At 48.5% G+C, this 285,333-nt stretch overlaps 3 protein-coding genes across 16 annotated transcripts in view; 1 reads left to right on the top strand and 2 right to left on the bottom strand.

Moving 5' to 3' along the window:
- Window positions 1–92,112, top strand: part of lrmda (leucine rich melanocyte differentiation associated) — a 198,158-nt gene extending 106,046 nt beyond the window's left edge. The window contains exons 1-6 of one of the 3 annotated variants that reach the window (XM_076038432.1): window positions 23,697–23,719; window positions 23,824–23,950; window positions 25,541–25,680; window positions 29,470–29,596; window positions 69,976–70,057; window positions 91,080–92,112. In XM_076038432.1, coding sequence (XP_075894547.1) covers window positions 23,712–23,719; window positions 23,824–23,950; window positions 25,541–25,680; window positions 29,470–29,596; window positions 69,976–70,057; window positions 91,080–91,159 — 564 coding nt within the window. In that variant the 5' untranslated portion in view covers window positions 23,697–23,711 and the 3' untranslated portion in view covers window positions 91,160–92,112. Of the gene's footprint in view, window positions 1–23,696; window positions 23,720–23,823; window positions 23,956–25,540; window positions 25,681–29,469; window positions 29,597–69,975; window positions 70,058–91,079 lie in introns of those variants that run through there. The other 2 variants (XM_076038431.1, XM_076038430.1) reach the window with 2 other exon arrangements.
- A 15,872-nt stretch (window positions 92,113–107,984) lies between these two features.
- LOC142896649 (calcium-activated potassium channel subunit alpha-1a) lies at window positions 107,985–235,388 on the bottom strand. Of its 10 annotated transcripts, none has more exons than XM_076038447.1 (32): window positions 234,334–235,388; window positions 201,206–201,367; window positions 178,065–178,126; window positions 168,349–168,442; window positions 167,610–167,721; window positions 160,852–160,927; window positions 160,461–160,536; window positions 159,761–159,931; window positions 157,464–157,555; window positions 151,889–151,999; window positions 151,632–151,737; window positions 151,286–151,368; window positions 151,119–151,188; window positions 150,496–150,651; window positions 149,468–149,577; window positions 149,228–149,296; window positions 148,007–148,018; window positions 145,193–145,279; window positions 145,024–145,100; window positions 135,549–135,629; window positions 131,402–131,495; window positions 126,256–126,382; window positions 124,996–125,220; window positions 124,220–124,412; window positions 119,921–120,034; window positions 117,993–118,076; window positions 116,074–116,204; window positions 113,227–113,421; window positions 112,672–112,790; window positions 111,990–112,214; window positions 110,533–110,561; window positions 107,985–108,153 (listed from the first exon to the last, which is right to left on the bottom strand). In XM_076038447.1, exons 1-32 carry the CDS (start codon window positions 234,640–234,642, stop codon window positions 108,002–108,004), a joined length of 3,804 nt encoding a protein of 1,267 aa, XP_075894562.1. In that variant the 5' UTR covers window positions 234,643–235,388; the 3' UTR covers window positions 107,985–108,001. The 10 variants fall into 10 exon arrangements, with proteins under 10 accessions (XP_075894562.1, XP_075894560.1, XP_075894563.1 ...); XM_076038445.1 differs by lacking the exon at window positions 135,549–135,629 and adding an exon at window positions 133,598–133,951; XM_076038448.1 differs by lacking the exon at window positions 135,549–135,629.
- Window positions 235,389–239,499: 4,111 nt separating this feature from the next.
- Window positions 239,500–282,050, bottom strand: LOC142896648 (disks large homolog 5-like). 3 transcript variants are annotated; one of them, XM_076038442.1, is made up of 34 exons: window positions 281,688–282,050; window positions 267,992–268,060; window positions 266,700–266,874; window positions 265,056–265,199; window positions 263,536–263,719; window positions 262,294–262,553; window positions 261,863–262,175; window positions 260,656–260,886; window positions 259,600–259,784; window positions 259,277–259,402; window positions 258,290–258,422; window positions 258,069–258,196; window positions 257,816–257,991; window positions 257,627–257,730; window positions 255,634–255,726; window positions 254,461–255,486; window positions 253,318–253,438; window positions 253,071–253,215; window positions 252,509–252,642; window positions 252,224–252,313; window positions 251,605–251,773; window positions 250,110–250,187; window positions 248,886–249,048; window positions 247,292–247,425; window positions 246,703–246,867; window positions 245,601–245,784; window positions 244,938–245,086; window positions 243,815–243,985; window positions 243,452–243,642; window positions 243,018–243,161; window positions 242,748–242,875; window positions 242,523–242,632; window positions 241,795–241,904; window positions 239,500–241,702 (listed from the first exon to the last, which is right to left on the bottom strand). In XM_076038442.1, exons 1-34 carry the CDS (start codon window positions 281,989–281,991, stop codon window positions 241,599–241,601), a joined length of 6,141 nt encoding a protein of 2,046 aa, XP_075894557.1. In that variant the 5' UTR covers window positions 281,992–282,050; the 3' UTR covers window positions 239,500–241,598. The 3 variants fall into 3 exon arrangements, with proteins under 3 accessions (XP_075894557.1, XP_075894558.1, XP_075894559.1); XM_076038443.1 differs by having other exon boundaries at window positions 252,542–252,642; XM_076038444.1 differs by lacking the exon at window positions 250,110–250,187.
- Between the last annotated feature and the right edge of the window lie 3,283 nt (window positions 282,051–285,333).

The following is a 285,333-nucleotide window of genomic DNA, read 5'->3' as shown; positions in this document are numbered from 1 at the left end:
AGCTCATCGATAAACACATCCTATCTGGCTTGACAGGTCACTGTCAGGTACAGCTCCCCTCCTATCTCACCCCTGCTGATACTGGGTGCCACACACAGAAACCTACCCACATGGCTAATGCTAATGTAATCTGATTGGAGGAGGTGGGAGTCGGGCGTTCGAACCGCTTTCCTGTGTTGCTTTACCCTATGTGCGAGCTGGAATAGCCCAGTCGCTCACAGTGGAGCGATTAAAGAGCGACGAGATGAATGAGCGGTCGTCGGAGCGGAGGTGGGAGAAGATGAGACGCCGCGCCGCAGTGACGCGCCAGTGTCTTCCCCCCCTGAATGTGTCTGACTCACCCCAAAGGTCACGTCACTTCAGATGGGAAACGGCGCGTCGCGGTAACCTCACCTGTCACGCCGCTACGCTAATCACGCTAATCTGCACAAGTATGTTTTGCACTTTGTCACCCTGGATCCTCCGCGTTTGGCTCGTCAGACTCGATCGCCGCTGTTGTTTCATCAGTTTTGCTAATGAAAGAGTGGCCACGCTCCCGACTTTTGACCCAGTGCTTTTAGTTTAGTCCTGCACACATCCCCTGCTATTCATAGTCATACTTTTATTTGTTTCAGGTTTGCCATCATGCCACCATGAAAATCTGCCGTGTGCTGTAATTGCTGTATGGAATGTCAAACAGCTGCTCTGAAAAATGTTTTACTGAATCAAAATAAGTGGATCGTTTTGTTTTTAACATTTACCGCTTCAACACATTTGCAACTATTAACCCAGCATAATTGCAGAAGCTGTAATTTTACCAGTAGATGCTGTAGTTCTGCACTGCATGCACGCCAAAACAAACCGGTGCAGGCGCATCCACGGTGAACAAACACAACAAATCCTTGAATTAAAATAGCAAAAATATAAAAATATTTCCCGAGTTTATGAACTAGATAAATAAACTATTAAATCCTCTGGCTTGATATTGAGTGACTCTGACGGCCATTAACCCAGAATGCCAATTCCACCAATTGCATACCTAAACATCAAATAGTCTGACTCCAATGAAGCATTATTCTCAGTGCCTGTGACTGTTCAATACGAGTCACATTTTACCGTTGATCGAGGCTCTGGTGATTTGGCGTGCAGCCGATGCATATTTACGGCTCCTCCGGAAAAGAAAACAGGTGTTTGAAAGTTTCCCAGGTAGCTGAAATATGGTGTTTGCACTGGGGGACCTGATATTGTTTTGTTGTTGCCAGGTGCTGTGTGGATAACTCATAGCCCCTTTTCTCTGTGCCCATCTGTATGAAAAAAGAAAAAGAAAAAAAGCGGGGAAGGATGGGGGCTGGAGCCGGTGTGATGGTACAAGATAAACCAGCGCCAAGGAAAGCTCCATTAATAATTCTCTTATTTGGGAACGGGGGCTCGGTGCTTACAGGATACAGGGCAGTCCATCTCTCTGAGCTGGAAGGAGGGAGGGAGGGCAGGCGGGTGAGGAGGGTGTCGGGGAGGAGGAGGAGGAGGAGAAAAAGTAAGAAGTATAAGGTCAGCGGGGAGAGACTTCCTCCACCCCCTCCAACCCCCCCACCCTCTCTTTAGAGTGATGGGGCCCAGGTTTTCCAAGGTAGTGCATTTGTCTGTCAGGCGTCTTGGCTGGCTGGCGTGATTTAGCTGCTGTCAGTTGATGCCGGTGTCCAGAGGATGATAGCGGCTGGCTGGATGGGGGGAAATTTGTTACCTTTAGCTCTGACAGGGAGATAATTGCTGATGGTTAACAGAACGGTATGAAATCCAAAAAAAAAAAAGGAAGAAGAAGAAGAAGAAGAAAAAGAGAGGGGGGGGGTTGGTGGTGGTGGTGTTGGTTGCCGTGCGGGGAGGAGAAAAGAAGAGGCAGATGCGCGGGCCAACAGGTTCGGCCCGTATATCTGCCCGCGTGCGGCTAATCTCACGTGCAATCCGTCTTCCTGCCTTTGCCTTTTCCCTCACGGAGCCGCAGCTAAAAACGTCAGGCGGTCTGATTTAAGGCGGAGGATAAAAGTTGATCACCGCTCAACTCATTGCACAAGCGTGCTTAAAGTCCCTCCCCGGTCGACTCCCTGGTCGGGTTGGGGCTGGGGGAGCGCTCTCTCTCTCTCTCTCTCTCTCTCTCTTTCTCTCTCCCCCCCCACCCCCCTCCCACCCTCCCCAGGCCTTCAAGCCTCGCCCTGATCATCACAGTGGCAGAGACCCTCTGCTGCTTTCGCACGTCTAATTAGGGTATAATAGCCAAATTTCTGCCACTCCTCCTTTGCTCCTCCCACCTCCGGCTTTTGCCCATTCACTTCAACCACCATCACCGACCCCCCGCACCCCGCCGCCGCACGTCCGCCCCAATCTCCCGCTCCCGTGTCCGAGCTGTCCGCCGAGGCGCCTCCCAGTGCCAGGAGCGACGACTGGTGTCTGTCAAGCCGTCCGAGCTGCCAGCAGCATATCACAGGGGGAGTTAAGTAGGAGGCGGAGCAGCCAGTGCCAGTGTGATAGGTTGACAGGACATGATTGGCAGGTTAAACCCTTGGTTAATTGTCTCCTCCTCCTCCTCCTCCACTTCCCCAGCGATGTGGCATCTCGCAGGGCTGCAATGCCGCGGGCGGAGTCGAGTCGAGGCGAGGCGAGGCGAGGCGGCGACTGTTGCGTCTGCCCGTTATTTGTTTGTTTCGGAAATTCTTTCACGGCGGCGAAGTCGGAAATCGGCATTTTTTGAATTCCTGCCGATGATTTCTTGTGCCGTGGAGGCGTTTGGCAGCATTTTATTTTAATTTTTTTTGAGTAACCCCTCTCCCCTCCACCTCACCCCAACCCGCTGGACTGGCATCATCAGTGGGCCATTTCACCCCCCCACCCTCCACGCACACACACTTTTTTATGATGGGCTATCTGCATTAATAAGCAGCAGTGATAGGACCCTAATGCCTTGTCACTCCAGCACTGACCTCGACATCATATTTTTATTTTCCGCTCGACAATGAGAGTAATAGGAAATATTGATTGGCAGCACAGTTAAGTTGTCAGCGCAGTCATTTAAAGTGCCAGGAGAACCACTTAAATTGTCAAAAAAAAAAAGAAGGTAGGGGTGGGGGGGGAGGGAAATCAGTGGAGGATTCTGCGGCTCCTTAACGGCTTTCTATAAAAGCGTCTCTGTCAGACAGGAAACTACGCCGTCCTTGCTGAATTACACAGCTCTCTATTGACTTCTCGTGCTGCACTCGCCTGGACATGTCATCTATACCGTCCAGTGTTGATGCTAAGGCTTTTTTATATAGTGGAAGAGTAATTCCACATATACCAAAAAAAAAAAAAAATCATAAAAGTGGTTCGTAGTGCAGGGGAACTGATAATATCATGGAAAAATTCCTCCTGTCCGCAGCAGTTTCACAGGGGATTTTTTTTTTTTGATCGGTCTGACAGGTTGTTTTTTTTTTTTTTTTTTTTTTATTAAACATTCGGCGCAGACATGTTTGCGGTTGCAACTTTGTTTGGATTTGTCTGCTAAATTCACAATGGTATACATTTTGACGCGTTTGATTTACGGCAGCTTTAAAGAAAATCCGTTGCCGAGATGTTATCGCTGCTGATGTAAGGTCTGTAAACATTCCCCGTCAAGTTGATACGTCTGGCGGGGTGTTTCCTGGGCGGCCTTGCCTATCAATTAGCTGTCTCTTTAATCTCCGGCCCACAAACACGGCAGAACGTATGACGCAATATCAGATCCGATGGTAATGTAATTATCAAGTGAACATTGATAGCAATTTGGGAGGGCTTGGAGATTAGAGGCAGGTTATTTATTATTTTATTTATTTGTGAGATTGTGATGGCCTCATGTTGCACAGGATCACTGTAAAGGAAATGTTGTTGTGTTGTTACTGTTGCAACCCAACAGCAATCGTGCTCTGATCTGTTTTGGGCTTCCAATGATTTTAGAAATATGTTGTAATTTGGGTTCTGGCTAACTAGCTACAGTGGTGTAATGGTTGTGATGAATACATTAGGATGAAATTACATTTTTAGTTTATTACTTCCTGGGGTCCAAGACGACTTTCCGCTGTTTAACATGCAATTCTCTTACTTTGTAAAGACCCGGGGCCCATGTAGTGGCTGTCAAACGGGGAAACAAACTTGTTTTATGTGCCGTACAGCTGTTCACTGTCGCTATGATTAAAGAATCAAACTAACTATGATAGAAATACTGGAACACCACCAATTGTTTTGTTTTCTAAATCATATGGCGGCTGGATTGCTGAGATTTCAACTCTAAAATCTGGGTCCTTTATCATTCATCAACCGACAATGTTGGGCATAACATTTCTCTCAATATGCTTCCATCATGGATCAAGGGGTACAAGCTGCTTAAAAAAAACATATGTTCGAAGACCCAAAATCAAAAAGATACTTTGAGTTGTAAACAATGATTGCTGCTAATTAGTTAGCTTGGATGCTAATGATCGGTGTTTCATATTTAAAAGGTAGCATCAAAAACCTGATGGACACGTGACATTAATCCAAAGCCTGGGTTACTGAGTTTTAAGCGAGGCTTTTCTCACAGGAAAGTTGAAATTGTGAAATTGTGACAGTTGAAGATTAGTTTTGTATGAAAGATGAAGAGTTTTGAAAGCAATTTTAGAAAACTGCATCCCTCTGGGTCCAGTTTATCTTGCTCAATCTCTGATCTTGGCCTGTGCTTTAATGCGTGACCGTATCAACACTTCATTCAGTTTCAACATCAACAATTTTCACTTTTTAAGAAACTTCAATTTTTTTTATTTTTTTTTGTGTTTTTTCATTGAATACTTTAGTGGACGGCTTGATTGATTTTGTTTGGCCTTTCACCAGCGACTGGGAGCAACAGAGAGACCAGCTAGAAAAATAAGGAGCAGCCTGCCAGTGCAGTTTGGCCTGCGACCCAGAGCAGGGCTTTAGGGAATAAAGCTCCATAATAGCAGGTCCAGGGTCAGATGGACAGGCTTCCCTGGGCTTTCTGGGTTAAGTAACATTTGTCAACCCACTGCTTTAAGCCCAGGAAATCAGCGATGCTGGTGGGGAAGAGTCGGGACTGACAAGCGAGAGCTGGTTTGTTAAGAAAAAATTTAAAAGCGGTGTACGTGTCATCATCGAGACAGTGCGGTAATTGCATCTTAGACTCAATCCGTCCGAGTGCCTCAGCGAGTTTGGCGTTTCTGATTCCGCCACTGTCAGTCACTGACTTGGAAATTGTTTGTGACAGCAACAAGCTGCGTAATGACTTGATTGATGGATGGGTGGAAGACTGTCTTATTGTTCGGTGGACATTTCCATGACAGTGAGATTGTTTTCAGAGTTAATCAGACTTAACTGACTGGCAGCACCACCCCAGCACTCCTGCCCTAGATTTTTTTATTTGCCTGCTGCGAAGACGCGTCCCACGGCCCTCCTTTACTGTTGGACCTGGCTGCTCCTGACAGCCGGCTGTCTTGGTGTTTTATGTACCTTCAGTCCCAGTGTGTATCTGGCTACAGCGGCACCCTCCTTTTATTTTCTTCTTCTTTTTTCCCTCTCCTCTCCCCCTGCCGGCCTTTTGCCCCTGGCCTCTATCTCCTGCTCTCCCTCACAGTAATGAAGCCTGCCTTTAAGGAACGGGGTGCGGGCAGCGAAGCATCACAGATTAGGTCAGTGAAACGGCTAGCGGGCTGAGCATGATGGATGAGGGCCAGAATGAGTTTCTGCCGCGGCTGTATTGTGAAATCTTTTCATTGTCACCGACGGGCCTATGAGGGCCTGATGAATGAGGGAGCAAGTGTCAGAACCACCCTTCCACCGCTTCCCCTTCCACCCCTTTAATATCTCCCTAAGCTGCCTGGCCCGATGCCTTCCTTGCCTGCCTTGCCCTTCTCTGACCAGCCACGCCGCCCGCCGCACCCACCAGCCGCCGCTGGTTAAAAACGTGCCAGTTTTTTATTTATTTTTTTTTCCCCCGTTCGTGGAAATCGCTTAACGCAAAGAAAAACTTGCAAATGGGACCTTGTGGCGTCGGCCCAAAAAGCTGGGCGTGCCGGTCTGGAAGTTGTGCAAAACCTCTGTCGGTACTTTCCTCTGGTATGTATAGACCTCCTGCTTTCACGCGGCAAACAGCAGCAGCAGCAGCAGCAGCAGCAGCAGCGAGATGCAAGGGAGTAGAGGGCGGGGGGGGGGAGAGCTGCCTTTATGGGAAACGTTTGTGACCAGCATGACAGCTCCGCTTGATGGATGGGCCGCCTCCATCTGGTTGCAGTGCATGTAATAAATATCCATGCTCGTGTTTGACCTCTCTCACTTACCAGACACATCTTTCACTTTTGGGACATCCAAGGGGGACTCACAATTATGCTCTGCGCTCTCCGCTAGCCCGGGTGCGCGTAGCCAGCTTCTCTGTTTATGGGCCACAGCCCAAGGGCAAAGAGTCAAAAAAATAGATAGCTGTAAACAATGCTCTCCGCCGCCAGGAGAATTCCACCGCATTCAATAACCTTTAACACTTCCTAAGCCTGCGTCCTCCCTGAGCTGGTTGCCTCCTGCCCCATAATGCACTGCTGCTCCGCGCACAGGAAGGGAAAAAAAACAAAACAAAACAAAAAGAAAACCTTGACTCCGTCTTTTCACTGCCGGTTAGGAGTGTTGTCCAGGCGTAGGTCGGGGGTGGTGGTGGTGGTGGTGGTGGTGGTTAGCATGTAATGTGTTGAAGAAACATCCCAAAACCACATGGAAGAAGAAGGAGTGACAAAGGAGAAGCAAAGTCCGATTTTCACCTCCTCGAATTTCACCGCTTTCTAGAAAAAGGATTTAATTATCCGGGCGTGTGCAGAAAAGGTTATTACAGGGAGCAAGTAGATACGTGTCCGAGCTCTCCTGCGGGTCAAGCCGGCCCACTTGCGCTTCCCATCACATCACAGCTGGCTAAAAACACAGATAAGACAACACTCTGAGTAGCCATTATTATTCCTCTTTTGCCGCTCATAAACAGCAGTAAGTACGTTTGCCCTCGACGGTGACCCGTTACATTAGGCCGGTCGGCTCCTCAGTAATAGAAACAGATAGGCAGCCATTGGATTTTAATAAGGCGGGATAATAATGAGGCCGCGGAGCTGAGTGAATTGTAAAGCAGGAGGCTAATGAAGTGCCTATGAGAGCAGCGTGTGAGAAATAACCTATAACCTATTAAGAAACAGCCCAACTCCCTCTGCCTGAGTCCTGTAGCCCCTGATTGAATTAGTGCACTGTTTAATTACTGAGCATCCAAGATGGGGAGCTCTGAATCTAATTGAACTTTTTCATGCTTGCTGCACCCTTGGCCAAACAATTTGTTCTGTAAAAAATATTGAATTAACGGCGCTCGCTCTGTCTCCACCCGCATTGATTTTTTTTTTTTTTTTTTTTACAGCGCCGGGCCCGTCGTCGTCGGGCCGCAAAGAAATCAAAACGCGGGGCATTATTCACAATAACGCATATGTTATAATCACAGGGAGAACTTACTTAAAATTCAATCCACTTTGGCATCATTATCATGTATCAACATAATAAATGAGCCCTTCAGAGCATGGTAATTATAATTTGATAAATCATCAGCAGAAAATTAACTGGATGTCAAAACATTCATTGGAAAGGGTGATGAATGGAGGATGATTGTGGTGATGAATTGTGTTAATCTGCGCAGTATGAAGCCGGCGAAATGGCTAAGCAGCCCAAGATGGATGGGCCGCAGAAGCTGCAAGGTCAGGACACACAACTGCAGAATGGAAGAGAGAGTGTGGGAGGGAGAGAGAGAGAGAGAGGGAGAGAAAAATAGGAGTGAATGAAACAGGGAGAAAAGAAGGAAGGGCTCTCGCTCGGCTCGGCGCTCCGTCTTTTCCCACCGCCCCGGCTCTTTGTGTCGCTTTTTACCGGGGAGTTCAGCTAGTCGTCCTCTGAAGCGACGACTTGACTGAGGCTCACTTGGATTGTTTTAAAATTATAGTTTGGACACGGTTGAAAGGTTCTTCCTCTCCCCTGTTATTAACTTTTATGTCCTGCTAGTTTAAAGTACAAAACTGCCAGTACAAGATGCCCTTTAGTATTGCTCAACAGGACCACATTATTACATGTGTTTGGTTGTTCCCTCCCAATTGTGCCTGCTAAATCTTTGCCATCCATCCATCCATCCATGCTAAAATTATTGTTAGGAACTAAAAATCCAAAAATGAAAAGGGAAGATTTATAAAAAGGCACAAATCACATATCTACACCCCCCCTAACGAACACATTCAGTGTCATATAAAATCTTTTTTAGTTGTTGTTGTTGTAGGGAAGCTTACCTCATCTCTGAGAACACACAAGGCTTTTTGGCATTAAACTCACTTGGAGAGTCAGCTGCACTTCCCAATCATTAAAAGGAACGCATATGAAGCATGTGCAGAACCTATGTGGAATGCAACAAACATTAGGTTAGCTGGAAACTGCCTTAAATTAACTAGTAATAGCTAAGCTAGCAAACCAATGAACACCGTATAGTTTATCTTGCACGATCATGGCTGTGATGACGTTAGCTTGAGCGGTCAGCCCATAAATTGCTGTCAGACTTTCTGAGCGATCGGCCCAGCAGAAAATATTTTTGCTTCACCTGGTTTGTGAAACCCCTCCAAAGAAGCAACAGTTGCTAATAACCTATTGCTAAGTTTTGCTACCTAAGCTAGCACAAATGATTATCTCATTTTGGGGCATGTTTTTATTGTTCTGTTTCCTACTATGCATATAATGTGTATATAGTAATATATTCTTAACTTGAAGAAGTACTTCTGCCCTTCCTTCCATTGCACCACAATATCGTTGCATATTTCTATCCGGCGGCTGCTGAGCTTTTTCCAGGGGGCCCTTGCCGCCGATAATGAAGGCTTTTTTTTTTTGCCCCTACAAATAACTGTAATTACGCTTTGTCACTTTGGAAATGTGACAAACCAGACAGTATTTTCTTTCTATTGAATTCATTACGCTGACAGCCGCTCCCCTCCTTCCACTCTGCCGTCTCCTCGTCCTATGGCCCCGAGAGCGAACGCGCGCATACCGACGACAACGCTAACGGCGTCGCTCACACTTTTAGGAATGTCGTGTTGCGTGTTTACCTCTGCTCGGCCATGACCTCGGCGGGAAGTGCGTATCTTTGCCTGAGCTTTTGTTAAAGTGGCTTCACCACGCAGAGATCAGAAGCCCCCCCTCCAACCCCCCTCTCCCCCCCTCTCCCCACCGCCCCCAGTCACATCCTGTGGCATTTGCAGCCAGGATGTATTAATCTCCTTCGGAGCTCCGCACACCTCTTATCTGGCTGGCAGGTTGACATGTAAGGGGGATATTTCGCCTCGATTCCGCCAATGAATGCGGCACGCCGGCTATCACTTGGCCCACGCTTGCATAGGGGAAGGAGAGAAATCACACCTCTCTTTCTTGTGACTTTCATTTTCATTTGTGCTTCCTCCGATCGCTCTTTAATGTCGCTCTCCGCCCCCCCCCTTGGAAATTATCACCGGCCGTGACAGGAGCCCTGTCGACTGGAGGGGGAGAAAAGTGGCGCGCTGCCTCTTAAGTTTCTGATTGTCTAAATGACACAGAATCTCATCATACGGCTGTCTCCCTCTCTGACACCACAATTACCCATAATTCCCTCTGTCACTCACTGTCTAGAGGTTAGTACTTTATGTCTTGAACAGAGGGCGAAGACATTTACATTGGGACACAAGGGGGGGGGGGGGGGGGTTCACTTGTGTTGCGATTCATGCAATGCATATTCAAAATAACGCAAGAGAACACAAATGCTGGATACTATTTTGTCATTCCACCTTTAAACTAGAGTTACAAAATTATTTTTTTTAATTTTTTTGGTCTGCAACGATAAACAGCGAATGACACTGTGCCCTAAAATGGGATTGTGTAACTACTTCCTGTCCAGAACGTGGAGATGTGATCTCAAGATTCACAACCAAACTTACATAGGCCAACATATTCTGGTTGCAAGTGTTGTGTCAGAGGCAGATGGATTCATTCCCCGTTTTAGAAGGCGATGGCGAGTAATTAAAAAAATCAGGTTAAGAAAATTCCTGCCTAATGATTGAAACTAGCGTTAGCCAACAAGCTATCACTATGTTTTTTATAATGCTATCCCGCAGAAGGCGGTTGACAAAGTCTGCATAGTAAGAAAAAAAAATAGAGGCAGTATTATCGCACCATGTTTTCCTCCATCGTCCCCGGTATTCTTATGTGCCTCTGCAGGTTAAACAGTGCACCTTGCCATCCTTTTTAGCCCATCCCTCGAGTAAAGTGTTCTTCAAAGGTATATATTTCATTGCGCGCTGACAGCGCTGACACCATAATTGACCTGAGAGCTTCCATCTCACTCGTTTGAAATTCTCCCTTGTAATGTGTGTCAACCAGATAAAATGATTCCCATCTTCACCTCGGCCCCGGATTTCCATTTGCAAAGACGTCTGGCTGACTGACTGACTCACTGACTGACTGGCTGGCTGCGGCTCCGGTCTCTTTGAACGTGGGGATGGGGAGGGCGGGGGCGCGGGTGGATTCAGATGCTAATGGCTCCGTTGTTTGAAACAGGTGCTCGCGCTCGCGCACGCGAGTACATTAGTCGAGCGGGGCGAGCTCTCAGGTGAGTTAAATGGTTTGCGATAATGTTCGTATGCTCGTCGTGAAGAGCGCTTCGCTCGGCCGTGTCAGCGTGCGACGCTTTCACGGAAGCAAAATTGGTTTCAAGCTTTCTTAGGATTTGCTAACGACCTCCGGGATGCCAGGTACTCAAGTCTGTCTTCAGGAATGACTAACCTCTTCTTTTTGGCTAGTATCCCACATTAGCAGGAAAAAACAATTTAGACATGATAATCAACCTTATCATGGTGTTTTATTAGCTGAGAGCAGAGTCACTAATGTATAAAAAAAACAATTCTGCCATTACCCTTGCATGCTTATACATTAAAGTCCCATATTCAAAATTGTAAAGATAAACCTCAGCAGTGTTAATAATATGCATCTCTTACATCTCTGTGAACGCCCTTGAAATGAAGAAAGTCCAGCTGGCGCTTGAACGATCTCGATATCCACAGACTTTATTTTGAAAAGTCAAAACAGAGCTGCTCCATTGGAACTCAGGATGGCAATGCAAGATCTGAAAATGGACCAAAGCTGGGACTTTGATCACTGGTAAACGTGAAAGGAAGAAGTCACCTTGTAATTCATGCATGCAAATTCCCACTGTACAGTGAGGACAGACCTGTTGCCGCTGCTCAGTCACGTTGAAGCACGAGGTTTCGTGTCTGTGTGAAAAAAAAAATTCTGGCTTCTCAGCGATTGGTTGTTTGGAAAACCTTCTTTGTCCTCGTCCCCGCTCTTAAACTCGACTGAATTTCCCCATGTGTCTGTGATAAAGACCGACTCTGATGTACGTTGTGTCATACTAAGAAGCTCTGTGCACCTGCAACACCTCGTGCGCTCCCTTTGGTCAAATTGAGAGGCTTTAAGGATTGTGCAGAACAATGATGTCCCCAAACATCTGCCAGTGCTGTCCTGCCATGTTGCCAGGAGACGTGCATTTTCAAGTCATTACTACTTTTTTTTTTGGGGGGGCGGGGGGGTTGGAGGGTTGGGCGCGGGCGCAGCTTGTTATTAGATTAATTAACACTGTATTGACAAATTGTTATAAGCCTTCGTGATCCTTTCTCACCTTTGGAGGCGCTCTCCATTTTTTAATCAAAGTGATAATGAAAAAAGGGCCTCTTTTGAGAAGTGCCTGCCTGCCTGCCCGCCCGCCCGGAAAGTAAGAGCTAACACATCAAGCGGCATCACTTCTTCTCTCGAAGGAGGAAAAAAAGGCCCCTTTGAAGAGCTGCTCGTTAGAGCTGCGAGCGTTGTGTTGAACAAATGTTACCCGTGTGTTTATTTTTCCTTTGTGGGCGCCAACAACGGCGTGGAGGAGAGGGCTCGGTGCGCGGCGCTCTCTCCGCCGAGGCTGCGAGCGAGCGAGCGAGCGAGCGAGCGACCTTTTCTAAAAGACGGTCCGGTGCTGCTCAGGTTCACTGGTAAGCATGTTGGACATCCGGCTTTGTTCCTCTTATAGGCTTCTTATCAGGGGCCTGATGCGGTTGTCCCCTCGCATGTTCCTCTTGTACCTCAGCCGGGGCCAATTCGGTGGCCCGAGTGCTCAAATTGAGCCATTTTGTCTCACTTTGAAACAAACCGGGGCCTATTATGCGTGTGTCCTTTTTTATTCATACCTCCTCCTCCTCCTCCTCCTCCTTCCTCTCCTCCTCCTCCTGCTGTTGTCCACGTTGGCCGCGCTTGCATTCCCCTGCTCTCAAGTTTAAGGAACGCCGGCCCCTGTGAGGGTCAGTGTTTCCACTCCGGCTGGTGTCAACTTCAATCTGGGACGATTTGCTGTGAAATGCGTGCCATGGTGTGAGAGGGGTGTGTGTGGGGGAGGGGGGGGCGTGCAGGTCAGAGGTAATTGATGTTGCTTATTCATCCGCTCTTCCCTCCGCCGCTCTCGTCGCAGCGTTTGCCGCGATTGTTTGAAGATTTAGCACAGGTCTCCGGGGCCCTGAGAGGCTGCGTCCCCTCCACCCCCGCCCTCGGCCGCCCTGGGCCCTGTGTTTCCACCTAGCGGGGGGTTCGCCACTGGGGGAACGCACAATGGGCCCGCCCGCACAAAAGCGCCCCCCCCAAGCCCAACAAACACAAGCGCCCGGAGGACATCGCCTAGCATGATACTGAGCTCCGGGGGCGGCGGCACAATGGCGGCGGCACAAAAGGGGGCGATTCTTCTTCTTCTTCTTCTTTTTTTTTTTCTTCTTCTTCTTCCTTTTTTTCTCCTCCGGGCTTCAGGAGGACATCTAGCATGACAAGCAGGGCAGCTCTCACTGTGATTAGACATGGGGCAGCTCTGACCGATGGCCTCGCCAGGTCTGCCAGCTATCCGCAGAAGGGCTCCTTGGAAAATAATTAAATAAATACGAGGCGGCTTAGAGGCCAAGTTTCCTTCCTTCCTACGCGGTGAGCCGACGCTATTTTTTACCTCCACCTGCCGGAGCAGAGAGAAGCCCCGCCTCCTGTTTCAAGCGCAATAGAGGAACGTCAATGACGAAAGCGAAGCTTTAATCTGACCCCTGGCATGTTTCGTCGTCTGCCTGGGTGGTACATGTCCTCCAGGGACAGAGAGAGAGAGGGAGGGAGGGAGAGAGAGAGAGAGAGAGGTGAGCCCGGCGAGGAGGTCCGGATCATTACACAATGAAGAAGACTTCTGAAGGAGCCGCGAGTGGGCCGCACAGATGACGCTTAACGATGTTGACAGCAATTCACCTCTGCCGAATTACAGAAAGATTTGACTCGACTTGCCTTCTTTAATGAGGCTCACTCGGCGAAAGGTAATGGGCCAGCAGACTGAGAGAGAGAGAGAGAGAGAGTGAGGGAGCCATTTGTTCCTTAATCCCTGTCAGTCACAGCTGTTTTTTTTTTTTTTTTAAAACAGCCAAGTCTTTGTCATCTTTTTGTTTTTTTGGGTTTTTTTTTATTGTTTTTGCGGTCCGCCCTCCTCCGTCTGTGTGTTTTGGCCTCAGATTAAAGCGGAACGTGAGTCATTGCGGTGCTATAAAGGCCCGTCGTACGCAGAGCGGGTTTCCATAAAGCCTTTTACCGCGTAATAGGAAGAAATTGGCATTAGTAAAATTTATGCAAACAGCAATATTTGCTCTAATTTGCAGGAAGGTTTGTGTGTCTCCCTGGAGGTTTCGGTCAAACGGGTTTGTCGATTTCATCCTCTGCGTGTTCTCCTCTCGTAGCTTTGCCCCTTATGTGGCCTCGTTAATGTGCATCAAACCACTTAATGGAAACGGCACTGGCTTTTCTATTATTATAAACTGTTATAGGCGTTATAGGGAAACATACATTTTTTTTGTTTTGTTTATTTCTTTATTTATTTCTTGCCTCCTCTCCACTCCAGTGAACGTGCGTGTTGTTTACGTGCTGCTCCCGGAGCAACAAGACCGACTCCAGCCAACAGCTCACTTGCTATTTCTAATCATGCGTGAGTTTGTGTGACAAAGAGCTTAACTGACAGCGCGACGGTTGATTTGCAGCACAATTTTTTTTTTTTTTTTTTTTTTTTTTTTTTTGTATTTCATTTTTTACCCCTCCCCCTCCTCCCTTTTCTCCCACATCTAACTGTCATTCCATCAACGTGGCGTCTCCGTCTGGCTCTTTGAATGTCTCTCGCTGAGCAATAAGCGTGTACATCCGGTGCCAGTTGTGCACTGACGCCGCCGCCGCCGACCTCGAAATGTGAACGTTTAAAAGTGAAAAATGACGGCGTTCGAGTTCGCCAATTCTCTTCCCTCTCCCTCCTGAAGGCGCAAAGAAGACAAAACCGTCCCCGGAGGTCAATTCAGTAACTTTGTTGTTACTCCGCCGGTGTGACTCTTGTGTGGCGCCACCTACTTGTCAATCATCGAGGCTATTAATAGGCCCGGCGGGGCCAAAACAGCTGCTGCCTCCTGAAAACAAACAAGAAAACAAAGAAATAAAAGTTGAGGCAAGCAAGATTGCGAGGCGTAGCGCGGATGCGTGCGTGCGTGCTCCGTGAACCGCGCGCACGTGTAACGATGTTAAACGAGTCCCGGTCGGATCATTTCTCACGCGGTGGCGTCTGAAACTCCTGTCGCCGGGTAGAACTGACGGCCGCGGCGTCTAATTATCACATTGCGCCACACTTGGGCATGAATCATACACCAATATTGCTCTTTCTGGCTCCCTCTCTCTTTTCTCTCGATGTACCTGACACTCAGCAAACGACTTAATAATATGCTAGAAGGGCAGCTAATTATATTGTGATAACGGTCTGATGAAAGCAATAAAGGCGGGCCGGCGAATGAGCGATGAGCGTCGTTGCGCCGCTCATGTTATATCTGGATCTTTAATTATCGGAACCCCCCGCCCCCAAACAGGAAGCGCTTTCGTCACCGCTGCGTTTTATTCTTCATGCCATGAGAATTTTACAGTTTGCCTCTTTTTTCTTTTTTTTTCTTCTCTTGCTCCTCCCTTTCTGAATCATTATGCTAATCGCGGCCGGCATTAAATGATATGTTTCTCCGCGATGATGTTCCCGGCAAATTGAATCCCTTATCAAGTTAATTACGCCGTGTTTGCGGGGCCCGCCGTTGCCCGTCCCCCCCCATTCGCCCTCCCGCCCCCTTCTCCTCCTCCCCCAAACCCACCATTTGCACGCGACACCTGTTCCGTTTTTTTTGCGGGATTTAGATTTCCTACAAATGTCATTACACGTCCTCCTGCGGAGCGCTGGTTTGTCGGGAGGAGGAAGAAGGAGCGGCGCTGAGACCACACGCTGGGCCTCTTCCTGTTTCTGCAAAACAGCCCGGGCTGACTGACTGACTGCGGCGTCTTCAGGTGGTGCAATAAGCAGGCGGGCGGGCGGGCGGGCACGCAGGTTGACACACGCATCCGGCAAAAAGGCCTGCGAAAGGGGGCGGAGGTAGGCGGGGGGGGGGAGGAGGGAGGAGGGAGGCGCTCCCGAGCACCGGCATCAACACCAGCAGCCGTCGCTGGCTGCTTTTCCAAACTTTTTAATTAGCACTAATTACCTTTGCAGGAAAATGTTGAGGCTTGAAAGGATTTGTGTCAGCAAGTGGAAGATCAAAGATTGTGGTGCTGCGCATTTTAATCTGAGCACTGAGGGGGTAATAGTGTGTGTGTGTGTGTGTGTGTGTGTGTGTGTGTGTGTGTGTGTGTAGTGGTGGTGGGGGTGGGGGGCTGGGGGGGAGCAGGGGGGGCGATATGGCATCCCAGGTGGTACTTGAGCAGTCTACCTCTAGTAATGCTGTCTAGCAATCACACCGCAGGTCCTGTCACATTATAAACATTTCTGCAAATACAAAGCAACCCGACTGCTGCTGCTGCTGCTGCTGCTGCTGCTGCTGCTGCCGCCGCCGCCGCCGCTGCTGCTGCTGCTGCCGCTGCTGCCACTGCCACTGCCACTGCCACTGCCACTGCCGCTGCTGCTGCTGCCACTGCCGCTGCTACGTCTGGCTTGTTGTGTAGTCGGCTCATCGCTTCCGCTCACTTGCTCTCCCTCTCCCTCTCTTCCGCCGGCCGGACCCGTCAGCGGCGCGCGCACGTGCCGCCGGGCCGCTTGGTCGGACTGACAGGCATTTCATAGAGGTTTTTTTTTTTTTTTTTTTCCCTCTAATGCATGCCTGGACATCACTGTGGCAGGGTCATCCATCAGACTTCAAGACAACATCGATCATTTGCCATGAAGAGAGCGCAGCCTAGTGATTATTTGCTATTAGGTGGATGCTGAGGCATACAAATGGCTGGCAGTTGACAGTTGAACTCACTCAAACGTATTGCGGGACGGCTCCCTCCCCTCCACCCCCACCGCCCCCCCCCCATCCCTCCTTCCCTCTCATGGAAACGTTGACAAGTGCTGAGCCCCCGAACGTCGTAATGACAGAGCGGCGCATGCAAGCAGCAGCGGCGGCGGCAGCAGCGGCAGCCGCCACTGACAGATTCTTCCGCACAAATCGCACCATCTATTATTTAATGGCCACTTTATTTTCATGGCCGCGGCGCCCGAGTTGATTCCTGCACTTTTGCAACGCGTTCGTACTCTTTTGTTTGTCCATTCTTTTTATTAAAGGACAATTCACGGTGGAAACGGTGGGGGCCGCTTCCACCGTGGCTGACCGACCCCGCCGCCGTAATTCGGCGGTGTTTTACGCACTTAAAGATGTCGGCGTGGGTGGGGGGAGGGGGGTGGAGGCTTCGCTTGCACTCGTTTGTGCCGCGTCGATGTTCCTTTTTCCGGTGACTTGAGATGCCACAAGCGAAATTGATTTCCAGCCCGACAGAGGAGGCTGTTTGTCATGTGGATGGACAAGTAATCTTTTAATACAAACATCCACGAGACGCATCGGCCAAGACGGCGAGCGCCCGGCCAGAGGGCCGGGGAGGAGGAGGAGGAGGAGGAGGAGGGAGCTGTTGCTCTGAGGAGAACTCAGTCGATTCGCTGAAAATCTGGACGTCATCCCTCCATCCGTCCCTCCGTCCGTCCCTCCGTCCGTCTGCCCGCAGCGGGCTGAAAAGAGCAGCCGTGTCCTAATTCTCAATCAGGTCGGTGTCGGGGTCGCGCCGGGGGTCACGCTAGGCTCATGCATGAGGTCGGGCCTGGCAGGAATGTCTGTCAAGTGTTTATCCCTCAGTCGATCCCAGGGTCACACATTCAAGGTGAGGCGCTGACGCCAAGCCAAATACAGTGGCTTTGATTTTTGATTTTTTTTTTTTTTTTTTTTTTTTTTTTTTTCAAATATCCGCCCCTCTCTCTTAGCGTGAGTGCGTCTGTGTGCGCGTGTGATTTTGCAGGATGGGTCCCTGGGTGACTCGCTGCGCTCTCGGCTCCTCTCGCCAGCTCTCGCTAATGACACTGAGACAGAATATTAACCTCAAACACTCAGCGGGAGCGCCGGCGGGGGGGGGCTCGGCGTACAACTCAGGCGCGGCGGGATCCACCGCGGCGACATCATTCACGCGGCACAGGAGCGTAGCCTTAAACATTTAACGCACCATGGTGTAGACACTTCGGAAAATTTAATTTGCAATCCCTGGCCATAATAACCTCACCGCCGCATGAGGAATGGGACTGACGGCCACGTTGAACTTCCGAGGCGACAAGGAAGTTTTACTAATTGCCTTATGATTGAATACCTATGTGTATACATATATATATGTATAGATAGATAGATAGATAAATAGACAAATATATATGTACATATATATAGATATATATATTTATATACTATATATATATACATACTGTATATACATGTATGTAACACTATCTTATCTCACAAACGTGAGTAAATCCCTCACATTTCTGCAAATATGTCATTATATATCTTTTCATATTCATTAAAGAAATGACACTTTGATACAATGTAAAATAGTCAGTCGACAGTGTACAGTGTAAATAATTTTTTGTATATTTTTTTTTTTTCTTGTACTTAACATGCCGTCTGCGTTTTGTTGCAAAAATGATGTAAACCGGTGTAAAGTTCAGTCTGACGTGCCACTTTCAATTGATAGCTTTTGTGGGCCCCGGTGATGCTCTTACACGCTGGCTGTCAAGAGCAAATGCGCGCAATTTTCAAAGCAGATTAAGAGTCGAAAGCCGCGCATAAAAGGCGAGATTTGCTGGTGGCGCCAAATGTACTCTAATGATTTGCATCGCCATTAATAGTAATTTGCGGCTGCCTAGGAGGAGACGTGTAATCCCCTTCCCATGTGTGAATTGACACGCGTGCGGGGAGGGCTGCGCCCGCGTGTGTGTGTGTGTGTGTGTGTGTGTCCTGGATGTGTGATCTTTAAATGACTGCCACCTGAGGCCTGGCAGCGCGGAGCGAAGAGTGCCACACTGAGCGCTGGCTGTCTAAATGTGAGGCGGAGAGGGGGGGTGAGAAAAAGGCAGAGCTGTGGGGGAGATGGAGACAGATAATGACAGTCTAATTCACCGCTGCCATCGGAGACGCCACGCTCGCAGACGTGTATAGGCCGTTAAGAAAAAAAAAAAAAAAACGCCGCTGGAGGGGGCAGAGAGAGCGCTGGAACCGAACCTGATCGGCGCCGCGTGGAGGCAGTGGGAGGGAGGAGGGGCGGGGCTCCGGGGGGGTTGAGGAGGGGCTTGAGGGGGAAGGGGGTAGTGATGGTGGGGCGGGGGGAGGATCACACGGGCATTAATTTGCTTTACAGATAGTGCGGCCTTGTTTACCACCAGCTAATCCTGATAGCATTTTGACGCTTTATTTTGGTAATGGTGTGGTTTTTTTGATGTTTATTTGCGTTTCTGTCGCGGGGCTGGCTACGGCGGCGGCGTCAAGCTAGCAGGCAGGGTTTAAGATTTAATCCTAAATTTCCTCGCGATGATCCGGGAATAATTTGCCACTTGAATAAACTGTTCAGTAAGTCGCCGGGGTTGGATGTTGCCTTGAACAATTTTTATGATCTGACGTCAAAGAGAATTTGCAGATATTTTATCTGCAAATTGGATTAACTAACCAACTAACTAACTTAAGAAAAAGTGCTGCAATGCCCCATGTCAGTTCTCGATGGTGCCGTTCTAAAACTAAATTGTGCATCACAAGTGTCATTTCTGTCAATTGCAACTGTAAAAATTGCATCGCTTTGCCAATTCTTTGGACTTGGATTGGGACCGGCCCATCCCTCGCTTACCTCCGTGTCTGCATTGAGAACTTTTTCAAGACTTTTCGGACCAAATGCTCCCCATCTCCATCCACACAGTCGCCTCCTCGCTCAGTTTATTAAAGCCAGTCCGCACTCTCAGTTCCTCGAGGTCCATTTGTCACGGTGCCTTTTCGATGGCAGCCGTTTCGCCAGCGTTCTCTGAAGGCTCCATTATGCACATAAGAAGGCCATCGCGGCCGCACTATTGGTCAATTCATCAAACATTTATCTGTTGCCGTCTGAGCAGGACGTCGATCGCGGCGATGCCTCCTGCTTTTCTGCATCGCCGTGATCTCCCGGAGGGAAGAACTGGAAACCCGAAAGCCTTGAGGAGGCTCAGCCGCTTCTCAAAGTGTCTCTGCAACGCTTTAGTACACACTGGGCCCTCAGGGGGGAAAGGAAAAAAAAAAAAAAAAAAACACAACTTTTTCTTTCTGTGCTTTGCTAGCTGGGGAGCCTCCGCTCTGAGATCGCTATCGCCGTTTCATTAGAAGAATAAAAGCTTTTCCAGCTCGTCTTGCATTATCTCCGGAGCGGCGTGTGGCAATTTTCTTTTGATGTTTTTTGCCAGGAAAATGTGCAACCTGTGACTCATTTAGGGGAGGGTGTCAAAAGCGGCGGGTGGGGCGGGGCGGGGAGGGCAGGGTTAGGCGAGGCGAGGCTCCGTCGCACGTGTGACACAGAGCCGAGCTTCAGCCGGCCTCCGTTTCTCACGCGTCGCCTCGGGATATCTGACATGACACGGGCGCTCGCCATTGGCAGGAGTGACTGACACTTCAGCCAATAATGGCGGAGAGTGTTCTTCCCCCTGTTGTCAGCGGCGGTTTATCAATCACTCTGTCTGCATTAGTATTAGTGTATTGATCTGGCCGGGTCGCCGTCTCCTCTCCCGTGTCCTTGTCTCGCTTTTCTTGTCTTTTTCTCCACCCCCTCCCCCCCCCCCCTCCTCCCACCAACCCCGGCTCGCTAACTTCTCAGGCCACATGTGCAAAATACACTTCTTTTTTTTTTTTTTTTTGTCTTTCCAGACGGCACATCCGCAGATCGCGGAGACTTGAGTGCGTGCGTGCGCGCGCTGCGCCGAGAGCACTCGCCCTGATGCACACGCGGGGCTAAGTGCTAGTCAAAGCGTAAAGACGGGCCGGGTGAAGTATTGGCTCTGACAATGAGGCTGATCATAATTATGTTAACAAGGAGGGGATTCATCGCCTCACCTCGTTAAAGCTGCCCCCGACCCCCCCCACCCTCTCCCCCCCTCCGTCGCCCCCTCCCCCTCTCGCTCTCACTCTCTCAGTAGTTAAGGGCTTGGAAAACGTTTGATGTCCAAATAATGTAAATAAATCTCTAAATATGTGGAATAAGTTCAGTTGGTGTATTTTGAGTCAGTTTCCAGAATAATAGTGGTTTCTATTATTTTACTATATTGTTACTTGTATTTTAAATATGCTTAGAATGTAACTTTAAAGGCCCTTTGTGTGATATTTAGCAGCACGCGATGGTCAGATAGAATGCTGCAATCATCTTTGTCTTGCTGTGAGTTCAGGGTGAAACCATGCAAAGCCCTGAGCGGTTGCATGGTGATTGCACAGTACATACATGACACAACATGGCTGCCTCCTCTATGTGAATATAATGTCTTTCTTTGCCGCTATCGGCAAATGAAAAGAACAACCAGCAGCGTAGCTGCGTTTGCTCTCGCTCAAATTCTCCTTCTAAAATTTGAAACAATCTGCAAAACAAGTTCTAGCAGTCACACCACGTTTGCAACAGCTCCTACATTTGCAAGTGCGGTGCCACCAAAAGTGCATTACTTTACATTTGCTGACTGAGATGACTTTTCGAATCAACTCCTGTCCACTTCTGGTGGTTATGTTTCTTGTCAAATGCGGTGTGTTATTGTTTCCCCCTCGTAGCCGCCGCTTAGCAAACCTCCGAAGCGAGAGAAATCAAGTCAATTAGCATCAGTCTTCTTAATAGCAAAAGCTGCTTGATTATTATATATTTTTTTTTCCCCCTCCCTCTCGCAGGCAAAGTACTTTTTACCGCAGTGCTTAAACTTTGTTAGTTTTCCAAGCTGCGCATTAAAACACAGAAAGCTTATAAAAAGTAATGAAAGCGGCTCGGTAAATCTGCAGAGGGAGCGCTGCAAAGCTGGAGAGTATTAGAAGTTCAATCCCTGCACTGTAGTTAATGCTGCATGGGACTCAGTTGCGGTCCCCTGGCTGTGAATTTAACTGATTAAATCAGCCAGTGCACGCAGCAGTGGTGACATGAAAACAACAATTAATAAGGCTCCCCCCTGTGCCACGAGGCTCCCTTTAACCGAGCAGCTAATAACATAACCCACAGGACTGCAGCCCATCATACACACGCACGCGCACTCACACACACACACACACACACACACTCACGCACGCACACACACAGGTGGCGATGGCTGCCAACTCCTGTTCGGCCCTGAAAACCCAGCAATGTTTATCCAATTATGTTGCAGGATTGTGTCTAACTACGCGCTTTGAAACAAAGGTCTCGCTCGCAGATGAATGGTGTCTTGTTCGTAATTGTGTCAGCGCAAACTGGGTTTAAAAAGCGTACATATTGTTTTGCTAAATGCCAACGGGCGACGCCGCCTCAATTTTTTTTTTGGGGGGGGGGGGGGCTGATGAAACATACGGCTCTCGCACAAAGTGGAGCGAAACACACATTTGGCTCTGTTTTGACAGCTTTATTGTTTGCAATCCAATGTGCTTGATTACCTTTTTTTTTTTTTCCCCCCCCTCCTCCCAATAATATTTTTCACAAAAACAGCTGTTTAACTACAGGAGGCTTTTCACTCTTATAAATGGGAAGGAAAAAAAAATAATAATACAACTTCCAAAACGGGGTCGTATTTCAAAGACCTCTTCTGGCTCCCCCTTCATCATTTTGTCCACGCGTCAGTCACCGTCGTGTGTTTAACAGCTTTGTGGGGACCGTGAGTGCACGGTGTTACAAAGCGTTTCAAACCGACGCAGGCCCGTGCGAGACTGTTGAGAGGCTTTCTAGTCTGTTGTTTTTGCTTTGTCTTTTATACACGACTCTGCATCAGGGAGAAACCGAGAGTTTTTTTTTTTGTTCTTTGCGGATTCAAGTCAAGACTCGGATTCAATGTCGGCCATCTCGATCTGCCGTTACCTCGGTGTGAGTGTTGTGGGTTTTTTTTTGTTTTTTTTTTTTTTTTGCCCGTGACTCCGCCGTGCACTCTGCCCTGCCCTCTTTGTTCCGCGCTGCTCCCCGCTATCAATTTGCAGATTGTCATAAAGGTGTTGCTTTCCATTAGCCCTCCGGATTGTTGTGTATTGTGACAGCCGCTGACACGAGGCAGATCCAGGAAGGAGCAACACTTCACGCCGCGGCTGTTTAGACCGCGCTTTGTGTCTCCGCTCGACTGTCTGGGCTGGAATGTGCGCCGTATTTAATATTTACACAGGCCCCAGCGTCGGTGTTATCCATATGGCTTCTCGTATGCTGCCGCCGTGGATGTATTGCAGAGCTGAAGAACTGAGTCAAAATATTCTGGCTTTGTTAATGGCTGTTGAGTTTCAAGTGTGAAAGTAAAAAAAAAAGAGAGAGAGAGAGAGAGAGAGAGATTTGCTCTGCGTTGACTGTGTAACGTCCAATGTAGCGGATTTAAATGTCAACAAAGTCAGCAGCGTGTTGAAAGTGTGTCAGATTTGTCGGCACACACATGTCCTTTGTCCACATTTCCTGACCTGAACTTTGCAGGCCCCCCCTCCACTTATAATGCATGTGTGAATGTACACATGTGTGTGTGTGTGTGTGTGTGTGTGTGTGTGTGTGTGTGTGTGTGTTTGAGTTGAAATGACCCCTCGTCTGTCTTTTCCCCAAAAAGAAAATAAAAACAAAATCAGGAAAGCTAAAAATTCCTATTTTCAATTTAAAGAAATCTTAAAAAAAAAAAAAAAAATCTTATTCCTCGATGTTAAAATCCCAACGCTTGCTCGGCACGCCGGCGGTGGCGGCGGTGGCGGGGGGGGGTAGAAAAAGTTTTCCCTTCTGGACCATCTGTGATTGTGAGGGTATTCCGGTTCCTCTGTAAAAATGATTGATGACAAGTTAAATTTGTGTCTGGGGAGTGAAGGTGAACTGTGACAGAGTGATTTGTCTTGGGAATGGAGGGTTAGGGTCAGGCGAAACCGGGCGCCTCAAGGCACAAGACATTGACAAATTCATCCTGCCCGCCGCATTTCTGAAGCCTTTTGTTTTGAATCCTGGCTACTCACAAGTGACCCCCATCCCTCATCCTGCCAGCCGCTGAAGGATGCCTCACCATGCCAGGGGAGCTCAGCACCACTAATTCTTGTCATTCACTCCCCTGACAGGCCCGGGCCCACACTCTCCACACACATATGAAAGAGTGAGGCTGTGCTTTTTTTTTTTTTTCCTGCAGAAGGCCGGATTTTGGAAGTCGTAACACTTTTCTTTTCTTTTTTTTTTTCCCCTGTTGCCTTGTTATTGCAGGTCACTCGCTGGCCTCAGAATGTTCACTGAGCTGGAGGAGCTGGTGGTGGACAACAACCTGCTTGGGAACGACCTCCGCCTGCCCAGATTGCCCAGCCTCCACACCCTGATGCTCAATAAGAACCAGATATCCTTTTCAAATGGACCCCTGGCGTTCCCTTTGCGGGATTTTCTTTTCTTTTGCTAATTTGAATTAGACTTACGCCACCGTGTGCAGTGAATCAAATGAATCGTAGTTTCTAAAAATCTGGTAGTTACCTGTAATTAGTTTTGTGTTGCAAATAAACAAAAAAAGAATGTAAAGGTACTTGGTCATCATATGGCTTCACACAGGACTTGTTTTTGAACCACAGGGACCTCTAGTGGACACTTACATCAGAGACGCCAACACAGATCTGGCTGCTTCCCCTTTTAAAACAAAAATATTATTATTTTAATTCTGTCTATTTTTAAAAAAAAAAAAAAAGAAAGAAAGAAGGAAAGAAAGACCTGTATTTCATTTCCCTTCATGTTTTTTTGCACCGTAAGTGCTGTTGGAAGGAGAAATGATTGTGCCAGTGCGTCTGCTCTGAGATGCTGCAACCACCCTGCCTCACTTTTGTCAAATGATCTCTCCTGTACGTCCCCGCTGCACCGCATCTCAGCCCGTTGATTATAACAACCCACATTCGCTCCGCCGCCCAAAGTAAACACAGACACACACACACACACACGCGCGCACACACACACACACACACACACACACACACACACACACAGCCTCGCTGAACTGCATCACCGCCATCATCGCCGCTTCAGAACAAGGTTCGGCAACGGCGTCCTGTTTTCCCCCTCCAGCTCGCGCTGCTGATCCTGCTGGGTAACGATGCGCACGCTCCACACACACACGCACACACACACACACACACACACACACACACACACACACACACACGCGCGCGCGCGCGCGCACACACACACATTCCAGAGTCAGACATTAAAAAGTGGGGCTCCTTGAAGTGTGCGCCTGGGACCGAGCGCCGCCGGTTGTGAAGTGGTCGGCACATGCTAATAGGCCAATTATGTACATCCTGTCGTGGCGCGGTGCCATTTTAAAGCCGGAGCAACTGCATTAGTGCAGTTGTATTTTGACACTTTGGGGGCTCAATTTTCCAAGTGAATGTATTAGTGATGAATGCGGCAGCTTTAGAGGCTGTTTGTTTTTGGGTTTTTTTTTCCCCTCTCCCTCTGCCTCTTTTCTCCACGTTTCGTTAAAAGTTTTCCACGGCACGGCTCGGCACGGCTCGGCACTCGGAAGCACGAGGCTGTTTGAACCGCAGGGGCATCCATCATTTTGTCACCGTTCTGCCGCCCCGCCTCGGCCACCGAGGAAATGAAAGAGACTCGGAGAGGGAGAGGAAAAAAGAAAGAGAGAGAGAGAGAGAGAGAGAGAGAGCAGGAAAAGCGGCAGCCAAATTGTGTCACGGCTATATGCCAAAGACCCGCACCTTTAAATTGGCCCCGTGTCTGCCCGCCCGCCCGGTCTCGCGAAGCCACCGGCGAAGCCCTCCCCGCCTTTTTTGGGGGGGGCACCTCGCGGAAGTTTGACAGCGACGTGTTTTAGCGGCGACAGGCCCCCCTGTGGAGGGATGAGGGGGAGAGGCAGGAACTGCGCCGCCGGCCGGTAAATGCTAATGTAATTAACAGCGCCAGGTCCTTGACATCCGCCCTCTGACACCTGACTGATATCGAGGGCCTGCTGGAACACTTGGCGGACGTGACCCCGTCGCTGGAGTACCTAAGCCTGCTGGGAAACGAGGCCTGCCCCAACCAGCTGGTCAGCCTGGATAAGGACGAGGACGACTACCAGAGATACAGGTCAGCTCCTGGAGGCGTGCGCGTGTGTGCGTGTGTGTGCGTGTGTGTGCGTGTGTGTGCGTGTGTGTGCGTGTGTGTGTGTGTGTGTGTGTGTGTGTGTGTGCGTGTGTGTGTGTGTGTGTGTGTGTGTGTGTACGTGCGCGTGAGCAGCTTGAGTCAGACAGCTTTGACACTGAACCGTTCAGAGTGATAGCTTTGTGTAAGTAATGCATGTGGAGATGCCCCCCACCCCACCCCACCCTCCTTTATTTATTTATTTATTTAAAAGAAAGAGGGGGGAGGGGGGGGGGGACAACATCAAGCCTTCCGACGTTACACAAGCAGCAGTCTGCGGGACTGAACCGCATCACTCTAAAAGCTTTGTCAAGCCAACCCCTCCTCTTCGCGCGCTCACACGCTCCTCGCTTTTGCAAAATGGATTTTATGTGTGACTAGTCAGCACCACAAATGAGTGTTTACTAGCCTGCCTTACCAGAGCAGATGATGCATTAAACATCAAGCCGGGCCCCGAGCCATGCAATATGACCACCATTTGTCAGGGTCCTTTACATGAAATGCGATAAAAGGCGAAAAGCATACTCTCTTTTGTCTGTTTTAGCCTTAAGTGCTTGTTTCAGACTCTGTGTTGCCTATTAATCATTTACCACCCCTGCCTTTCTTGAATAATCTTTTCTTTTTTTTTTTGCCCCCTCCTTTCCTTCTTCTGCCTTCCCTTCCCCCCCCCATCACCTCCCCACCTCCCCTCCTCCCCTCTCCCCTCTCCCCCGCATGCCCACCCCGCTGCCGCTGCCGCTGCCGCCGCCGAGCAGAAGCGCCTCTATTTTGACTGACAACGTCAAGGGTCCTGTAATGTAATATTCATAATCTGTCACATAGTAAAACGTCAATTTGAGCGCGATGCAGATTTCATGTCTGACAAGGTTAGGCTGCATGCAGGTCGTGACAGCCCTGGCCTTGGGCAATAAATACCCGGCCCAACGCCTTTCGGGAGCCCTCGGTCTCTCAAGTGAAATACCCAGGCGTGTTGCATCGGCGGCCCAATTAGCGCCATGACACAGAAACACGCTATTTATTCGGCGGCGCGTTGCGTCGTCTGCGGGGAGGTTAAGTGTCCCGGGCCTCGGCGGAACGGGCGTCTGAATCGGCCGTTGTTCCTGCAGGATCACGAGAGCTCACGGCTGTATACGCCTCACACGTTCCTAAAGGTTCCCGTGTCTTCCTGAAACGTTCCTACCGTAGTGTTTCTCCAAACACGTTCTACTCGGCTAACCCTCAAAACCCGGATGTCTCCCGAGAGTCGACGTAACTTGGTCTTTTTTTTTTTTTTTTTCCCTCTCTCTCTCTCTCTCTCCCCCCGCCCCCCTCCTCCTGACCTCCGTCGTGTATAAAGATTAACATATCTTTTGGTGACATTTTAACCTTTTGTCTCGAGGAGCGTTATCAGCGTGTTAGATCTCCTCTCGCGGCAGATCAAAGTCTTTAGCCCGAGGTGCAGCCGCCACCAGCAAGCACTTCATGTTCGCTCAGCCTTTATTCTTTTGTTCGGCTGGCGAAAAAAAAAAAAAAAAAAAAAAATGCAGTGGCAAAAATAATTACCTGCAGTCTGTGTAAATGCTCACTGTTACTTTTATCTTTGGTAGTATTTGTTTTGCATCACTAGCACGCTCTCTGTTCATTACACTTTATTTAGTTACAGTTTTTGGGCCCATGAATGAATGAAGCTGATGGTTTCAATCGAGTCCTCTTAGTTTTTATGGGATTCGCGGTTGTGTTGACACAAACCAAATGTTGAATAATTGTAAACTCTACTTTCAAGCTTCCTTCTAGAAACTCTTTTTCCATTGTGTTGCCTCTTAAAGAAAAAACTGAAAAATGAAAGCAGAGAGGACCCGATCGACAAAACAAATTCACCCTGCAGTCATGTTAGAATTGACATCACACAACAAACTAGTCCTGACATGAAAAAAAAATCATTTGGTCCTTTTTTTTTTAAATTCGAAATATGAACTGATTTTAATTTTGAATTCATGCAATAAAAGTATGATGTTCAAGAATATGTTCAAATATCTCTTTTGTATGTATCTGGCACCACATACATAGAATCAAACCTGTCTTCTCAAGCGGCTTCTCCTGTGGTACTAACAAGCTTCTGAGTTGCAATTATTAGTTGATTTGTCGTCTTCAAATAACCTTTTCCAGAGGCTGGGATGACACGATAAGGACAGTAACACCTACAGCCGGATCATTTTTCTCCTGCACGCGTCTCCCGTTTTGGCGTGGTTGCACCATTAATATCCCTCCTGGCTGACAGAGCCTTGTCATTTGCTCTGACCCCTGTGATGGTGGGTTAGCTATGGAGAACGACCTCTCCGCATCTCCCAAGGGCATCTCCACATTTCATCATGGAAATGTCCTGAGCGGAGTCCTTCCACAGGCTGAGAGACACTCGATGCGACGGTCGGTGGGGCTCGGGGGGGGCAGCTTTGAGTTTGAGTGCCTGGAATTATTTTTCCTTTAAGGAGCCATTTAAAGCCAAAGTCGTTTATTTTCCTTTACTTTAAAGGTCCCACGTTCGGCAAAAATCACTTTATAACACAATATGAAATACTTCTCTGCCTTGTCTATAAACTCGTAAGTCCATTCAGTCTTTCCGGGCTACTGATGCCTCTCTCAGGTTAATGCAACAAGCCCAACCCGATGCTTAATCCACCCGCTGAGACCACCTTGTGACCGCCACGTTCCCCTCCCAAAGTATCAGCTTGAGAGAGCTGCATAGTTGTCTTTTTATGGAGTTACTACATAGGTGTGTGCACGGTAACTCATGCAAAAACGCACTGGCAGAGTCGGAGGGGGGGGGTTGAAAACTAAAAACTAAAGATCCCAAACTGTGAACAACACGAAGCCTTTAATGCGCAGTTTCTGCTCTTTCCGCGCCTTCTTACGAGCGTCAGTCATTTCCAATCTGAATTCCACCGGGGATATTTTCACTTCCACGTCTGTCTAAATGCGTCCCGCCCCCGCCCCACCGCCACCGACCCCACCCCGCCGAACTCCTTTATAATTCTCAGGTGTTGAAAACTTGACACCGGCCTTGCCATCTCCCCTCATCGCCACCGTCGCCGTCGTCAATTTGTCACGACTCCCCCCGTGCGCGGGTCTTGTCTGCGCTCGTACGCCGCCGTCCTTTCTCACCCTCCACTTAGGTGATGCATGCGTGTCCTTTTAGGCTCACAGCTCAGCCTCCTGACGTACCGCTCCCTCCCTCCCTCCCTCCCCCCTTCCCTCCCTGCCTGCCTGCCTGCCTGCCTGCCTGCCTGCCTGCCTGCCTGTGAAAGAATCTGTTGTCATCTATGTATTTCTGCCATTATCTTTTGACGTTTCTCTCTCTCTGCCTGCCAATGAAAGACGGAGGGTGTCTGAAAGCCTTAAGAGTTATCTGCGACGCCGCCGGAGTGACAGCTCTGGCAGGCAGGATGCATCTCTTTTCATGCTATTTATATGTCCTACTTATTCTTATCATCTTTTGAAGGTTATTACACGCGAGAAAATATATGGCCATTAAATCTGCATCGCAGATAAATCTCGCTAATCACGCCCCCCCCCCACCCTCCAAGTTGAGCTAATGTCTGCATTTACATATTAGGACACGTGTCACTTTGATTAGTAGCGTCGCCGTTCATGTCGCTCTCGCCCAGATTCTGTGTTTGTCTCCCTGTCAGCAGCACGGCCCGCCGGCGCAGCACCGTACACTTAATGAGTTCCCGCTCCTTCCTCTTTTCCCACTTTCAGATACTTTGTGCTGCACAAGTTGCCCCAGCTGAAGTTTCTGGACAGCAGGAAAGTCACGAGAAAAGAAGTGATGGAGGCCAAAGCCAGGGGGGCCTTCATGAAAGTGGTCAAACCCAAGTCGGAAGCTGTAAGTTAAAGCGTTCCTTCTTTCTGTCCCTCCCTCTCTCGCCCTTTTTTTTTTTTTTTTTTTTTTTTTAAATAGTCCCTATGAAGTATTGAGTGGATTTGTCACACTTAGCCTTTCTTCCCATTTCCCATTTGTTCCCTTTATCCTCCTTTTCTTCCTGTGCATGCTTGACTGTCAGCCTACCTTCCCGCCGCTGCGGCCCTCTGAAAAGAACCCCCCCCCCCTTTTTTTTTCTTTCATTCTTTCTTTCTTTCCTTTTTTCATTCTTTCTTCCTCCCTCCCTGCCTCCCTCTCGCTGGAATTGTGCACGAGCGTGTGTAAATGTTTGTAACCACAGCCTGACCTGATTCCGTGTCCATGGGCCTCAGATCAAAGACGACGGGCGGCTGTCCACTCGGTGTTGTGTTGCCGAGCGTGACGCGGCCGGCGATCGGAGTGACAGCTCACGTACACGCCGCTCACAATCGCTTAATTATCCCGAGCCCGTGCACTTATTCCTCCCTCTTTTGTTATGGGGCCACACAGACTAATTAGAGTGAGGGTAGGTGGGCGGGCAGGCGGGTGGAGAGGGCTGGGGGGGGGGGGGCGGTCGATGCACCTACTTTGTCCCTTTTCACCCACGTTTCTCTCCTTCCCCGCCCGCGTGTTTGAGAACGCGACGTAAATAGAAGCCTTTTTTTTTTTTTTTGCGCAAATTAGTTTTCATGTACAATTTGCGAGATCCCGGAATTTTCAAGGCGCCCGGTCGGCCTCGGCGTCGTCGCTCCGTGGTCTCCAGGGCCCTGACGGCGAGCCTGCGAGGTAGGAACGGATCCAGGGCAGCAGCACTGAAGGCATCCGATGACAAATCAGAAGAGTTGATGTCACAGGTTTAAAAGTGCAGCAGGAGGGGGAGACGGGAGGGGGGAAAAAAAACAACAGCTAAATATTTATCGTTTCAGACAGTCGGATAGGACGGTGCGCTCTCTTTTTGTCAGTTCACACGAGGCTTTTGTTCTCGATTGTTGGTGCAAGCGGCGAAAAAAAGAGCGAGAAACAAAAAGACGCTGAAATAGTTTAACCTCAGCCTGGCAGCTTTTTGCCAGCCGAAGAAGAGTGGAATTAAAATTTAAAAAAAAAAACACAGCATTCATCCACTTTGTACGAAAAGAAACTAAAGGGCCTCTACAATGCTTTTTGGCAGGGCAAAATCACTTTATGAGACATTATTTACATAGCTTGTCAGCGGAAAAGGAAATGTTTGCCTTTGTCACCGCAGCCTCCAGATGAAAGGAGGCAACATCGCTGATTCCAGTTGACATGATGTGTGTTTTTGTGTCTTTGTGGCTTTGTACCCCGCTGTATATAATTATTTATTCCCTGTGCAAAGCAAAAGGTTACAGCTTTGATGAAAAGACGTCTAGCCGCCGCCGCCGAACGCAGCGTTTTGGGCCCCCCGAATTAACCGTGTTCTTCTTCTTCTTTCTTTCGCCGTCCCTCGCGCGGTTACCCCATTAGCGGAGTTGTTTTGTTTTAGTCCGAGTCTAAACAGTGAGAGAGATTTTTATTTCCTGGACACCGTCAAACCCCCCCCCCCCCACCGACCACCTCCCAGTTTCTGGGCCCTGGGACGTCGCGGCGGCGTTTTCCATAACATTTGTTTTGAGTTAGATGGGTTGTGATGTGTCAGCCACCACAGACCTGATGAGGCATGAGCGCCTCCGGGCTCTAATTGTCCACATCATCGCAGTGATTGTGAGCTGACCAATAGTGCGGACCCCCAATTAATGGGGACGGCGGCGACAGAATGGGAGAGTGAGGAGGAGACGACGGCATAATTAGATATTTGTGTTTGCTTTTATGTCTGCTGCAGCGGGGTGTTGCTCACAACAGTAGCTCGCGCTACAGTGTCTGCCATTTGCTTCATTACAAAGGATTATAATTAGCTGTCTCGCTGTCACTCGTTGCCACCGCTTGAGTCTCAATTAGCTCGAGTGCCGGAGAGGAAAAAATGCGGGGCTACAGGCGCGATCTGAATGTTTCTCTTTCTCTTTTTTTCTTTTTTTTTTTAGGGAACTGTAATTTAAAGGGACAGAGCACCCAAAATCACCAAAGGGTCGATGGAGACTCTGGTGGTGTTTTTTAATCTAGATAGCAGGAAGGTGATTTCACTCAGTCGAAGCCTTTACGCTCACAGATTTAAATTTACCCCAAAAAAAGAAAAAATTATTCCTCATGTGGCGCTGTACAGTAGTTACTGCCGTCCCCAGGGTCCATGCTGGACATATTTGCAAGCGCTAACGTGGAGGCAGCTCCTGTCTAACACGATAAAGTGGATACTTGGCACGAAACGTGTAGCGCTAACATCGAAGCGATGGGGGAACGTTGATTCCTTTCACTGGCTTGAGCTTGTGTGAGTCACTCACCAAAGAGAATTGGGTTTTTGAGTCATTTGAGTCACCGAGTCAGCCGACCAGAATGTGCAGAAATCCTTACACGCACGCAGGCTCCGCCCACTCCCAGAGCGTCTGACCGATGTGTTCATTTTGTGAGTGGGCTACTGTGAGCGAGTCGGCGATTTGTTGGTTCACAGCTCGGCCTCGTAGCAGGGATGAGACGAGGAAAATTGAGCTGTTACTTTATCCTGCAGGGCCAATACGGCCACTAATGACCAGATTTACTCGAACAAATGCAGTTAGAATAGCAGTCGGCACAATGGTGACACTCACTAGCTAGCAGTAGCAGAGACAATCCAGTGAAGGAGTTAGTAGAGATTGTAAGACACCAACGTGCCATCAGCTCCTGTCTGGAAAGTTACATCACAGGAGCGTGAGTATGTCATTTATATCTCCCCAATTGGCTGGAATTGTCGCCCTCTGTGAAACTCAGGAACTGTTACCTGGGTTAAAAAGTCTAATATGGTCTCTACTGGAGTGGAATCTCACTTTAGGCCAACTATCCCTTTAAGACTCTTTTTTTCCCCCTCTTTTTTTCTTAGCCTGGCCCTCTTTTTTTCTGAGACGTCAAGTCCTCTCACCGAGGCCGTGCAACTGCACAAGCATCAGCCGCAGTGGCTGTGGGGTTACGGCGCTACTCGATGACAGCGGTAATTCTGCCGCGGCCGATCCTCCAACCGACCGTTCCCGCCGCATGACGTCCACGTTGGAACGCTTAACCGAGCGGCCGCGGACAAGGCCGGGCCTGAACTTTAAAGACCCCCGTCTCGAGCGCCGCTGCAGTTCTAACTCCTTTTCAATCACGGCGCTATGACACGGCACTGAGTGGCGCCACATGGTTCGGATCAAGCGGTTACGGTCTTTAGCGGCGAAACGCTTTTGCACATAAACCCAGCGTTTTTTTTTTGTTTTTTTTTCCACGTCGGCTCAATGAAAACCAGACAGCTAATGGCCAGTTGTTTGCAGGGAACGGCACACACACACACATGCAAAATCTAAGTCTCAGCCCTCGGTCAATGCCGTGCATTCTGAGGTCGTCGGTGTTGCGGAGCAAACGGAGGAATGTCCTCGAAACGATGCGTTCACACGCTCGTCACTCGGCCGCTGCTTTAATTGTTGTCGTCTTGTCTCGGAGCAATAATGGCCCACCACACAATAAGTGGGTGGCAATGAGACGTCCTCGACTGTCTGCTGTGTTTTAAGCATGGGGAGGGGGAGGGGGGAGCGGCCGACTCAGAGCGCCAGGCAGGGTGGCAATTTTCTCCCTCTCTGGTTTTTTGCTTTACTGCGTCTCTGAGGCGAAAGGACACCAACACCAGGACGGGAATGGATGCGAAATGAGAAACGACAAAAGAGGGAGACAGGGCAATGTATAAACACTCGGAGGGCTGGGAGCACCCCCTCACCCCTCACCCCTCACCTCAACGGTTGCGAGTGCGGTGGTAAGGCCCGGAGTGGTATTTTGGGAAATTGGGCGTGCTGGAATGCTATAATGTGATAATTCTCTTTAAGGACTCAGAGGTGGCGCAACGGAATGGCGTTAAACCGCGCAGGGCCATTTCCACTGTGTTGGGCCACTTTTGGGAAAGATATACACGGTTTCTCCTGCAGCAGCACCCACCCACCCCAAACCCTTGGTCAACCTCCAGCAGCAGCACCCACCCACCCCAAACCCTTGGTCAACCTCCACCTCCGCCTGGGAGCTGCTGCTGCTGCTGCTGCTGCTGCTGCTGCTGCTTTAGGATGTGGAAGCCCGGGGTTCAAGCGGCCGTATCTATCAAAACAGTCCGACAGCACGGTTCTGTTTTCATATCCCCAGTGCCACGAGTAAATTTAGCAAATTTCACTAGCGGAGTAACGTTCACCCCTCTGGCCACATGCTTACCAGTGCTTCACTGTGGGTGAAATAAGTTCAGGGACCTTCCTCACTCAGCCGGTGGTTTGATGATCTCACTTTGATTGTCGCCTGGACCATGTACGTCATTTGTTTTTTTCTTTTTTCTTTTGCAAAAAAAGCTTCTGCCCATAATGTAAAGCAGATTTGTGGCAGCGCAGGGTGGCTGCAGCCAGCTCCTCCAGGCCCCCCCTGAGTCTCGGGGCGCACGGTAACAGTTCTTCAAGGGAATTGACAGTGACAGAGCCAGGAAAGCCCTCAAGTGGATCTTTTCACTTTGCTTTGTTCTTCCCAGGATGCTAACCTGTTTCACTCCGCAGCCTTCCAGGGTCCAACACTCTCAAACACGCCGTCGCGCATATTTTTTTATTTATTTGCTCGCGACACCTTGAATGGACCGTGAATCTATTTTGTGACTGTTGTTTGAAGGGGCTGCGTTCCCACCAGAGCTGTTCGACTGAACTCCAGTGTGCTTGCTGTTCGTTTGGGGAGGTTTGACTGTGCAGTCGAACTCTGACGTGGATCGAATGAGCAAAGTCTGATCCATCTAACAACCAAGTCAGATGGACATGCAAGCAGAGGTCTGTAGTGCACAGCGTTGTGGGTAAACACGACCTAAACAAGCGCACAAATAGCGAGTCGCCCTGCGTGAACCTACGGATGAAATTCCTTCGTTATTTTTCATCCTCGCCTTCAGTGGCTAACGTGTTAGCCACAAGGTTTTGGTCGGTCAGTGCGTCTTGCGTGTGAAAGCCTGGGCTGAGTGTTGCAACCTTAATCAAATGGAGCCTCCAGTCGCACTAAATCTCCCGGACCATTAGGTGTGAAAACAACCTCAGTCACTGGCTGCCCACGTCTCCGCCGGAAACACACGAGTTTCCCTGCAGCCACTCAAACACTGGAAACATGCAACACAGAGCTTCATGAATGTGCCTTCAGTGGCCACGCTGAATAATTACACACACGCACACATTGAAAAACAGTGTCGTTGAGGAGAAGTTTGTAAATATTATTCTTAAGGTTAACTTTATTGTAATTTATGCTATTCCTCCAACTAATTCCAGTCGCCTGTGCACTGACACACTGTACATTCATTGCGCCTGACGCACGGTGGCAAACTGCTGCGCCGCAGGAAGCGATCCGCGCTCTGATGTAAGTGAAAAAGCTCTGTGTGTTTCCCGCTGTCGTCGAGGTCTGGAAGCATTTTTTTTTTTCTCCCCCGCGTCAAATTTTTTTTTTTTTTTTTTTTTTTCTGCTGCGAGTGCTGAAGTGTGAGTCCGTCTCGTGTTTGGACGTGTGTGACGAGCCCCGGTTCTGAGCGCCGTGGCAGCTTAAGTCGAGAGGTCGGGCGGGGGTCACGAGGCTCTGGAAAACAACAGCAATTAGAGGGAGTGACTCACGCCGTCCACATAAATCACCCGCTGCCTGCATATCATAAACACACTGTAAAACTTTAAAGCGCAATTAATTGCGAGTAATAGTGCCAGGATTGATTTATGGCCTCCTTCAAAGCCCCGACGACAGGGGCTGCATGACGTCGTCCTCGCTGGTGGAGAAAAAAAAAAAAAAAAGAAGAAGGAAAGAAGAGAGGAAAAGTAATTCCAGTGAGTTTGAGTCGACTCCATTTCCCAAAAAGAATAAATAAATTAATAATAAAAAATTTAAAAAAAATCAAAGGCAAGGTTTGACTTTTTTCGGACATTGCATCATTGTAGAGTTTGCGTTATTTCACCATTTGAGCGATGTCATATCAGCTTTCGCCTCCACGCACAACATGGGAAACACACGTGTTTTTTGTCAGGACTCTTTCTGAAGCAGCAGGCGGTGACGCGACGTCTCTGGCTTTTTAATACGCTGCTTTTCACAAACCATGATAAATCACGAGATTACACAACTTTTCCCCCCCTTTTTCAATGTGCGTCTCGGTTAAGATTTTATTATCTTAATAATGTTGAGCGCCAGCGACGGGCCAGGCCTGTTTTTTTTTTTATTATTATTTACTGCTCCGTCTTTACACCTAACGCTTTCGGTACAGACTCGTTTCTTTTTTAATAGCAACCATGTTGTTGTCAGTGTTTCTGCGAGCGGAACAAACCGCAGGAAGAAGAACACGCTTCCAATCGTCTGGAACTGCTGAAGACCTTGAAACAAAAAGTCAATTCTGATTCCCTGTTAAAACTGGGCCCTCTTTCATCGCGTGCCAAGCCGCTGCAACGCTCGGCGCAGTCCCTGCACGCCAGGCTGCAGCAGCAGCAGCAGCAGCAGCAGCAGCAGCAGCAGCATCGGTGGCGTTCCTTCAATTACACTTCTTATCAAAGGATGCTTTTAGCTATTACACAGTGCAGCGTCCCAGTGCAGTGGCCTATCAGCCCCATCACGGTTAATCCTCCCTTTTGGTCTCTTTGGTGACAGGAAGATGTTGCCAGCCTAATGAGAGACAGCTGGCTTAGTGTTTTGTGTTTTCTCAGCGAGGGGAGGACGAGGAGGAGGAGGAGGAGGAGGAGGAGGAGGGGGAGGAGGGGAGGTAAGAAAAAAAAAAAGAAGCATCTTTCCTTCCCGGGCCCAGAGTCCCACTGGGCGTCTCCGCAGAAAAATGTGCAAACTTTAAATCTCTCAAACAGATCAGTTGCTGCTCTGCGTGTCTGCGTTAGTCGATGTTGACAGTGCGCATTAATCACTATCTCTGCGCTCGGCGCCCACACTTCTGCTTTGAAGTCGGTTGTGGCGTGCGCCCTCGCCAGGCGGCGCTGCTCTAATTCCCCTTCAGATTTTTATCGCTCAGGTCCCCCCAAAAAATGGTGTTGTTGTCGTCGTCGCTCATGACGAGCATCGTTCAGTGAACGAACGTTAGAGCTTAATGTCTGCGCTAGATGAGGCGTAAATGTTGTTTCTCTATTTTCTAATAGTTTGATTATTATTCTTGGATGTCTTGAGGAGCTGGACAGGAAGTCTGAGATGTGACATTCTTTCCTTCTTTCATGTTCGTCCAACACGACAGAAATCTATGTCATGTTCGTCACTCTTAATGGACACGGCGCCTCCTTTCAAAAGTGACTTTCGCAAGCATCCAACAGAGGACGGACCTCCTCACCCCCACCTCCCCCCACCCACCCACTGCACTCCCAGAGTCCCAGCGATGAAGTTTGTGCTCCGGCTCACAGACCTTCTTTGTGGGTTTTTTTTTAGGGCTTGTCAGACACGTCAGACGCAAGGCAAGGAAAAGTATATTGTTTCCAGCCACTTGGATTCCTTTTCCAGCCCCCCCCCCACCACCACCACCACCACCACAACCCCCTGACATCTGCCACTCTGCCGAGATGATAAATTCTTGCCTCATTAAGCGTGGGTGTGGGATTACAGGCTGACAACACATTAATCACGGGGCTGGGTGGCAGCAGCCCCTGCGCACCGGCTACAGGCATTGTTAACCAAACTTTTCTAATGTGTCACTCTCCTCCCTGACAGCCCATAATCAATCATCCTGATTGGCACGGCTGATAGATTACACTATTTATGCTTTGTGTAATGAAAGCCGAGCGTTTCCACCGACTGTCATTGCCGCGGCGATGATACAGGGCCCGCCGGAGGAGGATGGGGCGGGACGACCTCGGGGGGGCGGACGCCGTCGGGGCTTTTTTTTTTTTTTTGCTCCGAGGCCTGCATTGCCCCCTCCCTCCCCTCCCCTGTCACCGTCCCCTCCGCTTGCGTGACTTAAAGGCGCACGCCCCCGTGCGACGTGGTCTTCGTCGCTATCGCTGGCGGGCCACGCTCGGGTAAAACTCCCCTTTGTCCCCGGCGGGATCCGGTTTCCCCCGTGACCTCGTTCCACCGGGGTGAGCTTTTTGTTGTCGCGAGGCTCCTTCTCTCTCTCTTTTTTTTTTTTTTTTTTTTTTTGTCCTGACAGGAAAGTGAATGATTTACACATGTATAACAACAAGACGACAAGACACTTTATACTGTATGTGTGTTCTTGTCAGCTGGCGCGGAGGACGCCGGCGCGGTGGACAAAGACGTCCCCCCGCCGCCACCTTCGGCGCCCGCAGTGCTGCACTTCTATTTGCATGGGAACTCGCGGATGAAATGACACACTGCCGCTCGGCCCCGCAAAACATAATAAGGTTGTGTTTCTCGCCCTTTCTTTTTTTTTTTTTTTTTCTTGCTCATTTTCAGCCCGTAACGTCTTTGTCTGGAGTCGGAGGTGTTGTCGGCACGCCGAGGGAGGATATTGAATGTGAGCTGTGTGCTGAGAGGCTGTCAGGAAGAAAAAGCCCCTGAAAAAACAGAGGATGAAGGAGGGGTGGGGCGTGGGGGGTGTCCACGGTGATATTCATCGGGACTAAATTTGCGACATTTTCTTATGAGACGGAAGCGCTGTCATGGAATTAGTTAACTAGACCGTATTACGGAGAGCCGGGTAATTTAGCCTCGGAGGTGCAGTCGCAAATAACTAGCGGGAGGCCGCATCCCTGACCTGACATTGCTTTCTGTATAATGCAAAATGCGGTGACACGCTCAATGGGTTCTGTCAGCTGCAGGATTGAATTCTCCACCTGCCGCGTCTCAGTTTGGAGCGCGCTGGTCAATTATTTCTGAGGCTGTCAGTGCGCGGGGGGGACGGGGACGGGGACGCGGTTATTTAGTGTGTGTTAACTCGGCATCATTAAGACACTCACCTGACACACAACAGCGCACCTTAACGTTATTTATTTTGATTCCCCAGACAGGGGTAACCTTCAAACAAGATGACCTCTCCCTGTTGTGTTATTTATTTATTTATTTTAATTTTTTTGCGATTTGTGCAATCCCGCTCCGTCCTTTTTTTAGACATGGGAGCTGTCGAGGCGGCGGGGAATCAAATGGCCCGAGAGTTGTCTAATCTAAGGAGCTAATGTGCAGGAGAAGCCTCCATTTGTTTGGACAGACCGCCTTGATCACGCTGTGGCAGCTCGCCGTCGATCCAAGAGTGCCGAACAGAAATAGCTGTCCAGGCGGCGCCTTAAAAACACACGGGGATGTGTCATCTTATCATACAGACCTTGTTTGTCTTGCCAGCAGCGCAGCGGTGCTCACTGCGAGATGGGTGCAGTGATTTAATGTTCTGTCGTCCTTGTAGGAACATAGCTTTTATTTATCTTGGTGTCACATCTGCTACATGTGAACATCCTCATCTTAGATGAGTATCTGATGACCAGGTGCTGGTCGAAGATCTTGAGATTTCCATTGATGGGGATCTCAAGATTTATTAGTCGGGACAGCCAGAGCTGGAATAGAACAGAATCCAAATTTGAAATTTGGTCTCTTGGGTCAGTGGAAAGCTTGTTATCCTGAATAGCTCAGAAAAAAGTCAAATCTGGTGGCGCATGATGGCAGCTAACTAGGAGCAAGACCCTCAATGTTCTGTGTATATTTTTATACATATGAGAACCATTCTAAAGGTAGGAAAAAACAACTAACTTTTATTGTGCTTTGAGTAGACACTTCTATTAATGTATCTATGGGCAGTATGTTATTCTTATACCAATATAAAAAATCATAAACCAAGCCAATTTTTACAAATGTAAAAAAAAAAAAAAAAACGAAAAATACAAATTGTAATTTCTTGTAAATTGAGAGCCACGACTTCACATCAGCCCTCAAAAACCTCCAGCGCCGATGAACGGGGATCCGGATCGAGCAAAGCCACAGCGTTACCCCTCAATTGCACAATGACATGATTAGGAGGTGACACCTCCTGTAAAAACATCTCTCTCCATATCTTCTTCTCCGGCTCTTTATCCCTCACTCATTCTCCCCTTCCCCTGTCTGCCTCCTTTCTCTCAGCGAGTCGGACCGCTCTATAATTAATGTCCCCGAGGGCTATCCGCGGGTCAGGCGGAGAGGGCCGCCGAGACAGGTAGTCTTGACACCTCCAGCTTTGTTAGCTCACGCGTGGCGGTGGCGGCGTCTGGGAAGGGTCGCGAGAGGCCAGCGCGCGGGGCTGCGGCGTTTTTAGGTTGGAGGCCGAGGCGCCGTCGGCGAGCACTGCAGGCTGAGGGAAGACAGGCCCCGCCGTGTGACCTCACCCAGCCGCGGAAAAAGATGTTTTTCCTCGGGATTAACCAGTCAAAACTCCTGCATTAAGGGCTTAGTGTGTGGGGAGCCTCGCGTTTTGAGTGTCAGGCAGGGGAAACCTACATGTTTACAGGTGTTTGGCAGGGATGTGACTGACAAGCAAGAGGGTGTTTAACATCAACCCTAATCCCAGTGCAGTGTAAATAGTTTGACTTCTCTGGTGGGCAGGAGGGAAAACTGTAAGTCAGATGTGTTCGCCAGTGCTTGCTAGCTCATTTTTTAATTGTGGATACATTAGCAGAAGATAATCTGGGGAACTGGGAAATAATCCAAATATCCTACTTGATGCATTCCAATTACCTGATTAGCAGGGTTGATATCATCCATTCGTAGTATAGTTAACGCATCCATATATTTTAGCCATGCCTAATATGAGTCAACTCTGACACATGGGAATGTTTTATTTTGTCTCGTCGCCTCTTAAGTTCTTTGTTGGTTGACAGACATTAGAAACTAGTAGAATTTTTTGTGTCATTTCTCTCATTCTCGGCGAAACAAGGCCACATTTTAGCTACGGCCCCATGGTGCGCGTTGCTGTTGCACTACAGTATCGCTTTGTTTCGCCTCAAGCGGATAACTTGAGCTCATCATGAGGTTCAAACGCTCAATTCATGGGTTTGCATAGCTAATTGTTGTCAATTCAGGCCCGGGCTTTGAGCTGCGCCGCCTCTTTGTTTGTCTTTTCAGCACAGGAACTGTTAAGACCCTTCTGGTCGTGTATAGATTTGAAGTGTGCCCTGACGCCACCGCGCATCTCATGTGTAGGTGTCCCAAAATCCACACTCTCCGTCCTAACCCTCACATTTTGCGAGTACATCACCCCCATTTTCCCAGCAATCACACTCTGAGTAGGCAGCCTCTCATCACGGTGCCTTTTACAGCTGAAGAGTCTTTTCTCCCTCGCTCTCTCTCCCTCTTTGAGTTTTGAATGGGAACAGAGAAAGGGGGACAAGAGGAGCGGGGTGACGCTGAGCGAAGTGGGCAGCGGTGGAGGGGAAATTAGGTTGAGACAATGGGGGAAGAGGCAGACATTCCTGTTTTGGTAGGAGAAATATGCGGAATGGTGAACGCCACCCGGGGGGCGCGGGAGGTCGGTGCAAAAGGGGAAGGGGTCAATTGACACTCCAGCAGCATTCTTGGCCACTGAAGTGGGCAGAGATCCGAAACATCCCAGTGTTTGTTTGAAAGCAATCTGCAGCGAGGCCATTGTCCTGGAGAGCTTCCAGAGGCTTGGCTGCTCTCGGAAACCTTACGTTTTCTCAATGGTTTCAAGTGCTTATGATGAAAAATAAGATGTTACTTCTCCAACGCCAACACATTTTCCATCTTTGAGTGGTCAGCTAAGGTGATGCAGGCCGGCCAGTTAGCTGCAAAGGTTGATGGTTTTGATCCGACATCACGAGCCCGTTCTCCAGATGCGTCGTATTTGTACTTTACAATTACAGTTCCGCGATGATGAACTGTTTGACTTGCAACAGGAAGAATGGCATCCCTGCCATTTACACCGCACGGCTCTTTTGGTATGTTTCAGGATAATACGCCTGCCCAGTTGCCTACCCAGCACTGCAAGTTATGTAGTCCAACAATAGGGCAACTAGTGGCGCTAGTGAGGAGCTGTTTCCCAGTTAGAAGTCTATAAACAAATCAAACGATTTTGAAACTTTCATTGTAAAGGTCCACTGTGTAGAATTTGGCCTGATTTATGATTTTTAAATTGGTAAAAGGCTTAATATAATCCCTGTAAATATATTAATAATAGTGTATACCCACAGTACAATAAAAGTATTATGGTTTTCTTACCCATAGAATGGTTCTTATTTATATTTAAGAACATACATGGGGCAGGCCACTGTAGTTCACTGGCAAGTTTGGGAGAGGGAGGGAGAAAATCTGACCACTAGAAGGCAGAATTTTACACACTGTACCTTTTAAAGTTTGAAATCTTACTAAGGACTCACATAAAACCCGGAGTGCTAATCTGTAGACCAGAAATTTAACACAATAAGATACAAAGTGTCTTCCCAAAGCTCACCTGATCTGAAGTTTCAGAGCATCAGACAAACAAACAGAGAGACAGACGACAGACAGACGACAGACAGACAGACAGACAGACAGACAGACAGACAGACAGGGCACAGCGGCCATCATGTCGCAGGGTGTTTTGCTCGCCAACTGGCGGCGTGTTCAGGGTACTTCAAGAGATGGGCGGAGCAAACTTTCGCTGCACCTGTGCTAAGAGCGCAGGGCGGATCAGCCCTCACCTGCTCTCTCCCACCGTTCCCCACCCCTCCCCTCGCCCCCGCTGAAAGGAAATATTGCAGAGTGGATCAGATGGGCTCGCATCCTGTCGGACTCATCCAGTTTCAGCGACGGCCCGAGTGCTTTTGTCAGCCGAATTCCAGACATCGTCTTTCGTTCTCTCGGGAGGCTTTTCAAAGATAATGTGTCTCAGGACTCCAAACAATAGCGTCACCGATCCGGCGGCGGTGGCGGCGGCGGCGGCGGCGGCGGCGGCTACGGCGAACCATAATGGCGCGCGGATAGCAGATACGGCCGTGATCAAAATATGACGCCCCTTGTCCAGAATTCCCCCAGAATTCAAACCGGCGGCCCGGAGAGACACAGACAACAACGTCTGGCACTCCTCCTGTTTTCACGCAGACGCCTCTCATCTGCAGCCGCTCGTCTCTCAGTGGCCTCTGTCACAGTTATCACTCTCGGCTGACACCTGTCTGCCCTTCCCTCTTGTCTCGCCGTCCCATCTCCCTCTCTGTGGGGTGGAGCTGTTTGGGTTTTTTTTTTTTTTTTTTTGTGTTTTTTTTTCGGAGGTTTGTTTACGGGGGGAAGGAATACCCCGCTGTTTCAGGCCGCCTCTAGTCTTTCAGCTCATCACGGCGAACATGACAGCCCTCCTTCTCTTTGGTGCTGAGCCGAGCCGCCTCTCCTGTCCCCGAGGGGAGTCAAAATCTTCTGCCTCGCTCCCTCTCTCTCCGTCTTGAACTTCATCTCAAGGCAGCCGATCAATACCGCGCGCGAGAAGCCGGCGCAATCTGCCTCTGCCCGAGTACACAAACGTTGTGCAATACATAAATATATATATAAATATCTATCTTTTTTTTTTCTTTTTTCTTTTTTTTTCCTCTGGTGCGGTTTTGAGGTTTGAGGTTATCTACCCATTCAGTCCCAAAGACATGAATGTTTCATTAAATTTGCAGAGATGTTTAGGATTTTGGTTGGTTTGTTTATCCCGCACGTAAAAGTTTCTTTTACTGGGAAATGAAATATTGACTGGATTTACATGTGCTGCTTACACCTGCAAAGGTCCATGCTAGTATTGGATGGACATGGATAGTATTGGATAATACTGACACTACAATGTCCAATCCAATCCGATACTTCAAGGATCATTCAAGAATATCACCAAATCACTTTTGCGTTGTTTTACTGTGGGTTTTTGCTCTCCTGCACCACAGTTTAATATGCCAATATAGGAGAGACCATACAGATGTGTCAAGTGTGGGCACTAAAGTCACTACAAACCCGTGCTACTGCCGTAAACCAGGGTTTGTGCTGTAAACTGCCTCAAAGTACCACCCAAAACAAACAAACAAACAAAATCTGTTTTGACACGTCCATCATCGTAGTCCTTAGGTCTGAGTGGGCTCATTGTTTACTGTAAATACAACCTTATTCTGATTAAGATGAGGAACACTAGCTTGCCGTTGACGTGGAAACGTCTCTCATGCTACGACGACGCTAGCTCTCATTAGCTATTATTACCGTCGGATTATTGACTGCGCGTGCAAAAACCTCCTCGGTGACGTTAAAGACTACAAACGCACGGGTTAGGAGAACATAAGTGGAGCAAGGCAGTGTCGTGCTGTCAACGTGATTAAAACTGTGTAATTACTGTGTAATTATTATTGAAATGACGCGGCGCTCGACTGCTGGTAAACACAGGCGGCCATGAAAGAGAGCTGAGAGTGATCGCTGGCAGACTTGAAGTTTTCTGACACGCGGCGTAATTATGCGAGTATCAGCCGTGATGAGTGAAACACTCGAGTGTTGCCATTTGTTATGTGGACGAGTGAAATGTGGATTTTCCCATCAGCTGTTATTATTTTATAACCAAAGGGCCAAAACCAGTTTCTTTTGTCTGATTGGTGGAGGGATAGTTCTCCCTAAATTGATATTTTAGCCTATGTACAACTCATTTAGAATAGCATAAGTATATTTATATATATATATTTGACATCACCATTCTGATGGGCATGTGCTCCCTGATCTTGAGCATAGTATCCCAACTGCTGGAGTGGATGGTTTTGGCCGCGTCAAATGGCGTTGGCGTCAGCGTCCGAGTCAGTTTTTGTGCGGCTGATCCGTTTGGGTCGGTTCGCGCGCGACTTTCCTCGTTGCGTTCCTCTCATCTCCGACGGCTCGGAGTTGAAACTGAATCAGCTGTTCACGCTGCCGACTCCCCGTGCGCAGCCACACAGGTGCGCACGCGTAGAACAAAACACCCCCGACACGTACAAAAGCCCAATTGCGCAGTTGCGAACAGCGTTTCCCCGCCCCTTCTTTTCCTTTTTCTGCTTTTTTTTTTTTTTTATATATATATTTTTTTGCACACAAAAGACACTCACACACCTAAAGAGGGGGCTCTGCCTCCAGGGGGCACGTCAGTTACCTGCTGACACACAGGCTAGTGATTGATGAGACGCCGGGGGCGCTGGAGTAGACTTTGTCAGCCGCTCATAATTTATACATCTTATCTCCATCAGAAGAAAAGACAGAGTGCCGACTCGTGTGTGTGTGTGTGTGTGTGTGTGTGTGTGTGTGTGTGTGTGTGTGTGTGTGCGCGCACAAAGATGAAAACGCCGGGCTTGTTTAGGCGGCGGTGACAGGGTAGCTGCTAGCTGTTAGCCTTGGCACGGAGTGATAACTCAGATTGCTATCTGTTAGCTCTCTCACCGGGGCCCCTCTGTGGCCAGAGCCATCACTCTTTGCCTGCGCCTCTGTCTGTCACTCACTTTCATTGCCTCTCTGTCTCTCACGTTTCCCTCCCTTTGTGTCTCCCGCACCTCCCGCTCCCTGTTTCTCCTCTCTGTGACCCCCCCCCGGCCCCCACCACCCCCTCTCCCCGGTCTGTCTACCCATCCATCCATCCATCCATCCGTCTCTCTGTCTGTCTCCCTCCTTCTCTTTCTGTCCGCCCCTTGTCACGTAGTCGGAACCGACAGTCGCAGGCACCCCCGCCCTGAAGCTGCTGGCTCTTCCTGGGTCCGCCCCCGGGGTCGAGACGGAGGCCGAGCTTGTGTTACGCCGCGATTCGCTCTGTAATGTGAGAGTCGGGCCCACTTTGCACCGTCAGATTTTTAAGAATCCTCAGATTATCGTCGAGATAATCATCCGCGCGTCTGTCCGTCCGTCTTTCTGTCACGGCGTGCCCCGCACTGCGGGGTTGCAGGTGTGCTGGAGTCTGTCCCATTTGTGTTGGGGTGAAGGCGGGGGGTGACACCCACCTGACAGGTCTGACAGTTCATCCCAGGGGCAATGCAGAAAACCATCCGCGCTCACACCTACAGCTCAGTCGGCCTGGCGTGCCTGTCTGTGGACGGTGGGAGGAGGCGGGAGCGCCGACACAGACTCGAGGGCGAACATGCAAACTGTTCAAACCCACAACCTTCCTACTGTGAGGCCACAGTGCCAACCACCACCACCACCACGTAGCTCACCTAGATAACCCATGTTTTTAAAAGTAAAAGCAGTGCCTACTAGTTGCCCAGCTGCTTTCAGTACATATTTGGCACTTTAATTTTTTTGTTTGTGCCTTTTCCGACAGCTGCATTCGTCTAATTTATTCCCTTATTAGTAGGTCAGCCTCCCACAAGAACAAAGTTTTATTGTTCTGATGAAAGGATGATTTTCATTGGGTTTTTTTTTTTACTCTTGTTTTACTATTGTTAAGGCCAGGAAACAAAGAGGCGTCGGCGATGCCGCGCCGAGCTTGTCAGTGGTAAACGAATCTGACTCCCGTTGCCCCGCGCACGCGGCGTTTGATACCTTCTCCCCGACTGCGAAGAGAAAGTTTAGCAGCCGGCAGAAGTTCACCTCGCGCTCCTCCGGTTGCGTCTTCGGCTGGCTTTGTTCTCCCAAATTGTGCTCAGATGTTTTTAATCGTGTCAGTTAACTACTGCATCAGCAAAACAACTTTGATTCCGTAACCCCTTCCCACTATTGATCACGCCTCGTAGATAAAAACCCGGCGCTCTCTCTGAAATCATGCATTTTTCATTGCGGTATCAATGGCAGCCTTTGCATTTGGCACGGCACTTAGCTTAAAGCTATACTCACGCATGCCGTCTGCTTGCCTCTATTGATTCAGCGGGTTTGCGTCTTTCATACTGGAGATACCAGTCCCTTGGTATCATTTTATTCTGGCTTTGATCAGCCTGATTGTTGTAAACAGCCACAAAGAATCAAGCAAATTACTTATTAATGGCTTTTGCAAGAGGCCGCCGTTGTTCTTTTTAGACAAAAACAAATTGAGAAAGTGTGTGTGGTAATTTTTAAATCCCCCCGGTTGTTTTTCTTCCATCTGCTTTGTGTTTGGTCAATTATTCGGGGCCCCAAACATGTTTTTTTTTTTTGTTGTTGTTGTTGTTTGCGCTCTGAAAGAATAGTTTGCTTTGAGAATATTCCGATGCTCCTGCGCGACATACACCTTGAAGGGAGGAAAAAAGACAACAACACTGAGAACAGGGATCCAATATTGCCTTTCTCACCAAATAGCAGTTGGCATTGGCGCCGCTGCTCAGGTGTTAAACAACACTTTGGACCAAGGACAGACAAATGAGAGAGTCCTCCTCTCTAATAGAATCTAAAAAGATGAAAAATATAGTGCTGGAGGCAGGAAGGACTAGTCAAAGAGGTGACCATCAGCATCTCAGCGCCGTTGCTTGGCAGCCCACGGCCTGCCATGGTGTAATTGGAGAGAAAACATATATGGGAGCAAATAACCCCCTGTCAGGGGCATTAAAAGGAGATGTTGTGACGACTGAGAGCCCTGCCAGCTGAGCACAGCAAAGTGGAGGGGAAGAATAAGGCCCATCAGATGGAGAGAAGAAAAGAAGGAGAAGAAGAAGAAGGGAAAAAAAAAACACCCTTCTCTGAGCGGCCGTGCATCCAAATATTCCAGATAATTGTTGACCGGTAAAGGAATAAAATGTTGCATGTGGAACTTTTCCCTCCGGGCGGGGGGGGCGGGGGAGAAATGATATTTGTCACTTTTTTTTTCCTCCCCATCAGCGTCCTTATCCGTTCACCTCCATTGATTTGACTTGTCCTCTTTCATGTGCACGGCCTGAAAATGTTATTTTTAAAAGCGGCCGCCGCATAGAAGATGTCAGAGGCAGCAGGAAGCGTAATGTGACTCACGGCTGAAACTAAGAACCAAAAAAAAAACCTTGAAATGTTGGTGGTGGAGGAGGCAAGGAGGCAAAAGTGCTGCTGGTTAAATATATGTTTCAAGCGAAGCAAACATAAAAGTGACATTAGTGAAAGGAAGGCAAATTTAAACAAGTGCAACGTTAGAACGGAATATATAACTGTATATACAACTTGTTTGTTTGTTTGTTTGCTTGCCAGATTTTACCGTGAAAGAATTTTGCAGGCTTGATGTTTGCTGTTGATCTGGTGGCTATAAAAATGTGCACAGCATTTTTCTTTACCCTTATGCCAGCTTTTTGGATGTTGTAGCGTATATATATATATCTATACATTCATGCATCTTGCTTGTTAATATGTATAATCTGTATTAATTATCGGCCAGTCACGTGGCAGCAACTGAACGCAGCAGGTATACACAGACTGGTTGGGGGCCATAGAAAGGTAACTGTGGCTCCTGGAGACTGACAGCAAGTCTGAACGTGGCTGCCCAGGTACTCGGCACTGGCAAGGTGTACATAAAGTGGCTGATAGTATTTAATCCATACTTTTCTTATTATGTATAGCCTGATATCCCAGTCAGCACCTGACATACCAGGGACTCGTCTGGGGGGGGGGGGCTTCTTGCCAGGCTCTCCACCCATTCATCACCCACGTCGGCCATCACAAAGGGAATCTTGCCACTGCCCAACTTCCCTTTTTGCATCGGGGGGGAACCCGGATGACCTCGCCATTCAGCTGAGCGTGTCAAAATGTTAATGAGTACCCCCCCCCCCCCGCCTCACTGCCGCTGAAAAGCGCTCAGAGGTTAAATAAAGTCTTCATAAGCTGTCGGTCAAAATTCTATAATTTATTTACTTGCCGTGTTTCCATTTTCCCCGCCACTCTGCCTCAGCTCCTGTCTCCATCCAGGGACAGGGCTTGCTTGTCTTGTTGTGTTTTGTTTAGTGTGTGTGTGTGTGTGTGTGTGTGTGTGTGTGTGTGTGTGTGTGTGAGAGAGAGAGAGCGAGAGAGAGAGAAAGTGTATGTGTGTGTGTGTGTGTGTGTGTGTGCGCGTGCGCGTACGCGGCTACGCGGGCAGCCTTTGTCTGATTGCTGCTTTAGCTCAGTGGCCCTTCTCATTAATCATCCGGTCAGACTATTTATAATGCGGCAGCCCGAGCCGCCACCTCGGTTGCCATTGGCTTTTGTCACCGTGGCACCGTGTTTGGTGGCAGGAGGAAGCCTAATTATTAACTGTTAAGATGACAGCCAGCGCTGTTCTGTCAACGGCTGCTGGCTGACAGTCAGACTGAGGTGACGGCACGCTGAGCGGCGCCACGTCAACAACAGACCCAACGGCTCGGTTTTAGAAATTTGAAACTATATGTTGACATAGTTTTTTTTTTTGTTTTTTTTGTTTTTTAAAAAACAAACAAACTGAGAAGTTGTCACGGAATAATCATCACATTTTAGCTGGTTGGTTAACACATTGTTAATTAGAACTGTTCAGATTGAGTTTTTGCACAAAATCTGGCGCCGCCTGCTAGAATTCTTTTTTTTTTTTTTTTTTATTGACACGAGTGAAATTGTTGTGACTGAGGCGGCGGCGGCACGACAAACGACGCCTCGTTAATCAGGTGCGAGCCGGCTAAATATAAATATCAAACAAGCGGGAATAATTAAATCCGTCCCTTTGTCTTCTCACGTGATTCCATACATACGTCGGTGAAGAATGGGTTGGAAGACGCCGCCGAACCCCCGACGTGTCAGGAGGATGTAATGCGTTTCATTCTGCGGCGGGGAAGAGAAAAGAATTAGTGAAAGCCTCCCGCAAGAATGACAGTCTTTGTTATTTGTCTTCTGACTTCCTGGCAGACAGCTATCAGGAAGAAAGAGAACTCACTGTGCAGCAGCGATGGGAGGGAAGGGGAAAAAAAAAAAAATGTGAGTCAGACTTCTCTCCCCCCTGCACCCCTCCACCCCTCCCCCCCCCACCCCCCCAGCCATCCGTCCTTCCTCCACCTCCTCCTCATCCTTCCTCTCCTCTCCCCAAAGCTCGAGATCCCCCCCACCCCCCCCTCGAAAAAAAATAAATAAATAAAAATGAAAAGGATCAAGTTGCTGTCACTGTCACCGAGCAAACATAAACTTTTCTGGCACCTAATAAATAGGCAGTGTGGCATTGTTCTCGGAGCCAGACAGGTGTGTCTGCCTCGCCGCTGATGGATTCCATTATTCTGTATGGAAAGCTTGTTGGCTTTCTTGTCATATGTTGTCACACATCTCTCTCCGGAGAGAGGGAAAGGTTTGAAAGATGGCCAAAAGTAATTACACAGAGCCGTCCCTGACGCCGTCGCCATGTGTTTTCTCCCACTCATCACCGCTAAAGGTTGGGTGGGTGGGGGTGGGGGGGGGGGAGTCGGGGTGGGTTTGAATTCGGTTACCCACAGCTATATTTCACGGGGAAGACGAGCGGCGCAGACATGTCGGTGCTCCTCCGCCTCCTCCTCCTCCTCCTCCTCCTCCTCCACCTCCTCGTGTTCATTGCTAGCTCATTAGCCCGTCAGCTTTATTTTCCCCTGCTATGAACCCGGGCTTTGAGGAGGAAGCCCTGGGCAGTTTTACTCATCGCCGAGGTGCGGCGGGCGGGCGGGCGGCTCCTAATCCAAGCGTGCCATGATGAAATTATTTGCACCTGAATGGCAGGTACATCAACATCTCCTTGTAGAGGCATCAGACGGGAGACATTGGCGCCTTTGTTCTCCTCGCAGCCCACTTGGGTTGCTGACAGCCCGCTGATTGATATTATCATCCCTAATGTCAGTAAATACAGCCGCCGCCAGATAATGAATCCGTTTTCCGCGGCTGCTGGAGAGCTCATTTATCTTTCGGCGGCTCGTCCCTGGCATCTCGCAATTTTTTTCTTTTTTTTTTTTGGCGGGAGGGGGTGGGGGGGTGGGGGGTTCGGAAGTGGCCTCTCACTTGGGTCAGACATGTGGACGTGCACTTGTTCCTCTCTTCTACTTTTTTTCTTCCTTGACTGCTTTCTTCTCGCCGGCTATTTTAATTCCCGGCGGCGAGTGTGATTTAAAGCGGGGGGGAGGACGGCAGAGCTTAGTCAGTGGTAATATGTTGGGACAAGTCTTGATTGGATTCTGCACCGCCGAGCGAGGCGCTTTGCTTTGCGTCTTTCTTGGAAAACAGGAGCAGCCAACAGATACCGGGGGAGCTGGGGAGGGGGCGCTCCCACTCCTGGGGTCTCTTGTTTGAGAAGGTGAAGTGCAAAATTATTTAAATTGTGCGTTTGTGTGGTAGGCGGGTGTTGGGGGGCCTTTAATGAGTGCTTGCAGAGGGTTATTTTTTTTTATTTATATTTTGTTGAAACCTGCCCACAATAACCTTACGCTGGCAAGCAAAGGTCCCGGAGACATCATATTGAAAAGGTTAAACACTGACAGTGAACAAGCCCAACATGGTGGGAACACAACCTTCGGCGAGCGGCAACAAACGATGGCATTTGGAGGAAGGGAGGGGGGGAGGGGGGGAGGGAGGGAGGGAGGGAGGAGAATGCGAATTCTTTCAGACAAGAATTAAAAAGAGAATGGGTATTTCCAAGAAGCCTCTCTGTATGAGGGGAAAATAATAATAATAAAAAAAAAAAGGAACCCACAACACATTTCGGTGCGGTGCTGTGCTGTAACTGCACAAAAAGTACCCATTTCCATGTTTTCTTCCCCCTTTTTTCCCACTCCCCACCCCCTCTTCCGCTCCTTTTACCCCCTACCCTTTGCTATTATGTTGACAGACAGCGCTGATATCCTCTGAGCCGCTGATAGATATGTCATATCTCGGGGAGAAACGGGTTTGTCCTCAGCAGGTGAATGCGCGGCTCCCTCATCCCGCCGAGCAGACAGACACGCATGGCACTTTTCGACACTCTTCCCCCCCCCCCGATAGCACTTTGGCATGCAGGCGGAATCAAAGGGGGCATCTTTCACATGCAATTAGAGCTGGAAATAAGGACGATGATGTGCCGGCGCACAAAAGGAAAGCCGGGGGATCACAAGGCGGTAATGAAAGGTGATTAGAAGTGGAGGCCCCAGCCGGCGAGCGGCGCGGAGGAAACCGCGGAAACAAACTCATCCTGTTCGGGCACTGAAGACACTATTAGACACTATCAAAGCTGACGATGACAGACGGCCGGTGGCAGCCAGACGTGACTCTTGTGTGTGCGCGCGTGTGCGAGCGAGCGTGAGAAAGAGGAAGAGGAGTATTTGGCGGTAACTCTAGCGCCGACAACAAAAGGACATCCAGCCCGTGCCCAAGTCATTCTTTTTCGGAGAAAATTTCACGCGGAGGAGCGGCAGAGTTTCTCTCCTGGAACACGTTAATTAGCAGATGACGGTGAATTTATTCCCCCTGAAGATCTTGAATTTCTGTTTTGGCCGCGCTCATTCACGTCCCGGTTCCCATGACCTTGTAACCCGGCACGCCAGAGAGAATGTCCGTCCATCTGGTAAAGAGCCCACAGGTTGGGCAGAGCTTGAAACGCGGCTGGATGAAAGTTTTTTTTTTTTTTCCCCCCGTCCAGCCGTCCCGCTGGATACCGAGCGCTTGAGTGACGGACGTCTGTTTCACTTCCACGCTGAGGAGGAGCCGATCCGTCCCTCCGCCTGCCACTGCCAGCTGCGAGCGAGACGTCAAGTGTTGGAGCTGCTCCATCGTCTGCTAATAACGCTGTCTGTCTCCATCAAATCCTCGGGACCTCGAGTCCCTCAAGAAAAGACCTACTGTAAGTTCCAGGCTGCGAGTAGGCACCTGGCGAGAAAGAGCAAAATAGCAAATGAGGCGTAATGGATGAAATCACTGCGACGTTGTAAGTTCAGTTTGTCTTTAAGAGGCTTTGTTAAAAAAAAAAAAAAAAGAGAGAGAGAAGATGTCATGCATTCTTACGGGGCTGAATGTCAGAAGCAATCACCTCAAATGGGAAATGAAAAGCCCGTTAGTGTGCAGCAATTTCTTGTTGCGGCGGTGGATATTGATTTTCATACCGAAAGGAACCCGAAAAAAAAGGGGAAGAAGAAGAGAAGGCAGAAATTGTATCGATACCGAGCGGGATCCCAGGGGCTGCGTGCAAAACAAACAGCGCAAATTAATTGCTTCTCTGACACAGGAGCGCGTTCAATCAAGGCAAACCAAATAACATCCCTGTCAAGCGGCCCCGCTAAATGGCTTATTTGCCGCTTTAACAACAAGTTGGGGCGCGGCCTCCTTCAGATTATCAGCAGACGCTTGGAGTGTGCTGACTGGAAAAGAGAGGCTTATAAAATTAGAGGGAGGGGAGGGGCTGAGACCTGCGTTGTGGTTCTTACAGGAAGTCAGGAAACGGGCCTAATTGAAAATGATCAAGCGCCCTCGCAGAAGCCGATCAAGTCGGGTTTTTTTGTGGAGAAAGCACAATTCTCCGACATGATCGTGCCCGTCGCTGCCGTTTTGCGTCTGGATAAACAGATCAGAAAAGAAGAAACTCAGCTCCTGCTGTCCCTTTTCCAAAAGTCACTTCCCGTCTGTTTTAGGAACACACGTGAGTCCTTTATTTTATTTTTTTGCATGGGTGGCGCTAAAGTAAACAAAAAGATGAAACATTTCCGATTTCAAGGAAGAGTCCTTGTAAATTGGATTTCTGCCGATTGGAATTCTTCCGCCTCCTTTGAGTGGACCCCTTCGAACCTGTCCCTGCTAACCCTGCCAAGTAGTTCCAGTTCAGGGCCTCTGACTGCTTGAGAAGTGGCATTGGACGAGCTGTGATGTGCAACAGCATGAGATATTTGAATTGAATATTCCCAAATCTACTCCATGCGGAAATCATCAGAAAACTCTTTTTTTTGTTGTTGGTTTGTCCTGTCGAAGCGCTTCTGTTTCACTGTGACGTCGGTTTACTTTGTGTTAAGCTGTGACTCACAGAGACGAATGTGACAGGTGACACAGCGTTGCCCTTTCAGAAAAAGCATCAAACAGCGACACACAGTCACACACGCAAACACATGCATAACACTACTGGCTACACCTTCATGTCTGCATTTATCCAATCCCACCACCACCACCACCACCCAAACCCAGGACAAGAGGCTAGCGAAGCAGTCTGAAATAAAAAGCTAGAGGGGCCCAGAGAGAGTTGAAGTGAGACGCATTCAGACTCACACACACACACGCACACACACACAAAGACAGACAGACACACAGAGGGAGGAATCAGCTGTGAAGCCCAGTGGATCTGAGTTGGAGGGGGAGTACGCTGCCCTTATGGCCTCTCTTTGAAGTGAGGCACAGGCCGAATGTACGCACCCCAGAGAGGGGCCGTGTCTACACACACCCCCCACAGGTTGGCTGAAGGCAGCGGTCTGAGCGCCGCAGCGCGCAACACGCTGAAAGAGGAACAGGGCTTCCTCGCTGGGCCGCTTTCTCCCCGCGCTTCCGCCTCCAGAGTCATTTTGTTGGCGGGTAGACGGACAGGGCCGAGGGAGGAAAAAAGAAGAAAAAAAAAACCCACCTCTTGTCCGTACAGACACAAAAGCAAAATGTTTCTTTCATTGTTGGAAAACAAATTAAGTTTTCTTAAGATGTGCCCTGTCCACACAAGAACCGCTGAAAATGCTGCGGTGCACATACATGCCAGGCCTGCAAGTGGCGCTGTAACGAGGCCACAGAAATATACTAAAGACTGAGACACAGAAAATCCCAGTAAAACTATCTTGTGACGTAAACAGACACCTGAAGGAAAAAAGTACGAATGATCGTCTTTTTCATCACTTTCCCCTTTTTGTGTTTATTTAGCTCGTACGATAGCGAGGAAGGAAGGGGAAGTTAGCGTGGAGCGACACCAGTGTACAACTTGTGCGAACACTGTCGTCAGTTGCTGTGGTTGCCGGCGTTAACAGGGAAGCGGGGCTACGGCGTCATCACTTCAGAAAAGGCGCACATTGCAAACAGAAATTCAAGGGTTCCACTAGGGGGGCGTCTAATGGAGGAGACGGATTTAACACTGTGTCCCAATTTTTTCATGATGAATCCTTAATAATCCTTTGATATTCCTCATCAACTCGACCAATACTTGGCAAAAAATTAAGTTTTGAGCTAGCAACTCTGGCCAAGAAATTCAAGAGTGCGTTGTAGGGATTTGATCACTCTGGCAGCCGCTATCAAAAATTCTCTCTCTTCTAAACTCATTTCTGTAGAGAGAAAACCTCTTAATGTTTGACAGTAAGGGCTCTGCGTGACCTGTTCTTGGCCGCCCAGTGAACACAGTTCAACATTTATTCTACAAGCCATAGATCTTTCGAGTGGTTGCTCATCTACCCTCCTGTAAAAGACCCCTAATAGCCCCCACTATTTATCTTGAGATTAATGCAAAATAAATCCCGTGCAAACGGCTCGGTGAGTGACGGATGTTTAGCGCCAGTCTCAACAGTTGTGTTTAAGTCGGCGGACGAAGAGGGATCGCGTCCATTTGCGTGGAGTACAGCGCCATTAACCTCCAGTCTGTTAAGCCGGGCGGGAGGGGAAAAAAAAAAAAAAAACTCCGAGCAGATGATTTCCGTCAGCCAGACGTCGTATTGTTGTTCTCAGCTGTCGCTGGGGCCCCGCGCTCGCGACAACACGAAGCCCCGGTAAACACACTCCGGCGCACTGACGAGGACGCTGACCGAGAATCAGGCCTGTCGCGCGGCGGCGCGGGCTGTGAAGGGGGAAGACGGTGTGGGGTCCTGTCTGGTCTGGTCCGGCTCGGCCCGGGGGCCTCGGGGAATGTTTGGCGTGAGATAAGGCTGTGTTTGAAGAGGAGCTCCAGATGCTCGTATATTACAGGTTGTCTTGTCACGGCGGCAGATAAAGCCTCGGAGAAGCTCCTGTCGCCGGGGCCGCGCCACACACACACACACGCACGGGCGGGCGGGCACGCACGCAGCAGCAGCAGCAGCACACTCACCGGGAAGATAAATGTTTACAGAAGGAATTCACCCCTTCCGCTGGGCGCTGGGCCTTCGGACAGCTCTGCCATTTCTAGGCCCGTGGCACACGTCCTCACGTCCAGCGTATGTATTTTGTATTTTCTGACAGCGTGCTGTGTACTGCGCGTCACCTCTTTTTAAGCACGTGATTACGTCCCCTGCGCTTTGAGAAGCATCCACAGAGCTTCTTTTTTTTTTTTTTTTTTTTTTTCACGGTGGGAGGAAAAAAAATTGTTAGCCTTAACAAACACTGACAGCTAGCTCGTCTGCTAAAGGTCACGTGAAATGTTAGGACATCGTGGACTGGGAGCGCAGATTTAAGAGCTGCACAAATCTCTCTCTCTCTTTTTTTTTTTTTTTTTTTTTTTTTTTTTTTTACTGCTGATTGGTCCTCCGATATATTCCAGTGTCTCTTCACACTCTGTAAAACAAATGTTCGGCCGTAAAGTGAGGTTCCTAATAGCGAAACGGCTCCAATACTAATAGAAAAGGCCCTGCGCTGACCCTCATGCTTGTCTTAACTTTATTAAGCTCGGAAATATCTTTTACCGCAGCGTAACTCATATCCTTGCTGACTAAGGCGCCGGTTTCGGTTTACTCCCCCAACCCATAACATTTAGCCCACCTTCATACCCTTTATTTCTCAGGATCGCCAAGTTGGACCCTTAAAGGCACGGTTCGCCCAAAACGTAAAGTTCCCCCTGTTTTCTACCCACCGCCATGTCCGTGGAGGCTCTGCTGGCATTTTCCTAACCCACATAACACTTCTGGCGTTTCACATAGTGGAACAATTTTTAACACAAGCCCAATGTGTGTGAAGGAGAGCTATCACAGGTCCTTCATTTCCTGCAGCTGTTAGAGTCCGTGGCTGCACCAACCGGGCTGCATAGACAAGTGCAGGAACAAGCAGGAGTACTTATGTACTTTTGTATTTTTTTGAATTTCATTTTGATTTCTGCAATTAATTATTATTTCAATATTTTTGTTTTTAATCAATAATTCTTACTGCCGCAGCGTTCAATTTCCTCCTTACATTTGCCATTTAAAAGAGCCGGTTAGTTGGTCACGCTAACGCTAGCATGCTAATGCTCACGGCCAAAGGTTTGATGTAAACGCACTCCTATCGTTGGCTTTTCTTTTTGACGAAGAAACGCAGCGTTAACGTTACTATTTTCCAGAGAAGTTGGACTGCTAAGTCACTTGTGATGACAGCAGACCAGCAGAAAACCCTGCTGTGGGTGAGGGAAGGTTTTTTTTTTTTTTTTTTATGCATTGCATCCATAATTAATGTACCTCTCTGTTGCCAATGAGACAAAAAAAAAAAAAAAAAAAAGGTGGCTTTGTAACAGACAGGAGCAGATCTGTCATTAGGCTTGGCGCTGCACGGCCTGGCCCGGCCCGGCCCGGCGTGTCTTCATTTGTTGCCTTGTACGGCTCCAAGACGATGTTCGGGATGTACGTCTGAGGGCCCTCCGAGACCACAGTTGAGCGGCTGCTCACTGGTGCGTCTCTCATGCTAATGTCATGGTCTTCCAGTCTATCTGTCACCCCATTACGCTAACATCATTATGCACGGGGGCCTGTCGCCGCCACCGCCGCTGAAAAGAACAAAATCATTCCTGTCTCATTTTGAAGCAAATTGTTTGGGGAACATTTCTCTTCTTCTCCTCTCCCTGCCTCTCTCTCCCTCTCTCTCTCTCTTTGCCACCCCTGCCTCTGGTAATGGCCGGCCAATCATTTTGCAAGGCTCCAGGTATGCAGATGAATAAATAGCTATTTGAGCTTTTTTTTTTTTTTTCTTCCTTTTTTTGGTGAAAGGGCTTTTTGTATTATTCATGAGAGCGACGGCGGGACTGAAAGGGAAAGTGTGTATTTGAAGGGGGCCACTGTGTCTCCATCAAACGGCTCATTCACACACAAGTACAGTACAGGCATACATTGTTCAGACGCGTCCGTATCGACCGCCGCACTCTTTGGAAAGTGACGCATGTGCGTTTCACACGCCGGCGTCTCGCTGCTTTCGCTGTGATTTTACTCTTCGGTTTTCTGGGCTGATTTATGAAACGTCCGTCAGTATTTTTTTTGTTTATTCCCCTTCTGTCTTGTGACCCTGCGTCACTGTACATCCCCCGTAATCCCACCACGCTATTAAGGCTTTCACCCGCTAAGTCCTCCTGATTGCGCCCATTCCTTTGTGATCTTATCTCCCATCTTCTCTTCAATTTCTTTCTTCTTTTCTCTCTCTTTCCCTCTCCGGCCGGCCACTCCACCCCCCCTCACCCCCCCTGTTTTCCTGCCCGGCGCAGGTTCAAACTCAGGTTAAAACCTTTGTCTTGTGCTGAACTTTCGCGGCCCTGGCAAACGGCTGGGATTCCAATCTGTCGGCTCAGCAGATTCCTCGCGTCGGCGTCTCCGAGTGCGTGGGAGGCGCCGAGTGCCGCTCGCCGTGCACCCACCTGCTCGTTTAAAAGCTTCAATCGGCTCCCGCCAAACTGAAGAGACAGCCCTCGGTTCCTTTAATTGCCCGGGCGACGGGGCTGCAGCGAGAGAAGAGAAGAGAAGAGAAGAGAAGGGGGAGGACGGGAAGAGGAGGGGGGGAAGAAAAGAAGAGCAACGTCTGTCTGTGTGTCTGTGTCATCATTTACACAACGTTATGAATAGGTTAATAAAATAAAATACTTTAATTACGGCTTAAATGCCATATTGTTAATGGTGCCAGTGCGTCTCGATTGAGCGCCCGTTTTCCACTATTAATTATCCCAAAATGAACTTGTTTAAATGATATTTTACAGCCCTTGATAAAATTGCCGCCGGAGGCAACGCGGTGATAGACAGACAAAGGCCACGCACGAATTATCATAAACTATTAGCTTGTTTCCAAAGGGTTTTATGTTAATCTTTTAGCGCTTAAGTACCCTGCAATTAACATATCAGGAGGAGCTGCCTTCCAGCCAGGCTCGCAAATTGAAGTCCTCAGATAGGGAGGGAAAAAAAAAAAAAAAGCCATTGAGATGAAACCCCTGCAAGAGAAGAGGAGCCATCGCGCTGAAGTGTGCTGGAATTTTCACTCGCTTGTGTGTGTGTGGTGTGTGTGATAGAGAGACTTTAAGAGCGCCGAGACAAAGAATTAGGGAGAGAGAGAGCAAGATGCCGCCAGTGTCTGTGATCAAGGCCGTATAACAATTCCATTATCTCTGGCGGGTGATGACACCAGACGTCTCTCTCAGCTCGCTCCGCTTTTGTCTGATGCCGCGCCGAGCCGCGCCTGATGCTATATAGGAGGACCGGAATGGCTCCGGCAGCGTCTGGCGGCGCGTGTTTACATATCAGGTGAGTGGCTTGATATGTAAATGTGGCGCGTTTAAGAAAAAAAAGAAAGAAAGAAAGAAAGAAAGAAGGAAAAAAAACAAAAAACGAGGAAGATGCGGATCATTGTTAGGTCTCGGCAGCTCGTGTTCCTTTTTTTTTTTATCATTATTAAAAGTACAATTGTATCCGAGCGCCTTGTGAGCGCCACCCGCTGCTTTTAGTCGGTTCAGCCCACAAAAGGGGACCTGCGCTTTGAGAGATACGTATGCATCTTTTATGGGATAATTGGCAGCTTTGCTTTGGTCGCCTGCCTTTGGTGGCGGAGATACAGTAACTGGCACCGTCGCCGAGGACTATAATTAAATAAAAAGACATCTTTCTCTCCCCCTCCTGCGCAGACGGTTTCCGTCCTCTTAACTTCCTTTTAATATGTAATGTCTTGTTAAAAAGCACGGTGCCTTTTTTTTTTTTTTTTTGCAAGAAAAAAAAAAGAAAAAAGAGCAGCCCAGCCTTGCCGTGGGAATAATGAATAGTCTGACCGTGACACACGGCATTCTGTAGATTCTCAGCCACATCAGTCCTGCCTCAGTGAAACCATATTGCACATAGAGGGCTCCGATATTTTCCTCTATTTCCAGAGATAGATGGCTCCGCTGAGGCCTTAATCTCATGTTAAAGATTTGTTGGCCTCTAGAAGTCGGGCCCGTAGCATTGAGATGCCTGGCCTGATTTATATTCACTGGCATGGAGGGAGAGCCAAGAGCGCTATCTGCAAAGCAGATGCTGCGGCGGTGCCCTTGTGCTGGGTTTTTTATTTCACCTGAAATAAAACCCCTAAACAAGGTCGCGTCCTCGGACCCCTTCCAACCCCCCCACCACCACCACCCCCACCCCCACCCTGCCCCACATTTCTCTTCTTTATGTTTCCTTTACGTTTCCAACGTTATTTATCATCATGTTAATGACAACCCTGCCAAACAAAAAAAAACCAAAACGCCGAGTCGCTAAGCGTCTGTTCGATACGCGTGCTCGCAGTTTGTAATTACCAAGGAAAAGAAAAGGGAAAGGGAAAGGGAAAGGAAAAAAAAACATAGTTTTTCCCGAATGATGACAAACACTCGGCTTCCACGACCGAAATTCCTCCCTGTCAGCCTCGCGATTTACCGAGCGGAGATTACAAAGCTACCGATACAATAAATTAGCCTGATGGACAGAATTATGCTCGGCGCTTCCTGCTCTCCCCAGTGACGCACACTAACTTAGCGCCGCCTGACAATGAGTGTGATTTAGCACCCGGGCCGAGAGCAGAAATGGGAAAACATTCGCAGGCGGGAGGCACCCAGGCCCTCACTTTGGCCCGCAGCCTAGTGAATAAACCCCCACACCCCCCTCCGGCTTTAATTCACCCGCAAACGTGTAGCCGTTAAAAGACTAAGAATGGGGAAATGGGAGATCATAAATACTCGCTGATTTATTAGCGTGCAACAAAAGGCAGAAGCCCCGGCCAAGGAGAGCCGCATTGTTTGACAGTGCGTTGTCGGGAGGGCGGGGGGGGGGGGCGTGAGGGAGGGGAGTTGGGGATGGGGGGGGGCACACTCGTCCTCACTCGCAAGGCGCTCTCTAGTTCAATCCGAGCGGGGAGGACGCAGCCTCGGCTCTATCGGAGGAGCAAGTCGTGTCTGCCGCTCTCCCCTCAAACGAGTGACAGACAGAGAAGATAAACAGAGGGGAAAAGGAAGGCAGCGAGGGGGAGAGAGAGGGAGGGAGGGAGGGAGAGAGAGAGGTAAAGAGGGTGGGGGGGGGAGCTGGCACGGCGCTGGCTAATTTATCTCTCTGAGAGACAGATTAAAGAGAGGGGAGAGTGAAACAAAGTTCCACTGGCTTAATCAGCGGACAGCCTGCTAGCAGAAGACGTGATAAATCAGAGGCGGGCTGCGTCCAGGGGAGACGTCCTCCAGCCAGCCAGCCAGCCAGCCAGCCAGCCAGCCAGCCAGCCAGCCAGCCAGCCAGCCAGCCAGCCCAGCACTATCTTTTTACACGGGGCTGCCGCGAGGAGCCACTCACAGTACTGGCCTGTCGCAACGGTAGCCGTCAGCCCGTCCGCTGCTTCCGCACCGCCGTTATTTATGGCGGGCGATGCGGCCCGGGTGGTGGCGGCGGCTGCATCAACAGGACAAAAGAGACGAAGAGAAGTTTCCTCCTCCCTCTGGTTCCTCTGTGTGTGTGTTTGTGTGCGGCCGTGTCTTTCTTTAGCTGCGTGCCTAACCTGGAGGGCCAGGGCCGGGAACAGGAAGAGGGCTCAGATATCCCACTGCCCCCCCCGCCCCCCCCACTCCCACCCCGTGTCATTAGTTCACGCCGGGGTCACAGCTGGGCCACTCACGGCCGTGATTACACCCCCTCTTGATTTATCTGCCGCCGAGCCCAAACACAGATAAATCTCCGGGTGCTCATCCCCGCCGTGGGATCCTCACCGTCTGATAAACGGCCCAAGCTGAATAAACAACCGTGCCCCCCCCCCCCCCGCCCCCCCCCCCAACACACACACACACACACACACACACACGCACACACACACACACATGCGCACACACACACACAGACTCATCACACACACCGGCCGCACCAAACACCCCGACCCGCTCATACACACGATGAATAATTCATTGTGATCTCGGGGGCCTCCGTGTTAAATGTGTGTGCGTTGTATCCTAAATGGCCAAACTGTGATCTCCATCTCGTCCTCCGCCGCGACTCGGCTCGATGAAATATCGCGGGCGGCCGGAGCCGAAGCTCGCCCCGACATTTTGCTCCGTCGTTGTAAAGTTTATTTTCCAGGCCTCGCCGCATAAAAATCCACTTTATGCCAACGCCAACGCGTCGCAGGTTTCAGTCGGGCGCTGGGCGGCGGCGGCGGACGACACCGGCCCGTCTCACCGCTTTTATGACAAAGTTTGAAAATCATTCATCAGCGTGACCCCTGCGGTAAATCCACTGGGTGGAAAATTGCCCTCCCTCCCCTCCCCTTGTTTTTTTGGCGCGCGGCGGCGCGACCGCGAGTGCATTTTTAACTTAATTAATTGGCCGTTGCCGCTGACAAGAAATTTATGCAGTAATAATTTGCCCGGGAATGGATGCGGAGTGCAGGAAATGAGATATCCATCAGGGGCGCTTGTGTTCCGCCAGCTGCACGCCGGCTAATATGAAAGTATTTCAGGGCCGCTCAGACCCCGCTGTTTGCGCAGTCAAGATTATATATACCCCGCGATCCATCGCCTGCCTCGGAGGCGCTCATGGAGGTCTATGATAACAAAGAGCGCGTGATTTATGGCCTGCTGCGAAAGCACAACTTGATGAGATTAAACAATTTCATAGCGCGAGTGTTTTCTCGGGAGGGCCCCGGCTGATTTGTGGCGCCGACGTGCGACGGTAAATCAGCTTTATATATCTGAGAGCGTGCTCAGCAAAGGAGTGCAATTACTGTTTAAGACAGCTACTTTTTATTTAATTTTTATCCCTGGTTTGTCTCTTTTATTCCCGCTCTGTCACGCGGCCACTCACCTTCACGAGTCCTTCCGGGAGGGGAGGAGGCGGCGGCGGCGCTGCGCTAGCTCCCCTCCGTCGCTTTCTTTCTTTCTTCCTTTCATTTTTTTTTTTGCTCCCTCTCCTCGCCCGGAACAATGGCAACAGCAACAAGCGGGCCGAGGGAACAACAACAACGACGACGACAACAACAACAGCGGCGGCCAGCGGCGGAACAACGGCACAGGCGCGCACGGAGCGCCGCTCCATTTTTAATGCATTGTTTGCCTGCTGCTCCGTCCCCACCCCTCACCTCCCCCCCCCCCCCCACCCCCTCCCCAACCAAGCCGGTGTGAGTAAATGGAGTAGGCAGAGTGTAATTAGAGAGCCGGGCTTTGCTCCGTGCCATAAAGATGACATGGTGTAATGATACAGCTTACAGGCCCACAGAGGCTTGTGTCTCGCGACGGAGGATCTGGGTCGTTTGCCCGTGACTTATGATAGGTGTGGGGGGGGTGACAGCGTTATCATTGCGACCTGTAACTCAGGGTGTGTGTGTGTGTGCGCGCATGTGTGTGTTGGGAGGTATTTCCTGCCAAAAGATTTTTTTTTTTTTTTAAGAGGTTAGCGGGCGAGCACACAGAGGAATGTATTGAATATCCGAGCTGATTTTATCTAAAGGAAAAGGAGTCAAACTATTAAACAGCATGAAACTCATCACTTTGTATTTTTGGAAGTGTTGTTTACTTCTGAGAATATATTTTTTTTAACATCACATGATCACATGACCCCCCCCCCAAAAAAAAAATAAATATATATATATATATATATATATATATATATATATATTTCTACTCCACAAGCTAACTTGCCCTTCCGAGTCTTGTCATTGATTAATTTGTGTTGCGTGAGCATGTAAGTACAAGTGCATTAGTATTTTATGCATTCAAATCATCCCAGAAAGTCTATGTTAGTTATTTTCACCCCCCCCCTCCCCCCCCACACACACACACCTCCCTGTGCGCACGTGTGTTTGTGCATCTGTCTCCATCATCCCATATCTCCCCGGCAAACATCGAGAGATCAAGAGATCTCATTATTTCGACACATCTCAGGGTTTTTTTTTCCCTCCTACTCCTCTCTACCCACCCACCCCACCCCCCACCCGCACGCTCTTTTTTTCTCGCTCTCCCCTTCCTGTACGCCTTGAGTCAAAATTAGTTTTCATTCCGTCTGTGATCTCGCTGACTGAAGCCGGCTCAAAGTAAAGAAAATCGCGGTCCTGCTATCTCCGCAGCGCGGCTGAGTCAAAGACGCACTTCACACGGCGGCAGTCTGAGTTAAGCATTGCTAAGTAACCTTCACATTTCACTCCTGTGAAGAGCTAATTTCCTTTAAGTTCACGTGTCACTTTTTGTGCCTCTTTGTGTGGGTCCTCTTCAAATGTCTCCCTGCGTCTAATTGCACGGGAAACATTCTAGACAAGCCGCTGTGACAGGCCCGCTCCCAGACTCTTCAATTATTAAACATCCTACACTCTAGAAAACAGCTTTGACGTTGGTTGCAGCCCCTAATCAGAACAGAAAGCCTCATGATATGTCACATTCCCCCGGCTGGCGCTCGGGGCTGCTACATATATGTTTGTTTGTGTAATCTACATTTTGGAAGGAAAGATTTCAAGAGAAAAAAAATCACACAATTTAAATGAGCCAAATACATATATGTATAGGTTTTTTCCCCTCAACCTCCTGCTGTAGAGATTTAAAAAGGCATCACTGGATACTAGTGGTGGGTGAAACAACAGCGAGATATAAGAGACAATCAAACAAACGCTGTGCGAATGTTTTAACATTTCATCCTCTGAATCCATACCAGTGGAAAGGTCACGGCAGACCAAAAACACAAAATAGCCTCAAGCTAATTGTGCTGCACAGCCGTAACGCTCCCCCTCTGTAATCCACCTGCACTTGTTCTTATTCCGCGAGACACACGGAGGTGGGGGTGGGGGTGGGGGGGGGGTCAGGGGGAAAAGGTCGAGCGGCTCCTTAAATTCCCACCCAAAAAACAAAACACGGCCTTATTACCATCCGTGAGTCACTGCTACGGGTGATTAACGTCCGGCGGCACTCGCTCAACCATTTGCCTGCCTGACGCGTAGCCGTGCGCGGAGCCCGGCAACAGCGCCGGCTGCCGCCGGTTCGCTCCATGCGCCTCGTGCCCCCGAGCGAAACATCTGAACTGTTGCTCTTGTGATCGGTGATCATATGATACATTTACTCCGAGCGAGCTCATTGGAGTAGAACTGGTAAATCATTAAGCACACGCTCAGCGGCGCTCCTGCTGAGCGGGGGGGGGGGCTGCTGCAGCGGAGGCGGCGCCCGCTAGTTTGCAGGCGGCGTTACATCAAATGTTCTTCCCCTCAGCCGCTACCTAAGAAAACAGAATTAATACCTTTTCGTGCGCACAACAGCAATTTAAAATGCATTACAACGCGCTCGTTACACCCCCCAGAGCCCCGCAGTTGTTGCAAGGTCGGCCCTGAGAGTAGAAAGCTGCTGCCGTCTAACTCGCTCGTTAACCTTATTTCCCGCCCTCTCGTGACTTTGCACTTTGCAAGCGTTCCAGATTGAGTTTCATATTTCAGCGCCGCGAGCCGCCGCTAATTTTTTTTTGTGTGTATGTTTTCATTGTTTATTTCCTCACAAAAGCGTTGTAATGCCGCTAACCCCCGAACTTCAAAAAAGTGCGAGAAGCGAATCATGAAAACAACAACAACAACAAAAAAATTCCATGGAGCGAAGAACTAAACGTGTCACGCCGAGCATTAAGCGTTGACTCCAATGAGTTCACAAGTTGTGTCTCCTCTGATCTCTAACATGATCAGAAGGCAGCACCAGTTTACAGAGACAAGACGAGGGGGGTTGGGGCGGGGAGGGGGGGGGGGGTGAGAAGGGGAAAGAAGAAGAAGAAGAAGAAGGCAAAAAAAAAAAAAAAAAGTTCCATGCGCAGACACAAAAGAAATATTTTGATATAGACCCAAAGAGAAAACATATCAAAAGACATTTTTATACATGTCTTTTGCAAGCACAAAAAGCAGAAATGGTGTCAGGAGAAAACAAAACAGAAGGCTTGTTTCTTCCAACAATTGCTTTAAGCTACAAAAATCTCCTTGAGTCCCTAGCCTCCCCTCAATGTCAGCCGCCCTCCCCTCCTCCCCCTCCGCCTCCCCTCCCTTCTCCGCTTCTCTCTCTCGCTCTCTCCTTTTTCTTCCCTCTCCCCTCTCCGAGGCAGGACAGGGCCCTCTTTGCGCCCTGATAGGTTGCGGGCTGATGCTTAGCAACAACATTCCTGTGCCCTAAGTAGCAGTAAGCCTCTGGCTGAACTCTTTGATGTGGCTGTCAGGCCACATTTATTTCCTTTTAACACTTTGTCTACTTGTCCAGATGTATAAGGAGATAAAAAGGCCTGGTGTTTACACTGCTCTCCCTCTGTAGCGCGGCTGTAATTAGATTGTATTGCTGGTCAGTCTCGAGGACAAGGGTGGTGGGTGGGTGGGGGGAGGAGGTGAGGCCTGGCCGAGCAGGAACCACCTGTGACGGGGGCGTTGGGTACTTAGCCTTGGAAACAGTCGGTGCTTGTTGTACACGGAGGTGAAAGTGATTTTTTTTTTTTTTTTTTTTTTTCCCCTCCTAGAAAATCTTCTACATTGAACGATTTCTAATGCGAATCCACGGCCAGAACTTTGCAAACTTTTGCCGCAGTGCTATTTTCTTCCGGAAGCGCCGCCGTGGTGTCGGCTAGCGTGGCTCCGCGTGCCTCTCCTTCATGTTTTTTCATTCTCTCCGCCGCTCCCGTCCCGTTCCGTCCCTCCCCTGCCTGCCTGCCTGCCTGCCTTCCTCGCTTCCCCGCTTCTTCCCCTCTCCGCCGCCGCTGATGTGTTGGAGGTAATAATCACCACTGCCTCTGGGTTTATCAGCGTTTACTGGCATAACAACGCACAGAAGTGGGGAGACAGACAGCGCCGGCGTTGATGTATTATCCGGCGCGGGGAATCATCTTTCATGATGACAAGCAACACGGCTCCTTCCCTTCCCTCCCTCTCTTCTCCTCCACAACCACCACCCATCCCTCTCCTCTGCCCCCCCCCTTCCTTTCCCCCCTTGTCCACCCTTTATCATCCCGGAATCGTCTTGGCGGCGGTGGCGGTGGTGCTGCTGCTGCTTTCCCCGAGCCTGTAGATCTGCGGCGCATTATCATAAGCTGCGGCGATAACTCACATTGCACAGGGGCAATAATGATGTGAACACTCAGCATATGCCCCGGGCCCGGCAAATTAAAACAATGCTCAGCTTGATGAGCTGACTAATCCGGACAGCGGAGAGACCGGGGAGAGAAGGAGGAAGAAGAAGAAGAAGGAGGAGGAGAAGGAGAAGAAGGGGCTCAGAGAGCGTCTTTAATAGACGACACGGCAGCACCTCCCTCTGGTCAGTGCGGGTACAGCTCCGAGAGGCAGAGGGAGAGAGGGGAGGAAGAATAAGATGGATAAAGTGTGTGGGGCTTTATTAGAAGGGAGGAATTAACAGAGATCTTGTTTAAAGCCGTGAGGGGAAGCGTTATGAGGGCCTCCTTTTCTTTTGCCGGCTGTAAGTTTCCGGACCGCACTTCACGCCAAGGTTCACCGGGGGGGCGGGACCCACTCTGCCTCCTTCATCGTGCAGTTCCTCTGCAACGTCAACTCTCCGTCTCGGTCTTAACAACTCAAGTATTATCCTTCAGCTGAAGGCAGCTGGTCATCCATCTACCTTTTGTCTATTTATTTTTTCTAGAAAAATCAGTGGCAAAAACACCCCGCCGCCGCCGCCGCGGCCCTCTCGTGCATTCACGGCAAAGTCCCTGTGTTTTCCTGTAGCTCATTCATTCGTGTGAAGCACTAAAATAATCTGTCATCAGTCCCTCGGCTCTCTTCAAGCCGGAGTGAGAGAAATTCCCCCCTCATTTGTTCCACATGCTTTCTCATCGCGAGCCTCTTTCTCCCTCCCTCTCTCTTCCTCATCCTTGTGGACAGGTCATTGACTAAAGTGAAAGAGCACACATGTGTTGCGGGGGTCCTGGGGATAGTAGGCGGGGGGGGAGGGGCCGGGCTGATTGATGTTCCGTGCGGGCCGGGGTGAAACGGTCGCAACCGGATGGGACGTCGACGCGACCGGCGAGGATGTTAAATGGGTCGAGTGTTTGATCAGCGGCCGTGATACCGAGGAGGTGAAGCGGCGGTGGCCCGGGATGGTTCTGAAGGGGGCGGATCCAGGCTGAAGCAGCCTGAGGCTCGGAGCCCGGCGGTCCTCCCTTCCTCGGCTCAGCCCCCCCCTAAAAATAGTCTGTGGGTGGTGCCGTTAATAATGTGGCAACTAGGAAGATTAATTGTGTGCAAGCGGCAGGATTAGGCGGGTGTGGAAGGGAGGGGAGGGGGTTGGATGCTTTCTGGGGGCCAAGTGGACCAGAAGAGGCCCGGGCTTGTGATCTTTCAAGCAGGCCAGGAAATGAGGCAGAGCAAAGGGGGCACCGCTCGGCGGCAGCGGCAGCGGCGGCTCAGAGGAGCAACGGCAGCAGATCAAATAGAGAGGGATCACTCTTCCTGTCTGCACGCCTGGCGCCCCCTGTTAGCTCCCAGTGTGTGGCCTGGTCGCTTTCTAAATAAGATGCCCTGGAAAAAAAACAGTAAAACTTTGGTTTGGACGGGTTTTTTTTTTTTTTTTTAAAGTATGTCAGCATGTTTTTGCTTAAGGTCTTTTTTTTTTTTTTTTTTGAAGGGTGTGTACAAGCAGGAGAGGAGCTTGCGGTGGATCCGAACTGGTTTCATCCACTGCAGAGGTTCAAAGCAGCATGTCTGCTGTCAAAACAATATTTTCGGTTTTTAACGTGCATCTCTCTCTCTCTCTCTCTCTCTCTCTCTCTCTCTCTCTCTCTCTCTCTCTCTCTCCCTCAAAGCGCCGTCCAGCAGCCTTATTTTCTCCTCCATCTTCTTCTTCTCCTTCTTCTTCTCCCTCTTTTTTCCATTTAGGCAAATATAAGACACACGCAGGCCAGACCGTAATGCCTTTCAGAGATGCTATCCGAGAGCCGCATTATGTGGTCGTTTTCCAATTCACGCTTGCTTCTCTTGCCCGGTTCCGTTTAATAGCGAGTAGCGTTCCATTCCTCAAGGTTGTGCACGGGCATAAAGAGGAACAACAATAAAAGTGGGGAGGTGGAGGAGGAGGGGGGGGGAACAAATGCCGGTCCAAACCACCTCTAATATGTATTTGTCAGCTGGGTCTGCGGCTATGATTAAAGGCCCGGCCGATTCCTTCTTGCAGGAAAGAAAAAGTATTTCTGCAAAGGCATCAGATAGCGCTGCGTCATGATAAACGGCCCGCTCCGTTCGCTAAAAGGCAAGGGGAAGCACAGAGGCTGTTTTGGACCTTGAAAGTGCGGGAAAGAACAACAAACAAACTCCCGACCCATTTGGAAAAGTGTTTAGAAATTGCTATTTTTGCCATTTCGCTGGACCGACCTCAAATTGAAATCTCCACAGAAACCTGGCTTTTCAAAGACTGCCTTTTTTGTTGTTGCACATTCAAGCTAATATATCAGTGCTTAAATGTAATTTCTCTCGCACAATGATTAGAAAGTGACACTTATCCTACACCTTCTTGGATCACTGTAGCATTAAAATTAACACGTATGACTCATGTATATGAGAATCCCAAAGTGATGGACGTTTGGGTCTCCCCCCCAAAATAAAAAAAAATAAAAAAAAATCTATTTTGTTTACCACAAAGTCAACAGTTGCCATAGTGATCTAGAACAGTGGTTCTTTACTTGTGGAGACTCAAGATCCACATTTTTTCCTGATCATGAAGTCGTGACCCAAAGCTCAAGCCCACTTTTTATCATGTCTAGTCAATAAATGATTGAAATTATTGAATTGAATTATGTGTCCTGCAAAATAAATGGCCAACATCTTCTCTATAAATATATGTATATTTTAAAATTTCTTTAAAAAAAAATAAATAAAAAAGAAGGGAAAATGCCCACAAAGCCAATCAAAACAGCTACATGACCCACTTTTAGGTCCCAACCCACCAGTTGAGAAACGCTGATCTAGAATAATCCCACAAAAATTTCAGCAAAAGCTTCACTTGTCTTTTCATGGGCGGAAGTAGCTTTAAAAAAAAAACAAGGGAATTTGGGTTTTTATTTTAGATGCAGAGGGGCGGCGGTCCACTCGTGAACCCGGGGCACGGGGAGGCCACTCGGAGCCATTTGTCAGACTCTTAACGGCGCTACATTCGGCTGGCGGGGAGTGAGTGACGTCTGGCCTTCAGCTGACCGCCGCGGCGGGTCACGGCTGAGTGAAGGTTAAGACCTCTCCTCCCTAACCACCTCGTAGATCACATCATCAAAGCCCCCGGCCGCGGCTCGGCCGGGCGCGCGGGAGGTGGTAAAATACGAGCTGCCACATTATGCCATTAAATCAGGAGCGGCAGCGGTCGGGTCCAACATTTCCTGCTTCCACCCCCGACGGATTTACCGCTGGCACCGGCGGCTGCGGCGACACTTGTCGCTCTGGGAATGCCACGTCTGTATGCTCCGTATGCTAATTTTTGCTGTCCGGCTGTTTGTGCTCTCTGCTAGTCACCGGAGGCCGGAGTGGAGAGTCATCCCCTGCCGTACACCCCACTGCCCCGCGGAGCCAGAGATCCCCGGACCCACAAAGGTAAGCAGAAGTCTGGATTGAGGCGGTAAGGCGATCCCACTCAGCAAACACCTTGTAGTCATAAAGAATTAGGGATGCGCAATATATTGGAAAAAGCATTGTTCTCGGCCAAGGCGAGGTTATTGAAAAATCGGATTCAGGCTGAAAATGCCCTGGTTGAGACTTTACACTCAGGTGTTTTTCCGCCTATAAGCTGTTCAAGATGTTCTACCACCGCAAGCTGCACCTATCACGCCGCATCTAATCACAACTCAGCGGTATGGATTATGTAAATATAAATCATAGCCTTGACGGTGAGTATCTATTGACCCCGCCGGGGAGTTGAGAGTCGTATGATCTCTTCCCATTGATCCCGGCACGCATGTGCGATGTGTTTGTTTGTTAATAAATCAGAATAATCTGAGTTAACTCCGGCGCCGGAGCGCGCGCGTGGGAGGAAACGGCGCATAAGCAAGATGAAACGCGGTTGATCCGCTGATACCGGACATCGATTGGGCCTCCGAGTGACCCCTGCTGTCTTTTTTTGGGGCCTGATGCAACTCGGTGGCAACGTATTAACATCAAACTGTCGAAAGCAGGAATAGATCGCAGTCGTTTGCACAGCAACGGCGCTTCTGGACGAGTCAGGCGAGGTCGCCCATTTGGCAGAGTTTAGTCCTCAAACGTCTCTTCAGTCAATATTAATATTTGATTTTTTTTTTTTTCAAATTATAAAATAATAAAAACTGAATTCTAAAATTAAATAATGTACATTTATACATATATATTTATATTTATATTTATCAATCGAATAACAGGTTAATGTCTTTGTTTTCAATTTGAATGATTTGCTGTTCTTTAGCAAAACACACTGACTGTTTAAACAACAGAGAATTCCACTAAAAGTTGACTAGATTGATCAGACAGCATATATTGTAATAGCAATGAAATAGCTAGTATCTGTAGTTCTTTAAATCAATATGGGCCTCAAGCAATATATTTTCTCAAATTAAAAGCAGTTGAAATTTTAAACTTTTAATCTCTTGACACTTCAAAAATAAAAAAAAAAAATCTGTAATCAGTCACAATGTTGGGCAGACCAGGACATTTCCGCTCACGCTGGAACCTATTTTTTCAATGCCAGCGGCTGTAGGAACATCGTAGGTGTTATTATTCCGATGGGTCGACCAGCAGCTCACAGTAGCGCGACAGGTTTTAACCCCGCCCCCTCCGCTGGCGGTGCCAAGGACAGCTCTATGTCCCGGACGGAAGCATCCAACCGGACGTGGGCAGCGCGGTGCTTGAACAGTCCATTTAAAGGTGAGGGGATCTGACACATGAAATATTTCCCCCTCCGTCTCTGATCTGAGCGCCGGCGACAGTCTCCATTTGTTATTTTTTTTTATGATGCACTGCTGCAGCCTCAGATAACGTGGCCCTCGTCTTCGCCCTTCACCTCATCTTCACGCCGCTGCCTCCAGCCTCTGCGCCCGGGCTTTGTTTGTTTCCGGGGTTTTGTTTTGCGTTGGTTTGTTTTGGGTTCTTTTTTTTTCTCTCCCTCGCGCTCGCACGGTCTTCAGGAGACTGGAGAGTGGAGTGGAGTGTTCTTTATGGGAAGCAAAGCTGCGAAGCGAAGCGTCGCGGCACCAAACCAAATCTTTCAGACAAGTAGTTTGGAACAATGGAAACACAGAGGAGTTCGGATCGCAAAACAACCGCTTTCAAACAAAAAACGCTCCCCGAAAAAATGTGTGTGCATTTACCGGCCACTTTGTTGGGTGCAGTGTCGAGTGGCTAGATAGCTGTTAAGCCAATCACAAGGCAGCAACTCGCTGCATAAAGTGGCCAGTGAGTGTAATGCAGGGCAACGCTCAACCTTCACCACAATCTATATCTTCACCATGCTGGCAAAGAGAACCTCCCCCTTTCCTTCCTTCCTTCCTTCCTTCCTTCCTTCCTTCCTTCCCTCCTCCTTCTCCACCCTCGCCACCCGCGCACCCCCACTCCAAGTGTGTCACCTGTGTGGAAGGCCCCAGAGCCTTTGTGGGTGCCAGAGGTAATTACAGCAGCCAGGAGATCCCAGCGGAGGGCAGCACTGGCAGGTCAACTGCCCGCGGTGGAAACCAAGGACAAGAACTCCGGGGATAAGCTGCCGTCTTGGCTGGCGGAGGGATCAACCTTGAGGAGGTGACGCGGCCAAACAACAGAGAGAGCGAGAGAGAGAGAGAGAGAGAGAGAGAGGGTGGTGGGGGGGGGGTGCGATTGGTGATCCTAATCAAGATATTTTGAGGTGGACGTAACGAGGGTGGGGGGAGGAATCGGAAGGCATGCGGGGAAAGTTTAAAGCCAAGAGAGCTGGACAGTGGTGGCGGTTGGGGGCCGATTGCAGTGTGACACAGAGAGGAGGGGAGTACATAGTCTGGCAGAGGGGCCCGAGGACCCTCCACCACTGTCACCTTGGCTTTAACTCCCACCACTAGTCCGGCTGTCAGCTCGGCTCTAAATCTAATCTCAGCCTGAGTCCAGAGCGGGAGTCTGGGCGACTCTCCACGAAGGCCGGCTTAACCCCCCCTCACCCAACCCCACCCACCCCACCCCACCCCACCCGTACTGTAAAGCGATGTCGCGCCTCTCTCCGCCTGGGCCGACGCGATCTATCATGTCCACGCTGGAGCGCCAGTTGTTTATCGCCGTCTCCTGTTGGGTGGCGCAGTTTGAAGCCCGTCTAATTATAACTGTGTTTTCAGCAGGATGTAAAGGAAGTGCCTCACATTTAACTGATATACCAACACAAAGAGGAGATTTTTTTTTTCTTTTTTTTTTGTTAAATAAACTGCCATGATATCTGCTGTCTTCTGGGACTCAGCCTTGGTTCTGGTAGGTATCGGGCTGGATTGCAGCGCGGCGGTGACGGCTGTAAGTGGAAGGGATGTCTCTGCGCGCGCGGCATAAACACACATGGACAAAACCCAAATGCTGGAAAGCTGCCTGGCAGCGTGACCCCAGAGCCCTTTTAATATTGTTGTTCTGGGCCCTCTTCCAGCTACTTTGTATGTATGTTTCTCAGACGGCGCTCAAACTGTTATTATCGTTATCCCAGGAGGGCAGCAGCCTTCTGAGCGAAATATTTTTTTTTAAAATAATACAACAAAAGAGCCTTTTCTCTCTCTCTCTCTCTCCCTCTCTCTTTTTCTTTCTCTCTCTCTCTCTCTCTCTCTCTCTCTCTTTTTTTTCTTTCTCTCGCTCTCTCTCTCTCTCTCCCTCCCTCCCTCCCTCCCTTGGCATCACCCGTGGGGCGTCTCGCATATGCTGGCCTAAGTTTGCTTTCATTACGTGCCGGGGTGAGCGTTGCGCCGCTTCCACGCTGCTCCCATTAGCTCCCTGAAGCCCCTCCTCCTCCTCCCTGACAATTACAAAAGAAAAGGCGGGGGGGGAGAGAAGAACCAAAGAAATTGGAAGAGATCCAAAAATTGAGCGGGAAAAAAAAAAGAAAAAAAAAACTTTTATAGTCGCTGCACAACAAATAAACAAACATCTGGAAGCGTTGGGAGCGGCCCATTAGAAGGGCTGGGGGCCGCGCCAAACAGGGGTAAATGATGAGGAATGGGCCTGTCGGCGGATTGGCAGGGACGAGGGGGAGGCCAGATGACGGAGCTGTGGGCGCTAAGCACTGCCTTTTAGAGCTCAGCTGGGCTCACGCAGATCCACACCTGCTGCTGTTGTCTCCGCCCCCCCGCTCCCAACCCCCCTGCTCTCCCCTTCCCCCACCCTCCGCTAGACATCTGGATGGGACACATGACTAATGGGTGAGTGAACCGTCGGCGCTGGAACTTGAGTCGACGTGAAAACGCGGAAGGGAGCGGACGCTAATGCCACTGATGACTTAATGTTCCGTGAGCGAGGTGCTTTGTGAAAAGGAAAAAGAAAGGGCTGAAGTGATCGTGACAACTTGAAGGGAGGCGAATGCGTCGGAAGACGGAAAACGCAGTCGCCCCCCTGGTGCCGCTGCACAACAAAGACGAGGCGAAATGTATTGCACACAAGTGCTCGGAATCAAAAGTGATGATGCAAGTTGAGAACGTGAACTTTCCGAGTCCACCTTGTTGCAGAGTTCAGGAAATGAGTTTCGCACATCTGCTTCTTCTTCTTCTTCTTTTTTTTTTTTAATCCTCCTGTGACTGTTTTTTCTTGGCGTTTCCCCGTTTGATGTGACTTTGTAGTTACGGCACGTGTTTCTCCCATCCCTGCACTCATCGGCCTCTCATCATCGTCCTCGTCTGGGCCGCCAAAGTATGGAAATGTCATCTCTTGCGGCGGGAGAAGAGACAGGGGCCCCTTTGACGTTGGCCATTTGAAAAACGTGGACGTGCTCTTGGAGACGTTTCCCCCCAGAACTGGCGGTGATTGCGCCGGCAGGCCACCGTCTATCTGAAAAACATCGCTCCAACATCACAGAGGCCTCAGATCGGAGCTCCAGCCTCACCTCGTCACAGGCCGAGTCTACATGGGGAGACGGCAGGCGCCGGTCACTTGATTGATGTTTTCAGAATCGGAGAATTGCCGGCTCGGTGCCGTTAGCTTGTGTTGCGCTAGGGCCTGCGTCAGACTCAAGGAAGTGACACGACCCTTTTTTTTTTTAATGGGCTGTGAGTTCATAAAAATATTCCCAATCGCTTGTAACTGCAGACTACAGCAGTCTGCAATCTGCTATTAGCTACACGCGTCACGCTTTTATTAGTTTATCGGTTTATTGGATCCCCATAAGATATCACAATAGCGGTGACTAGTCTTCCTGAGTCCCAGAATACATCGTACATAAATTACAACATAGTAACTCATAAAACACAACATGATACAAGACAAAACATCATCATGAACAGCAAAAGTACAAAACGAAGACAATACAACTAAAACTGCAATCAAGAACAAGAAAGAAAACTTGTGATTCAATCCAAACTACAACAGAATCACAACACAACTATAACAGACAAACATAAGACATACCAAAAAAGAGTGTTCAGGCAAACACTTTATCAAGCTTGAAGAAGTAACAAGTCGTGACTCTTGGCTGGACGTGCACTGGTATTTTGTTGGCCTACCTCGTGTACCTTACGCTGAACCGGTTATTGAAAGTGTAAGACGACTCTCCTGCCCGACGGCTGGGAACGGGATACAGACGTAGCCCTTGGCTGTTCCGTTGAAAAAAAAGAAAGAAAAAAAAATAGTAAGAAATGTACCTGTGTCCCAGAACCATCTCGTGGCTCCGTCCGTATCTCCACGAGCTCTCGGCTTACACTTTAAATCAATTACGCGCACGTGCTTTACACTCACAGTCGCATCACATGCCGAGCCCCGGAAAAAAAAGGGCTTCCTCCCGCCGCATATCACGGCACATTGCGGCGGTATACACTCCCCGCGTCTGCGGACAGGCTCTATTTCCTTTATGCGAGTCAGATGATGTGATATTATTCCTCCCAGGAGTGGTTTGGCGCGGCGACATGAATATCCATTAAAGGCGGCCTATGGAGATGGATGAGGGGAGAGGGGACGAGGCGAAAAACCCAGCCGGCAATCCTTCACCGCGGGCTCCACCAAGCGCCCCCTCCTCCACCCCCGGCCCCCCTCGGCGTGACGGGGAGGGGTGGGGGGGCGAGAGAAAAAAAAGCGATGAGCGCTCATTTTTGGATGCAGGCCTGTCCTTGTTATTACTCGCCCTGAAAAATCGCGTCAGTGTTTTCTCCTTCAGAAACAGGCGAGATTAAAATGCCAAGATAACCCCCCCTCCCACTGCCGCTGCCCCCCCACCCCACCACCACCACCACACACACCGCTCGCCCACCACCGCACCCCCCCACCCCACCCCCACCTCAACTTCCGCGACAGGCTTAACTGCCGAACTCTGACGCGCCGGCTCTAAACTGCTTTGAGAGAGCTGCCTTCCACCAAAGTGTCATTACGCCGGCGCTATCAGATGGCGCTCCCTTCACGCCGCCTAAATAATTCTGTTTGTGCTCGGCTTTGGGGAAGTGTCACTGACACTATTGTTTTTACCTTGCTGTTTGATGTCGCTGCGAGACTTCTTTTTTTTTTTTCCTCTTTCCGGAGTGTCTCCACTTCTTAAACGGATGTTGGATGTACGCTGCTAAAAACTTCAAGTGAAAGGACAGAACTGTCACGGCTCCGAGAGGCACCTGGGTTTTGTTTTGTTTTTTTGTTTGTTTGTTGGCTCTTTTTTTTTTTTTTTTTTTCCTACTTTCAGTACTTTCTTTTTAATATCGACGTGGAAGTAAATATTTATCTCTGTGATATTTTCCCTTAAGGTTATGTCTGATTGTCGCTCATCGACGCGATTGAAGCAATTCAATTATAATGCCGCAAAGTGCGCGTGCAGCTTTGTTGTTTCGCGTAAGCGTTTTGAAGCTAAAGCCACCGCAGTTTTGTACATCAGTCAATGATGAACAAAATCTGTTTCAAAGATTGAGCCTGAACGCTTGTGATCCTCCTTTCGAAGCCGTCCATCCTTCACTGCTGATATATACGATGATTACAAACTATGAAACCAGCAGCAGGAGAGGTGGGGGGGAGGGGGGGGAATACAAAAAGAAATTGCAGCCTCCTAAATCTTTGCAGTCCGTGACTGTCTCAGACAGATCTTGGTTATTTATGAGGTTGCTAAACCCAACTGGACTGGCGTCCTCTCTCCCCCGATGAAACTCACCCCGGCACACACGGACAAGTTTGTGGCAACGCGATCGCTTGCGGTCCAAATGTGTTTGAGGCAGAGACTGCGAGCTGCTGCCAAGCTCGACCAGTTCCCTCTCAGGGGGATGAAGAAAAAAAACCAGTGGACTTTGGTTTACTTCCCAGATGGATCCGTCATTTACTGAAAAGAGTTAGCGAGCATAAATCACCCACCGGTTTGCTCTTGTTGCAGGAATCTGCCCTGAAATTGTGGTTTCGCTAGCGCGGCTAACGCCGCTATTCATTTTCCCATCCGTGACTTGAAGCCGCGATTGGAGACGACGAAGACGTGGAATGTGCCGCCGCCGAGCTCCGGCTCGTAGGCAGAAGTTGGAGCGGGTTTTTTAGCGCAGCCTTCATGGTTTCTTAAGGTGGACGTCCGTCACGGTATTTTAGGACGAGGTCGGCTGCCAGATGCTCAGGGGTATTTTTGCAGCGGGATGGATGTCGGGTTCCGCCAGTTTTCGTCTGTGTCAGAACCTCTTTGGAACAAATTGGCCTGGCGAGCAGGCGGAGTCCGTCTGCGAGGGGCTGACTGGCCACTCTTCATCCTGATGAATGGCCGCTAACGCGCTGGCAGATGCCGGACGACTTGTCATGCTTAAGGAGACGGGATCAGGCCTTAATCAGTCCTCGTAGCCTTGTAATTATTGTATATTACCGGGGATGTTTACACAAAGGTACAAAATGTCCCATATTTTACACGCCGCGACGCAGCGAACTGGCAAAATGAGACCCCAGCGCCGGTTAAATCCGTTCGTCTTGTTGGTTTACGTGGGACGATTTGTCTTAATCAGGCTGTTTTTAATAAATTACACTTTGAGTCGACTGTAGATTGTAATTCTTGGATAACTGATCTCTGCCGGTAATTATTCAAGATGAAAACAGCCCTTAATGGTCGTCTGGTTAATGGATTCAACAAATTAGATTCCAATTCACTCGCGCGCCAGTTTATCATTCCGGGTGACAACACCTCCTGCATGTCTTAGCAGCCCCGCTGCATCGGGGGGGCCCCCTCTCTCCGCCAGGGCCACCGAGCTGTGCGGGCGGCAACCCCAGAAATGTACAGCGGGGAGGAAAACAGGAGCCAGCGGCGACGATTTGTGCTGCATGTTAGCTCAGATCTGCACACGAGCGTGCAGAGAGATGTGGTGATGTGCGGATGAGACGGCGAAGGATGTGGAAAGGTTTCGAGTCGTGGGCTGATTCCTGAAGAAAAAAAAGGCTAGCTTGGTCTGATGCTTGTGCAGAGTAATGACCATTGGCCATTGACCATAGCCAACTAAAACCCATTAGTGCAAACTTAAAGGCTTCTTTTAATCACAGCAACAGTTTGTCCAGGTAATATTTTTTTTATCCCCTGAAGTGTTAAAATAATAATTTTGCAGGAATTGTGCTGCAGTTAGTTGTTGCCTTTTCACTCCTGGTTCTCAAACATCAACCGACTCATTTCAGCCAATAAGGAAAAACCTCACTCACTAAATCTTGTTTCATCGTCTGCAAACATATAAATCGGAACCTCGGTTGCGGGAAGTCGCAGGTCCTTGCCTTGGAGATCAACGCTCGGGCTCATCCGGGATGAAAAGAGCGAGCTCTCCCTAAATGTCAGGGAGTCCCAAACAACCTTTGAATGTGTCTCTTTGATTCGCCGGCGAAAAAGTCACTTTAAGCAGACGGAGCAGGTTTCTCTGTCACGGTAATGCGAGCCGACAAGTTATTTCGCCGTCATAATTTGATTCGCCGATACTTCCTGGCATGATATGTCGCAGCAGCTGCTGCATCGCAAAACATGATTGGATTGACCGAGTCGTTTTTAGTCAAATTTATCCGGGATTGTTGTGATTTAAGAGTCGGACGGCTTGGTTGCTCTGCTCGACCCCCGCAGGACAAACAGGCATTTAGAAAAAAAAAAAAAAAAAAATGAAAATAACAAAATCCTCCAAAACCATCCAGATGCATCATATCTGTGCAGAGACGCCATTAGGATTTGCGCTTGCGTTGTATTTGTGAAGCTTTCGGGGGAGAAAATATGTATGTCTGTGCGCAGTTTAACATGCGTAAGAAGCCGAGAGAGATTCTAATGTAATTATTGCTTGCTGTGAAGGAGCAGGAGGGCGTTGGCGCTCTGCGGCACTTCAGCTCCGCTGGCCCGGCTTGAAAGAAAGCTAAAATATGTCTCCCTTTTTAACGCCATTAGCAAGTGTTAACACGTAACCTTTGGCAGCGCCGGCCGACGGCTCCACAGCATCGCAGGCTCCCCGGCAGCTGAGGATTTAGACGCTGGTGCAAGAGAGGGAAGGGAAAAGAGGGCGTGATGTTACGGTCGGCGAGCGGAGCGCTCACATGTCCGCCGGTGGAGTTTTTTTTAATATATATATATATATATATATATATATATTTTTTTTTTCCCCGTGCACTGTGACCCTGACATGCGATGGCTCTGGGCGAGGCGGCTGTTTTTGTTTGCCGCCCTCTGATCCTCTGTGTTTCTGGCTAAAATAACAAGCGCGGTTCTATGGGTTTTTTGTTTTTTTTTCCCACCCTGGGTTGTGTTTGGCCCTCATGGTAAAGAAAAGGCACATTTTAAATGGACGCGCACACACACTGTCTTGTACCCCCGCTTGAGGTTTTGTTTCTGTGTTTTTCTTCTTTATTATTGTTATTATCGTCGCCGTTTCACTTGTGCGGCGGAAGATCCAAACGATTAGGTGCAGATAACCTTGGGAGGGATGCGGTAACGGCGCTCGGGGCATCCGCCGTCGCTAACACGATGTGACACTTTAGCTGACGCTAAACCACTTACAGCCATTTTTTTTTTTGTTGTTGTTGTTTTGTTCTGTTTGTGTTTTTTCTCCCACGACACTCGAGAGGGCAAAGCGAAAAGCGGCCGCTGTTGCAAAAAAAAAAAAAAACTCACCGAGGTAAACCCGACAAACACAAAGCGAACAAATCAAGGTTATTAGCGCTGTGAAATTCGCAGTCAATAATATTTGGCTTCATTAATTCCCATGCCCCGAGATGACACCCGGCCCCTATTAGGTTTGAAATCTCATCCCCCTTCCCCTCTGCACCTCAGCTGTGGCTCAAGCGAGCAGCCAAGCAGATAATACGCTCTGAGCTCTGAAACATGTACCATTATAATTAGCTTTGTCAGGTCCTAGCCCCTACAACCCTCATGCAGATAATATGATAATATGTCTTCATAACCGGCTGACCTTACATGCTCAATATTTCTCCCCTTATGAAGATTACATGTCAATAAAGTAATTGAGTCCCCGGGTGTGTGGCAAGTGAAGATTTAGGTTATTGGACTTTTCGGGGCAGTGATGTACGAGCGTTATTATTCTACCTGTCATGAGATGTGCAGGGGAGGGAGGGAGGGAGGGAGGGGAGGGACTGTCCGAGAGTGTCGAATGGTTGGGGGGTTGGCGGGGGGAGGGGGGCGGGGGGCAGAGGAGAGGAGAGGGAGATAAGGCGAAAGTGGAGGGGAGGTGGCGGAAAATAAAGGAAGTGAAGCCGAAGAGAGACGGCGGAGAAGGGGGAGTGGGCAAGACGGAAATGAAGAGAGAAGGGAGAGGAGGAGGATGAGAGGGGGAGGGGGAGGAACGGGAGGAGGTGAGATCATTTCTCACAGGGTCGCTGGTGCTGCTACTGGTGGCGCTGGCGGAGCAGATCCACAGTTAATCATCCCCTCATGCCTTCATCTCCCTGCAGCCTCTGCATGCGAGCAGTGGGCGGAGCCGCCGCGTTCACCAGCGGTGGCGTCAGGGAGGCCCACAGGGCCCTGATTGGATGCTTCGTGGCTGTAAACTCCAGCAGGAGGGTTTTTGCGCTGCACGTGACATCTTTCTTTTTTTTTTTCGTCTGGATGACAGTGCATCAGCCTCGTAGTATTTTTTTTTTTTTTTTTTTTTCCAGTCTGAACGTCTTCACGGCCGTCATGCCAGTGTAGAACTCAAGGTGCCGGAAATAATAAACACTGTGACGATGAAATCTGCACCTTCAAGAAAGACTGTAAATCCACGCTCAAATTGACATCGCAGTGATGTTGATGTAGCGTAGCGGATCATATCTGCAGCCGCGCACCATCTGCAAGGTAGTATTGCGCAATTTCAAAATGATTGCAAAATGTTGCAATAAAGTTCTTCCAGCATCAATGCAGTCATGATTGATAAAGCTAAATAAATAATCCGACTAACTTTGTTCCCCAGTCGGTGGCTGAATCTGACTTCTGATTGGCTGACAATAATAACACAGACTTTGGTGCCGTATTGATTTTTTTTTTTTTTTTAGTGCCGCCCCCCCACAGGATCGTTCATGTATGTAACAATTTGTCAGCTATCGGGTCCCCCCCTGTCCCAACCCTCCCTTTCTTTCTTTTTTACCCTCCTGAAAGTGACAAATTGTTCTAAATGCCATATGTCAAGGTGCTGTTTTTTACTTCCCCTTCTCCCCCACCCTCACCCCTCCCTCCCATCGTAATTTGACTGTCAGTGCTGGAGACAGAGGAAATGGGATGTGAAAATGAGCGTGGTCGATTAAGGTACAACAATGAAGGTTAGCCGCACGCGGCGACAGCGGAGAGCGGGAGGGAGCAGGCGGGAGCAGGAGGCAGCGCGGCAGAGCATCGGGAAGGCTAGCTGGAGCGCCGTTGGAGGATATTTCACCGCGTCCTTTCGGATTAGGGCCCCCGAGATTGATATCTTCCAGTTAGATGAGCGGCTGATGTGAGTGATCCGGCCCCTCCATCATTGTGACACGCAGCTCTCGGCTAACACTCATCCGTGTTGATGGGCACACACCCCTGCCGCCACGAGGGCCCGGGCTAACGTACCCACCTTCCTCTCCCTCTGTCCCTCTCTCTCTCTCTCTTTCTCTCTCTCTCTCTCTCTCTCTCTCTCTCTCTGCCATCCCTGTTCTTTTTATTTTCTGTTGCCCTTCTCCCCTGTTTTCTGTCACCGTGTCATGTCCAATCATTGCTTGGCTGGCCAGGCACTCAGGCAGCGGAGGGGTGGTGGGGGATGGGGAGGTAAGGGGGCGGGGGGGGCAGCCCTAGGTAGAGAACTGCCTAGCAGGCGTCGGGATGGGCACTGAAATGACTGTAATAATGGGGTCCCCGTGTGGCCCCCAGACAGGCTGGTCAGTTAGCGGGGGCCGGTAATAAGTGTTTGACGTCTGCGCGGGGGACAGGGGAGGGTGAAGGGGCATCGGCCAATCGCGGGCTCTGTGGACAGGCAGGTGCGGTCCTGGGTCTGAAAACAAGACCTGGGATCAGTATTGATATGTGTCACGCCGAGGTTCCCCGGCTGTTTGTTTAAAGTGTGTCAGAGTGCCGGTAATTGATGTCTGGCCACAAACAAGCGGAGCCCAGAGGGCGGGAGGGGGAGGAGGGCGGGGGCGGGGGGGGGGTATTTTTGGTCAGCGTGTCGGAGAGCATTGCGCCCGCCTACGTCACCTGCGCGCGTCATCGTTTCTGCCAGGCTCCGGCAGTCGTGGATTTGATGGGAATGGGCGCTGACGGGTCGCGAGGTGCCATTTTAGCCGCTGATGCGTGCCGAGTTTAGCTAGCACGCCGCTGCGTGGCTAACATCGCTGCAAAGCCAGCCCGTATCGTTGAGCAATGCTTTATGAGGGTTTTAAATGTCTGACCGTGAGATTATGTCGTCAGACAGGATTTCAGACTCCTGAACATGATGGGGGGGGGGTGGGGGGGTGGGGGAGAGGGTCCGTTAGCCCACCGCTAACTGAGCAACTCCTGACCTTCCCGTCGCACCTATCTGGTAGCAGGCCGCTCCTCTTTGAGCAGTTTTTATGTGGCTGTAATTGACCTGACAATGGGCTTCATTACGCAGTCTCTTTCATGCTGTTTTGGCTGATAATTATTATTTAATGTCTTCGGATGGAGAGCATCATTAATTCATCCCTTCCTCCAATGTCAAAGAGATGAACAGTGAAGTTATCACTCTCTGGTGATTAATATAATGCTCTTTTGTTATTGAATCCTGTCGCAGTGATTAAACCTCCGCTGAGTGACTCGCCAGCCGCTCCCCTCAACGGCGCCATTTACCCAACACGGCCAAAAAAAAAAACCCTCTAATTACGATTTTCACTCTTTTTTTTTTTTTTCTTTCTATTTTGGTCGGAGGTTTGAAACACTTATCTGCGCCTCTCTTTTAATTAGAAATCCCGGGTTGTAATGAAGAACGCCATCCATCAGTGTCAGGCCGCGGCGGTGCGTGCGTGCGCGGTGATTTGTGATCCGCGTGTTGACGGAACAAATGAGCGCCCGTGATTAGTGGCTTCATTAGCGGTTTCATGTGCCCTTAAGGGTAGGCGAACTCTTTCAATAACTCCAGCCGTAAATAATCTGTCTGTCATTGCCGCGCTTACGCAGAAAGGGTTTTATTTTTATTTATTTTTGTATTTGTTTTGTACTTAGCGTTGCGCAAGATCCGCCTTGTCGTGTTTAATAGAAAACGGCTCGTTGCAGCTCGCGGGTTTGAGACTTACCAAGAAATTCCCCCTGCAACCACGCCCACTCTTATCTCTGGACTCCAGAACTACTGTAACTAGTGTCTCCCTCCCCCCTAGCTCCATGTGGAATAAATGTCACTAAAATTAATTTCAACACTTTTTTTTTTTTTTTTTTGCTTGAAACCCCCCCACCACCACCACCACCACCACCACCACCACTATCCCCTCCAACAGTAATCTCTTTCTTCAGTCAAAATTTATGTGCCCCAGAATTCAATTTCCTTCTCATCCTCATAAGTTGGAAGCACAATGACTGATAGGCATTCATCTGGCTCTAACTGTAATTCACCCGTCAATGAATAATGCCACCCTCAATTTAAAGTGTTTGATTACAGCCATTTAGCGGAGTGACAGTGATGGAGCGCCTTTCTCCTCAGACCGGCCAATGTTGCCGATAAGCCGCCAACAGGAGCGATACCGCGCGCACTCCGTCGCACATGTAATTATTGATTTATGTTTTCTCCGATGCGCTAATTGCTGTTTTCTATTCATCATACCGGTATTGAAAAGCTCGTTCGCCGCGGTTCTGGCTCTCAACTCCCAAAACAACATCTCACTGCTTTTTACCGTCGCAGTATTGCAGCTTTTCACGCTCATCTTTGAGGTCTAAACAAATCACCCAATATTATTAGAATACAAGTTGTTGTTTTTTTCTCTGCAGCAGCCAAAATGCAATTCAGTGGCAATTCCTCAAGACTAAGAACTTTGTTTGTGGACTTTTTGAAGGTGTGAATTCACTCGTGATGGACAAACATTTGCAACAGTGCAGCTGAGAGGAAGAGTTGAATGCAGGGAATAGGAATGAAGGACAAGACGGATTTGTATAGAACCTTGGGTTCTTGACATTTGTAGTGGGACGCGACGTCGTCCGTGTGTGTTGTCGTCCGTCTTGGTTCAGACTGACATGAATTAATGTCACTGTTAATGTATATGAACCTATCCTGCAATATTATGGGGTCATTCAGTGCGACGCTGCGATTATCACCGTCGGGATCTAATCCTTTTTAGTCACAATTAAACGGTTTCCTCCCATGGATGTTTTCCTCCAAAGGTCTCATATCTATTATTTAAGGGAATCTACTTCTAAGGAGGCGTGTCCATAGTAGCCTGGAACACGGGTTGGATTGGTGTTTCTAATCAAACATCACATCTTAGAAGGATTGGAGACCCAAGAGAGATTAACACCACCGACATTGTTTGCGCTGTGTTTTGTCACCGTTGGCTGCCGCTAAATGTTGCGCACCGCTCCTTTAATAGCCACAGGAAGTCTCGGTCGCCACCGCAGGCCAGTTCCTATGTCGCAGGTGACACCGCCACCTTTTTCCCTCCCGCCGTTCCCCTGCCTTCTCCCCCTGCCTCTGCCCGGATGAAAAATGGGGTGCATTTCCCTGATAGCCCGTGTGGATGTGGGAGAGTATAAATGGCTAATGAATTACAGATGAACATTGACGCAAATTAATCTTCCTGATGTCCCGGGGTTATATGGCAGCCATTTAAAAGTTTAATCAATACGCTGAAGTTGAGAACATGCGGCGGCTGCAGTTGTTTGGGTGCAATAAACAGCCGGGATGATGAACCGGGGGAAGCCCCGAGCCCGGCGGCATGCATCACCAGGACAGTTATCCACGTCGGATGGACAGGGGTGGTTTGTTTGTTTGTTTGTTTGTTTGTTTTTGTAGAGGGAGGACATATAACACTCTGGTTTAAAGGTTTAAAGCTTCATTTGAGAGCGTTAAGAGGAGAGCTGATGCCTCGGCTGATTGGACAAAGGATGGATGCAGTTCTGACCATATGGATTAAAGCTTCCCGTTGTTAAAAGGTTGCGCATCGTTTAACTGCCAAGTGGTACTAACCACTTCAAGTGACGCAAATACAAAGATTCTGCAGCAAATCTGCCTTTTAAAACGCACAAAATAAATCGCAAAAAAAAAGACTCGTTTTCACACTGTGATATTTTCACCTCACTTTATATAAATTACATTTGTATATCCTAAAAAAAATTTAAAAAAAATACTTAGATTGATATGCCTTTTATCAAGCGGACTCCATATTCAGTAACCCTTGTCGTGGAGGAAGTCAATGATTAAAGAGATAAAAGTGTGAAAACATCCTGCTCATTCTTTGGAGGAAACAAGCAAAGTAGATAATGTCCAGTTGCTGTTTAGAGACCAGTTAGTTTATTACTGGACACCAATGGGATTATCGCAGAGACAAATATATCTGTGGGTGTTCCTGCACGGAGGTGCATGCGGGGACTCCGTCTCGTGACGTTTGCTTGGACTGATAAAAGGACAGCAGGAGACGGATCGCGTCCACAGTAATAGCTCTGCCTCACAGCAGCCTTGCACCCCGAGCTCATAAGTCAATCTTGCTCCAACCCTTATGACACCCCTCCCCAAGTTAATTTGACCCCACCCATCTCAGGTTCAAATGGACCCCACCCCCCAAACTGCACAGCAGTGTTATTTCAGGACCTGGAAGATAATACGCAAGTTTAATTGCTTCGTTAATTGACTTTTTTTTTTTTTTTTTTTTTTTTTTTAACCCGTTGCGTTTTCCTCCTGATGGATGGCGGCGCTGATGGGATTGCTGATCTGCGAGGCCAAAAGGGGGGGAAATGGATGGGAAAAAAACTGCGACCAGAGGGTAGAGGGGATTCCGATAGATAGCGTAAGAATGGCGCAGATTGTGGGGGAGAGAGAGAGAAACGGCGGCTGGGACGAAGAGGGGAGGATGGATGTGTAAAGGAAGGGAGGGCAGGAAAGCGGCAGTGGAGGAGTGGACTCTTGCCAGGAATAGATAACCTTGATGTTAAAAGCTACATCCGTTGTGTGTGTCTCGCCGTGACATATTGATGGCCCTTGAAAAGAGTCGAGCTGATTGTATGCAGGGAACAATCATTAAAGCCACTCCATCTCCCTCCTTGCCTCCGCCGCACTTTCTTCCTTGTTCGCCCTGCTTGAGGGTCTGTGTGCGTGTGCGTGTGCGTCTGTGGCTTGGCTGATTAGATTCACCCTTTCTTTAAGGGCAGCGTGCAAGTTGATATAGCAGGCTCGTATACCTTGGAACCGTCCGGATAGGTCTGCTTGTAAGCCCGAACAAATCCAAACACAATGTGGGTTAAGTTCACATCGAGTACACAAAACCGGTGCACTCACATCCCGTGCAAAAGAATGCACATTGCTGTTCACCCATACAAATTGGTCCGCAGAGTGAAAGTGGCATAGTAGCCTTAATCAATCACTCGATCAAATGTTAAAAAAAAAAAAAGCATCGAAGAGAAACAAAAGCAAAACCATTGCAAGAAGGTAGCAATTCCTCTACACCTGCATACACTCGCACACATTCGTTTACGCCAGGCGTACAACACAACGTATCCCTCTCATCCATTCGCACAGAGCCTCCACAGCAACAACATTCATACACACTTTGCTGTGTACTAGCAGATCCTCTTGGTCGGCCGCCTGCACTTGGCTAGGGCAGCGTCTCAGCTGCACAATAATCATAAATCTTTGTCTTTATTAAAAAAAAAAAAAAAAATTGCCATTTTAAAGAAGTGGTTTAAGAAAAGGAAGAGACCGCTTGAAAACTAGACAGAAGCTGCTCTCCGTGAGAGCACAAATAGCGGCTGGGATTTGGGACAATGCTACCATCACAAAGCAAGTGTGCAGGAGTATTCTTTCACACGCTCGCTATTAGGGAAGCAACAACAGTCTCTTCCAGAAATATTATTTTATTGTGAAATGATTCTGCATCTTGTCTGGTAATTTGGAATGCATTGAAGACGCCCTAACTTGCTTTAGCCTGAATATAAATAAATACAATGCTGTATTTAGGGATGGCTTATTGTGCGATATTAATGATGCTTGTGAAGGTAATCAAGATCTTTAACAGTGCGATGGTGGGCGGCTCGGAGGTGATCTTTCCGCCTGTGTTGATTTCATAGTGTTTCCCCCCGTATGCAGAGTAGCGGCCTACTCACACTGTGGCAGAGTGGCCCATCAGGCCCCCGCAGTGAGGACACATGCTCTGGGTAATCAGCTCGGAAAAGACCAGACTGTTTGGCGATTAACCTGCACTGCAGCATTTACCAAGAGGGGGGGGGGGAAATAAAACCGGCTCGGAACGTACTGTCCCTCTAATAAAGGCGAGGGAGGGGACGGAGCTCCCTCCAGTACCGCCTCCCTCCCCCTGTTAAAACAACAAAGTGCTGCGAGAAATATGCAGTACAAAGGCCAGATTGTTCCTCCAGCAGAGCATGCTGGAAGCATTATCCTCCGCATTACTTTGTTAATCTGTCACTTTAATGGTCGCTCCCACTGTTCCTGCTGCGCGGCCGAGTCGCTCTGCCGGAGACGGGGGTGGGCGTACGTGCGCGGCTCCGTGCACGCCAGGCCCGAACGCGCGCCCCGTTGACTCGAGGGTGCTCGCCGGGGACGCACGGACGGAAGTGGTCGGGTCGGGCCGCCGGCTCCGGCTCCGGCGCCTTGCAAGCCTTGTTATCACCGATCAGTTCATCAGGCTGGAACCCCCGCTGCAGCCGCTGGCGTCACGTGAGGCCGCGAGCGGCTTCGTTAGTCCCGACTCCAAAGTGCAGCTACCCGCATCTCTTTCTCACTCGGCCCGGTCTCCTAATAAGACGGCGAGCTCTCGCTGTGCGGGGAACACTGGGAATGTTGCTCGAGCACAAAACTCAGCTGCTTAATGCAGTGTTGCATCCGAAGCTCGGTCCCGGGTTGCGCTTTGGAAAATGAAGACGTATCCTCGCCGCAAAGAAAACCCCCTCACGCTCCACTCTTTGTTCTGGCTCACATCTACTGGCCCTGCATTTCACACCTTGTGCCCCCAGTGACGTGTTACCTACTGTAGTCCTACCAAAATGATTGCGCCTTAGTCAACAAAATCTGAATTAGTCCATATGCGCTAAGTGAGAATAAACAAGTTTGTCCTATAAGCTGCACATTACTGCCAATAGCAAAGAAAACTATTCATTGGAAACAAAAACAAACCAATTGTTTGCATTTGTTTTTGGGAATATGCAACAGCAAATCAGTTGAACAATAACACACCACATTATTTACATTACAAATTGTAGCTGATTTTGGCAGTTTACCTTCTCCTTCCGCCATCAGATCTCTGGGATTAGTTAAGCCCGTCCGGCTCTCACAAGTGCTTTATCCAATCAGAGTCTAGCGTAAGGCGTCGCAGACTCGAGATCTGATAGGCTATCGCGACTGATGGTGTGTCTGTTCACTTAGAGCACACACAGGGCTGCAATGTGATTCTTCAAGGCTTCGGGCAGATTTCATAGGACCTGACAACACAAGCTAGCTGGAATATGATTGGATAAAAACTCTACCACAACCAAGTGGATAATATGGCCTGAAGAAAACAAGACTGTGGAAAGTAACTTTATTACCATATTTTACGGGGGAAGAAAAGTTACTTTTCTGAGTATATTTTCTTGCTGGCTGCCTTTGATGGCAGGCGCGGGTGGCTGTTGTCGAAGCGCCGCTGGAGAGTTTTTGCGGGTCACGCGTCGCCGGAGCTCCTGTGATTGGCTGCCTTGGAAATGCCTTCCCTCCGACCGTCCTCGGCCGCTGCCCCACAGGCGGCGGGGGGGCCGAGCTCGGCGGAGTGTGAACGCTGGAGGCTCCCTTTAGCTTTAGTCCCTTCATCTGTGAAGGTTGCGGCTCTGAAAGGCTTTTGCCAGCAAAACCTCCAAACACATCCCCTCCAGGTGACGTCCTGTAGGGAGCCGCCTCAGCCATGCTACCTCGGCGGGTAATCTCTTTAAGGGCGAGCGACTCCCCCCGTCCCCGGCCCGTGCCCCCGCCCCCACCTCCGTCCCGCTCCTGAGCGACTTTCTCGCCGGGTAAGCTGTGAATATGTGAGAGGGCCACGGTGCCCGTGTGATCAGAGCGCCGTGAGACGCCTCCCGCGAGTCCCCCCGGTGTCTCCAGCCGCGGTTACCTGTATCCCAGGGCAAATTACGGCAGCTGGAACCACCGCCGCCAACCTCCTCACTGTCAGGGCGGAGGCGGGCGTGCTCGTGTCCCGCACACACAGACACTCGCACACAGTCGGGGAGCGAAGGGAGCATGCAGGCGTGCAGCCCGGCTGGGGGATTTTATCGGAGGTGACAGCTCCTCACACTTCAGTGTTTGGATCACCTCAAGTAGCAGCGCTGTGAGGGGGGAAATGAGCACTGCTCCGCTACAAAGTCCAGATTTAGATTGACTGAGCTCGTCCTGGAGCCTGTGGGCTGCTGCTGCCGCCGCCGCCGCCGCCGCCGCCGCTGCCGCTCCTCCGCCTGACAGAACACCCACTACCGCTGCAAGGGACTGCTGGTGCGTGCATTACTGCGTGTGTGTGTGTGTGTGTGTGTGTACGTGCATGTGACTTATTTGAGCCCACTTTGAAGAGTGGGAGAGCGGGGTGGTGGTGGTGGTGGAGAGTAGGGGGGGGGGACAGAGCGATGTGTCAGCCCTGGTTAGAATTGAGGGTGGCATCAGAATATGCTTGGCACTAATATGGCACCAGTATCTCTGTCCCCGTCTCTGCTTCCTGTCACTGGGTTGCCAGTCTCTCCTCGCCACTGCCGACGTCTCTTCGGATTATGTGATTGGACTTTGCGCTCGGAGCGCAACCTCATCATCCCTCCGTGACGACGCCCCGCCCCTCCCACGAGTCTCTCCTTCTCTGCCCTGTCTTCTAGTTTGGCCCCTCCTCTTCCTTCTCCTCCTCCTCCCCCTCCTCCTCTTCCTCTGTAATGCACTTGATGTCTTAACAAAAAAAAACAAAAAAAAAAACCCTCTGCGCCAGAGGAGCGTTGACGACATTAACACCTCTCGTCCACGTTGTCTGAGCTTTTAGCAAGAGGTGACACCTGGTCGCATCCGTAAGGTGGTGGTGGCGAGGGCGCCGTGACATCACAGCGGCCCAGGGGGCGGGGCCTTCGGGCTGCGAATATCCCTCTTTGCGACACCTCGGATTCACCCTCCGAGGTGCCGAGACTGCAGATGGATTCTTTGGTTCAAGGTCCTGATAGCGCATTTCGTGTTTCGGGCACTTTCAGAAGGGCTTCCATCAAAAAAAAAAGATGGCAGCCAACTAGGAGCAAGACTCTGTGTGGATTCTGTCCAGGTCTTTCCTCCCACAGTCACAAAGATGTTCACAGTGGACCGACTAGCAGCTCTCGGTGGTCCGCAGGGTTGGATGGTTGTTTGTTCAAAAGCCATTTGTACCTCTGCGCCGCTGATGTTTGTGGATTTGCCTCACCGATTCTCAGCCCGGCTAGTTGCACGATGACTCGCCTCAGTGGTTGCATCGTAACCACGCGTGTTAGCGAGGCGGCGGCTCGCTACGTGGGCGGCTGTGCTGTAAGCTGGTCACAGTCAGAACGCGTCTCCTGGAGGCCAAATCCTTGGCCACTCATCCTCGGTAGCAGCACGTCTCAACCCCCCCCCCCTACATGCATCAGGGCAGAACTGCAGTCTGCTCAGTGCAGCCACCATCGTCATCATCGCGCACTGCATTGAACAAGCACTGTTGTTACTGCGTCAGCCGGTTGCCGCTTGGACATTTAATTACTGATATATGTCGATGATCTTCGCTTCTGATTCATTTCCATGTGAAGCAAAACGTTTGCTTGAGTTCTTGCCGTCTTGCAATACAAATAAATAAGGTACATGCCTTTTGAATTCAGTCTCTTTTTGTTGTTGTTGTTGTTTTAACTCAACTGGATTTTTCCTCTGTGTGTTTTTAGGGGTTTTCGCCAAGTGTCGCTACGTCTACTATGGCAAACACTCCGAGGGCAACCGCTTCATCCGCAACGACCAACTCTGAAAGATGGCTGAATGGAACCTCTCCTTCATATAAAACACTGGTTTTATTGTTTTGTCATCTTCTGTCCACCTGGGGAAAGAAGACGTTTGATCTTTATGGGATGTTTATAATGTTGGTGTTGTGGTTATGTAAGGCTGATGTTTGCCGCACTCCTCTTTGAGCCTCTCCGGCTTCCAGCTCACAGTCTGGGATGACACTCCCACTGACATGATTGCCTGTAAGCATCAGCAACCCACACACACACACACGCGCGCACACACTCACACACGCACACAAGGACAGTCTTTTCGCTCCCTTACATGCAGTCAGTGACAAACAGACCCGGCCAATTGCATCCTTTTCTCTGACAGCCATGATGGATCACCCTGCCTCTACTGGCACTAATCAAGGATGAGAGGGGTGACGGTCACACACCTGGGGCCTGACATGGACTCATCTCTCTCATCCTGACTAACACACACACACACACACAAACACAGTCCCAAGGGTCTCCTCACTGTTGTGTGGAGAGAAAAAAACGGAGGTAGTGCAAAATCTTAAAGACAGGCGACAGAATTGTTAAGGTTTAAAAAAATGTATCAGTTTCTTCCAATATTGCCGCGTACATCTCTTAATCTAGTTATTATATTTGCATTAAAGTGACTCCAGGGCCACACATATTTTTCATGTCAGCTCAAATGGAGAGCTACAAACGTGATGAGACAATCTTCAGAAAACCCCCTTCCTGTAGAGTGAAATATGGACCGTGCTCAGCTTCTCTTATGTTTACATTGTATGATACTCCACCAAGCCTTTGAATGAGTGCATCTGTGATCTGCAGCAATCTGAATGAGTCTGTGTGTGTTTTTTTTTTTTTTTAAATGACCTGTTTTTGCGGTGGGGAAAAATGATGACGAGGCCAAATCTGATGTGAAAGCTGGATGTTCCTAATGCGATTAAAAGGTTTTGACCAACGTATGTCTGGTGTCAAGTTGATGCAGACCTGGAGGTTGGCCCTCCTGCCAGCAGGGCGCTCTGCTTTCCTCATCATCGCGTCTTTCTCGCATTGCTGGCTTTTCCCCCCACTCTCGCGCCAAGCAGGATTTCAGTCAGTGTGAAATATCAAGTCCTGCTGCTCGATCTGTTCGTTGAAATTGCCGTCGGATTTCGAAAATACAACATTGCTTTCACTTTTACATGCCAATCAGCGGCAGACGCACAAAGGAAAGGTCATAAACAGCCTCATGCAATGTTTGCCCACCGTGTCCGATTCTGTTTATCTCTCTGCTCCCATCAGCAAACATTTGGACCAGTTCTGCAGGATGGGGTTGTGTGTGAGAGCGAAGCGTGCTTGCTTGCTTGCTTGCTTGCTTGCTTGCATGCGGTCTCACACACACACACACACATCCACGCGCACGCTCACACAACCGCTTCCTACTGGACCTTCGCCGACCATATTCCAGCTGACATGCCGTTCAGGAGCCCGGTCAGTCGCGCCGCCCGCCGTTTCGAGATGACAAGGTTTATTTGTCTGGGTTTTGATGTGCTCAGAGGAAACTCGGGCTGACAGCCGGAGGAGGCAGGAAAGAGCGGAGCCACGGCGAGTTCTTCCCCCCGCCCCGCACGCACCGCACAAAATGTCATCCTTCCCCCGGCTGCGGCGCGCGCCCAGCCATCCTGCTGAAAAGAGCAGACATTTAAAACTTTGTGACATGTGTCACGGGCACTGCCATTGAGCCAGTGCCACTGACGGAGCTGGAATTGACAGGCCCCGAGCCACCGGAGCTGGCTGGGGGGACACAGCGAGTTTGGTGCGTGTCACTTCCCATCCTCGTCAGGGAAGCATCCCGAGCTGCCACACAGCCCCGCAAACTGCATTATGTTGTTGGTGGGCGGAGGGATGGTGGTGGTGGTGGTGGTGGTGGTGTTCGGGGGCCCGGGGTGGGGAGGGACGGGGGACGAACGTGTGCTCGCCGAGCCGGCCGGAGATAAACGCACGCCAATGGCGGCCGGCGAAGTAATTAAAGTGCGAGGTCGCGGCGCCTCCCTGTGGGCGGCGTCCTGGCTGACCCTCGGCTCCGCCGCCGCCACCGCCGCCGTTCCTTGGGATGTGACTGGCTGAGCAAATGGCACGCCACTTCATCAGAGCGGATCAGTGACATTCTGCTACAGTAGCCCCTGCAGGCTCCACTGTACTGGCAGAGTGTGTGTGCGTGTGTGTGTGTGCGCGTGCGCGCGCCCTCAAAAGAAGATGAGACAAGTGCACCAACAAATTCTCTCCATGTCCCATCCCGGTGTGTTCGTTTGCATGGAAAATTTTGCCGTTTCTTCTCATTTCACGCTGCCCCGGGCAGGAAGCTGCAGACTTCGGTCCACATGTTGGGGTTCTAACTCCAAACTCAACTCAAATCACTTTTCAATAGTCTTTGATTTTGCTGTTTGTTTGCATATGACACCTTAACACCTTGTATCCTACTCGTGTCCTTAATACTTGTATGGTTTTGCTATGTTTACATGTCAGCGCTTTTCCACTGTAATCAACCTCATTATTTGAACCTGTGCCCTTTACTGTGACCCTGCGGTGGTTCCATATGGTTGCTCTTTTTTCATGTGCACGCTGGGCTTTGGCTTCGTTTTTTTTTTTTTTTTTTTTTTTTCTTTTTCTTTTTCCTGGCTGCTCGCGTCACTGGGGCTCCAGTCGCGCTTGACTCAGACAAGAAAACAATCATCCTGTCAGCGCATATCAGCTCGCAGCATGACGGCTGTGAAGCAAATGCAAATACACAAGGAGGGCAGAGTCAAAAAGAAAAAAAGGAAAAAAAAACAGACGACTTGTCACCGTGAGTGACAGCCGGCCACTGATAGCAGAGAGCAGCGACCGGGACGGAGCTCAGGTCTGTGCTCTTCACTCTTCCCAGCAGTGCCATTCTTTTTTTTTCTCCCCCTTCACGACTCCCGACAAACTATCACCTCGCCTGGCGCACCTGCAGTCACCTGGCTGCACGCCGCCGTCTGGCCTGACACTCCAGAAGCAGCCAGAGGTGGTGATGATGGCGCTGGGGGGGTTAGGCAGGGGCGCAGAAAGTGGCCCTTATTTCCGGACCCCGGTCTCAGATGAGGTAACATTTGTCACACGGGGGTTGTGCTGTAGTAATTAGCTTGTCAGTGTGCACCGGGGCTGAGCTAGCGCTTTCTGCTAAGAAAGATCGACAGAGTGACACGGGAGCTGACAGCCAGTCGATAATGTGGCAATTAATGTCATAAATAATTCCGCTGCCAATTACATCAGAATGGACCCTGCTCCCTCACAGACCCCGGCTTCACCCTTATCATTTCCTGCGATAAGAGGAGCGACCGTCCTCGTCCCCTCCCCCTTATAATTAGGGGGCTTTTTATATGGAAATACAACGAGGCCCCGCGCTCTCTTCACACGCTTATATGGCGCAGAGGTGAAAAGTAAAAAGGACACGCGCGGACAATAAGCGTGTTTTATGCTAATGTTTCCTGCGTGTTTTTTTTTTTTTTTTTCTCTTTTCTGTGCCTTTCCCAGAGCGAGGCCGGGAGCCATCGCAAATGTCAATGGCATGTACGGGGAGGAGAGTTTTTTTTTTTTTTTTTTTTTTTTTTGAAAAAATTATACTTCATTTGAGAATGCGGATAATTATGTGAGAGGGATCGATCACAGCCATTGCTGTAAAGGTTGCGAAAGCTTAACCAACAGTGAGAATATTGATCCCGACGCCCTCATCACTTGGTGGGAAAAATTATCTCCGCTCTCTCGTCTCGGAGACGCGGCTATGGGGTCAATCAATTCCCGCGCATGAGAACACGGCGAGATGGAGTCAGCCAGCAGGGTCCGCCGAATGGCGAACGCGCTCTTTATTGGAGGGAAATAAAAATAATGAAAGCTGCAAGCAGCATCGGTTTATGGACGAGCCAAACCTCGCAACCGCCCCGGCCGACCGAATGCCGTGCGCCGAAAATGTTTTATTTAACTCTCGCCAGAGGATGTCGCCGCGAAAATCAGAGTTTTGAAGCTAGTGTTGGCCAACAGAAGATGACCTGTTGGAGGCTCTTTCAAGCCAAGGCTTCCTGTTGGCTAGTATGAAACAGCTCAGTCACAAACACGTAGGTTTGGTCCCATGTCTCTGCGACCTTCCTATTGGCCACAAGGTGGATTGACGTGTTTTTGTGGGGGGGGGGGGGGGGGGGGGGGGGGTTTGTAGCGTTACGGTGCAGCTAGCATTTTTGGCTTGTTCGAGCCATCCTTCTGCCGGGCTCAGCTCCAAATAAAGTAAACAGGGGAAGTGGGAATTCGCTTTGCAATGTTTATTACAATCCACCGCGTCGTCTTCGTCTTTTTCTTCTCCTTCTCCCCGACGCCGGCGGCGCATTTGTCTCGACAAGTGACTCAGTCACCGCGAACGGCCGCCATCAGGGTGACACTAAAACTCCTCCCGCGGAAATGTACGAGCAAATAAAGTGTGCTCGGCACATGTGAAGCCCTCCTAATGCCTTGTAAAACAGCCCTAAACATATCGGATGAATCCCCGGCGCAGGAGACGGCGGCCGCCGCCGCTGATGCGGCTTCATTGTCGCCGCTCCCGAGAGTCTCAAAGTTGCGTCGGGCTCGCCGCCAAATTACGCGTGATTCCTCCAATTGCGGCTTGCCTTGGAGAATTTGACTAACTAAATCAGCCACCTTTGCCCGCATTTCTATCACCCCCTCCATTGCGCATTGACAGAGGAGATGCGCAACCTAAACAATAACGCGTGGGGATAAATCAGATTTAGTGCTCGCAGAGAGGAAAACTGCGGCGGACGAGGAGGGAAAAAACACACTGGCAGTTTTTGTTATTCTTTCATCTGCCGTGTGTGGATTTTACATCAGCTGCGTTTTGCGTGTGTGTGTGTGTGTGCGCTAGCGCTCTTTGTGCTTTATGGAGATGAGCGTGTCAGTCCTCCACTTGTCACTGTCATCTTGTTAGATTGTGTGCGTAATTATTGTGTCATTTATTGCGCGAGAGTTGCTTGCTTTGAATAAAGCAGTTAAATGACCCTGTTAGCATAATTAATTTAACCATCCTGAGGGGCTGCAAAGTCACAGGCTCATGAATATTAATTATTGTCAGTGTCAGAGCTAAATATTGTACAACAACAATGCAACATGTTTTTGTTTGTGTGCGCGCGTGCGTGTGTGTGTGTGTGTGTCGTCGTTGTTGTTGTTTTCGAGCCAAATGTCCTTTTGATGCAACATTTGAGGAAAACTCGGGCCCTTTGTTTTTAAATTCAACGCTCAGCCTCTGCGTTTTGAAGTATCGCGCTCAAATCGGCCAAAGCGCAATAACAAGAATTCCTGCTGAGCGTCGCGCTTGCTCAGAGAGAGCGTTTATTTCCTCAGACACACCGTTTAAACAAGGGCCCTGATTCACACGGCAGAGTACGTGTAATTATTTTACAGAATGGAACGTAGTATTTGCATTTTAACGCCGAGCCCTGGAGCTAGCGCCGAAACTGACACAAATCATCAGCCAATGATTTTACACGGTAGACTTGAGCAATCAAACGTTTCAAAGGAAATTCCTGGAAGATTTGGCATTTGCTTTACTCCACCAGCACCTGAGGGCGTGTGTGTGTGTGTGTGTGTGTGTGTGTGTGTGTTTGACATCTGGGCCATGAAGAAAGAACCAGAAATCGCCCTCGGGAGGAACGAATGATTGTCTCACATGGGCAACTCTGTACGACTCCACTGAGGCACAAGAAAGTACTTGTACAGGCAGTGTAGTGTACACTGAGCCAAGCGATGCGCTTGACCAATGACATCACGTCCTGGCTGCTGCCGCGCATGTAACGCGCGTTTGGGCTCCCCGGGGAAGCCAGGCGGAGGCAGAAACGAGGTTCCCTGCAGGGCCGGAGCTCATCCGAAGAGGGCATTGTTCCAAATGCAAACGATGTCCATACATTCCGTGTGAACGCACACCTCATCGGGCCGGCGGCGTGTGTTACCCGCGGGACGGGCGCGTGGTGTTGCGTGTCGGACTTGGTGGTATTTCCTGCGGCGGGCTGATGCTATCTCCCGGGTCCTCTGGAGGGCAGTCCCTCAAATGGCCGATGCTGGCCTTGGTCCCAGCGGCGGTGACAGATGAGAGAGGAAGTCGATTTGTGACGCGCCGCTGTGACTAATTGTGAGGAAAAGGTTAGGGGGGGGGGGGGGGGGGGGGGGTCTGTCCTGCGTCTCGTTCTCCCCCCCCCCCAGGGACGACTTTCGCAAAAATGAAATCCTTGAATCATGAATAAAGACGGAAGTGGAGCTATTTACTGCAGCCAATCTTGTTTTTTTTATGGAACTTATATTAGCGGTCGTGCAGCTCGTGTTTCAATGATGGTTTTATGCTCTCCCTGAATGGCAGCTAGCTTCTCGGCTGCCTGTTGTCGTTATTCCTCAGTAGGGAAAACGTTGTAGCTAGACCTAGCTAACAATACGTGAAATTAAGTGAAAACTTTTCCGTTACTGTAATTAATTCTCATTCAATTTCCTTAAGAATTATTGTGACTCTGTCGTCCGTGAAAGGCATAGGAAGTTTAGAGGGAGGCACAGCTTGGACGATAATCGGACAAATCCTCTACGCTGACCAAAATGGATGTTTTACTTCCGGTGACCACTAGATGTCGCAGTTTTGCACCGCAGAGACACCACGACAAACCGGCTACGTGCACGTCTTTAGTGAGGCCTCAGAAAGATGGTTCTTAGAGCAGAAGAACATTTCCAACCTAACGGCTGTGCTAACAAATAGCCATCCATGTTCAGCCAGTTTAAAAAGAAATGCATCAAAAACACAACATTTCCACACTGAAAATGGTAGAGGACTTGAGCAAGAAGAAAGTTTTGCTTCCAAGAAGAAGTAGAAGATACAGATTAGTTTCAATCTCGAATATGCGTATTGTGCTTTAAGCCGACAGTAAAAAAAAAAAAAAAAAAAAAAAAAAACGATTGAGCTGAACTTGCTGAAATCAGTTTGAATGTCCCTGAGCTTCAGGTTTTATTGGCTGTTATGCCTCCTTGCCGCCGCGTGAGCACACTTCAGCCGTGAACCTTCGCATCCAGGTATTAGCAACCTTGTTTATCTCCCTCCAAACATATTGATTGGCCCGTGAGAAGAAAGAGGCTACAAAAACCGCGAGCAGAGGCCAAACCTGAAACAAATTTGACTCCAGCAATTAGCTTCCCACCGCTTCACCTGGAGAAACATGAAGCTTCTGCACCTTACATGAAAATAAATGTTTTATTCGCTACCATGTTCAATAAAAAATATAGATGTATTCTGACGCTAGCATGTCATGGACTCTCAGTTCAAGCGGCCTTCCTGTCTTTGTGTGTCAAATAGGGACACTCAAGCCCCGGTTCAGACTTGTGCAGGAGGAGGAGGATTCAACAACTTTTCGCGACAATCAACACAAATTTCAAATGACAGCGGCAGCCAGACAGAAAGAGGAAAGCCAAGCCCCTCCCCCCTCCCTTCGCCTTTGTTGTTCCCCTTTAATTCTGTTAATTGCCCCCCAGGTAAAGATTTGCTGCTCCCACCAATTTGATTCAATCTCAGATGATGCCGCTACAAGGTCACTTTTTCCTCCTGCTCCTCCACTCTCCATCCCTTCCGCCCCCCCCCCCCCCTCTCTCTTTACCTCTTCCCTCCCTCTTTTGGTGAGCAGGATTGAGTTGTCATGTAGTTCTAATAGGCAGCACAGGGAATCATTAGTCCACCTCGGCTCCCTGACTGATGGGTGTTTCACTCCAATCATCTGAGTGCCGTGCGCACGCTTGCGTAGGGTAGGTGTGTGCGTGCGCGCACTCACTCATTCACGCACACGCACACACACACACGCTGCTGATATCATCCGCCCACCCGCCAACTGCACCGTGCGCCCGCTGCTATTGACAGAATGTCAGAGCTTGAAGGGAGACGTCTTAATCAACGTGGACACACTGGGCATTGATTTGACAAGCCGCCGTAATGACCTTCTTGTTTTCGTAAAGGATCACTGTTTATCTGGGCCACGACGGGCGCCGCCGAGCATGCCTCATTGTCATGGAAACTATTATCACGGCTGAATTGAGGACGGGGGGGGCGGGGGGGTTAGGGGGTGTAGGACGACGTATAGATATCGACGGGCCGGACTTGTCCAAACAGATGTGTGTCCGCCTGCTGCTGCTGCTGCTGCTGCTGCTGCTGCCACTGCTGCCACTGCTGCGTGTCGCCGCTCCGTCGTCGTGTCAAACGACGCCTCGGGATGAAGTCGTCAGGGGTCAAAGGGAAACGCGATAATTGGTGTCAACATCTCTCACGTCGATGCTATGGAAATCGTTGCCCGGACTGGATGAATTGAGCGAGAAAGCTCAACGATTCCTCCCAAGACGGCTATTTCATTTACCTGCCTCACAGCTCTTCGGGAAGATTATTTAATAACGTTGCAGCTCATCGATTCGCTCAATGACCCGTCGTGACACCGCAATGCATTTTTTCTCCCCCCCACCCCCCTCAATATAGGAAAACAATTAAAATCCTCAGATCATCTAAATCAGGGGTGGGCAAACTTTTTGACTGGTGGGCCACAATTTTGGGGGAGCAAAACGTCATGTCATCTGCATAGAAGAGTACTTCTGCTGTCCCTTAGCAGTGGTGGTGGGTGATACAAGGTCTTTCTCACGTTTGCAGCTGTGAATTGCCGGCTCGTCTGGTGGCATTAGATCAGGGGTTGGCAAACGTTTTGACTGGTGGGCCACAATGGGTTGTAAAAATTGACGAGGGGGCCGGAGCAGGAGCAGATGGATGGAGTGTTTTGGTGAGCCACCTCATGGGAGGACAAAAAATATGTCATGGGATGTGTTGAAAATGTGTTATTTAGCTCTTTATTGACATTAAACAGAAACACTTGATGAAATACAGATATTCTATGACTTACTGTTAATATAATTTCTTCAAGTTAGCTTAACGGGCCGTATTTTGGCCATAGAAGACAAGGCATGTCTTCACTATTTTAAAAATCCAGTCATATTTGTCCACAATGGTTTTGTATTTAAACCGTATCACTCTATCGCGGGGCAGGGGTGACAGAGAGATCTCTGGGTTTGTTTTTGCGGTTCCAACACTCGACCTCTGTTGCTCTCCGAGTCGGCGGCCGCCAGCGCACCCTGCCGCCTTCAGAGGACGCCGCCGCGCCGAGTCGATTTGCAGGGAGCTCAGGTTCTGGATGCTGTCGGCTCCTGTCAGGGCAATCACAAGCACTCTGCCTCTCCCCAATGGCCTCCGCGCGGCAGACGGTAAATATTATTGGCATCCTGACACCCCGCCATCCCCGCTTCGCCTCGGCCAAGTGTGTAAAATTGTTAATAAGAAACATGACGGTGCCGTCCCGCAGAATGGAGGGAGAGAGAGAGAAAAAAAAGCTTTGTCTTGTTGGCAATTATCTAAATAACAGGATGAGGCATGCGAGGGGGGGGTGATTTAAGTCCTCGGCCGAGCGGCAGAGGGGTTTCGCTCCGACAGGGGGTGGGGGTGGGGGGGGGGGAGTCAAAGAGGTCACATGGTAAACACCGTCCTTGTGCGGTATCATCGATACGAGTCCTTATAAAATGTTCATGGGGACGCTCCTCGCCGCCGCGCCGCTCGCACTGTTTGGAAAATTGCTCCAGGCATTGTCCATAAACAAGGTGCTTTAACACTTGAGCGCTAGCCTGCATTATGTATGATAGCCATCTCCGCAATATTAAACCAGGTAAAGGTTGCGCCTGTGTCGGCTTTAAATATGACTGAGAATGAACTACTTGTTTACCCAGCGACTCCGCCGTTATTTATTTCCCCGACTCGACCCGAGAGTCTCAATGTGACACGGCGATAAGGCGAACAGCGCCGGCGCCCCGCCCCCTCCCCCTCCACACACCCGTGCACAGGCCAGGCAAGTCATTATTTTCAAGAGCGTTGTATCTCCAAGTCACAGAAGGACACGTTGATAGCATAATAAAGTACACAACCGTAAACATTTATGCCAGTGTTTCTCACTGCATGATTATGTTTTTATGGTTCATATTCTGATAAGGGTTGTTTTTTTGCTGCCACCGTCAGGGCGATGAGACGGACCCAGAGGTGGCATTTTTTTTTGTTCTGGTGGCTTTATGTGCGAGGGACTGCAAGGAGGAGCAAGAGGGGGGTTGGGAGGGGGAGGAAGAGGAGGAGGAGGAGGAGGAGGAGGAGCCCTGCTTGGTTTCCTCCAGTAAACACACTGCCAGGCTAAATGGCTGATCAATCAATTTCAGGAGGATCGATCTGCATCAGTTCTGCCCGCATGCACACACCCGGAGCCACTTTATTGTAAATCAATCATTTTGAAAACAGCTCACACAGGGGCCCGTCCGGACTAACAAGCCATCAATTCCAGCTGCCTGCGCGCCGCCCTTATCGTGCCACAAATCAGCGGCCACACAAACATCTGTTCTTCCTCTTCCATCGACCCCCCCCCCCGTCCGCCACCCCGCCAGTCTCCTGCCTGCCACCCCCAGTCCCCCCACCAACCCCCCTGCCTGCCATGTTTTGATGGTGCGTCTGGCGGCGAGGGGGGGGGGGGGGGGGCCGGGGGGAGAGGCTGCGAATCTGCACCGCGCCACTTTAGATAACCCGAGGGTAATAGCGTTTGCACATTTTGAGGGAGGAACGAGGACAAACGCCAGGTTGGGTCATGTATTCTCCTCCCGACCGTCTGTTTGACGTTGAAGTGTAAAATTGCACACTTCAGCTGAGGGGCAGCTGAGGAGGGGGAGGAGGAGGAGGAGGAGGAAGAGAAGGAGGAAAAGTGTTCAGAGCCCAGAGACTCACAAGATGCCCACTGATTTCGAGCCACCAGAGAGGAGTGGGCTGCTATCTGAGAAGCCGTCCTACCTCATCATAACACCTCAGAAATTGGTGCCGCTCGCGATCTTTGAAGAATTCTCAAGGGGGGGATCTCTGTGCCCTTGACAAAGACAATGCAGTGTTTTTGCGCAGTGCCGCCTCCAGAAGTGGATCGCTTCAGCTTGGAAGGCAGCGGCGTGGTTACGTATTGTGCAACGTGAAGTTTTAGACATCTTGATCAATGTCCAGGCTTTTCTCTGTTACGCAGCAGTGTGAACATTAATCTGTTCATGTATTTCTTTTTTTTTTTTTCCTGCCTTGCAATGTTCCCGAACCCCCCCTCCCCCCCAAAAAAAAACATTAGCATGGCTCTCATCCTCATGCAAGGCTCTGAGAATGGCAACACTGCGCTGGCTTGACGACACAGTGGGACACCTGGCGCCATGGCCTCTGCTCACGTGCTGCTACTGTGGGTGTGAATATATGAGCCAACGTGAGGACAGTGTGATCTGAATGATGGACAGTCTGACAGGTGAAAGTGATGGAGCAACTAATAGCATGTCGGTGAACATAAATAAAGACTAATGCCGGGTTGGTCAGACAAGCAGGTTGGTGGTGCGACCTGAACCTTGTGGAAGGCGGCCGATGTGAAATATAGGATTGGCGGAGATCTCCGGGAGCATTGTTCGTGAAGGGGTTAGTGAACCGACACACGCGTCCGAAAATCTGAAAAAAAAAAAAAAAAAAGAATTGATACACGATGACAACCAATGACAGCCTGATTGCAGTATTTAAAAAAAAAAAAAAAAAAGACTGTAATCTGTCTGAGACACACTGAAACCAAGGTGTTATTGTAGCTTAGCACAAGACGACATGTTCCAAGCAAAATCTCAACATGTGCGAAAATCAGGAAAATTGACATACCTGGTTTGTCGTTTTTTTTCCAAGTACAAAAATAAATAAATAAATAAATAAATGAATAAAATACCTTAACCAGTGGGAAATGCACTGAAATGACAATCCTATCAGAGTTTAGCATGAGACGGAGTGGTAGAATGCAAAATCTCAACAAGAAAATAAAGTAAAAAAAAAAAAAAGAAAAGAAAAGACTACATGCTAGTATATCTTTTTTTCCCCAACGATAAGAAATTGTTAAAAAAAAAAAATAATAATAATAACAATAATACTTTAACGAGCCCGAAACTCACAAAATTGATCATCCTGTCAAAAAAAAAAAATCCACCTAGATGACATATAAAACCAAAGAAGAAGTAGAGTGATAATTACTAATACCCAAAGTTAATTCTGCATTGAAAACCTGCGTTGAATCTAGAGTCAGCACTTCCATTGTGGCGTGGTCTCTACACCTGCGGCTGAACGTGTAAAAAACAACCAGGCGGTGCACATTTCGTAAGAAAGGAGGAGAAATTTCATAGTTTAGAACACAAATACATCCATTTTTAATTTGAGAAAATACAAAAAGAAACCATGTACAATCTATGTACAAACTTTTTGTACAAGACAGTATATTTATCAGCAGATTATATTTGACAGAGTCAGGTAGATCAACTCAGCACCATCAAATAATCCATTTTACCCATCGTTTCTAGAACACATCCAAACTAAATAGACTGCTATGTCAAACTCCTGTTTGCTGCTATGACAACATGCTGACAAATCCTATCTGTGATACACAAGAGCAATGTCCTGAATTCTTCCTGAAATGATAGGCAGCCAAAAAATATTAACAAAATTTATTTGTTTAAAAAAAAAAAAACAACATAAAAATTGCTGAATGCAATTTCAATGTATTATTAAGACTTGAAACCCACCTCCCGTCCCTGTAAGTATTATAGGTTCTATCATGTCTTTTACAATTCCCAGCAAATAAGTTATTATATCCATCCTTTACAGAAAAAAAAAATAGATTAACAAAAATAATGCAATATACTGTGACAGCAACGCGCGACGCATCATCGTCTTTGATTCGTTCGGCAAAAACAACAACACCTCTGATGAATTCTATGTGCATCTTTCAGTCATCCATGTCTAACTACCTGGTAAACTCCACCCAAGCACGCAGTGAGGTCTCATTCCTCAGGACTCTTTCGCTGAATGCCACTTTTCGCTATAGTGGGACTTGAATGGGCCCCCCCACTTCTCCACCTCGGGCACCGCCTGGCACTGTACTGGCATGGAGGCATTGATGGCTTGGATGTTCTCCATGTCAGTACAAGACAAAGATTTCACGGGGGGGGGGGGACGACAAAAGAAAAGAAATAGAAAAGAAAACAACCACAAATGGACTCAACTCCCCCAAACGCGAGCTTGTGTCCCTGAATGACTGAAGGATGCTTGCTCAAAGAAACTCTGCATGGCACTTCAAAAACACTCTAAAGTCGTTTAGAGGTTTACAATTCAAAGACCGGAAAACATCAGACAGACACGTACGCAAACAAGGTGGCGGAGGGAAGAGACGTCACCGTCCAGTGTCTGTGGGTAACGCGCCGCCGAAGCGAGTCGCACAACAGATCGGCATGTTTACACAAAGCACAGAAATCGAGCGTCGTGGGAACGAATGGTGCGATTCTTTGACCGCTCGTGTTGGTTTGCAGCATGTAAGCCATTTATCATTATTCATTTATTTATTTTTTATTTTTATTATCATTTAGACCAAAGCTGTGGTTAAGTACCTCAAAAACACTCTGTAAACAAATAGGAAGCAGTGGCGGCAGACTGTGACGGATGACGAGTTGACAAAATGGAATGTAAACCCTGCATTAACACAAAGTTAGAAAAATAGGAACATTTAGGGTGTTTTAGCTCTATTTTGCTGTAGGGGTGGTACTTTGCGTTACTTTCCATCTTCGGCCTGCAAGCGCGTGACAGCTCTGCCTGACGTGGCTCTCCACAACGCGGCCGTCGTCGACGATCTATTTTGTTTTTCAGGATCGATGCGTTTGTCTTCTCAAAACACACTTTTAAAACAATCAGTTTGTCGATTTTTATGTTTTGCGAGCTTTGTGGCAGTCGGCTATCAAAAGTTCCTTTTTGTTTTGGCTCGCATTAAAGCCGTCACGACCTAATCGTACATACATTTTACTCACATACTTTTTATTTTCAGTTGTATTTTTTTTTTTTTTTTTTTTTTTTTAAATAAATCTATTTGCTACAGAGTGTAACATCAATGGTAATCACAGTTTCAAAGTTCACTCCAGGACAAATGTGTATGAGGCTGCAGTATAATTGCACCACACCCAAAAGACACACATTGAAGCTGCAGGTCACTTCATTTGCGAGCGAAATGTGGTCTATCATAATAATAAATGGGTTGAATTTACACAAACATATTGAGCACAATATTCTGTTCTTTTCAAAATGTTCCTATATTCTTCTATTTCTTTTTTTTAGGAATATCTTTTCTTTTACGGCCCACAGAGAGGAGATTCACTGCGTTAATGAACAGCGTCTACCTGCAATAATAATTATTAAATATATTCTTTTTTGTCTTTTTTTGTCTTTTTTTTTCACACTTTTGTTGAAAACACCAGCACACTGTGCTGCTGCGTGCACGCTTCCTCCACACGGGGACCTAATTTAGGTCAAACACATCTGATGAAGATCTTTCCGTTCAGAGGGAGCTTCTCTTAAGATCTTCCCGTTAATATCGTCACTCTGATCTCCGCCCCTCCCCCCGCCCCCTAAATTTCCATTGGCAAGTTTGCTGCGAGGCATGCTTAGCAAGCGCGCACGTAAGCCGGCAGGAAAGAGTGGATTGCGTGCCTGCAGGAGGCCGTAGGTGTCGTCTGATAAAAAAAAAAAAAAAAGCCTAAACGATGCTTTTCTTTCTCTGGGAAAGAAAAGTTGACAATGCCAACAGAAAAACCTCGGATATGTCGTGGTAATCATCTCCCCCTCTGTAGCGAGTTCCTCTCGTCTAGAAAAATAAATACAAATCGATCAATTATGGAAAAAAAAAAATCATCCCTTAATGTATGAATCCAGTGACGTGTTTGCAGTATGCGGTATCTCCTACTTTGCTCGCGGTCACACGTGGACTTGTGAAGAACACAGGTGCCTAACATCGGCGTCCTTGTTGGCAGTCCGCGGCAATGTTGCAATTTCCACCCAGCTATGTTTGAGCCGTCGCTCCCGCAGGAGGACCGAGACACAGCAGCTTTGCTCCAGGGGGGGTTTTTTTGGGGTTTGTTTTTTTTTATTCTAAGGCGCAAGATATCTGGATCGGCAACAGAGAACATCCAAGCACTTTTCTGCCTCTGTGCCAACCCTGTGCCAGGCAGGTGCCCTGGTGGCAGGGGGGCCCATTTACGCCCACTTTCATTCGATACGTGGCATTTCCTCAACTCGGACAATTTTTATTGGATTTTTTTTTTTTTCAAACGTACGAAACATTCCGAAAAAAAAAAAAGACGTAAAACTTGTGATCCCAATTTGGCCGAAGGTCTCACGGCAAAGGGTCAACGGGGTTGAGCGCGTAGCTGCTGTTCCTCTCAGCTCAATCATAGTTGGGGGGGGGGGCTTTCGTTTTTTTTTTGATGCAACATTGTCCGACCTTGAGCACGACCTTGACTTTCATTGGTCGGAAGCCGAGATCACGCGTGCTTGTCCCTTCAGAGGTGCACCATCGAACGCGGACCAACGCAGGACGTGATATAGCACTCATATGCAAAAAAAACACACCTGAAGGACATGTACAGTAGCTGTGATGGGGTTGTGCACGCACTCACGCACGCACGCGCACGCTCACACACACACACACACACACACACACACACACACGCTCTCGCAACGTATTTTGCAAACAATGTTACAGCATGACGGGCGGGAGCAGATTGGGTTTTTTTTTTTTTCTCCATCGTCGTGTCCGTGCGTCCGGCTCCTTCAGCCCCTCCCCCGCCCCCAAAACTGCGTCTGTTACCGAAGGGAGTTCAGGCACGTGAATCCTGCGAGTCGGAGGCTCCGTGATCTGACGCTTTAGAAGACGTGACGTGAGGGTGCACAGGGTTCTCTCCCTCTCTCTCTCTCTCTCTCTCTCTCTCTCTCTCTCTCTGGACGCGGCGGCGGCGGCGTCGGACTGTTTTGGTTCCACGGTACTGGAATGCTCTCACCAAGCACGACGAGCCTGAAGCAGTGGGCGGGATCTTAAAAAAACAAAACAACAACAACCGAGCGAGGACTGGTTGAGCTCTGACTACATCTCTCTCTCTCTCTCTCTCTCTCTCTAATCCTCGGCAGGTTGTCGCTCAGAAAGCGGGGATGGGGGGGTCGGAGGGGGTCTGATGGTTCCAGTTTTGTTCCGTCACAAAAAGGAAACCGAGTTCAGTTTTAGTGCAAATAGAACAGAAGCAGACAGGAGATGTGAAGCTCGACGACAAAAAAAAAAAAAAAAAAACCCAGTCGCTTTTTTTTTTTTTTTTTTGACGCCGCGCGTCTGGTCTGGGCGGATCTTTGGGTGATGATGTGGTCAGTTCGTCGCTGCGACGCCTCGTCGTCCTCCGGAGGTGAACTATTGCAAAGAAATACAGGAAGTACTCTTTTATCCCCCCCCCCCTCTTTGTTTTTTTTTTTTTCTGTTTAACGTCAACTCCTAAAATAATAATTCCAAAAAGTGCTAAGGGAGAAAGGGGGGGGCTGTACAATCCTTATTTGATTGTCATTATGTACATCACTATGGATACATGAATAAATTAAACCCAGAGTCCGAGAGCGTGGAAGTAACGTTTAAAGGTATACACATAGGAGTCCCTTCCAGTTCCTGGGGTCCTGCTCCGCGTCTCAGAGGGAAGGGAGTGAAGGGAGTCGCCACTCTTTCACAGGCCACCCCTCCCATCCCTCCATCCCCCCACTCCTCCTCCCTCTTCCATGCGTTTCCTTTGGAAAGAGCCTGTGGGTGTCTGGTGAGTCTGCGAGGAAACACCCCCCCCCACCTTCCCCTGCCCCGCCCCCCCCTCCCCCGAGTTCAGCATTCGTCCTCGACTTCTCTGATGGGTGGAATCAGACTACTGGTGGATTTGTACTGGTTGACTTGGTTGGCCATGTGAGTGCTCATGGGCTTGATCTGAATGTTCCGGGGGTAGGCATTTTCTGGTTCATCTGTAAACCATTTCTTTTCTGCGGAGGACAGGACAAGAAAAAAAAAAAAAAGGTTCGCCGGTTAAATTTGACACGTTAGACAACATTGAAAACACACACACACACACACACACACACACACACACACACACACACACACACAACACAGAGAACCACAATGCCTCAGTTTAAGTCCAGTGTTTCACCAGTTCGACAGCGATGCCGACGGCGACCGGTCGTCACCGAGCATCCGTGTCGGAACTCGCTTTTCGGAATGATCGAGGACGACTGCGCTGATTTTTTTTTTTTGTGTGTGTTTGAAGGGTCAACTCAGGCCACCCTACTGCCATTCACTCAATTATACATTCGTGTCTTTCCAATGAGTGGCTCATACCATCCAAGGATCAAAGGGGGAATGGAATTCAGATCAAGGATTTCACAGCAAAAATGTCGTCTTTTAAAAAGGAAAATTTCACCAAAGAAGATTCGAGTGGATTTTTTTTTTTTTTTTTTTTTTTTTTTTAATTACAGCAATAAAGTCCGGCTCAAATGAAAAAAGCCAAAAATATATTAGGTTTTGCAAAAAAAATGGTTGCCTATTATTTACGACAGCATTTCAACAAAATGCTGTGAGTACTGTAAATTCCATTCACTCCCATTGTGTGTGTTGGGGCAGAGGAAGATCGAAATGAGTACTTTTTTCCTGAGATCATGTCTTTTTTTTAGTATTTTTTTTTAAAAGACAAGTATATGAATGTAATTATGCAGCAATTTCAGGGATGCGACAGTGTAGTTTTTGTTTCGGCGTGGATGAGTTAACCCCGAGAAAAAGAAAATCCAGTCAGACTAAACTTGTGATGCGACGAGTGCGAGAGGAGATTTGCAAGATTTCACGTCGTGGGGGAGAAACTTTTAAAGTCACCTGAGAGAGCAATGATCCAGAGCTCGGTGTGAGGAGGTGTGTGTGTGTGTACGTGTGTGTGTGTGTGTGTGTGTGTGTGTGTGTGTGTGTGTGTGTGTGTGTGTGTGCGCCGGCAGCTGTCTGAAGTTTGTAAACTCTCTCCCGGAACTTCAGAAGCATCTGCAATGCCATTCAGGTTGTCGCCGCCTTTTGGTTGGAGGGGGAGGGGGGAGGGGGAGGGTGAAGCTTTAATATCAAAATTTTCACCTCCACTTACGTGGACGGCGCGTGCGTGAGGCCTGGCGCCTGGCGCGTGCGTGTGTGTGGAGATTAATTTGTGTTGGCTTGCAGGTGCGCGCATGCGGGAAGCTTAAGTCTGCACGTTTAGGGCGCAGGTATTTGATGTGCGAATTGTGCCCGAGGTGGAGCGAGATGTGCGCCATCTCTCTCTCTCTCTCTCTCTCTCTCTCTCTCTCTCTCTCTCTCTCTCTCTCTCTCTCTCTCTCTCTCTCTCTCTCTCTCTCTCTCTCTCTCTCTCTCTCTCTCTCTCTCTCTCTCTCTCTCTCTCTCTCTCTCTCTCACCAGAGTCTGATACGGTGAACTCAGCAGTGTCGCCTCAAACCACCATATCAGGTGTAAAAGGTAACAGGGAGGGAACTTACAGACTTATAACATCCTTCAATTTGCACTCCCGATCGGTCACGCTCGCCATCGGTGTGACCGGTGGGCGCGAGGAGCGGAGGGGGGAGGAGGACTGGACGTACTTTTCTCAAAAAAGTTCTGCCACAAAAGTGAGCAACTGGCTGCGTCAGGAGGTTTCGGGCGGCCTGACCTACATGTAAGCTTCTAATTCTGTGAAGTCTGGCGAGGCAAAGTGGCTCACCTTCGCAGCGTCAAAGGGAAAAAAAAAAAAAAAAAAAGAGTCTGCTACAGACATCCGATAGCATTCCACGGGAGGAAGGATGCACAAACAACGCATACACACACACACCTCTCACTCGAAGCAAACCAGCTCAGTCTGAGAGAAATCATGGCGGGGGGGGCGGGGGGGGAGGCGTGATCGATGGCAGATATGGGTGAGAGGGATAAATCTGATCGAGGGAGAAAGAAAAGCCATATCAACCGGGCAAAAGAACCAAAAGAGGAGGAGGAGGAGGAGGAGGAGGTTCATCTTGACCACATGCAGTAGAGGAGATGGTCCTGGCCATGTGGGCGGGTGGTGGAGGTAGTGGAGGAGGAGGGGGAGCAGCGATGGCGGCAGCAGCAGCAGCAGACAATTTGCTTTCCGGATGAAAGCAAAACTTAAAGTGAGGCATCATGGCAGGAGGAGGCTCCACCACGTTGGGAGCGACATGAGGGGGGGGGAGATCGGAGTGGAGCGGAGCGCCCCCCCCCCCCTCCCCTCGTCATAACCACATCCAGCAGGACGCGGTTATGATCAGGACCCCCCCACCCCCACCCCCACCCCCATGGTAACAAGCTGCTGAGTCATGCAGAATCTGAGTTAACTTGCATACCTTGGCCCATTCTATTCATCCTTGTGGCACTTCAGAAAGAGAGGTGAGTAGTCTAGTGTGAGTGAGTGAGTCCGCACTTTGTTGTTTTTTTTTTTGTTTGTTTTTTTACAGTCAATACACAGCTGACAAATGACTGCTAATCCACTCAGGGCTCTGCAATACAGCAAAATAGGCTGGATGGTGTCTACACGTCCGACTCTGGATGCACTGAGGGCTTAGCTGCATCGTCTAGCAGAGGTTAATGCTTCACGCTAAAACAGCAACCAAAAATGAAACATAGCAAATCTGCATGCTTTCAAAATACTGCTACTTTACGTCGTAGTATGAAGGTTAAGCTGCATTTGTTAGAATAACAAGGAGTTTTTAAAACACTCAAACCACCAGAGTTGGAATGTTCTTAACCGCTAGCAGAGGCCACCGACATGGACATGCAAAGAAAGCCAGAACAGATGCACAGCGAGCAAACGAAATATTGACACCGCTCATGAGAGATGACTAAGAGCCAAAATAACTTGGAGTTAAATAGCCGAATAGCTGCAGTAGCTGAACAACAACAACAACAACAACAACAACAACAACAACAAACACAGCCATGATCGAGGCGTTTTGATCATGAAATCACAAATATCCAACGGACGACATCAATAACAACATCAGCAACAATCAGTGTTTATTATAAATTCAACCAGACACGACGACGGCTAAATATTAGGACAGATACAACAGGGAGACCAAACAGCAAGAACAACAACAACAAACTGCATGTGTGTTTCGCTGACTTGTGTCGCTGAACGTGAGGCCTTCACTCTGCCGAGCGGCTCCTCACTCAGTGTGTTTGCATCACACTCGAGAAAACAGAACTATTGCCTCGGTCCGACTGAGATCGGAGTTTGAGAACTCCGGTCGGAATGGGAGAACTCCGACTGAGACGCCCAGATGATGCGATTGGAATTGGGATTCCTCCGCCATGTTAGTCGGAGTTTAAGTGGACGATGCGCGCGCACCACACCCCAGCTAGCGTCTGCCCCCCAGGAACAAAAACATTCAAGACAGGAGCTCCTTCAACGCGTGGCGCTACTACCAGCTTGTGTATAACTGAGGACACAACCGAGAACCTTTTTAGTTAGTTAGTTTTTAACGACATGGTGCAGTGCTTACACTGCACACACACTCAGCCGCTCCTCCTGCTAGGATAAACGAGCTCGGCTCTCCGTTCCAGGTTTTGTTTTCCCCAAATCAGAAGGCCTGGTGTGGTGATTGCGGTGGCGATGCGGACACAGAGAGTGACGGCCACATGCAGATTCATCATGAGCGGGGATGTGACAAACAATGGGGCCACAAACTGCACAGACAGACCGCACACGAGGTCACGAGCTGCACGGAGCGGCGGCGGCGGCGGCGGCGGTGGCGGCAGGCGGACGGTGGGGGGGGTGGGCGGGGACGGTGGAGACACGTACTTCTGCTTGTCGCGGGCCTCCCGGCTCTTGCTGCTGCGGTTCTGCCGGTTGGACGGCGGGATGGAGTGAACGGAGGAGCTCTTTTTGCTGGAGGAATGGGAGGAGTGGGAAGAGTGGGACAAGCTCGTCCGCGACTGTCCCGCGTTGTGGTCGAACTGCATCAGGCAGAAGATCAGGTCTGTGGGCACGAGCTCAAACTCATAGGGAGGGTTCGTGATCACATACCTGCGGCGAGAGAGAAAGAGAGAGAGAGAGAGAGAGAGAGAGAGAGAGAGAGAAGAAAAAAAAGGGCCCCGAGATGGAGGAAGATTAAAGTTTGATGAAGCCGTGAGGGGGCAGAGCGTCAGAAAGAAGGGAAAACAGGCGAATATTGATCACAATTCACCTCCAGCTGATTTGAACAGAATAAATTATAAAAAAAAAAATAAAGACAATTTCTGATAATGTGATGAGTCATATGAACACACGGTTCTTTTTTCCGCATGAAATGTCCCAAAATTGATTGTAAATTATGACTAAAATCACTCATGAATGTGTTTCTTCCCAGTCAACCCCATTGTCAATCAAGGTTGAAACAATTTCATATGTAATAAATAAAGACAATGAATGAAAAAAGAAACTATAATCAGCTATTGAATGTGACTGAACAGTGCAGAAGAAGAGAGGGGCCTTGCAGCCGTACCGTTTCGTACACTGACTGGGTACACTGAGATGAGCGTCTCTTAATCTGTAGATTCCGAAACACAGCATGTTGTACGTCTTCAGCGCCTTGCAAAATAAATCCCCGTAGCAGCCGCCGTCCTGAGGAGGAAGCAAGCAGCAGCAGCGGCGGCGTCAGTAACACAGTCACAGGCGGGTCAGAGTGTAATTCTGTAAAGCTGTGATCTGCATTGTGGAGGGTGCCGATTTAAATGAACAACAACAACAACAACAACAAGAAAATGCAGCAATTCAACTGAGGAAAAAGCTAAATGGCTTTCAGGTTTGCAAGTTCTGTCCAAGAAAAAAAACAAAAAACAAACACGGAACAAATTCCTTTTGGAATTTCGCTCGCTCGCCGTTCATTGTTTTCCGAGTACAGCTCCTCCTCCACCCTCCCTCCACCCACCCACCGAGCCCTGCTTTGCGTGATCACTGTTCTTCACATCGCGTTAGGGGCGGCGAGGAGCGGAGGCGGCCAGATGTGCGCTGCCGGCTGGTGCCAAAACGTGTCGCCTCGGCTTAAACATCCACTTACCCCCAAGTCGGCGAAAGGCCCGTCATAGAGGGCTAGCTGGGCCACGCGACACCTGTCTCTGTTGGCCAGCGTCTGCGGTGTGCTGTAGCCCCCTCGCAGAGCGTTCTCCTCGGCCAGCAGGGCCTCCAGCTCCGGGGTGGCGCCGCCCGTCACCAGCGTCCGGATCAGCGTCAGGATGTTGTCGTTGAAGTACGTCTGCGGGAGGAGGAGGAGGGCAGAGAGGGCGGGGGAGGCCGAGGAAGGAGTCAGAAAGCAGGGACGACTCCGCCTTTGAAAAATGTGCAAAACATTTTCCATCCTTTGAAGGACTGGAGTGAGGATTGATTTAGTTTAAATTAATGTGAAAATATTTCTTCTTTTTTTTTTAACATGTTTTTGTCCCCACACTGAAAGAAAAACTGTATGAATGCCACAATTCACCCTGGGTTAACACATAAATAAAGGAGTCAATAAAATAAAAGAACAACAGACTTAGTGTCTCACCTAAATGTACTTTTTTGTTCTCTTAGCTCAGCATTTTCGTCCGTCTGCATCACTCAGCCACATCAAATCAACAGTTTCACACCTTTCAAACAACTTCTGACTGCAACTTGTGGTACAAAGTGGAAAACACAAAGTGGAACTCATTCTCAACGTCAGTGTTACTACTAATCCAGACACATTTTGGCCAGTGGCGGTGTGTCGACCCTGTCGCGATTGTGGGTGAAGCCAGTCAGGAGTCAGGACCAGTTGGAAACAAAGGGACTCTTAATGACATGGACCTAAATTACATTTTTTGTGTTTGAAATCAAAATGTTAATGCAAAGCCTAACAAGAGTTTCTATTATACATATGACATAATTTAGTTTTTCATTATCTTATTGAATCTATGGACCCTCACATACAATATTTGAGTTGGTTTTTTTTTGCCTTAAAGCACTAATACAATATATACAGTCTGTCAATTTTAGCACCATAGTAGTACCACCGTGAATACATGATAGCAATGCATACAAACGCCGCTGTTGTTATGCCGGCACTGTACGAGAGGCATCATCATGTCAAAGCAAACAGCTGCTCCTCCAGAGCCTTTTTCCCCTCTGGCGGCAGCGAGGAGGGAAGCAGTGATCTGCTCGCTAGCTGACGTGCGTTTCCCTCCTGAAACAGCGACTTGACTGCGCCCCGTCGGTGTCAGACTCTCTCGTCCTTCAAGCGGATCAGGACTCGTTTTTTTTTTTTCTCTCTCCCTCTCTCTCTCTCTCTCCGCTGAGCGCCGGGACAGCCGATGTCACTCGGCAGCCGGGGCCGGAGTGGCAGCTCTCCTCCCCGGGCCCCTGACAGGGGCCTGCGGAGCCTCATGATGGATGAGCACTGTCCATTAGCCGGCTTCACCTCTGACCAGTGCCAGACTCCAGCTGACGCCTGCTGCACCACCTCCCCCCTACCCCCACCCCACTCCCCTCCCTCCACCCAGCTCCATCAGCCCCGCTCAGCCCGGCTCCTCCGACCCTTCACTGGGAGACGGCTGCTGGAATGAAGCCATCACGCCGCCAATGGGAAAACCCCGCTTGGTCGTTGAGGAGTGAGAGAAAGATGAGGTGTGGGGAGAGGGATTTGTTTTGGGTTTTTTTCCCTCCCCCTCTTCTCTTCCCAGCCAGCCTCTCCTTTATCTCCAGCGCCAGAACGTGACACCGTTAAAAGATGCCGTGTGTCTCTTAGTGTTTCTGACCCGCTACGGCCGAGTAGCGCCGCAACTGTGCTAACACTCAGCTCCTCCTCTCCCTCGGGACATCCAGAGCGAAGTTTCTCAACTGGTGGGCCGCGATCCCAAACTGGGTTGCGGAGCCCTCTTGATCGGGTCCCAAAGAATTTGACATCATGTCGCAGGCCAATCATTTTGGCAATTCTTGTTGAAATAACCTCAAATTTTCGCAGAATGATTAGAAACAGATCAAGAGTTCACATTTAATGTTTTATTTTCGATCTGTTTTCAGATTGAGCCATGCTGTTCACTCCCAACGAGAAGTCATTTTACATCTTATGCTCGCCCGGTTGAGACACGGCACACCCAGTCGACCCAGTGTGCCGTGCCGCAGGCGGTGCACATATTGAACACTTGTGAAACCGGTCCCATAATAAACTTATGATGTTCAACGCCTAAACTGTTCCATTTCATTGTGCTCGACTCAGTAGTTTTCAAGATAATTGCTTGTAAAAGGATGTCAAATCCTTCATATATATATATTTATAGAGAAAATGTTGGTCATTTATTTCGCCGTTTATGCTCGTCATTTCAATTATTTATTTACTAGACATGATAGAAAGTGGGCAAGCTTTTTTATTATGTCAAAAAAAAAAACTGGGTCGTGGCTTCATTATTAGCATTATTATTGTTATCATTATTCATCAAGGAAACACTGAGACTCCACCAGGTGAGCGCCGCTGATCTAATGGGGCCTCCTCAGGGTGGAATTCCACACACTTGGGATGAGAAACGATGCAGATGATCCCCTTGAGGACGTTGCTGAGCTGTCGTGCGATGCGCAAAACACACTTTAATATTTTATTCCCAAAAACCCGACGTTCAGGTCAAACATCAGAATGCGATGCTGCAAGTTTTTTTTAAAAAAAAAGCGAAGCCGTGACCGAAACTTGTGGACTTTCTCTCTCCTAACTTCACAGCGCGTGTCTCTGAGACGGTGCAAGACCCTGCAACTGTTACCAAGTCGGCGCCACGAGGGCAAAAACGGGCTTTCTTCTCCCGGTCTTTTTTTTTTTTTCATCCCACGGTTTTCGCGTGTCATTGTCGCGCGGCAGACGATTCATTTTGTCGCGCGAACGCCGCTCCTCTGCGGGGGAGAAACTTACCGCGCTCATCAGGGAGTCGAGCACGCTGACAGCGAAGGCGGTGCCGCAGGCGAAGGGCTGGGTGAGGTACAGCTCCGTGTCCGGGTCGTCGTCGTCGTCTTGGTCCAGGAACTGAACGTTGGAGTCGTTGACTGGCAGAGGAGAGGGAGAGGTTAGGGGCCGACTCCAAAGAGCAAAAGAGGCCCGGTTTTCCTCTTCAAATGGCAAAAAAAAACTGAAAGTACGGGGGGGTTGGGCGGGGGGAAGCCAATACAGATATAACGTGATCCAGGTTTTTAAACTCGCAATATAATGCGACACTTTGTGTACATTATATTTCTCGCCTTAACCCGAAATATCGGCGGATAAATCGCTTTTCAAAAGCATTGTTCGGTTACCTGCGAGTTCATTTTTAGACAGAAGCGCAGTTTTTTTTCCACCTTTGGTGCTGTAGATACTAAATACATTGTATCACATGCAAAGGAGGGCAACCCACACATTGAAACCGACCACAGGTTCATGACAAAATATTATTGAATATATTGAGCACACACGGTGATAACCATTGTAGAAGTCCAAAAAGAAATGCCTCAGTCAAACACCTGTTGTGATTTAACATCAAAGCAGCCACTGTGCTTTTGAACTTTTTAACACGCGTTCGCTAAAACACGCAACTCAATCTATTAGCTGAGTATCAAAATACAAATGACAGCGGCTCAGTCAAAGACACAGTGGGCGTTTGAGAGGTCGAACTAATGTTTGGACCTTGCTGCCTCGGACAGGTGAGACTTCAACAATGGCTACTGTGTCACGGTAAATCAAGAACCATCATGCACTTGCTCATGCTATGTGTTCCAGAGAGTGTTCCTCGATGAGTGCGTTTGTGACATCATCGCCTTTGAGAATCAGATCTTTGGGGGGTGGGGGGGGGGAACCAAACATTTACCTGAGTCCTGAAAGTCAAATCAAACAACACACTGACATCTCAGGGTTAACAGTTCAGGCCCTGAATGAGCTCAATCAGATGGTGGGAATGGAAATAGCCTGCTGATTTGTCTTTTTCCAGTGCTGTGAACTTAAGATGGCTTACAAAACAACAGATGCTGCATCTCTCCTTCCCCCTAGACTGCCTCTGTGGCTGCAGTGGGCAGACGACCAGCGTCACTTGGGTGGGGAGAAAAAGACTCTGATAGCTGAGCTTCAAAGATATGGTCTGGAGAAGGGAAAAAAAAGAAACTGGAAAACAAATTTCAAAAATAAACAACCAGCTTAAAAGCTAGTTTGATCTTGAGGGTTTTTTATATATATATATATATATATTTATATATGAGTGTGTGTGTTTTGGTTTTTTGATATCTGATTTCTTCCCAGGCTTCCTGCACTCTGCGGGAAAAGAAATGTCAGTCAGAGAGACAAGGGGCTGATGCAAACAGGCCAGGGCCAAAAAGACTGTACTGGGATAGGGGCTGTGTGTGTGTGTGTGTGTGTGTGTGTGTGTGTGTGTGTGTGTGTGTGTGTGTGTGTGTGTGTGTGTGTGTGTGTGTGTGGGGCAGGGGGTGGTGCTATGAAAAAACAGCCACAAGGACAGACTGAGGATGATCAAAAGCCTGCTGATGCTCGGCAAACGCAATCGGAGGAAGGAGGAGGGGGGAGGGGGCAGGGGGACACCCCCCCGACCTCACTCCTTCCCAAAAAAAAGAAAGAAAGAAAGGAAGAAAGAAAGAAAGAAAGAAAGAAACTATTGAAAAAAGGGGGCCAAAAACAAGACAGTCGATTTCAACCAGAGCAGGGCATAAAAAAAAAAAAAAATTGTGTTCAAAGTGAAGCCATGGGAGCGGCGGGGGCCTTGACTGCAGCCAGACAAATCAAGACAAGCTGATGAGGAGCAGAGCGACGGAGCGAGGGAGCGAACGGCAGCGGAGGACAAAGGCTCGGCTTACCCAGCTCTGTTATCATTTGTATGCTGGTTCCACTCTTTTTTTCCTGACTGAGTGAAACCAGTGGCAGCAGTTTGCCAGGTTTAGCTAATGGACGATGGGGGCAGCGCGAGGGAGGGGGAGGGGAGGAGGGGGGGAGGAGGAGGAGGAGGAGGAGGAGGGGAGAGACGGTGCGGTTATTCCAACAGTTTGAGAGGCGGAGGCCAGGCCCTGTTGTGTTGTGCGTCTTGGAAAAGTCTGCTCCTGGAATTTGGAAGGGGTCCGAGGTGTTGGTGGTCCAGTCGAGTCTGTGCTCGGGGTGGGCAGAGCTGTCATTGCTGCACTGCCACAACCCCCGCTAAAGTTAGCCATCACGAGAGAAACACTGCAATATCTTTGGTCTAGGAAGTGCACATATACATATGCGCATATACTTTTAAGAGTACTTTTTAAAATCAAGTTTTTATTACGTTTAGATAGATTCGCTCGATTGGTTACTGTATGTTCATGCTGCTGCTACACCGCAATTTCCCCAGCTAGCTATCTATCAATCAATCTATCAGTCTATCTATCGATCTATCTACATGTTTATGAGTTGCAATGGGAGTTGCCTGCAATGAAAATTCCGACTGTGGCAAAAACTTGGGCTGACCATGAGTTAGTTAGCCCGCTGCTGCTAAACTACATCAACCAAAAGGTCGAAATGACACTTTTTGTTGTAAATTACAATTTAGGCTTCCGTTTTATGTCACGCTAGGTGATGCTACATTATCATTAAATGAGCAACAGCGGGAAAGCCGGTGATAAAGAGGAGAAGGAAACAACATAGCCAGCGCTAACAAGATTAGCCACTCACTTCAGGGCCAGTTTGCCGGAAGCTAGCTATTTTTGTACATTGTTGTGATGTGACATCGCAGGTCAACTCATAAAATAGGAGTGCGTATTGCCACCTATCACAACAACTGTATCTAGCTAGTCGAAGCTAGCTAGACAGAGCTAGCTTCAACTAACTCTATCTAGCGACAGTGTGACTTTAGTGCATATAAACGATCATGCCGAGCTCTGACACCTGAACCATGTTAGCTAAGAGCTAACCGAGGCTCGGCGCACAACAAATATTGTGACTCCTGCAGGGCAGCCAATGAGTGAAAAGGCTGAACAGCAGCGTGTGGTTGTGGTGACTGTCAACAGTCTGACGGAGGAGTGGCTGTGCAGGTAATGGCCGGCCGGCCCGGCTCACAAGCAGCATTAGGTGGCTCCTTTCTCTTTCTGGCCTTTTCTTAGCCGGCCTCATGCTCCATTGCACCCTAATTGGGTCATGGGAGACAGAGTGGCCAGTCTCTGAAGCTTTAGAAGCCCCCTCGGAGATCTAAAACTTTCATGAGTCCCCACCACCAGTGGGAATTCAGCCACCGCCATTGTTATTAATAAATGGACCCATTTTGCAACCAAGGCAGTTTTTTTTTTTTTCCTTCCACCTTTTCATTCCCTTCCGTCTCCCACCGTCTCCATCAGGCCGAGTTTCTCTTGTGCATTAGCGGGACAAATTGCAGGAGATGCAGCCACACAGTTCTTAAGATGCCCATCTGACATCCTCCAGTTACAGCAGAAACAACAGCACGGCGACGCTGTGTTGTCTGCAGACTACCAGGCCACCACAGGATTTGTGTGAGCCAGGTGTAATAAATGGCATTCAAATAATTATTATCAAAGCATGAAAATTTAAAAAATATATATATATATTAGTTACGTTTGTTAATTTAACTTTAGAGGGTTAGACCATGATGTGTAAACAAGATGATCCCATATATTATTATTACTACCACTAATGCCACTACTATTACTACAACTACTACTAAAACTATGATTATTATTATTGCTATTATTATAAATAGTTAATAGTTATTATGTCAAGTGGCACGTAATGTGAAGAGGCTGAGTGGCAAGCTTACCTAGCTCTGTGATGATGGGGATGTTGGCACCGGTGGTGACGGAAGCCTGACGCACGAAGCCATGTACTGGACTGCTGTCTGGAGATGACCTGTCCATTCCAGGAGGCGTGAAACCTGCACCGGACAAAGAGGTTTGCAGGGGCCAGGGCACAAATGCAGCAAATGAAGGTAACACAGCTGTGGAGATGGTGAACGGTGGCAGCGGGGACAAAAGATGGTTTGTTATTCATCTCCTTGTTTGTTTAATTTAATAGTGTTTGCCTCTTTTTTTAAATCAATGAAAAAAAAAACACATAAAACATCTCATGTCTGCAAACATTGAGCTGTTTCTTTTCTCCCGTCCTCTTTGATACACTCTTTGTCTGATCTAACTTTCACCCTCACGCAACACTCTTTGTCCCACTCTTGGAGAGTGCACGCCACTACAACCACCACGGTTCGTAAAATTCCCTGCCGTCTGGAAACACAACATTAGCAGAAAAGTGAACTGTGAACGATCAGCAAAACAGACAAAAACCGGTCAGAATCTACTGAAGAGGATTGATGGCTTTCATGATTTTTTTTTTACTGAGCTCATTAAACTTTAACTTTGACACAAAAAGGAGGACCTTTTTTATAAGCATGTTTTATTTCAGCGGTATTATGACCGCGAGGCTGTGATCTGGACCTGTGCCGGTGCCATTATACATAGTGGAAGGTCCGCACACTCAGCACAAATCCACTCAAGTGTGTTTTCTGTGCCGCGGCACACATGCAGTGTTTGGATTGACAAGGAGGAAAGAAAAAGAAGAAAAAAAACAGGGATGAGGAGACGGCTAAGTGAAGGAGGCACCTGCCTAAAAAGTGCAATACAGATACTTTGCTTTTAGAGGTCAGCAAAGACATATTTAGTATTCACGTCCCTCCATCAACCGGCAGGCATGAATTTTACATGCCGTTCGTTTTGTTACAATAAAATTGGTGAAGTGGATCCCGATAGAAAAAAAAAAAAAAACCTTTTATGGGGGATGGCGTGGCTGAGAGCCGCGGAATACAAGTGCAAGTGACAGGGGTATGAATTCACATGACTTCACTTTTTCTTTTTTCTTTTTTTTTTTTTTTTTGCATTTCCTCAAAGTGACAAGTAAACACCTTAAATCTGTAATGCCGCATGCATAATGCATCAGCTGTGTTTTGACATCCATCATTTAGTGCTGACTACAGCGAAACGCCAGCCTGCGTGCTGCCGCCGCCGCCGCCGCCGCCGAGGAGACATAATGCAGGGAATCTATTCGGGTCACAAAGTTTTAAAAGGGCTGCAAATTTTCTGTTTGCGTGTGTGTGTGTGTGTGTGTGTGTGTGTGTGTGTGTGTGTGTGTGTGTGTGTGTGTGTGTGTGTGCCGCCGTTCCTGTCAACAAACTCAATGAGCTGCTTACATTACAAAAGGGGTCTCCACCGCACCTTTGCAACCGAAAATGGAACGGTTCACAACAGGAAGCGCACGCCGAAACCACGGGCGCGGATTAATCACAACTCCTGTTACACCAATTATTGAACTTGGAAATCGCTGAGGTCTGACACCCGGAGCCGACCGCGGTTACCGTCAGCGCCGCCGCCACCGCCGCCGCCGCCGCAAAACATCATTTTGTCCACGTCCATAAAACATGACGTGTGCCGCGCGTGGAGAAGAATGACGGCAAGTTTTTAGTTTTTTTTTTTTTTTTTTGGTTTGTTTGTTTACTCTCTCTGGAAACGCTGCTCTTCTTGCAAAAAAGTGAACACCTGGGGGAAGAGTTTATAGGTCGCGCGCGGTTAGAAGAGCCGTGCGCTAATACTGCGAGGCCCCCGCCGCTGTTAGGGAAACCAAAAAAGTGTGGAATGTTGCAAGGTAAAGCGCAACGCTCCGGGAGCTGAGATCACTTTTGAACGAGAGGAACTGCAAACGTGCGCCGTAACACAAGTGCGGGTTCGACTCTCAGGCCCCCGGGGGGGGCCTTTCAGCGCAGAGTTTCAGTTTAGCATGTTCTCCCTGCGCCTGCGTGGGTTCTCTGCAGGCGCAGACGTGCACAGAGACTTGCACATTCAACTAACCGGCTGCTATAGGCTGTCCGTAGGTGTGAGCGTGGGTGTGTTTCTGGTGCTGAGAACATCCGTGAAGATGCAAACACACAGACGGGTCACGCTGAGCATCAGAGTCAATTCCACAAACCTGTGTTCCATCAAACTTCCTGGGTATTAGAGTAACCTTGATATTCATGGGAGGGGTGGTGGGGGGGGGGGGTGCTCAATAAAAAATTTATTTTATTTGTTCCACGGACCCATTAGAATTTTAATGTCCGTGTCTATAATTGCCCTCAGTGCAGAAGTTGAGAAATTCCATCTCAAGCCTCCCCCTGGGGTCAGTCGGGGGGGCTGTAACCTCGTTTGCTCGGTGCCAAAACACAACAATAGACGAGTGAGATCTGGGTTACGTGCCCCCCCCCTCCCTCACACCGGTCGCCCCCTCCCCCTCCCCCTTCCCCTCCCTCAGGGCACGGCGCTGCTCCGTGGTCGACTACATGCAACGGCAGCCGTGAGAAGCTCTCCCCCAGGAAGGAGCGTCTTTACTTATTCATTTGCGCCTCCTTGTTTCAGATTCCGCAAGCCTCCGTCCGAACGGCAGCGTCGCTTCCAGGGAGGAATCCCCAAAGCAATACCTGTGATACAATAGCGCTGTCTGTCTGGCGACGTGCGTGAGTGAGTGCGCGCATGTCCCTTAATGCATGCGCGGGTGCGTGCTGCTGCGGTTTGCGTGCGTGTGTGCGTGCGTGCGTGCATGCGTGCGTGCGTGTTTGCCAAAGTGAGGCATTTGTCACTGAAATGGGCCGTTGATGTAGGAGCCAATTATTGATGACAATGGTGCGCCGACCCCGAGAGAGGATGCAGGCAGGAGCCACAAAGTGAGGCCGCTCCCTGTGCACGGCAGCGCCAGCACCCCAGAGCCCAAGATGGCGGCCCGTTCGTTTCAATGGAGTCGCTCACCCAGCGCATGCGCCCAAAAAAAGTCTTTGACTTGTGCATTCATGGGCCCGGAGATGCATTGGCAGCAGTGTCACTTCCCATCACGCCCCTGTAACTCACATGATCTATTTGGCCAATCAGAACCATTCTGGAGAACGTCACTTACAGGCACGTCAGGATTCAGCCAATCAGAACGAGCTGAGACACAGCAGCATGTACGATGCTGTGACGTCGCGCTGGGGAAAAAAACTCTTCTCTAGTGATTTTCTGGCCTTTGTCATTTTTTAAAAAGCTAAAAAGGCATAAATGAAAAATCTACCATAGAAAGATTTGCTATGAATCGCGTTTCAGGTCACAGTCGTTCTTGTCAGCTGTTTTAAAGGAGTTTATTTTTGTATTGCGGCCTATGGTAGAAAATGTTTTTGGGCCCATGGGATTTTTTTTGCTGCAGTTCCTCCAGTGGCCACTGGGAAAAATCAGCACGCCGTCATATTGCCAGGCCAGTTCGGGACCCTTGGCTTTGAATTGTATGTACAACAGGCTAGCGGGACGTCACACCTTTCAGGGCCGATCACAAACCGAGGCTCACCTGTTAGCGGAGGCCGATGGTGATTGTCTGTGCACGGCTTTAAACAAGGAGAGAGGGGTGTGTGTGTGTGTGTGTGTGTGTGTGTGTGTGTGTGTATATCTGTGTGTGTGTGTCACTGTTTTGTTGTGACTAATGAGGAGCAGCTGAATTGGCCTGCCTGGTGATTTGTACTCGCTGCTTAATGATGATGAGGCCTGATGGGATGCCAGGTTCGTGTGTTTGCAAACATCAACAATCTGTTCCAGACGATCTGCCAGACAGTGGATTCGGGATGGGGCGGTGGTGGTGGTGGTGGTGGGGGCAACAACATCGGGTGACACGGCCGCGTTGATTACATCATTAAAAAATATTACCAAGGAGGGCTGAGCAGCGTGCGGTTACCAGGGACGGGATGCGGTGGGGGGGGGGGTGGGGGGGACGATGGGAAAATGATGTGGAGTAAACACTCGTCGAGGGCTTGATGGAGCAATTAGGGCGGCGTTTTGTTTGCGCGCGACTTAAAGGAGTTACAGTAGTTCAGCGCCGTAGATGCCAATCACTGACAGGCTTGCAGGGTATTTCAATTAGCTGCCCGGAGCAGATTCTGTTTTTTTTTTTCCTCGCATAACATCACCACCCACCATCCCTCTGCATCTAGGACTGTTGTCTCTCCACACACACACACACACGCACCGCAGCCTGTCCCCTTTGGCTGCCAGCGGACATGGCAGCCTAATAGGACGCTCCTTACCTTGGGAATTAGCCTGCAAGACGCCGATGCTGTCATCAAACTGCATGGACTTGATGTTGAGCGACGCCAAGATGCATTCCTTGTCTTGCAGCGACGCGTCTTCGATATTGTTCTGATTGGCCGACAGGATTACGCACATGTCGCAGAGGTTGATATTGACAGCTCTTAAGTCTGCCCGACTTAATGGCGTGCCCTTCAGGGTGAGGGAAACAGAGATGGAGAGAGGAGATAGAGGGAGGGCGGAGGGGGCACACGGAGATGGGGGTGGAGGGAGGGAGGGAGAGAGAAAAAGACATTTTTAAGAAGAGAGCAGAGCGGAGCGGAGCTCCGGGAAATTAGTTAACAAGTCTTCTTGTTTTTCGGGGCGGTGACACTGCACTGATGTGTCCGAGGAATCAGAGACACGTACGAGTCTAAAGGCTGAGGGCCGCGTTTGGGATTCTCCTCTGATCATCAGTCAAGTCGGAGCCTTGTTAGGCTCCGAGGCGGCGGGCTACTAGCCGCGCTATCCGCAACACCAAGAAGAAGGCTCCACTTTGTGTATGCAGGGTGCGCGGGTGAGTGGGTGGGTGAGGGGCAGGGGGAGGGGGGGAGGGGGGACGTCGGGGCCGATCGTTGGCTTGAGTAATGCGCGATGGAATCGGACTGACAGCCGCTCTCCCGACTCTCGACGCCGCCTCGGAGTGTCGAGGCGTCGTTAGCCGAGGCCGCGATCTCTCCCTCCTCCCTCCTCCTCCTCTTTTTTTTATTTTTTTCTGAAAGCGAGTCACACTCACGGGCAGTATGGAGACCTTGGGGAAGTTGTGCAAGGTTTCCCACTCCCGCCGCAGGTAATCCAGCGAACCCACAAACACGATGGGCTTCAGCTCGTGATAGTGGAAGTTGCTGGCTCTTAAAGGCATCACCAAGTTTCGCAGCCCCACCAAAGCGGACGTGACATCCCCAAATATACAGACCACCACATGGCCGCTCAGTACCGTCATGGAGGCTTCGCTTCGAGTCTGCAGAGGGGGGGGGGGGGAGGACACAAGAGGGGGAGGGGAGGGAGAGCAGAGAGAGGGGTGAGGAGGGCGACACTTATCTTGAAACGCCGTCCGTGGATAAACTGTTATAAACCCGCAATTAATAGTTTGTTAACCAAGTATTTAGTCGGCCCTGCTGCATCTAAGTACCAGTTTGGTTAACCACTATTCTGTTTATAAGCAGTTTATTGGATAAGCAGGAATTGTGCAAAACAAAACTGAGAACAATCATTTTCTTTTCTTTTTTTCTTTTTTTTTTAATAAAATGAAACAAAATAAAAAGGGGGGTAGGACTGCTGCAGTTTGTAAGATTTTAGGCGCACAGCGTGAGGAAGTGCGGAATGTATGCATGACAGTAGTAGAATGGATGTCTGATGAATTTGTGAGAGTGTTGACAAAGAACAAGGCAGCGTTCGAGACCTTGGAGCAGGAGCTTTGTGTAGTTTCTTTTTTGTTTGAAAATCCTACGGCAATTCAAGAAGCTGAACGTCTAGAAGAGGTTCAAGAAAAAAAAAAAAGACAGAAAAAACGAAACAATAAGAACTAAAAAAAAAAGAAAGGTTTCGCTCAAGATTAGCAAATAATGGGTCAACGTGGGTCAAACAAAAGCGGCGAATCTCCTTTCAAATTCTAAAATGCTTACAAACTGCCCTGCTGAAAACACCCGAGCAAACCCATGCACGCACTGTCGGAATGCCGTTCACAGATCCTGGGTGGATGCGTGCGGGCGCGCGCGTGTCGTACGCATACACACACGCGCGCGCGCGCGCGCACACACGCGCACACAGATATAGAAACAATAGACTCACCTTGACAGAACAGTGAGGCAAATGAGGAAAAACGTCAAGACGTATTAGTATTCGGCTGCGCGTCGCTGTGGAAGACGACCCACTTTGTCTCTTTTTTTTTCTTTTCTTTTTTTTTTTAGTAAGCAAACTCATTTCTGGGTTGTGCGTTTCACACACCAGCACACACACACGCGCGCGCGCGCGCGCACGTCAACGTGTCACTCACCAGGATGACCTTCTCGATGTCCTTGGACGGGCACCAGTGAAACATCCCTGTCGAGTCATACCTCTTCACGTTCATGTCCATGTTCTCGATTTGCTCGTTACCGGGGATGAGGAGCGGGTCGTGTCGGCTGAGAAAACGCACACACACACACACACACACACACACACACACACACACACACACACACACACACACACACACACACACACACTTGTTGTCAGAGAGTTTCCCGGTTTGGTGAATTTGTGATGTAAAGGGCCGACCACCAAAAGTTGGGCAGCAGCCGCTCTCTGTTCTGCTCAGACGGCATCCCGGAGTCTCATCCATTGTTAACGCCATCTACTGGGAAGCGTGTATCGCGGCTCCGATACACATCGCCGCTACTTTACATCAGGACAGGAAGAGAGAAAAAAAACAACTCTGGGAGACCCTGAAAGTGGCGGGGAGCGGCGGCGAGACGTGAGTGCTACTGACTGAACAGCACGACAACACGAGGCCAATTACCAGCTTTTACCCCCTTCTTCCGCCTTCCCGACGCCGCGCGGCGCAAAAGCCGTAAAAGCTCCGACAGGCTCGCGCTTTAAATATTTCAGGAATTTGCCCAATCACATTTTCGCCTCGCCCGACTGACGGCCATTAATGTTTCAGCGGCCGTGTCACAGCCAAAACGGGCTAATCCGCAGCGGTGGGCCGCTGAGTCTTATCCGCTGTAACACTGACCATGGAAGGACTCCCGTCAGTCCCGAGCCCCCACGACTCTCTGCCACAGCGCCACCAGCGGGCGATGCGGAACCTTTCACCGGCAGTTACTGCCGTGGGGGTTAGCGTGAGGGTCATTCAAGGGGTAAAAGTAAATTAATTGATATTTTTGAACATAAATTCATTTTCTGTGGCTCAGGAGGTAGAACGGGTTGTCCAGTGACCGAAAGGTTGGCGGTTCAAATCCTGCTCCATCCTAGTCTGTCGTAGCCCTAAGTTGTTCCCAATGGGGCGGGCAGCACCTTGCATGGCAGCAGCCACCCGTTAATGAGTGAATGGGGGAATGAGAGCATTGTAAAGCACTGGAAGGTGCTGGAAGGTGCTACATCAGTGCAGTCCAGCATGCTACCATTTATATTTTTTTGAATAAATCAAAGTACTTGGTTATTAACCATCATTACTTAACTTTGAATAAACTACAAGGTAATTCTTTTTTAAAACTAATTTGAAGTCACGATTGTGATGAATAAACCTTTCCTTTGCATTTGCAGTCATCCAATTTGTCGGGAGACAAAGCGTGATAAATAAACCTTTATTTTGAAAATCAAGTTGCCGGAAGAATTTACGGTCTGAAACTGCCTCCTGCGAGTCTGCAGCTCGACCCTTCTCACGTGGTGCTTGAAAAAATTTGAATTATTTTATTTAGATGAATCTATTTAATTAGCACTACAAGCTTATTTTAACGAAACTTTATTAGCAGACTGCCAAAAAAAAATAAAAACAAAATAGGCTAAGTTCAGGAACAAAGTCATCCAGCAAAATGTGAGAAAACATTTCCAGAGCTTGACACACATCTCTCTCACTCTCACTATCACTCCCTCTACCCTCTATCAACACTGTCACTCCCTCACACGGCTTTGATGTTGCCTTTCTTCCCCCCTTCAGCCTGCTGCTGCTGCATCCGGGCTGCTGCTGCTGCTGCTGCTGCTGCTGAACACTGTCGCAGGGAGAAAGTTATGCTTTTCTTTTTCTTTCTTTTTTTTTTTTTAATAAAAGCTGTCAATTAGCCGCCCCTTTTCTACCCTCCACCTCCCCACCACCACCTTCACCACCTCCACCTACCATCAGTAGGTTTGCAGGTGATAATAACACTGACAGCATTTAGTGTTTTTACACTCAGCCTGAATCTTTCATCCGGAGGCGCGTGTTGCGCCAATCAACTCCGCCGAGCCCCACCACCTCCACCAACACCACCTCCACCACCACCCCCACCTCCGTCACTTCAATCTTGCTCGACTTCGCCTCCACACACACACACACGGGGGCTGACTGGCGTATTGCGGGCGAGCTGCCGCCTCAGCGCTCTCTGCCAAGACAGCTATCTTTCACAGAGCTGTCAGCGGCGTGACTGGCAGACTGTCAGGACGGGGCTGCTCGGCGCGCCTCCTCACCCTCTCCTCCTCCTCCCCCTGCCTCCACCACCCTGCCTCCTCCTCCTCCTCCTCTTCCCGACGCCTGGGGTTGAACCCCGGCACGAGGCTCCGGCAGAGCAGACATGACGCGTGTGAGCCGCGGCTGCCACGCCCAGGGGACATCAGCTGCGGATGATACTGTGACATCCTCCGCCGCCGCTGGATGCGTCGTCGTCAGTCACGACCCGTCAGGGGAGATTTGCGGGGGAGCGGCTGTGGCGGTGTTAACGCCGCCGACGCAGACCGGGGGTCAGCTGGGTCGGCGAGCTGAGTGAAAATGTACGTTGAATTTTTGTATGATTAAAGTTTTTGGGTTTTTTTTTTTCTTTTCTGCTCATTTTAATACACTGAGGTTGAAGAAAGCTGGATTTCTTTTTCACCAAAGACACATTTGCTCGCCCTTTAAATTGAATAAATTCACACCGCATCAATTTGCAAAGCATACCCCCCCCCCCAACAACCCCACAACCGCCTCCCACCACATGTGCCGTTCTGTACCATACTTCCCGGCGCAGCGGCGCGGCGTCTCACTCCGTCTCCGGCTTCCCCTCCCTTGCCTGCGCGTATGTATTTCAAACAAGAGTGCAGCTCTTCCACTGTATCACTCTGAAGTCACTAGCTGGGGATGGCGGCGCTCCCCCAGTCCCTCCCTGCCAGACTGGGAAAGCAGCCTCTTGCTTTGAAAATTTTCCCCATCATGCAAACTGACAAAGGCATGCTTTTCAAAAGCCCACAGCCAATCTGTTGATCATTATTTATTTACAAAGGCCTCCGGGCTGCGAGTCCTGTAAAAACCATGCTTGATACGTATGCGCGCGAGCTCTCGACTGTGTCCCACCCGAGCCCCTCCTCCCCGATTTTTGCTTGTAGAAGAAAGTATCCCTGAGGCTACCTCAAACAATCACTTTTCATTGTGCATAAAATCCACCTTGTAAAGCACAACTGTTTAATATATACGGTGTTATAAGTTGACGGGGGGCAGCTGGGCTGGGCTGGGGGAGGGGAGGAGGAGGGGGGGTTGGACTGTGATGAGTAATTTGATGTTTTGCTGAGGGCTAAGACGTGCGGAGGGAGGAGAGGAAGAAGAAAAAAAAAAATACATCTACACCTATAACAGAGGACCTGTCATCCCAGTACCCAAGAGCCAGCAGAATACACAAGCGCGCCTAAAGCAGAGAAAACTTTGACACCACTTTGAAGCGTTTTCAAAACTGAGTAAATAACTCGCAAGAATTATTATCACAGCGAGATCAAAGCGAAGATGCATATATTACACGGCAAACAGGGACCGTCTTCTGAGCGGGAAAAGGCAGAAGAAAAGGAAGTGAAGAAAAGGTTTTGTTAAGTCAGGCAAACTAAACAGCCTTTTAAACAAGCACTTAGCTGGAAATGTGCCAGTGTCGAGTTGTTTTTGTAGTAGCAGTTTTTTTTTTTTTTCCCTCTCCCTTTCACTCCCTCTGAGCGAGGGCATCTGAAGCGATGCTCCGCTGGAACGGGAAGAAGAAGAAAAAAAAAAAAGAACAACGAGACTGAAGGGTAGGACTCGGCGTTGGGCTAATGGTTAGGCAAAGTGTGAAGGCTTATTAAGAGCCTGTTTGGTGGAGAACTGAGGGGGAGGTCGACGAGCGTTCTGGACAAAGCTGGCGCAGCCAGTTGCCAGTCGAGGCGGGAAGGAACGCAGCCTCAGGGAGGCTAGCAAGGCCCCGGCGTTCTGCAGCTGCAGCAGGAAGCAGTGGGGAGCAATATTGAGGAGCGTAAGAAAAATAAAAGAACACACAAACATCTGTGTAAAATGGAATTAAGACGATTGAAGGTGCAAATTTGGGATTTTTGTTGCGTCTATTATCTTTATTTCGCCTCCAGACAACTAGAAATTTGCATTCTTTATTAAAATGCAGGAGTTTCTGACACGGTGCAGGTTGCTGAAGTGTGTGACAATATACCAAAATGCAATTAAAACGCAGCAGCCCACACACGACTCCCCCTTCCAGATCTGCTCATAATGAAGTCATAAAGACGACGGTCCCGACACTTATTCTCATTAAGGCGACAGGCGGCGCAGCTGCGAGAGTTCCTGTCCTGTTAGATCCCGACCTGCACAGCCAGGCCTCCTCTGGCACTCTCCCTCGCTGTCACGCCGCAAACCCTGCGCCTTGCAACCGGAGCAACGCAGGAAAAGAAAAGAGCAAAAAAAAAAAAGAAAGAAAGAAAGAAAAAAAGAAAGAAAGAAAGAAAGAAAGAAAGAAAAAAAAATCCCCTTTTATCTTTCAAAATCAATTAACGGCAGTTTAATTCCGGCGGACAGGATAAAAGGAAGGTAATATTTGAATTCATATTTGATTGCGATGATACATCGCACATATGGCCTTAAGTACCAGGGAACGCTACACACAGGGGTTCCCACAATGGAGTAGTAGCCTGAGGGCAAAGTAACCACGCAGGTCCCTCTGATTGGTTGCCGGTGTCATTAGTGCCAGCATTGTTTAAGGAGCACATGTGGACCAGACCGGAGGAGGTGACAGCTGGGACTTTAAAGCCAGCCGAGTTTTTCAAACGGCTCCTCGCAGCCGCGTTATTTTTTTATTTCTTTTTTCGCGACAGAAATATTATTTCGGCTCCGTCATTAACGGCTGACAGCATGCCATCCTAAACAGCCCGCCGCCTAACGGGGCCACTTCTGCCTCTTCCCCCGCTCCGTCTCTCGCAGAGCTTCCCTGCCTCCTTCCTCTGCCACCCTTAATTTGCCCCCCTCCCATCCATCCAAACTCCCACCGCCTCACCGTCGTCGGCGGCAGCCGCCTCTGAAGTGCCTCTCGCGCGACGCACGCAAGGCACGTCGCTCCATCCCCTCCTCCTCCGCCTCGCCTTTGCTTCTTCCCCGACTCTCTTCCACCCCCCCCCCCCCCCCCCCTCACCCCCACCCCTTCTCCGATTTTTGAAGGCTGGCAGGAGAATAAAAAATCACCGTCTCTTACCTCATCATTTTGGGCGAGCAGTTGGGTGAGTTTCGCATCCCGCCGTTGCGCTGCTTTTTTTTGGGCGAGAGGGTTGATTGATGCTCGTCTTCGACTGCGGAGGGAGTGGGGGCAGGGCCGAGGGGGGAGGGGAGGGGGGGGGGGGGGAAATGTGCAAAAATGTCAGAGAATGACACAGATAGTTGAGAAAGTGTCCTGGACCTGACATTGGAACAACAACAACAAGAACTATTATTATTATTATTATTATTATTATTATAAAGCAATAAAATCATAATATTACAAAAAAAAAAAAAAAATAGGCAGCAATGAGTCAAGTAATTAATTTATAGCAAACAAAAAACAAAAAAAACAACTGAACATAAGGAGAAAAAAAAATGAAAAGTAATTATTCAGAGGCAAAATGTAACAAAATGTAACAAAAGCATTAGTAATGGATGGTAAATCTGAGAAAGGCAGGAGAAGCCACGGAGAATGATTGGCTACCTTACCACCTGACCAATCTACGGAGGCCTCGCTTCCCCACAGCCCCTCTACTGTGGCTCTTCTCAGGGACTTGCAACTTTATTTGGGGCGCTCGCTACTGAGTTGGACCTACTGAGTTGGACTTAAGAGTTGGACCTCTCGCAGTCTGCATCAGAGTGATCATGCTCGCCCGCACCATGAGTTGCCATGAGATGGTACAGACTGTCGATGTCAGGATGATATGGGCAGAAGCAATGACGGTGGGACAAAACTAGAATGGAGATGGCCACATTGGGTGCGTGGTTTATCTTTTCTTTGCTTTGCTTTTGTGTTTTTTGTTTTGATGGAACTATCTGAACCACATCCCCAACACTGCACTTTGTGCACTAGAGCGCACAAATGTTTTCAAAGATCTACCATGCCAAGAGAACACCGATCAGTCAGCAAAAGTCAGGGCACACACACAACAGGGTGCGATGCAGTGGACAATAAGTGGCGGAGAGTTTTCCAAACGGTTCTCCGGTAGATGAAAAAAGGTCGAGACTGGCCTGAAAAGTTTCCATTAATCCATAGAGACAAAGAAAAAAAAAAGGTTGAAATATTCCTTTCCAGCACTGACGCTTTGGTGCTAAGAGTTTTAGCTGGAGTGCCGCTTTTTCTTTTTCTTTTCTTTTTTGTTGGAAAATATTATTTTTGATCAAACTTAAGTTCAGCTCCCTTGTCAGCAAGATGCTTTCCTGTGTCAAGCACAGGGGGGGAGGAGAGAGACACTCTATTTTTACTTAAACTTTGCTCGAGTCGCCCATCAGACAAAGAGGACGACAAAGAGCAGCCAGACTGAGGCCTGGCGCCGTCCTCTGAAGACGTCAGTGGGAGCTAACAGTAGTCTGATCTGCATTCGCTGCCTGGGAGCTTCAGACACTTTTATCCACTCCGCACGCTGCCAGCGCAAAATGCCAAGTGCATCATCACTTCAAACCCTTATTAGTCCTTTTGGTTAGGAAGGGGAAAGAAATGAAAAGAAAGAGAGAATCAATAACACAGCATGAAATTAGTGCAAATCAGTGTGCACGCTGCAAGCTATAACTATTCTAATGTAAAAATGTATTGTTGTGTTTCGCCGTGACCTCATTCTGACAATAATACAAATATAACCTGGCTTTTTATCAACTACATTAAATGTCCATTGTGATAAAGTGTTAATATGCGGTAATAAAATATTACCACATCCTAAATAATCTGCTTTAAAAAAAGAAATGCTAAAATGAATATAATTATTCATTGGTAATTAAATAAAATGAAATAAAATGATCAATTGTAAAAGCAATGCAACTTCTCAGATTCGACCACATGATGAAGTTCAATTGCTTTAAACACGGTAAAACTAAAATTCCATTCCAGTCATAAAACTAAATCTCCACCCTGCAAAAATGTCTAAAATAAAAAAATAAATATATATATATACATAATATGTACACCCACAAAGAAAGTACTGTAGAAATACTTCATTCAGGTGTTTTACGTGGTCGGTAAGTCCTCCCTGATCTAGACAGTAGCAGCGGCTGCACTGGCAAGCCAAAGCCGTGCACAAGCAGCGAGGAGCAGGCAGCAGCTCCTGCAGGGTGAACCGTCATGCAGCAAAAGGAAAAAAAAAGAAAGAAAAAAGACAAAATATTGGGACGGTACAGGCGGGGTTACTGGCTGATGCATCCCACTAAGGGGGCAACCTACAGTGCCTACTGTGACTGAGCAGCATGGCATTACTGGGGTGGTAGCGGTATTTCACCGGCAGACTGCGGGCCCGATTCAGCCGACTCTCTGCCAGGGATCTGGCCGCCACGTCTCCTGGACCTGAGAGACTGAGGCGCAGTTTGGAGGGGCCGGCCCCGGGCCCCGGACCCCTGGGGAGGAGACTTCCTTTACGGTTATTAACGAGGGGGACGTTGAACGAGCCCGAGCTGACCAGAGGGTCCTGGTTGGCTTGCAGGGAGACCGGAGGGAACGCATTTGCTGCGATGGAGGTGGAGGCGCCGGCGCTGGTTTTAACTGAGCGGTTTTGAAAAGACGGTCTAACTTCATCCATTACTGTCAAACAATGGAGAATAAAGAGTGTGAGAAAGTCACATTGGCGCTTGGTCGCTAGTCAGTGGTTTAAAATGCTGGACTGAAAATCTTTATTTTAATGTGTGTTAATCAAATAACTGAATTGTCTGTTAGTGCTTTAAAAATAAGTGGAAATTTACTGTGAGTGGATGTTGCTATGGAGAATATGAAACTTTTTTTTTTTTTTTTTTGCTCTGATTAAATCATTTTAAAAAGCAAATGGCAGTTTGTATATGACTGGTACTGAAGATCAACTCTCTCTCTGTCACTCACACTGTTTTCGCAGCCACATATATTTGAACTTGTAACATACGTGAATGAATAAAACATCTTAGTTTTGCGTCTCGGCTGCGCTTCACTCTCTGGTAGAACAAAGCCGACGCGTCTTGGCTGCAGCCAGTCAAATCCAATCAGGTGTGGCGTCAGCTCAAGCATAATGTGCCGCTTTTCACTCCAGCACATTTAAAAACGACAACAAATAATTTATATTATTATTAATTCAAAAACCGTTATCATTAAACATTTAGAGGGGATTTGGCTTTTGCATTGTTTTTTTTGTTTTTTTGGGATGTGTGTTCAGAACTGATGCTGAAAACGCTGCCGTGTGAAAGCGACAGCATCGTCCAGCGACGACCAGCTGTGTCTGCAATGAGGACAAATGCAGAAGGGGATAAACACCTGATGTTCAGCCACCGGAAACACACGCGCGGCGTCGCCACCGCGGCCTGCGGAGAGCACAAGCCGCGTGTTTACGTGCACCGGCGCAGAGTTGAGCGGGAGAGGAGGAGAAGTCCCTTTTCTCTCCTGCCTGCCTGCCTGCCTGCTTGTTTGGAGGAGAGAGCATGCTTGGGTGGCCCCCCGGGCGATAAACAGACGTTTATCCCGGCCGTCAGCTGCCTCCTTGATTTACGGGGCGCCACCGATAGCTCCTGGATTCATCTGGCCCTTGTCAAACACGTGCAGAGTTAGGGAGCGCTCAGCCGCCCTGGCAGCTCCACTGTGCATCCTGAACAACCCAGACGGCAACTGTCCCTTCCCCAAATGCTAATCTCCTGACGGTGTACCCCCGCATGCGAGGCTCATCAGCTCACCGCGACCCCGACGCAAACTGGACGATGATTCGGTGGGTTGGGGGACGAGGGGTGGGGTGGGGCAGCAACAACCGGAAAAGGTTCACCTTCGAACGTGAGCAAAAAGCGGCTCTGCTTTTACCCTGCGTTCTGCATGAGCGAGCCGCGTGGTTCGTCTGCTGTGCAACTGCATGAAAAAGCCGTTTTACCGCCATGCATTGTTCTGCTCCGGTTTTGTTTTTTGTTTTTTGCTACTGTTGAATACAAGCATAAACCGTATGGTATGATTGCTGCGGTTAATTGTACTTCTGCTGAAAGGCAGTCATCATTTTCAAAAAAAAATAAAAATAAAAAAAGAGGAAACAAAAAAACAATTCTATGAATACTCTTACCAGAATAAATACATTTAACAACAAATACACATAGAAATGGCAGAGATTAGTGTTTTTGCTTAACCACTATAGGAGGAAAAATATTTATACAGTTAAAATAATTGACCCAGAATTTACCTAAATTGCAATCAGCTTTGAATCGAACGCCAGCCTCTTTTTGGCATCCACTGTTCCGTGGTGTTGTAGCGCCATCTGCTGCTACATGCAGCACAATACAAAAAGAATGTATTTATTTATGGAACTACATTGTTAGGAGACAAAACTTACTTATTTCGCAGTCGCTACACATTATCAGCTACCACTTTAAATCGACGGCCACATACGTTTAAATGATTTTAAACGTATTTCATAGGCAACAGAATAAGACTCCGTCTTTTCGTTCAGCCTGCATCCATTACATGTTTAACACTCGTCAAACGCCGTTTTCTTTGCCACTGTACAGCGGACAAAAGATATCAGCACTTTCTTAAGGGAATTAAGGGGAAGCAGCATTAGCACTGTGCTGCCACATGGAATAGTGGGGGCATCACAGCGGAAACACAGGGCCGAGGTCAAGCAGAGAAGGACAAAGACACATCTGACACATCCATTATACTTATATTTGGCATTGGAGGGTGTAAAGTGGAGACAAGTGGAGCACAGAGGGAAGAAAGGATGGGATGAAACAGGCACTGAGGGTCAGGATGACATCAGGCCGGCTTTAATGAGGTGCTGGTGAGATGAGTAATAATTTTTGAAATCATGGGAAGTGCGACTTGAAACAGGAAGTCAAGATGGAAATGCACTTAAGAAGTTGTAATTAAGTCGTAATCCATAGCCTTGATAATAGCAATAACAACTTGTGGTCTAATTCTTTGCAAGTTTGAATTTATCTTGCAGGAAGAACGGCACCACAAAAACCAGGACGAAAAATATTGAAGAGGGAAACCTGACAATTAATTTTCATTAGAGCATCACAGAGGACTTTAGAACCTTGAAATCTCCGACCGCACTCTCAACAAAGACTCATCACTTGTGACGACGACGTTACTTCGAGGCCGAGGTTCCGAGCCGTGAGCGAAGCTCTGAGACTGCCGCAGACCGGTGGTGACAAATGGCACTATGGTACTTTAATCCGAGCTCTGACAGCAACACCCGCTACTCCTACTTCCTGGAGTCTCTTCCAACAGTGAAAGGTCACCGCCGGGGCCCACGGCTGCCCTCTGACACCGATCCTCAAACGTGCACCCACAGCGGCTCTGGCATCTGTCTCCGGCGATCTGAGGCGGCCCACTAACTGGCTAGCATCAGGGCCGCGGCGAGGCGGCGCAGGGTAGCGGGGAGGGGAAGGGGCGGAGCCAGCCTGCCTGGTGGACAGGAGCTGTCAGGGCACGTTTGGTGACGGAGCAGCAGGGTTGGGGAAAATGAAAACGCAAACATAATTTCCACGTCAGGGCGGATAAGGTCCCCGGCAATGAGATGCAGATGCACACACATGCACGGACGCTGGCATACAAAGTGCACGTCGGACCACACGCGGCGATGTGCACATGCACGCACGCAGGGGGGCACCCCCCCAACCCCCGCGAGGCCCGAAACTAGCCGGGAGCGGCTGCCGAGACCCCGGGTGTCGGACCCCTCGTCCGCATGGAGACCTCGCTGGGCCTCTTGGCTCTGCAGGAGCTGTGACACTTGGCTCACGGGGCTGAAGACGTGGAAATGCGATGACGGCTAAGTCGCAAAGACGACATTAAAACTAACACTAGGAACTGAGGGTGAACAGGGGCTGAATGTCAGCATGAGCATAAAATCAACCAACTCGAGCAATAATCTTAATTCTGCTTTTTTATAAATTTTCTTTTTGGTTTTGAACGCAATAATAGCAGCAAAACCAACAAATGCATGTTTACTGCGATATCTTGGTTTGCATGATAAAATCCGAAAAATTCTCCACAGATCAACTAATAAATTGACCTGCTTCTTCACCATTTCTAACTCTGCATGAAGGTTTGTATGCCAGATCATCCATCCTGGCTTTTCCTATCACCCTACTCTCCCTCTGGTGTTGGAGTCTATGGCTGTCTGTCGCAGGGCGAGAGAGTCGGGGCTACAACCTGGACGAGCCGCCAGTTCGTCGCGGAGCCACACTGAGACAACCCTGCACGCACACCAGCCCCTAGAGAGAATCAAGTGCAGTGTTGCCACGTCTTTGGAGTGTGAGAGGAAGTCAGAGTACCAGGAGAGAATCTAGCTTGAAGTGACACTCCTAAGCAATTTCCATTCATTGCTGATAAATTGAAAAATGTTCAGTGTAGAATCTGTTTTTATTCACTAATTTTTTTATTATTATTTTTTTCTATTATTATGAGTTTTCATTTGTATTAGCTCACTGCATTGTATACTTGGATACTATTCATACTGCACATTTACATACTCTACATACTGCTTGTTTTAACTTGGACACTTTGAATCTGAGGTGTTTTCGTAACAAAAAGCTATTTCCCCTTAGAATTAATTTAAAAAAAAATCTGATTTTGATTCTGATTCTGATTATTTGATTTGATTCTAACTTGGAATTTCAAACGGGGTCAGCGTGTCTGTGTGGTCTGACTGAGGCCGGCTGCTGTAAATGGGCGCCCTCCAAGAATCAATCATCCAAGTACTAGACAAATCCAGTTCAGATGCACACCAGCATGAAGTCATCGCGGGTAAAGACGTCTCATCCTCTCAGTCTGGTTAAAGGGGGTAGAAAAGCAAAAGGAAAAAAAAGAAAAAGAAAATAAAAGACAAGGGCAAATGGGGAGAGGAAATCCTGCAATCCCTGACTGACAAAGCCCAACACACTCCTTCAACCAAACCCACTTTGTTCACACCAAGCCAGAGTTGAAAAGGGAGAGAAATCTAAGTCGGGGGGGGGAGGAGAGGGCAGCTTTCCTGAAATCCTGCAGGGGTTGAGGGAGCAGTGAGATCAGTAACCATGTAATGGCCGGTAATTGGTACCGAGGGGTTTGAGCGCGGGCCGAATCTGCAAGAGGCCGAGCCAAACTCATCATGGCATGTTTGACACTAATCTAGGCTGAGTCGGCAGACGGAGGGAGAATGTTGAAAAGGAAATCAGATCTGTACGTCTTAACCCGACGCTTTGATATCTTGTCCGACTGCTGCCATGTCTAATTGACAGACAATTTAGTGTTTCTTATCCACTCAAAAGGAAAATTGGAGGTAAGGGGATCCTCGGGGAGGGCTTTCTCTCTTTCTGCCCTCCTACCTTCTCTTTATTTCGCAAACATCCCTGTTTTGTAGTTCTCATTTTGCATTATCTGTTTCTCACTTGACACTTTTCTCCTCTGTCTTCTTTGCTGTCGCCTTTGAAAGGGAGACGCTAAGCAGAAATAAAACGCTTTAAATTAAATTTAATTATCTATTTTCAAGGAAAGCAATGTACAAATGTAGGTCAGACTTTGTGTTGTCTTTATGGAAGGGTTACGTCAACAAAGTTTGTTTTTTTACAGGAAAGAGCCAATAAATAGTCAACAACAGAGTGACCTTTGACCCCAGAACAACTCCAGACAACTGAAATATTCCAGTGTCATTGGAGGTCTTATTGCTTCCATGACAATAAAAACGAATATTTTCCTCTATGCAGTGATGAAAGTCTCAATAATATTTTGTTTTCCTAAAACCTCAAAGAGAGACAGAAAAATACGCACAGGTGCATGGTGGGGTTGGAATAAAGATGAACAAAAGCCAAAAAAGAAACAGAAAATGAAAAAAGAGAAGCCTGCTTCAACTGAAAAGTAGAAAAACTAAACAGAAAAATAATAACAATGTTCATAAAGGTCTTCAAAAAAAAGGTTAAGAGACAAAGTTGAACCAACAGCGCCATTAAAAACCTTCCAGAATTAACTTCCAACACACATCTTACCTTTAACAGCTCTGACCACTTTTTTTTTTTTTTTTTTTTAACAAGAACCCATCACCGTAATAATCATCACAACTGCATGAGTGATACAGCATGCGGTAGCCACGTGTCTTACAACTACAGTACTGTACAGTACAGCAGCACCACAGAGCCACCACACATATATAGAGAATACTGGAAAAAATAAAAAAGTCAAGATACCCACGAAAGGGGAACTGTAACTGAAAGATAGATAGATAGATAGATAGATAGATAGATAGATAGATAGATAGATTCAAAAGCCAGATAGGTAGGTAGGTAGGTAGATATATAGATAGATAGATAGGTAGGTAGGTAGGTAGATAGGTAGATAGATAGATAGATAGATAGATGGATAGATAAATAGATAGATAAATAGATTCAAAAGCCAGATAGGTAGGTAGATATATAGATAGAGGTAGGTAGGTAGGTAGATAGGTAGATAAATAGATAGATAGATAGATAGATAGATAGATAGATTCAAAGCCACACCTACACAAACGAGGGAGGGAGTGACACCACGTTGACACTATAGACACACACATACAGACACACACACACACACAGTTATACAGACAGCACGTACGGTACCTCTGCATGGCTCGGTACACGGAGTTCACACCACAGACACTTAACAGCATGTGGTTGGGCGGTTGTAACTTACAGGCACGTAAAGTGGTTGCGCAATCATGAACAGAGACAGAGGAAAGTGGGTAGGCCCTCTGAAGGGTGTCCATGTTACTATGTACACTGCCTGACATGCATGAGCAGTCTTGCTCTGAACGGCCGCAATCAAAACAACATGCCAGTTTCATTCGTTTGTAGACGGACATCTTGGCTATAGTCATGTTTTGGGATGAGAGGAGAGGAAAAGCAGCAGGTTAATGGCAAAAGGAGAATTTTTTTTTCTTCTTCTGTTCCCCACCCAAGTCAGGGGGAAAGTCAGATGGAGACTTCATCAGAGAGTGCAAGCCTTAGACAAGTGGCTCCCACAGACTTGAGCCCCAGACTTGGAAAAGAAGACACATTTAAAATGTAGACGATTTTACAAATTTTTCCAATTGATGTTGCCAGTATTACAAAATAGAAAAAACGTAGGATATCTGATATTAAAAAAAAAGTTCTCCAGTGATTATCTCCAGGGGTCAAGCTGTGTGCTAAGGCTACAACAGGTCAGAAAAGGCAAAACTATACTAGTGAAGAGGAGAGAGGGAAGAGGGAGGAGAGGGGAGAGGGTGGGGGTGGGGAGGCATTCAGGGGAACAGAGGCATGAGCAATGTCTTTCAGCAGCAAACCTCATACAGTGTCTACATACATTGTTGTACATCCTCCATCCATGTGGCTAAAGGAGCGGATCACGTACCTGTATCCCATCATGCAGCTGTAGCGGCTCTGTCCACGGCATCACACTACTGCTACTACCACTACTGGTCTAGACCAGCCAGATCATGCTATACTACTGCGGATTCAAACCTGCAGCTTCACTTCCCCGCCGCCCCCCGGTGGTGAGGGCGGGTGGGGAAGGGACTGAGGGCTTCACGTTGTTTTTTTGTTTTGTTTTGTGTGGGGAGATTTGGATTTCGCCGAATCACTTGTGTGCCTGCTTGAAACGGTTGTAGTTTGAACTCATTCAATTGATGCCGGAATCAATTAAAAAAAAGAGCATTTGTTGCCTTAAAGGTCCAGTATTTAAAATTGGGCTTGATTTATGATTTTTATATAAGTAAAAGCTCAACATACTGCCCATAGATACATAAAAGCAATTCTGTTTTCCTACCTTTAGAACGGTTCTCATATATATATAAGAATATACAGAGAGCAATGAGGGTCTTGCTCCTAGTTAGCAGTCATCTTGTGGTGCCATTATTTAAGGAAGCCTGCCTGTCAATGGCCTTAATACAAAACACGCTGTCAGGTGGGCTTCCTTAAAAATTTTACACACTGGACCTTTAAACTGGAGGCACATCACATATGGCAAGAGGGAACTAGTCCCCCTTCTCCAGAGCCTGCACTGTCGCTGTGGTTGTATTTTCAAGTCAATAAAGTATCGTTTAGTGTTAAACTGAATAGCTTTCAATTATTGTGTTGCATTTAGAAAAAATGGAAAGGCTAATTACAGACCAGCTGCTCCAGTGGTACAACAACAGCAATAAAAATCTGCTAGTAAGCTTTCATCTAAATGCTGCAGGCAGCTGCTCTGTGTATTTGTGACAACGTGTGTGTGTGTGCGTCTCCATGTGTGTGTGTGTGTGTGTGTGTGTGTGTGTGTGTGTGAAGCCCTCGGACCCCAAGGGAAGCAGGAGTGAAAGTCCCCAGAGAAGCACATCTTGATTGCTGCGGCTCTGGGCAGAATCAGTCCCCTGGTCCCCATTCCTTCACTGGCCAGGTGCAAACGGACAGCAGGCTAATCCTGTCTGGCACCTTGTTTGCAAGGACACCGTGAGCGTTCTTGACTCTCGCCGACGCCTTGGCGTCGGGGAGCCAGACGATGAATCGCACACGTTTGGAGTCTGCGGCCAAAGGAACGAATGGGAGACGCTGATCTTCGCCTGCGAGATGCAGCCGTCGGGGGACTGTTCTGTTCTGCTGTGGCGGCATGCACTTGTGCCTTGTGGGCGTGTCATGAGCATGCAGGACGTGTTGCTTTTTGGTTTCTCAGCAACAGGGGGCGCTACAGAGGTGACAAGGCACGGGCGGACAAGTGCAGCGAGGCTGTGACGACATGCTGCGCATCGCCTTACTTCAGAGTCGGGTTGTTGTTTTGGTTTGTTGTTTGTTTGTTTTTTGCTTGTGCATGGTAGCTATGAATGGCGTTAGATTTACTGACACGTGGAAGGGGGGTAATGGAGAATACGGGACACACACGCGCACGCGCACACACACAACAACAACAACAACAACAACAACAAGAACGCCACCGACAACAAATGTCATTGTACTTCTGACTTCACAAAAAAAAAACAAATGAGGGCTTAGGTTGTTAGGTTGTTATGTCAGGACATCCCTATATGGAGGATTCAACATAACAGCTGCCCTGATGAACTACCTGCATGGGGTTAATCTGTTAACAGTCTCCTTTACAGCACCAAGGCACCACGTAACGGCACAGAAGCTATCAGGGCGCTATGTTGAATGGGACGGATGCCCCAAGCAGAGCACAAATAGAAAATGTATGTAAATCTAATGTATAAGTTTTCAACAGGAATGCAAGGCAATTTCAGTAAGCAACAGCAGTAACAGCAGTTTGTTTTGTTTTTTTGTTTTTTCTGAAACCCCCCCAAAAAATTAACATCCAGGAACTTGATTTTTTGATTGATGATTATTATTATTATTATTATTATTATTATTATTATTATTATTATTATTATTATTATTATTTTTAAGAGTGCTCGAATATTTTTACTCCTTGCATTGCTGCTGAACGGGGTATCGGTGGATTTTACGTCCCCTCTACAAACGTCACCATTTGAGTATATCACTGGGCATGACTCTGGCACGACACCGCCATCTAGAGGTCTTCTACAGCTAAGACACGTTCTACTTTGTTCTTCTTCTTCTTTTGGATATTTGTTTGTTTAAACTGAGCGCAGCGTGTGAAAGAAAAGGGCCCAACGACTGTTCAGACTTGAAATGCACAAGACCTGGTGTGATTTCAACTCTGAGGAGGACTGGCTCAGCCCAAACTGGATGAGGAGCCAGAGTTCAGGGAAGGGAAGGGAGGGGAGGCTGAGATCACTGGGACGTTAGGTGAAAAGAAAAGGGAAGACCAGATTGTTCTGATTGTATTTTTGGCAACTGAGCTCGTGGGGATTTTGCAGATCTTCTCACAGGGGTATTTTCTGCTCCACGCAAAACTCCCCCAGAGACAGAAAGCAGATCGCTATTTAAATCACAGGTCTCATTAAAGTTCATTCCCCCTGCGCTGGCTCCTCGAAATCTGTGATTACGGCCCGACGAGTCAGATTTTTTATAGCGTTCCTCCTAAATCCTCGAGGAGCACGACACCATGAGGAGGTTAATCACGGGCAATTACGGGAGACTTGTAGCGGATCGGCTTCCAAATGCCAAATATGAATTTCGTTTAACGGTCAATTAGGGAGAAAGAACTGCAGAGCTCAGCGGCCGCATCCGATTAGGATACAGCCGTCTTAGCTGTTGTTTTCAACTAGCATCAGCTAACTGGACCGGTTATGAGGGCGGAGGTCTGATTCTGATTCCTGCTGTTCTGGCTTGGTTCTGGTCGGAACACAGTGTAGTAATGAGAGGCGAGGAGAGGGATGCAGAAGCTACACTGGTACATGCAACATAGATACAGTATACTATTTTGCCAAGGAGGAGGGAGAGAGAGAAATAAAAAAAAACACTTGCACTGCACTCTGGGTAATAGTACACCCATTTTCATTTTACTCACAATAAATCACTACCAGTGAGTAGTTAAAATAAAGAGGCGTTTTCCAACGGCAGCAGGGAAGGAAATACATCAAAAGTGTGTCACTGGTCATAAAGAAACATAGGAAAAAAACAAACAGAGGAGAACAAAACATGATAGAGCAGAACATACGTCAGTGTACAGACAAAGAGTTCCATTGCGGTAATGGAAACTGTCACCTTCTAAATGCAACTCTCGTGTCGGCAACAACTGTAATTCGGTAAAACATAGCGCCGGTGTCCCCGTCAAGCCGAGTCGCAGACACGGAGGTATTAAGGAAGCAGAGAGAAGTAAACAGCTTATCTAAATGAAACTGGAGTGTGAACGGCCGGGTGATTCTATTGAGCTGCGGGAGCCAGAGAGAGGAAAGGCATGTCGGCATAATTAAAATGACACGGACAAAAGCAAGAAATGACGGGTCCCTATTCTGAGGCCCGAGCCGGGCCTAGCCGGGCCTGCTTAATGTAATTGTCTGTGACCTTTTAGCGGGAATATGGGACATTCACCTGAATTATTTATCTGCCGGCTAACGTGTCCTGACAGTGACTACAGCGCACAGGTCAGCTTGTGTTCATGCGCCGTTGCCGGCTTAATGGTAATGTTATGTCTGCGTGGAAAAAAAGGAAACACTCTGCTCGCGACGGGCATTTGTGTAGCATGAAATATCTTTGCTTGAACGATGAACAAATTGACTGCGGCTATTTTTAGTAAGATTCTAGGAGCTTAAAAACCCCCCAGAAGAGAGTCTGAGCTTAATAAATGGTAATAGTCTTCTTATATTGCCAGTGAAATTGCAGGCATATCTAATGCTGGAAAATTTCTAACATAGTGATAAACACAGAGATAAGCAGAATATGTGATGCAGTTGTATATAAGTGCATAAATGAAAAAATTATTTTTACGTAAACGGGAGAAAATATTTCCGGCTGAAAAACTCACTGAGTTCATGGTTTGGGGAAAAAGAACAAAATACATTATGCATGATCTTCCCATAACGGACGTGGCGGAAGATCATCTTGGAATCATGTTGGAATTCATACTGAGAAAAACATGTAATTCTGTCAAGCTGGTGCGACAAGCGTCGCAGCCAAAGAGGGAGGATGACAAGATGAGAGGTCAGAACATCAGTTTAGACATCAAGTATAATGAGACGGACAGATGAACCTGCGTATAGGACCTGGGGAAGAGGAAGCGCGGGTGGGGGGGGGCTTGTCGCGGGCAAAGGCAAAGGCGCAGCTACTCACGTCGCTTGCAGCCGCACTTCTTGATCCGCTTTGGGTCTGTGACGTCGTCGTGACAAGCTTTGCAGTAGAAAAATGCTCTAAAAGTGACGCATTGGACAGCGTTTAGAGGTCGTCAGTCAGCAGCGGGGGCGCGTGACAGGCCGTGAGCGTGCAGCGGGACGGATATTACCTCTTCACTTCTTTGGCGTCACTGGCGATAAAGAACCCCAGTGTTCCCTCCTGCATTTTGACGTGGTTGCCCGGGTTGATGAGGATGCTGGGTGGCGAGAGAGAGACACACGGACAACCGTCACGCTCGTTAATGTATGCGGCCGTAATGAGTCCTCATGCACACGACGAGCTAATCAAGAGGAATGGTACACACACTTGTTGAAGCTTTTAAAAAGAAGGAACTGGGGTTATTTTTTTCTTTTTTCCTTTTTTTTTTTGCACCAAAAAACGTCATCCCCGCTTCTGTTTTGAGAGATTGGTTTGCATTCTTTGGATGGACAGAATGTACAACAGAATGATTGTATGTTTTTCTTTTGATTGTTGTTTTTTTCCATTTGTGAGGTCGTTTTTTTTCTGATGGCGAAAAGTGGGAGACAGAGCGGCAGGAGTCAAAGGGACAGAAGGAAGAAAGTCAATGCCAATGCGCCTTTTTGAAACGAACGTCATGACGGCTACAAAAAACGAATGGTCAATGTGTCGTCGTTATCTTGATTAGTCGGGTGCAAGGGAATGAACAGCTTTTCCTCTCTCACAAAAAAGTCTAGGGTTGGGGGGGGCTTTCTTTATAGTGCATTACATTATGGCACTGCATTAGAAAACAATACTAGGTATGCAGTATACTACTATCAAATAGTTCTAGACAGTATAAATAAAAAAAAGTCAGCTTGGTTATGTTAGTGTAACTATTTTAATTCTAACAGGGAATTAAAGGATCCTACAAGCACAGGCTGTATCATTCCCCATTAATTAGACAGAGCAGACACCACACAAACATACTGTATAATCACACACGCACGCACGCACGCACGCACACACACACCCTGGTCATTAATGGTCACCTGTGGGCAACAATCATCAATGATGTGAGTGTGAGCTTAGATTAAAAACAAAAAAAATAAAACTTGACCTTCGAGATTTGACACTCGTTTTTAAAAATGCGAGCCCAGACGAAAGATGACAAACCTCTTTTCATCATGTTTTGATTTGATCATGTTTTGCCTCTGGCGTATCTTAATAAAAAATACACAACACTTTCCATTAGCGCTGTCTGATAGTGGACTGTGACTGTGAGGCCCGGAGGCGGCAGCAAAACCTCGAAGGAAGCATCGTTCTGCATCTTTCCTCTGAGCTCGAGGGGGAGTTTCAATTGGAGAAAATAAGCAAAAGAAACAACGAGGGAGCAATTGAATCCATAGTCATGTCAGGCTGTGACCAAACTGCGCCGGTCATGCAGATAAGATTTTTCTTTCCGCGCTTTCTGTGAAAGAGGTGAACTAACATCTAGCATCCACTCAGATTGAATGGCCCCCAGAGACGTAAAACAGGCGTTATGCCCGGCATGCTTTATAGAAGAAAGAAAATAGCATAAAACATGACATTAAACAGACCGAAAATAAATACATTTACACAAACATTGCTGCCCAAATCTGAGATTTTACAGGCGTGTCGATCCTAGGCGGTTTTGTTTTTTTTCTCTTGCTCTCAGCGATGGCGCCTCAAACTGGCGAGCCGAAGCTCAGGGACAGTGTGGAAACCTCATATTGTGAGCAACAAGGCAGGCACCAAACACCTGGCGTGGTAAGTGTCAGAGCATGCAGATACCCAAACAGCATGAAGAGGACGATAGTCAGACAGGAAGGCATAGCCACTGCAGTACAGATATAGGGACAGGTACGTAGATGCAGACGGTTGCAGTAACTTCTGTGCAGTTGGATTGTTTCTCAAACACCAAACTGACAGGAAGTGACCTCACTTAAGGACATCTACTCGAGGGACGCACGAGGCATGGCTGCAACACGGTGGCGGAGACTCACACAGAATGCACACTCGCATGGGACGCACACAGACTCTATACCCCCCCCCGCCCGCCCTTCTTTTGACCGCACACGCACACTCGCACGCACACAAAAAAAACACAAATAGATGGACAGACAGATGCGTGTAGCGTTTGAGGACATGGTGAAATGCGGCATGGTGAAATGCGGTGGAGGTGAAATGCGGATCGACATGGTGTGGAGCACGATGGCCTTTTGAGTATCAAATTTCAGTTTGGATAAACGTGACGCTATCCAAAAATCAACAGCTCCATGCCTTTTACTTTGAAGTTCATAGAATGATGGAGGGGGGTGGGGGGAAGAAAAACAAGACGGTGACTGGTGAGGTGCTGCCGGTGTAGTAACACCAATGGACATGCCGTCGTCACAGCCGCTGCTTTCACCAATGGCAAGTCATCGACTAGCTCCAGGATTAGACTGTGAACGCAGCGGAAGAACTGACCGCAACCACGTCTGTGGTCTGCGAACAAACTCCGTCACCGCTCCACCTGGCGGTGACTTTGAGTGAGTGAAATAATCAGGTCGGCAGAGCTCAAGTTTAGCAGGGTCACAACTGGGCAAACACTGAGATAAGAACTGAAAGTGTGAGAAATAAACTGGGCAAAGGGACAAAAAAACGGAAAAGGTCAAATAAGAGGTAAGATGTGGAGGAGGGTGAGCACTTGGCCTTGGTACACCGACAACAGCAAAGACAAAGAAACGGCACTTCTACAACACGTCCAAATTGATCTATATCCTCCCTCTGCCTGCAAAGAAGTTAGTGCATTAAAGCACAAGGGACACCATAAAAAAAAACAGAGTTCGAAAAAGAGGCCTGTGAGATAGGGTTTGGGAAAAATATCCTTGGGGAGGGGAGAAGGGAAACTCCCAAAGTCAGAGGCTTTAAAGTGGCGGAGATTTGGTGGAACTTTGGAAGTAAGATAAGGTAGAGGGCATACCGCTTGCGGCTTCTGCAAACGACAAGAAAAAAATCTGGCATCAAACAGTTATCATGAACATAAAAGAGGAGGAGAATATTTCTCCTGTTTCTCTGCCTGTTCAATAGTTCTGGACAGGCACAGACACTAAGACTCGTCCATCACTGATGACATTATTTACAAAAAAAAAAAAAAAAAAAATCATTGTGTGCCATATGCAACGCTATCAAGACTGGATTTAGTGGTGAAGTTTTGCTTTTGCTGCATAGCAAGTAGACAAAAAAACAGGGGATCGTGGAAGGGCCAGGGTGGAATTTGGCAGCTTTGGATTACTGAGAAAGTCCATGTTGTTACTGGTGAGAAGAGCGAGACTGATGTCGAGTTAGTTCATTAACATACAGACTGAAGAGGGTCATGATAGAATCCAGTGAAGGACATGAATAGTGTGTGAGATTCAAATGTACAGAGGACTGCACCTGGCATGGAAATGAGCCACAGTTAAGGAATAATCTGAAACCCAGTCCAAGTTTCAGATGTTTTACAGAATTATCAGACGGCATGTTGAAAAATGAGCTATGAACTAAGATTTTGAAATTTCGCGGCCAATAACTAAAACAAACTAGTCGTTTGAATTCACTTCGATAAATATAATCACTCACAACCATGTACCCCAAAAACGAAAACTATTTGCTTCCTTTCAGGAATATAAAAAAAAGAGTTAGAATTCATGAATGACAATTTTAGTTGAAGATTTTGGCAATCATCAGTGCTATTAGTTTAGGGCAGATGAGGCATAAATCTTCATTTTATTGGTGGTCTAATATATTTGTCAAGCACTGCATGGAAAGGATCGTTTGTCTCACATTCCTCTTGCCAAATTGCATTTTGTGAAAAGTTTTTTTTACTGAACTAAATAACATACAAGTGCATTACCTGCTTCAGAAATGATCATACATTACATATGTTTCTTTGATATTTAAGGCACTTGAAAGAACGTCCTAAAACTAAAAGTGAGGAGTCAACGTGACGGCTGAAAAGGTGTCTGCTTCTTTACGAGTATCAACTTGAACTGGAAACTATACGTGAATTACAAGAAATAGACACCAGCTGTGCTTAAAGCTGCAAAGGGAAAAAAAACAATAACAGGAGTTGCGTAACATTTTTTGCTTTTGTTTTTTTTTTTTTAAGATAGCATTTCCACCATTGAACGCCGCCGGAGGTTTGAAGACCACTCATACAAACCTGCTCTCTCTTTGCTCCGACTTGTACTCGATGGCAATGAGCAACAGCTTCAGCTTCACGTAACACAGCCTGTAAAACATGCACAGCCATTAAAAAGAGCAGCAGAGTCACATTTGCGGTTGAAATCCCTGCAGCTGCGACAGATTTTTTTGGTTTTGGTTTGTTTTGCTTTCACAGGCAGAGTCTCGTCCACCTACCAGCGACGGCGGACTTGCCGACAGGGGACAGAGTGGTACTTACTCACAGACAGTGGGGAAGGTGAGGCCCACAAAGGCACTGGACAAATACTCTGTGTACATCTCATTAGCCACGCCCTCTAGGTAATACTTCTGCCATGTGTCCTCCTCAATCTGACAAAGGCAGGAGAAAAAGAAACGTCAGGACGGAGGAGAGGATAAAAGCAGGTTGGAGTTTTTTTTTGATTTTTTTTTTAAACGCTTTTTCCTTTCCAATCACCGTGTCCAATGTGGTCCACAGATGTTTTTCTGTACCGCATCAGCCCAGTCATTATGAGCTGATCCATCATCTCCGAGAACTTTTTTTTTTTTTTTGATAGAGGCAAGCACCTCTTCAATTTTTATCATTTTTTTTTTTTTTTCAGCCGTGGAAAACACAAAAAGCGGTTCCATATGAAATGCCACGGTTAAACATGACGTGCCGGACACGACGGGAAAAACACTTCAATGGGAGTCTGTTCCTGTACAAAGACGTCAAAGTATCCCAGGGAATGTGCTGCGTCTGACGGATCGTGTTCGGCTGTCAGCAGAGAACCTACCGTGTACACTGAGCCCGGTCGCACTCGAGACGGAAATCAATCGTCTAACTTATACAAAGAGCTGTCTAATGTCACTAGTCTCTAGATTTTCAAGCATTTTTTAGTTATATGTATGTACAACAAGTTGCTATGTATACAGATATTCTTTTTCTACCTCCCTTTCCAAGTTGCCAGACACAGGCAGTTTGGAAACATGGACTGTCTGTCATCGTTTTATTATAGTGGCAACAGCAGTGTTTGTGCAGGCAGAAAATATGATTGATTGTGGTCAGACGAGTGGATTTTCATTTGAGGTAAAGCTGATGTGTCTACAGACACACATCAGATGTCTACAGGCTTCAACGTTTTGAAAAATAATTCTTTGGCGGGCGCGTGAATAAAACTCACAGGGGTTCCAGACGCATGGATAAACAAGCCGTTTTAAATACCCGGACAGTATCGCACATTTAACTTGGCCTGAGGCGAACGGGGTTCATCTTGTCCTCTGCGTTACCTCAATGAAGGACCTCATGGAGAAGAGGTTGGCCAGCATGGTGGACAGGCCCTGAGCCAGACAGCTCTGGGCAATGAAGCCTGCCTTCAGCTCGGCCAGGCAGATAGCATCGTCGCCCTCCTTCCAGTTCCAGCTTGGAATGTTCAGCAGATGGGCCTTCGTCGAATAACATCCAGGGGAGGTCACAGAACACAAAGACGAGCGGACGGATCATCTTTCATTTCGGGACACTTTCGGGACATGTGCTAAGTCGCTTACTGGCAGCAAAGCGAAACAGTGATGGGTCGACTGATGCTAATCTTCTGTCTGAATGTACGGTCAGCAGTCAGCAGGGCTTAGAATAACACGTGGAAACCCCAGGTAAGACATTTGTTTCCTGTTAGAGTCACACTATGTGCCTGATGACCTGGTGAATAATTATACAACTTCAGAACACCTTGCATCTACCTCTAACACGTAAAAAAAAAAACCTCTGCGCTTGAAATGTCTCTATTATGAGTGAGTAATATTTTACACTTTCGCTTATTATATTATCCACCATTTATCTCCAGTAAGCACGTTAGGATTTTCCTTCCACTCCTGTTTGATGTGTCACGAGCAGAAGCCGCTGCGGTTGGACTTACCTTATTGTGGTATTGCAGCATTTGGGTAATTATTCGGATTTTCGGATGATAGTTCTTGATGGAGATAACCCTGGAGGGTTCAAGACGCACCCATGCGTGTTAAATGATTAAAATGCAGCATCTCGTGAGAAGATTTTCCTTACTCAATGTACCAGAGGATAGAGTACCTCATGATGTTGGAGGCATCTTCAGCATCGGGATCCGCACAGTACTTGTTGGCTAGGATTAGGCAGGCATCTGCTGACTCGATCTGTGTGTAAACAACAAATTATCGCGATGTTTGTAATGTGGCGGCCGACTGGCTCAGAAGTCCAGCTTTTTTTTTTAAAGCCTTTCTTACATTTTCAAAACAAACACTTAAATTGATTCACTTGTTTCGACAAACAGTACAAATTGACTGTACGGAATCTCCCGCCAAGTCATTTCAACTTTAGTTCTGTCAAAAGTTAAAATGACTTATGGGTGCAATTCTGCGTGGTTGAATCGCTCCACGGGCGCCGGCGCCAACCGTACCTTCACTCTGGCCAGATCGTGAGGGTTGAGAACAGATCCCTGGTAGAACTCCACTTGGGTAAAGTGGCGTTTGAACAAGGCTTCCAGCTCAAGATTAGGGGAAATACTATGACACACACACACACACACACAGGAAGAGAGAAGGAGAGGAGGTCAGTGCACCCCGTGTTCAAAATGCTTCCAAATCGGGCGACACAATGCGTTCAGCGCGCCAACACGTGGCGAGGGGGGGGGGGGAGAAAAAAAGAATCACTTACTTATGGAGAAAAACAATTTCTACATTGACATCATCCCTGTCCTTGTGTAGGAAGTCTTTGAGGAAGTTGGAGACACTTTCGAGGGTAATATGACCACAGACCACAATATGCCTGGAAGGGTGGAAGAAATCATCTTGAGTGGGCAACATAAATCACTGCAGACACTGGCACGTCTCCCGGAGATAATCAGTGGGAGCCGAGCGCTGCGCCATCCAACTCAAATAAAGGCTCAGCATCATCTACATACATACATGTCATGAGATGTCTTCTGAAAATGCAAACAAGTAACTAAATTAAGAGTGAGCCCCCCCCCTCCCTCCCTCCCTCCCCCGCGCCGCCCTTCGCTTTCAAACCAGAGCCGTTTGATTTTAGCGCAAGTGCCATCAAACACTCGACTCGGAGCCACTTTGGGGGCGCGGGGGGGGGGAATAGAGAGACGAGGGGAGATATAATCACGCAGCCTGTGGCGGTCGGAGGGGGGGTTGACATCCGTTTTGAATAGAGAACCTGTCCCTTCAGCCAAACCACACCCGCCCCCCTCTTGCACTCGGCATGATGAATGTTGACAAAGACACGGACCTCAATATGACGACGCTTTTATACAGAACATTATCCAGAGTTTTCAAAGTGATCCGCCGGGCCTGTGGTTGACACAAACTCTAAACAGGCCCGCTGAGTACTTGACAGGTCACTTGGCGCGGCCCCCAATTTTAAAGGGCTGATTACAGCGGCTAGGGGGACGGGGGACGGAGAGGGTTCCGATGCAAGAGTGGAACAAGTCTTTTCATTTACATTACTGCCGCGTCTCCTGACTCCAGGCCAGGGAGATTATAGCACATCTTATTAGTAAATACTTCATCTGGACGAGGCCTCTGGGCGGCTTTGGCGAAGGTTTTTGTTAAATCTTAGAAAAGATGCTTGCAACACCAACATAACTTATTCCAATACTGCTTCGTGTACAAAGGTTTTTTTTTCCAAAAACGTAACCGTGGAAGTTAATAATAGCGCTGTAAATACGCGCGTAACCAAAATCTCAACAATCTAGTGGATTTAAGACACTTGAGATGCTTCGTTTGTGCCGCAGCTAGCCACGCCGGCCCTCCAGAGTCCAAGCTAAATGTCACATTACCGCAAAACCCCTCAATGAGAAATCCAAACATGCTCAGTCGGTTCCACTCCTCACATTGATACAGATCACTGCGGACACTCGGCGAGCGCCATAATTACCCTTCGGAGACCCGAAAGGCAATGTGAGTAATGACAATGGCCTCATGCACCACTTTAAGCGGCATGTGCCAGGGAACAAATGAAGCGCTCTGGTTCGGAGCGCCGGCGTAGCGGACGGCTTTTCTTCGCAGAGCTGCGAGTGTTGGGTTACCGCACTGGCCGAGAATAAATAAAAGAAAAAAAAAGAAAAGCGGCGCTACTCGAACGCGTTGGCCGCTCCAAATTCCCGTCACCGGCCTGGACCTGTCACAGCGACTCCTTCATCATGATGATATGACTCAAAAGACTGAGGAGCCGCGGCCAACGCATGAACCTTGACGTGTAAAACATTGTTGATTACTGACTGAGCTTGGCAGGTTTAGAGGGAACAGAAGGATTTACCGATATTAGACGAGGATGAAAACCCCCCCCTACCACCACCACCACCACCACCGCCGCCACTACCCTTACCGCCCCCACCCCCACAAGTCCAGAACACTGATCCCTGCGAGCAGATGGACTGGGAAGGGCTCCACTCGGCTGGACTTGGCAGAGCAACATGACAGACGTATTGAAAGGATGGCAGTTTTGCGGATGTTGCGGGACGTAATGGCCTTCGCAGATGTCGCCCCGCGGACTTAAAGAGGATCGAACGAGCGGCCGTGACGGCGCGGCCAGAGTTTAGCGCAGAACGCTTGTGCGGTCGTACAAGCTGATGAGCTGCGATGTCTGCAGGCGGGCCAGCAAATATTTCAAAAGGGGGGCCGTCTCCCCTTTCAACAGATGAAAAACATTTGTCATGTTTTCATCCTCCCAGAATGTGGATGACCTTCACAGGAGTGCGTTTACAGATTTATGTGGTGAATTATTTTCTAATTTCGTTTTTTTTTTTTTTTTTTTTGTGGCTCTGAATGAAATATGGATTTCAACATTAAAGCAACAAACCAAAGTTCTGAAACAGTACAAAGGAAAACACATTTTTACGTAAACATGGCCTGACTCACTACTATACAAAAATGTGTCATTTGTAATCAGCAGCAAGATTGCCTCTAATATGCGTTTATCTGATTAGACATGTTGGAGGGGTGTTTAAATTCAAACCTTCACGCATCATTAATAAGCCAATTAGGAAATAATCAGATCCATTTGTTCAAATATTCTTAGATGTTTCACCAAAACCATAATAACTTTCCCCTGGTTGGTGTTATTAACCATAATCAAACTATTCAACAGAAATTATTGATTTATATCAAAGAAAAATAAAGTGTTTCCAAACCCCAAAAAAAGAAAGGAAAACACATTAAAAGAAATCAAACACACAATCACAGTCAATCACTGGACGTGCACATTAATCATGCAGACGGGGAACATCCCGGGTCATCACTGGGGATGTTCGGGAAACACAGTGAACACACGGAGCTCAAACGTCAGCAACAGAGGTCGCTCGCTGGATACTGCTCTAATCCTTACGTCAGGGATCAGGCTAATTGCAACTGACTCCGTATCAAAACCTTGCAAGATTTACAGAGTGCATTATTTTGTCCACCAGTGGCTTTTTTTTAGACAGACTTAAGATATAGCGCCTCTCCTCTACTGGCAAAGGGAGTCAGGAAATGTCAGTGTGCCAGGGCTCCTAAAGAGCGCTTTCAAGCTTCTGGCCCATTTTCTGCAGAGGTTTTCATGAGTGTTTGCATGGTGCGGGAGTCCCTGAGCCTCAGGTTGTTCTCATCGCCCTGCTGCGTGACAGAGTTGGGCCAGAGTCGAACCCTCTCGCCGTGCCAACCAACCAACCCCACACTCACAGCTGCATCTAATGGAAACCAACAGATCCGGCGTTGCAATGCAACACATCATCATTATTATTTGGGTTTTTTATTGTACCAGCCCACACAGGCTGGAGCGCCATCGCGGCAGTCGCTAGCTAGTGCGCTAGTGTGAAGCGGCCCAGTCCCTCCCAGTCACTTTCAACTAACCTTCCAGCTCCGTTTCATGTGGCAGCGTCCCGAGGAGATCAAACAGGCCTTACACTTAAAATAGTTCACAGCATGTCATTACCTCATTGTTTATGTGCTCCGCAATCAGCCCGATATTTGTAATCTCCTAATCTCATTTTCATCATGGATTTTCCTTGTTTTGTTTTTTTTTTTGTTGCTGTGCCGACAGCTGCTAAATGACTAAACCCCCCCCGATGGCCGTCCTGGAAGCCGCACGACCATACGGTTTTGTCTACGTGTCAGGTCCCATATTCATAAACAACCAACTCATGCAAGTCTAAATGATAATTTGAAAAGCCTGGGGCCACTTTGAACTTGTGTGTTTGCCGGGTGTCTTCTTATTGTTGCCACATGTTTTTCGGCCTCGGCAGAGGGAGAAATGGAAGTGGGAGGCGCAGGGAGAAAATAAAGTGTGTGGGAGAAACTATTCTCAGTTTTGACAAGGGCTTCTCTCAACACGCATCTCTGAGTCACGACCGAGGTCGCCGGCCAAACATAACATTTCATCAATCTTATCTCTGTGACAGGCCAGCATTATCCGCAAAACCAAAAGGGATTTTTTTTTTCTTTCCTTCAGATGCCCTGTTCTACTGATGGCTTCTAAGAATCTGCCCTGGTGGATCGAGGCACTAAAACCAGAGGGAGGGATCAAAGTGGAGAAGGAGTGTGAGACTGTGTGGTAGCAGAAGTTGAGTGCCAGAGAATAAAAGAAGAGGAAAAGAGAAATCACCGGGGGGATGGAAATTAAATCAAAATTAAAATGAAATTTAAAAAAAACCCTGCCTATTTGGACACAACACAACTGGATTAAAAATAATCTGTGTGCTGAGCATCAGGAAGGTTTGAGCTGGGAGAGGGAAGAGGGTCGGGGTGGAAAATAACCACGTCGAGAACTGTGGTAATCCTGTACAGCACAGTGAAATGACCACAGTATCGCACACACAGAGACACAGGCACCCCGCAGGGCACTGCAGCCTCTGCTGCCGGAGGCTGCTCACACACACAGAAACACACATACAAACACAGAAAAGACAAAGAGGACCGGGAGACAAACTCCGGCACCACACGGACAAGGGAAACCAGGCAAGCACCAAAGAACCGGAAGCAGGCAAAGCAAGCCAAAAGCAATTGAGAGCCTCCAAAGGGAGCCGAGGCATCCAGCATTCAGGGTGTGGGAGCTGACTGAAGATCAGGGCCAGAGACGTGTCATGCACTGATGATGATGCGATGGGGCGAGCAGTGACACCTGAGGGTGTGGCTTTTTTTTTTTTTTAACCGAGGATTGCAATCATCTTTAAAAAAAAAAAAAAAAAAAAAAAAGCCACAGGACTGCAGGTCATAGAGGACATGCTGGTAATGAAAATAAAGAGCTACATTAAACATGCAAAGCAAATAAAAAAACTAGAACAGCAACGACAAATAAAGAAGCACACGCAAAATGAAATAAAAAAAAAAAAACTAAAGAATTTTGTATCCTGCAACAGTCATTGAGATTGATGATGCTCAAAGACCACCAATAAAAATGCATTTGCAGATTATTCACTCGTTCTACTTCCTTGTGGGAACAAAATATCCTCTGTGAGCGGAGAGTAGGGGTTTCATGACTATTCTCTCACATTTTCACTCGTTATGTTTTCATTATCAGTCATCCTTATGGGTAAGAATGTCTGAGATTGGAACAAAATCAGAAATAAACCAATGACAAAATGTTCCGTGGCAGCACCAGGCATGATTATTGCTATCATTATCGTTATTATCATCATCATTACACTGAAAGCGCAGCAGTAGTCATGAAAGCTCTCTTTTCCAAATCAAATCAAAGCGCAACACAGGATGTTTTTCACGAGGGGACAAAGAAAGAGAATGGACGGCACACAAATGGCTTGAGGAAGAGAAGGAGAGTTAGAGGAAGACGGAAGCAATTAGACGGAGAATGAAGGAGAAGAAGAGGAAGAAGAAGAAGAAAAAGAAGGAGAAGAAGGGCCCAGACAGATACAGTAGACAAGAATGTGTCCTATGATGGCCAAGGTCTCCAGTCGCGCAGTGTGACATGACGTTAGAATTTTTCACCGTTTTCTCTCCCCCCCTGCCCCGACCAATATCAAGTTAACCGAGCAGCTCAGTGTCTAGAACCTGAGTGGGGCGCACTGAAGTCACACAACCACACCTTGTCTGCATTTCAACTTACTTTCTGCCTCTTGTCGAGTTATAACTCCCTCCGTATTTCTTCCGATTAAGGATGAGAGCAGCAATTTCTGGCACGTAGCGAGCAAACATGGCCTACATGCATGGAACAGAAAAAAAAAAGAAAAAAAGGCATGCAGAGAGGGTTCTACCACACACAGCAAAACAGCAGAACCTTCTGGAATACTTACTTTCTCCCATTAACCGCACTATAGGAACCACCATATTTCTTGCGGTTTCCTATTAACTCTATGATTTCAGGGACGTAGCTGGCAAACATGGCCTAAGGAGAAGATAGAAGACAGGAGAAGAGACTAAAAAAAAGAGACTACTTTGCCGCAGAGTGGATAGTGGGGAAGCTGGTGCATGAATCCAGATTTCTGAGGAGAGAGGTGATTAATCTGGTTTGGGAATCGAGTAAACTCTCTCGTTGTTTTAAAGAGACCTGCTAAAAGACAGAAAATGAGAGAGCAGGGTAGAAATTTAAAATTTGGAAGTTGTTTTTGTTTGTTTTGTTTTTTTTGCCCATTTCAGGTTAAAAGTACAGCTTTACGAAGAAGTTCATATATTGGTTGGTGAGAATTTTGTCACAGCTGATGAGTAGCCAGGCTGTGAAAGCACCAAAAATATGATATATCTCTGGAAAGCAATATATTTTTTAAAAAATAGCTAGCGGGGGATATTAAAAAACCTATGTGCCATGTTTTGTCCAACAAACACAGATGATCTGGCAGGTTGATTTGAATAGGCCCACCTGATGGTCCACAGCTGCAAAACACATTAAGACTCATTGCTTGGGCGGGAAAATGAGCTGAATGCATTTTGCATAGATTAGCTTTAGCCTAGCTCCTCGCCGCCTCCGCCTTTCACTCACTGTATCACTGTAGCGGTTCGCGAACGCGCTCGCGCTAGGCGCCGACTCATTACCTCGAAAGGCCGCACGCGTGACGACACATCAAAGAAGCGTCGTCGCAACGGGATACTTTAATCATACTTTGGGAAGCGAACCTTAACACTCGGTGGAGTGGCTGCGAAGTGAAGTGATGTGAGTTGAACGTGATCCCGAGCTTTAAAATATCTCCGGCCTGAGGTCATTATTAAGCTGCTGCTGCTGACAGGAAGCAGGCTGAAGTACTAGCCCAAAGACTTCCAGAGCACTCAGCACCGAGCAAAACACAACCTATCACCATGGCCACGCTACGCGAGCGGCGCACGTCACCACAGCTGCATGTCATCAGCGCATAGCGATGGTAACGGCATAACGCACTCACTTGGCTGTGTCATCGATTTCTTTTTCTTTATTTTCCTTTGAATAATGGGGTCTGAGCCGCACGGAGCCCCCAGTATCAAGTAAAGAAAGATTTAATAGCACGTTCCCTGGAACTGACTCCTTGTTCTCCCGATTCCGTATCCCGTTTCCTCGATATATAGGAACTGTCCTGTCGATTTAGCCGCTCGATCACTTGATTTAGCAACTCTTTCTCGATATTCCCAGCGAGGTCGAGGGATATGCATCATCTCTACGCTATGTAGTTACCCTGGTATCAGGTAGAGAAAACAATAATAGCTTGTTCTCATTGATTCTCATCATCTGTTCATTCTGTATTTCGTTCCCACGATGTAACGACTCCTCTCGATTTCACAACTCGTTCTCTTAACATAACTCATCCTCTCGGTTTAGCTAATGATGCCCTCTGCAGGTAGGAGGCGCATACAGAGTATTTCTCTTTAAAGTAAGTGTTTTTTGCTCTATGATATTCATTATGTCTTCATTACTCATAACTTCGATACCGAAGTTACAGGTGTTTTTTTGTTTTGTTTTTTCTGTTGAGCCCAACAGAAGCCACATGCATTAGCACGTCGTTAGCTAAAAGAGAAATAGAGTTGTAAATTCACGAGGGAACAGAATATTACTACTCATTTATTTGAACTCTCCGTAGATGAGGAAATGGGAGGGTCTTTCTTTTCGGTGGTTTGCGCATCCGTGCTACGACGCTGGCTTTGCGGCACGAGCGAGAGGCGCGAAGGCAGGTGCGCGAGCTATGGCAACAGTCAGGCCGGCCTAAGCCTCATCTCCCTGCCGCTGTGTTTGTTGGAATTGTGGGATAAGAGACACGGGAGGAAGGGGGAGGTGTCCTGAAACCGCAACTGCTTTTAAGAGAACAGTAACAACAACATTATCAGACAGGAGCTGAAATACACTATCATCAGATAGAGGAGTGACACAGGAGGGGAGGAGACAGAGGAGCACATAGTACTGAGGCAAAATACAGTCGGCTACACATGAGGAAACCGGTCAAAAATTAACATTTACTGATACATATCATAGTAAAATTACATTATGTCTGCATCGTACAAGTTCATTCTTAATATATTTACAACCTAAGAACAGTTTCTAGCATTTCGACAGTCAACTGATAGGGGTCAGGCAGGATTTGTTGGGGGAGCAGGGGTGAGGTCAGAGGGAGAAAGAAAAGCCTGGTTTTACCAAACCGCCGAGGATGAAGAAGACCATGAACAGTCGCCCCAGTGTGGTTTTTGCATAGACATCCCCATAGCCCACTGTGGACATCGTCACCATCAGCAAGTAGACACATTCCCAGTAGGAGAGCGACTGGGAGTTCTGGAAGTTTTCCCATGGATCCCCTGAGTTTTCCACCTGAGACGGAGACCGGGGAGAGGAGGGAAGGACGACCAGGCATGAATGCACTCCAGCTACTGCATGCACTGTTAGGGTTGAGACAGACTGCATCGTGAGCTTAGGCTGCCATCTAGTGGCAAGACTGGAGTTGAGCGGGGCTGCAACTGCGTCACAGTGTTTTATGAATATAAAAGAAAGGACGACGGGCCACAAAAGAAATGATAAATATTTGTTTGGTATCGAAAACACTCAGATTCCTTTGAATGAAAAGTGCATTATAAATAAATTGTATTACTTTATTACAACACCAAGAGTTGACTTTATATTAGTATGCCCATCCTTTATTCATCAAAAATCCACATAATGTTTTATTCTTGAAGGTCCTTACTCAACTCTTAAATTACTTTTTTTTATTTTTTTTATTTAGCATTAAAGCCTCTTAATCATTTGCATTCGTTCATGATCATTACCGATATCATACTGATATCATCACTGGCTCATTGATCACTGGAGCCTGTTGACTCTCACATCACATCTGTCCACTTACCAAATGTATGAAGCCAGCAGCTGTGAGCCATGTGCTTATGAAGATGGAACACAGGTTCACCAGCTTGATGGAATTGCTGAGTAAAAGGAGAAAAACCATAAATCTTTCAGAGGCCAAACGGCTGGGAGAAGAAAAAAAAACTGACAGTGGTGACCTCAAGATGGAGAAGCAGTCTGATATGATGGGATTTATAAATATTCAATACGCATATTACTGCGGGTTAGTTGAGTCATGTTGAATAAGCGCAACGTCAATCTGGCTCAATGTTTTAATGAAATCGCACTATTCAACACAGACAACAAAATAAAAATCCAAGGCTAAACAACCAAACAACATGAGTGAAATATGTAAAAACACAATAGAAGTGAAGTTAACTCCTTTGATTTCCCACCTTGTTTTCAAGATATTCAGAAACTGTAGGATTTCCGAGAACTGTATCAACCTCAGCGCTCTCAGGAATCTTAAACCTACGACACAGAGGGGGAGGCAGATAAGGAATAAAAGGGGGATTAATGAAGTTAGAATATTTTCACAAAGTAGGCATATCTCTTAGAAAGAAGCAAAGACGGGGAAAGTTGAGCGTTTCCTCGAGGAGTTTGGCGCCGCGCCACAGAAACTGGCCCTTTTTCCAGTAGCAAATGTTGTTCACACGCCAATGTGTATGCATTGTAACATGTTTTTATAATTCATTTTACGGTCTTAATTTAGCTTTTGGGGAAACGTGTCAATGTCTCTACAAGTTGCTATGTCCTGTTTCTAACATGTCGTGTGTCAAAATGTGACCGGTGTAATGAAGAGGCATTTTTAAATACATATAATTGTCTGGGAAACAGAAAATGCAGCGATGGATTCGTGGATCAGACACTTCAGTTTGTGATTGATTTTCATTTGGTTTATTAGTAAACAGCTTGATTTGCAAAAAAAAAAAAAAAAAAGTTGGGCATTTGAAAGTTGAGAGAAGATCAAAGTGAATACACCTGCACAGAGCATCTAAGGTGAAGTTTCACCCAGAGCCCTGACTGTGTGAAGGCAGCTCAGCAGCGTTCTGTACGTCGTTAGCACGGAGGAGATAATTCCAACTTTGCTCTGGAACAATTTCAAAGTGACATTTCGTGGCCTACTTTGCACCCGCCGCAGTCTGCAGCCGAGCCGCAGCTCACCGGGGGGATTACAGCGCCGAACAATGGGACGACCTGCCTGCTTGTCTTTTTTTTTTTTTTTTTTTTTTTTTTACATAACGCGACTCATTCCGTGGAACGCCTGCGCTTTACCTCCGCGCACCAGCTCGCACGAGGAGGAGCAGCTGAATTCTTCCGAGATTTTGAACGCGAGGGCCGACGCACCGCCAGCAAAAGAGTTTGCAACAACAAACCACCAAAGTTTCATTCTCATTTCATTTTCACTGTGGTGTTGTGTGAGCGCGCGCGCGCACCGAGAGCAGAGAGCGCAGAGAGCAGAGAACGCCCTTACCCCAGTTGCAGAGGAGGCACAAACAGGACCAGACAGAGTGAGACAGTCCCGTGCGCCTCTCTTTCTCCTCCAGCCCAGGACGGCCCTGCCTCACCCTGTACCCGTTCTGAAAGAGATCGCCGCAGGACTTCTTCCGCCTCCACGTCTCCGGGAGCGTCTCCAAATGAGCGCTGCTCTCTGCGCGCCGGTACACCAGCAGCCGAGGAGGGATCATTTTCTTCCCACAAAAAAAAAATTCCGTCTCCCTTAAAATTACCCTTTCTCGCTGCCGAGATTAGGTTTTAAAAATGAAACAGCCGGAGGAGGGGAGGCAAAAAATAAATAAAAGCCCAGGATTTCAGAAGAACCTTTAGAAAATGACGAGAGATAATCCAGTGCCAAAGCGGTGGGGGGGGAAAAAATGAAGTGTTTGTTGTTTATTTCCTAATATTTCCAAGAAGTGTTTGGGGGGAAAAGCAAGTGCAGCAGAATAGATGAAAGAGAGAGAATTTCCTTGTTTGTTTTAGCAATTTCCAAGGGACTCTGACTCTGCGGATGAAATATGGGCTCTGATAAAGGTGGGATATTTTTTTTTTTTTTTTCATTTTGCCAAAGTACCTGTAATCCTTACAAGCCCAAACAGATGAACTCGTCTTTCATTTATTGCTTTACTCTTAACCCCTTCTGCAGGGTGCCCTGAGCCAGTGTTGAATTCCCTCTTCTCCAAAAAAATAAATAAATAAAAAATAAAAAAGTCTGAACCCCTCCTGGGATTAGCAAAGATAAAGATAAAATGAAAATAATACAGAACAACACAACAAACAGTAATCTTGAGTTGAAAATGAGTGTCTTGTTTCCAGTGGGAAATATCAGGCAGCTCTCCAGCAATGAGCAGTTGGTGACAGTTCAGCTGGACTCATGGTTGCAGCATCAATTTCTCAGAAGTGGACTGGGTTGTTTTTTTTTTTGTTTTTTTTTTGTTGTTGGTTGTTTTTTTTAAGAATTGATAAAATGTCACTCGGACAAGACCTTCCGAAGTTTAATAGTGGTTAGACTTGCTTGCGGCTGATGATTATCACGTCAGATCTGCTTCATATGTGGTTCTGAAAATGTACTTAAACTGTTTGTATGGGTTGGATTCATAAAACAGCGTCACAAAACGGAAAGAAGTCCTCAGAGCGCATAAAAGTAATTTTTCAGGTAAGTTTTAATCCAATCATAATCCTGACTTTTCAGATACTGACCAGATATGTGTGTCACTCTTTGGTTCTTAAACGTCAAAGAAGGTCATTTTTATTATTATTTCTTGTTGTGGCCCTGCAATGAACTGGCGACTTGTCCAGGGTGTACCCTGCCTTCGCCCTAAGACAGCTGGCATAGGCTCCAGCAGACCCCCGTGACCCTGAATAGGAATAAGCGGGTATAGAAGATGAATGATGAATGAATGAATGAATAATTTCTTGTTATGTTCCCTTTGTAAGACTTTTAAAAGTCCAACGTGTGACAATCTGGATCAAGTATCGTGACGCCTATACTCCAAACAATCAAGATCAGAGGAACAACAAATGTGAGGCCAGAACAAGGCTTGGTCCCCATCTGAGATGCTGTATTTTTTTTTCTCTCCTTTATACTTACACAGTACATAGAGTTGTTAAATGGGATGTCGTGTAAAATTTGGAACCCAAAGTATAAGAATGACTTAACGTTTGCAGGCAATCACTGTGTTTATGTCGCTGAACATCTGCCTCTGCGCGCATGAAGCAGGGATTTATAATAAATCAATGTGTTATAAGCAGAGTCAATGTTCTCTCTCATTCGTACTACTGCTGCCAGCGTGTGTTTGCATGTGCACACAGACGCTCAATGGAGGGAAAAAAAAAACCCAACAACAACAACAACACGTGTCCGTGTACGAGAAAATCTCTTTCCCACACATGCCAGGACCTCAGCCGGCCAGCTGCTCATTGAAAAAAAAAAAAAGAGGGCTTTTTCTGCACTGTGCCCACTCTGACTTCATTGAGGATTTCCAAGCCAGGTCACGGCCTTCCTGTCACATGTACTGGCCGAGCAGTCCGCTAGGACTTTTCATCAATCAGCAGGCTGGGATGGTTCATCTGGGATAATACTAACAGTCGGCCCCAGCCAGGATGGGATTAGACGCTGCCTCGCAGACAGACACACGCACCTCCCTCCGTCAAGAGAGATTTTTTTTCATCATATTATTATTACTACAAAACCACCACGTTCGATGGGACGGCATGCAAACAATAAACACATTTAATTTTCCTTTTCTCCTCGCTGCCTTTGCATCAATGCGGAGACGTGTAAGTAAGGAACCCGGCTGCTGCAAAGAGGCTTAAACTTCCTGCAGATCAATCTCGACCCGTCCTCTGCAAGTACACCCAGGTTCCCTGCCAGAGATCGAAAGGGACAACACGAGCACCACGTCAGGTACCAGAAGAGTCTTTTCAGCAGAAAACGCAGGAGATCAACAAGCAGTACACCGAAGCGCCACCAGGCGGCAGTAGCAGGTTGAGGCTCGAGCGGCTGTGCGCTCTCAGTGCCGCCCAACATCAAAAAACGCTGCTGCAAATTACTTTTTAATGATATGCTGCACTTAAGATTCTTATATTCGACTAAACTTCTGCTGAAACACACGTTCAAAACTTCTGGGCTGATCGAAACTGGGAATGACGAGTTTTTAAACATGGCTTGAAGCTGATGAGCAGCAACAAATCCTGGAGGTTAATGAATCCCCCGCACAGCCTACCCGAAAAAAAGATAAAACTCACTGGGAAGCCCCAAGTAGTTCGACAAAAACCTTTCATCATTTTTTTTTTTAGCTAATTTATTTAACAGGAAAGCTCTGCAGCAGCAGCACATCGCTCCCCCTTCCTCTTAATCAATGTCCAACTGGCAGAGGCAAAGAGAGCACGACTTGGAACGCGAGCAGCCCATACAGTGCACGTCCACCGCGCACAGTACGGGGCTGGAACCCCCTATTAAAGCAGGAGTGAAGTGAACCTCCCCACTGCTGCTGCTGCTGCTGCACAGGTTATGATCCACTACACCGACCGTGGAGCGCCTTGCCCTGCAGTCGACGGAAAGAAAAGGTGATCAATCCAGAGGGAGGTGGTGTTGAGGAGGGACAGTGCACTTTGCTTCAAACTGACCCCCGGCCTCCTTTTCACGAGGCCTGTTAGGCGGGGGCTGGACACACTTAACCAAATGAAAGCAGCGGCAGTTACGGATGGGACTATCGATTGTTGGGGGAGGGGATTGCGGTCAGGCCGGAAGCGGATGAAGACGTATATATCTGGGGAAGCTGCGGCGTCATCCGATTTTGCCGACGAGAATAAAAAGCCTGGAGTCACTATGACTAATTAACCGCATTGTTGTTCTCAGACCCGGTTACTGTACATTCGCAGTCCCTCAACAGAGCAGGATAAAGGCAGCAAATCACGACACGGCCTGGATGTTAACAGACGTTTTTTAGAGGCCCATTAGTTTTCTGGAAGCCGCAGCAGCTTCGGTAAGCATCGCCGTAGCCGGCCGCAGGTCTACACGCTGTTAATTTTATAACTGGGGCTCAGCACAGCATCACGTATCGCCCCTTTTAAATCAAGCGGCTATACTCAATATTTAAATGGGACGCGCCAGGAGGAGTTACTATCGTTGGTACAACGTAGCGGAGGGTGAAGTTCCAACGATTCGCGGTTGGACTTCCTTCAGAGGCTCCTTGTATTCCCACAGACTTCACTTGGAAGAGAAATAATTAAGTGCTTATTAATAGCTCTGGAATCTGGAGCATCTCTCTAAAACAATAAAACTGCACTCTCATCCGAGCACGCGGCTTCCCACTTCAGCCGCAGATGCGGGGATGTTTAACCATCACAGGTAATTTATTCGTCAAGCAGCATCCAGACCAGAGCGCCGTTTCTCAGCCTTTCATCATCCTCATCAAGGCTGCGGCACCCGCGGCTTTCTGGGAACAAGATGAGGACACCTTACATCATAAACATCAGAAACCGGATCGACTTGACTCCAGCGTATCTGCTTCATTACAGGGGCTCATTTGAAATTTCTTGCCCGTCGCGGATTAAATTTTTAACAGTCTCAGAGTGTCGCCTCAAAGGGTTTTAAGTGTTTGTACTGGGGGGGAGGACCCTTCTGCTCACTGGGATCTATGGCAGCGTAGATGCTTATATGATGTCTGTTTGTATCATGTTGTTGATATTGACTCCGCCAACTCGCTACGAGTTCTGCAACCAAATGCTCATTTTTTTTTACAAATAAGCAGAAGGTAGAAAGAACCACCAGTGAGTTCGCATGAATCTGTTGCACTTGGAACAGAATTTTAAAACCGCAAGCACGAACTGTGAATGGAATCTGAGCAGACCAGAGACGAGCAGCAGGATCAACAGAATCGTGAAATTAACACGCAAAACATAAACCACGTCAGGTCCACGTGTCAAAATGTCACATTAACTACGCAAATGTAGGTTTCTGTTCACAGCCCAATTTGTGATGAAGAAACCTTGAGCAACATGAAGGTGGTGGGTTCAATTCCAGGGGAGTTTGTGTGCTTTCCCTGCATCTGCACAGATTCTCCCCACAGGTCAGAGACACGCGAGGCTGACAGACATCTCTGAACCGGCCGTATGTGTTAGCGTCGATAGCTGTTGGTGTCTTTGTGGCCCAGTGATCAAAACTGGCAACTCGTACAGGATGTAAAACTGCCTTTGATCCAAGAGCAGCTGGGATGAACTCAAAGGGAAAAAAGCGGTCATAGAAATTGGACGGATGAAGAAAGAGGCCGTGGAATCTCACTCAGCAGTGTTCGGGAGGGGGGAAACAGTGGATTAGCAAACGAGCTAATCCACAACATATTGCAAAAACATCCCGTATTATTTCCATGGCGGAATGGAGAAATTCTGGAAAAAAAAAAAAGGAAAGAAACAAAGAGAGAAAAAGACGACACAGCCGCAGAGACGGTGGCTTTTCTTTTTTTCCTGCAGTGCAATTTAGGCCGCAGTGCTCTGAAGGCATAGAGGAAAAGTAGGTCATTACATAATTCAGGGAAGGGGTGTTTTCCAGCCTTCTCATGCAACGGAGCATGTGCGAGGACGCCAATACGACGGTGGGAACGGCACATGCTCTTTTTGTTTTCTTGTGTTTTTATTTTTTATTTTTTTTGGTGCGGTGAGGGTGACGGAGCCAAGAGGTGGCAGTTATGGGCCGCGGCTGCTGGATGTTTCCAGGTGTGACGCCTCAACGGGCCAATTCCCAGCGAGTCTGAAGTTTCAAACACACACACACACACACACACACACACACACACACACACACACACACACACACACAGAAACGGTGTCCTGATTCTGAGTCACTCTCGCTCTCTCCCATTGGCCAAATCCACTCTGCTGGGTCTGCGCTCCCTGAAAACGTCAGAGGAACCCGGCCCTGTCACATCAAATGATGGGCCGCAAAGTTGAGGGCAGCCCAAAGCTACGTGCCCTCGGAGGCACACACTCCCGGTCATGGAGAGACGGAGCGGGGGGGCCGAGATGGGTGAGATAGTGCTGGCGAAAAGAGCCGGGGTGACATGCGAAAAAGATAGGGGGCATGGAAAGAGACGGGTCGGGGCGGAAGGGGGGGGGGATGAAAAAAGTGGCGGTAAAAGAAGAAGAAGCAACTTACCCAGCCAGCTCCTGTTCAGGTAGACGGACACGAAAACAGGGGGGACGGTGAAGAAGTCGACCACCGAGTTGACCTCCAGCCAGAACCACAGCTTGTCGTTGGCTGCTATAAACTGAAAGAGGGAGAGGGGGAGGGAGGGGAGGGGGGGTAGAGGACGTGAGAATGACAAGCGAGCTCCGTCGTAATGCAACAACATCGTCGCGCTGCTCAGCCGCCGCCAACCGCCGCCCCTCCTTTTTTTCTTTTTTTTTCCCGCTGACATATTGTACTGGAATGACAAAAGGCTTCGCCCGACTTGCTGAGTTATGCAAATGGCGGGCAGCAAAAGCTGCTTACCAGTTTATTTATTCATTCAGGCGCCGAGGCAGGCCTGACACCGGCAGAATGCTGCTCTGGTACGACAGCCGCCCCGGCAACATTATTACAGCGGGCGTTTGATTTAAGGGCACGCCGCGTCACCCCCCGTAACCCGCCGCCTTGTTTTGTCTCAGGCGAGCCGAGCGCTCTGCCGTTTCAAATTCGCCATCGGTCGCTGTAAAACTTGCGAGGCTGTGAGGATTAGCTTTTGATTTTCTGTTGCCGTTTTACAGCATCGATGTACTGTTGCGTTTAATTCGGGGGGTTTGAGTTCATATTTTGTTCTTTCAAGCCTGCACGATAACTATCCCACACTTGATGCTTTGAATTCGATTTTTTTTTTTTTTTTTTTGATGGTTCATGCGTAACAATAACTACTTACTCGCAGGCCAAAGTAAAGGAGGAAGAAGACGTTGAAGGCCATGTCGATCTGTAACGTGAAGTCTTTGTAGAAGTTCTGGCAGGATTCTATTGGGCTAGAAACAAAGGAGGAAGATGTTAGGAGGTTCAATATCATGAAGAGATACACTGGGCAGCATCAGCAATCTAATGGAGCAATCACCAGACACTATATAAAGACTATCATTGTTTGCGGATCTAGGTAGGGTAGGAATGGTACTGTATTAGATTTTCGGGTTTAACGGTGGCTCATCTTAATTGCAAATCGCTCGGATAAGGAGCGATCATTTTTTATTTTTTTAAAAAAAAGGAAAATCTCCCACTGTGACTCGCTGCTTAATATGCAGAAAACACATCAAACAGTCACAGGCTGAGAGTAATTAACTGTTATCACCATTATGTGGTACGTGAGGCAGCCGGAATAAATGCCACCCTCTGAAAAAAAAAAAAAGTGGGTTCTTTCACATTTAATTGCAGTTGCCCGACTAATTAGCAGAAAAGTTTCTCATTAACTTGGCGCCATAACATCAACAGGTAGCAGCCGATCGTTTGTTGGGCTGTATCTCATCTTGGTGGGGTAGTCATGGTAGAAAAAACTCTGTGTGTGTGTGTGTGTGTGTGTGTGTGTGTTGTAATGAGGCGCGATAATAATGAGCGCATGAAAAAACAAAACCAATCTGGAAATTTCCCAGTGTAGCAAAAAAGTGGCAGTAGTTTAAATAAAGCACGGCGTTGATGACAGCGGCTGCTTTGATGTGTGGGGGAGAAAAAAAACACACACGCGCACGCATGCATTTTTCAGCATCCGACAATTAAAAGCACCTCCAGGAAGACGTTCCCTGATATGACACAAACTCAAACTCAGAGGGATGGAATTCACGACTGCCGACTTCTCCTCCCCCCCATCCCCGCCCCCCCTTTCTTCCCCTCAGCGGCAGCAAGTCGGATGATGACAAATGAGACGTGATCCGACTGGTGTGTCGGCGAAATCCATCATCGTGTTTACCCTCGTGATGATTAACCATTATCTGGTAGGCGCTCTCAACAAAAGCAATAAAAAGGCAGCGCGCAAACCGCATCCTTCACTTGAGCACCGGCCTGTAGCGCTCTTTCGAGTAATGGGGGGAGGCCGTCGAAGGAAAACCATTAGCGCTCTGTGCGCTTTGGCTATAGGGGACCTTCGGGAATGTATGGAATGGGAAAAAAGGAACACACATGCACAGTGCACACCATTATGGGGGTGCACAGACAATATGTCCCATGCGGTGGCATTAAACATTTAAGTAGACATTTGTATGCATGGAGCCCATAGGGGCACAGTGTGAGATCCTGATTGCGGCGTAATGAGAAGCGGCGGAGGCTCACAAAAATAAATAAATAAATGAATAAATGAATAAATAAATAAATAAATAAATAGAGGCGGTATTCATCATCTCTCACGATGCATCACGCGACGACAACCATCCACTTTAACGGATGAGCGAGTGCGAGTGAGACCTCACGCAAGACGGAGTCAAACCAAAACAATCCACATCCGCAGCCTCCGTTCCATCAGGCTGCGATCTGTCGCTTGTTAAAAGGAACGTCGCTCCATTTGAGTTCCGGAGGCGTTTTCTTTTTTTTCTCACAAACCTTCACATGACGAGGCCGATTTCATCGGTGCCCTCCGGCCGAATGCTTTATTATTTTGCTCACTTCGCGCCCCCTCCCCCACTCCCCCACCCCACGAGGTCGAACCGAGGGGCGTTAGAGCAACATGTCATGAATCACACGCGCATCCTAATCTCCTCGCGCTGATTAAATGTCGTTTCCCATCAACGCGGGTTGGGAGACGCTCGGCGCTCAGCCGGCGTGCGGCCGCCTCGAAACTGATCCGGCACCTCGGCCCCGATCTCGCCTTCCCGCCTGGACCGTGGCGGCAAAAAAAAAAAAACGTACGCAGACGTGGATACACAAAAAAAAACACATTCACTTTGTGACCACAAGCATGGACTTAGTGAATTGCGCTGGATGGACCTTCAGCTGCACAAGCACCACAGTGGCTCGGCTATAGAAGTATTATTAGATTCATGCAAGCAGGCGCTGCGGAACATTATAGTGCACGACTGTAAAAGATCTCTGGTAGATCGATGGTCTGGTCAGTAGAGGCATCACAACATGGTTGTAATGTTTGTGTATTATATTAGTGAAGATATGCTGGAGCATAAATAGAAGTGATTTTACCTAAAGGCCCCATATTGTAAAAAAAAAAAAAAAAAAAAAAATCCATTAACCCCATTCTGATGCTCGCTTTGAACTTCAGCGAGTCCTCTTCACCGCAGCCTACGGGCCTAAGTGCTTCCCGTTGCCGCCATGCGATTGGCTGATTGGCCATTTGTGATAAACGAGCAATTGAACGTTCAACCTAATAAAGTGGCCGGTAAGTGGACAGCTCCACTTCCTCCTTCTGGACAAAAAAAAAAAAATATATATATATATATATCCCTACACTGCTGCAATAGGATGATTCAAGCATCCTGCTTAAAAGTAGCTCTACATGAAAGGAAAAGAAAGTATAGCATAAATCATTCTGATAGGTCGGTGGGAAAAGATGACACCGGGTTGCTTCTGTGTTCCTGTGTGAGAGCCTGCAAGGCAGGACAGCGCCGCCCCGGCTAACGGGCTCTCAATGTCACATCACACCGGGCCACCACCAGGGAGTCCTGATCACATGGTGCCAGTGTCTTTGCAAAAAATAGACCTGCCCACCGCAGTTCTTATTACTCGCTGAGGCCCTGGCACGGCTGGCGGATTACACCATCCTGCCAGACAGGAAGAGGAAGGAGGGGATGGAGGAGGAGAGAGAGGAAGGGGAGAGGAGAGGAGGTGAGGGGGGGACAACTGCCAGGGGAGGGTTTGGGGTGGGGGGGGGGGCAGTCTATTTCAGGATGTAAATGTTTGCCTGCCACTGGAAAACGCGAGCGTGGAGGTAAGACCGGCTCGCTCGCAAGGGCAAAAGGAGCGTGTTGACGATGGCGCTCTAAAAATAGGCCTCCAAACACCTTCGGTCGGTCGGCGGGAGGCAGCCGGCCAATGGCGAGCGTGCGCATGACCTTGTCCTGCTGCAGGAGGAAGAGGAGAGGTGTGGCGGTGGCGGCGGCAGCGGCAGCGGCAGCGGCAGCGGCAGCTGCCCTCGGAGAAAAATCACACCGCCACATCCTCCACTGCCGGGCCATCCTCAATATGTGCCTCGCTGCTCCGCTAAGCTCATAATCATCTTGAGAGGGAGCTATTTATAGCCTCATTTGCTGGTATTTCTGGTCACGCGTCATAAGCGGTGCAACCCTCCTCCACCCAAACGGCCCCCCCCCGAAACAGAAAGACGAGCATGCGCTGACAATCCCTGTTTGAGCGCAATAACCGAATGTCTGCCGTGCACGTTGTTGTGTTCTTTCTGTGTGTGTGTGTGTGTGTGTGTGTGTGTGCACAGCAGGAGGGTTTTGGCTGCGAGGCTGAAAGAAGAAGGCCAGGTTTGTAGTGAAATGACAGATTTGGGTCGAGGCCCACTGCTAAAATAAGACGTTCTTCAGCACCTTCAAGGGCAGCGGAAACACTTCACGTCTTTTCTACAAATAGAAGCCTCCGCTTTTATCCATCTGATCACGAGACGATCCGCAGTGTTTTTACGCTGAGCGAAGCCAGACCGCTGGGAACCAAATGAATCAATTTACTGATTTCATCACAAATGACCGAAGCTACAAACGTCACCTTTGTTGCATCAAAAAGGGGGAAAAAACTGTATTAACGAAATCAATCGAGGCAGACATGACAAACAGATGTGCTGGAGCTGGAGCTGGAGCTGGGGCAGACATCATCTCCCCCGACACACACACACACACACACACTCAGTGCAAGGGGTCTTTCACTCCCTCCCATTAGAAACATATATTAACACATCGCTTGTAATTTAGTGTTTCATTATTTCCATGAAAGGACCCCAGGAGTGTAATGAAGCTTCTCTGCCCTCTGCCTCAGACTCAACTCTGAGTCCATCACTCAGCCAACTGTACAACCTGGACCAGCAAAAGAAACGCTCCTAATCAATTTGCATATTTCCCCAAGGTCACTGCACGTTCTCTTGAATTACTGTAAATGGACCGACGGTTCCCACACGCCAGGGCTTAACGCTCTGCTGAACCGCTGCAGCGTGAAGGTGTGAAGCCGCTCCGAGCGTCTCCGCCATCGATCGTTTCGCCACCTGTTGCCTGGCAGCAACAAATCGAGACCCGTTTGTCGCCTGCCGCCGCAAACAAAACACTCCGAGGGTCGACTGGAGACGAGCCGAGGACGCGTCTTCCACGATCAGCCGCTGTGCAATTCCGCGAACCAATTTGGCCACCCGCTCACCGTGAGGAATGTTTTTAAAAGGGGCCGTAGCCTCGGGGGACGCAGGACGATGTGTTTTCATGCTGCTTCTATCGGTCCACTGTGATTTATGGCGTGCACCATATGGCTGCAGCATCATATGCAAAAAAAAAAAAGATTAATTTGGTTAGTGTAGCGTGTTTTTTCTTTTTTTTTTTTTTTTTCATTATCTCTGTTACAACAAATGGAGCGAAAGCCGAGGCAGCCGACTCGTACGCTGGGTGAGAAAATTGTCTCGATTTCATTTGAGGTTTATCAATTTGACCAAACGTTCCGGCGAAGGTTTAAAAATAGCTCCGTCGCCCCGCACCGAGGCAGCGAGGGCCACTGCAACACCGAATGGCCTTTATATTGCCATGGTGACAGTGATAAATAGAGAGGTCAGCCCTCGCACTGATAGCAGGCAAAACAGAGAGCGGCAAAGCGAAAGCCGCCTCGCCGTCTCTCCGCAAGGTTCCTTCGCTCCGACTCCAGCAGCCCGTGCACGGGATCTGCTCTTCCCGCACCGAGTGACAGCGTCCGGGCTGCTCCGCTCGGCCGTCGGAGCGCTGTGATGTTCAGCCTCGTCACACGGTTGAAGCGCGGCCCGACCCCGGATGCAATTAAAGCTAAACTTTCGCAGTCCGTCGGGATTAATTAAAGGGAACTGCGGAATTGTTCAGAAGCGCCAAAGCTCTTTAACGGCGGGAGGTGTGTGGCAGACGGTGGAATTTCTCTGGATTTAGAAATAAATAAATAAATGTTGGGAAAGTTTATACAATCAAGGGATTAAGGGGATATGTTTTATTTTGAAAATAAATCTGCCACGGCTTAAATTTATGGCGTCAACTGGTTTTAAAAGCCACTCTATGACGTGTTATGAATTTGGTATTTTAGGATGACGAACCTCGAATACATCACAGGTGGTCCTCGTGTTTTCAGAGTTGCAGTGGTTTGTGGTTTAAGCAGGAAAAAATGAGATGTTACCGACACTGGAATAACCTTATTACGAAGTGCGACTCCATTAGTTGGTGGGTGGGTATTAACTGGTGTTTTTCCTGCAGTCATGCGCACCCACAATGCTTTTGCACGGGTCTACAAAGGTGACGAGCGTTGCGTCTGAAAACGTGACTATGCAAGCGTCGCCCTTCCCTCCCTGCAGTAGCCTCTACACGGTGGGAGGTGGATGAACAGGCAGGAGGAGGAGGAGGAGGAGAAGAAGTGGAACAGTAACAAGGGCATCCCTGCAGGAGCGGCCTGCAGAGACCCTGTCCTACATTCCTCTCTATTTGTTTTATGGGAGCGCAGAGGGAGGAGGGGTTGGGGGGGCAGATGAGGAATAAGCCAAGGTATTAAAGCTCAGACTAGGAGGTGGGCGGGAGAAGATGCAGCATCCTCACGTTGACTAAAATAGCATCATCAGTCTGGCGCACCAAAACGCAATAGGCTATGCATCATCAGCCGTGTATAATGTGAAAAGCAGACGCGGATTCGGAAGTCAAGCAAAAAATAAAAAAAACTCAACATGGTTGTGATGCAAGCTTCTGATTGCGTTCATATATAAATGTGACAACCCGTTCTGTGACTCCGATTCCCTTCTTCCCGCTTCCAAAGACACGCAAGTGTTTGTTTTGTGGCTAGATCTTTACTGCAGGATATTGGCAAGCAGAGTTCAGTCGAGTATGAAAAGCCAGAAGCAAGAACTCAACTACCGTTTGGGGAAAAATACTTGGACCCCAGACGGGTGTTTTCTTCAGCATTTTATTCTGCACGTGTGCGTGTGTGTGTGTGTTTGATAGGGAGGCGGCAACCTGGTACACCGTGGTGCACACACACGCACTTTCAACATTGTTCAGCAGGTGCCTCGAGGCTCAACACAGAGACAATGTGCCTTCATCCAAACGCGGCTTTGCTATTGCGATGAAAACTTCCTTTTACTGTTGTTTCATTTCATACTCAAAGACTAAGATGCTGGTTTTATCTTAAAGCCATAAAGCACTATTGGCCAACGTACACAATGTCACAATATTGAGTATTATCTGACTCAAAATTCCATTTTCTGGAGAAATAAGGTGATTCTGGTCATGTGTTCTGCATTAATAAAAAAAACAGGCTTGAACAACAAGAAAAACTGTGCTATGAAAAAAGTTGAAAAAACAGCAATTACAATGAAACATAAGACAAAATAATTTGTGGGGGGGGATTCAATTCAATTTGGGTGAAAGAAAATGACTTTTTGGGATTGGAAATAGTTCAAAAGAAGGAGAGAAAGCAAACAATTAGGCCGGACCCAGCGCAGCCTGATTAATACCCCAAGTCTCTGCTCAAGTAATTACTCCAATTGAAAAGGTGCCCTATGCATTCCACCCATTGATTCCTTCAGTCATTAACATTTTGACACCAGGAGGAGGCTGAAGGCCATCCAAGGAGAATTTTTAGCATTTAACCAAGGGCCAACGAATGAGTCACTTTATTCATGCAAATGGAATCCCACGCACAGGGCGGCAATCAAGGAGAGTGTTTACGTCAATATCTGCGGCCCCGGAGCACCAATTGAGCCACCAGGGAGAGAAAAGACAAATATGAAGAAAACTGTGATAATAAACATCGAAACATCTAAATGCCTACTTGGTATATGTTGGTTTTTTTTGGGGGGGGGGGTTTTGCCTTTTTTAATAAACGTGCTGCAGCTGAGAACGGGGCTATAGCAGTACAGGCTGTGTCTTGGAAGCAAGAAATCTAATCCCCGCTACGAGCCAGAGCAACACAAAATGAGACGTTCGCTCAGCCACGACAGGTTGACGCCGGTTTGCAAACGCTCGTTGAAACACCTCAATGTGTCTGCACAAATTGGAGAGAATCCGCAGCACCTGTGCTCTCACTTAAACCGCCCGTGGGTCTTTTATTTTGTTCGATTTTCATGTAAGATTAGTATCTCGGATGGTGTCTTGTTTTTGGTTTTCAGCCCGTCAGCTAGCGGGCCATACGTAGCAAAGAGAGAGAGAGAGAGAGAAAAAAAAAAAGTAGGTCTTCCACCACAGACAGTTGGAGGCAGATTAAATGTCAAGCCTCCGACACGGCGACAGCGACTGCAGAGCGAATAAGAGGCTCCAGCTGCCGCAGCCAAAGTACGGCCGGCCCTGTTTAGGATGTCAAAGCCCCCAGAGTGGGATGAACCTTCTCCGGGTTGATCACTCGTCCCCCCCGGGGGAGGATGTGCACACACACACTCGAGTGACACGCTTGAGCTAATCACGGTGATGAGGGTAGAGAGGGCCTGAGCTTAATGGGAGCGCAGATAGATCAGGGCAATACCTTGGGGAAGCGCACTGACACCGAGAAGAACCTGAAAAAGCACACATCCGAGACGTGAGGGGGAAATACCACTGTGTGAGAGAGGGGGAGCTACATTCTGAGAGCAACAGAAAAAAAAAAAAATCCAATTCTTACACCCAGAATGGATCAGTATTTTCAGATCCACCTCGAAAAAGCTCTTTTTCCGCACGTCCTTTAAAAAGAGAAAGGCGGCGGCCTCAGGCAGGAATTAGCAATGAAGGCTAGCAGCTAAAGAGTAAAAGAAATGATAAGTGCTGCGCTGCTGGCAGCTGGGGGATGGTCGGCCCTCTTCAGAATGTGACATAAAGTTTCGTCCAATCACTTTTGTTGAGTTTTTTTTCTCCTTTTACCAAATGATGTCTACGGGCTCTGCCCTAGATGGACGTAAGCATAAATTGCACGCCAATCTAAAGCTAATCATACATGAGCGGGACGTCGCTCTGCATGTAAACTTTATGTTGCATTAATATGGAGACGTGCTAAAATGTACCTTGCCTCTGGGTGATTTCTTTTTTCCCCCACACACACACACACACACACTAATTGGAATATTACATAAGTCCAACAGCCTGGAACGAACTGTCATTTACCATAATTACATAGTGGAGGTGTAAAAAAAAAATAGATATATATGCATGTATATGAATATAAAATAAAAGTCCAGGGTCTGCAAAACACTCTTGACAATTGAATCATTCAGACGGGGGGCAGTTCAGTGATCGAATGCAGAATTGCCTGTGCATTACAGCCATATTGAATATTTTACATTTTTATGGAAAAAATTGGAACATAATTTCTGAGTTCAGTGAATGATTCAGCGTTTCCAAACGCTGACAAATTACAAGGGAGCTCGTCAATACTCAAAGAGTATTTGCTGCAAACACAGCCAACGGCGCAACAAAAACACGCTGCATAAATGTCAAAATTACCGGCGACAACTCCAGCGTATGTAACACTTGATGAAACAGCGTTTAATTTTACAGCTGCCTACACATGCGCCTCAGGGTGACCTTTTCTCGCGGCTCACTGCAGTGTTTTGAAGCACATGCAAACTTCCACACGGAGAGAAAATGCGTTAAATCAGCTCATTTTCCATTCACTGGGATCTGTGCAGTGGTAGCGCACTGCAGGAGATATTCACACACACACATGCGTGCCTCTCTGAAGTAGGCAGGTAGTTAGATTTATTGCATAACATCGTAAGAATGAATTGCATCACACTTCAAGTTAAAGAGTGGATATATTATTCTATTTGGTTTTCGGTCAAATTAATGAGGATTTATTAAGTGACTTAATGGACACAATGGAAGATTTTGTACATTTTTCTTTGAGGTGGTGTATTTCCCAGTTTGGATCACTGGATATTTTCAGAGCCAGAAACACACAAAATCTCAAAGAGAGAGGGAAAATAAATCTGAAACTATTTGTTTTCAAGAACATTTTGGGTTTGAATGGCGTGAAAGTAGCCGCGGTGTTTATCGGAGGGATGCCAGGCCTGCAATCTGTCTCTGGGTGACTGCCAGCCAGGGATACGCATAAACCAACACACACACACACACACACACACACACACACACACACACACACACACACACACACACACACACACACACACACACACACACACACGCACACGGCGAGAGAGAAAAGGTGCCCCCACACACACTGTACGCTATCTGCTCGTCTCTGTTGCCATGGAAACTGACAGGCCTCCCATTGAAAGAATCCTCAGATGCAGATGTGAGTGCGCGCCCACTGCTAGCGGCTGCCTGTGTGGGGGTGGGAATATGTGCTTTTGCATTTCAGAGTTTGCAGTTTTTTTCCTGCAGGCGCGGCGATGATGAGGGACACGTGCAGGCGGGCGATGCGTCGTGGCTGCGGATGCCCACACGCACGCGACAAACGCGGAAACTCGCGTCCGGAGATGTGACAAACAGAGTGATTTGGGAGTGGTTGTGTGATAACGGAGGTGATACTTACTCGGAGGAATCTATAAAGTATATCCCGAGGGCCCCGATGCTGAGAGCAAAGACCAACACCACCTGGAGGAGAGGGGAGACACAAACAGAGGAGGAATTACCGTCGTGCGCTAAGCAGCGCGAGTCTCCTAAATGCGCCCGCGTAGTAAACAGAGACTCGTGTTTAGTCGAGGCAGACGCAGTGGGAGGCGCGGCGGTAATTAAACGGCAATTTGCCTCCTATAGCTCAGCAAGCACAGACTTGTTTGTTGTTTTTTTTTCCTCTTGGTTTCAAACGCACATGTTGGATTCCGAATCCACCCTCCCGACCCCCCCGGCAAAATAATAAAACGCACAGATTATCCCCTTATCCTGCTGAATGTTAAACTTGTTTGTGGGTGTCCATATGTGTTTTGTTTTGTACAAAATTAAAAGAACACTTTGAGCCAATAGCAAGTTAACAAAAACACTTGGAATACTAATGTGGTAAAACAGAGCCTGTCATTGCAGGAAAGCTGGGTTGCATGGAACAAACACAATGTGAAAAGATAATTAGTTCTCCAAAAAAAAAAACATCTCCTATTTTTTTTTTTTTTCAATGGAAAATCTGAAGAACATAGTCAATAAAGTGCATATTGACAAGCTGGACGCCTTGGCAGTGTCCAGCGCTCCAACCAGCGACTTCCTGCCACTGCGTCAAACCAGCAGGAGCCGCCTGCGCCGTCCCCCTGATCATTTTCTCCACGGCCCAGTGGCGCGGCGGCTCACAATGCCTCGAACCCTCGCCGCTCGTCTCCCATTCAGCCGCCTCACAAAGCGGAGCGCGCCGGCCTTGTTGATTGTGCCGTTCATTATTGATGACGGAAGCTCGATTACTTTCGCATGACGGCCGTCTCCATTGATCCGCCGCATTGTGGCCGCGGTATTAAGCAAACGCGCACCCCCGCCTCGCCCTCCTCCAGCACCAAACCAGCCTTGCATTTTTTAACGGCTTCGCCGCTTGAATGGAGGACAATGGAGGGGACGCCCGGCTGGGGGGGGGCAAAAGTTGCGCAGGGTCCTCAACGGCCTCACGAGCCGCGCACATCGACGGGCGCTCGGCAACAAAAGATAAGAGGGGACGACTGCGACTGAAAGTCCGGTCCCGGCACGGCGGCGAGCTGAAGGGCGCCGTCCAGAGAGACACGCATCAAAATGTGTTTCCTGCAAACCTGAGGCAGCGACCGGGAGGCCGGCAGGGTTGGAGGGAGGAACAGCGGTGAAATGTACCGAGGCCAGAGACGCAACTCTATAAATGTCGGCGGTGATTTGAGTTCCTGTTGCCTTCCTACTGGTCTCCAACCAGTCCTGCCCATTCTGACCTCTGACCCCTGTCATCAAACCAGGCATTTTTCCTCCATGCCACCGCTGCCCACTCGGTGTTTTCTCTTTTTCGGGACGAAACCCTGCACATGGCTGCGATGGCAGCGGGGGTGAAAATCCCAGCAGATCAGATCAGTCCCTCTGTCTGCGAGCTTTAGCCTGGTTCAGAAGAGGTTTATTTTTCCCTGCACAATCAGATACATTAAGCCAAGTGGACGTCAGTGAAATCAAAGGGCACCTGACAAAGGATGCGAGACGTGAAAGCCCCTCCGAGACGCGGAGAAAAGCACCACTTGAGCAGATGGCCTTAATGCATCGCACGCGCGCCTACTGTATAGGTGCAAGTACAGTACGTGCATATGCATTGACATTTGCTTGAACCTTGCGAGTCAATACAGCAGAGTGGGGGGGGAGGAAAAAAAAAAAGCAAAAGCAGTTCATGGCTGAGAAGCTCATCGCTGAAGAGCCGGAGACGAGCCGAGGAGTCATGAAGCATCATCATTCTAAATTGACCCAGTTATTCGACTGTGAATGCCAGTCCGCTGGCGTCCCCCCCCCCCATCCCCTCCCCCACCACAGCCCTCCAACGCAGACCCTCCCCTCGCCGCGTCGGCGAGAGACTCAGGCTTCCCACAACCCCAAACCCACGTTGTTGGTTTTTTTTTTTTTTTTTCATCCAGAGGCGCCCAACCAGGCGGCAGCAACCGCCGCGCATCAGCAGCGGTGGCGCCGGCGCGCTGACACGAGGGGAAACCTACAAGTGGGGCAATCCCCACATAAGCAGGCGACCGGGGGTGGGAGGGAGGGGGAGGGGATGTGGCAGGGGTGAGGGAAGGGAGGGTGGGGGGGAGGACACAAAAACTGCAGAAGGAGCAACAGAAGGGCTGCTATGTTTAGCCGCTGCTGTGCTGTGCTGTGCCGTGCCGTGTGTGTGTGTGTGTGTGTGTGTGTGTGTGTGTGTGTGTGTGTGTGTGTGTGTGTGTGTGTGTGTGTGTGTGTGTGTGTGTCTGCCGCGGCTTCAGTCACTAAATGAGGCCGTTCGCATCTCGTGATTCACCGTCCTGAGACGGCAGCGCGTGACTCACGTTTTTTGCGAGGCGGCGATCCGGGGGAATAAGTCGGTGTCACGTTTAAAGATGCCGCCGTGTGTACGTTTCCTCCGTAATGCCTGCCTAGGTTTTCATCGGCTCGTCCGTCTTTAAAAAAAAAACAAAAAAACGCAAAGCCGGAAATCTGTCGGACGTCTTTCGGCGACGGGCGGCTCGCCCATCCTGCGCTCCGAAGGTTTCGGGTTCCAGCGGCGCGAGAGTGGGCAAGAGGTGGCACCTCTCACGTAACGCCATCAGTCTGTTAACACGTAATAAATGTATAAACACACGTGTAGGGCCCGTGCTGTCAGTTTGTCTGGCCGAGGCTCCGGTGTTCCAGTGCCAAAAGACTCCCTTCTCAGGAAGTGGGAGTGGGGGGGGGGCTGCAGGACTCCCACCTCCTGACTCCTGTGACACCCTGTTGGCTAAAAGGCAGCCCTGTGATAACACACCAATAATCACTAGCAGCAACACAGCTAATGTATCTCAGGCCTGTCAGTGGCCTGAGATACAGAGCATCGCAGGATGTTTGTGTGTTTCACATAGAGTGTCCTTTGCCTGTTCTGTTCTGGAAGTCGGCCCTTTGTGATGTCACAAAGGGGTTGCTAGTTCTCCCAGCTGACTGACACTACCCCCCCCCCCACCCCCAGCCAGGTCTTCCCGGACCTTCCGAGAAAAGCTCACTCCTCCCAGACATGTAGCAGGTGAAACAAAAAAGAAGGTTGCAAACAGAGGGCTAACTATGATGTTTTCAGCAGAGGTAGTTTTTTTGGGAGGAGTGCATAAAAAAAACGTCCCCTACAAAAACCACATTGAAACTGAATTGAAGTGAATTGAACTCCGTCTAAACATAGAAGACCGGTTAGCCAAGACCCCACTTAGCTTTTCATGCGGTCAATTTCTCTTTTGCTATAATATTGCACTTATATTAGAGAAAAGACAGAAAAGTCAGATCCACCACTGAAGACTCTCCTGGGGACACAACTTTTGTTTGTTATAACTCCTAGTAAATGAGTTGCTCTGATACTGAGATCAAGCATTAAAACGTGTTTTGGTGCCCGCTAGTTTCCCAGGAGAGCGTTGCCTGCGGTCGTTTCACTTTAATCTACCTGACTTGTACTTTCCATAAAAACAAATCTTTTAAAGTCCAATTACGGTTGTGGCAGAGACTGCAGCGTTTTGCAATCTAACAACTTCCTGTGGGTAAACATGAATAAACATCACTTCCAGGGAAGGATTTCTTCCATTGTGCACGGACTCCAGTTTCCACCGCAAAGCGATCCCTGCTCATTTATGTAAATCTGTTCAATTAAAAAGAAAAAGTGACAGCCTGCGCACCATCCAAAGCCCGGGGCTGACGAAAGAGTCCGACTTTATAAACTGATTTGCGTGCTGCTTTTATTGGAGCTCCTACTGCACAGACATCATGGGCAGTGAAACAGATGATTGTCTTTATGTTTGACTGTGTCACATAAAACCTTATATGCTCATACGCCTCCGAGCCGGCGGCGGCCGTGGACTCACGTGTCACGACACCGGGGGAGAGCGCGAGCCGCTCGCTGGGGGCGTGTCAAAAAAAAATGAAACCTCCATTAAAATTTGATGGCGTACATTCATGCAGCTCGCACGCTTCCTGATCTCCGCCGCTCCGTCTCAGGGAGCAGGAGCGGCGCCAGACAGCAGCGCAGGCACAGGTACAGCCTGACGTCCTGCCAGGAAGATTAAGGGGAAGTCGAGGTCTGTGTAGGAGACCCGGCCCCGGCCTGCGGTTCAGTACCGCTGTGGCCTCGACAGATGTTGCACAGGTCCAACTAGTCACACTGAAGAACAAGAACAAAGAGGCAACTGGCAGGTCTAAAAGTCTAATGTTGAATGTTGAAAGTGAAACTGGCAAGAAAATATCAGAAAGTCAATGAGTGGCAATTAAAATGAATTAAATGATGTATTGGCTTATTCATTTAATTCATTGCTCAACAAGGAGGTAAATGAAAATAAAAAACAACAACTGAAAACAACTCCTGGAATCTCTGAATGATGGAAGGAATGGCAGCCAATGACAGGCCTCATTTCTATCACTCAGACGCCCAAGTGAAGCCAATTTTATGAGCGTCATCACTTAGAGAGGAAACAAACGTCTGAACGCCAGAAACAATATCCAAGCGGCCTTCGATAGAAATAAGCGCAAACGAGCCCGAACCATAGCGGCAGGAGAAGAAAGTGGCAGGCGTGGAGTTCAGCCTCCTCCTCCTCTTCCTCCTCCTCCTCCTCTCCCTTCCTCATCTTTCGCATTCTAACCTTCTCTCCTCCCACAGACAGACGCATTCTTTTGAGTCGCCTTGCAAGGTCAGTCGCCGAGCGTCTCTGAGGTACCGACCGGGTGAGCGGAGGATCCGCAGGAGGAGCCTGAGGTGTCCTTCAGTGCTGGTCTTTGTCATTCAGCCGCGCCTCTGCCTCCTCCTGTCGTTCGCATCGCTCGCAGCAAAAAAAAAAAAAAAAAATGAAAACGAAAACCTGTCACAATACCACCGCCCCCCTTTAAAAAAAAAAAAATAATAATCCATTAGAGACGATGCGATACTGCAGATTACAGACGGCAGCTGGATTTGGCCGAAACTCAGAATGTGATACTACCGGTCGCTGCGCTCGAAATTTGATGCGTGAAAACATACAAATAGGTGTGAAATGTGGCACTTGCACGGTGCTGAGTCAGTTTTCAAAAATTTGGCAGCGCCGACGGAACAGGTGCGGCGAGCAAGGGCCGCGTTATTCAGACAAGCACGCTTCCCGCGGCAGTTAGAGGGGCTCGCGGAGTCCAACACTCGCCGAGATAAATCAGGAATTCGCTTTAAAATGCGTCTCTATTAGTTTTCCAGATTTAGATTCAGATTTACACAAATAAAGGATATTTAAAAAAAATAATAAATCTGGGGCATCTAGGATTTTTTTTTTGCCACATGTTCGTTCATTAATCGCTTTGGTAATTATATATATTCATTAAATCATTTTGATGTCTATCAGGCAACATGATGCCATATTTCACCTCAAAGGGGCCCATCACCATTGCCACACCCACGAAACTGCCTCCATTTAACCCTCCTGGCCTTTTATGAGACAGATGCACAAACACTGTCGTGCCCCGGCAACAAAAACAGTGATTGATGGCAAAGTGTTGTGTGAGTGGGAGTGGATGGTGGGGAGGGGTGGGGGGGGGGGGGGGGGGGTATGAGGGAAAGCCTCTCAGGTCTGACAAGATGACAGCCCCCTAAAATGAGCATCTGTCAGTGGGAGATGAAGAGGAGGCCTGTGGGGATCTGTTACAGACGGCCGAGACAACCTGTCGGAAAAATCTCCTCTAAAAGTCTCTCAGTGGCATCATTAATTCATAAAAAAAAACAACAAAAAAAACCCCGAAATATTCCGAGCTAGTTGGAGGCAGCGAGAGGCGGCGGGATGGAGGTGCAGTGATCTCGCAGTGATCTGGCACGGCAGCTGGATGGCTCTGATTTCAGCCCTGAAACAGTCTGTCTCATCCAGCTTGGCAACCTCCAACAGAAAACCTTTTTATTATTATGATAATTATGATTATTATTATTATTAGTCGTAGTAATAGTAGTAGTAGTAGTACTAGTAGTAGTAGTAGTAGTAGTAGTAGTAGTAGAAGGAAGCCGTTCGACGCTCTTAGTAGAACAGGAAAGGCAGGTGAACAGGAAGCGACTGCTCGCTTAGCGCGCTAGTATTAAAAAACTGAAGCTGCAGCAGTTTTGTCCGCGCTGGGTGGATTTTCCTGCACGCGTTTTTTTCCAAATCAAATCAGCAGCACTAACGAGAAGCTTCAAGCTGCAGTGCGGCGGCTAAAGAGGAGGCGAAAAATCAAACGGATTGGTCCGCTCTGATCTGAATAAACAGTCTTTTTTTTTTTTTTTTTTGCAAACGCTTCCCAAACTGAAAGATCCGTCCGTTCCAGGTGACGGAAGCCGTCTCAGGAGGGGTGAGACGTGCACTCCGCACGCCGCAAGGACGCATCGACCCTCCCTGTCTAGCGGCCGACCGTCCCGACGACGGCAGAGGACGCCGTGACCTTGAGCCGCTCGCAGAGGACGCCGGCAGAGGACGGGAGGGGGGGGGGGGGGGGAGGGGTGGGGAGGAAGGGACGGGGGGAGGTGACGACGACGGGAGATGAAGGGACGGAGGAGAATGCTCACCCTCCTCCTCCTCCTCCTCCTCTTCCCCCCCTACCTCCCACCTTCCCTCCCTCCCTCCCTCCCAGTGGAACACGAGGAGCATAAAGAGGTGGCAGCAAATGGCTTGTGGCTGAGACAAAATGAGAGCACCGGAGAGAGAGAGAGAGAGGGCGAGAGAGAGCGAGAGCGAGAGAGAGCATGATGGAGAATATTAGAGCATGTCCTCGAGGCTCAGCAAGAGCTTAAATGCCACAGCGTGTACACGTGTGTGCGCTTCTTCTGTGTGTGTGTGTGTGTGTGTGTGTGTGTGTGTGTGTGTGTGTGTGTGTGTGTGTTGGCCTGGGAGACAGAAGGGAGGACCCCCCCACTGGGATGATGCCAGCGCAGTGAAGATGAGAGGATGTAAAAAAATAAATAAATAAATAAGAAATGTCAGCGAGAGCGTTGGAGGGGTGTAATAACTCTCAGTCACATGAGTTTAGGATGTTTTTGCTGTTTTTTTCTCTCGTCAAACTGCACAATGCGGGTGGAGTACTGAAGGGGTCTCCTGACAGGAAATGACTTCTGGCGCCGATTACAAGACGGCATCAGCGGGAGAGGAATTTATTTCAAGCATTAGCGTTCCCGGTGAAGCTAATTGGTGGAGAGTTGACTGTTTCCCGGAGCCGCCGTGCAATTATTTTGTTTTTTTCACTGATAAAAAAAAAAAAATCTACCTGATAATTCTGCTTCGACAAAAACACCAACAAGGTTTGCCACAACGAGAGAGATCGTCGGCTCCAGATCTACTGGTAGCCACTCGGAGCATCAAGTCTTTCAGTTTCAGCCTCCTGAAGCTGAAGCCACATTCCCGCTGCTGAACCAACCTGAGGGACAAGCATCCGCTTGATTCAAGCGCTAAAGTGAATATAAAATACAAGAAGGCGTTGGAGGATTTCAGCCCAGAGGGACCAGCTGCACCCCCTCTCCCGTCACCAGAACCTGCGTGCCACAGAATGGGCTTCAAAAGATTTGGTCAGAATTCAGCTTTTCTCAATGAATTCACGCGGGAGCTCGGTGAAAGTTCCCCCAACGTGACACAGCAAGACTGATGGGTTCCGGCTGCAGCGTGACTTTTCACTGCAGGACCCGCCAACTTGTTACGCTTGGCTTCAGGTTATCTGCAGTGTTAAAAGTCTCCGCACGACTCCGGACGCAGAGGGAACGAAAAAAAAACTCACTCACTCACTTTTCATCACGCAAGCTGAGATTTTTCTTTTCTTTTCTTTTCTTTGGACCGAGTGCTGTAGGGGGAACAGGAATAAATCACGATCCCAGCTCATGGTTGGATTGCAAGTCGATGGGAGCCGGTAAAAATTTTCCAGTTCTGCTCTGTTCCAGAGATCTTTAGAAGGTCTTTGGAGCCGCTGTCCTACGAAATGATCGGCCCTTGATCGCGGTTTTCGTGGACGAGCGGCATCCACCGCGTTCCTCCCGTTTGCCAGCAGGCTCGCTATTTTTAGCAGGAAAGTAGCGACACGCCAGATTAGCTCCTACGTCGATTTCCATAATATTTGTGGAGGAACGTGCATCACGTTTATTCGAGTAAACTTCACTAAGCAGACACGTGACGTGAATACCTGTGGTACTGCTACAATTATGTTTTTTTTTTTTTTTAACACAAATAGAAAAATTGAGGAAACCTGAGATATTTTAATAATAAAAAAACCAAAAAAACAACATCTGTGTATTTTCACTGCTAAATCCTGGATTTTTTTTAATCTCGTAGCTATTCTAATTTTCAGTTCTGTCTTTGAAAAAAAAAAAAGGTCCTGCACCTGATGATTCACCACTGCACCACTAAAGGCCTTGGACCGAACGAATCCTCTCAACATTGCTTTACACTGTTGTTTCTCGCCTTGTAATCCACGGAGCCACAAGAAAATAATGAAAGAGATAAATGCTTGATTTCCCAAAAGAGTTCCCCTCAGATTCCTGCCACGTGAAAATCCTCACAGACTGATAACCCTGAGAGGCCCTGAGAGAAACACTGTGGATATAGTGCAGCACACATGGTTTCCAAGAGAACAATTACACTGGGACACTGGGATTTCCTCATTGGAAGACTCAACAGTTACAGATGGCATTTTTGAGGAGGTGCCTCGTCTCGGACGGACGGATTTCATGTTTTCCACTAAAATATTAGCAAAGTGTGGGAGTGAAAGTGAGTCAAAGTTTTGTTTTTTTTTTACGTCGGCTTTGTCAGTTCTGGCCACCAGCATCAAAGTGGAGTTAAATACAAGAGTGCACAAGCTTCAAAGAGCAGGAAGTTAGGAGAAAGTAAGAGAGTACGTAAGGTCAAGGTATGCACAAAGGGGGTTTGACAAAGCTAGAGATCAAATTACTTTTCTTAAAGTCCCAATATGCTGCAATTTTTTTAACGTGTCTAAGAAAAATAAAATCTATTTTAGTTCCCCGACTTTTAAGCTTCATGCTTTGCATAACCGCCCCTCCACCACTGCTGGCCATCTTGGCATTTATACAAAATGCCACCGGATCAAACGCCGACCACCTGCAGCGAGAATCGCGAAGGTGGTGCCGGCCGGCGCGTGGAGAACAAAAGCTTCGCCTCTACAAAAGTGCAGCGTTTTTCTGCGAGTCATAACGTATTCAGGTCAGCACGCTGACGCGCGGGCACCAGTTACCGCCACGCACACACTTCCATTACGGGACTTTAATCGCCGCATAAATCATCCCTGCCACAGTTAATAATGTCAAAACTTGATCCCCGCCGATGCATTTTTATGCATTGCGCTGTCAAAGCTCTGTTTCCCTCGCTGGGAAAAAAACAAAAACCTACAACAACAAAAAAAAAATAACCTCCTCTGTCACGCTGGAGGAGCGAAGTGGTGAGCGAAGTGGATTTAAATAAGGAACGTTTTCTCGAAATGAATTGGCTGCCATCTGCGCAGTGAGTTAATACCGCTGCCATCTCGTATCACCAAGAAACAGCTACCTCCCCACCCAATACCCCCCCCCCCAACCCTCCAGGCTCCCGTAGGTTGCATCCCGGCGGAGGCGCGGCGGTGACATGATCCTTATCTAATTAAATCAAGGTTTCGTTTAATTTCCTGAAGGTTAATGAGAAGTTTATCGTCGACGTCAGGGCCCCGGCGTTGGCTCGCTAACAAGCCGGTGGAGCTCCCGATAAGGTGGGGCGAGCGAGACGGAGGAGGAGAGAGAGCCCGCAGCAAGGTGAAAGACGAGACCGGCGGGGGAAATGATGTATTAGCATCTCGCTGTTGTTGTTGTTGTTGTTGTTGGCATCCGTTTGCATCCCGGTTCTTTGCTAGCGACTCGTTAGCCCGGTTCGCTAGCAACGCTCTGCAGACGAGGCCCGGCCGGCTTGCAGCTGTCGATACGGTGGGCGGCTGCCACGGATGACCTTAAACGCGTCTGAAATACCTTCAACCCGTCGGCGGGAGGGATGAGCGCCGCGTCTTGCTGAAGAACCCCGACAGCACGAGGCTCCTCCGCACGGGAAGAATTAAAGGCTCTACAAAAAGATTGAAAAACTGAGCCATATTTTAGCTTCTTTTCTTTCTTAACGCCGTTCTCTGCATTTGGAGATATGGCAGGGGAGAAGAACAGAGGGCTAATTTGGTAATAGTTTCCAGTTCTTTTCCTTTTTTAGGGATACACACACACACACACACACACACACACACACACACACACACACACACACACACACACACACACACACACACACACACACACACACACACACACACACACACACGGCTAATTCCACTTAAGTCGAACGGACATTCAGGCAGGAGATCATTTAAAGCCTCCCTGCACGACAAAAGCCAACGCGAGTCCAGTGGAGGATTTTATACGCTAGCATGCATTAAGGAAATCCTGCCTCCCGACTACAAGAGGAAGTGGTTGAGCAAAGTGTGGCCATTGCACAATCAGAGGTGAAGCAACACATACACGCGCACAGGGATCAAGGGGCACAGAGTGGAACACTGTGACGTCGAATGAAAGTGATATCGGCGAGTTTGGAGCGGAGGATTTTTCTCGGGACTCGCTGCGACCAAATGCGACGCACTGGCCCTTTAACTGGCAGACGTGTTATTACTCGGCTCGTCTGTTCACCCGTGAAATCAGGCGCCGGGTCGATAAACCCCCTTTGTGGGGATCCTCTCAGACCCTTATTAAGACGCCACTGAGCCAAACGCCGCTCCACTCTCACCTCTCACCTTCCCTCTGACCATCGTCGGCCGCTCTGATTGACTGTTGACCGCCGCCGCCGCCGGCGTCCACGCTCGATATTGGCCAGCTGGAAAGTTCACGCGTCTTGACTCGGAAAAGCCTTGGCTCCGCCTCCTCGTTCCAGGGCGAAGAACATCCCACAAGCCCATCAATTCAGATAATGACAACAAACTATTCTGAAAGGGGGGTGTTCTATTATTCAGGGGACAACTTCTCGTTGAATTTTGAATGCCCTCTTTTCCAAAACATTTTAATGATTTAAAATCATAAAACTTTGCTGGCGATGAATTTTTAAATTCACAAATCACGGCAACAGCGTCAGTCAAAACCAGACAGGACAGATGGCAGGCGTCCAAACAGCACTGAGTTGACTGGGTCACAGTTACTATTGAAAAAGTTTCAACAAGGGGAAAAAAAGTTTAAACCAATTTAGCGGCGCTGGCTTTGGGTTCGAAGAAAATTAACTAAAATTCGATTTGTTTTGGTACATTTTACAACAAAGTCTTCTGCAGTAAAGAAGTGGAAGTGGAACCGAGGGAAACGACGCAGACATGCAGGTCTACAATGCGACTATGTTGCCATGGCGATGTCGGCGAACAATACGCGGCAGAGAGACACACATCTGACTGGAGTAAGAAAATGAGGACGGCAACACAGAGACGCGGTTTGGTCCTCGGGGGCTCCAGTAGTCAAATCTGTGTTCTCGCTTCTAAATATCTCCAAACAAATAGGCACAGCTTCAGACAGTGAGGCAGCGAGGCAGCCGGAGAGGAGAGGAGAGGAGAGGAGAGGAGAGGAAGAGGAGGAAGAGGGAAGTGAGGCGAGTCGCGCTGCTTCTGGTCCTTCTTTGATGCGCTGACGCTTTGAAGTTCAAGACTGATGCAACGCAGGACCAGGAGGCAGAGACAAGTGCCGCCAAGCACTTAATTAGCACCTTCCCCCGGCCTCAGATACGTCGCCTCTTCTTCGGAGAGATACAGCCACACGCAACTCCGCACGCCGTCGGAATACTTATCTGGCCCCAGTGAAGAGAAACATTTTGAACTTTCGAAATGACGAAGAAGAAGAAGAAGAAGAAGAAGAAGAAGAAGAAGAAGAAGAAGAAGAAGAAGAAGAAGAAGAAGAAGAAGAAGAAGAAGAAGAAGAAGAAGAAGAAGAAGAAGAAGAAGAAGAAGAGAACGAAACAGGGACCAATTATAATGAATTTAAGCCGATCAAACCTTGGGTGACTTTCTCCCAGCCGGTACCGACCCCCCACTTCTCCCCTGCCAGCACTGCTTTTTCTGGGCCTCTTACATCACCTGCGCTACAGCCCGGCCGATCTCATGGAAACTGTGAGCGGCTAAGCTGGAGCGGGTGAGGCTTTTTTTGTTTGTTTGTTTTTGAGAGACACCGCGTGACCGCGTGTCCCATCCTAGGAAACAGAACCCCGGCGGGGGTAAACAGATCTGACGGCAGGCCAAGCAGATGGTCCCTGTGGAGCTCTTTGATAAAGGCAAGGAAGCATTAAGCATGGCGACCGCAAAACCTCAGACCCCACCCCACCCCCCCGTGACAACCTGGCCTGATGCTGCTACTGGTGGTGTTGTGCAGTATCCACACATCCAATATTAGACTTCTCAAGTTTCATATCAATTGAAATGACAAAGAATCAATACCACACCATGGCAGCTAACTAGGAACAAGACCCATATTGCTCTACATACATATACATACATATACATATACATATACATATATACATACATATACACATATACGTATACATATACACACATATATACACATATACGTATACATATACACACATATATACACATATACGTATACATATACACACATATATACACATATACGTATACATATACACACATATATACACATATACGTATACATATACACACATATATACATATATATATATATATATATATATGTATATATATATATATATACATATATATATGTATATACATATATATATGTATATATATATATATATATACATATATATATGTATATATATATGTATATACATATATATATGTATATATATATATATATACATATATATATATATATATATATATATATATATACATATATATATATATATATATATATATATATATATATATATATATATATACATATATATATATATATATATATATATATATATATATATGTATATATATATATATATATATATATATACATATATATATATATATATATATATATATATATACACATATATATACATACACACGAGAACCATTCTAAGGGTCGGAAAACCAAACTACCTTTGTTCTACAGTGCGTATACAGGTTTATTAATGTATTTATGGGCAGTATATTAAGCTTTTACCAATATAAATATTATAAATCAAGCCAGACTTTACGTACTGCACCTTTAATACATCAATATTGCTGCCACTAGCTACCAGAGAAGTACACAGAGGCACACAGCACACTTTACGCAGAGAGCCAACGATCAAAGATTCCCTCCTCAGAGCGCTCGGCAAACACACGCAGTGCGGGAAGTGTTTCCCCTCACATCGAATGCCGGGTGACGGCTCTCTGTCGGTTTAGCGGGAGCGGAGCGCCGCTGACGCAGTAATAACCTGCCCAACCTGTGAGGCAGAAGGTAGAGACGCAGGCAGCCGCCCTGAATGCTCTGATCCCTTCACTCCCACACCACCAGCTCGCCGTGACTCAGACCCTGCTGATGTATAGACGGTGAGGCACAGGGAAGAGGGGGGAAGTGGGGGCGGGTCCTGCAGCAACCGGGGGCAACTGGTTGGCAGAGGGGCGGAGCGACAAGTTCATCGGAGGCATGTGGGACAATTTGTCCTAATGCTTCTCTGCACCAGGAGAGCTGGAGGTGAGTTGCACCTGCAACGTAACACTCCTCCTCGGGTAGGTTGTTTTCAGGTGGCAGCAAAGGCTCTGAATGCATCTTGCTAACCTCCCATAGACAACTTTTTTTTTGTTTGTTTGTTTGATGTAAAATATAAATGAATTTCTGTCGGTGCATTTTCAATTTGATTCCACAGTAACATTAGCTTCTGTTAAAGGATTTCCAAGCTTTCCAACGGTTTCTATGGGCTCTACATCAGATTGGCATGTGCAATGAACGATTTTGATAGCAAACTATTAAAATTTGCACCAGCCCCAAAGCCACAGACTTCTTTGCTTGTACTAAGAAAACACAAACCGTGGTCACAAGGTTTTGAATCTCTTGGAAGATTCAGAAGTGCGCAGTAGTCAAAGTTAGTCGCAGGTGTGGACAACCAGGAAGAAAATTGTTGGAAAGGCTCTCTCGGATAATTAAAATATCTGATATTTGAGCTAAACATTAACTTGGCACACTGTCCGTTGCTGTCGGCAGACATCACACAATGAGAAAACACTGCAGGTGCTTCTTAGCTGCACGTCTTGAACTCCTCTGACGGATAAAAACAAAGCTATTAGCTAATCACGCTCGTGCGCTTACATTCATTTCCAATGGCCGTCCCCCCGGGACAATAGGCAAACGTGGCTCGCAGCAGCGACGGTGTCGGAGGCAGTCGGATCAATGGCGCGCCGCGCGTTCCGTTTCTGTGGCCGTGCGTCACGCCAGAGGATGTGAGTCACTCCACATCCTCGCCGTAAACAGGCGGCCGTGACAAAGGTGGCACAGGGGGGCTGGCGGGGATGCCGTGTGACATCTATCTCCCTCCAACCCCCCCCCCCCCCCGAACCAACCTCCCCCTACACACACACACACACACACACACACACACACACACACACACACACACACACACACACACACACACACACACACACACACACACACACACACACACCCCACCTCCTTCCATTTGCAAATTGCTGCGCGTCGCTTGCTCCATCTTATTGCTGACTCCAAACTCCAGCCGACGCCCACCCATGGCTTCGCCGCTCGTCGATTTCAGCGGGGCAAAAAGTAATCAGGACACTAAAAACGCAGGCTGAGTGTCGCCGCCGCCGCGACTCTACGAGATTTACATCCAGCAAATGCGATATTTCAGTCATTACCGAGCTAAAAAAGCGGTGGCGGCCGTTTAATATGCTAAGTGCTATACCGCCCCCCCACCTACAAGTTGCACAGCAGCTCCCAGAGGGCTGTTTGAAATACAACATTTACCTCATACCTTTTAGGTGCGGCGGATATGATTTGATTTGCGAGTATTTTCTTCGACAATTGTTCCGCCTCCCCCCCGCCCACGGGGCTACCCTTAAATGGAGACTCCGAGTGCGTAACCGTCGCCACACTGTCTCAGACACATATAAGTCACAGGTGACTTTGATCTAATAAGGTGGAGAAGGCCGGGCGGCGGCCGGCTGAGTGAAACATCACTCCTGCGTCTGCTCTCCTGACCTTTCTGAAAAGAAACGTGGTGGGAGGGGGTGGGGGAGCGACCGGACACGCAAGCGGGAGGAAGCCGCGCTGCAGGTCGTCGGCTCCTCGACAACCGGCGGCAGCTAGATTGGTTAATAGATGTGGGGGAGAGAGTGAGTGAGTGAGTGAGTGAGTGAGAGAGGGAGAGAGCGAGCGAACAAGATATCATGAGTCATCGGCTCAGAGTTATGACCGGCTTTCAGAGGGGCTGCAGGAAAAATTATTCACGGGGAGAAATGCGAGGCCGAGCAAAGTGGTAAAACTCTCCCCGGCGTGTCGCAAAATTCAAATGTGGAGTAATGTGGATAAATTAAATGTTGGCGGGAGAGGGGAAGCTAATTCAACGGGTGGAGTGAGTAATGTTACCCATTAGCTACTGCAAAGGACAATTTTTTTTAGCCCTGGTGGATACTTAATTTTCAGTTTTTCTTTCCTGGATTAGCCCACGGCTAATTAGTTAGCAGTAAATTGTAGCGATCCGTTTCCCTGGAGGTGGGATTTAATAATGAAAAATCTATGATAGAGCTCTGCCTGTATTTAAGCAATATACGTGCATGCTAAAAGACCCTAAAGCTTGCGAGGCAGTCTGGTGTGCCTGCTAGCTAACGCGGCGCTAATCTCCCCCTAGCTGAAAACAGTGCAGTGCGGTGGCGGCAGGACTCCCTGTCGCTCTTCTCTCCTCCTGCGACATCCTGCGTTCCCTCTCACAGCCAACCTCCTCCTTCCGCCCCGGCTCAGCGCTCGACTTATGTTTCCTCCGTGGCTGCGGCCCAGAATTTATTTGAAAGAGAAAAAAAGAAATGCGGGAAATGCAGCCAACAATGCATTCCGCAGAGCGGCTAAACCCGCTGACGTGTGGCACTAAATCAAAGTTTGAAACCAATAAAAAACGTGCACTAAATAAGCAAACCGCACACTCGTACACTCACACTTGTCACGCCGTTTAATTATACACCAAAATATCTGCATGGGAACAACCTTGGCACTGATAGAGATGGGATGTACAGTCACAGCTGCACCGCCGATGAAATTACAAAAAGACAAAAGCCCACGACGAGCTACAAGTTTCAAGGTTTTTATAAATGCCAAACTCAACTTTCTGCCTTGTTTCCTGTCTACTGTGTCGAATCGTGTGCGTATTTCAAGGCAGCTGGAAGAAACAAGTCCATTTGCTCACTGGACCATGAATGTATTGATCGGCGCGAGTCTTTACGTCATTGGAAACGCACCGCCGTCCAATTTTCAATGATTTACAGCGTCTGTTCAGAGTGAAGACACACTGGCAGAGGTCCAGCTCACATCAGATGTGCTTCTACGTGCGCGCGGGGGCCTTCGTGCAAATTGACGCTGTGTGAATTCATGCACTTCTTCTTCTGCTTATATATATATAGTTTATGTCTCAGGTCCAGGCTGCAGCGCTCATAGAGGAGGAGACACACAAAAACTCTTACACCTTGACAAATCTTTTCATCAAAAAAAAGTTGAGCTGTTCGGTGACCGCCTCTGACCGAAACGGGGAAGTCACGACGGCGGATGACAAAATGAATGGACACTTCTCGCCGAAACTCGCAAGCGGGAGAAATTCTGTAAGGGCGAGCAGAGTGAGAGCAGAGTGAGAGCCGAGGTCACCGCGGCGGCCGCTGACTTTGATATAAGGGAACAGCAGCCAGGGTCCATTATTGAGGAGCAAGCCGCTCCTCAATAAGCGTCGGCTCGCTCGACGCTACGGCGGAGAGGTGGAAAAATTGATGCACGTGTCCGAGCGCTGCCGACACTCATTTACAGAGAAATTGGATTGCGATTCGCTCCAGGGGAAAAAATTCCCAGAGAGACAAAGTGGCAGATATTTGTTTTGTTTTGCGACATCTTCCGCGATGGGACAGACCTTAGAATAGAATAGATGTTCTTTATTGATCCCAAATGGGGAAACCACACTTTGGGCTGAACAACCGAAGGTACGGATGTGGACAAATGCGGTGTCGAGGCTACGACACTGAAGACAATTTCACTTGTTTTTTCCAACCGCACAGACCAGAAGGCCACGTCCCAAATGTTGAAGCTTCACGACATTGAATTGAATTTTTTTTGCCATCAAATACAAACAGTCCAGATGCAATGGTTGCATAACGACGGTGCTCAGTTCCTCGTCTTGGTTCTTGCTGCTGCTGCTGCTGCTGCTGCTGCTCGCACACGCGCGCCCGTTTGTTTGCTGCGAGTGGGCGTGTTTTGTTTGCAGCGATGATTCTGTCAAGCAACCCTCCCGCTGAAATGCCACGTTAGCGACCGTCCCCGTTCTTGCAGCTCTGCGGTGAAAAACCGGAACCGGGAGAGGCGTCGACGTCCACGTCGCAAAAGCTTCCCGACAGAACAGCGAATTAGTCGCACGCGCTCGACGGTGGGAAGCGGGGGGGCGGGTGCACTCGGGTGCACGGGCCGCGCGTCCGCAGGTAAACTTGGAGCGAGCAGACTGTGAGAAACTGAGAGAGGCCAAATCCTCCCCCGAAATCACCCACCAAAATAAACAAGAGCGGAAGAGTTCGACAGATTGACAGCCGTTCTCCGCGCAGCCGGGAAGGCAATCACGTGGCAGTGGGGCGGGCGCGCTCGCACTTATTTTCCGCACAACGGGAAGTTGCGGGACACATGGCCACGCAGTGGAACGGAGCCACGGTGTCCTCGCACACTTACACAACCTCGCCTTGGGTTTTCTTTTTTTGTTTTTTTGGTTTTTTTTTTTAAAAACTTGGCAGCAATCAGAGACACAAGCCGCGAAAACAAGTCACTTTCTCGCGGAAGTGGAGGCAGCGCGGAGAGGAAACGGGAGGCCGAGCAGGAGGAGATAACAGGTGAGGCTTTCGGCAGGGACAACGTTTTTTTTATTACACGTGGCTTCTGCTGGCGGAAGCTGCGTTTTCGGTTCAAATAAACATCAATGAATACAAACTCTGTTGGATCTTTTCTGGGACTGATGTTCTGCCTTTATACTTTCTACTGCTGCTGCTATTTATGGAAATATTACGGTGTCATATCATTGTGTATTTTTACCACCTTAGATCTATTTAACACTCAGCATTGAGATACTTATGAGTCATTCCACCAGAAAAAAAACTTCATTTTAAAGAACTGTAGTTGGTTAAAAGGAATACGGTCTTTCCATGAAATACGATGAACCCTTGTTCACCTGAAATCCATTACAACAAGAGGTTTGTCATGTATTTCTACTGGTATTGTATACAATTGTATCGTAACCAACGTGTCGTTTTGTGTCCAACTCCGCTGCGACCACGAGGTTCAGAAAAGCAGCGATGGAAAATACGCTGGGCCGAACGTGTAAAATATCCCCTCCAGCTGTTTTCATCCCACATATGTGATTACATTCTAAACACCTCGCGTCATCATTATTATTATTATTATTATTACCACCATGGCGGCGGCGGCCGCCGCTACTCTCATTATCAGCGGACGCGAAACTTACGACGCGTGTAATGAGAATTGCGGGTTGAAGCGAGCGACGGTGTGTTTACACGTCTGTGGAAGGGCCGGGAGCTCCGAGCGCCACAGACGGAGCTAATTGGTCTGCGGATCTCCCTCAAATCAAGGGAGCGCGAGGAGCGACGCCTCCTCCGCCTCCTCCACTTGCAACATCCAGGAGCGGACAGATGTGCGGGAGCAACGGGCGGACGGGCGGAGGGGCGGAGGGGCGGAGGGATGACCATAGGGTTGAAGGAGGGGGCCGTGGGAACAGATGGTCTCCGGTTGCCACCCAAGATCCCATTAAGAAAGATGGCAAGATGGCTGACCTACTTCTGGGCCGACCGCGCGCCGCAAGAAAGTCGCCGGGCACCGACAGGAAAAAAGGGGGGAGGAGCCAAACTGGCAAACCGTCGGAGGTCACGCAGTCACTTTCTCCCAGGTTGTTGCCCTTCAGTGCTTAATGAGGACTCCCTGGCCGCTCCTTGGGGGCGCTGTGGGAGGGGAGGTGAGCTGCCCTTAACCTCCGTCCCTTTGTGTGGACAGCTGCCTCCCAGGACACACACACACACACACACTCACACACACACACACTCACACTTCCTCCTCAACGCTGCAGCTGGAACTTTTTAACCCGGAGTCCCGGGGCCTCCGACTTGCGTCCAAGTTGCTCACCAGGAACATGAAGCCAAAAAAAAACCCCCAACATATTGAATTTACTTCTTCTTGTAGAGTACGCGCTAGTAGTGTCACTTCCCATAAGGCCTCTGTGTAATTCACATGACCCTTCAGAACATATGAGCCAATCAGAACGAACCAAGGCACAGCACACTTTGACGTCACGCTTGGAATGAACTAGTTTTTGCGTTTTTTTTTTTTTTATATAAAAACATACAATATAAAAAAAAAATGTATTAGCCGTGTTTCAAGTCGGAGGTGTCCAGTCAAACATTACATGGGTGTTTATTTTTGTGTTGTGATCAATTGGAGAATCACTTTCTGGACCCCATTTGACTTCTTTCTTGCAGTACCACGGATGGCCACCAGGCAAATTGCCACACAGGCAGAACTGCAACACCGTGTCCAGCTCTTATAATACATCACTCTTTATGCTTCTTTCTGTATGTGCAAAGCCACCTCCTGCCGCCGCCCGACACACACACACACACACACACACACACACACACACACACACACCCAACAATCAATCAACTCACTGAAACAGTTTTTCGCCCCATTTTTAAAAATAAATAAACTAAATCTCAGGCAGCAGAGGATCATCGTCAATGACACATCGTTTCATCGCCCCCTCCCTTGTTTTGTTCCGCTCCCTTTGACCCCCGTCGACAGCGAAGCGCCCTCGCTCATGTGCGAGCGCGGGGTCGTAAATATCTGATAAGATAATATTGCAAAGGTGATGGCCGGAACAAAACGCCTACACGGTGGAGCAACACGGCTCCCCGCCGCCCATCCATCACGCCAGTGCTTTACACGCCGCTCAGGCCTAAGACACCCGGCCTGATCGAAATTGGATATATGGCTGTGCGTGCGTGCATGAGCGCACGTGCGATGGACGTCGGGGGAGGGGCCCATGCTGTTACCGCGAAGGGGTTGGGGGAGGAGGGTGGGGCTTGGCCAGCAACACAATTTGATGTACGAGCGGTCGGGGGGCGGAAACGGCGTGTTATCGCCGTGTTCTTCTCCCGGGGCAGCGTAAAGAACAAAGACGTAAACATAAATTCTCACCGGCGAGCGGCCACGCGCACCTGCTGCTGCTGTTCCGAGGAGTCGCAACGGCTCCGTGTTCTTTCAGCCGGCCGCACGCGCCATCTTTAAAGCTTAAAGAAATAAACTAAACCGCAGCGTCTGCTTCTTAATGGCCGCGGTCGAGACGAACGGAGGGCCCGAGCTTGCGCCGGATTAAGATGTGTGGGTCATTCGGACGAGCCCTGGGGGAGGGGGGTGGGGGCGCAACTTGTTCTTTCACCAGCAGGGGAGTCAACGAGGCGAACAAATGAAGAGCGATGGAGGAACGTCGGCCGCAGCCCGTCGCTCTCACTCGGCTCTGGATCTTCTTCCTGGGCAGACAGGAGGAGAGCCTGCATCCACCTGTGTGTGTGTGTGTGTGTGTGTGTGTGTGTGTTATTTCGGCTCAGCTCTGCCCCCCCACCACCACCACCACCACCACTGTGTCAGATGACTGAGCGCCACTACACAGCAGTTGCTATGGTTACACAGCCAGGTTCTGTGTACATGGATATGGCTGCAAATTTTTTGGAGATGCTATGAGGCGGCGATGGTGGAGTCCTGCAAAAAGAATTAAAAAAAAATAAAAATCCAGCATCGGCACACACACACACAGACACACACACACACACACACACACACACACACACACACACACACACACACACACACACACACACACACACACACACACACACACACACCATACAGACTCGTGTCATGCATGCAGCGAGGATAAAGAAAAAGAAAGTCATCCACACATTGGTGCACCTGCAGTGGAAGCCTCTCTCTGGGTTACGCGGAGCAGGATGTATTTAAGCAGCATATCACCACACAGAGCAGGTACACAAAAAGCAACAGCCTGCTGGGCAGAATTATGAGCTGCATCCAGAAGTAGCACAAATCACAGTGGGCGATGCGACGGGAGAAACTCTCCGCCTAGAAACCCCCGGCGCAGCCAGCTAGCGCCTCGTCTCCAAACTACCCGTCTCACCGCCTCTCTCTCCCTCCGCATCTGTGTGTGTGTGTGTGTGTGTCTGTTTTTTTCTCGTTTTCTTCTTCCCCTTTTGTTCTCTCTTTACTCTCACTCACGCTTACATAAATATAGGGCAGATTGGAAGTGCTCCGTCAGAGCGCCGGATGAAAGGGAGAGGGAGCCGTGGCCGTGCCAGCGGAGCTGCGCAAGAGAGGAAGTGATGAAAGAGCGGCTGATTTAGTAAACTGACAGCTCCCCTCAGGACGCTTCATCTTCTCCAACATTAAAGGGGCCCCAAAAATCTCCATCAGTGGCAACCCCCCCCCCCCTCCCCCCCCCCCTCCGGTTTATTCTCGCCAGGCGTGCGGGAGGAACTGTCACAAATGCCGGCGGACGCGCTACTAACAATGGCGACGCGAGGCGATTCGGTTTGGATCTATTTTCAGCGAAGACTCCCGCCGCCCGCCTGACTGTATGGACTGAGACCGCGACGTAGCGGCTAACGCAAGTCGATGTAAGGACAGCCAGACGGCGCAGGGCTAAGAATAGGTTCGTCTCTCGCAAATGACTCCTCGTTAGGGTTGACAAATGCATTGAAGCTATTTGCAAATGGAGCCGTCAGAAGCGCGCTAAGAGCAGCAAAGGCACTTTTTTGTCGTTGTTTTTTTTACGGTTATTATACATGGTAAGCTGCTGCTGCTGCTGATAACGTAAGACTTACCTAGTCCTTCCCTAGTTCTTAACAAGCACTGTTAAGTTTCACACACACACGGTAACACTTTATATTAAAGGTACACTTATTCAGCATGAATCAGTTGCTTGTGAGCCAATATTTAGCTAATTTCCACGCTAACAAACAACTAATTAATGGAAAAGTAAATGGGTAAAGTGATACCTTATATTACCATAAACATCATATCATAATGAAGGCAGCTAAGGGAACAGTGCTTGTTGTTCTTGGCAAGATGCTGCTCATAGTGAACAGCCCGCTGCCGCCTGCACACTCGGTCGAAGTTGCAGACATCTCGCTAAGCTCGAAGGAGGAGCTCGTTTGAAAGGCCGCTGATGGAAAGGCAGCTTTCAATCTCAATAATGAAGCAGCTGCGGGATGCAAGAGAGCGTCCAGGGCCGCGTGAGCCGTGGGAAAGTAGGGGGAAAAAAAGGGGTAAGTCGCCTAACCTGCGGCAAAAACTCAGCAATTGCTGCTCGACAGATTGGGGGGGAAAACAATCACCCTAACGTACACACAAGTCAGTCCCGCGCACACAAACACACACACACACACACACACACACACACACTCAGAGAGCGATTCAGCTGGCAGCGAGGCGGCGGGGTGAGTTACAGCATGCCACACATAGGCCGCTGCAACAGAAAGAAGGCCGGACGTTGCCAACTAAATACCCAGCTGAGATTCAACGAGCACTAAGTATCTGCGAGCATCTGCGAGGATCAAATTAATTGCACGGCTCGATGTCTCCGAAGGGACCCTTAGGAAACAGGTGAGTAAATGTGAACACGGCAGTGGATTTTACTCTGGATGACTCCGGGGGTGTCGACTCCGAGTGGGGAAAACAGCCGCGGCGCGTTTTTCCAGCTGGACGCTGGCTGGACGAGATTGAAGGTGCGGACGAGTGGGTCCGAAACCTACCAGGACTCTGCCGGTGAGCGTCTGGGCGGAGATCATGACGCCGGCCCAGTCTTTGACCGAAGTCATCCATCCCACCTCGCTGGCCGGGACCTCCTCCTTCTCATCACCCTTCGGCCTGTCTGCCGCTTGATTATTGGCCGGGTTGATCACTTTCTGGGCCTCCTGAAGGACACAAAGTCAGCGTTAGAAGATGAAACATTCTCAGGATTTTCACTTTTAACCTGCTAACCGGGTCGCATTTAAATTGCATCTCGGGATTCAGTCCGGCTGACACACTTTAAAGCCCAGGCACGGATTGTGTGTCATGTTAATTGTTGCTACTACGGTTACAGCCTGTTTAGCCCCGGTCGCACGTCGAGGCTGTTGAATGCACCTTCGGAATGAAAGACTAGGCATGGGCGTTGCTTCATATTCAGCTTAACAGTACAAATGCACACTTTTAATAAAGCAACTTTAACCGACAGAGAGAATTTTATTTAGTTTCACCCTTTACTTTGACTGAAAGTTGTCCGATTCCAATTCAAAAGTTAATGTTTTTTTGTTGTTGTTGTTGTTGTTTATTCAAAATATTTTCTCACAGTGTCTGTTTAAATCCAGCATCATTATGCATATCAGGGGTAAAGCAAGAACAAGACTTGATGATGGTATTTCTATTTCTTTAACACACAGAGGACAAGCACAGATATCAAGACAACCCGGAAAAGAACCTCTAGTTCTAATAATAACGGTGATGATGATGATGATAATAATAAAACGTGCATTGGCCCCCATGAGAAACCGTGTACTGTCACGTTAAAGGCCGCGGCCTCTGTGTTTCTGAGCTCATGCACGTTCGCATTCTTGACAAGCTTCAACCTCCGAAGGCAAAAATGGAAATGCGATTGCAGCTTTCACGACACGATGGCATCCATCTGCTATAAGCTAAAAGTGTGTGTGTGTGTGTGTGTGTGTGTGTGTGTGTGTGTGTGTGTGTGTCGCGCACGTGTGCGTGTGTGTGTGTGTGTGTGCCTCCCTCTCTCTCTCTCTCTTCTGCACATATGGCTCTGTAAGTTAAATGCTCCTCCGGCTAGAGAGCCGCGCCGCCGTTGTTCTGGCGGCCGGGCTCATGAATGCTGCTCGCCGCGTTCCGACTGAGTGAGCAGAGTTGCACGGCAGTTCATTGACATGCTTTGCTTGGCACAGTCGCCGCGTGCAGCTGTTCCTCTCGAGCCATTCACTCGTCCCTGATTCGACACAAGCAGCCACTCACATTCGCGGTCCTTCTAGCGAGGAGCAGGGAATGAGTAGATGGCGCTTCGCCGGCTCCGAGGCGTTATTTTTCCCTCCGTCTCACACACGCACACACAGTAGGAGTACACACACACACACACACACATCGGTGCGGTGTGCGTCACCTTCCCATAAAACCACGGGGTCCGGCTAGTGGCGTCTGCGGAGAATCCCTGGAATTGCAGTAACTTTCAAGCCCTCGCCGCTCTCTTTTTTTTCCTCCGGGCAGGTCGGGCTCGCATTACTGCTGCGTAGACAGGCGGCTTTTTTACGTCCCTCCTCACAGTGGCATCTGACAAGTAGCTATCAAAACAGATTACACTCCGGGTCAACAGGAGGAGGGGACATTTGTTTCTCAGTAATGTAAAATGTCAAATAGCTCGGCCTGGTCCGGACGATCACAGAGGCAGGGCACATAAAGGAAACGAGGTGCGACTGAACCCACGACCAGGCGGAGAGCGAACCGCTCATTTCAAATCGGATTGGACAGTGGGGATTTTGGCAAAATGTATCCAGGACAGATGTATTATTACAAACTGTCTGCTTTAAAACTGTACTGGGTCTTCTGTATAACTTTAAACATATTTAAAAAAAAAAAAAAACTGAGCTTCACTTCCCATGATTTGATTTCAGTTTGCAGAAATTGCAGATATAATCCTGATTATTTACTGTCACACTAATTTTCCAGTTTAAATTAAATTTTCGGATAACCAATATCAACGGATAGAAAATGTTTGGTTTGGTTTTAAGCTTTTTTTGGTATGAAACGCTCTGAAACTTAAACTGACTGTACTACTACTTATTCAAACGGGAAAAGAAATCAATTTTAACGACAATATTAGCAGCGTTTATGCTAGAACAAGAGCAGAATAAATCAGACTGAGTTAAATAAATAACGACGGTTCTGACAATTTACACCTCGCTGACTAACAAACGCAGCTTTGCAACACAACCAAAAACCAAGCGGCGAGCTGAGAGTTTGCGGCGGGCCAAAGAGCACCGGCGTTAAGGTCGGACCCCGAGAGAGAACCCTGTCCATTTCAAGAGGATTGTCTGCTCAAATTGGATTAAATTTCATAATGATATGGCATGGACACAGCTGCCATTTTCCTAATTTGATTCCGACCCTTTAACAATGCCAATAAACCGGCCCCTAAAAAAGCCGGGCTTAGTCATAAGATCATTATCTGCTGCCGCTGTCGGGTCTCTCGGTGCGGCGGGTCGGGGGAGGGGAGGTGTGGAGGGTTGGAGGGGGGGGTAGTAATTCACTTACCTCTGCTTTCTAAATAGTTTAGTGTTTTGGGGGGGGACTGGCAAACTAGTGCGGAGCTCATTAGGGGAGCGTCTTGGTAAAGTCACACGTCCGGAGCGCTGATGGTAACTGACGGCGGCTATAAGTGGAAGCTAATTGACTGACTGACTGACTGACTGACTGACCTTCATATTTGGATCACAAAAACTTAGACCATACGGTCAACTTCTTGAGGCCCCGCCCACCGCCGTGCATCTGTCCCGCCTGTCATATGCTGCGAATGCTCGCCGATGTGTGTGTCAGTGTGTGTGTGTGTGTGTGTGTGTGTGTGTGTGTGTGTGTGTGTGTGTGTGTGTGTGTGTGCGTGTGGGTCACAATGTACACGGATGTCTAAGATTTCACGCCGAGCGCCCGCTGAACAGCATTTCTGGCGTGGCGTGACGGCAACAGTGTGTATGTGTGTGTGTGTGTGTGTGTGTGTGTGTGTGTGTGTGTGTGTGTGTGTGTGTGTGTGTGTGTGTGTGTTACTCTGCGCTCTGCAGCTACGTCTTCTTCATACTGCAGGGAGCTTCAGCAACCTCAAACTCGGCACACCTACGAAGGAAACGTGGCACAACAGAGGGCTTATCTCCAGCTCTCCCTCAGCACCACCACCACCACTAAACAAATCAGCCCTGTCGCTCCGGTTTCACGGGTTAGCGGCTAATCGTCGGGCCTGATGGCTGATGTGGAACGGTCGGTAATATGCGTTCGGGCCGCTGATGAACACATGAACACGCTCTGCGGCAGCTACGGAGGCGGAGGTTGCCGTGAGCCCAAGTGAGCACGCGTGTGCCGGAGGTGAAGCCATGAATAATGTATGCAGTCATAAACTGATGGCCGGCCAGATCAGAAGAGACAAAGTAAACAAGGATTTGCTTCTAGTTCATTTGAGTGGCCCGAGCGGAGCGAGAAAGGGCCGCTGTCACGGGAGAACCCATCTGCTGGCTATATATACACACCTGTGATGTCAAACCGAGAGGCCGACAGACACGGCGGGGGGAGGGGAAGACGGAGATGGGGGGTTGGGACGGGGGGGGGGGTTGGGGGCGACAACAGGCAACACTCATAGTGATTTGTTCAGTTCAAACCTCATTTTATTTGAGGTCTTTGTTCTTAACCCGAAAAGAACCGGAGCCTCGTTTAAAGGCTCAGTGTGTAAGATTGAGCAGCCTCTAATGGCGAGGAAGGACATTGCAGACATTGTTGAATGTTAATTTTGTGAAGATCAGCTCACATATTCCTCATATACAAATCGTTGTGCCGTCAGGGTGGAAATCACATGACCCTGGGTTGACCCACGTCATGGCAAAAATGCACTTTGTATGCAGGAACCAGTGGAAACTGCCTCGCCTGCATAAACAGGCAGAAAATGCCGCAGCAAATTCTTCCTGCTGCTGGGTCGGCCTGCTGTCGGCCTGTCCGTACGTACATTCAGCAGCCGCATACGTGCCGCTGCTAGGAGAGGACGCCGCCGAGACACCTGTTAGAACATTTTCCATCCAAATGTAGTTCATCCTCCCACTTCAGACACCGCCACCGCTCCCCCACCGCCCCACCCTTTTTTTATAACGAGGCAGATGAGCAGTGTTAATATTAGGATTGTGCCAATTAACAGAACACACCGGGGAGCGCCTGGAAATAATGAGCGGGAAAAAAGGCACACGGCACGGGGAAAAAAGGAAGGCGGGAGGGGGAGAGGAGGGGAGGAAGGAGCTCGTGGCAGAGTGACGGGGGGAGGGGGGGGGGGGTGAAACCGAGTCAAACAATTAGATGGGAGCTGGGGCAGGAGTGGGAACTCTGCGAGGAGCGGGGAGCGACGGGCCGGGCCCATGTGACTCCGCTGATCTAACAGGACTTGGCTTAAGCGCAGCTGTTCCTCCGGCTTTGGTCCGCATCGCTGGGGAAAACTCTATTCCAGTGCGAGCGGCTATTTTTAGCCGCAAACCCACGGAGGAGGGAAACTCGTGAATCTCACCACGGTTCTCGCACCCCCCCCGCCCCAAGTTTGCTATTTTGATGCCGGTACAGTTACCCTGCGTGGCTGGGAATGCCAAAACCTGTACTGGGTCACAGCGACACACATAAATAAATAAATAAATAAATAAATAAATGTAAAAAAAAACAAAAAAAGGAGGGAAAATACGCAGCGTCCTCACGCGCTGACGCACGCGGGTGCAAACCTTGAATGGACACCGTGGGGAGGAAAGCTGTTCTTTCTCCACGTGCTGCCAACGGAGCCGCGGCGCCCGAGCCAAACCTGACGGGCAACAGGAAGTGGCCTGACTTCACAGATGAATCTCTCCAACAAAGAAATCCCCACATTTCCTGCAACAACGGCCGGTGTTCCAACGAGCGAAGCGTGAGAAAAAGGAACCTGCGGTGCAACTACACCCAATATCCATCTTGAAAACATGATTTCTGGATCGCTTTATGATTCCAGCGGAGGGTGAAACTGAGAAAATATATGTCCAGCGCGGTCTCCTCAAACATCTGTGAACTCTTTCTTGCGGGCACATGTGACGTAACGCTGCATAATGCATCTGAAACGTGTCAGGAGGACATACATCAACACAGTATGTATGCAAATGCCACGGTGAACCGTCGTGTTTTATTCAATGGATTTGATCTGTTCACTCTCTGCATGGTATTATGTTGAGAGAAGACGGAGCCACGTGCCACCAGTGGAAAGACTCGGGGCTGAGGTTGCTAGCTAGTAGCTTCAGGCACACTGAGGTGAGTAAAGTGATGTTTAATGGAGGTGATTCTCCAACAACACCACGTTGACGTGTGGCATGTCCAGCCAACCAATAACATGGCAGCAACCCTATTCCAGGTACGTAGAAGAGGTTTTGGGGATTGAAAGTGATCATCAGCATACATCTCTAGGGATGCAGAGAATGGTCCCAAAAAGAGAAAAGATCAATTCAGCAACAGCTGAGTAGAGGAAAGTGTCTAGTTGATGTCAGGGGGTCAGGGGTCAGGCTAGTTGGAGACCACGGTAAGGCAACAGGAAGTCCGACCAACCACTGGTTTACAACCAAGGTCTGCAGTACAGCATCGCAACACCTCCAACCTTGAAGCGTTTGTGTGCATAGCAGCGCGTAGAGTTTACTTGGTACCCAGTACTAGCAAGGCGTAACTAATAAAGTGGCCGGTGTGAATAAAGGACGTCTAGAGTGTCGGCAAACAGGCAGACAAGCCGCGAGGGTCGGACAATGAGCCCACTCCCCGCTTCTCCCCAAAACAGGAAGCGCTTGCGCTCAGTCGACGTCTCCTCCTCGAGCCAAGCGAAACAACGAGACGCTGAGGTATAAAAATGAAGCGGGAATGTTAGCCTCGGAGGGCACGCGCCCTGCTAAAGACGCTCTGCACAGCACACAAAGGGGGAGAGGAATAAAGACACGGACGCAGCCGGCGTTACTTCCCCACCACCGGAGGGGAGAAGGAGCAGGAAACCTGAATGTGCCGTCCTGTTGATTCATAATGCTGCGCTGCACATCCTCCATTGATACAGCCTTTCAAGCCCCAGCGCCCAGGGTTAAAAATAGACGGCGCGGCCAGTTGCGAGACAGCGAGGGGTCAGCCCTCGTCATCCATAACGTCTTTGGGGGGGCTTTTCGACGCCCTAATGGCGCCACACAAAATGAGGAAAGTGTTTTATAATCAGAGCGGGCTGGAGGTGAGAGCCATATAATCGGGGAAGTCAGAGGAAGAAGTCGCAGAGCAGAGAGAAATGAGCTCACGGGTCCCTGCAGGCCTGCAGGTGCACTTGCACTCTTTTTTTGGGGGGGGGAGGGTGAATCCCGTTTCCTGTGTTTCCACATGTAGACGAGCAATAAATGGCATCGCAGCAAGTTTAGACCTTTAAGAAAAAAAATCTATGTCATCACTTTCTTTGCCGTTTCCTCTTTCACAGCCGATAGAGACGCGTCATTAAAAGCTCAAACCCCCAACGATCGCCGCGGCGCCGCCCAGAAATGATTTACCCGGAAACAAGCTACGCAAGCGGCCGCCAGCCTCCACTTTCTATCCTCTTAGCAGCCGACTTCGCCTCTCAAGCTAATCTTCGCCCGCTGTGCCGGATCCGCGCGGAAGCGCGCACAATTTAACCTGTCAGCATCGCAAAGGTTTACGGGCCCGTGCAAGCAAATAAGAGACGGCGCCGTGATCACCGTTAACGAGTAAAATGACTGCGGCTAATGCGAGGCCATTTACGAACCAACGGTGAGGACGACACTTTCCGCCGCGTGTCAACAAGTAAATCAAACCAATCGTCCGGTTCTGACAGGTCGGGAGATCGGTAAATATGTGCAAAGTTTTTCACCAGAAAGATTTGAGAGACATCGGACAAGGAATTTAAAGTTTGCTAATTAAATACAAACACTGTCTTGCATTTATAAAACTTAAAATATAAACTGCAATCCTTCAATTAAAACATTAAAACATCACATTTCAATGTTAGAAGAGCCGGGGGGGTGGGGGGGGGCTTTCAACACATGGCTTATTACATAACCAGTATGTGGCGTGTCCCACACTGGAGCCCACCACGTTATACCTACCAGCCGTTTTATCCTGTCAGAGTAGGATGAAGAGTGGAGAATACAGGCGACACGCATGAATGGTGCCGGCCTTTATCATCCTAGTCATGTGTGACATCATGACTGGAGGCTCATTTTCCGACTTGGTCCGAGCAGCTCGGAGGACTGAAAACCGAAGGGCACGGCAGGGAACGAGATGTTTGTAAAGGTCCACTAGGAAACACGTTTTCAGATCTTGATTTCTTATCCCTCCCGGACTCCTGGTGGTACGATTTATTAACGGGGGGCGGGGGGGGGTCTTCTACAGAAAAGTCTAATTTGAGCCCCCTGTTTACAGCCTTCTGCAAAAACACTCTTTTGAGCCTCCAGGTACAACTGGTGCTTTGTTGGATCCTCCACATTCTTTGGAAGGAGATTAGAAGAAGGGAAAAAAAGGCGGCCAATAGGTTGTCTCTGGTCTGAAAACAAAGCTGCGAGTATTTCATCTGACCTGGCGCCGCCCCTTGGTGACATCACAGGGAGCCAATTGCCAAAGCCGGATGCTCGAGCACATTCTTTTTAAAAGGTGGATTTTCCTCGTGCCTGGGACAGCGACACGTCTTATTGTTAGAAAACTCGCAGAGGCTTCTTCCATCTTGCGGGACCTCTAAAAGCTTTCCTTTCTACCTGCACAGCAGTGATGCTTTTTTTTAATTCCCTGAAGTGACTCTGTTCTTCTAATAGTTCTACTTCACAGGCAGACCATCCGCTAGCTTGGAAAGCTGAGTCTCTTAGTGCCTCTTATTATAGGATTTTAAAATAAAGGCTGTGTTTGAGTGTATAGACATTGAGTAAACGTAATCCCACCAGAATCGGACCACAGTGGCCCAACAGCCGCTTATGGACCTTGTAACAGTAGCGCCAAGAAACGCCAAAGAAACCTCCGTCTGGCCACTCGCAACAAATTATTATAATTAATTTCTGACTCCTCTGTATTAGTATTTATTCACCGCATCACTTCAATAGAGGCGGTCCTAGATATGTTTCATGCTCTCCTGGACTCCAGTAATGAATGGAAGGCAGGGGCCTCCTGCAGCCCATTAAGTTAACGGCAGCCGCAAACAACAGTCTTATCAAACAGGCACCTGTCGCTGCTCCGCTCCCCCCTCCTCGCCTTCCCTGCAGCACTTTAATGAGCTTTCCCGACTTAATACAGACGGAGAATCCCCCGTCAAACAAACAGCTCCAAGTCGTCAACAGAGTGAAATCAGGAGTCTCCCCCCCCCCCTCGTGAAGAACAGGATGGCGAGGGTTTGCGTTGTGTTTTGTTTTTTTTTTCTTCCCCTCCGGGTGCAGAAAATAACCAGGGGTGCTAGCTATGGCCCTAATTGGCTCCCCACTGTCTAACCTGCGCTGATCAATGACGTGCAGTCTGAAAAGAGCAGGAGTCAAACGTGACAGGCAGGTACCCTTTTTTTCTTATTTCCTGGCAACTGCTGCAAATCAACAGCAGGTGATAAAGGGCAGTCGGCATCAATTGATCAGCCGCCGCTGCTGCTGCTGCTGCTGCTGCTGCTGCTGCTGCTGCATCGTCTTTGCAGCACAGCCTTTGCAGCTAAAAGTTACCTGATTGATTCCATGTCGGCACTTAGATCGCATGGAATAATGAACTGCTTCTTGCTTGTTTCCCAGGATTCTTGGACCTTTTTACCCAATTTAAACAGTCCAGTGTCGAGAACACCAGCGTAGAATTGTCTCAGGCCTTTTCCATTTACAGAAAAACAACAACAACAACAAAGATTTCGACGCTATGAAACGCTTCCAGCGTGCATCCGCCCGCTTCGCGTCCTCGAAGGGAAGCGAGCGATACTCATCCGATTGATCGCACTGGAAAATGTGTAACCGCAACAGCAACAGATGAGTGGGAGAGGTTGCATAATGGCCCCAAAACGCTTTCAGGGCGGTTGCGGCCCATGCATAAGATATGAATGACAGGAAGGATGCATCCCCTCCCTCCAGATGTTGCGTCCCGGCCGTGTGTCGCGCAGCCGGCGCAGCAGTCGTCGGTCGTAACAAAAAAACGGGAGTAAAAATCTCTCTGCATATTTTATCGGAATAGCCGTCGGTTAACTCCCATCTGCACTCCCCTCCACCCCCCACCTTGGCCGAGCACCACTCAGCAGGACCTCAATTGTACACGGTCACAGCTGGCTGGCCATAAATTCAACCCCTGGGGTCCCGTTTCACGTAAACTGACCTCGCCAACCAATCACCTTATCTTTCCATTTTCTCTCCCATCTCTCCCAGCGGCAGCTCCCTTCACTTTCTCTCCAGGATTTTTTTTTTTTTTTTTTTTTTTTACTCCCTATGCTCTTTCCTCCATTTATTTTTTCTCTCTCTCCTTCCCACTTCACTCGAGGGGTCCATCGGCTTAAGAGAAGCCTGAAGAGACGGAGGAGATTAGGCTCTCTCTGCTGGAGAGACAGGTCTCATTACCTTATCTTCCCCTGATGCAATAATACTCTCAAAACTCAACTCGCTGCCAGTCAGTGCACGGTAACTACGTGAATTTGCCAAGATAAGCTAAGGCCCCCCTCAGAAGGATGTGAAATAATCAGGTAAAAGCTACGGGTTGGATTTTTATTTTTTACCGCGGTGAAGCGTTGGTTCAGTCTCGCAGGAACGGCTCTGGATTTAAAAAATGAATGAAACTGGCTAATGAGTAGCTTCGAGACTCGCCGGAGAATTTTCAGGCTGTAGATTGAAAGTTGTGAAAGAGAATATGGGGTCAATGATGTTCTTTGGCAGACGCCATTGTTGCAGGCAGTCAAATAAAAAAGCACTAATCTGCTTCTAATGATGCGAAGGCTGGCCCCTCGATTTGACAACAGCTGAGAGGCTTACAAACGGAGGCGCAAATAACCGTCTTTCTAACTCTGGGCCCATTTAATCATTTTAAATTTAGATCTCGCGCCTCCCACCGGGGAAAATAAACCATCTTCCTTCCCGGGGAATTTGCATGTTTTAACCCTGGAGTGACACAAGGGGGGTGGGGGGGGAGAAAAAAATAACAATAATCGGATCTGGTCTCGTCGCAGCTCGTCTTGCGAGCAACGAGGCGGCCTCGGCCGAGGAGGGATGAGTTTCTTCCCCGGTGACCCGAGTCGGAGAGGACTTTGACCTCAGCTAACTGGATCCATTAAGGCCCGTTGGAGTTGGAAACATCGCAGGACGTGCGTGCGTGCGTGCGTGCGTGCACAAAGCTCCCCGAGCCTGCGGACAGCCGGCGCAATTATGCAAGATGGCAGCGCGGCGAAACCAATCAGTGCGTTTATGGGAAAGGTCACCGCCGGCGGAGGGACGTCGGGGCTTGATGCTCGCTGCTCAGCCTCCATGTGATGTCGCGTGTAAACGGCTCTGCCGGGGAGGAATCAGGCATCGTCTGCCGCTCCTTTTAGATACATACATGAACATATATATTTAAGCTCGCGTGGTGCTCTGCAACACCAAATCATTCTCTCAAGCCACTCAGAAGAAGCTCCCAGCATCCCAGCTGACCTCCGCTTGGGTTCCGCTGTGATTGGCTCCCGTCAGCCGTGTCGCCGCTGCGGTCAGAGCAGGTTTGAGTGGCTGAGCGGCTGACAGGAAGTGTCAGAGGCGGGATCGCCCCCACGGCCCGGAGGTGGACGCAGGCTTTCCCAGTGCGATGGTGTCGGTGCTGATGAAGAAATGACCTTCATCGCCCTTATTGTTGTTGTGCATGTTATCTTTCTTTGTTGTGAGTCACCTTGAGCTGCTTTTTGTATGAAAAGTGCCATACAAATAAATAAAGTTGAAGTTGAAATTATTGTTGTAGATCCAAACTGCAATGCTGCGTTGGCTGTGAGCAGTGGAACGTTTTGCCTTTGTCACTAAAATCTCTCTCGTGAATAACTTTAAGATTGAACTTAAAAAGTTTCTCATCATGTCATGAGCTCTGATCTTCTCTCTGTAAGTTCAAATTACTGATAATGTCTTTCTTATATTATATTTGTTTATTATCTTATATTTTAATTCTACACCAAAATTATTACTGTTTATTATTGTTCTTATATTATTTTTCCAACAGTTTGATTCACCGTGAAGATTTATTTTTAGATGGGAGTAAACTTAGTAGTACCATGGGCTTCTCTTCCTTCCCAGCACTGCATTTTACATCACAAATTCATTGTGTTTCTACTTCTTTTTGAATGGCACAAATAAAGTAACCTAAAAAAAGTAAGCTAAGCTAAGCTAAGCTAAATGTCAGGGTGGATGGAGGCAAACCAACCACCCCGCAGTCAGCGATCTGAACCCCAGAGGCCGCAGTAAACAACGGCTGGGGGCGGGAACGGAGCACTGACGTGGGGTGGGGTAAGAGGTGGGTGGTGGGGGTGGGAGGGGGGGTTGTCAGGCCGCATTAGAGGGAGCCAAGTCGGCGCGACGCGTCACATGGGACGATGCGTCGACTGAATCAGCTCCTGCACCGTCCGCACCGCGGCCACCAGCAGGCTGGAGGAGACCCGGGGACGAGTCAGCGGAGGTGACGCGCAGAATGTGTCCCGGCTCCGCTTTGCTTGGAGGAGGAGGAGGAGGAGGATGGGGAGGGGGAGGGGCTTGCCGCTCGAAACTACCGCCAAGCAACAACGCGGGCAACAGGAGAGGAGGAGTGTGTTTGTGTGTTTGTGTGTGTGAGTGAGTGAGCGATGAATCACGCGGCAGCTCAGAACTCTCCGCAGCTCTCCATTAAAGACAATCAGCGACCGTCCTTGCAGATGACAGCAGCAATGATGTCCTCCTCCTCCTCCTCCTCCTCCTCTTCCTCCACCTCTTCCTCCCTCGGCTTCGTTCTGACGTGTAGGACGCCGCAACACCCGTCATCCCCGCTTTCTCTTTACGCTTCAACGCTCAGGTTTTAATGCAAATGACACAATGGCGGCGCGTCATGATGGCCGCTTGCTTCAGCCCCTCTTCCGGGAGAGGTGGGGAGGGCACGTGGGGAGGAGGGGGGGTTAAGACGGCTAAGAGGGACCCTCGGTAATCCACTCGTGCGGATGCATTACGCCCGTCGCCACGAAGCAAACCTCCGGCTCTTGAGCTTCTCTCCAAATGCGGCCCGCGAGGAAATCCACGTCGCTAATCCCCGAGCCGAGACCCGGCTTGCATTCATTTAGCGAGGGGGCCGCGGACGGACGGTCGGTCGGTGAAGGTTCAACTGCGAGAACATCTTCCTCTGCTCTTCCACCAGCTAATAGCCCACGTTAATCAATACGGCTGTAAGTGCTTCTTAACGTTCGGTGGCGGCGGCGGCGGGCTCGTTTGTCAAAATAAAAGCAGCGAGAGTCCCGAGGGGCCAATCAAAAGGGATGAAGCAACAAGGAAATTTGCAGCTCGGTAACGTGAGAAGGAGGAGAGGAGGGACGGGGCGTGAAGCCGACGAGTGTTCAGCAGCATCTCTGAGGAACACACACGCACACACGCAAGCCCACACGCACAACATGCTGGGAGAACTGAGACACAGAGGTGTCTGTTTCTGGGAAAGAATTGATTGATTTATTTTTTTTGGGGGGGGGGGATTTGCTAACTGTATGATGAGAGACACAAGAGGATGGATGAAGGATCAGCTGAGCACTGGCACCTAATTGCATAGCAGCAGACGAAAAACTCATCATAAACCACTCATCATTTTAAGATTGTGTTCATTGCCCAGGGTGAAATATTGAAAAATGATATCGAATTAAATTTAACATAAAATTTAAAAAAAAAAATACTCCAGTCCTTTTAAAAAAAAAAAAATGGTTGTGTTTTTATCAGCAATAAATTATTATTTATTTTTCCATAAAGAGGCGACCATATCGCACCATCGCAGCTCTACTCTCGCCCAGAAGTAGGGATAGCTAATGGGATTGTGTGATTTAAGCCGGATATCACAGCTGGTATAACAAAGATGTGAGATCAAGTGGAACGTCGGAAAACAGGGATTAGCATAAACATTGTTTTCAATATGGTTCCCTGCCATTAGACACCGCTAAACCTTACGCAATGGGCCTTTAAAGAGCAAATAAATTTTAAAAGGAAATTGCAAAAACCCAACAGACCACTCTGTAGATAAATGGCTTACAGCACGGTTAAAAAATGGCAATTTAGTCGTGCCATCAGCAATAATCTCCATCCACAAAAAAAAAAAAAAAAAAAAAAAAAAAAACAGGCTGCGACTCACACAGCAGATAACCAGTTTATGTGCTGCGTACGGCACCGGCCGGGCAAGAGCTCATGATGGACAAACGTCGCTCTCTTAAGAGCAGTCCATCGCTCATCCCCTGTCGCCTAGCAACAAAGACCTGGCGGGCAGACGGTAGGTGTGTGAGACGCAGCGTGTAGGAGGAGAGGTTCGGAGGACGGAGAGAGAGAGAGAGCGAGAGGGACACGAGCAGAGCAACAGGGAGAAGAAGACAGAGGCGAGCGGAGCGAGGAGGACACGGAGGAAAAAGGTTTTTTTAAAAAATGGAAGGTGTGTGTGTGTGTGTGTGTGTGTGTGTGTGTGTGTGGGAGCGACGTGGCGCAACAAGGTTTACGTGTGTGGTGCGATCAGAGTAGGAACTGCAGCAGAGAGGTTTGGCTACTATGGACATAAAGCAAACAAATCACTAAAAAAAAAAAAACATTGAAGTGTTCAAATTGATTTTTATTTTTTTTTTTGTCCCCAGAAAAGATGAAATTGTTAAAAATGCTACTGTCAGGACCGAAGTGTTGTCATAAGATCGACATCAAAGGCACTGGGATGGCAAGGCACAGGGGAGCGGTGGTTCCCATAGCTGAGAAATCTTGCTTTCCAGAGACCCGTTCAAAACTTTGCTTCTCTATTTCCAATAAAAGGTCAAATAAACATTTTAGCATGACTCGTAATGACCCAACAAGGCTTTGATGCGTCACTGTCGGTCACCGGAGGCCCCACACTGCGTGTCAACATCCCCCATCCAGCGAGCCAACGTCCAGCTCTGTCACTCGGCGTTGGCACAGGCAGGAGGAGGAAGTTAACATTCTGACAGTGTTTAAAGGCCATTGGTGAGACTGAAGCGGTGCGACTTCTAAAGAGGTCCGGCTCCCTGTGAGCACATGTAAATACCCACAAATGATTTCACGCCTCTGTGACCGACTTCTCACATTTTATAAATTACGCTCCTAAAAATAGAGGCCGAACTTTACTTCAAGAGTGCAGATGGTGTGAATGCGGGCTGCCGTTTCGCAGCGCCGAGGATCCTCGTCTGCACTGTACAAATCCCAAACATTCACGCTCGAGTCTTTGTGTCTTTTTATTCCAAATGCGGCCAAATTGGAACCTTTAACCAGATTTTGGTAATGAAAAAAAAAAATACTGTTGTAGCTGATAAAGAAAACATGAAAAAAAGCTTTTTTACTAATGACTGGGAAAGAGCAGCAGCATAGAGAAGCTTAGCACTTGGCTTCAAAGCAGAGCTGGTGCAAAATCTGTGCCAAAACTAAGACGACTGAGCTGAATGCAGATTCAGGCATATTTAAAAATAAAAAAAAGAAAGAAAAAAGAAAACAAACTATGTCGCTAACGACATAGTTTTTACATGCAGGGACAAACCCACAGCAGCACAAAAAACAAATTCCCCATTTCGGGGACGAGCTGAAATGTCAAGGTTACGTAATTCCAGCATTTTATTTAGGCATTAAAAGGTGCAGCCGTCAGCAAAGGGCGGGCGTTCTAATAATGCAGGTGGCAAAATACCAAAATGCCATCACGTTATTTTTAGCACGGCGGACAGTGAAAAATAGTCCAAGTGCAACCTTGGTGCACACTCAATCCCGGCGGCCCGGGCTTTACAAGACATATATTCTCCGGCGTCGCTCGACGTTCCCGGCAGGAGCCAAGTCTCAAGGAAAGCTCAATGACAGCGAGAGGAGAGCTGAAGGATGCCTCCGTTCACAGCTAGAGGTCCCGCATCGTCGCGGTTTGAGACCTTTTAGCTTCCGTCAACGATTGTTTGCCACCAAACCTTCTGCGGATCTCCAGAAACCAGCAGATTTAGCCCTCTGTTTACAGCCTCCAGGCAGAATTTGGAAATAGCTTTCCAAAGCTAAAGGTTATGCTTTGTTGGAGCTTCCAATATGTTTGGAAGCGGACCAAAACACGGCAGCACCGCCCCTGCCCTTTGTGATGTCACACCAATGCCGGTTTATCAAAGTAAGTGGTTCCAGCAAACGTTTTAGGAAAAGCGGTGCGAGCCAGAGCGGCAAAGGGTGGGTTTTTCATGAATTTTTAATGCGATGAGACGCGAGCCGGCCGCTACATGCGCTCCAAGACTCAGACCCGTCACGTGCGCCACATGCAGTGTCATTCACACTCCGGGCCTTTGAGTTGTTAATCCCTTCCACTCACCGTCGGTCAAAACGTACTTCCGAGATCTTCACAAAGCACGACCTGCTCCAGGATTCCACGCTCCCCCCCCCCCCCCCCCCGGCCGAAACTCGCCCCGCCACGGCACTTAATAACGCTGCTCTTATTGCTTTTCATTAGCGCCATTACAGGAGACCTTTTGTTGCGAGCAGGAAAAACACTTTGAGAAACTCTAAGGTTGCGTCCGCCAATCGATCGGCGCGGCGCGGCTTAGCAGCTCCGGGAAAGTAGGAGCGTAACGGGAGACGCTGCCGACCGTCCCTGTTGATGGAAAATATCCAAGGGATCTCTATAATGGACCCAACTGACAGCACTCTAATTCAATCATGTGTTGCAGTTTAAGCTGCCTTCCAAATACCCCCACCGTCTATTTTAGAAGCGCTTCAACAATGACAGGCCGAGAAGACTCCAGTAAGCCTGAAAAAACATTACGCCAAAGGAAAGAAACCAAACACCCCCTGGCTCACCACCAACCCCTCCCCACACCACCATCATGTGCAAGAGTGTATTTGTGTTATGCATGTGTGTGTGTGTGTGTGTGTGTGTGTGTGTGTGTGTGTGTGTGTGTGCGTGCCTGTGCACAGTCCCGCTGTGCCATTACGGTGCTTTTTTTATTATTTGGAATTGGTGTGAAACCTAATCTAAGAGACAGTAGTGTCATCGCTGGAACCTGATGCTACACAAGGAGCCTTTTTATAGCGTGGATACATGACTTCGGTCCATTACCTGCTGTGCGGAACACACGGGGGATTAAATGTGGGGTAAAAGCCAAATTCCCTGGATGTGAAAAATAAAGAAAAAAATTTCTCTGAGTGGAAAACCTGAAAGAAAAAAAAAACGAGTGATCCTGCTTCAGGCGTATTCTTATCTTTCCTCGGCAGCACGTCGCAGGAATGCATGTGGCGGCAGCAGTGGCGGAGCCGCTGCCGCTGTCGGGCTCGGCGGCCGAAGCATTTAGGTTATTTGGTTTGGGCCGTTAATGGGAGCGGGCTGGTGAACCTGCAGCTGTTGTTTACTGTTTAGGCAGGATTAGGGCCACGTTTCACTGGGTACTTCCAGGAGGCCGGACCCGCACCCGCACGGTTCTTCCCAGAATGCTCCAGTCTTTGAGCACGTTTCATGCAAACTAGAAGCAGCAGTAGCCTCCTTCCTCCTCCTCCTTCTCCTCCTCCTCCTCCTCGCGGTTAGAATTCAGTTCAAGTCTCCAAAGCATTGAGCACCAAAAAAGAATAATTTTCTTTCTTTTCAGCGCAGGGAAACAAACAAACACGAGAATTAATGGCAAAACTAGCATACCGGTGGGAAGGGGGAGGGGCTGGAAGGACTTTTCCTGATTGATTAGTGCATATAGGGTTAAAGAATGGCAGCTCCTCGGCTAAGTCCCGGCCCCCATCAATAATGCAGCTACAGTATCCGTGTCTGCACAACAACTGAGCAACACACTGGCGCCTCCATTATTCATGGAGGATTCCACCTGTAGCACCTCGGCTGTATTATATATGTCCCATAGGAAGGCTTGCAGGGGCGGCGCAGCGCGGCCTTTTTTAAAAAAAAAAACGCAGCATCTGGAGACACGGAGGCGTTCCGTTTTTTATTGGCGCACAACGGCAAAGACGCAGGCTTATTTATTGGTTTCAACCTTTACTCAAACAGGTACCTTCATTCAGAGACGTGGGTCAGCTTCCCCGAGACGAGACAGTAATATACGACCGTGGAGTAAGAGCGCAAAGGGGAAGGCAGATTAAAGATTCGCGACACTCAAAATCGTACGAGGAAAAATGTGACCGAGCGGCCGCGCACTTGAGCTTGAAGCTACGGCAAAGCGAGATGGGAAATGTTGACTCTGAACACCATTTCTCCAACATGAAAAGGAGCAATCGACGATCATCAAAGTGTGTGGGAGACTTCAGGACTACAGATATAACAGAGTGAAAACAGTGCAAACAAATAATGTTGTTGTTTTTTTTTTTTCAATAAATGATAAATAAATAAATGGTAAAAATCAGCCATGTAGAATGGAGTCACCTCTACAGCCAAAGGGAGCTGCTAGCTTTTGTTTTCTTCGAACAGAGACGGAAAGAGAGAGAGAGACAGAGACGGAGAGAGAGAGAGAGAGAGAGAGAGAGAGCCTCTATACCCAGCAGTAATTGGAACAGCCAAACAACAACAATAACCACAACAAAGGAAAATAAATAAATAAATGAAGCAATTTGTCTCAAACGCTGCCGACAATCGGGGGAAGCCTCCCGAAGCTCCAAAGCCTGTTTGGCCGGGAAAATGAATAAATAGCCGCTCTCGCTCCCGAGTGGGCCGGAGACGAGCTCGCGGAAGTGACTCGACATTTGGAATTCAAAATGCCGCCGCGTCGCGGCGACGCTTCGTCTCACGCCGTTTCATCTCAAAGAGAACGCGGAGCAAACGCGGCCGCGGTGATAACCAGGACCCCGGTCGCTGACCCTCTGACAGAGCGCCGCGGCCGAGCCATTACTTTCACTGCGTCATAATAAACGACCCCTCCTGCCAGCGGAGGTCAGGGGGCAACGCCGGTGGGTGGAATCAATCATCTCATATGTCACCCGGCGAGGGAAAAAAAAGGAGGTTTTCCCGCAATAACGGCTGAACTTTCGCCTTTGAAATTGTTTGTGTGGATGCAGAGCGAAGCTGTGTGGCATGTCAGGCTCCTCAGGGACAATATTGGTGTGTTAGCCTGCTTTTGTGTGTGTCCGTGTGTGTGCATGTGTGTGTGTGTGTGTGTGTGTGTGTTCATAAAAAGGCATTGTGAGGACAAGATGGTGCCGCGAACGTCATGAGGACATTCTGGCTGGTCCTCACTTTTACTCAACAAATTATCATTCAATTATTGGCTGAAGGCCACAGGATACAGGCCAGGGTTAGGCAACCTTTACCACTCAAAGAGCCATTTTGGACCCGTGTCGCCCCGAAAAGAACACACTGGGAGCCACGAAACCCCTTTTGACATTTACAATGAAATTAAAATGCTTTTGTTATTTTGTTTCGATTTTTTTTACCTTTATTCAATGTATAAAGGCGGTATAAGCAATGTATGAATTGAAGTCAGGTGAAGGTCACGGTGGGGCATTATGGGAGTTAAAGTTAGGTGTAGTCTACAGTCTGGAGTTCAATACCAAGCACCGTTTGTTCAATATGAAAAGGGGCAGACAACAATCATCAAAAAATGATCTCACAACAACGAACACAACAATGTGAAATTAGCGCAAACAAATAATGTTTTTTAAATAAATAATACATTTTAAAAAAATGTATTTGGTTTTGGCTAAAGAATAGAATACAAGTGAAAGCAAGTTCTCCAAAAGACAAAGCCAGTCCAAGGACAGCCCAGGACAGCACTGGAGTCACACTGCAGCTCCAGCCGCTTTATCACCGTCACTGCCACCACGGCCTCTCGACATTTTACTCCCCTAAAAAGCAGAGACGTGACGGGACGGCGGCGATGAACTCATCGCGTGTTGGATTAATTAAATACCCCTTTGTGTGTGCTATCGCAGGGAGCGGCGGCGCGTCTCTGGGAAGAGACGGGGGAAACGGACCTGGCGACGAGACTCGGCGAGGCCGCTGAGAAAGATCCTCTTTATCTATTTATAAGGAGGAGATGTTATTCCCAACTTGCGTGTCTTTGTTCTCGGCGCCCGGTGTGCATCTTTATACATCGAATAAACCCTGGGATTTCTCACGCCCACGCACGAGCCTCGCCAAGAATGGCTCTCTTTGATCGGCGGGGAGCACGGCGGCTGCGGCGCCGACGGTCAGAGGCTGCATGTCGGAGTAATTACTGAACAGGCCGCCGACAGGCCGGGGGGGCGGTCCCGCAGGAAGAGGAAACATAAGCGGCAGCGGCGGCGGCTCAGGGTTTCACTTCACAGGGCGAACCCCTCCCCCGCCCCGAGCTTTGTTTGGACGGCGGGGCGGTCATGTGACACCACGTTAAACTCTCCAGTGACCCGTGTCAACTTTGACCCTGAACCTTTCAGAGGGAGGTGAAAGGTCCAGTCCTCCGGTCAGGCTCAAGTCAAAGTTTTCCACTTCTCAGCTCCCGAGTCGGCGTCAAACGAGGGAGGCAGGTGGACAGAACGGGAAATTGGTGCAGATTCACATTTTCATTGGGGAAGTTGTTTGTAGGAGTTGTTTATCATATATCATAATGTTCAATATCAAACTCAAGCCTTGCAAAGTGAACGTTAAAGGCTTCCCAGAGTGATTGTACAAACGGTGAACCCGAAAGCCTTCGTGCGAAACTTGACGGCCAACAACTAGCGGAGACACTTTGGAAGGAGAGAAATGGAAAAGAAAAGAAGGAACCCAACATGGCCACAAACGGGGGAAAATGACGGATGTAGAGGTAAAATGTCACGACATGGCGGCTAATACGGCTGTCAGGATTGTCGACAACCAGGTTCTTAAAAGGTCACCATTTAACTGGGTTGTCAATAATAGAAAAAGGAAAAAGGTATTTTTCCCACCGAATGCCAGCAGGTGAGCCGTTGCGAGACGCCTTCAAACGATATATGTGGCAGCTTGCAAAGGCCAAAACCAAAAGGTGGAGAAAGTGAAGATCCCTCCAACTTTTCCAAGGCTGAAAATCTCTGCAAAGCGAAGTCAAGAGAGCCACAGAAAACTCCCCCGGCGTGACTTTCCGAGTGTAAATGCCTCCTTCTGTTCTCAAGTAAAAAGCTTCTCACCCACTCCCTCCAGATTTCCCTCCATTAGTGCTGCAGATGTGACGATCCGCTCTCCCGCCGCTGAGATTCCGACCACTCACGTTGAAAAAAAAGAAAACGGGTCTTAATTGAAAAAGACGCTGCCCACAGGGCAGATAAACACTTAAAGCCTTTATTTTTTAATGCTCCTGGAGTTTGTTAACTTTCAGCGGCTCACGAAAAATGAAAAACAAATGTCAGGTCGACTTTGCCTTCAGGCTTCAGTGGGAGCGGCTCCCATTAATAAATCAGACTCCAGCTCACTTCCTAACCCAGCCATTGTTTCAAAACGCAGGCAATAAGCTTCATTGATCGAGATTGAAATTGGAAAACCAAATTATGGAGATGAATACACATCACTTAAGACCCCCCCGCCCTCCCCACCTACCCGCCCCCTCCCATGTCACCGTGTGCCTAGCGAAAGGCTTTAGCTGTTTTTCCCCACAGCAGATAATTTGAGCCGTCTCGGCAGCAGAGGCACGAGCGGAACGAATGACATTAATTCTGTGTTAAAAGTGTAAGCCAACAGTAAGTCACCGCAAAGAACTGGCAAATTCAAGCGGAGCGCCACCATCGCCGCCGCCACTGCTGATCTTCGTTACACCTGTGCCGCTCCAGATATGCCAGGTTGAAATGCCCGCCATGGGAGCGCTCCATTGGCCTCGCTGCCACGTCTCGACGATCAGCGCCGGAGTGAAGTCGAGGCACAAATTGATTTTTTAATGGCTCGACACATTTGTGTTTGTTAAAGCAGACTAATAATTCATTTACCGGTAAACGCTGCATTACGGCTCTTAATTATCTCGCCGCGCGCTCTCGGGGATCTTTTGCTCGAGCAAGTCTCACGCCGCGTACATCTCACTCCTGTAAGCTTTCGTGCTGCCTTTCATTTAAGGCACGAGTGGCTTTACTCCCGCTCCCTCTGTTGCACGCGTTCGCTCGGAAGGTAAAGATTGCCTCCGATTGCCTGCCGACTTCTTTTTTAAGGCTTAGGGCCCCTAAGTCCTCTGCGCCGTGCAATGTGTTTCCGCAACTGGATTTCTGCGAGCGAACCATCTGCGTGGCAGGAAATTTCACAGCCGTGACATTTACGCTCCCCGAAGAACGAACCCTTGAGATAAAATGTCCACTTTGCACATAATTTAATCTACTATACATAATCTAATAAGTAGTGCGCCATGAAATCTGCAGAGTAAATTTTCTCAAGGGGTTAAATCCCTACCTTTCGCCTCGCTACATTATTTTTTATCCCTCATGTAAGTAGAAGCTTAATACTGTATAGTGGCACTGAAAGTATGCTTGCTTATACCTGGGGAATGCTCATTCCATGCAGGAGGTCACCTTTTGCCTGTCTGGGATTCTAAATGTAGATGCACAAACTTCAAGTCTGAAGTTTTGTGCGTCCGTTTTGCCAAGTACCATTATTAAATGTTTTAGTCAGCATCACTCGTAGTTAAAGCAGAACGGGACTGCTGCAAGTTGTCTTTTTTTTTGTTCAACATTGTCCACTGGGTCATTGCCAAATTCAAACATGAAAGAGAAAAGAATCAGCAGCATGTTCCACATATGCAAGATAATATATTTGCGTTTTACATTACATATATTTTTACATGTATTTGAATTCTAAGAGAGTCAAGGTCAGGTTGGAGTATCACTGTGTTGTTGCAAACTGGACTGGTATCCAGCTTGAAAGCCATAAAGACCGACCTCACCTTGCTTCCGTCAGCTACGCAGCATTCCTCCCTCGCTCCCTTTTCACTCCCACCATGCGAGAGCATCGCTGCACCACTGCCCTATTAGCAACCTGTTCACATCCCTGCTCGGCAGCAGCCATGCTACCAATTACACCGTGATCCTGAGACGTGATGACTCAAACCCCCTTTGTTCATTCCCTGGGCAGCAGTTAAATAGCTGCTCTGTGAATTGAGATTGATCCAAGTTATGTCGAGTCAAGTATTTCACCCATGTCATGACTAATATCGCTCTAGCCTAACCTCAAAACACAGCTTGGAACTGGTTATCCTCTGGCCCATCCACTTTGTACAATATGATAAAAAACAATAACGGTGTAATTTTCAAATCGCGCAATCCAACAATGAAATAATAAAGCAATTTAAAACACACACACACAGACGCACACACAAGCATGTATTAGTAAAGTCCTTCTGTGAGCTCTCCATGGTGCTGAAACTCCTCACTTGCACAGAAACGCCGGCCAAAAATTAGTTTGGAACAGCACATCGCATTGTTTCAACATGAATGACTAGCTGCGGCGTGCTGATGTGCAGTTGTCCCATTGTTACGCAATCTCGGGCAACACGAACTGACCCAATCACGTCGAGCTGCAGCTTTCTGCCTCAAAAGAAAGAAATATAAATATAGAACATATTTCCCCATTGGATGGCAGATGACTGCAAAAATAAACACACAACGCAACTGCGACACACAGGCTGCCTCTGTGCCGGTTTTATTGAGGGGCCTTCCCTGCTCCCATTACATAAACACAACACTTCATGCGTCTGTGTTGCCACACAACGAGCAGCGCCGACGAGTATTTCGCTGGGTTTTAAGTTGAACTGAGCAGCGGCAGATGAGACGAAGCACAACTGCTGCGGCCAGCGGATCCCCTGCAGATGGCAACAATAGACGGCATTACATGATCCGAATGTTGGAACTAATCCCTGCTGCGACACATTTCACCACAGGCCACAAGTATCCAGAGAGAAAGAATCCTCACCGACCACAGCGGAGAGTTGAATAGCGGAACTATCAGCGGCCATCTGCGCTCAGAGGAACATCACAGTCGCGAAGCTTAGGGAGTCTTTTGCAATCCTCATTTGGGCAACATTACTTTAAGTTGACATCCGTGGCAGCAGTGTGTAATTTCAATCGCAGTACAGAAAAAAAATCTTGATACAGATGGGTCGACATTTTTCACCACCAAAAAACAAGAGGGAGGAATTCGTTATCAGGCAACGTGTGCACTTGCAAAAAAAACCAAAAAAACAACACTGTCCATCTGACGAGATGGGACCAAATAATGAGAAAGTACATCTGGTACTGGACACATACCAAGCAGCTTCAAAGGAGAGGCTTGCTACAGCTCGGCGAAGCACAGGATCGTCTGCCATAATTGCAGCAAAACGACGGCGAGATTGTACGGCGCGTACCAACAATCATCAACATCAATGGCAAATTTCTATGGAGGCAACTTTACAACAGAAGACGCTGCCACGCAGCCATTCCTCGCGCAGCAGCTACTGGCGTGTCGATTTGGCGGATTTTTTTTGTGTGTGTGACACAGACTGTAGTTTGGAGCTACACTCACACAAACCTCCTCAGAAAGGTAATTACATACCGCAGCAACGGAGATCACAGCTACTGCCATGGATTTTTTTTTTTTTTTTTTTTTTGCTTCTTTAAATACCACCACGGAACAGATCAAGAAAAGTGCCACTAGATTACCTTTTGGATTACTTTGTAATCCCAGTACAGTAGTATCGCCAACTAGCACAAACAAACAAAAAATATACAGACACACAACACGCAGTGCTTTAAAATTAAGCCTCGTCATTAATGCCACAGCCATTATACAAATCTGTTTTTGGACGGCTGAACCCAATTTCAAGTCATTTGCTGCGTCCAAATATACGAACATTAGACAAACGATGTGCAATGCCAGAGTGGCTCCGTTAATACGAACCCACATGAGGGTTCAGAGTGGCCTCAATTCACACACGAGGCGCAGGTTAAATATACCCAGGCTTGAAACGGTCCTCAGGAGGGCAGCGGTGAAACTTAATAGTCTTTTACAACTACTGACCAATTAAAGAGCGCTTAATCTCAAGGGCACGGGCTGTCAGGGAGCAGCGTGGCAGCTCCACATCATCATCATCCATCTTTAATGAGGCATCCGGCGATGAGGCCATACGGCGTGCGCATCATCTGTGCGCACGCCGTCTACACACGCTGTCATTTGGGGCTCAGCGCCCGGGCGCATCGTCCCGCGCAGGCTCGCGTCGCCGGTTGCCCGACCCGCTCGGTTGATTGCGACATACATTCGGAAGGACGCGGGCAGACGGCAAGGAGAAGGAGGAGGAGAGGGGGAGGGAGGGGGAGGAGGATGAAGGCAGCACCATCTGGGTTTGAACTTTGTCGCTGCTCAGGGTTGTAAATGACAGACGGGCCATTAGTTTGTCTGGAGAAGGTCGCAAGCTTGCAACTTCACTCATGGATTTATGTTTGATAGATCGCCCGCCAGGAGGTTTATGGTGCAAACCTCCCTCCTCTTTGGCACTTTTATTGGGTGCAGACGAGCAGCACTTCTAATCTGACTTTCCCTCGATAACCAAGTGGGGAAATTTCCCACAGCAGAGCAAGTAACGCTGCTTTTAGCCGCTGAAAAGCACTGAACTCGCTCACTCTGGCTCAACAGGGTTCCCCGCTCGCGCTTTCGCTCCTCTTCCACCGGGCGGTCCCTCTTGCATTCACCCATTAAAACGTTCCATTTCGTTAGAATGTGGTGTTCCCTTAACTAATAGAGGCCAAGTGGGACGCTGCCAAATGGGCCGCAATCTCAGCGCCGTAGCGTCGGGTACCGCGAAAACACTCGCTGCTGGCACACAGAGAGAAACCTGAGGACCGCCGCTCGCCTGCTCGGAGAATGACAATTAACGTGTTAGCTTGCGCACCTTGGAGGTTAATTGAGGCAGGTTGCCGGGGGCAGCGGCGGCGGCGCCGTGTTACCCTGACACTCTCCCGTCCTCCTTGGTATGCGCTCGCATGTTGGCCCTCCGGCTGGGGCTACCGCAGCCCCCGCATGTTGCTAGGAGAGGGCTGCTATCTAAACAGGAAGCGAAAACATTGCCTGCTGAGATTTTTTTTTTTTTGAAGGTCACTGGGATGTCCTCGGCGCACAGCCTTCGCTCGGCACCCCTCCCCCTCCATCTGCTCCCCGCGGGCATCAGCGCGCGCAGCTCAAAGCCACCACAATTATGCTGTTGAGCGTATTTTGATGTCCAGACTTTATTGCCTCAGCGATTTCAGAGGGCCGGACCGAAGGCTAGCGCGGACAAATGTGAAGCGGTGAGCAGGTTGTCGGTGAGCGAACTTCCTGACCTGTCTAGACGTTTTCTGTTGGTTGGTTGATGCGGGACAATGACAATGCGACAATGCGACAATGCAAAGAAACAGGAAGACGGAGGTTCAGCTGAATGTGGGGTTATCTCCGAAGATGTTCTACGACTGGAGGTGCTTTTAAAGACCCTGGGTCTTAGTGATAGCGATCAAAAAGATGTAAGGAAAAAGGTGCAGAGCCAAAAAGCCAAACTATTCTTCCTATTTTCAGATCATCACTTTACATTCTGGACTCCTGTGGAGGAGTTTGCATTAAATAATTCACATCCAATTGTCTCCAACTCTGGGTTTACTGCCTCTAGCGCTGCACTGCGACTGATGTTCTTTATTAGCTTCCTCAATTTAGAAGTTGGCTGTGAAACAGTTCCAGAACACCTGGCTGGGAGAGTTGTCAGTTACCTCGAGGAGGTATCAGTGACCTTTCGGTGACATCACGAAAGGGCTGATTTACAGAGCCGTGTCTTCTAGCAAACTCCTTGTGGAAAAAGGGAGCGAGCGAGCAGGCAACCAAAAGAAGCAGAAGAAGGATGGGCTCAGTGACACATTTTATTGTTAGAAAATACTTGCTATGGGAATTTTATTTTTATTAGCGAGCCTTTATAGTCCTACAATGCCACTAAAAAGCACACACTTTGATTACCGAAATAGAATCATCCTCTCTTATCGGCAGACTGCTGCAAACAATAAAGAAGATTTCTGGCTTTCAAGGCGGTGCGCACACACACACACACACATACACACACACACACAATGACGGTGTCTAGTGCTGGGCAGTTTAGGGACAACAACAGCTGAGGAAGTAAGGCGAGAGAGCAGAAACTATAAGCCACGATCCCACGAGCCACCTCTCTGCTCCAGGCCTCCCTCCCTCTGCCAGCGTCGCCCCAACCGGCCGGCCGGCCAGCCAGCCGCTCCGTGTGCAAATGGTTTTCCAATGCCAGTCGGACCGGGCGAGGATCAGGTGGCTTAGACCCACTCACGCGTTTCCAATGATGAGAATGCCAGTCTGGGACTATCCCCCCCCCTATGTGGAGCCAGGTATACCCTCCCCAGCCCCACCCCCACCCCCAACGCCCCGACCTTTCACCTCGGAATAGTTCCTGGGCCATGGAAGTCCTTTTAATAGTCCGGTGAGTGGCCAAAGAAGACATAACAGCATGACAGCGGGGGAGCACAGTGTGAGCGGCGGCGGCGGCGGCGGCGGCGGCGGCGGCGGCGGCGGCCGACCTCTGCGTCTGCCTCATGATATACATAGTCTGGTCTGATATATGGCCTTGTCGCTGGATTACCATACATCAATTTGGCACAGTGCAGTTGTCCCTAGATGGCCATCAAATCAGGCCCGGAGAATTAGGGATTAAAAAGCCCCCGAAAAAGGAGGGATCTCCGCGGCGGCGGGATGACTCACGACTCGCCACGTCCCTGGTTGGAGACGCGGCGGGGATGCCGCCTCCAATTATATTTATCATTGGCTCCATCTATTATATATGAGAGGGAAATGAATGAATCATTTGTTTGAATCCTGCGAAAGGTCATTAAAAGGAACGATAATAATAAATCTCACGCCGCTGCGACCGACTCCCCCGACCCCGACCCCGCTCCGGCAACATGGGGGCAGGAATGCTCGCTGCGGTGGAAACTGGTCACGCTTTGCCCCGGGACAGCTGTGAGGCACGCTCACTCCCCGAGCAAGTGTCAACAACACATGACAAGACACATGCCAGCCAGTGCGCACAAGAACATAGTAGTCGGTCCTTCTGCTCCTGGGGGCCGCGGTGGAAACACTTGCAGACGTGCGCGAGGAAGACGAGGGACGAGCTGTGAAGCCGATCCTTGGCCGAGCAGAGAGGGGGCCCGCAGAATCACAACGGCTCCTCTCAACAGGCACCTTCACACCAAAACCCATTTGAAAGGAAAAAAACCCACTCAGGGGTGTCCCACCATACCTTCATTTTTTTAAAGGTTTTCTAGTCACATAGCAAGAAGGAGACGGATTAACCCAGCAGTGGGTAAACTTTTTGACTGGTGGGCCACAATGGGTTCTACAATTTGACAGAGGGTCCGGACCAGGAGCAGATGGCTGGAGTGTTTCGATGACCCAACTCAACAACAAAACATCTGTCTTAGAAGCCCCATGCTATTAAGCTATTTATTGATATAATAAAACACTGAACAAATGGATGAAATAAAGCTATTTTTTTTTACCTACTTATTATTAATACAATTTCCTCAAATTCGGCGGGCCGGATTAAAAATCTTAATGGGCCGCGTATGGCCCCCGGGCCGTAGTTTGCCCTTGCCTGGATTAATCCCTTCACCATGAATATTAAAAAAGGATTGAAAACCAGACGTATCCTCAGCCCCAAAAAATCTTTAAACATCGCATCACAGAAGGCGAGCGGAGTCTCTTATTTTCAGCAAAGCTCGGCGATCTCTCACGACCGGATGAATCTTTGATGGCGGCAAGTTCGCCGCGAGACTGGGTGCCTCCCAACCAGCGCTTTACAAAACAAACTTTAACTCGTTGTGAATGTGAAAATGCAAAAAAAATAGAGACGCATCAAGTATTCATGCATGCAACAGAGCACTTCCTTAAGGAAAGGTGCACTGCTCAATCTTAAGAAGGCGCAAATCAAAAGGCAAGGGGAATTTTTTTTTGCAGTCAAAGATCGCACAGACACAGTCGCACAAGGCCGCATTAATGCGGAGAGCAGTTTCCGGGTGCCATCAAAAACCTTTCAAGCAAATGAAAAGTGCAGAAAAACACCAAGCACGTAATCAAATTGTTGAACCAAGACGTTTTACTGTCCGTCACAGAGAATATCTGCGGGTGGAGGCAGCGTGCAGACGATGCCAAAGCTTCTGCAGTGATTCACAGACACGCAGCAGCGGGAGGAGGAGGAGGAGGAGGAGGAGGAGGAAGAGGAGGAGGAGGAAGGGAAAAAAAACAGGGGTAATGCTACAAAATATGTCCTGTCTGAAAGGAAGAGGAAATGCCAGGAGGAAGATGGTCCAGGTACAACGCCGCATCGCCCCTTTGGTTGGGCTGTTGGACGTAATCCAGGCTGCTGTTGGCTCTCAAAGGCACATTAAACACTCGGGGTGGCACCTCAGGCAGCTGACGGGGGAGAGCTGAGCAGTGGGAGGTTATGAAACCGCAGCAGAACGCGGCCATACAATGGGTAGTTGGATGCACAGAACCAAAAAAATACACAACAAACCACCGTCCTAGGGTAGGTTATGCATGGAAGCAAAATAATTTAAATAATAATATTTTTTTCCCCTTAAAAAACAACCTCAAAATCTGGCTGCAATTTAAAAAAAAAAAAAAAAAGGATTTTGAAGGGATAACTTGATGAGTAATAATAATAATAACTGTTTCCCCTTTGTCAGCGAGCATGTCAGACAATCACAATAATAAAACTCCTAATCAAGTGCCAAATAAGTCACCATTATTAGCAGAGATTATTCTGCCGGCTGAGTCACCAGCCGCAGCGAGAGACTGCGCTGTCAAATTGGAAGCTACTTCACTCGTCAGCTATCTAAACTTGTGGTGCAAACTGCAGAGAAATAGAAGGGCCAAAAGCTATTGAATCGCTTGAAGGACGCAGTCGAGTGAAAATGTTTTTTGAGAAAAATAATGACCAGCTGTGATAAAACAGCCATCAAGTGGACTTCTTTCCTGATCATTTGTAACCCAACAGAAAAGGAAGCCCAGTCTTTACCGCCTTCATATCAATCCTTCCTTCCTTCCTTCCACAGTTTGCTCCATAACGCATCAGCATAGGCAGCATTTCAATTATGGGGCAAACTAGCCCTTTAAAAACATAGGCCGCTGCCACAAACGCAAAAAAAAAAAAAAAAAAACGAGCTGCTACGCTCCTCTTCCCCACACATCCCTCAATAACAGAGGAGTCATAAGAACTCCTGGAGGTGGCATGACGCAGAGCGGATAGCCGGACCATTAGATAACCGAGCGGCGGCGAGGCAGCCAGAAAAATAGCACAAAGTCGGCCAGAATGCGAGAGGAGCGAATAAATGAATAGATAAACAAATAAAAGCGCAGGCGCGCATGCTAACGAGACCTCGCTGAACGGCTACGCTAACGTACGTCTGCGTAAGCGTCCGTCGGCGGCTGTGCAGCGTTTAGGGGATGGAAGGAAAAGGGCGCACCTTGTTTAGCGCTCGGGCGCTAAAATGTGGAACAGCACGTTTGAGGAAAAAAAGAAAGAAAGAAAGAAAGAAAGAAAGAAAGCGGGGCAGGAACTGTGACGTCGTCAGGAGATGTTGCCGTTAGCGCCGGGGACGGAGGGCACGTCACGCTGATACATGGCTTGGAAACGACAGGAAGGCCCAGCAGATAAATGATGCTATAAATGTCGCGCCGCTACTAGCGCGCGCTTAAGGACCGGGAGGAGAGAAAGAGAAAAAGAAGAAGAAAAAATAAAAATCAATGTGGGTTAGCTTTATTTATTTTTCCCCGTCGCTTTTTTTAGGTCTCCCCAGAGACGGCGCCAGGATTATTAAACGCCGTTTTTTGTTTGCTTTTTCTCGTCTGCAGCCGAGCTCGCGAGTCCTGTCTGGTGGTGGGGCGGGGGGGGGGGGGGGAGATGAGAAGTTCAAAAAGAACAACAAACACACGCAAAAAATAAAACATTATTACACCTGGATGTTTGGTCTTATTGGCTCCAAAGTAATAAGGACGGGACGGCGGGGTTCATCATCGAAGGACCTGAGTCCGTCTCTCACAGGCGCTCGTGATTTCAGCGCCGAAGGAGGGAATGAAAAAAAAAAAAGAAAAAGAAGAAGCGGCCCAGCACATTCCGCCTCTGCCGCGGACGCTGGCCGCTTCTTTCGGCTTGATCTCCGCGACCTGCGACCCCGCCATCATAATCCTAAATGAGAAGAGGGCAGGAGGGGGTGGGGGGGGGGGCGGACTTTTCAAAGAATTAGAACGCAGCTGTGTGACAGGCCAGGAGGACCCCCCCTCACCCACCAAGCTCCCGTTGTCCCTCCCTCCAGGGTTTTCACCTCTATTTCCCCGCTTCTGACTCCAGGTTTCCAGTACTGCCACAGGAAGGACCCCCCCCCCTCCCTCCTCCTCCTCCTCCACCACCGCCGCCGCTGCCGCCGCCGCCACCACGCCAGGCATGCGTCCTGTTTCTCACACATGCCAACTCGGCCGGCCGCGCCAGTCAGCTGAACGCAGATCCAGTTTCCCCCTCGTCTTAATGCTACTAACGAGCCTTTTCCCTCCGCAGCCAAGTGTCAATCCCACCAAAGTCACCCATCGCGGGGAGGAAGGGGGGGGCAGCAGGGACACCTCTGAGGTTTTTTTTGTTGTCTTTTTTTTTTTCTTCCAAAACCGGGGAAATCCAAAAGATGGACACCAGGATTCAGTTTTGCGTGACTTATTTGCACATAGCGGAATGAGACGGAATGGCCGAGAAAGAGCTGCATAGATAGATAGATAGATAGATAGATAGATAGATAGATAGATAGAGAGAGAGAGAGAGCGAGAGAGAGGGCGGTTATGTAAGTGGAATTTAAAAAAAAATAATAATAACTGCCTTTCTATTAGAATCACGTCTTGTTGTGAATTTGTAAATATGATGCAATAAATAGAGCGATAAATTCAAGAGCAGAGCTGGAGGCTTCGGGCAGCCAGCACCCTGGTGGACTGATGGAACACCAGGCCTGGCTGTCGCTGCCAGTGTGGCTCAGAGAGATAAGACTGGAATCAACATAAAAACATTGTGTGGAGCAAGAGCGGAGCCTACGTGGCCACCCCACAGGGGATCAGGGGTGGGGGGGGGGACATTCTGCAACTCCCAGAAATGTTTCCTATGTTTCTGGCTACGCCACTGGTCTAGAGAGCCATTCACATGTTCACTTAACACCAACTGTACTTAAAAGTAAAGAGAAATGCCATTCCAACTGTTCTGGAAGGCGAAATGCGCATGTTTGCGCAGAACTTTCTCGACCAGTCACTGTTTTCATCTGCATGGGTCATCAAAGGCTGAGGCCCACTCAAACCCCTTAGCTATGGTATTTTTCTGCACGTGAAGCATATTGACCACCGTCCTGCCAACCCGCACTGGACCAAACTAGGACCGGCAGCAAAGAATCAAGGACACCAAAGAACTCGGAGACTGGGATCATCCAGCCAAAGTTGGGCAAAAACCAACCAGAACCAGAAGTTCAAAGCTGGCAATCCGTCACCGTCACCTCCGTTCAAACAGAGACCGACACCAACACACACAACACACACGTCCGGACCCTTCCCCAGAATCTACACCCAAGTGCTTTCCTCCAAGAACTCAACGTGTCAGTCCAGCACCCGAGCGCTTTGGCCAACATCAGCAGCATCACCACTGCCCCGTCTCTCCAACCACCCCCCCGCCCCCCCGGGGGGAGCAAAACATGTGACTCATGCGTGAAGCGGGCTGATATACACGTGTGAATCAGCCGTGATTCAGGCTGGGAGGGGGCTTCACCCCGAGCAAAGTAGCGGGCTAAGTCGCCCTTTTCAGCCCCGTATTCTAAATCGGTCCGGCGGTCAGGGTTATCTGCATAGCCTCACCGGTGCACTCATCATTAGTTAAAAATGAATAAATAAATAAAGGTGCAACACAACAGACGGCGCAAAGCTTCCGAGTTTCCTCATCAAAGAGGCACCGCCTCCCTCCGTGTCATTGGACGTGCACGAGACGCCCCGGTGGACTTGACCAGGTCTCGGCGGGGTGGAATGTGCAGGATCATATGTTTGGTTACGCGAGAGTTCGGCCCCATGAAGGCTTCACTTTCACCCTGCGTGTCAGCCAGGGCCCAGTGGCATGCCTGCGTGTGTGTGTGTGTGTGTGTGTGTGTGTGTGTGTGTGTGTGTGTGTGTGTGTGTGGCAAAAGCGTCACATATGTGGGGAAAAATGACAGAAATGCCCCCACCATCTCGGCCCAGCCCAGCCGGGTCTTGTCATGCAACACCGCGAACACATGCGAGTCGGCCGAGTCTGGGAGTTGGTGAAGCCAAGCCGGACAACCTGTTTTGTGTCGTTTCTGTGTTTTCCCTGCCCTCAGAAAACCTGTGATCGGTGCGTGCAGGTGATCAGGTAGTAAAAAAAAAAAAAAATGCATTTGAGCTGCATCAAGAAGGCCATCCACAGAGCCATGGCCACGCCAGAAAAATTGATTATTCCTCATTCTCCGTTTTTTGAATGTATTATTTATTGAAAAAACATTGCTTGTTTGCACTAATTTCACATTGTTATGTTTGTTGTTGTGAAGTCTGACAGACGCTTTGATTATCGTTGTGGACTCCTTCTCATACTGTGTTCGAAGTGTGACTATAGACCACAGACCACACCTAACTTTAGCTCCCATAAAGCCCCACCGTGATCTTCACCTGACCTCAATTCATACCTTGCCTATACGCTTTCGGCCTTCAGTCAATAATTCACTGATAATATGGCAAGCTAACCTGCGATCACGCAGAGGTGTTTTTTGTTTTGTGTTGTTTCTGCATTTCCTCCCCCTCAGAAAACCTGTGATTAGTGAGTGCAGGTGATCAGGGGGGGTAGAAAAAATGCACTTCAGCTGCATTTAGAAGGCCATCCACAGAGCCAGAGCAACGCTGACAACATTTTTTTTTTTTTTTACACACACACACACACACACACACACACACACACACACACACCTGGAATAGCCTTGCACACACACGCCACCCTTGTTACCTTTTTCTTGACGTTGCAGTGGCAGCAAACAGTCCACAGGTACTTGAGGGTCCTCCACAGCAGGATGATGAAGAGACCCCCGAAGAAGGTCACCATGGAGGAGGCGAGGAATGCCCACCACATGCGCTGCCCGTTGTTGTCGCAGGGCACCTCGGACGAGAAGGGGATGACGACGTCTTCCATCTTGAAGATCAGGATCGAGGAGTCCGCCTTGACGTTATTATTACTGTTGATGATATTACTGCCGCTGCTGCTCCTCATAGAGCTGTCGCTGCCATGGGGGACGGTGCCATCCGCCTCGGCTAGCATGGAGGAGCAGCCAGGAGCCTGTGCCAGCGTCCCCAGCCCCACTCACCAGCCATGTTGCTTGGAAGAAAAAAAAAATATATATATATATATTTTGAAAAAAGGAATACAAAAAAAAAAGAGAGAAAAAAATCCTCCTCTTCGGTGTAGATTGACGCTCGCCCACCCGATTGCTCGTAGTTGTCGTGGATGTTGTTGCTCAGCAGCCTCCTTTTAATAATCGTGACACATCCCGAGCGAGGGAAACTGCGCCGCGGCGGCACATGGACAGAGGCATTTAGACGACACCGATGTATATTGAATCATAAATAATGATTATGATAAATAGAGAAATGTTTCGCCTCAATCTGAGGGGGCGCCGCGCTGCCTCGCGCTAAAAGCCATGGCACGACCCCCCTCAAAACAAAAACAAAAACAAAAAAAAATCAATGATAAACAAACAATTAGGGAGCGACGGCGTCGCTGAGAGACGACAGATCAGATGGTGGGAGACACACAATCACGCACGAAGTCGCACGAGCGCGCGCGCGCGCGCTCATACACGGAGGAGACGACGACGACGACGAACGGTGGCGGTGGTGGTCTGGTGGTGGTGGTGGTGGTGGGGGGGGAATAATGTTCCAGCCTGTTTGTGGGGCGAAGGCGACCTTCTCTCCGTCCCTCAGCCGTCTTCCATTCAGGGATCCCGAGGTCGCTCTCTGAATCCACTTCACTTTTCCTCGAGGCGTCGATCAGCTGTGAGCGGCGAGTCACCCCCCACTTTCCCCTCCTCCTCCTCCTCCTCCTCCTCCTCCTCCTGCTCCTCCTTGCCGCCAAGTAGATCAATGGATAAACAAACAAACAAATAAAAAGCGTCTATATTAACGCGGTCGCTTCAGCCGTCGCTGCATCTCCGAGATGACACATTTCTCTTTTTCTTCGTGCGTTCCGTCGTCAGTCCCGCGCAGGAGAAAAGGGGGTAAAAGAGAGCAGGAGCGGCGGCGGCAGCACTCGGAGCGGGTGGATGCGACCGTCTCCATTCGGTGTCCCCCCCCTGCAGCCGGAGCGGCCAGCTGAGCGCCTGTCAGATCCGCTCCAGAGGAGAGCGGCGCAGATTTACAGGTAGGAGGGGGCGGAGCCGAGCGCTAATAATAAAGATGGACTGGGAGGAAGGAAGGGAAGGGGAGCTGGGGGGGGGGACAGCGCCACCACCGTGTGTGTGGTGAGGCTCGGTACTGCTTCGCGTCGACAGTCAGGAACATGTATGGTTTTTTTTCAGCAGTAAAATAACAAGACACATGAAATAGACGGGGATGACCGCAGGATGCGTATTTGTGTCTCCTTGGTGACGTCATAATAAAATTCATTCATTATTATCATTATGAATGTATACATATATGCATATGTGTGTGTGTGTGTGTGTGTGTGTGTGTGTACATATATACATATATGTATCTATGTGTATTTATGTATATTTTATTTCTTTGCTGATTTGTAACTCATCAAGTTTTATGTATGGATATATAGATGTAGATTTATTATCATTATTATTATCATCATCATCATCATCATCATCATTATTATTATTATTATTATTATTATCATTATTATTATCATCATTATTATCACTAAACACTGGTTATTGTCTGAACGTGATGTCCAAGGTGGAATCCCTCTATGGATTTTCTATTCTTCGTTCCCAGATACACAGTTGCTCTCCCGCCCCCTTTCCTGCAGGGACGCACAATTTTCATTAAGCATAGTGCTTCCCCCCACACTTTCCAATTACTGAGCGCGGGCCTTTCCGTCCCTCCCTGCTCTCATTTTGAAGAAATGACCCCTAGTACGCATACACACACACACACAAACACACACAAGCACGGACGCCAGCGGGCACACACACGAGGAATGCAACAAACGTCCTTCCCGGTCAATTACAATATGCTTACACATCCAGCTCCCCCATATTAGGCGGAGAACAGGTGCGGTTTTTTAGGCGATGACGGTGAGGCATCGACCAGTGAGGAAACAGCTGGCTCCGGGCCCTGAATAACCACTGACCCCTGGGAGCCACACCGGGCAGGTGCACACAGCCACCTGTGTCGCCAGGCTCCAGACGTCTCGCTGAGATGGTTCGCAATAAATAATCCGTCACTCCGGCCTTCAACCAGGCTCAACCGGGGCTCTTCCCGGTCGTTTTTACGGGGTGGAGGTGACGTCGGAGCGTTCCACGCTGATCGCAGTTTTTCGAAACGTAAATAAACTGCGAGGGTCGGGATGCGAAACGTGATCCGCCGCGGTAATTTATTGTCTGGGGAATATTTGCACTTCGTACGGGGGTGGGAAAAAAAGGGCTGCAGTAACACGATCCTGGCAGAGGGACGTAAATTAAAGCACGTGACATCACGTTGAGGAATCTGACCTGACATAAAAATTCACCAATGTAGCACATCCACCACCACCACTGGATCCATGAAAGAACTCAGAGGAGAATGACACACAATGTCTGCAGTGTTTGAATGATTTTCCTCGATTAATGTTATGTCATTGTTTCACCATCGTCTTCATGACATTAAGATTAAGATTCTGCGTTAAGCGAATCCATCCTAGCTTCATTCTTATGTGACAGGGCAGCAGCAGCGGCAGCAGCAGCAGTTAAATCACTGTACTGATGATCAGAAGACAGCAGGCCTGCAGGCTTGAAGTTGTCCTCCTAGTGGTTGACTGGTGAACTGTCACATAAAAGGCAGCTCAGCTCCAGTTCTGTGCCTTTATCTCCTCAGAACCACAGCCCACTTGCAGGAGATGAGAGATGCCCATTGATGTCGGATGACCTTTTTTGTTATCATAGACGGATCGATAGAATTTTTCGAAAATAATTGCTTATCCTTCTGAGATCTAACTTTTCACTCTGGAATTTTGCCTATTCATCTTGCCAAGGTCAGATGGCCCTCCTGTTACTCAGCTTTCCTGAACCAATTCTCCTGGTGGTAACAAACACAAGAACACACTGTCAATAATTGGCTGTGCTGCCAGGGCTGAAAGTTGTGTTGGAACTTTCGGCCCAACATTGATTGCAAGTGACTGAAGGCTCGTCCACAGAGTTTCACATTGTTGTCGAATCAGCCTCCCGAGAGTTTGATTGATTTGAACAATAAATCAATCCTATTTGGGAACGCTGAGCCCCAGCAGCAACAGCGACGGCACCAGCAGAACCAGTGACTTTGCCGACCTCTGCAGAAGCGACACCGAGTGGGTCCGGCTGCATTCAGAGACCAGCTGTTGGCCACCAGAGCTAGCTGGAGGGGTTTCTTTGCAGTGCCAACAGATGAAGAGATTAACATGAGCGCAGTGAGGTGGTTATTCCTGCAGGACGTCTGGAGACCCTATAGAGTCAACGCGTTACAGAGGGTGGGGCAGGAGTGGGACACGGAGTCGGGGGGGCTGACTGCACGAATACAAAGATCCTTGACTGTCAGACTGAAGACTTCTCAAGTTCAGTTGTGCTGTCAGCAGCTGTCTGGAAACAGACACCACAGCAGGCGGGCCCGGGACCCCCTTCCCTTTTCTAAAACAGTCCAAAGGGTACGTGGAGGGCAGAGTTGAGCCCGGACACACTCGCCTTCACGTTTTATCATTTAACGGCGGCCGAAAATCTGGTTGCAGTAAAGTCGACAGTGGACCCGCGTGGGAAGGCCGGCGGCTCCCTCTCGCTCTGTAGCAGGCAGCTGGAGGGGAGTCGTTCACTGTGACATCATTGTCCAGAGAACCATGTGACCCCCCCCCCCCCCCCAAGGGAAACAACTGCACAGATCAGGGAGTCTAATCAACCAGCAAGATGTGGTGTTGCTACGGGCTGCTCAATTACACGGAAGCACAGCGCCTATAGAACAGGCATGAAAAATGGAATATGAAGGATGACGTTTCCCCTTAATTACGCTCTGAAGGCGGGGATGCCACATGGTATTTCAAACTTAAGTTGCTTTGTGTTAGGTTGTGGCTAACTTGCGCCGTAGCCATTTCCCCCTGTTACTTTTTTAAAGTCTTTAGAGTTATAGCCAAAAACTGTTGGTAGCTTTTGTTTTAATTAATACTTAAATGCCCTACTTTCATGACATCACTATTGCTGGCCCTTTTTAATATTTTTAAGTTTTGCCTGAAGCTGAATATCTCCAACACTTCATGAGTGATGCAGAGCTGAACCAAGCAGGTTTTGTCTCGAAAAGAAAAAGGAAAAACACCTTTAGCTTGTAAAGCAAATGTGGTCGTCTACATTCTTTTGCAATCAGAAAACGTTTTCAGGTCAGGGAAAATGCAGCAGCTCACACAGCACTCGCGTTTTGTTTCATTTTATTTTTGTTTGATAATCATCAGCTGTAAGTGTATCTTTTTAATTTAGGAGAGGGAAGGCTAGAAAACAGAGCAGGTGTGACGGAGTAGTCCTGTGTCAAGGTGCAGATCGAAGGATCTTTTGCAGCAGCAGCAGCAGCAGCAGCCTCCTTGCTGCTCGGGCACAAGGCCACAGCTTTATCAGTCCCTCCTGAGATCCTCCTCTGGCTCGCATTTTCACACTGGCTTATCTCTACTCAGGAACTGACTGCCATTTCGTCCCCCCACACTTTCATTTGCCGCTTCAGCTAAATGGAATCGCGGTCACTCCCGGCGTCGTCCGTCTCTGAAGGGCACCGTCACGTCTCAGTGCGGCGCCGAAGGAAAATCTGCCTCCGCGCAGCTCGGCTGTAAAAAAAAAAAAAAAGAAGACGTCTCCTCTTATCTTATCTTTGAAAACAGTGTTTGGTCAGGGTTTTTTTTTTTTTTTGGGGTGGTCTACCTGACAGGATGCCAGTCAGTCAGTGCAAATACAAAGACGCAGAGCCCGTGTTGTGATACGGAAAATGGGTTTTATTCACATGTTAATGTCTCAACATACAAATCACATTCTTTTCAATAAAAGGAAAGCTCGATCAGTACCTGGAGGCCAGAGCCGTCGGAGGGGAACGACCGTTTAGTTTTCCGATGTGTCCCGCTCGCACGCTCGTTTCTAGCACATGCTACCTACTCAGAAAAATAGTACTGTTACAGTTTGCTGCCGCTGCTGAGTCTTTGAGCCCAATGGTCGAACGCGTGGAGTGATTTTCTTGTGGAAAATTGTGTGCAAGAATAGATCCCTTTTTAAGAATTCATATCGGAAGCAATCCTCTTTCTTTTCTTTTTTTTTTTTTTTTAGTGTTTTAAAGCGTAGAATTAAAAAGGCCATGAATGAAATGTAAGGAACTCACATGAGCAAAAAATATGCGATAAAAATAATAATAGTACCTCTGTTTTTTTTTTTTTATATATATGTTTGACTTGAAATACAGAAACAGTTTTAAGGTTGTCGGGTAAAACAAGTGCAAAACAGGAATCAAAGGATAAAGTGTTGCCTCAGTGGATTTTGGCACGACAAGATAAAGGACGCGGTCTATCGAGGAGGGGGAGAGCAGAATATTCTGTCGGTATCTTTTGCCTCCTGAACAACGACCCCCCCCCCCCCCCCCCAAAAAAAAGAGATACATTTAAATAACAATGAAAAGTCACTAACATTTAACAGATCAGAGGAAAATCTTGAAAGATATTACCCTGCAAGTGTTGCTTCGTAGAGTCTCTTTACACAAATACATCGATAACTGACTGACAACCAATCACGAGTGAAACTAAAATAAAACTCTGGAAAATAAAAATAAACATGCTAATACCTGCTAAGACATGACTTGACCGCCAGACGTCCCTAGGTGTAAGACCTAGTAAAAATACATGTAATATATATTTTTATATATATATATATATATATATATATGTTTCTTTTTCTCTCTCTTTCTCAGTCGTATCTGCATACTGTATATGTTATACTCTATATGTCGTTAAATACACGTTAAAGAGATAGAATGATAGTTACACAGTGGTCTGTCTAGCCCTGGAGTGCATTGTGAAGAGTTAGAACCCGTTAGCCGCCTCTTCGGCCTGCCTGCCCTCCGAACCCTCAACCATTGTCAATGCGCTCGACTCAACGCCGCTCTCAAATCAGCCCCCCCCCGGAAATCTGTGCACTCACCGGGTGGGATATCGTGCCGGGGTTCTCGGGGAGAAGATAAGAAAAAAGAAAAGATAGGGATCTCCCCAAAAAAATAATAGTGAAACTGTCTCTGAACGTCAGGGGTGGGGTGGGGGGGGGCTGCTTTCAGACCAGGCATCTTCTCCAAAGGCACTATCGTCCGCACTCCCAGCTACTGTACAAACACAATGCATAGAGCGACACCGGTGCCGTTTTCCTGCTGGCAGTCCGCTTGAGCTACATACTTCTGATTTCCTTCTGTCGTGGAGAAACATCGTGAGGGACACACACCGAGTGCTTTTCACACCTGCCAGACAGCAACACACATCACGCTCTCACTCTCACTCTCTCACACACACACACACACACGCACACACACATTCACTCACTCACTCACTCACGCCGTCAGTCGTCGTTAATGGGTGCATAATTGTCGGGAAACAACAGATGTGGTTTTTGGTGCGCAGGTGGGTCAGAGGGGGGAGGCGGAACTTCATTAGTGTTGGTTGGGGGGGAGGGGCGAGCATTCACGCAAATACTGAACACCGAACACCGATAATCGGACTCGTCTCTTGACTGTAAACACTTAACAATGCAGCATTACAAATACACCAGCGGAGACCTTCAGGGAAGACTGAATGAACGTCGAGATCCAGTGCTACTTGACCTCCTCCGGAGTACGTCGGAAATAAAAACAAATGGAAAAAAAAGAAGAAGCAGGCTCCGATTTTAAACCGTTAAAAAAAAAGGCAAAGCAAAAAAAAAAAAAAATCAATAATTTACACGGCTAGCTTGCTGTAGTGTACCTACTGGTGTGGTGCAACAGGGTTATTAGTGTGAAGGAATGGGGATGGGAGTCGAAGCTCGCTGTAGTGGCAGCCGCTCTCCTCTAGGGGCAGCCGAGCGGAGTCCACAGGACTTTACTTTGTTCTTGATCGACTATCGTCGTGATCTGAGTGCAAATGTACGGGAGGCCGCCGCCCTGGACAATACCTGCGAGGGGAGAGCGTTAGCGTTAGCAAGGGCGGGGCTTGATTGGTGGATTTTAAGTAAGTGTGTGTGTGGGGGGGGGGTGGAGTGCCAACCTGTGAAGAACTTGCTGTACTCCTGCTCGATCTTCTGTGCACTTTCAAACTGCTCCTTGGAATGTTTCTGAGATACTTTGTCCCGCAGGTAAATCGGATCTTTTTGCTCCCTGCGAGAAAAAAAAAGAAAAGTGCAGAGTCGTGAGACGAGGCGACAACATTTTAATAGCTGCGTTTCCGTTAACCCCAGAATTGTGCGAAACCAAAACGTTGCAATGAAAAACTGGTCATGTTAGACACCTAAACTTCGAAAAACCTCTCAAATACGGCTAAATCGCAATTGTACATTGTCAAAATTTTTAGAGGTATTGCTTTTATCTTGTGAAAAACTGTAATGGAAACGCAGCTATTGATATTATATCATTGTGAATTGGTGCAAAACGCAGACTCTCTGACATGCGACGGTTTCAGATGAAATCAGGAAACGGCGGTGAAAGGAGGAGGCGGCGTCTTGTCAGAGGGAAGAGAAACGGGCCCGTGTGACCAGCTGCAATCATTATGCAAGAGTTTTAGGAGCGGGAGGGGCCCCCATGCAGAGTGTGAAGGATTATCCTGCTCCGTCCCATCCACTCTCTTATTTCCCTCCCCCCCTTTTTTCCGACAAACAAGCGGCATTAGACTGGTGAATCAGAGCAGAGTGCCTGATTTACAGAAGCAGCTGCTGCTGCTGCTGCTGCTGCTGCTGCTGCTGCAGAGGATTGCTGGCCTCTATCCCCGGCCCGACTTACTTGATCTGCTTGGCGTTTTTGTAGCGGACAAAGACGACGATGGGGTAGATGTGGACGCTGTGGAGCCGCTCGATGGCGTGCGGCGCGATGTCCAGCAGACAGTGGCAGCCCTGCGAGCGGACAAGGAGGGTTATTTTTTTAGGGTTTGGCGATCAATCGCGACGACTCGCCTCGAGACGAGACTAATAATATCGAATGTGACCACGCGAGGCGGCCGCGGCGAACCTTCTCCGTTATCTCCTTGATGGAGGCCACGGTGGTCACGTCAAAGTGGCCGCTCCTGCGCTTGTAGTCCACGAAGAGGCAGTCCTTCACGCCGCGCTCGATGGCCTGCTGGGAGGCCTTCATCACCTCTGCGAGCAGAAAGACAGGCAACAAGTTTCATTTATTATGGGAAAATGCTGCTTATGCGTAATGCGGGACCTTTAAGGGATTTAGAGATGCTTTCAGTTCTTTTCTTTTCTTGTAGGAGAACCCGGGATGAGCTGAACTCACCCAGGACGCATCTGCAGAACTTCCCAGGCGACTCTTTGACCAGCATCTCCTTGACGGGATCGGTGAGCGGCCCCAGGATGAGGACGGGCCGCGGAGACGTGCACTCCACCTTCTGGACGCGCTGGTACGCCAGACTCACACAGTCTGGACACAGAGAGAGAAGAGTCAGCATTACCTGCTCTGGAAATTCCAAAAAGAAACATCTGAGCTGCTCCCAGTTCAGCTCAGCTCAGTTCAGTTCATCATTTTCTCCACATGTACGAGACATACGGCGAAGATAAAACAAGGCATTTCTGACACAAGTGAGGGCACGGCAACTAAACACTGCAGACACAAACGCACCGCAAATTAGAGGTTTACTGTCACTAAATAGAACAATAAGAGCTCACAGTGTGAATGTAACAGCCGGCAACAAATGGTTTCTCGTTGCTCACCGTCCAGGAAGGGGATGGAGTCGGTGCTGATGGCGTCCAGAGCCACCGTCTCCTTGCTGTCTTTGGAGCTGCTGCGCTTGTGTTTCTGCTTCCTCCTGAAGAAGGACCTGCGGGCCGCCGCCGACAGGGTCTTGCCGGAGTCTTCCTTCATCTCCGTCACGCTGTGCCGGCGGTAGAACTCCTGGTCCATCCTGACGCAGGAGGACGGACAGACGGACAGACGGACAGACAGGGATTGAGGACGTGTGAATTTAACATGAACTCTAAATTTGCGATCAGCCTTTATTCTCTGCAGCTCGTATATATATCTATAATAATAATAATAATAATATTGTTGTGCTCGGGTGCGCGGCGTCCACACACATGTACTTGCTGGGGATCTGCCCGCGCTGGATCTGCTGCGCGTTCTCGTCCAGCTGCCAGGCCATCCAGGTGCCGAAGCTGCCCTTTGGTAGAGACTCGTCCACGTACAGGATGTCGTCCTTCTTGAAACTCAGGTCGCCGTCGGCCTCGCCCACCCGGTCGTAAAGTGCTCTGCGGTGGGGGAGACGAGGATGGATGGGGGAGTCGTGAGGAGCGGGGCGGGCTGAGCCGGGGCACCGTACCGGATGAGATGGAGGAGGAACGAGATAAAAGAAGAGAGGGAGGAAGGATGGAAGGATGGACGTCTGGGAGGAGCAGACAGCGGCGCAGCCTCGTGCTGAACCCTCGATCAGTCACCGCCGAGAGGCCAGACGACAAGTGACGGCAGCAGCTGCGGGAAAACTCCGGGACGGACTCAGACTCGATAATAATAATAAAAAAAAGAAAAAAACAGGGCCTATTTCGAGGGGTCGCTTTCCGTCCTTATACATTGTGTTTCCGACGGGCTGGAAAAATGTGGAGCGCTAAAACGGACGGCGCGCCGGGTTCCTGGAGATTAAGACAACCTATATTTGTGTCCCGATTAGCGTCGGCGCGGTCGCGCGCCAGATCTGGAACATGATTGCACGGATGAGAGAAGTTTCCAGCCCGTCGTTTTATAAATATATGCAGTGTCTATATGCACGGCGGGTCTGCGTGGACACCAGGCTTGGCCTTTTCACAGAGGCGCTGGATCCAATGTCCGGACGTGTGAGGAGTGTGGAAAGTCGCCGATCACGAGACGAGTGACGGCCGACAGCGGTTAAAGAATTCACAAGAGAGTGCATGATGAAACACAAAGCAATACACACAACCGGAACCACCAACAAAAACAGACATTACTGTTCCTGACTGAATTAGTAGAATATTCTGATGTTTTTTTGCTGTTCTTTGTACTTTTACTACGGGGAACTCCATTATTTCTAATTAAATACTTGATTAATTGTGTAAACATGTGTTCAGCAGCTTGTGACGACCTTTAAAAGAGACACTTTACTGCGGCTGTAACCCTAAATTGGAGATAAGAGGTCTTTTTTGTCGTTTTACTGCAGAAACAAAACGGGATATTTTATTGTGGACGTACCGAATATAAAATCCATCTCCCGCCGCGTCCTTGAGGAGGCTGAAGTCGTCCGGCCGGTGCTGCACCTTCAGCGTCACCGTCTCTGCAGGCTTCAGCATCTCAACGTACACCTCCTCCGCCGTCTTGTTCTTCATATTCACCGAGTTGTACTGCGAAAATAAAGCCGGGGGAAAAAAAAAAAAGAATGCGGTGAGATGCAAAGAGAGAGACGGAGGCCAAGTGAAGTTCGCGTCACAACAAATAAGAGCACGATGAGCAGACAGATGGCCAGAGACGAGTGTTGCGCGGCTGAGACGTTGCGGTATCGATCGCGTGCGGGGAGGAGAAACAAACAGACGGGGAGATTGGAGGACGGACGGATGCCGCGAGGCCGGATGACAGCTGAGACAGCCGAGTCCTGTGTGGCGGCGAGGCCGAGTGGGAGCATGCCAGGAATTGTTTATTATGAGTTATATGGGTATCAGCAAAAATATAGCGGGGAGAGGGCCGATAAATGAGAAACACAGATGGAAGTCACGCAAAGCGTCCAATCAGTCGGTTCAGCCTCCATCAGAAAACACTTGACTGGGCGCTCGGGGGAGAATCGGAGACGAGCGCCGCCTGCGCGAGCCGTTATTTTCTCTATCGAGCGGCTCCGTGTCTCCGCGTGTCTGAGCGCCCCACCTCCAGGATGAGGTCGCCGGGGAGCAGCCCCTCCGGCCCCCTGGCGGGACTGTCCTCGTCCAGGCTGTCAATGTAGACGCCCCGCAGGTTGCCGCCGCACAGCGTGACGCCCACCTCCACGCCGGCCCGCCGCACCGTCACCAGCCGCGGCTCGCTCGCCTTCCTGGAGCCCTCGGTCGGCATCCTGCAAGAGAGTCAGGACGGCCGATCAGGAGAAACCCAGCAATCGCTCGACTCCAAGGTCCCATTCAGTTTAGTTTAATTTAGTCATGTTTATTTCAAATATGTCCATTGAATCAAGCAATTCTGCATTTAAAATCATAGAAGCAGACATACATTAGTGAATAACGGATTGAAATAGCAAAAAACAGAACAGAAGCAAAAGCAAAAAATAAAACAGAAAGAATCTAAACATGTCCAAAAAGGAGTGAGAAGGAAAAGTTATATACTCTCACCACTTTTAACAATGACTTAATTAAATAATCATTTCATGTAATAATAATGTAATAATTAAATAATTATTACATGTTGACTTCCATGCTTATACTAATACTCATATAAAAATACACTTATAAAAATATATACTATGAAATGAATATACTATTCCATTTTATAAATATATATAAAAAATCTGATCAAATCAAATATCCTTTATTGTCATTGCAACAGGTAGCTGCCACAAAATAGGTTGGGCTTAGTGCCATAGTGCGATAAAAAGTAAGTCAAGTACAATCAATTAGGAATAACAACTTAAAAACATTGATTTGTGATTTAATTATGTTACTGTTCACTCTGGACCTCAGCAGAGCAGCCGTACACTGTTAATAGTCTCATAAACTCTACAGAGTTTCAGACAACAGCACATTTAACCCTCTGTTGCAGCCTCCTGCAAGACCCAATGGCTCTTGTTGTAGCTGCATATCTCTATCAGGAAGTGTCACTTCCCTCTGTGACATCACAAAGGGTGCTCTACAGCACGTATCAGCACAGAAGGATGAACCAATGTTATTTCTTTGTAGTTCACCGTCAGGCTGCAGACGATGCGAACCATTCAAATAGTTTTGGATAAAACAGAACCTGTCCGTTTGATTGGATCTCGCACCTGACAACACTGCGGGGGCTGGTGGTGGGCGTGGTCTGCTTGGAGGAAGGCGTGAGCGTGCCCTCGTCCTGCTCGCTGAGCGTGTCGATGGCGGAGTGATTGTCGGGGGTGGCGGCGCCGCTCCCCTGCGGCGTCGACTGAGTGCTGACCGGCTCCAGGCGGGAGCTGCGGCGACACGGAAAGGGAGGCAAAAAATAGCAGCAATTAGTCTCCAATCCACAGAGTGACATTGCACAAGCCTCAGGTTGTGAACGCGAGACGCATCAGGCAAATTGCTCAGGCGGTTTTTGGCCGATCACCCGAGCACCTCTCACGGCTGGATAAATAAATAAGACAAAACTAAAATGGCTCGACTGCAAGAGCAAAGATGTCATTTGTGTCCTCTCTTTGATTTCGTATTAAAAAATTCTGATGTCTCGCGGCGCGAGTCAACTCCAGCATGTCATCGTTTGTTCAAGGGAATTGAAACAGCAGGGTCGCAGGAAGCGGAGAAACACACACACACACACAGACCAGAAACTAATGATATGCACGTGAAGGACGTCAAAGCTACTCAAACACCTGCGTCCAGCGAGAAGCGCCACCGTACCTGGAGCGCGAGTGGTTGCCCAGCTGGTACATGTGCGGGTTGTACTGGGCCATGATGGTGATGGTGTCGCACTGCTGGCCGATGATGAGACGGGCCTGCTGCTCGGTGGCGTTGCGCAAGTTGATGCCATTGTACTGAAAGAGAAAGAGGAGCTGGTGTCAGTGCCATAGGGAGCACACCTTAAAAAAAAAAAGAAAAAAAAAAAAGAATAAATTTAGGTTACAAATTGCCTTTAACTACCCAAACTGTGCGCAAGCCAACATCAGCGAACCACCAGAATTTTTTTTTCCGCTTGCGTAGCCATTTTAGATGTAGTGAACAGAGGGAGTTTGCAGTAAGTGCAATTCAGCAGATACTAAATACTGGGAAGCGTGACAGGAGTAATGAACAGAGCGGATGTACGAGCATTTTGGCAGCACAGATGATGAGGCTTTTTTTAAAGCAACAGCGCATCCAGTCAGGCAGTGCGCTGCGCCCGCATTGTTCCGCACTCCATTAATTAGCTGCACTCTATTGATGCCGAGCGGGGCTCCAACCTTGATGACACACGAGCAGCGTTCCAAGTCACATAATTCCAGGCTTGTCATTTAATATTGTTCATTCATGTGTGCGAAAGTGGGCAGAGTGTGTTCACTCCGAGAGGCAATAAAGCCACAATGAAAGTCATTTGTTGGCGACGTCGCAAAGTGGAGACATGGCGGCAGAATAGTGGTTGCACCGCACTGAAGTATCTCATAAGCGCTTCTGCAGTTACGCACGAGTCATAAATATACAATATTTACACACTCTTGTCTAAGAGCTGCCAACACCACAATGTCTGGATGTGGAGTGATTTGGTGATGTGTAATGTTGGTTAGATGCATCCACAAGCAAGCTAAAAAAAAAAAAAAAGCTCCTACTAGGGATGCAAATTATGGATTAATTCACTAATCGTTAGTTGATTGACCTTCGATCGATTAACGATTAACGATTAATTGAAAAGCAGCCATTTTTCGGTCGACCATTATTCCTGAGAACCTAAATTTCACAAAGAAAAATGTGCAATGAACACATTTTTTAGTCCTTAAATAATGTTGAGGGTCCAATGTGACCAATTTTTACATTAGAGAACAGTAAAAACACACTAAACATTTATCCTTTAAGTTGACTTATAATGGGTCACATTTCAACTTTTCTTTTTTTTAAGTTGTTTAAAAGTAACTTGTTCTAGGTATATTATGACTATCACTCTCTTTCCTGCCACTACACTGTTAGAATAATATTAACGCCCAGTTTAAAAAATGTCCAAATAATTGCGACTAATTTAAATTAAACGATTCAATTCTTAATCGACAATTAACCGATAATCGATATCCCTCCCTCCTACCCAGGTAATATCAAAATACCAGTAGTAGTTGCTGCAGTAGCAACAGTACTAGGGGTAATAAAGCAGTCACAGCACAAGCAGTAGCAGTAGCAGTAATAGGAGAAAAGCTAGCAAAAGTAGAAATAACAGTGCTGGTGTGCCTTTTGGGACATCACCATAGATTTGTGCGCTGTCGTGTACTGACAAAGGTGTCCCATTCGTAACCTGCCGACAGTCTGTGCCTCGTACCTCCAGTAATTGGTCCCCGTACTCCAGTCCCGCCTGGTGCGCGATGCTCCCTTCAGTCACTTTGGAGACGAAGATGCCTCCGTTCTCGCCGCTGACGATGGAGATGCCCAACGGCTCCGCCCCTTTGTGCACGATGACGTTTCGGGGTTCCTCCAAGTACGGCCTGTGGCGGGGGGGAAGCGACAACGGATGAAATGCACCCCCAAGGGAAGCGGTTAATGGGTGTCGTGAACCTGGTTACAGCTCTGGAGACGTCAGCCGCCACCTGGTGCACGAAACCGGTACTGGTCCAAAAATGTAAACACAAGAAATGCTGATTCTGAATGTTTTTTGTTTTTGTTTTTTTTAATGTATCTCCAGGGCTGTAAACTGATCATCTTTACAGTGCAACTCTTTGTCCATTTCAACGGGGGGGGTGGGGGGTGGGGGGGAGGACAGGATTGCACGGGCACTGTGCGCATCATCACACAGGCGCAAGTAAAATCCCTGAACGTGAAGGAGATTCGCATGATTTTTCCGTGTCTTCATGACAAGCTGGCTTTGGACATGGACACACAGTCCAGCGAGCGCAGAGAGGAGGGGAATGTAGAAGCTCTCAGCGACGTGGGTTGGGGGGGAAGAGGGGGAAGAGGGGGAGGGGGAAGCTGGGGAGGGGAAACAGAGTGGTGGTGCACAAACAAGACCATGACCCAGCAGCTTGAGGCTGAATAATAACACCGTTGCATAACATACATAGTGCGCACAGCACTGCTGGCCTGGCTGGAGGCCAAGATGAAGCACATGCATGTTGGACCATGTTGTCATCGTACGGCACGGGACGCTGCATGCAGTGGCGGGGATTCTGGTTGGCTGGTTGGGACATGGAGGAAGATGAGTGCAAACATGGAGAATAGAACAGGGACGTTCACAGAGTGGGGTTGGTCAGGGTCGTCCTTAGGTCTCTGTCCTGAGGCTCCCGAACCGTGGCATGCAAAAAAAAAAATTCAATCTTGGGAACTGAAACGGTGCGCTCACTGAGGAAGCTAAAACATCACAAGTTCTCATCTGCATTTCTATCAAGTGAATGCAGAATCTACGGTGGCGATTCTGCTCCTCTGCAGAGCTGCCAGGAACTGAAGCAAGTGGGCGGAGGTGAACGTGGGGTGCAGTGGAGGAGGAGGGGGGGAGGGAGGGGTCGGTGGGGGCGACATTCCCTTGACCGGTGCGCCGTGAGGGAGAACGAACCTGAGGCTTCTGAGAGAGGAGAACCTCGGCCTCGCAGCCAGAGGAATCCTTAGAAAAGAGCGGTTACGGTAAAGAGATCTGCAAACGGGAGGTTGCGGAGAAGTAGGAGGAAGATAAGGGGGAAGAGCGGAGGACAGTCAGGCGTCACACAGAGACAGCAGACAGTGCACAAAGTCTGAGAGTGGATGGCCGTCGAGGAGTCGGGAAAAGAATAAAACTCTGACCAAAAAAATCCTAACAAGAGATCACAGCTAGGTTCAATATGAATATTTTGAATTGACATCAGAACGTTTTCAGAGGGCTGCAGAGCTACGAGCAGAATTGATGTTTGCATTTAACACCTGGACAATCTTCTTAAAGTGTGATTTGTAGATCCCTTTCATCAATATTCCATCAATACGGCACAAAAAAAGCGCTGGAGGCCAATCAATCAATCAGCAGGTCAATGGAATCTGTCAATAACTGCGTATCAGGTGTAGAACTCGAGGTGAATATTGATCCCAGAAAAAAATAAGCTGTTGTTTCTTTTGTGACAAACACGCATCGCTACATTTGGAACCAACCTGGGAGTCAAACAATTCAGTGAATGCATGTCTTTCTAACAAAAATCAACAAGACGACGTCTTTGAGAAGGCGACGCCCCCCTGATTCACTGTGACGCCTTCGAAATGAACATGAAATCTGACAAATACAAACAGAAATCACCTCAGTCTGAATAAAAAAAAAAAAACAACAACAGCAAGACAAATTCCAGGGACGCATCCACCCACTGAATTCTTCTGGCACATGAAAAAGCTGCACACTCAACACTGGAACATAAACTCCAGCACAGCATGATGAGAGATGTGAGCAGTTGAGACCGACACGATCTAAGGAGCCGTTTACACGGAGACAGATTTTTTTTCCAAACTGCACATTTTCGACAACGCTCTCCAAAAACGTTCCCATTTACACGGGGACGCTGGAAATGACTGAAAACGATGTAGCACCTATGCCAGGCCTGGTGAAGAAGAAGAAGAAGAAGAAGAAGAAGAAGAAGAAGAAGAACACCTGACGCACTTTGTGTTTAGAGAGGAGGAGCAGGAGCTCGCTAACAACATTAGCCCCACAGAGAACAGAAAGACAGATTGCTGGTGAGAAGACGGTGTGGATACGCGACAGAGTTGAACTTCTGCTTCGAGTTACTTTAGAACGCAAAGCCTTGAAGGGTCTGTGCTGACTTTGAGTCGTTTACACGAAGCCGAGGCAAGGGAGCGTTTCCACACTCATCCACCCTGAGGAGCGTTTTGGAAAATGTGCGGGAAACCCGTCTTCGTGTAAACAGGGCCGAAGATATGGTCCATTTGTTTATTTTATTTTTTCCTCCTAATATCCCCCCCATCAGTATCAAACTTGAAGGTATTTTCTCTCCACTCACTCTGGCTCCGATCAAAACACCCTGAGGGTCAGCCTGGGGAGGTGATGTGTCGTCGGAGCGAACCCTTTTCGAACGTACCTGTCTTTCCTGCGCTCCCCTATCGGCAAGGGGCTGACCGAGATCCGCGGCAAAGTGGAAATAGAGCCCTGCGATTGGCTGCTGGCGAAGGAGGACGTCTCCAGGTTGAGCGGCGACTGTGGCGGCGTGATGAGACTCGGGCTGCTGCACTCCGAGTGGGAGAGCGAGCCTGGCAGAAGAGGAGCGAGACATTCATTTATTTATTTATTTATTTTAAGAAGAACAAAAAAAGAGAGGTCTTAAATCACAGTTCTCCAACTGAGGTTTATCAGGTGACAAACTGTTATAGCCAAATACAAAAATTTACTTTTTCAATAAACTGGAATGTTTACTTTGATGATCACGTCTTGAATTTTTATTACAGCTTTTAACATTCAACATTTAACTTTGGTGGTAGCAGATGGTCCAAAGGGCCTCATTTGGAATTCAGGTAATTAAATGAGACCAAATTCTAAAGCTTCTTCAGCCGATCCGGACCTCTAGCAGCAGCAAGCCAGGCAGATGTGAAGGGTCAGGGCAGATACCTTCAAAACACGGCTAGACATCCTACTGCGGCTCTGCAATCTGACCCCGGGGCTGCTGAATATTTCAACAGTGCCACGATGAGTAAGCGCCGTACCTCTGTCTGACCCCAGCATGGAGCGCGGATAGCGGGGCGTGGAGGGGATCTTGATCCTCTCTGTGCGGTACTGGACGTTGTTGGAGGAACCTGGCGTCGGTTTGAAGGAGGAGGAGGAGGAGGAGGAGGAGGAAGAGACGACGGAGACGTTAACATCGTGATGGAGCAACCCGAAAAAGAAGTCCGGGTCGGAGAGGGAGGGGGACGGGGGCGGGAGGCCACTGAGTCAGTGACCTTTTATTTTTGTGCAGTGAATTGAGTGCGTGCGTGCGTGTCAGGACTGACCAAGCCGAGTGCTGGAGGGCAGTGAGTTTGTACCGTGTGAGGCTCGGCTGCTGCGCGACGACGACGACTCCGAGAAGTCGTTGCCGCGCTTCTGCTGGCTCAGGTCCAGGCTCAGACGACCCTGGTGCTGTGGGCTTCCGAGACAAACACAAACAAAGACATTGGAGACAAGCACAAAAATCTTCTGTTTCTGTTGGAGTTACTCTTTTTTTCTGTGTTTTATTCATTTTGCTTCCTTCAATGTTCTTTCTGTACTATGATGTATGAAGGAAATAATTAACAGCAGTTCGGAAGCCTTGTCAAATTTGCATATTCAATGTTATTACTAATTTATTATCCCATCTATTTCCCGATCACATCTTGACATTTTTAATCTTATCATCGTTGCTCATTTCTCCATTCTTGGTGGCTGCTGCACTCCTGTCTGCTCCTTTCTGCTTATCATTTATCATGACTTGTCTGAGCTACAAGATCCATCACCATCATCACCATCATCGTCGTCGTCGTCATCAAATAAATCAAAGCCTAAAGATATTGACATCTGGGCATGCTGAGGCGCCACCTGGTGTGCGTGTGCTGATGGCAGATCTGGGAGGCCACAGACGGACAGTTGCTGGTGTGGAGCCGGTGGCTGCGCACCGTGTACACCGGGTTCCTCATCACAGCGGTGACGGCCGGGCACGGAGAGAGCCCCCTGTGGGCCGAATCTGGCGGAACAAGCAGAGCGAGCAGCTCCGCCGTTAAGAGGATAGGTCCGGGGACACTGCGATTGGATTGGCCGTCAGAGGTCAGAGGGCGGGGCTACTCACTGGGAGGGAGGCTGCCGTTGTAGACGGTGGGGACGAAGCCGACGCTGTGGCGGTGGGAGCGGCTGGGCGACGAGCGCAGCATGTCCCGCGGCTCCGGCGAGTGCTCGTCATTGGAGTAGCTCTGCCGTGAAAGACACACCAAGAGGTTTTGTTCTCTCGCACGCACAATTATCTCTTCGGTGCACACGCAAGATTTCTGTCTCTTTTTTTCTTGCTTTTTTTTTTTTTTTGACGGGGGCGAACGTCCCGTAGCAGCAACTCGGAATGTGTTTGTATTCCCCGCTGCTGTGTTCTCTGGGCTCTGGGCAGAGGAAGCCAGGCATGGGATGTCGGACTGACTCAGCTCCTGGTTCTGGGCGACCACACTGGTGCAGAGGCATCAATCACGCTGGCACGCTGGCCGAGAGGCAGCTCCCAGAGGAGGAACTCTGGCAGGGCTTTAAATTCTATTATAAAAATGGATTCCTCGCCCGCTGGGACCATTCTAAATCTTGATCCAATTGTGAATTTGAAGCCAACAGCTTGGTGCTCCTTTTTCTCCCGCTAGACATTTAAAGGTCCAGCGTGTAAAATTTGGCTTGATTTTTATATCTGTAAAAGCTGAACATACAGTCCGTAAATACAGTAATAAAAGTGTATACTTGCAGTACAATAAAGAAACTTGGTTTTCGGACTGTTAGAAAGGTTCTCATATATATAAGAATACACATATATCAAGAATCTTGCTCTCAGTTAGCTGCCATTCTGCACCGCCATATTTCTAAGGAAGCCTGGAGTGGACAATCCAGCTGCCTGACAGTGGGTTTCATGTTCAGGGTGAACGCTCAAGTCTTCAAATAAACAAACAAAGAAGAAGGTGGACGAGGCACCCGGGTTTGTGCTCGCAGGCCAACGTAGTTCACTGGCAAGCTCAGGAGAGGGAAGATACTGAGTCCCTGAGGGGAGATAGCTGCAATCTAAAATGTAACCACTTGTGGTCGCTGTTTCTTATTAAAACGCTCCAAATATTAAACACAACCTGTAAGGAAGCCCGCCTGACAGTGCTCTAAATACGAATGGGCTTCCTTAAAATCTTCACACACTAAACCTTCAAAAGGGGACACCAACGGTGGGTGGGGATAAAAAAAAAAAAAAAAGACTCACCTGGAAGGTGGGAAGCGTGATGGTCTGGGGCGTCATCCTGCGGCGGAGGGCGGGCGCAGACTTTGGCCGCGGCCTCTTCACCTCCGGCTCCTCCCCCCGGGTGCGCCCTATGTCCTCGTCGCACGACTTCCTGGAGGTGAGGACCTTGCCGTCCAGGAAGTAGTGGTTCCCGTTCCGGTCTCGCTCCCGCCCCTCGCTGCCACCGGCTGCTGCTGCTGCTGCAGCGGCGCCGCCCTCCCCCTTGCCGTCCGACGTGATGGTGCAGTCGGAGGCGGAGCTGCTCTGATGCTTGTGTTTGAACTTGAAGGAGTCGCTCCGGGTGGGCGGGGTGGGAGGAGTCGGGGTGGGCGTGGTGGAGGAGGAGGAGAGGGAGTCGGTCTTGGAGGGCTGCGGCGAGTGCGAGGCGGCGCCGGCGGCGATCTGATTGGCCGCCATGTACTCCATCTTGGAGGAGGGAGTCTCGGGCCGCTTGAACGTGTCGGGGTCGAAGATGGACTTCCTCTGCTTGGGCGACTTGTAGATAGAGAGCTGGGCGGCAGCCGTGATTGGACCCGAGGTGTCAGGCGCCACCGACATCCCGCCCACCATCATCTTGGGCCACGTCCCCCCGCTGTGCTTCTTTTCCAGGCCCGTCTCCATCGCCACGCAGTCCGAGGCGGCCAGGGGCTCGAAGGGCAGCGAGGACGGCGCCTTGGCGTACGGGCAGCACTCCTGGAAGGCGCTGGGCCCGTAGCGGCCCGAGCCCAGGTCGGAGGCCGGCCGCAGGCTGGTGGGGTGCAGGGACCCGGTGGAGAAGGGCTTCCTGAGGTCGCAGTACAGCTCGTCGGGCTCGGCGCGGCCCTTCCTCCGCTCCCCGGGCACGCTGCCCGCGCCGCCGCCCTCGCTGAAGATGTCGGTCTGCGTGGAGCTGTTGTGTTTGAGGTTGCGGCTGTTCCGCGAGTGGACCTCCGAGAGGTGCGAGCGGCCGTTGGGCTTCTCCGACAGGCTCTCGAAGAGGTTCTGGCCCGACGTGCTGTGAGGGAAGAACTTTTGGAGGAAGGGAGACACAGAAATGAACTTGGTTAGTCCGTGAACGCAGATGAAAAAAACGGTTTTAGCCAAAAGTTTGGAGAAATTGAAGCGTGCTGACGGATTTGAGTGTAGGGGGAAGGAAAAGAGATGAGAGCGGCGCACCTTCATGAGCGACAGGCTGAGGGAGTCCCTGCAGCCCCTCAACAAAGCCTCGCACTCTGTCACAGATTTGTTATCCAGAGCAATGCCGTTTATCTGGGGAGCAGGAAGAGAGACGCGCACACACAGAGACAGACAGGAAATAAAGACTCTTTCAACAATAAGGCAAAGAACATCTTTCAACTTAAAAGCCCCTCGAAGGGATGTGAGTGACTCGAATGAAGGCAGCACTAAAATGGGAGGCTGTCGAACAACAACAACAACAACATACAGGTGACACACTTGCTTAGTCGAGGAAGTTTGTTGTTTTGCAGAAACCATAAAATAAAAGAAACTAAACTATTTCAATGCACAGAACTCAGCTTGTTAATTTCATAACAAGAGGAAGGATTATTTGGTGTGAAAATGACTTCAAATAAGACAACAAGAACTACTTGTAAAGGAATTCAGCATTGAGCATAGAATAAAAACAGATCTGAGGAGAGTTCCTGATGCCCATTTGTGATTCAAAAAGCAATTTCACAGTCCAGGGCTTTTTAATTAAAAAAAAAAAAAAAAAACTAAACAAGGCATTGTTGCGGCTGTATGCAATAACAGTTGCAGGCGCTAGATGTCCCAGTTTTGCAGAGCATGATCACAGCAACGAACAAACGAGTGTTATGCTTGTATTTTTTTTTCTTTTTCTTATTTTATTTATAGCACTTGTGTTTTTTTTATGTTCAAATAAAGAATTCAATTCAATTCAATTTAGGCTACTTTGGCATGGTGAGCACGGAGCATCTGTTGGACGCTCTCTGCTGTTCATCGGCATCGAGAGGCGGACCATGTTTGTGAATGCAGAGGGAAAGAGGAGACCGAGGTGCATTAAAATGATCCCGTGCAGCAGAGAGAGGCAGAAGGTGCGTCACTCAATCAGCTTTTTTCCTCATATAAAGCTCAGCATCGCATTCAGCTCCTTTGATATTTTTTTTTTTTAGGAATATAATAAAAACGCTGATTAACCGCCAGCTTTAAGAACTCTGACACAATTGTGTCACTGCTAACAGAGGCTGCAGCTGAGCTGCCATGGGTTCCTCAGCCACACGCTGGAGAGGCTGCCACGCTGCGATACGCCTCAGCTCAGGGGCTTTAGAGCCAACCAACAGGTTTCATGCCTAATTTCAAACGGCGGAGTAACGATATCTGCTGCTCCATGCAGATTAGCAAGGTCACAGTCGCTGTCTTTTAGATCATAGGCAGAGATTCTAAGCGCCACTTGTGACATTAGCCTTCTCTCTTTTATTCCTCTTGGTGGGATTATATCAGAGCCGTGTGTGTGTGTGTGTGTGTGTGTGTGTGTGTGTGTGTGTGTGTGTGTGTGAATAGAGCCCCACCTATTCTTGCAGAGCGCCAGGCTTTTTTGGGAAGGGGGAAGAATTAAACCAAAGCGCGGGCGGGAGACTTTTCCCCCCTTTTCTACTTCACACTCTCAACCAAATCCCACCTTATCTGGGGTTTGGAGTGTGGATACTGGAATGGAACAAGGCCTGGATTAGAGAGACTAAGGAACCCGTGTGAGCTGTGGCCATGGATGTATAATAAGAACTGGATACCGGACTGGCAATATGGCAGCGCATGCATTTTTCCCAGTGTCCACTCGAGGTACTGCAGCAAAAGAAATCTAACGGGCCCAAAAAAGCATTTTCCCCATAGACCGCAATACAAAAATAAACGCATTTAAAACGACTGTGACCTGAAATGCCATTCATGGCAAATCTTTCTATTGTAGATTTTTCAGTTATGGTCTTTTAGTTGTTTTAAGAAAATCACCAGAAAAGTTTTTCCCCAGCGTGACGTCACAACGTCGTACGTGCTGCTGAGTCTCAGCTCCTTCTGATTGGCTGCGTCATGACGTGCCTGTAAGTGGCGTTCTCTAGAATTGTTCTGATTGGCCAAATAGATCATGTTAGTTACAAAGGCATGATGGGAAGTGACACTACTGTGCAAGAGGGCTTACAGCGATCAGTCTGTCCCCGACGGTGAGAGAACCCTCCCTGGCTGCTGGGCTGCCCTGGACGATGGCGGTGACGTAAACTCCGCCCTCCAGACCGATCCCGCTGTCTGGAAGACAGACGGAGCGTCAGACACGAGCAACACGTAAAGCTCAATTCAATCTGCTTGCAGCGGAGAAGAGGACTCGGGATACCCTTGTGTCCCATGAGGTTGATGTGGACGGGAGTGATGAGCCTCCCTCCCAGGGACTTCCTCCTCCGCACCACCATGTTGATGAGGCCGCCGCCGCTCAGCACCGCCTTCACCACCTGCTTCCGGTCCTTGTTCGTCAGGTCCACGTCGTTGATCTTCAGTAGCCAATCGTTCACCCTGGTAGACGTCACAGGAAAAACGTGCGTTGGGGCTTTTTGCTCGACTCTTCGCCGCCACCGCGAACGAGTCCGTACCTTAACCTTCCGTCCGCAACACTTCCTCTGTCCACCCTGGTAACAAATATCCCACAATCTCCTGGTAAATACGGATCGTTTACCCCCTCGGCGATGTCGAACCCCAGCGCCTTCAAGTCCATGTCGTCCTGCGAGAGGCAAACACAACACGCGCGTCAGCGAGCGTGAACTGATCACGCGTCTTTAGGAGTTCTTCTGTCGGACGCTCCCGCCGCTCCTACCCGGTCTTTCTCAAACTCCACCACCTCCGTCTCCCACTCCAAGGAATCCGTGTCGATGGCCGAGTCGTGAGAGCTGTGGGCCATGAGCTGACAGAAGCGGGCCTCCTTCTCCAGCTGGCTCTCCATCTTCTCTCTTCCCGGCGAGACAAGACATCACACACAAAGATTAAAAGAAAAGAAAAGGGTCAGGTCAACGCAAAAGCAGAGGAGGGTCGTGATATAAATGCAGTTTAATTGGAGCCGTTGTAACCGTCGAAATGATTGTCCTCTACTCTAAACCTCCACTTTGGTGCATCGGGGAATTACAATGTACACCAGGAGATCTAAATGTAGAACTGAACTCTCTGCACCACTGTCAAAAAGACATATGGCGTCCTACTGAGGCGTGCCTTCAAGGTAAATGCAGTGTTGAAACCTCCAGTCACACAATGTTCTCCCCCCCCAAAAAATCCTCTCAAAGTCAGAGACAGGGAAAAAGCAGCTGCAGAAAAAAAGCGCATGTAATACACAGTTCGGCCAGCAGGGGAGGCCATTACGCGAGTTATGGAAACATTGACATGCAGAAGGGGGAGAAGGCAAGAGATGCCGTGAGAAAGTGGATGTTTCTGTGTGGCCACAACATGGGCGCTTTTTTCGGGATTACATTTTTAATCTGGGCGCGAGGAAACGTCTCTGCGCGAAGAAAAAAGAAAAAACAACAACAACGGGCGAGGCCCACGACAGCGTCTCTCCGGAGGCAGAGCGTCCCGCCTAATGCTCCGCCACACACCGAGAGCCAGAGAGCTTACAGAGAGAGAGAGAGAGAGAGAGAGAGAGAGAGCAAGAGAGAGGGAGACAAAGACGGCGGTGCTGCATGAAGAGAGCCGAGTCGAGGCTGAAATATTGCTGTTGTAAAGAAATAAATAAAATAAAAAAGCAGGCGGATTTCCAGCGGATTACGGACTCTGGTCTTATAATTTCCCACCGTCCCCGCGGCAGAGGACCCACTTCATCTCCTTGAGCTCCCGCAGCGCGTCGTTCTTCTGCTTCCTCATGTCGTCCAGGTTGCGCAGGGCGTCAGCCAGATCGCTGACCGCCCGGTCCCGCTCCCGCCGCAGGTTGTCGCACAGGGTCCTGGCCAATCAGAGCCAGAGAAAGAAGGGGGTGGGGGGATTAGGGAAGGAACCAGGGAGGAAGGAAGGAAGTCTCTCACACACACACACACACACACACACACACACACACACACACACACACACACACACACACACACACACACACACACACACACACACACACACACACACACACACACACACACACACACACACCTGATGCTCTCCCGCTCGGCCACGATCTTGTCCCTCTCCTGGAAGGCCCAGTCCCGTCGGCACTTGGCCACCTCGGCCTCCTGCGTGGCCTCCTTCAGCTCCTGCGACATGGCCTCGTACTGCTTCCTCAGCACCTCGATCTCCTTGTTGGCTCGCTCCATGTCCAGTGTGGCCGAGTCTTGTTTCTGCGAGTACGTTGAAGGCAAAAAAGTGTTTGCGACACATCCTAGAGCAGAGGTTCGCCAACCTTTTGGGACGCGAGAGCTGCTTCTTGGGTACTGAGTCATATGAAGGGCAACCAGTTCGCTACTCTCTTCTATATGAACACATTTTCTCATTTAGCCTTTAGTTACACTACCAGTCAAAAGTTTGGAATGATTTTTTTTTTCTTTACGACTTGCTACTATATTAGCAAGATGTGCGGAACTATGTAGCAAAGAGAACATTTTTAAATGACAACATATGTTTTAAGGAGGATGATATAGAAGGGTGGGTTTTTTTTTTTTAAAGTCTACGAAATGAAACGTGTCTCAGTTAATTCTTCTTCTTTCTTTTTTTTGTTCACTGCATTATTCCAAATGTGTTCATTCAAAGTCTGGATGCCTTCAGTGAGAATCTACAACGTAAACAGTCATTATAATGAAAAGAAAACCATGAAATGAGAGGGTGTGACCAAACTTTCAACTGGTAGTGAATATATTATTATTGATACTGATCTATTAGAAGACACTGATCCTAGTAAGTTCTCAATTATCATCAACAATGACTTGACAAGGTTGTGCCTGTCAGCACCATGTTAATGATTCCTGTCCTCGAGTGATTTCCCACCAAATAAAAATTAAAATAATGGAAACTAGAAAAAAAGTACAACATAAAACAAACCATAGACAAGCTTTCTCGGCTGGGGGGGGGACGGGACACTAATAGGCAACCAGTGTGCAGCTGGACTTATACCAAAAACTTCTTGACCTCTGAAGCACCACCTAACAGCTTCCCTGAAGCTCCGTCATGGTTGCGTCTGAACCTTGGCTGCCTCCTGTTAACAGCGTGCGTTACCTGTCTGGCCTGATAGTACTCGCGCAGCAGCTGATCCCGCTGAATGATGGCCTCCGTCCTCTCCTTGCGGGCCACGTCGCGCTCCTCCCTGACCATCTCGATGTCCTTGCATGCCTGACTCAGCTCCTTCTGAGCCTCGGCCTTGTCCTTCACCTCGTGGCAGTACTTCTCCAGCAGCTCGTTCCTCTCGCAGATGGCCCTGTCGCGGTCCACCAGGGAGGAGTTCAACTCCTGGCAGAACACAGGGGGGAAGAAAAGAACAAACAGCCACATTTAAACTTGTAGCACTGGGCCATTAGGTTAAACTAATCATTTGCATTTATTAAGTTAATGTTTAATAGGTTTTTTTGTGTTGTTGCATCTGTATGTTTTACTAAATATTGTTTGTTTGCTTGTCCGGGTACTGCAGATTTAAATTAGCAATAAGTAAAGTGTGGTGCAATTACATTATTGTCCCTGTTAAGAAAGAAAGAAAGTAAAAAGTTGTATTTTTCTGTTTGATATTTATTCAGTTTGGTTGATTAGATTTATTTTGGAAGTTCGAACATAGACGGAAACCACTTCTGCTAACAGCTCAGTTTAGCATTAAACATGAAACTGCTCACTCTTGCCTTAGGTCACAATTAATCCGAATCTTTAAAAATAAATTAATAAACTAAAACTGAGCAAAAACTGTTCAGATGCATGAAATGGGTTGTTCCTAGGAAATACATCAGGCTAGCCTTTCAGCTAAATAGCTGTTGGCTACATGTTACCATAGAAAACCGCTGCTTGTGCAATCTTAACTTTTTGGAAGGAGTGAAAAAAAAACATAAAACTGAAAACTATAAAAATGTGCTGACAGGATGGAAAAATTGACCTTCCAATTAAGAATCCATCAAGACAAATTTGATCAAATCTGGAAGAATTGGATTTTATTTATAACCCCCATGGGAGCAGATTTTTTATGATCTTACTGGTGCTACTTTTTTTTTTTTCCTTTTCAGGAAGTTTGCCGTATTCCTCGAACTGCAGGATACCAGGACTTGGTATCAAAAAATGGAAGGACTTTAATCTCTACTACCTTTAATTCTGCTGGACTGTGCAATTTGCCCGTCCGTTCCAAATAAAGACACAATTAAAAAAAAAAAAAGAACAATAAAAAAACAAAACAAAACAACGTGTTGTTAAAAGTTGGCCGAAGCTCCGACTGACGGTGCTCCCATACCTGTCTGAGCGCCTCCAGCTCCTCGCTGGCCACCACCCTCTCCGACGAGGTGTTCTTCAGCCGGGCCTCGGCCGCCTCCAGCTCCGTCTGCAGCTTGTCCAGCTCCTTGATCACCTGGTCGCGCTCGCTCATGATGAGGCGGTACTCGTTGAACACCGAGTCCCTCTCCTCCTTGTACTTCTCGCAGTCCTTGGACGCCTTCAGCTGCAGGTTCTTGTAGCGCGTCACCTCCGACTGCAGCCGCTCCATCTCCCGCTGCAGCTCCTTGTTCTGGGACGACGACTTGTTCAGCTCCTGCTGCACCGAGTCGAACCTGCGGAGGTGCGGCAGCAAACGTTTTGGCTGAGGTGAATTACTTCTGAGTCTGCGTGAAAGTGCAATATTTCCTTCATTTCTTTTTGACCAGATCACAAGCGTTTGCTGTCTTTCACCTCCTCATGGAGGTGGAGTACTGCTGCTGGTACTGCATGGCCGAGTCCCGCTGCTTGAGCAGGGCGTCGATCTGCTTCTGCAGCCGCCGGTTCTCCTCCTCCGACTGCTCCAGGCGGCTCTGGTCCGTGTTGTGGTTGGCCACCTTCTCGCTGTAGCGCTTGCTCAGGGCGTCGTACTCCTTCTTGATGCCCTCCAGCTTGTCCATGGCCGTGTCGTACATTTTGTTCAGCACTTCCGAGGAGCCCTTCTCTCTCATTACCTGGCGAGGCAGAGCGAGAAGTGCCAAATCATGAGCGCGACTATTTTTAAACTTAACAACAAAAACAAACAAAAAAAAAAGTCAAGAAAAGCAAAAAAGAAGTTCTGGCGCCAGCAGGCTTGCAATTGTTGTCCCTCACACCAGCAGCAGATGGCATCAATGTGTAAGCAGGATGTTATTTTTTTTTATAGCCAAGCTCTTCCGGTGCCAGCTTTATTTATAAAAATAAAAAAAAAAAAATAATAAAAAAAGCTCTTATGAGTGTCAAGTTCACACAAGTGACACTGACAACTTGGCTGGCGAACCTAGCCGGCGTCCGGCCGAACGCTGTGCCCTTCAAACTGAATTATTCATTCAGCGGGAGACTCTGCGTTTCATTACTGCAGCTTTTTTTTTTTCTTTTTTCTCGCTGACCGGCTACTGACGCTGCGTCTCTGACCCCTGAGGGACGTGGCGACCTCGCTCCTGTGCAGCTCGCACGGGGCCGCGCGCTGATCTCGTAGCTACACGCTCGGAGTCGCGGTGGCCTTTGCCCGAGCCGCAGCCCTTTTCCTTCCGCGCTTGCCCTTTCCAGAAATGCCCCGTGTGCACTTCCCTCTGCTCGGATGCATCGTGCTCTTAGCCGTGGCGGCGCTCCCCCGGGGGTGAATAGGGTTGGAGGCGGCGCGAGACCCTGCTGCACAGCAAGTCTAATATGAGTCACGTCAACCCTAATGGAGAGCGTGGTAGGCAAAAAGAGCGGCTGCTTGGACAATATACGCGACTTTGAACTTCTTCTTCGCCACCTTTTTGTGAAACTCTGCGCTGCTCTGGCAAATATTTAGCAAAAACGTTCGGTTGCAGCCCACAACCATCTGCTCCTCATCAGCTTTATCACTGTAGGCGATTCGTGCCCTCGTAACATCTGGCCGGCTACACATGTTCCAGTGCGTTTCCCCGCCTGTGCCTGTGCCTGTGCCTGTGCTCGGGCTTTTAGTGGCACCTGCTGTTGCTGCAGCCGGAGGTCGGCCAGCTCCTTCTGGTCCTGGCCGTGCAGCCGCTTCAGCTCCTCGCAGCTCTGCTTCAAGTGGTTGTGCTCGCGGACGAGCTGGGCGTTGTCCCTCCTGAGCGCCTCCATCTCCTCCTTGAGCTGCGTCTGCTCCCCCAGGACGCGGCTGTGCAGCATGCTGCGGCGGGAGAGGGGGTTGGGGGAAGGTGGTGGGGGGCGGGGGGGAGACAAGCGTGGCGTGAGTGACCTCAAATCGCATGAAGGTGACAGTGTTATTTTTCCACTCAGGTTCCAGTCGGGGCGCAGGCCGTAGCAGAAAATGAGGCGGCTCGACGAGGCTATTTGTCACCGCGGACACATTTGCCTGATTCTGTTGACATCGACACGCCGCTTGAATCGCCCAATTAGTTTGTGAAAATCATCTGAATCCGACTGCTGTGTAGGACTGGGAGCACCCACAGCGTCAGCTGCCGCGCCTCAGCAATTCTCTCTCGACTAATGTGCTGTCGGGCAGAAGCGTTTAATCACAGAAATGACCATTTCCAAGCTGTTTAATTTGAGCCCTTTAATGAACGGTCAATTCCCCGTCAAATGTAAAAACTCGCAGTCGCAGCTGCGAGAGGTTATACTTCGAATTAGGTTAATTGCGACACAAAGCCACCATTTGCTGCGCGTCCAGTGAAACAATAAAATAATATCAGGCGATTGTTTCTAGGCGGCAAGCGGCAGGTGGCACGACGGTTAAGCGATAATTGGAACGACAAGCAAAGCCGCGTGATCGGCACCGCCGTCACGTGGGAAACCTGAGAGAACAGGTGCGTAAAACACAGGGGCAACTCGGGTCTGGTCTTCACACTTTTAATCAGGCAGGTTCACGCACTTGACAGGAGTCGAGGGGACTGAATTTTTTAAAATCTCCAATTAGCACCAATTACACCAGCTGCGTTTTCTTTTTTCGCATTTATGGGGCACCGGACGTGACGTACAGGGTCACGTGACCGGTTCACTTCAAGTGAAAATGCCACGTTATGTTTGGACGGAGGAGAGAAAGAGAAAAAAATTCCACAACCATTCTTGACAGCAAACAAACAAAAGCAAACAGAATTCTTGTAAACGTTGCGGGACGAGATTTTACGAGTATTACGTCCCACAAAGAATTCTCGTAATTTTCGAGGGTCGAGATTTTACAAGAATTACGGTTTATGTCCTTCACACCACTCAATGCAAACACCTGCAAATCCCAATTGCACTTTTGCAACATTTTAGAAATATCGCTTTTATTTTGCTCAAAAACTGTCATGGAAACGCAGCAACTGGAGGCAGCAAAGACTGTGAAGGAGGGTTTTACATCAACTTTTCTCCTGCACACCTATTTATTTATGTCTCTGCACACACACACACACACACACACACACACACACACACACACACACACACACACACACACACACACACACACACACACACACACACACACACACACACCTCATCTTAAAAGCGTTGAAAGTACTCACTGGTAGAAGTCGGCCTCTTTGACAGCCTCCTCGCACCTCTTGAGTGTCTTGGTGTGCTGGTTCTGGAGTGACTGCAGGTCTGCCATGGCCCTCATGCACTGACTCTTCAGCCGCTCGTAATCGTGGCTGGCTTTGGAATTCGGCCTGAAGGACGGCAAGGCAGCGAGGGAATCAGACACGCAACCCCCGGCGGTGGCCGAGGCGCAACAATGCGGCCGAGCTCAGACAAAGACGGATAAAGAAGTGCGAGCCGCCAGCCTTCGCATTGCAGAGGCATTCCGGAGATAGGAGCGAGATGTTTGGCCGAATGTAAACGGCTTTAAAAATAACTGCGCGCTGATGTAAGCGGGCCAGCGGACCTGCGTATCATCTGTTGCACAAGAAACATCTGGTAAGTGGAGCACGTTAGACTTCATTAGGCAGAGTGTATGACCCCGTCTCTCTGGGAGCCGGACTCAACTCTGTCCCAGGCAGCAGGAACGCAGCAGAGCAAAACAATTGAAATATATCAAAACACAGAAGGAATTCAGCTCGAACATCGTGACATCAGCAGCCTGATGGGGTGGAAACTGCGGGTTGGCGACAGATATTGATTCGATACCAAGTAAATACAGGGCTAGCGTTGCTGATGTCAGTCCTGATACGTTTTACTTGAAATGTCATGATCACTGAACCATTGTGACATTGATTGTGATCAATGCAAAACACAGCATGAAGATTTTAGGCAAATATCTTTTTTTATAGTATAAAAATAATCAAACACTTCCCTTTTCACTACACACAACTGCAAACTAGTGTTGTAGTCAAGACCGCGCCAATCGAGACCAAGACATTATCGAGATGGAGACAAGACCAAGACATTAATAGGTCAAAGAAAAATAACAACAAAACAGAACAATATGACCTGTATCTCTTTTTAAATTCAAGTTTGCTTCTACATCGAACAGCAACATTTCTTTTCAGCAAGGTATCGTTTAATAATATATTTCCTTTAACATTTTGCTGCTTTGCCAACGACTTTGATCCAATTTCAAAAAAACAACAACTTTGCTTTATAAAATTAAAAAATAAATTTAGTAGGAATAAGGGGGCTGTGTCACTCTGGGTGAGCGTAAAACGTCAGCAGCTTTTTCTGTTATTATCATATCATTGCAGCGTTGGCTGCGTCTCGACCGGTCTTGATCAAAACTCCCAAGCCTGTCCAGTCTAAGATTGAGACAAGACCCAGTAAAAATGCCTCAGAACCTGAGATGAGACCAAGACTCTTAGAAAGTGGTCTTGAGACCAAGACCAATATCCAGTACTCCAACACAAGCAGTGCAAACTAACAAAAAAAAAAGCAACAATGTCTCAAATATAAACCTAACAATGTCAACAATGCTGCAAAAACTATGTTTCATTACAGGCAGATTTATGTTGAAAATGAAATACTTGCAGAAAAAGACTTGGAAAGATGCTGTGAGGAAGTTTGCCGTAATTTGCCGAACATCTAGAAGAGAAGCTGCAACACGAGTATCAATCTCATCATAGAGGTTATTGATCCGACACCTATACTCACCTTGGTATCGATACAACTGACACTTAGATCGACTTGCCCATTCCCAATAAAGGGGGCGGGAACGACTTGGGGAAAGCGGCTCTCACCTGCAGTCGTCGAAGGTGGTGCCGGGCGACGCCAAGGCCAGCCGCTTGCGGAGCTCGTCCCTCTCACGGGTCACCTGGCGCAGCTGGAAGAGGATGGTGTCCAGGCTGTCGCCGGTCGGCCGGTTGTCGTTGATGGCCGGCGGCGGGGAGGACGCCTCGCCGTTGACGGGCGAACCTGGGGCAGCGCGGAGGAGAGGAGAGCCCGTCAACGCCAGGGAGACGCAGCGAACCAGAAAAAACCTTGTGCTGAGCTGATGTCACACGTACTGCTGTGTTAATAATCACCACAGATGTTTTGGCTCGGTTTGTCTGTGTATCCGAGTGCCTGAACCGCAGCACAACCCACACACACTATTTAGTCCTTCTTGTTTCCATTCCTATTTTTAGCTGCAGGTGTACACAGCCAATTGGATTATTTGTGTTGCTAATTATCCTGTTCAATCTTTATTTTTTTTTCCCTACATTGTGATACTTTTGCTTCCATTTTGCATTTGTGTCCAAGTGTTTTTTAGGCTCGTAGTGTTTATTGCATCTCCTCTATAACATTTCATTGCACTGTGGTTCATCTGCGTAAGACAAACAAATCAGTTTTGACCTCTGATCCGAACAAGAGCAGCAATCGATTCTTTTGCCGTCACTTTTTGTTCATTTATTCATTTTTAAACTGCCACGGCGATGAATAGAGTTTTGGATGTGAAAAGATTCAAATGAAAGTAAAAGATTAAAATGACTCAGTCAGCTCTTATTTTTGGCTAGGAGATGTATATTATCTAATTGGATCAGCGAGAAGCCTCCCACTGTAACTCGGTGGTACAAACTTTTTTTTTTTTTTTTAGAGTTTTTCCTATGGAGAGACTAAGTGCCAAATTAAAAGGAAATGACAACACATGTTTATGGACATGTGGCAACACCTAATAGATTAACTGCCAAAGGAGCCAGGTGAAATACACAGAGGAGAAATGCTGGCTTGGAAGGTTCCAAAGTGGATGAACCAGCAATAAGAAATGCTTGCTAACAGATACTAAGACACACATATTTTAATTTGCCAGTTCTTGATTTCTTTTTCCTTTTCATTATTATTTTTTATCATTCTCATTTTATATCATTCATTCATATCATCTATTTTTCTTTTTCTTTCCTCTGCTTTCTTTTTAAGATATTTGAATTTCCTCTCCTTGCCCAGACCGCTATTGAACGACCTATGTTTACGTGTATCGTTTTGTTACAGTTCTGCAGTTGGAACGCGGTCGCGCCGCTCATTCTCAGCTTGGCTGGTCGGCTGCGGTACGTACCGACGCTGCTGAGGGAGCTGCTGCTCTCCGAGTCCGAGGGCATGGTGGAGAGGACGCTGTACGTGGAACCTGCAGACACACAACAGCGCAGTCGGATTAACACATCTGATGGGGCTTGGCGGGCCAATTAGAATCAGAGTGTAGCGCCGGCGCGACCCCGAGGAGGAGGAAGAGGAGGAGAGCGCGTTACGCCGAGGCAGCTCCAATATTCCAGTGTGTTTGTGTGACAGACGCGTCGCAGGGTTTAAAACCTGGAATAATGACTTGAAGCGCCCCCTCCGAGAGGCTCGGCATTATCTCGCCGCCGTCATTAAAACTTCCTCCCCTCCGCCGCGCGCCGCGCCTGCCTTTGATGTATGGTCCCTGTATGTTTCCGCTACACAGGCAGAATGTCACGGCTGAAATGGGATTTTCTCTTTTAGCGTCGAGCACACGGGAGCGAGCGAGCGAGCGAGCGGGGAGCTGCGAGGCAGCCGGAGAAAATCGTTGCGTCTGAATAGCTGTGCACACCGCTAAGCTTGGGGGGGGGGATAATTCACCGGGTCGAGCCCATCCATAGGGGAGGGAACGCACCGCCAGCCCGATAACGGCCGCAGCCTCCCGTCAGAAGGACTGCAAACACGACGGAGAGTTGGAAAAAAGGTCAAGTTTCCTTTGGTTAATTAAAAAAAACTTTCCGACAGCAGCCGGCCTGGTTCAGACTGACTTCATACCCACTTATCCAAAGCTGCTGCGTTCGCCTCTGCAAGTGGACCGATCATAACAATTTATGGGGAACGAGGCCCGCATTAAGCAAGCTGCTGACACAGGCCCAGTTCCCTCCAGATGAGAAACTGCAGACATTTTACCTTTTAATGACGCTCGTGCTGGTTGTTGTCGGCCGCCATTAATCAGATTGGAGGAGAAGCCGTTTGTGTGTGTGTGTGTGTGTGTGTGTGTGTGTGTGTTTTATATAGGAAATACATGGAAAAATTAAACGATGGTTGCCAAACAACTTTTTACAAGTCCAATGTGTTGCGAAATTAATTCTATCAGCATTTTACAAACAAGAAACACGTGTCTTTAACGAAGAACAAATGAGAAAAAAAAGTCCCTTCTCTCCTCACTCCAAATGTCAGAAAGTGTATGCTACAGTTCTGCACATAGGCCCTCTGTGATGTCACAATGGGCACTAATACCTGACTGACACCTCTCCCTGCTTTCTGTGGGGTAAATCAGTGTTGGGTGTTGGTTTTTCAAAATGAGTAAAAAAAACAATGTTTGTTTTTTTTTGATTTTTGAAAAAGTAAAGTGAGTGAGGTTCTGCTGGTTCTGGAGTCTGGAATAAAAAGTATGAAATCTCTGAGGCAGCTATAAAATGGGACCTTTAAAGAATGACTTTGTCTACAGTATAATTGTTGAAGTAAATAAAATTACCACAGATATTCCTGCTTGCCATCTCTAGCAACAGCAAATCCTCCTATTTTTGCATTTAGATCTTTTGCTGAATTCCTTCCCTCCTGCTGACCAACCATCAGAACATGTGATGTGCGAGGAATAGGGATGTTAACAATTAATCGATCATCGATTAAGTGTCGATTAAGAATTTAATCGACTAAATCAAATTAGTTGCAATTAATTGAAATTTTTTCACACGGGTAGCTAATATCATCATAACAGCGTAGTGGCTGGAAAGAGCAATTCACCAGTAGATACTGTGATGGTCATAATATACCTAGAACACGTTACTTATAAACAACTTTTTCAAAAAAAAAAAGAAATTGAAATGTGACCCATTAGAAGTCAACGTACAAGTCAGACGATAAATATTTAGGGTGTTTTTACTGTTCTCTAATGTAAAAATGGGTCACAATGAATCCTCAATATTGTTTGAAGGGTTAAATAATGTGTTCCTTACACATTTTTCAAATAATCGCCGCTTATCAACGAATCAATCGATGAGTTCAATCAACTAACGATTAATGACTTAATCGATAATTTGCATCCCTAGCGAGGACGCACAAATATTATCAGAGAGAAAGAGAAAAAAAAAAATCAACATTTAAACAGGGACCAACTGCCTACGTCCTGAACATGTTTGACTGAAGCGGCGCGACGGCCGCAGCCCAGACAACTCGGGCCGTCCTGCTTTCAAGAAGAAGGGAGCGAGAAAAAAAAAAAGAGCAGAGGAGCGGAAGGCCGCTCTGTCAGCGGCGAGGAGCAACAGATTGACGGCAACTGCTCCAGATCTCACCCTCCTCCCCCTCCCGACCACCACCACCACCACCACCACCACCCCGACCGGGCCGGGCCGGAGCCACAACTCTACCTCCAGCCCTGAGCGTGTGACAAGGCCGGGACTAATTAACTGTGAGCTCGGCACGACACAGCCGCTCCATCTCGGGGCCCCGCGGGACGGAGAGGCGAGGCGAGGCGAGCAGAAGGCGCGGAGCGGGATGGGAGGGGGGGGGGGGGGGGGGGGGGCGAGGTGAGAGCGGCGGAGCGAGGCGATAAGGAGAGAGGGCGAGCGGAGGGGAAGACTGTAGGGGGGAGAGAGAGAGAGAGAGAGAGAGAGAGAGAGAGAGAAGGTCTCTAATCTGCTCCGACACTCCCCGACGCTCGACACGTTTGCTCTGCAAAGCGCTCGCAGCCTCTCGCCTTTGATTTCCTATTGTTCCGTCACAAGCCATGAGAAGCACTCTGAGGCCGCAGCACCTCATTAGTCCTCCGCAATCAACGCACCCAGGGCTCCGCGCTCATTTCATTTCACACGGGAGCATCGGCTCGACACGAGCCGAGCCGGGCCGGGCCGAGCCGAGCCGGGTGATTGAGCCTTATTCAAAATGCCGCAGCCAGTCGGCGGAGCTTGGCGAGCCGCAGAGGCCACGCCCACGTGCACCTTCTTAAATCTTTTTGGGCTTTTTTTTTCCTGATTTGGAGCGAATCTAAGCTCGAAAATAAATTAAATTTGCCATAATCTGCTGCCTGACGGTAATGAAAGATAAAGACATTAGTGCCAGCAGAGAGGCACTTCGCAGAGAGAATCCAGCATCACGTCCAGAAACTGTCCATCGATCTTCAGCGCCTTGTGACGACGTCGGCTGGAGTTAAAGGGGCAGTGCGTCCAGAATTACGACTCTCGCCCGTCTGCTTCGTCAGTTCTCCCTGGGTGGATAAGAGGCTCCGTTCAAAAACAGAAGTCCACCCAGAAAACGACTATGGCAGCCAAGAACGTGAAATACACAACCCAACCTTTTAGGCGTTGCGATCTCCAACCAGGGTTGGAGTGTGGTCTTCAAGAATATTCACATTCATAAGCCTTCGATTTGCGCAAAAACTTGGTATTATTCAGTTAAAACTGGTTCAACTAAGGCTCGGCTAGGGGAAATATATGTTACAATGTTCTCCAGATTGCGATCGATGCATTCAGTCTCCTGCAGACCTGACATCGCTGGCAGGCGGCCACCACATAGGGTCAGTCCCAGAAACGCTGCTTGCAGCTTTAATTCTTCTTTGTCCAGTTCATCCTTGCAACTGCAACTTGCAACTTCTGGGCTTCCATTTTTAATATTCTCTCTGAACTCTGTGGATAGCAAATATCGCCAAATGTGAGTGTGTGTCGGTCTGTGGGTATTAGGAGTTCATACGGTCGTGGGGAATTTGGGGTGTTTTCTTTCGATATGTAAAGGCAGTGATTACCAGACCTCTCCTCGAGGCTTCCTTTTTTTTGATTTTGAGGTATGTATGATTATGTCATATATTATTATTTTCCCTTTTCCGCCATTTGTGCATGGTATGTTTTTTTAAATAATGAAACTAGTATTTCAACACAACAGAGGAGTTGCTGTTTTGGCGAGAAAAACTACACAGTGTTCAGTGTCACTGTGCAACTCGGGGACACGACACGTGCGCGCTTTTGTTTGGTGTCCACTGAACGTTTGAGTATATGCCAATCAGAGAGACACCAAGATCGCTCTCATTGACCAACAACAGTCGCCAGAGGCGTCAACAACAGAGCGCTGATTAGCTAATGGTTGAAATTGTAATTCGGGGATGGGGGGAGGGTGGGGGTGGTGCCCTATCCCTCTAACCCTATGGGCCGCACCGAGTGAATGCGGTATGGATCGCATGAGCGCCGGTCAATGGGTCGGAGTGTTCACTTTTTCTTCCAACAGGCGTTTAATCATCGACGGCAATTAGCGGGCCGGCGCGGCAGCCCAGGCCGATCGTTTGTAAATGGATTTGCGGCATCAGTGTGGACGGTCGTCCACAAGGAGCAGCAGCAGAGATATGATGGTCTCACACAGGCCGTCAGGCAGCGGGCGCCCGTCTGCGACAACCATTGGGTGGGAAATACACAGCATCAGGCACCATTCTACTAGGGATGCTAACAATGAATCGAATATTAATTGTCGATTAAGCGTTTAATCGATTAAATTAAATTAGTTGCAATTAATTGAATTTTTTTTTACACTGTATACCTGTATACCTAGAACAAATTACTCAAAAAAAAAAAAAAAAAAAAAAAAGGTGAAATGCGACCAATTAAAAGTCAACTTAAAGTCAGAGGATAAATGTTTAGGGTGTTTTTACTGTTCACTAATGTAAAAACTGGTCACATTGGACCGTCAACATTATGTAAGGGTTAAATAATGTGTTCCTTACACAGTTTTCATTGTGAAATTTTGGTTCTCAAGAAGAAAATGCCGCTGATCATTAATCGTTAATCGATCGATACGGTCAATCAACTAACGATTACGTAGTGAATTAATTGGTCATTTGCATCCCTAAACTCAACCCAAGACTGTTTTCCCCACTATCGCCAGACGCGCTACCTTCACACTCGGGCTTTCGCTATTGTGAGAGCTTCCTCAGGGGGGTGAAATGCATGCTGGGAGACGAGATAATGAACCACGGAGACAGTGAGGGGAGGCTTTAATGAACTGCTCGTACGTCAAGTCGACACCGGAGACTGGCCGGAGTAAATTGAGGATGATGAACTTTGACCTTATGATGCGGTGGCAAGGGGGTGGAGGGGCAATGGGTGGGTGGAGGGGGGGGGGGGGTGATATAGCAGGTAGTGGTGCAGAAGTGACGGCTGTGACACCTGCACAAACACCTAGGAGAGCGACAGGCGAAAGGAAGGAGCACGCGGAAGTGTCGGCAACACACCTCGACGCTGCAGTAATCGCCACACACACACACACACACACACACACACACACACACACACACACACACACACACACACACACACACACACACACACACACACACACACACACACACACACACACACACTTCTGGATACAGGCATTATAGAGGCATACGTTTCCACGAATACAAAAAAAAAGGAAAGAAAACCTTGCGAAAACACATCAGCACTCTGACAGACTTCTCTTCCGCGCGCACCTTTATTTTTAATCCTGCATGTGATTAAGGCGCACGTCGGGCTCCCGTCGAGGGATGCAAATAATCCAGAGTGAGGAAGATTCCAGCGGAGGATCCTGAAGTGACGGCGACAAAGGACGGCCCGCCGCTGTGTTCTAAATAGGTCAGCTGAGTGGCGCCCTACCTGAGGGGTTGCGCACACACACACACACACACACACACACACACACACACACACACACACACACACACACACACACACACACACACCCCAGCTCTCATCTCCACAGCTCGCTCTGCACCCCCCCCACCACCACCCGAATCAAGCGACGCGCGGCGACCAACAGTTGCTCCAGACGAGCAGATTATGTTCCGCTGCGCGTAAAGCGAGATGACACGCGTTGCCATGGTGAGGCCGGATGAGGTGGAGTGGTGAATTGCCGTTGTGGTGTGATGGAGAGAGAGGGAAAGATAGAAAGAGAGAGAGAAGAGACGAGAAGAGGGCCTTATCAAAGACAAAAAGTCTGAATTCCACGCCTCGGCGAGGCTAAATTATTCATCGGATCTGGAAGATTCCCTTATCGGACCGCGAGGGAGGATCTCCCAAAAAAAAAAAAAAAAAAAAACCTTAAAGCGCACATGATAGCGATCAGGATTCTGCTTCTGCGTCGCACGCTGCGACGCACTGGGACGCCATACGGTGCCACGGAGCCGGGCCGGCGTTCCAGTCGGGAAGCAGCCGCAGCTTCCAGGGTCACGAGGTAGAGAGTCGGCGTTTTCGCTTCCCTCCTAAAATAATTCTGCCTTAGCTGCTGTCAGCTCGTCTCACCGTCAGAGGGCGGGAGACTTTGAAAACGCAAAACAACAATGACAAAGTCACGCACGGCGAGCCCAGCCGAGCCCTAAACAGCCTGGCTCTGCGCTCCTCCTCCTCCTCCTCACCTCCTCCTCCTCCTCTCCCTCCTGCCGCCGCCGTGTCCTCCACTTCAAAGCCATTAGAAGAACAGAGGCGCAAATAATAATAGCAGCCAGTGCTAATAACACGGCTGAAAGCGACCCACTCGCTTTGCTCTGTGTTCAAGTGAGGGCTTAGGGGATGTGACAGTGTTTACGCCAGAGAACAGAAGGCAGCTCTCCAGCCCTGCCAACCCGGACCTCCAAAAATAAGAACAAATAAATAAAGAAATAATCAAAAATCTGGCATTGGCTTAGCACAGAGACGAGGGTACAGTTTGAGGTGGCGGTGGTGGTGGTGGTGGTGGGAGGGGGGTAAAAACGGTCTCAATGACGAAGGCAACGTCCAAGGCTGCGTTCAGACTGCAGGCGAATCGGATTCAAATCAGATTCCTTCTCAAATCAGATTTTTAAGGCCGACTGTCCACACTTTTTATAGCAAGCGTCCTCCATTCAGCTTGGCTTGAATGGAGCCATCTCCCCACAGACTGATGAGCCTATGAGTTTCCTCCTCTGTCCAGGGACTGGTGTTCTCTACTTCTTCTGTCCGCTCCATTATGTTACAGCTCCGCACCTGGAATGGTGCTCTCTGGTCTGACGCATTGGGTCTTGCTTCACGTAGAGTGACGTCACAGACAGTCAAAACTGATTGGTGCGTTTGGATCTGTTCACACTGAGACGCATCTGTCCAAACGCCATTTGAAACTACCTCCCGGAGGTGGTTTCAATCTGTTTTTGCAAAAATTGTATTTCATGTGATTTGTGACTGTTCAGACTACAAAAGAACCATCCGGTTTCAATCTGGATGGGCTAAAAATCGGATTTTGGCTGGCAGTCTGAACCAGGCCTTAACTGCGGGGATGATGGATGTCGCATCCTTCTGGTTCTGTCGTTGTATAATTCCCTTTTTATGTTGCGACGAAGACGCTCATTACGCTGCCCTTGACGGAGAGCCCATTTAATCTGAGAGATTTATGGCACAACCTTTAACACGGACCTTTCTTTCCCACTGCACGAGGAAGATTCTCTCGAAAAACATCTTCTTCTCTGAAAAGCCCTCTTGGCCCGACGCAACCTGCATGGGATTTTATCAAGGCTAACAACAGCACAGTGCAAATCCACAGCTGGATCAACCCAATGCCAATCACACAATGGCAGATGTCATTTAATCAAACAGCAGGTCGACGGCCTTCAGCAAGACGAGCATCGTTGGGAAAATTTAACAGCCGGCTCTCAGTGACGCCTTGGAAAAAGTCTGAGCAGTGCATCATATTACAGCTGTTTGAGTCTTTTTACGGTTACTGCCTAATATTTTCAGTGTCATTATTTTCAAAGTCTTTATTGTTTTATAGCGTCAGTCTTGCATGTAACCGCTCTCCGTCTCGGCAGCTCGTTATTTCATCTCAGTTCAAGCAACGCCGCGGCATCGTTAAAATCTTTGTGCGTCACTCTCCTAATCCATCTGAATTTTAGATTGGGATGAGGACACTTTGTTGCCACGGATATAACGCAGTATAAGTAACGGAGCGCAATGATGAATAACTAAATAATAAAGTCCTTCAATCCACTCGATGGCCTAAAATAGGTTTTTTACAACATAGATGTGCAAACAGACACTCAATAAACGCGGCGCAGTTCCACCCATGCACTCCCAAGACTTCCAGTAAAGCGTCCGGTGCTGCGTGAGCTCCAACTTGTGGGGAGGCAGGGACACCATTGGCCAAGGGTCTGGGCCGACTTCCAGAGAAAGCCCTGTTGCCAGATTAAAAGGATTGATCATCTGATTTAGGGGGCGGACATAAAGCATAAACAGGATGACATCGTGCATGACGACTCCATGAGGCTTGATTACTCTGCTGCACGAACAACCTCATGACTTTGAGCTCAGAGTTGAACTGGCCCCTGCTTGCACAGTGCTAGTACTGAAGTCTGCCTTATTGAATGGAAATGGGATCTTTTGGCATGAGGGACGTTAACAATGAATCGATTATTGACCAATTGTCGATTAAGAATTTATTCGATTAAATAAAATTAGTCGCAATTAACATTTTTTACACGGGTAGTTAATAGTATTAGATCTATTATGTTGAGGGTCACATTGGACCCTCATCATTTTGTAAGGGTTAAATAATGTGTTCCTGACACATTTTTCATTGTGAAATTTAGGTTCTCAGGAAACAATTGCCGCTTTTCAATGAATTGTTAATCGATCAATGAGGTCAATCAACTAACGATGAGTGAATTAATTGATAATTTGCATCCCTATTTGGCTTATATTTACAGGTACGAAAACAACTCTCTAAGCTCGAACCGCCAGTGAGGAGACAGAGAGTGACAGATGCAACGAAGGGGAGGTGAGGAAGCTCGTACCTCTGGCTCGTCCCTGCTGCTGAGCAGAACCGAAGCCGCTGAGAACGACCCTGCCTGGGCTGCCATCAGCGACCCTTGATGGGCTTCTCTCTGCAAAGAGGCCTGACTCAGCGCACTGGTGGCATAATTTCTTTTTGAACAGCTTGCGCGAGCCAGAGGTCGGGTCAAAAACAAAAAAAAAAAATTAACTATCTGCGACGTCTCTTCCAAATGGGAAGCATAGTCGCCATGATTAAGACATAAAACCCACAATGCTGCCAAGAAGAAGAAGGAAGGAACGGAAGGAAGCAAGGGGGGGGAAAAAATCCTGTCCATGTGGTGTAACCCGCTGCTGAAGTTTATGTCTAATTAAACATGACATTACCCTAGCTCCCGAAACACTTAGATTGTTTAAGAAATCATGAGCCACATCGCAGACAGGCCGACAACTCTTTCCCGTCATGTGCAGGATTTATGAGTCACACGAAATGTGCCGCACTGCAGCGTCATAGCGTATCATGGCGGTGACACATGCGAGTGATCGTTCATGCTCGTGAAACACCCGATCTGTTCGGTAAAATGTTGACTCGGGTCACTCAGGCCAACCCATCAACTTTCAACGTTTGCCTCCGTTTATAATGCGCTTTCTGCGGGCTCTTCGCCGCGCGGATGATGGAAAAATCCAAAGAATTTAGTAAACGTTTCACCCGAGCGAAAGCAAACCTGACATTCACTGCCGTCACGATGGTTTGTTTGTATTCAAAGGTCATCTCTGACCATAAAGCACGGAGGACTGGAGGACAGCAGGTGGGTGAGAATAGAACAGATGGTGGGACGATGCTAATGAAGAGGGCCGGGGGGGGGAAAGTAAAAAAAAAAAAAAGTTTAAAAAAAAGAAAGTGTCGGCACCGGGAGGGAGGAAGAGCCAGACAGAGGAGGAGGGACAGCCGGGAAGCGAAGGGAGGAGCGGAGGAGGAGAGGAGCTGTTTATTTCCATGACTTCATAGTGCTGCTAAGCATTCAGACGCCGGCGTTTCCTCCACCTTGTGGGGCGATTACGGCGCGGAGGGACACGTGTAAAATGGTAATGAAGACCCGCTCAGCAGCGCGGCCTCCCGGCGACGGGTTCGCACGCCCGGCGCGTAAATAAAAGTCGCCGTCTGATGTTAACGTGAAGGCGAAACGACGCTCGCGTTTACGGTGAGAAACACGGGCGCACTGAGCCGGTGGAGGCCCAGCGAGTCAATATCTACATAACTGTGGCTGGATGGATTCATGAAGCAACGCAAGAGGCCAGACAACAGAATACAAGGAAGCGCTCATATCAGCATTGGTGGCTTTTGAAACGTTGGTTTGGTGATTTCAGATTCAACCAAATGTCTCCTAGTCTATCTAACACACATACACAAAGCATTCTGCAAATTTAAAGAGGCCCTATTGTGAAAAACTGACATTTTTAAAGCTACTTGCATGCCAACTAACACACCAAGTACGAAAAAATGACAAATCTGACCCGAGCTGCAAATAACACCTTCTTCTTTTTCTCTGTTACTGCGCTGAAAAGAGCCGTTTGGATTTTGCACGATCTTCTACGAAAGAACGTCAGGAAACAGGGATCAACGTCAGTACTGTTTGCAATACGCTTTCCCGCCACCAGATGGCCCTAAATCTCGCATGTTGGACCTCGAAAACGTAGAGCACTCGAGCTGCATTACCCAAACCGCTCGGAAATCATTAAAAACCCCAAATCAAAAAAAAAAAAAAAAAAAGCAACGCCGCCTCGTTTTGTGAAAAGCAGCGGTGTAACATCGAGCGGCGTGTTGTGTACAAATGTCTCATCTGATTCGAGTTGCGACGGTCTCCCTCGCGAGAACAAACACAAAGCACTCAAACGGCATCAATCAGAGGTTTGAAGGAACGCCAGAGTGACAGATGAAACGACGACTCCTTCGATGTGCTGACGCTGCAGGCGGAGTGCGGAGGGGAGAGAGAGGAGCGTGGCGTGATGGACCGAGCAAAGGTGCGTGCGTGTGCGCCTGATGACGTGGGAAGGGGTTGGGTTGGGTTGGGGGCGCATGGGGGCATAAAAAGCGAAGGCAGTTTCAGCCAGTTTATTTAAGAGCAGCGGTCGTGACAAGAACGTCAGGCTCATAATTCATCTTGTCGCTCCGCTGTGGTTTATGGAGTGGGACAGAGACTGGTTGACAAAGAGGGAATCAGGCCTCCCCTCCCCTCCCCTCACCTCCCCTCCCTCTATCCAACAACACACACACACACACAGGCCCATGTCCCAGGCTGCCTGTACACAGCGAGCTGCTGACTGGGCACTTTGGGCTTTGCTCAACTTCTCAACAAAAGGCCGTTGTCTCGCTCTCTCTTGTCCCCCTCTTTCTATCACCCCTGCTCCGTCTCCCTTGTCGTGCCCCCTCCCTGCATTGAGGTGTGTGAAGACGTCAAATGACTTTAGACCGAACAGATTAAAGAAAGCAAACGGATCAGGGACACAACGGGGAATAGCAGAAAGGCTACAAGGCAAAGTTGGGTCGTCAGGAGGAGAAATTCAGAGATTGGGAAACGGAGTCAGACAAACAGCCAGCGGACGACGATGCTGAATTATATTTTATTTATTATGAGACACATTCTTCTATTTGGAAACCGCAGAAATGTGCTCCCGCAGTCGAGCCGGAGTTGGAGAATTTGTCAAACAAAGGGAGTAAACCACAGTCCCAAAGCTCCCTGATGCGCAAAAAAAACTAGGGGGAGGAAAAAAAAATGAATAATTTGTTTGCGAGCAAAACCCTGCGAGATCCGGGGCTTCACTTTAGCATTTTGAGAACACGATTGTGTGTCTGCAGACTGTGCGTGCACGCACGCTTCTGTGCTTTTTCTTTGGGGCTGATACTTTATAAAAAAAAGAAAAAAAAAAGAGGGGAGAGATGAATTTAGAATCATGCATATTGAGGCTCAGCTGGCACAGGCAGGCATGAAGAAAGGGAATGACTGGAGAGCAGGTTGCTATAAGCTAGACTACTCATCACACACACACACCAAGATTCCCTGTCGCTTCTCACACACACACACACACACACACACACACACAAGCGCTCTGAGGATTTCTTCCCTATGTGCTGTTTCCTACTCGCCTCCTTCGCCTGGGGGTATTTTGAGCGCCTTGTCTTTGCTCTCTCGCAAGTGTGGTTAAAACGCTGTAATCGCATCAGCCCGAATCACCACACTAAAGATAATGAAAAAGGGGCACATTTAAGAAATAAATAAATAAATAAAAAAAGCAACCCGCGACAGTCGGAAGTTGGAAAACAGAAGGAGCCAGGAGAGTGGCGGCTAGCAAAGGGTGGGACAAAGCGTTTACAGCCGAAAGGGGAGAAAGGAAAGGAGAAGCATCTAATCTTCCCCAAAGGTCAACAACTACCCGGACTCATAACTCGCACCGGCTCTCTTCTGAAGCAGAGCAGGTCACGTCGCTGACCTCCAGTGTGTTTCTAAAAAGGTGTGAGAAGAAAAGCCCTAATCTGCACTGTCACATCGACCACAGTTGTGCAGCTTTACAAGGGCTGGGGAGGGGAGGGGAGGTTTTTCCTCCTTGCAAGCGCTTCCAGGTAAACAGCCACCACGGGGATTTTAGTGCATCTCGGGGTAAGCATTATCGTGCGGCGCCCGCTCGGTGCGAGGAAGCAAATAAAGCTTAAAGGAGCAAAGAAGCAAGACAGCAAGTCAGCATTATGTGCGCCAGCGCGGTAGTACGAGATGGGGGCGCGTTACAACTTGGCACCTTCGGGAGGCGGACACGCGCGGCGGATTTTTCCAAACAGACGTGCGGCTGAATTAAACTTTCAGCCGCGTCAAAACAAACCGAGGGCTAGCGTGCACGGCGCAGCGAGAGGATCTGTCAGAGAAAAGGGAGCAGGAGCCCGAGAGGTGAACCCTGCGAATCTCCTCCCAGATTTGGGATCTCAAGGCTCATCCTGCATTCAGGCCCCGAGGGCACGGCGCCTGGTGTGTGAGTAAGCCGCCGGCTTCAGTCATTCAAACGCAAAAGCAAAACATGGCAAAACCAGACGAGGCTTTTACACTCGGTTGGCCTTTGTCTCGGGCGCAACAACGCGCCGAGAGTGGAGCCCCGGCTGCTGCCAGGACGCACACACACAAAAAAAACACAAAATAAAAGCAAATGTACATGCAAAAGTGTGAACATTCCCTTGAGAGGATGACGATAGCGAGGAGGATGCCGGCGTGGGGGGTTTATTCTGTCGAAGTCCCAAACGTGAAAAGGTGAATACGCTTGCATGCTTCAGGCCTGCAGGAATCCATGTGTCGGCTGCATTCTCTCGCCCCGTATACAGGTCGACCGTGGACCGACATGTCGGCCATGTTGTCATGGAAACAAGTCAGGCACAAGCACGTATCGTGCCACTGATAAAGGAAACGGACATGTGGCTATATGGGAGGGAACGCACTCGGAATGGAAATGTACACACACACACACACACACACACACACACACACACACACACACACACACACACACACACACACACACACACACACACACACACACACACACACACACACACACACACACACACACACACACACTGCGAGGGAGCCGTAGCCACACAAATTGCGTGTTAGCGGTGACTGATTGGATACCTCTGTGGCTGGCCGTGCATCAGAGGCGCAGGGGCTTCTTGATGGCTTGGGTTTAGGGATGCAGGTTGGTCACTTATGTGCACTGGCATTCATCCAATCACAGGGCTGCATTCATTTTAAGCGCAACTACGGCAGCAATTGCTCCTGCAACATCCATACTGATACATCAGCCTCAAATCACTGCCCAGTGGCGAATAATAAATAAAGAGTCGTTGCTTTAAGGTTGTCTAGCTAAACACACACACACACACACACACACCACCCATATTGTACCATGGGCTCGGTTCATGTAGCTGCAGGTCCAAACTCGGGGCTTCAGAGTGACTGAGAGCCCGTCCCTCGGGGCAGCTCTTACCGGTGGAGTGGTCCACGGGTCCGCCGCCGTTGTTGCCGAAGAGGGCAGCGTGCAGGTCGGGGTAAGCCTTCTCCAGGGCCACGCACAGGTCGAGGAAATGGTCGCTCTCCTTGTTCACGAGCATCTTCAGGAGGTGGTCGACTTTCTCCGCGCTGGACGAGCAGTTCTGGTCCAACTCGAACCGGTCCAGCTGGTTGAGGGTGCCCGAGACGATGAGCAGCTCGATGAGCCGGTCGGCATCCGTGATGGACTCCAACAAGTTCTGGTGACACTGGTCGAGCAACTCTTTGTGCTTTGGCTCCATTGCTGTCCGCCGCCGTAGTTCCGTAGCTTCCCCGGCTAACTCCCCACCTCCTCCGCCTCCTCCTCCTCCTCTCCTCCTCCTCCTCCTCCTCCTCCTCTAGACAGACGGCCAAGTGAACGCAATAATCCTCGCGGTTTTTTAAAAAGTACCGAGCGGCCGTGGAAGTCAACTTAGCTCGGCTGGCGCAAGTTAGCCGCAGCCGCCGCGGCGCTAGCACGCACGGGAGAGCATTTTTTATAGCATATTGGAAAAGGCACAAGGAGCCATATTTGTTGCCCCAAGGCTGTTGACTGCACTAAACAGCGATACATGTTCCCATCTCTTACACGCGTGGGGCGCTTCGCGTCGTCCTCTGCTGGCGCTCGGCGCGCGCCACGGCCGCGCACATTGTCCTCTCCCCCGACCTGTCGCGGAATGTGCCTGAAGACGAGCCGTGCGCTTGGGGGAAACTCACGTAACTCCGCCGCTGATCCCCACTTACACTGTATCCTCCGCCATGTCTGAGCAACTCAGCAGCTGCTGCCCGCTGTCAATCAACGGTCCGCTCGTTGACCATATAAGGCGAACGGGGCGGGGTTTGGGCCAAATTACGCCCATTTCTTCAATGGGCGTACACATCACCCCGTAGTACGTCGAAAATCCCAGGCGCAAAGGGCGATAAGGGGGAGTTTGCATGAAAATGTGTGGGGTTTTTTTGTTTTGTTTATTTGTTGTTGTTGTTTTTTAACCAATGTACGTCATTCATAGTAAACACTGCTCTCGATGTTTGAATAAAACACATAAAACAATAATTATTCATCCCGATTACTTTAGAGCATGTGTCAGATTTAGTCGCATCTAATGGGAAGAAAGCATATGATGTCTCCCTATGTCTCTTTTTTTTTTTATCTTGCCCGTGAAAGTAAAATCTTGGTACTATATCTACTGTATGTACGGTAGATCCCTGGTATCTATAATGTGGTTCTTTAAGAAAATGTACATACTTAATATTACCAAATAAAAGCACAGTGGCTATTCTTTTTTAAATTACATATTTAAACAATAACATCAATCGATTTTATCCCAGTATAATGTTCCACATAAGCAAATAGTTTCACTCCTCATTAGAACAAGAAACTGTTTGTGTCCATTCAATTTAACATGGTCTTTCAGATTTTTGCTTATTTGAGGTCCGAAACCTTATAAATTCATAATTCGTAATGTGCATTTGAGAAAAATATAATCTCATTTACTAACTGAATCCTGAACTAAATCCCTTTCTAGAGAAATGTACCCACTTCAAATTCAAAAATGTGCGGCAGCAACAATGATAATACATTTCCTTACCCAATATTCATATGTGTGCATCCTCCTCGCAGCTTTTAAAGACAACATTGAGATTACGTGAAATGTTTGTTCCCTATATATCCGGAGAGCTGAATTTGCCCTCAACCGCTGGTTCCGGTATGTGTCATTGCTATTCACCATTTGTCATATGAAAATGCTTGTGGCATAAACCCAAACCTCAACCAAAGGTTTCCCTCCAACTGCCTGCTATTTGTTAGAAGAGAGAATGCTAATGCCCCAGCAAATAAAGGGATTTTATTCAGCGCGGGCTTATGTCTGCACCTTATATATTCTTTTTTCACCCATAGCTGCTACACAAATAATCTCACTGTGCCTTGCATGAGTGTGCGTGATAAGACAGAGGCATGGCGAGCCATACGTGAGCCCATTCAACACGTTAGAGCCGCAAACGAAACATGTATTTGGACAGGATTTAGGGTTTGATGGTGATGGATGCACTGTGCTCCCGGTCTGCAGCTGAATAAAGAGCCGCTGGCACAGAGGCAGGCGTCTGCAGACATACCTCTCAAACCGTGACCTTATTCATGCATGCACTGAATCTCATTGTGGCATCCGCGACTCTCGCCCTCCCCCCATCCCGTCTCTCCCCCCACTCCCTCTGTTGCTCTGCCATGCAGACTCCATAGCTTGTGCAACCATGTGCTATCCCCTTCAGATGAAAAATTAATTAGCATTCATTCATATCAAAGGGAAGCGAGTTCCCACTGCTGACACAGATGGGATTGTTGTGTCTGTAGCCTGTGCTTCTGTGGACACGTGCTGGAACGGAGGAGAGAGAGAGAGAGAGAGTCTGATGTTCCTCGTCTTATGGGGAAAGGAGCAAGATTATTCAGACAAGTGAGTGGGGTGGCGCTTTTTCTTTAATTTTATGCAGTTTTGTTTGTCAGACCGCACAGATCAGGGAAAACACCAGCTCCATCTTTTATTGAAGACACTGTCAACAAGTACGATTTATGCTGTCTGAAAGGGTTTCATGGTTTCACAGGATATAATGTATCTATTTGGCATTGTGATATAGAGTGAGAAGTCAGAGCAACTGGTTTTGACAAACTATACACAAAATGACTGCTTAGTTATGGTAAATCTATTCTATCTTAGTCAAAAAAGGCTCAGAACAAATAGAGGGCGTTGGTGTTGTGATGGCAGAAAACAGCTTTGCTGCAGGGTTTCATCATCAAAGTGAGAAAATTTGTTATCTATAAATCCAACGCGAAGAAATACAAGGTGTCTTAAAAGGGGAGCGACGCCACATAAAGTAAAATTAGCCGCTTCCAGGTTTCTTCTTCTGGGCCGTGGTACAGAATTCAAATTAGCACCTGGTTGAGAGCTCAAATCAAAACTAAACAGCTGGTAAAGACACGCATAAACACCTTGAAATTAACCCCTCTGAGCACATACAATTAAGACAAAATCATTCTACCAATCAGATTTAATGACTGTAATCTTCCAATAAAGCTGTGGCGAGAGCGTTCGAAGCCTTCACGCCGGTTCTGCCATCTCCAGTCAATTTCCACATGACATGAGAAAAATCTTCACCTTGCAGCTCCACTCGGCTCTGCAGCGCACATGCTCAACTTGCTTTATGTGTTTTAGGCCCTGCTTTATGTAAACCATCAGTGCCGCGCCTGCTCCTTCAGCAGTTATTGATCGTGGCGCTGCAAACACACACAACAGCCAAGTGCAGAGCCGTGTCTCCACGGTCAGCTGAGCTCAGAGGCGTTTTAATTGAAACCGACGAGGTGTTTAAAAAAAAAAGGTAATCGAGTGCCTGACGCACAGCCAAGCACGCTGCTCTATCACCACCTGAGGGGAAAAGGTTTATGTATCTGTATTGATTAGCTAAATTGCTACCTATTTACCAAATGGTTTGTGGTGTTTACTGACACGCTGATGGGTGTCAAGTAACATCATGATTTCTTGTTTCAACTAAACTGTGCTCCTGCCTGCTCGTGTAAACCCTAAGCACAGTTATTCAGCTCAAAGATGGCCATTTGT

Source organism: Nelusetta ayraudi, unplaced genomic scaffold (genome assembly GCF_046127955.1).
Source record: "Nelusetta ayraudi isolate G7.1 ecotype Tasmania unplaced genomic scaffold, CSIRO-AGI_Nayr_v1 ptg000056l, whole genome shotgun sequence".
Lineage (NCBI taxonomy): Eukaryota > Metazoa > Chordata > Actinopteri > Tetraodontiformes > Monacanthidae > Nelusetta > Nelusetta ayraudi.
This window is presented reverse-complemented; position numbering and strand designations above follow the sequence as displayed.

Excerpts from the sequence above, each read along its gene's own strand:
- LOC142896649 (XM_076038445.1), bottom strand. The coding sequence starts at position 234,642 with ATGCTAGCCGAGGCGGATGGCACCGTCCCCCATGGCAGCGACAGCTCT. Across the intron at positions 151,369-151,631 it reads ACGATCTGGCCAGAGTGAAG|ATCGAGTCAGCAGATGCCTG; the intron begins GTACGGTTGGCG and ends GTTTACACACAG. Across the intron at positions 126,383-131,401 it reads TGCTCGCCCAAAATGATGAG|CCGACACGACCCGCTCCTCA; the intron begins GTAAGAGACGGT and ends GCGTTTTCTCAG.
- LOC142896648 (XM_076038442.1), bottom strand. The coding sequence starts at position 281,991 with ATGGAGCCAAAGCACAAAGAGTTGCTCGACCAGTGTCACCAGAACTTG. Across the intron at positions 259,785-260,655 it reads AGTACTATCAGGCCAGACAG|AAACAAGACTCGGCCACACT; the intron begins GTAACGCACGCT and ends ACGTACTCGCAG. Across the intron at positions 253,439-254,460 it reads TCACGCTTCCCACCTTCCAG|AGCTACTCCAATGACGAGCA; the intron begins GTGAGTCTTTTT and ends CTTTCACGGCAG.